This window comes from Haliotis cracherodii, unplaced genomic scaffold, assembly GCF_022045235.1.
Source record: "Haliotis cracherodii isolate W230 unplaced genomic scaffold, xgHalCrac1.p SCAF_17, whole genome shotgun sequence".
In the NCBI taxonomy this organism is placed as follows: Eukaryota; Metazoa; Mollusca; class Gastropoda; order Lepetellida; family Haliotidae; genus Haliotis; species Haliotis cracherodii.
In genome coordinates this window covers 1,808,871-2,097,228 of record NW_027266272.1, presented here as the reverse complement: position 1 = coordinate 2,097,228, position 288,358 = coordinate 1,808,871, and the positions used below count along the sequence as shown (strand labels likewise).

The window sequence follows — 288,358 nt, the reverse complement described above, 5'->3', positions numbered from 1 at the left end:
TCGGTGGATAATCTGCACTGGTTATTCTCTTGTATTGACAATTTCTATTTAGTGAGTTCAAGAGGTATATCGGTTGTCCAGATACCTTATTGTAGGCAACGATCCACTATCGTAAATACCATTTATACAAGTCTTCAATATCAATTTTGCCTTCGCAGTTCTATGTCCAGCTGTATGTATGTAATCATATCATCATTTGACTTGTCGATGTGACGTTAAGTTTTAATTCACTCACTCTTTAGTCTCAATCAATTTGCATTCACAGTTCTATGTACAGCTGTCTCTGGCCTGAGACACAAGACTGCGTGTTACAACTTCCTGTTGATGGTCGATCCTCCGTGTGCCGCTACAGAGATGCTTCTCCCCACCAAGTTTACACTCGGGGTGTCCTCTGACGTCACATGTCACAGGGAAATAAGTGGAACCAGCTTAAGACAGAAGGGAGTAGACGAAATCAGACGTTGCTGTCAACAGCGTGAGAATGATACCGTGACAGATTACTGCCTCCCTGCTATGAAAAACCAACTCCCGGATCACTACTACCTGGACTTTGTGAACACGTGCACGGCTGCTACAAAATGTCAGCTGTCAACACCTGGTGGTACGGTGCAGCATACTGCTGGTGAAGACTATGTCACATTCACGTTTGAATGTGTGCACAGTGAGTAGTGTCCATTATAAACTTAATGTTATCAGGACACACTTTACCATTTCCGCCTACACCTGGTATCAACACTAGTTTCAGTGATCCTTTCACATAATGTTCATCGGTACTTTGCCTATTAATGTCAGTGGAATCTGGGGAGATAATCGAGACTGGTTATTCTCTGGCGTTGACGTCTCATAATTACTTGCCACTCTGGAGCGTGTAATGGCGTCCAGGCACTTCTACTATTCTATCTGTTGCCCATTCTTTCATTGTTGAAAGCTTTTGGACTAAATTATAACATGCCTGATTATAACTACATGCTTTGCGTTTCTTTATTTTGTAATTGTACAATACAGTTGTTTATACACAATAAGTCATTTCAGGGAGAGATATTTGCGGTCAGTCGTGACTCCGTTAATTTGCAACAAGAAACAACTACTATGTGGTTTATAATGTGTTCACGGTTATTTTGAAAGAGATGGAGGCATGACCCGCTCACCCTCTCGAGGCGTTGTGACTGTAACTTTCTATGTTGCATCCCTCATCCCTCTCTTGATCGATAATCATGGTTCTGATTCTCAATTTCGTCCTAGTAAGAGCCTTGTTTTGTCAGTTTCACAGAAGTAAATGTCTGTGACGTGCAGCTTGTCCTTGGGCTTTTCGCGGCTCTGATTCCATATTCGTCCTGTAATGATCCTTGTCTTGTCAGCACCACTGGCGTGTATATGAGTTTCACTGAAGTAAATGTCTGTGACGTGCATCATGTCTTTAGACTCCCTGGCCGAGTTGGCCCAGTCGTCCAAGACGCCGTAGTCAACAGTGCAGAGTCGCGTCAACGAGACGTACCAGAGCCCTAAAATCATGTGTAGGAATCCAAGATTGTCCTGATGGGCACGACAGTAACCTGTGATTGTGGGTTCGAATCCCGGTTCGCCCCGATAATATTTCTAGGTTTGTCAGCACCATAACCGTTGTCATGGGTTTCACCAAAGTGGTAAACGTCTGAGACCTGCATCATTTCGGTCTTTCCTCCGAAGTTACCAAAGTTAAGCTGAAACACCGTGATATAACTTGAATACTGTTCAAAGCGGCATTATACCCAACTCACTCACTCACTCACCTATGTGTCTTGGTTTCTATCAGCACCATACCAGTTGTCGTGTGATCTACCAATGTGGTAAAAGTCTTTGACGTACATCAGTTTTGGTTTCCTCACAAACTAAGCTGACAAGCAATGGGTTTAGTCAAATATTGTATAAAGTTGCTTTAAACTCGCTCACTCGCACTTGGAAATTGGAAAGGAAAAATAGATTTATTATTCAATATATTACATCGTGTAAAAAGCTTCATTTGGTCTTTATTATGTTTGATGCTATTAAAAGCATGTGGTTAATGGATATTGTTTTAAATACCTATTTACAGCGAATACTTGTACATCTACCATCGTGTTAGAAGTATACATAACTTTAATTTCTTGGCCATCCCTTTCAGAGGACACGGTGCTGCACATCCAACGTAATTCTACACACACAGGACAGGAGGTGTACCTGTACAACGACCAACATGACGGGGTGGCCCATGCTAACTGTCTAGCATACTCTAACGAGTGTAACTCCCATGTCATAATACAACTTGCTGCAACCCGAGTTGTGTCTGCCGCTTGCAATGTGGACTTCACTGATGGGGATGTGTCAACCAAGGTGGACTGTAAGAACCCACCTGCATCAAGAAACTGTTCCAGCGCAATGTTTGAGAGCAAGTCCAACTATGTTAACATGTCAATATTCATGACAGTCGATCCTGGACGTCAAGAAAAAGAACTTCTGTGGCTGCTGGCGAAAGGTAAGTGATTAATAATTATATTTGTCGCTAATGTGTTGCTAAACTTAGAAATGTGACTAGAATTCTTGCGGAAAATGTTCCTTGATGGCAATTTGACGTCTGACGTCTGCTCTGTCGTCGTGCCATGTTGCATTATTATTATATCTTGAGTGTTAAACTAGGCATTATGGATAAACACAATCACTTTTAGGATATATTGTTCGTGATCTTTATTCATATACCAGGGAGTAAAACCTACCTGTAACTTTCACCAAGTCAAAATACTTAAGCTTGAGTTGCCGAGTATCGTTTTGTTGAAGAACAGCATTATTAACACAAAATTGCTACCTTTTCTACCGTCACACCTCTCCCTAAGAGCATTCAGTATTTCAGTGAACAAATGCATGCAGTCGACACGTGTGACTCGGTCTCAGAGTGAACGTTACTTTGCAACTGCTGCTGGATGAACCTGCTGTCAACATGGCTTCACTCGTCACAAACATATAAATACTGATCATATTAATCATGAAGTGGTCCGCCAAAATGTAAAACAATTAATAAAATAACACTTAGTGCTTTCAATTTCCCCCAATGGTACCTACCGGTTATTTGGCTTAGGTTTATTCCTTTGATAAATTGTCAGATAATTGTACCATTGCAAAAATATTTATTCCAATGTTTTGTGTGAAGAATCTTTTGGAAAAGAAATGTTTCCATACTTATTCACTGCTGCATCTCCCTCTCACTCCTGGTGCTTTTACATAGATAAAGAGGGGTATGTTTCATGTAAAAACACGCCAAACGTCTTTGTTCAGCACCGGAACACACAATATGTTTATCTCCGTCCTGCAGAGTGATCGCGAACATGTTTGTGATAGCAGTATGGATACCAATGTGTTGTGTGGGCTAAACGGGGGCACGGGTGGCCCAGACGTCTAAGGCGCCGCGATTTGCTGAGCACTGTTGAGTCCCTTTGGGCACGCCAGAAACCTATGATTGTGGGTTGGACTCCCGGTTCGCCCCGATGAGGTTTCTAGGTTTGTCAGCACCATACCCGTACTCGTGGGTTTCATCGAAGTTGTAAACGTCTGAGACCTGTGGGCTTTCCTTCCACATAAAGCTGACACGCCGCGATATAACTGTAATACTGTTAAAAGCGGTGTTTCACTCAACTCACTGAGTTACTGTGTAAGCTAAAAGTTCCAATGGATCAGTGACAGTACGCAGGTGTCTCCACATATATATATATATATTCAAGGTGTACTTCTCAATAAAATAGTTCAATCCCTCCTATGAGAGGTAGTAGAACAAGCCAAAAGCCTAGCGGAAATATCAATTAAACATTATTTAACCATCTCCCAGAACAGTGAATCGATCCTTGCAGTGTGGAGTTCTAAAGTACACGGCACTATTATGACGTCATAATGTGCCAGAGACAGGAAGTAAAAGCATCTCAGCGCAGGAAATTTACAGCAACACAAAATGATGTCAATGTTTCCAACTTTTCAGTCGTTTGTCGTTTCGTTTCGTACATAAACTGACGCTGGTGACGATACTCCGTGTGTTAGTGTAAACACTGTCTGTCTAATTTATTTCATGAATTGGTGTGGATGTGTGGAGTATATGTGGTATTATTCAATAATCATTTTGTTGCAGCGAATTCAGGTAAGAATGTTACCGTCGTCTGTGGAACCAACATTCCTGCAGATGTGTCACTGAACTGCCCAACGTCTACATCAACTACTACGACATCAACTACTTCAACTACAACTACTGCTGCTACCACTGTCACTACTACTACACAAACAGTGACGTCCAATAACGCCTCCAGCAATCACGCACAGGTAGCGGTGACATCATCACCTGGTCAACCACAGGTACAACCTTCAAAATCAACGGCAGCAGGGACAACGATGCACAGCAATGACTCTACCACGCTATCGTTGTCCATTGTGAACGGCTTTTCCTCCGTCAACACTCCCCGCCATCCCTATCCAAACTCTCCCACAACACTCGCGCAGCAGAGTGGAGTCACAGAAACGACGTCAGGTACACACAGTAAATAAACTTAGAAATTCTCTCTTTTCACGAGGTTCGCTCACGTTTTCACTAACACCTGGTGTCATAACATTTTGATAGTGATTCATAAACACATGCTTGTGATGTAGTCGGAATCGTACAATGGACGCTACTTTAGGCAAATATTTGTTAGGATAAAGGAAATGGTTTTGTCGCTTTATGTATGTATACACCTCGTCATAAATATCGCACCACACATTTTAAAGTAAAAGTAGAAAAGATAGTTTTCACTTTTTTAAAGTACAAGTACATATTTCATATACAACACCATCTGTGAACATAATATCACAAACACACCCTGTTCCGAGCTGCACGTGCATGCTTGCGTTGAGCATGCTTGTACCGGGGGTCGGTTTGCTAAAAATGCAGTATGCACATAGCCTCTTTTGGCGTATGTTATGTTGGCAGACACAGCTAAAATTTGGTTTTAGGCATAAATTAAGCTTTATTTTGACCAACCAGTGAAGTGCCCAAGCTTCCAGTGCCTCTGAACCAAAGATGGCAAATTATTGGTATGCACCAGACTGGTATGTCATGTCGTGCTATTGCAGCACAACTGAACATTCATCACACTGTCATCAGCAGGCTAATACGTAAGCATAGTGCTTCCGGTGAAGTGAAGGATGAACCGAGGTCTGGACGTCCCAGAAAAAAAACAATGACAGGGAAGATCGTGCTCTCGTACGCCAAGCCAGAAGAAGCCCAAAGTCTACTTGTACACAGCTGCGACATTGATGGCGTCCATACAACAGAGTGTTCATCAAGACCATCAGACGAAGCCTTTATTCTGCAGGATTGAGAGCAAGACGACCAATCAGACGTCCACTCCTCACAAATCAGCACCGCTATGCCCGTTTAGCCTGGTGCCAAGCACGTGCTCGCTGGAACCTGAGGACATGATGAAGGATCCACTGATCCGATGAAAGCAGAATTTGCTGCATCCTACAGACGGGAGGGCACGAGTTTGGAGGCAGAGAGGCACAGCATATGATCAGAGGAACATTCAAGCTGATGTTCCATTTGGGGGTGGATCCGTCATGGTGTGGGGGTGTTGTTCCTATGATTGTTAACTTGACCTCATCGAAGTTCCCGGAACACTGAATGGGTAGAGGTACCAGAACTTGATCCTGGACGGTGCTATTGTGGCTCATTTCGATAACCATGCTTTTGCCACACGTCCTGTCGTCATGGACGATAATGCCAGACCACATCGTGCTCGAGCTGTTTTCAGCATCTCCAACACAACGCCGTTGAGACACTACCCCGGCCTGCCAGAAGTCCAGACATTAATCCTATTGTGCAATTGTGGGACATTTTGGGACGTAGGTAGAGAGCAAGGGATCCTCCAGTTCATAACCTTCAGGAATTGACCCATGCATTGCATGATGAGTGGCAGCAGATCCCCCAACAGAGATTTAGACGTCTGGTGACCAGCATGTGACGGCCTGTAGAACATGTTATCCAAGTGCGAGGCGGTTACAGCAGATACTGAGTTAGCCAGTCATTGTGGACCTTACTAGTGTGTTCGACATTAATGAAATGTGAACAGTGTTGTGTGTCTGTTGTAACCACTCCGGCAGCCATACTTATTTCACCTTATTTCACGGTGATTTTAGTGAACTTTAGTTTGCTACAATCAAACCCTCAATTAGTGCTCAAATTCGGTCTTGTGTTGTCAATTTTCTGACTGAACGCTCACATGAGGCCATATAAACAGTTTAATGCGCTTTTCTAAGCACCATTTTTATGAGGTTGAAGATCCAGTTTTACTCAGTGAAAAAAAGTGGGTGGTGCGATATTTATGATGAGCTGTATATAATACATTCCAACATATATTCGCACGTCAAGTTTTAGTGTCCGTTCCCCCACGTGCACATGGTTACTACTGGTTGGTTGTCAGCTGCACACGAATGTATATATATTTATATATATATGAAATGTAGATTGTGTAGTACATGCCTAGCTTTGGCACAAACACAGTGTCTTAAGTGACATGATGGAGTGGCTTGATCCTTTTGTCTTCGTCATGCTTGTGGTTTTGACACAGAAGTCCATCCATGGTACGACCAAAAATATGTAGAGGGCGTTATGGAAAACGATAAATACAAAAAGTCTTTGGCATAGGCACGTATACAGCCTCAGACGTATCCAGGCCAACAGACCTGATCTTGTCGTTTTTATGAATCCAAGGAAATCATTTATATTATTGAATTTTCTGTCCCTTTTGACACTGATGTGATTGTGAAGGTTCAGGAAAAACATGGCAGATATCCGGACTTCGCTTTCGAAATGTGATTTTTACAATATCTATTTCCAAAAACGAAATTGGATTGGTGAAGAGACAAAGCCTATTTAAATACTTCTCCCTATAAAGGACATTTAACAGGGTAAACCGTACATAAAATAATAAATTTAGATTATTTGTACCTACTGTTACAAATATTATGATGCGAATATACAAGTCACACACAAATACATAAATACGAAAATACACAAATACACACATAGACACAAACCTATATTGATGCATGACCAAACCGGTTAATCCATGTACACACATGCTTGTACACTGATACCTCTACATACCAGCATACCTCACATACAAACAGCTATTTGATTGATGTAATCGTAAAGTAGACACATTTTAAATCTTTTAGATTTTGCAATGCACAAATGAACAGATTGTACAATAGCAAGGTTAGTATCAGAAGATTTTGTAGTATTTCTATATTAGACTGAATCCAAGTCGTATTCTTTTATATAATAGTACATATTGTTCCGAAGATTGCAGTAGTAGCAACATGAAAAGATGTCATGTCTCGGATGTTCATAATGGTATCCACAGGAGCAGGTAGTAGAATCATGAATATGTCTGTGATATTTGTGTGAATTTAAATTACTGCATCTTAACCTGAGGCGGCAATGGATAATTTGACAGAAACGGGTACGATAGTCTAAGTTAAAAGTCAAATATTTGAGCATTTTCTGTTGTGGTGATACATTTTGTGAAGCCATATACAGTACATTTTGATTGAACATTATCCGGTAATTCATTCCACATTCGCACTGTGTCGGGTAAAATTTATTTGTAGTGGTTAAATGTTCTAGCATTTACAGTCTGTAGATGTGAGACATTGGGAGGAACAAGATTACATAGATATTCAGGGGCCAACTTATGAACCACTTTTTAAAATCTTTTTAATGTATGAGATTGCCGTCGTTTGGATAAGGGTGTAAGGTTAGTTTCAGAGAATAGAGACTCGTGACTGGTACCACGAGCAGCTCCACATAATATTCTCAGTGTGTCTAAATTAAGCCTTTCCAATACCAACGATTGTTCTTGAGAACAGTTATCCCATACCTGGCCACAATAGTCGAATATTGGTAAAATAAATGATTAGTATATTTTCTCTAACGTTTCTGGACAGGCGCCATTGGAAAGTTCTAAAGCAGTTAATTATCGGGCTAACTTTATCTACTATATTGTCTATATGATTTGACTAGTAGCCATCTTGCTGTAAAGTTAGATCTAGGTGTTTGTGCGATGTGACCTATGTTATTGGTAGTACCTTTCTTTTTACGAACAGGTTTTTGACTTGGGTTAATTATTCTTGAAAAGATTATGGTTTCAGTGTGTGCGGATTAAATGAATGTCTGTCGAAATGTAGCAAGTTGTTCGACTGCCCATTGTTCTCGGTGCCTTAGATTTGGTACCGCCCTCAATCTGTCGTCTCACATTGGGAGAGTATTTTGAAGTGTTTAAGTTTTTATGTACGAATCACGTGTGGACAATATATGTAAACACTTGGCAGTTCATAGTACTCCTGTTAGGTTGTGTGTGACATTGTATCCCAGTGTGGCCATGTTGACACTTCATTGACTTTCTTAATCTGCCTCCGGTAAGAAGTTACAGTTTGCTACCTATTGCTGAGACCCGTGAAGATCCAGGGTAGATCTTTAGCAACCCATGCTTGCCATAAAAGGCTACTTTGCTTGTCGTAACGGGATCGGGTGTTCAGACTCCATGACTTGGTTGATGCATGTCAATGTAATCCAATTACGTGGATCGATGCTCATGATGTCAGTCACTGGATTGTCTGGTCCAGACTAGATTATTTACAGCCTGCCGTCATATAGCTGGAATATTGCTGAGTGCAGCGTTAAACAAGAAACAAACAAACAAACAAACACGGCCTCCAGGGAATCCGGGTGAGAAAGGTTCCATGGCACCCGGTTGGTTGTTGTATGAGGCGACCACGTGCGATCAGCAGGTGCGACTTGGCTGGTTGCATGTCATGCTGCACCCATGACTTTGATCGGTGCTCATGTTATTCTTTCACATGTTTGTCAGGTCAAGATTTGATTATATCTCGCCTGAATATAGCTGACTGCAGTGATAATCAATAGTTTCACACCCACTCTAAAGATAATATATCTATCGTGTTGTCAGAGGCCACTTCACCAATGGATAATGACATATCAACTCCAGCTGCAACAACAGAAACTCTTCCTTCAACACCAAGCAAAGGCACTCAAAGTTGGAAGTTTAATGAGAAGCTAATGCAATATTCAATACTAGCCCCCTGAGGTGATGTCCGTACTGTGCGATCAAACATTATCTCAGGCGATAACAATAACAATAGCAATAAAATGCATGCTCAAACTGCACAAAGTGAAGGAGATAATACAAAATAGTTCTTTCCTGATCACCCCCAGCGCTAACTTTCAGTCAGTTGCAATCGCACCAATCACTGGCTGATCGGTTCCTTCTCAAACCAGAATGGCGGTTGACGGAAAGTTTGACAGGGAAAAAATAACTTCTTTACTGGGAAATGGACAAAGGCATCCACAATCTGCTCCATATCTTCAAAGTGGTCATGAATAGTCATTAATTCATGGGCACGTCATCGAGCCTTTTCTATTACGTTCTTCATTCGGGCAAGACAACCAAGCGGTAGCTAACCGCCATTTTGAAGAGTGCAACTGCTTCGAGCTGTTGCAGACCCTGGGATGAGCGGTTAATGGGCTTACTTTCAGCGATTCGTGGCTTTCAGCGCGCCTAATATCTACATTGGCGGTATTTTTCATCATAGTTTTTGCCTCTTGTTCTACCATTTGATTGAAGGAACGGCATTTTGTCTAGCTTCCATTTGAGTCAATGAACTCACGTAAATACAATAATGAGGAATTATTTTCTTATAGATGTTGTACCATTGCATCAACCAGGCATAAATTTGATATTTACATTGTACTTGTGCTAGGTATTGCGCTTTTCTTACAAGATGATCATAAACGTCAACATGATCATCTAATCAACGACCGCCTCCGTGGTCTAGTGGTAGAGCGTCCGCCCGGAGAGCGGGAGGTTTGGAGTTCGATCCCCGGCCACGCTAAAAGATGGTACTTGTTGTTACCCTGTCGACATTAAAGGGCGAAAACAAGGACTGGTCGGCTCAGAGTCAGTATACCGTGTCTGAGTGGGGTATTCATGTTAAACTGCGGCATGGTATCTCAGTGTGTTAGCACTATAAATCGGCATCACTATAAATATAAGTGCAATAATCTTGGACGCGACGTGTAACTCCATTTCACCTCACCTCACATCTTATCAACAGTGTATAGGTACTTGAGAATGATATTAGATGAATAAAATGTCACTCCAGCTAATTGCAAGGTGGATGAAAAAGGATCACAAAAAGCTTGACTCGTGACTCACAACGTCACACATTCTAATGTAAAACTGTATGTATATAATACTACAACATATGTTAACAGAGGCGGTTATCATCGGCTGCAGTGTGGGAGGAGTCATCATAATAGCAATCATAGTGACAATCACAGTCTGTGTCCGACGAAAGAAAAGGTAAAAGCTTTTACAATTAGTATTACCACATCGGGGAAATAACATAACCAAACATTCTCTGAAAGAACATTCACTCTACATGGAATGAGTCATGCATAAATCGTCATGTTCTTAGATAGACATTGCCTCGCGCGCAATTCAAGTGAGTGAGTGAGTATGGTTTTACGCCGCTTTTAGCAATATTCCAGCAATATCACGGTGGGGGACACCAGAAATGGGCTTCACACATTGTACCCATGTCGGGAATCGAACCCGGGTCTTCGGTGTGACGAGCGAACGCTTTAACCACTAGGCTACCCGACCGCCCCCGCAATTCAAGAGTATGTTTGTAATTGATCTTTCATCTATCGTTGATAAAATCATCATGCATGGTTATTGAGATTATGCATATCAGTGAAAACAATTCTTATTTCCTATACTTCCGTTAAAAACATGATATAAAATAAGTTCAGGACGAGAGTTTGTGGGTGTCATCTTCGGTATTATGAGGAACAACACTAAGGAGTATATGCTTACTCCTTCATCCGGTGATATGTATTTGCTTCCTCCGTTCACCGGATGAAGTAAGCCTATACTCCTAAATGTTGTGTTCCCTAGAATAAAGTAGTTGACATCCATAAATTCTCTTTCTCATGTATATCACTTTTATGCCATTCAAAGACTTAATATATTATGTTGATATCGAATGTGTATTAGTTGTGCTTCTCATTTTCGACATATTGCATACAACTGTCCTTGAGGCAATGAACACTGTATCATTGGTCTTACTGGTGCCTGAATACGATCATGGTGCAAAAATGGTATATTGTTCGGTATGAAGTTAAACAATATATCAATCGGTTCCAAGATGAAGTATTCCAAAATTAAGCCTATGCACACGTGCTTATACAACAAGCGAAGCAATATATGTATTGCACATATAAAGCCATCATTATACCTACTGAATTTATATTTTCTAGAAACAGTTTAGAGAAACAAATCCAACTCGTGGACACATGGAAGAAAACCATTAGGATGTGAACGAGTCAGACGGTGCCCGGAACTCTGTAAGTGATGGATACGTGCCTAACTCAATATATGAAGGAACTGATGACTACAAGCTGGGGCAATTACACAGAAAGCGGGGACATTAACGAGGGTTATGAACCAGCCATGGAGTCACCTTGTGGCTTCACGCGATCAGGACCAGAATGTTTAGGCCTCCTTGGTGACGCAAGGACACCTTGACTATTTTAACGACATAGTTTTTAATACAGAGCCATTTGGGAAATTCAGAAGAGAAAAGCGATGATAGAGTTTCAGATCTCTATGCCAAGGGGAACAAAGCACAGGGCACTGATCAGGTGACGGATGTGTATACTAAAGTGGACAAACCCAGGAAGCCTGCTCGTGGAACATCCGGGCAGTACTCTGATGGTGATAACCCAGGGCAGGATGAGGACATTTCTGCTGCCATGTACGCAAAGGTTCAGAAGAAGTGACTCGACATGTGAAGGTCATCTGTATTAGGACATCATTATGTGAATGCATTTAGCTGTAGACTATGCTGAAAAAAATTGATCGCGTTTGTATGCTTTAAAGGTTTAAGTATTCATTAGTCTATGAAACCCTGTATCATGTGCATCTACACATGGGCGTAATGTCATGCATTTTTAAATTACACATGACATTGAATTAAAAAAAATATGTTCTCACTGGATCCCCACAAAATGCGATGCTATTGTACTTAAAAGCATCGTTACAATCACCATAGGTAATTCTATCGCATCTATTATTTAATTGCTATTAAAGATGTGTTCTCAAAGTATGTTCTCACTTGTAAAAAGTCTTATAGATTTGAGCTCAAGCGCGTATTTATCGCTTTCTGTCCACGTGTGTTGTTCATTCTGCGTAACAGATGTTTACTTATTAGTCCATATAGTTGTCTATTGCTTGTGTTTATTGATTTTTGAGTGAAACATTTTTCACATTTTCCCAAACTTTGCTATTTGTGAGCTATGTTCATATTAATTCCATTAACTATGTTGTTCATACATATCCAAAGTGCGGGTGTAATTCTTTGTGTTTTCCCTACCATGTTAATTGTTCACCTGGAAAAAAAACATCGGAACGTTTGGTACAAGTTAAAATAGGGAACTGCATCGGACTTCATGTTTGTGACTGATGCATCAAATTTGGAAATGTCCTCCACATGTCTACCATAAAAACTTTTTGAAAGCTTTACTGAGGCCTTGAATGTTGTAACCTTAATCAAACAACTTCTGAGTAAGAGTTGTATGACACTCTTTGAAACCTTGGGTTGATAGAGCATGCTCGATCGTATCTCAAGAGTTGTGAAACGTAAACACCAAAGGCTGGAGCTATTGAAATATCGCTCGACCTGTAGGGAAAGTTGACTATTGGAAAGTTGAACTCATCACTCTTGTCATACAGCCTTGTGGAGAGTGTTTTGTCTCTCGGAATCTTTGTGCATAGATCTAAACATGAAACAGATAAGGCAGTCTCACTGGTCTCCTTTTTTCTAGTTCAGTTGGGTATATCAGTAGAAGGGAATTGGCTATTTGAGTGTTATTGAACAATATGAAATCATCGATATACCTGAAGCTTAAGTTACACTTAAATATACATAAAGAAACTGTTCTGCCAAATCTTACATTGCTGGGTATATTATTTATTCATTTTCTGAAAGTTTTACACGAAAAATAGCGAGCGAATAGAGATTTTTTATGACAATGGAAATGTTTTTGGTGCTTTTATTCAGCAAATGTTGAATAGCACTAATATTAGAATGATTCCACGATTTCAAAACGTTTATATCATTTGCATGAGATTTGATTATTGCACAAAGCAGTGAAACTCATTTGTCAATACTAGGACCTCTTCCCGAGGGGTTCGGTCGTTGCGCCACAAGTGGCTATTACGAGTTATATCCCTTCTACGTCCCTCCTTCTGACCAATCAGATTCCACTCTGATATCACTCGCATTTGCTTCAAACAAAATACCACCGCCCTGTCTTGACGGGAGGACGCCAAGGACCACTTCGTGACAAGACCCGGAATGGCGAATGTTCTTAATCGAACAGCAAGGATAACCAACCCAGATTTTGTCGTCCTCCTATGAAGGAACACGTTTTTTTGTCATTACAGTGAATTGTATATTGAGAATCTTGGACCATCATATTGGTAACAGTTTCCTATCAAGCGATCATATGTCCCTAAAATTCAATTGTGTGTGTGTTAATCTATACATCTGCATACCAACTCACTTTGATCTAAGGTCGTACACAATAGCTTATTACTTGTTCTCTTTCTAGAAGCTAAATTCTATGTATTATCATCAAACTGCTGTACCTAATCATTGCATAGATTACTAAATTCAAAATTGAAATTGTTCTTATGTATTACATGTAAATAAGACCTGATCAGTTAATAAACATATTCCTTTACATAATTTGTTATGTCATCTTTTACATACAGTACGTTGATATAAATTCTTATTTTAAAGTGTCCTCTCATTGATGTTACATATACTCCATATGTATTTACTTTCTTGTACGTATGTATACACCAATACATAAACATTCTTCGTCAGGTAATGGTGTTACACTTAGTGACCTCGTTCTACAGACAAAGACACTTCTGTGTTGAGTCCAACTCCTCCCTGTCTGATGAGAAACTCTACCTGACCCATGAAGCTATACAGACAGGACTGCGACAGGAGACGAATGTGTCGCCTATAGAACTCCCTGCGATGCTTGGGCTGACGTGTGTGTCGTTGACACGTGAAGAGTCTGCCTTCGCACATATTGCTCTTTTCAACAAAACAATGTGCTATTCAGCACAAAGACTAATTATGTCCACACAGGTCGCATAATAATATTTCAAGTATATACCACAGAGAAGCAGTTCGTCTTGCTGAAGGTAACACCGGCTGTTACATTCGTGTATATAAACAGTGAAAGAGGTATATATTAATGCGCGCACGCACGCACGCACACACGCGCACACACAGACACACATGCACACACACACACACACACACACACACACACACACAGACACATAGATGTACCCTAGGTACAATGGCATATTCAGTAGAAGACCAAAACCCCCTTGCTTCACAGGTCATTCTAAAACACATGATGTTATAGACACAGGTAAGGGGAAGGATTGACACAGGTAAGGTGAAGGATTGACACAGGTAAGGTGAAGGACTGACACAGGTAAGGTGAAGGACTGACACAGGTAAGGTGAAGGACTGACACAGGTAAGGTGAAGGATAGACACAGGTAAGGTGAAGGATTGACACAGTAAAGGTGAAGGATTGACACAGGTAAGGTGAAGGATTGACACAGGTCAGGTGAGTATTCGGCACTTTCTCCTTCTTCCACACTTCTCAGGATACATAGAATGAATGGTGCTAGGGATTTCGTAGCGTTATAAACTTTGAAGTCAACTATTGGAAATGTTACTCGTAATAACTCCTATAGGTGACACCTATAATGCATGATCACATGTGGTTGGTGACCCTCATTTATGCATGATCCTTGACACCACCTGTACAATAACTTAGTTGCCTGAGTCCAAATAGTATGATTACGTCTTGTGGAGAAATGCATTGTCATATACAATGTTTTAGTTTTTGAGGAGGTTTCTGGTATAAATATTCCAATGATACGTAACACGAAAAAACAACACTTATACATGTACATGCCTGTCGGTGAAAAAATGCTATTACTCGAGTGTGTTTCCGTAACTTCAAATATCTGGAATATTCAACAAAGTTATATTTAAATGTGCTGTTGAAAATGGAAGGACACGAGTGTAGCCATGCAATATATGATTATTAAAACATATATATCAGTGTTCTGAATAGACAAATATTGGTAGTTGATTTCAAATTTACTTTATTATTCAGCACCCACCTGAAAGGGAGGCAACTCTGCCACCCGCACTCATAACACAGTCATGATACAGCCGTTGACGAGTATTACACATGACACAGTTTACTGCTGATAAGATAACATATACCTGTCTAACGCTGCGTTACAACAAGGAAGTCATCACGTTCCTTACATGGATTTGATTGTGTGTCAGCTGTTTGATGTGAAGTTGGATGTAGTTGGATCATTAGGCAATACAATCAGAGGTAGGACAGGTTGTTACATTAAGATGACACTGCAAACCAATGATTACAACGTACCTGGTGAACTACCAAGTGATGCAGGGTGTCGGTAGTGAGGTGCGTTGGATATCGATGTATTTGGAGCCGTCTTCGGTCTATGTTACCCTCAGATACATACACCTTCACAGGGTTTCATGTACAGGTCCTGAAAGGGAGGTTTCCATTTGCTGAATGGGGGAGGGGGAGAGGGGGAGGTGGGAGAGGGAGGGGGAGAGGGAGAGGGAGTGTCTATTCCGTTATCATAGATGTTTTTGCAATGAAGAATGAATTAATTCGTTGGGTTCCAAAGCTTCTGGCATCTGATCATAAACGTACCAGGCACGTTATGTGATAAGATTCGTCTGTAGATGATCCAGAAAAAAATGTGATTATAGATGATTATGGGTGAAACCTGGGTTTGCTTGTGGAAAAAACAGTCATTGTCATAACCACGAATGTGTCTTTGGACTCCTTCAGCACTAACATCATTCTCCTGATCTGGCTCCGTCAGCCTTCCATCTGTTGCCAAACATGCCAGACTCTCGCCGGAACCCATTTCGACTCGAATGATGACGTCATAGCAGCGGCGGAGAACTCTTTGGACAACCAAGAGAAGCACTTTCAACATTGCTGGAAAAAGTGTTTCCATTCCCGAAGAGGATTCTGTTGAAGAATACAGTTTAATATCTGCAGGTCAAGTCTTTCTGTGTGAGGCTCAGAACGCTCCCCGGATAAGGTGGCTTCCATCTACCGGATTCCTTGCGAATAACAAGGTTTGCTGCAAAACAGTACCGATGAAATGCAAACCAAAAATATATACGACGGTAACACTGCGCCTTAAATAGCATGAAAGTTATTTATTTGTCCACACCAACCAGTGACCATAATTTCAGACATTGCCATGAAGGGTAGCAATATTTGTTTTATAAACTCTCATGTAAGTGTTGGTGTTTTAATGCCTGTTGTTACAAGGGGGTCTGCGCTATAAACTGAACAGCCTTACATTCGCACGTGAAGTTCGCGCGTGTCAGGTTAACCTACTTAAGTCTTTCTACAACATGACCAATTCAAATGAAAAGTCTTCATCACGAGCGTATCTTTATGTAGCAGTTATTAACCGGAATATACAATGAAAATCTGTAAAAATTTCTTAAAGCAATGTTCGTTATGCTCTTGGTATTGCTATTCAGGTGATTCCAAATACAAATAATAAAATCAACAGAACGAGCTAAATTTTTCATTACAATGCGGTACATGATGAAATTAACAGGTGATCTTAAAACCTTGGTATTATGATTATTGCAAGTCCTACAAAGTTGGGGCTGGAATTCAAGCTTCATAATGTAAAAGAGATGGTTGAGATCATGCAACTGTCGGTCACATTATTATTTCAGTGACAATGAAAATATTTCAGAATAGACGTTTTGAGACTACCCCTCTGTTCCACGACCCCATTGTGACATTGAAGGCATTGAAAACATTAACAACTACATGCCATCATTGATGAATTGTTGCTTTCGGATTTATATTCATTTTGCATTTCATCGGTACGATTTTGCAGCAAACGGACTATACCCAAAGAGTACATGTATGCGTCAGTGAATATGTTTGTTTTATGTTTTGCGATATGGGGTCATGACTAAATTTTACAGGTCCATCCATCCGTTTTTACAGCAATTTTGCTCTTTACTTGTTTAAAAGAAAAATAGTTTTGCATATTCATTATCATTTGACTCATGTGACTTTTCGGAGTGTTCACGTGTATTCTAGACCCGCATGTGTCTCATAATATAATTTGAAATTCCGATATACGTTTTAAAATTTGGATTAAACATATTTCCAGCAGCTATTGAAAATCTGGAACGAAGCTGAGATTATAATTACTATATTCCATATACTTGTGTATTCCACAGAACCGAGCCAGTGTATCATACAACTAAATTATAAACTTAAGCATTGTCACTCTCAATATTTGTGGTTATCAAAATCAATGTTTTTTATGATCGAATAGACCTTGATACCGAGCATCTGAATGAATGTTTCCCCAGACTAGACCACCCCAACATGTGGAGGAAGTGGCGAGGATCCCTCTTTCTGCTGACATGGATTATACTTCAAGGTACCTTGTGGTAATGTTTATGAAGGAATCATGGAATCTATTGTGTACAAATTCAGTGCTCTAAACGTTGAGATGATTGGTTGATGGAGTTTATCAAAATGTTATATTTATCACATTCATCCTCAGTAAGATGACAGTCTCCTTTATAGCTAAATGTAGATTGAACTTGTAGATATAACACTGGATATTAAACATGGGAAGATATTAACAACCGAATGAAATATATAAAGGGTTGCCCAGTTGGAGTTTCTGGGATATAAAGTAATTTTTGGGAGGAAATGGTTGGCATTTGGAGATACAATGATACAATGCAATAGCTGGTAAATAACATAGTTTGCAAAATGCATCTTCTATGTCCTTTACCGATGCAATTTACCTGTATAAGAATCATCGATGTCTGCAGAAGGAAACTCTTCTGATATATCTGGAGCTGTTGTAAATGTTAGTTGGTATTATCCAGTGCAACATTTTTCGAACTGGTAAACATGATGATGTTTTGAAGCCACTTCCTGTAAAGTTGTAAGGCATATGGCCCAAAAGGCCAAAGGGACAAGTCGACGCTTTACATTTGTCAACCATGGTTAGATGTGAAAATTATCCATTTTGATAAATGTTGTGGTAAGATAGGCAACATATTCATAAAAAAGCTTCGATTACGTTCTGATATTAATCTGTGAAGTGGATAAGGTGACGCGAGTGAAGTACATCGCTGTAAAAAGAAACGTGTTTGAGTAGCAAATACAGCTCCATAATATATCTTAAGATTATTTTCGGTGTTTACTTAATTCAAATCGACAGCCATTTTATGGCATTGTCAACCCAAGCCAATTCAATCCTTTTTGTCGGGATGAATTTGCGTTCGGATCCAAATGCAGTAGCACCTTCTAAACTACAGGTAACGTGGCACTGCATGGTATGTGTATCTCCCAAATAGCTAGCAACTGCAATATTCTACTCTGGACATTGATTCCTGACACAAATCGACAATGACTTTGGTTTCTGCACGGCTGACATATATACACCTTGATCTTCATGGGAGCTGGGGTCACCGGACAATGTCCTTAGCTATGTTCTGGCTTAACAGGGAAGGGCAGCTGATAAATCACAACAATTTTAGTTTTTCATGTCTTCGACAGGAGCCCTCATCCAGATCTGTACTTACATGATTATTGAGATATATATTCTAGATGTGATTCATTTACAAGCATAATTCCGTATTTGGCTCAAACTAAATATAAACACCTCGTCATAAATATGGCACCACCCACTTTTTTCACAAAGTAAAACTGGATCTTCAAGCTCATAAAAATGGTGCTTAGAACAGGCACATTAAACTGTTTATATGGCCTCATGTGAGCGTTCAGTCAATCAATCAATCTTTATTGTATGAAAGGCCATTGGCCCATATACACATACAGATAAACAATATTATTTACAGCTGTACAGCGCAGTATATAATTATTTGATAACTAATATGATGCTTGACATATAATAGAGGTATTGTAATAACAGTGGTAATAACCACAGTGGCAGCAGTCGTAGTATAAAATACAAAAGGAATACAAAAGGAATGGGATGGAAATATGAAGTTTTACGTCGCAAAGGCTTTCAGCCATAGCGCGACGTTCAATACAAAAGGATCTATCAGAAATATACTCATCATGTCAGGACAATTTGGCAATTTAAATGTATATGCATTTCTAGTAGAAACAAACAGACAAAAATGAAATGTAGATACTCCTGATCTAGATGTGAAAGTTTCAAAACAACTAATTATTTCTGGACATATCGGATTTACTAAGTAGTTTACTACGCACTCGTAGACTTTGATAGATGTATTGTAATATCTTAGTTAATTTTTGACTAGGGATACCATTAAAAGATAATATTTTGTTCATGGAATAGTGGTTCTTAGTTATATCAGGCATATATTTCAATCTTAGGTTGTCGTAAATTGGACATAAACAAAAAATGTAATTCGTTATCAATATGGTTTTCGCAGAATGGACAAAAACGCATATCCTTATAGAGGAGAAGCGACCCCTGTTGCACATCAAATCATTTAACCCTAGCCTAAGTTTAATAAATGTGTCTCTAATTTTTCTCTCTGTTATAGTATGCAGGTAAACCTCTGGTGTTAGACAATATTTAAAGGTTTTATAGACGCCGTAGCGTGTACTGTTATCTAGTGACGACCTCCAATTTTGAGTAAACACATCAATTGCTACCTGCTTAAAAGAGCTAAGAAAATACATTTTGTCTCCAACGCTTTGATTAAGCCAAACATATCCAAATCCGTGAGAGAAGAGTAAATGCTTAATGTTTGATGCCCAGGTTACGTAACCAACACTATCACGATAGACAAGCATTTCGTAGCATTTTTTTGGGATTCGTTCCCGCGACATCTCTAATTTTGAGCCAGTGTCTGAGTAAACGTCAGAAAATTGACAACACAAGACCGAATTTGAGCATTAATTGAGGGTTTAATTGTAACAAACTAAAGTTCAGTAAAATCACCGTGAAATAAGGTGAAATAAGTATGGCTGCCGGAGTAGTTACAACAGACACACAGCACAGTTCACATTTCATTAATGTCGACACACTAGTAAGGTCCACAATGACTTGCTAACTCATTTTCTGGTGTAACCGCCTCGCACTTGGATAACATGTTCTACACGCCCTCTCATGTTGGTCACCAGACGTCTGAATCTCTGTTTGTGTATCTGCTGCCACTCATCATGCAATGCATGGGTCAATTCCTGAAGGTTCTGAACTGGAGGATCCCTTGCTCTCACCCTACGTCCCAAAATGTCCCACAAATGTTCAGTAGGATCAATGTCTGGACTTCTGGCAGGCCAGGGTAGTGTCTCAATGGCGTTGTGTTGGAGATGCTGAACAACAGCTCGAGCTCGATGTGGTCTGGCATTATCGTCCATGAAGACTGGACGTGTGGCGAGAATATGGTTATCGAATTGAGGCACAACAACACCGTCCAGGATCAAGTTCTTGTACCTCTGTCCATTCAGTGTTCCGGGAGCTGTGATGAGGTCAAGTTTACAATCATAGGAACAACACCCCCACCCCCACACCATGACGGATCCACATCAGCTTGAATGTTCCTCTGATCATATGCTGTGCCTCTCTGCCTCCAAACTCGTGCCCTCCCGTCTGTAGGATGCAGCCAAAATCTGCTTTCATCGGACCAGTGGATCCTTCTCCATGTCCTCAGGTTCCAGCGAGCACGTGCTTGGCACCAGGCTAAACGGGCATAGCGGTGCTGATTTGTGAGGAGTGGAGGTCTGATTGGTCGTCTTGCTCTCAATCCTGCAGAATTAAGGCGTCGTCTTATGGTGCTGATTGACACTCTGTTGTATGGATGCCATCTATGTCGCAGCTCTGTACAAGTAGACTTTGAGCTTCGTCTGGCTTGGCGTACGAGAGCACGATCTTCCCTGTCATTGTCATTTTTTCACCTCGGTGCATCCTTCACTTCACCGGAAGCAGTATGCTTACGTATTAGCCTGCTGATGACAGTGTGATTAATGTTCAGTTGTGCTGCAATAGCACGACATGACATACCAGTCTGGTGCATACCAATAATTTGCCATCTTTGGTTCAGAGGCACTGGACGCTTGGGCATGTCACTGGTTGGTCAAAATAAAGCTTAATTTATGCCTAAAACCAAATTTTAGCTGTGTCTGCCAACATAACATACGCCAAAAGAGCATACTGCATTTTTAGCAAACCGACCCCCGGTACAAGCATGCACGTGCAGCTCGGAACAGGGTGTGTTTGTAATATTATGTTAACAGATGGTGTAGTACATGAAATATGTACTTGTAGTTTAAAAAACCGAAAATTATCTTTTCTACTTTTACTTTAAAATATGTGGTGCGATATTTATGACGAGGTGTATATTTTAGAAGATGTCGATACTGTGTAAAAAAACACTTAACCCTCGAAGACCTGGTGAGTTTCACACTAAAATTATGGAGATTATTTACAAAAGATGGAATACAATAATGGATAATTATAATCAATTGAAAGTTGATATCAGAGAGTTATTTGAAATTCGTAAATTGGACATTTATTAATATCTCCTGCATATACTAAATAAACTATCTAAACCATTTGATTGTTACATTACTCAGGATGTACATGCGTCGTAGGGACCTGGGTCAGAATAAGTCCCTTGGACTCACTGCGTGCTGTTTGAGGCGACGGAGATGTATCGCCGATTTTTTGCTTGTTTGCGTGTCATCGTACCCCAACAAAGTGGAATGTAGCTAGTAGCCACTTGATTATATACAGACCGCCGAGGAAAAGCTGGAATATTCCTGATTGCAGCGTTTAACATTCCAAATGCTACCATTATTGACATAAAGAGCATGCTTGTTAACTCTGTGTCTGTGAGGGAGTGGGGCAGGGGTGACACCGCACCTTGCCGTTGTCTCCCTTACCCGTTTGTCAGGGACTTGAATCCCAAGATTATGATCCTTGGCCTTTCCACTGCAAAGTTAGTTTGTTTTAGCTCCGAATGAGGAAGCACTGATGCAATGAGTACGTGAGTGAATGTTACAGCCAGCAATAGCGAATTGCAAGTAACATGTCTGTGAATGTTATGGAAATTGCAACCAAACAACTCATAATTCTATGAATGAACGAAGTTTGCATTTTCTCACTTGGGATAAACATAACGTAAAACGATAAACATGAAAGGTATATGGTTTTGCGAACCTTGTTGTCAGAGTGTATGTGCAATTTTTGTTTCATGCGTCTAGGAAAAGTGAGTTGACAAGGTATGGATGTAGCAAACGGTATTTGGCTGTCAAGATCTCTTATTGTAGGTAACGACCCACTGTCGTAAATGCCATGTTAATCAGCAGGAACTGATGAGAGAGTGTGTGGGTGGGTGGGTTTGGGTGAGTGAGTGTGTTAGAATGTACCTGGTTTGCGTTTGCATTAATTGGAATAAACACCATTTACATGTATGTAATCACATAAGCATTCGACTTTTAATTCACTCACACCTTAGCCTCAGTCAATATGCACGTACAGTTCTGTGTACAGCTGTCTCTGGCCTGAGACAAAGGACTGCCTGTTACAACTTCCCACTGACGGTCGATCCTCTGTGTGCCGCTACAGAGATGCTTCTTCCTACCATGTTTACACTCGGGGTGTCCTCTGACGTCACATGTCACAGTGAAATAGCTGGAGCAAGCTTAAGCCACAAGGGAGTAGACGAAATCAGACGTTGCTGTCAACAGCGTGAGAAGGATACCGTGACAGATTACTGCCTCCCTGCCATGAAGAACCAACTCCCGGATCACTACTACCTGGACTTTGTGAACACGTGCACGGCGGCTACAAGATGTCAGCTGTCAACACCTGGTGGTATGGTGCAGCACACTGCTGGTGAAGACTATGTAACATTCACGTTTGAATGTGTGCACCGTGAGTAGTGTCCATTATAAATTAATGTGTCAACTACGTATATATGTCATTTATAATTAAACAGGAAATAAGGAAACGCTAAGATCAATGCCGATTGTGTTCATATATAACGTGACAGGACTTCTTATGAGATTTACGCGCATGTTATGAAAGCCCTTATAGCATGTGATGTAGTTAGTCATTGGAACCCATTGTACATGTATGTAGTGTTTGTTCGCTTGTTGTTTAACGCCGCACTCAGCAATATGTCAGTTATATGATGGCGGACTGTAAATTATCGAGTCTGGAACAAGCAGTGCAGTGATTGAATTTGTGAGCCACGATCCACACCTTTGGGGTACACGCCATCGACAAAGGCACCAACTTTGTCATGCAGTACACATGCAGTGCAGCGAAAGTCTTGTACTCTATTTGTTGCCCATTCCTTCATTTTAAGAACGTCACTTATTTCAGGGTAGACATGTCTGTGGCCAGTCATAACACAGATTGTTAATTTGCTACTACAAACAAGTCCCACAAGTCTTTCAAAAGGTGTATCCATTTCACGGCTACTTTTAATGAGATGGAGGTATCACTATCTATATCTTCAAGGTGCTGTAAATGTAACCAAGTTGTTTTCGACCGTCGGCTCAACGGTTTGCAGCAAAGGAACGTTGGCCCAACGTTCGATTAACGTCCGAATAGAATCTTGGATCATTTTTATATTTAAACATAATTATTATAATATTTCAAAATTTTCATATTGCAACACATAGTTACATGTTAATACTAATATGTATTTCATTTATTAATATTATATTTCATAATGTCTTGAAACTCAGAGAAAGTCTACACAGATCTGCAAATATTTATTGACAACTGGTTATTTCTTAACCAGTTTGTACCTAGTTAACTGAATCTAATTCCGTTCTTTTGTATTAATTAGCTCCCCGCTGTAGTGAATACGTGATAAATATGGACAAATAATGGGAGGCGACCATGTCATTAATTTCTCTAAAATAACAACAACAACGATACTACGTCCACCCTTTAGTGATCGAAAAATGAACTTGCGCGGTTACGTACATCGGCGAAGCTACCTGAATCGATCAGTAGGCGTCCGCTTTTTATATTGTTATCATTTATATGGAATGCTGAAGGTATTAGAGAGCCTCTTTCTGAATTGGTCAGTTCTGATTGATTTATTTTGTATTTCTGACCGTCACAAGCCAAAGCAAAAGTTGACCTCTTCAATCGATATTATCAAGTACAACGTGATTCTGATTGCTTGCTCGCTGTCCACTCTTCACTGCAACTCATGCCATATCTATATCTAATCAGCTGCTCGGTGTGGGTGAAAGGGAAGAGGAAATACATTTATTATTCGATAAATAACATGATGTAAGAAACGTCATTCGTTCCTTTAAATCTCTGATGTTTTTGAAATCATGTTGACAATGGCTTCTGTTTTAAATACCTATTTACAGCGAATACCAGTAAGTGTACCATCGCCTTAGAAGAATAACTTTAATGACTTGCCCAACCTTTTCAGAGGACACGGTGCTGCACATCCAACATGATTCTACACACACAGGACAGGAGGTGTACCTGTACAACGACCAACATGACGGGGCGGCCCATGCTAACTGTCTAGCATACTCTCATGAGTGTAACTCCCATGTCATAATACAACTTGCTGCAACCCGAGTTGTGTCACCCGCCTGCAGTGTGGACTTCACTGATGGGGATGTGTCAACCAAGGTGGACTGTAGGAACCCACCTGCATCAAGAAACTGTTCCAGCGCAATGTTTGAAAGCAAGTCCAACTATGTTAACATGTCAATATTCATGACAGTCGATCCTGGACGTCAAGAAAAAGAGTTTCTGTGGATACGAGCGAAAGGTAAGGGGTTTCTAAGATATATGCTAAAAGTTTTAAAATGTCTTTTACAATAAGTGTACACTGCTGTAAAGGTGTTTCTTCTGACACCTTTGCGACAAATCCATGAATAATAATCACATCAGTGGCAAAATGCTTTTGGGTGTTTCTAGTCACTATGAGTGAGGAATATATTTGGAAAATGAAGCGTTTTCCCCGTAAAGCATGTATTCTAAATCCTCGAACACCATATATCAATATACAGGACGATTTTATGGTTTGTTATCAGCTGTCTGATAACTCAGTTTTTCTCAATGTTGTATTAAAGTCAGATGGATGAAAACAGGTCATGTGTTGGATTTGTATCACGTGTTCTTCCACAATGAATCTATGCCTGGAGACCGAATATCATTCAACTCGATCGAATGCTAAAGTATTGACGAAAACCACCATGAGCCTTTTTATCACAGGAAATAATACCCTTATCATAGACCGTTGGTGCGCACACATAAACGTACATTGTTACTGCAAGAGGGGCTGATATTGTACATGATTCGAGGTATTGTCACAATGTCATGAACTCTAAATTTGTAGCGGATACAGGTGAGAATGTTACCGTCGTCTGTGGAGCCAACATATCTTCAGATGTGTCACTGAACTGCCCAACGTCTGCATCAACTACGTCAACGTCTGCCTCAACTACGTCAACGTCTGCCTCAACTACTACGACATCAACTACCTCAACTACAACTACTAATGTTGCTGCTACCACTGCCACACCTACTACACAGACCTCCAATAATGCCTCCAATAATGCCTCCAGCAAACACACACCGGTAGCGGTAACATGTATGTTCCCCTTAGAATTCGAGGATCCGGATTTCGTGACCCTGAACAGAACCAATAAATCTTGGACATAAAACATGTGTACATAAGCACGAACCTACGAAGTTGATATACTCGATTAAATATTCCTGCTAGTTGTATTCAGAGTCAGAAACTGTTATTGTTTTTATCAATCATCTGATATTGCCTGACATTCAAATTACATCAAATGCCAAATGTGCTTGTCGTGAAAGGCGAGTGGCCATTTGTTTGACATGTGTACGACTCATGAACACAGGTGAACACGGCAGGTGACTGGTTGTTTGCAAGCCACTGGTTTGGCAGTCTTACAATTCAAACTGTCCCCTGACACTACAGCTGCAGAGTGACTCCAGAAAGCCAACAACTATACCAAACAACAACAACAATAACCCATTATCGTTGTTATATTGAGAGACCCGTGAAGATACGGGTTTGAATCGGTCTTCAGCAACCCATGCTTGCCGTCAAAGTGACTATGCTTGTCGTAAGAGGCTCGCTGACTTGGTTGATGCATGTCATCGTATCCCAATTGCGTGGATCGATGCTCATGATGTCAATCACTGGATTGTCTGGTCCAGACTCAATTATATTCAGACCGCCGCCATAAAGCTAGAATATTGCTGAGTGCGGCGTTAAACAAAAAACAAACAAACAGACAAATATATTGCAAGATAATGATATGGTGTCTTTTATCTTCTTGTACAGGTGTGCCATGCAATACAATACCCATAACACTGGGCGTATCCGTGGCTGTTCTGATCGTTGGCTTTGTTTCGGGTTGGATAATGTCGAGGTAAATCCTGGTATTTCTTTATTTGGTATCTCAGAAAATGACATCAGTATCCAACACAAAAAACATGTGCATTGAATTATGTTTTATTCTGTGTATGAGCAACAACTTACAAACGTTTCAACTTATATATATTACGACAAATTTTGTTTCTCTACCTGACCAGCCTAGTGCTTACGATGTTGAATGTATAGTTATTGTGGAAACCTTTATTTCCCAGGTGTTTCTATCAACGGCAGACAAGGAAGAATGGTGCAGATGTTTACAACACGACCTCAACTATGGAAGAAGAACATACATACAGCACAGTTCAACCTACCAGCGCGCCAACATATGCTAACACCTCCTATGAATATCACAATGAATAAAAAATGGGCATAATAATAAAGATACATATTTCCTTTCCTTTTGGTTTGTATTTACATTTTTGAAGCACAATGGTGTCGTTTAGTTGCTGATATTAATTTACAGTGTTGCAGAAGTAAATCAATTTCGTTGAGTTACTCAGTGACTAAGACGTAACGCTGCTTTCGTTTTATCAATATCCCCATCAAAAAGGGGACTTCACACTTGGTTCCTATATTCATGTAAATAACCACAGAAGGTTTTAATGCTTCTTCTAAATACGTTATAATGACGGCAGTATTGATATCGTTACTTTTAAAATTAAATTACATGATATAAATTCTCTGAAACTTCATATAAAATCTATGAACGGTTCTGTGCATAAACATTCAAAATTGTTGGCAAACTCTGTACCAAACTGTAGAACATTTGTTATAGGATATTTGTTATGGGCAATTACTTTGCTTGTATATATTTTTGTAGATATGACAAGGTCTCATTAATACCTGATGGACAAGAAAGGAATTCACAGAAAGTTTATGACAGAAGGATTGGTGCCGTCATTTTCAACAAAACCGAATGTTCTTTATCATCCCCAATCCTGATGTGTATCGTCGTTTAATGATTCATTCGATTGAAGTTGAAGACGAGATCAATGTGGTTGTATCTGACAGTGCCGTCCGTGAACCACCACCCCACTTCCCCACCCCTTAGAATTATCTAAACGATACAAATAACTCTCTTCGTTGAGAGCGGGGTTTGATGCTGGGTCGGTATCGAATGTCCAAAACTGGCCACAAAAACCAACAAAGTATAGTAACATTCCACAGGTCTTCATCAACCCATGCTTGCGGTAAACAACGACTATGCTTGTCCTAAGAGGCGACTTACGGTATCGGGTTGTCAAGCTCGCTGACTTGGTTGATGCATGTCATCGATCCCAGTTGTGTGGATCGATGCGCATGATATTAATCACTGGATTGTCTGGTCAAGACTCGATTATATACAGAGTGCGCCGTTTAACAACCAGCCAACCAAACCAACAAGAAGGTCAGGGCCGTTCAGATAACCTTGACATGCAACTCTCGTTAACAACGGCTTTCGATCTTCCTGCTGCAGATACATGCCCTCACAAAAGTTTTATAAAATCGTCAATAGTTTGATGTACACCTATATTATTTTATTACTTGACCTCTTATGTGATATAATGGATATTACCGACTGAAAACAATGATCTGGAAGAGCTACTGGCTGTAAAATATACTTTCTCCATATCGGCTAATCGGCCCTGTTTGTGGATAGGTAATAGACTAATAAAATAAAAGACAGTACATGACATGGACCTGAAATAAAATATGTTTTGGCGTCATATGTTGTGTATTAGATGATGGTTATGCCCTGAATTGTCAGAATGTTGGATCACGAGGACTGAACGGTAGAGCGTTTCGTGATACACCAGGGTTTTGGACACTGGCTGGTTATACCAAACACTGATATGAGAAATTAGGATATGCAAATACAAATGTATACATAAAAGTATGGAAGGTAGTGGAGGAAACAAATCGAATTAGTTGTTAATCGGGTCTGATTGTTCTCAACATGTTACGATATTGCATAGACAATACGAATTTGCATCATTGATTGAGTTATTGTAAACTGAAGAATACCAAATATTTCCATATAATGTGTCAACTTCCACATACCCACCAAATTCAAATATACCTCCTGTGTGAAGTATTATACACTTGAAAACTTACCGCCAAGTATTGCTAATAAATAACGTAAACTCAATAATCAGTCTCAGGTACTTGCCGAAACACATATTTGGCGAAATAAAGTTGAAAACTTGTGTGTTGTAGTGTATTATGTCATGTCAGCTTGATGTTGGAAGGGATGCATGTCTTAGGCGTTTACCACCCTGGTCAAACCCACGAGTATGGGTATGATGCTGACCAACTCACAAACCAAGTTGCAAAATCAGTTCAAAACTGGGATTCGAACCCACGATCATAAATTCCTGGCACAACTAAGGGGCGCAACCCTGCACAGCGACTGACGGCGACTTAGACGACTCGGTCATCCCTGCTCCAGGTATGAAAACAAGTAAACACATCTTGATGAAATAAGAGTTTATAAGATTTCAAATTTACATAACTTAGCACTAAACGTGAATTTGTACCCCTGTATTCAGACCTAATGCCGTACGTGCAGTAAAAATGACTGATTGATATCATTTAAAGTTTGTATAAATACGCCGCTACATGAACTAGTCTCTGAGCCTGACCACTCGATCCACTTAGTCACCTTTTATTCTCACGCGGAACCCCACGGGTGAAGTATTCATAAAAAAGGCACTTTCCTTCTCACCCCAATTTTTAGTCCTATATTTTCACATTAACACAACCATTACACAATACAATTGGTGCAATTAATTTTGTATATGTGAAATAATAATCTAATTTCGCACGTGTATTAAGCATGATTGCTCAAAATCCATATCATGACTATACCGCCATGAAAGTTGATGTACAATATTATACCCACTTGTGAAGAGAACACTAGAAAGGAGAATTTTACCAAGTGCTTCTCGTTGTCGAGGAGTTCCGATCAAATACCTTCACAGATGTCCACCATTCCCTCAGCACATGTAGAACAAATGACATGTATTCCAATGAGACGAAACTCGGAAAAAATCACTGTCCACATAAAAGGCATTAATACAAGCCTGATGGTGAAACATTACTTGAATGTACTTCCGCAATGTTAAATCTGTGTATAAATGCTATTTAAATGTGCTGTTGAAGATTGAAAGTTTTGAATGTAATAGTATCTTCTTTATTATGTACATGTATTAGTATCAGTGTTAATATTAAACTTACTTTAGTATCAGGCACACTTTAAACTGAGGCAACTGGGCCTACTGGGCCCCACAACACGATAGCCATTGACTATTACAGGTGACAAAGTTTAAAGCTGCTGATAAGATAACAGATACCTGTGTAACACTGCGTCTTCGTTTTTAACAAGGAAGTAATGACGTTCATTGCATTGAATTGTTTGTGTGTCAGCCATTCAGGGTGAAGTTGGACATATGTGGATCATCAGGTAATACACTCAGAGGTAGGTACGTTGTTACATTTAGACACTGTAAATCAATGATTGAAACATGTCATGTGAACTGATCAATATTGCAGGCAGTCGGTAGTGAGGAACGTTTGACATACATGTCTGTTGGGCGTCTTCGGTACATGTTAACCCTCAGATACATCTTAACAGTATTTCTTATATCAAATGTACCCACCAGGTCCCCAGTATAGGTGGTTTCCATCCGCCGGATTCCTGGTGGATACCATCGAATACTTTCCTAAATTACACCTGTGAATGCGTTAGTGGACATGTTTGTTTTATGTACATACAAATGACATATTTTGTGAGGTATGTTTTGTAATGTTTAATCACTAACAGGTAAAAAGTTTTGTTTGATTTCTTCAATACATTTTACTTTTTCTGGAGCTAATCTGTAATCTAGGTACGCACGTACCATGTAATATCTAATAAAATCCTGATAAATGATTCAAAATATAGATTAAACTTTATTCCAGCTGCTATTGAAAGACTTTCTGTCATAAATCTGGAACAAAGACACTATATTTTCTGCACCCTATATACATGTGTTGTCTACAAGCAGAGCCAGTGTGTCATGCAACTTGATTACAAAGTAAAGACTTGATACCACTCCACAGTTGTGTGTAACAGAACTGCATGATGACTAACGGTACTATCACACTCAATGTGTTTACTCCCCTATAGTCTCTGACACCGCGCATCTGAATGAGTGTTCCTCCAGCCCTACACCACAGCATCATGTGGACGCAGTGGGTGGGATCTCTCTTTCTGCTGACATGGATTATGCTTCAAGGTATGTTGTGATCATTTTTATGAAGGGATCATAGCATCGTTTGTGTATGAATTCAGCGTTATAAGAAGTATATGTTTATGATAATTTCAGTGTTAAATGTACTGTAACAGTGACATCAATGTATCATGGTTTAAACTCAGCGCTGTTTAGTTGTAGTGGTGCATCTCACTGGTACATTGATCAGATTCAGATTCATTCATCCTATGTAAGATGACAGCATCGTGTACATCTAATTGTATATTGAACTTGAAGACTGAACACTGTATTTTGAACACGTGAAGGTAAAATGTTGTTCATTATATACCTGTTGATAGAAATAATGAAGGCAGCCCAACACTTTATACAGATATTGAACACAAGCTTAACAACCAAATGAAATTTATAAAGACTGGTCAGTTCCCATTTCTGGGATATGCAGTGATCTTTTGTAGGAAAAAGATGACATCTGAGCATTTTATGACGTAATGTTATAGTTCATGAATAATAAGTTTGCAAATTGCATCTTCGCTGCATCTCGCCATGAAGCCGGTATACCGCGCAAGGAATCGTTGGTCGGGTATTTGAATCTCAAGAGTATGATCCTTGGTCTTTCCATTGCAATTCACTCTGATGCAGTGTGTTACAAGGCACAGCCCATACCAACCGAGCGAGTGAATGTTACAGTCAGCAATAACGAATTGCAAGTAACATTTCGATGAATAAATGATGCTACAGTCATTATGCGAAAATTGCAATGTAAATAATCATAGTCCAATGAAAAATTACAAGATTTGCCTTTTTTCATTACCTGGGATAAACATAACTTACTTGTAAGTAACGATATACGGTTTTACAAACGTTGTTATCAGTGTATGTGTGTACAATTTCTGCTTCTTAAGCTTAAGTGTGATGACGAGGTATGGATGTGCAAACGTTATGTGGCTATCTTGATATCTTATAGTAGGTCACTTCCGTAAATACCGTTAACCAAGTGTCAATCAGTTTATATTAACAATGTACAGCTGTCTCCGGCCTGACAAACAAGACTGCCTGTTACTACTTCCCACTGATAGTGGATCCGCCGTGTGCCGCTACAGAGATGCTTCTTCCCACCATGTTTACACTCGGGGTGTCCTCTGACGTCACATGTCACAGTGAAATAGCTGGAACAAGCTTAAGACAGAAGGGAGTAGACGAAATCAGACGTTGCTGTCAACAGCGTGAGAAGGATACCGTGACAGATTACTGCCTCCCTGACATGAAGCACCAACTCCCGGGTCACTACTACCTGGACTTTGTGAACACGTGCACGGCCGCTACAAGATGTCAGCTGTCTTCACCTGGTGGTATGGTGCAGCACACTGCTGGTGAAGACTATGTAACATTCACGTTTGAATGTGTGCACAGTGAGTAGTGTCCATTATAAACTTAATGTTATCAGCTTCCTATATGTACCACAGGACACTTTACCATTTCCGCGTACACCTGGTTTACTCACTAGTTTCAGTGATGCGTTCACAAAATGTTCATCACTAGTTTCAGTGATCCTTTCACATAATGTTAATCACTAGTTTGCCTATTAATATCAGTGGAATTTGGGGAGATAATCGAGACTGGTTATTCTCTGGCGTTGACGTCTCATAATTACGTGAACATTATGCCACTCTGGAGCGTGTAATGGTGTACAGGCACTTCTACTATTCTATTTTTTATCCATTCTAATATATTTGTTGCAAGTTTTTGGACAAAATTATAACATATCTGGATATAATTACATGCTTTGCGTTTCTTTATTTTGTAATTGTACAATACAGTTGTTTTAAACACAATAAAAGGGAGAGATGTTTGCGGTCAGTCGTGACTCTGTTAATTTCAACGAGAAACAACTACTACTAAATGGTTTATAATGTGTTCACGGTTATTTTGAAAGAGATGGAGGCAAGGCCCGCTCATTCTCCCGAGGCGTTGTAAATGTAGCTTTCTATGTTGCATCCCTAAGCCCAATCATGATTCTATAATCATAGTTCTGATTCAATATTCGTCCTAGTAAGAGCCTTGTCTTGTCAGCAACGCTGGCATGTTTAAGAGTTTGACTGAAGTAAATGTCTATGACGTCTTTGGGCTTCTCGCCCATACTCTCTGGCCCCGTTGGCACAGTCGTTTAAGACGCCACAGTCCACAGTGCAGAGTCGCGTCAACGAGACGTACCAGAGCATCATGCATATGAATCCCTGATTGTCATGATTACTTATGCGTCTTCGACTAAGGCGCCATGAGCACGCCAGAAAATCTATGATTGTGGGTTCGAATCCCGGTTCGCCCCGATTATATTCCTAGGTTTGTCAGCACCATACCCGTGCTCGTGGGTTTCATCGAAGAGGTAAACGTCTGAGACCTGCATCACTTTGTGCTTTCCTCACTCACTCACTCACTCACTCACTCACTCACTCACTCACTCACTCACTCACTCACCACTCACTCACTCACTCACTCACTCACTCACTCACTCACTCACTCGTCTTTCGGTTTGCAACAGATAAAAGACTCCTGTAAGTGTTCAAATGGTTTAATTTGCCATACTGACTTTAGAATATGCGTCATTTCAAGAAAAAAACAACATGAACGTGCCAAAATGTCAATTTACAAATCAATAGCGTGTGTGTCCACCTCTGGATGCGATGGAAGCAACACATCTTCGTCTCATGGAATGGACCAGGCGTCCTGTGGGATATCTGTCCATATCTGCTGGAGCATGTTTCGAAGTTCCGGGAGTATCTGTGGAACACGTGGTTGACATCGAAGGCGCCGATCCATCTCATCCCACATGTGCTCGATTGGTAAGAGATCAGGGGGACGAGCCGGCCAGGGGATGACATTCACGTTGTATTGTTGAAGATAATCCTGAACAAGTCGAGCAATATTAGGCCGGGCGTTGTCATGTTGTAAAGGTAATGCCTGGGCCATGACGACACAAAAAAAGTAGAACAACAGAGCCGATGTAGCGCTAGCGGTAGCGCTGTCCATTGAGATTTCCCTCTACCACTATCTCTGTCCTGCTGTAATCCCACCCCATACCATAACGCTGACGCCCCCGAACCGATCTTCCTCCATGACACAATGATTGACGTAACGTTCACCTCGACGTCGGTACACTCGAATCCGTCCATCGCTGTATCCTGAACAACAAAAGTTCCTGTGACATTGAATAAGATTTAATGCAAAGTTCTATTTTTACCAAATCTGAAACAATTTCGGTTTGCAACAGATAAAAGACTCCTGTAAGTATTCAAATGGTTTAATTTGCCATACTGACTTCAGAAAATGCGTGATTTCATAAAAAAAAAAAAACATGAACATGCCAAAATGTCAATTTACAAATCAATGGCGTCCTGTGGGATATCTGTCCACATCTGCTGGAGCATGTTTCGAAGTTCCTGGAGTGTCTGTGGAACACGTGGTTGACGTCGAAGGCGCCGATCCATCTCATCCCACATGTGCTCGATTGGTGAGATATCAGGGGAGCGAGCTGGCCAACGGATGACATCCACTTTGATTTGTTGAAGAGAATCCTGAACAAGTCGAGCAATATGGCCGGGCGTTGTCATGTTGAAAGGTAATGCTTGGGCCATGACGACACAAAAACGGTAGAACAATTGGGGCGATGATCTCGTCGCGGTAGCGCTGTCCATTGAGACTTCCCTCTTGCTGTAATCCCACCCCATACCATAACGCTGCCGCCCCGAACCGATCTTCTTTCATGACACAATGATTGACGTAACGTTCACCCCGACGTCGGTTCACTCGAATCCGTCCATCGCTGTGGCTGAGGTGAAAACGAGACTCGTCAGTGAATAGAACTTGTCCCCACTGCATGGCCGTCCAGTGTAGACGCTGTCTGCACCACTGTAGACGTGCTTGACGGTGGTTTCCTGTCATAATGGGACGGGTCTTCTGGTGACAATCCCTGCACATCTGAGCCGGCGACGTACGATTTGTGAAGATATTCGTCGAAGGCCAGGGATGCTTCTTGCAGTCACTGTTGCTGGCTGGAATAGATTTCGTAGGTGTGTTGTTCGAATCCAGTTGTCTTGTCAATTATTGGTTACGTGTGGCCTGCCACTCCGAGGATGGTCTCTGACTGCATTCGTCTGTTGCAAACGTTGCAATAAACACCAAATGGTGTTTTTGTGGACGATAAATTGCCTTGCAACATCACATTGACTCGATCCTGCTTCAAGCATACCAATGGCTCACAGACGCTCATTTTCGGACAGACGTGACATTTCGTAATGTTGAATAATTGCGTAATTTTGTTTTACTGAGATGTTGCTGTCAGCACGATACTAAACAATGCATATGGAATCCCGTTAACGCACATGTTTGTATACCAATTCTTTGGTAGTGAAATGCATGGGGCTTGCATAAATGTCAACTTTTGCATGAAATGCATGCTTTTCTGTAGCAGTTGCGTTTTTTTTTACTTGATTCCATACATGTTCTACCATAGTTTGAAAACCAAACTTTACTTGTTGAACTTTTTTTGTTGAGTATATATTATTCCATATATTATATCGTGTAAAATAATTTATTTGGTCTTAACTCTTTATTATGCTTGATGTTTTTAAAAGCATGTAGACAATGGATGTTGTTTACAATACCTATACTGAGAGGCAATGAAAACGCAATCCAATTTTCAAACGAGAATTTTATTAACATAAAAAAAATTCAAAGCTTGTATTAAGTATATTAGCAAAGACTGATCACGATAGAGAAATTCTGCATAAAGCAGTGTCCAATATCATCAGTTCCAACCCCATTTACAGGAGAGAGATTGAACAGACCCTCAGTATCTGGTGTGTCCATCTTGAGCACGAAAACAAGCTTGCAAACGCCTTGGCACGGAATCACATAAACGACGGATGAAATGAGCCGGGATTGCGTTCCAGTGATACTGCAATGCCTGAGTGAGCGGAATCTGCTGTCGTCCCACACGCCTACCAAGTTCGTCCCACAGGTGCTCAATTGGGTTCATGTCTGGTGACCTTGAGGGCCACTGCATGACCTTAACGTTGTTTCTCTGAAGAAAATTCCGTGTCAGGATGGCAGTATGGGGCCTAGCTTTGTCATGCTGAAACACTAGCCGGTTTCCACCATGGTATCTAAAGAGAGGAAGAAGAACTGGCTGTAGAACAGTATCCACGTAACGTCGTGCCGTCAAGTTACCTTGCACAATAACAAGCTGTGATTTAAACACAGCATTTATGGCTCCACCACCAAAGCGATCTCATTCAATAACACAAGGTCGCACATAACGTTCACCTTGACGTCGGTACACACGGAGCCGTCCATCTGGGAAAGAGACGTTAAAGCGAGATTCATCAGATAAAACCACATTCCTCCAACCGACGTTGCCCAGAAAACAAACTGCTGCAGCCCATCGCTGTCGTCTGTGATTATGCGTTAAGATCTGACCTTGGTACAAGACGTCGACGCACAGTTCGAGTGCTGATGGATCTTCCTCTGCTTCCGATAGTGTTGTTAGCAGTCTGTACAGCTGTCTGAAATCGACGTCGGAGGTGTTGCATGACAAAATGGCGATCCTGACGTCCTGTTGTCACCCGTTGAACGCCTGGGCGTGGCCAATCCTCCACCCTGCCTGTGACTTGGTAGGGCCTTCTGAGTGAGTGAGTATGGTTTTAAGCTGCTTTTAGCAATATTCCAGCAATATCACGGTTTGGGACTCCAGAAATGGGCTTCACACATTGTACCCATGTCGGGAATCGAACCCGGGTCTTCGGCGAGGGAACGCTTTAACCAGTAGGCTACCCGACCGCCCCGCGCCTTCTGAGACGACTGACAGTTGATGGAAGGACATTAAAGTGTTGTGCAACGTCAGTCTGTGGAGTGTCAGCTCCCATCATTCCAATGGCCTGGTGTTGCTGATCCTGGGTTAACCGTGGAATGGTGCACATGGACACCAGTTTCAAATCATGACGTGATTTTATAGGGGAGCAATGGGTACTGTTATCATGCAATTCAAAATTCATGTCGTGCATGTGTATGTTGAACTGCAAGCTGAAGATGTGTTTTGGCGTTTTGTTCAGGATGGTGTGCACACAACCAAACATGTCTGTACACACGACGACAGAAGACAATTCTCACGCTAAGTAACATTTTTAATAACTAATCACTTTGTTTTCTCCTCTGTTACTATTCTATGATAAAAAATACTGATTGCGTTTACGTATATTTACAAAGAAACTAGTACATCTACCGTCATGTTAGAAGTATACATAACTTTAATGACTTGGCCATCATTTTCAGATGACACGGTGCTGCACATCCAACATGATTCTACACACACAGGACAGGAGGTGTACCTGTACAACGACCAACATGACGGGGAGGCCCATGCTAACTGTCTAGCATACTCTCATGAGTGTAACTCCCATGTCATAATACAACTTGCTGCAACCCGAGTTGTGTCTCCCGCCTGCAGTGTGGACTTCACTGATGGGGATGTGTCAACCAAGGTGGACTGTAAGAACCCACCTGCATCAAGAAACTGTTCCAGCGCAATGTTTGAGAGCAAGTTCAACTATGTTAACATGTCAATATTCATGACAGTCGATCCTGGACGTCAACAAAAAGAATTTCTTTGGTTGCTGGCGAAAGGTAAGTGATTAATAATTATATCTGCCCTGATTTGTTGGTAAACCTGAAAATGTGACTAAATGTCTTGCGGAAAAAAATCTTTGATGGCAATCTGACGTCGGCTCTGATGTCGGCTCTGACGTCGTGCCTTGTTACATTGTTATCATATTATGTGTGTTAAACTAGGCTTTAGGATGAGCACAATGACTTTTTGGGTATGTTGTTTGCGATCTTTAATCATATATTAAGCAGCAAAACCTTCCTGTAACTTTCACTCAAATCACAATGCTTAAGCTTGAGTTTCCGAGTATCCTATGTTGAAGAACAGCATCATAATTATATAATTGCTACCTTTTCTACCGTCACACCTCTCCCTCAGAGCATTGAGAATTTCAGTGAACAAATGCATGCAGTCGAAACGTGTGACGCGGTCTCAGAGTGAACCTTTCTTTGCAACTGCTGCTGTATGTACCTGGCATATCGTCAACATAGCTTCACTTGTCACAAACACATTGACACTGAACATATTAATCATAAAGTGGTCCGCCCAAATATAAAATAATTAATATAATAACACTTAGTGCTTTTTATTTCCCCCCTACCGCGAACATGTTAGTGATAGCAGTATGGATACTAAAGTGTTGTGTGGGCTTAACGGGGGGACGGGTGGCCCAGTCGCCTTAGGCGCCGCGATTCGCTGTGCAGAGTTGTGTCCCTTGCGCACGCCAGAAACCTATGATCGTGGGTTCGAATCCCGGTTCGCCCCGATGGTGTTTCTAGTTTTTTCAGCACCATACGCGTGCTCGTGGGTTTCACCGAAGCGGTAAACGTCTGAGACCTTCGGGCTTTCCCCCCACATATAACTGGAACACTGTTAAAAACGGTGTTTCACTCTACTCACTCACTCACTGTGTAGCCTAAACGTTCCAATGGATCAGAAACAGTCCGCAGGTGTCTCCACATATATATATATATATTCAAGGTGTACTTCTCAATAAAATAGTTCTCGCGGAAATACCAAGTTAACATTATTTAACCGCCTCCCAGAGCAGTGAATCGATCCTTGCAGTGTGGAGTTCTAAAGTACACGGCACTATTATGACGTCATAATGTTCCAGAGACAGGAAGTAAAAGCATCTCAGCGCAGGAAGTTTACAGCAACACAAAATGATGTCAATGTTTCCAACTTTTCAGTCGTTTGTCCTTTCGTCCCCTTTCAAAAACTTAGGATCCGCGGTATTACACAATGTTTATTGTTTTTGCATGAAATATTCTACCGTTAGGTCTGAAGAAGTCGAAAGAAGTCATTTAGGTAGATAATTCGGTGATGCGGTTGTCAACAAGATGATGGTCGAGCGAGTACATAACTGTCATGGCAGAATACACAAACAAGTACACATGGTGAATGCACATGCACATGTATTATTCAGTTGTCTGCAGTATCAATAACCTCTTTCATATTTACCAACCACATCGATAATAACCTACAAAGCATGTAGTGTTTAACAAAATAATATATGGCATGGTAGCCAGTACATAATTTGAAATTAATAAAAGTACATAAACTGACGCTGGTGGCGATTCTACGTGTGTTAGTGTAAACACTGTCTGTCTAATCTATTTCATGAATTGGTGTGGATATGCATGAGTATATGTGATATTATTCAATAATCATTTTGTTGCAGCGGATACAGGTAAGAATGTTAACGTCGTCTGTGGCGCCAACATTCCTGCAGATGTGTCACTGAACTGCCCAACGTCTGCATCAACTACTACGACATCAACTACTTCAACTACAACTACTGCTGCTACCACTGCAAATACCACCACACAAACAGTGACGTCCAAAAATGCCTCCAGCAACCACGCACAGGTAGCGGTGACATCATCACCTGGTAAGCCACAAGCACAACCTTCAATAACAGCGTCAGCAAGGACAATTATATACAGCAATGCCTCTACCACGCTATCGTTGTCCAGTGTGAACGGCTTTTCCTCCGTCATCACTCCCCGCCATTCCGATCCAAACTCTCCCACAACACTCCCTCAGCAGAGTGGAGTCACAGAAACGACGTCAGGTACACGCAGTAAATAGATTTAGAAACTTTCTCTTTTCACGAGGTTTGCTCACCTTTTCGCTAACACCTGGTGTCATAACATTGTGATAGTGATTCATAAACACGTGCTTGTTCTATAGTCGGAATCATACAATGGACACTGCTTTTAGCAAATGTTTCTTCTGATAAAGGTGGTGGGTGAGTTTGGTTTAACACCGCTTTTAACAGTATTACAGTTATATCGGGGCGTGTCAGCTAAATGTGGGAGGAAAGCCCAAAGTTTACCACTTTGGTGAAACCCACGAGCACGGGTATTGTGCTGACAAACCTAGAAACATAATCGGGGCGAACCGGGATTCGAACCCACAATCATAGGTTTCTGGCGCGCCCAAGGGACGCAACTCTGCACAGCGAATCGCGGCACCTCAGACGACGCTGTCTGTCTATCTATCTGTCTGTGACCCTGAACATAAGCGATAGTTATTGAAGACACAATTAATAATACTAACACTAATACTCCCAGGCTCAAGTTGAGGCAATCTGAACTACCACAAATCGAGTTTATGTGCAGTGTGTTGAGAGGATCAGCAACCCTGTGGATGAAATCGATTGGCCCGAAAAGTGAAACAGACAGCTTCTCAGGGTCAGTTACCGCCAATTCGAAAGTGATTTTGCATCAAAATGCCCATCCATGGTACGCCCCAGAATATGTAGAGGGCGTCATGGAAAATGATAAATACAAAGTTCTTTGGAATAGGCCCGTATACAGCCTCAGACCTATCCAGGCCAACAATCCTGATCTTGTCCTTTTTGATAAGTCCAGTGAAATAAATTTTGTAATTGAATTGTCTGTCCCTTTTGACACTGATGTGATTGACAATATTAAGGAGAAACAATGCAGAAAGGCGGACTTTCATACAAAGGACATTTAACAATTAATAAGGGTAAACTGTACGTAACATAATTTAGATTAATTGTATCTACTATTGCAATTATTATGATGCGAATATACAAGTCACAAACAAATACATGGATGCAGATATCGGTATATGACCAAACCGGTGCATGCATGTCACTCATACAAACAACAATTTGATTGACGTAATCGTAAATAAGACTCATATTTAAATTTTAAATCTTTTAGATTTTGTAATGCACAAATGAACAGATTATTCAAGAAGATGTTATAGCATTTACAAATACTAAACAACAAAAGTTCCTGTGACACCAATATTTTAGTATATTTTTCAAACAAGTAAAGATTGGTTTTCAATATTGTAGTACATGTATGGAATCAAGTCACAAAAACGCAACTGCTACAGTAAAGCATGCAAAAGTTGACTTTCATGCAAGCCCCATGCATTTCACTACCCAAGAATGGGGATAAAAACATGTGCGTTAACGAGATTCCATATGCATTGTTTAGCATCGTGCTGACAACAAACACTCAGAAAAATAAGAAAATTACGCAATTATTCGACATTACGAAATGCCACGGCTGTCGGAAAATGATCGTCTGTATGCCATTGGTATGCTTGAAGCAGGATCGATGTGATGTTGCAAGACAATTTAACGTCCATAGAAACACCATTTGGTGTTTATGGCAATGTTGGCAACAGACGAATGCAGTCAGAGAGCCTCCTCGGAGTGGCAGGCCACGCGTAACCAATAATCGACAAGACAACTGGATTCGAACAACACACCTACGAAATCTATTCCAGCCAGCAACAGTGACTGCAAGAAGCATCCCTGGCCTTCGACGAATATCTTCACAAATCGTACGTCGCCGGCTCAGATGTGCAGGGATTGTCACCAGAAGACCCGTCCCATTATGACAGGAAACCACCGTCAAGCACGTCTACAGTGGTGCAGACAGCGTCTACACTGGACGGCCATGCAGTGGGGACAAGTTCTATTCACTGACGAGTCTCGTTTTCACCTCAGCCACAGCGATGGACGGATTCGAGTGAACCGACGTCGGGGTGAACGTTACGTCAATCATTGTGTCATGAAAGAAGATCGGTTCGGGGAGGCAGCGTTATGGTATGGGGTGGGATTACAGCAAGAGGGAAGTCTCAATGGACAGCGCTACCGCGACGAGATCATCGCCCCAATTGTTCTACCGTTTTTGTGTCGTCATGGCCCAAGCATTACCTTTCAACATGACAACGCCCGGCCATATTGCTCGACTTGTTCAGGATTCTCTTCAACAAATCAAAGTGGATGTCATCCGTTGGCCAGCTCGCTCCCCTGATATCTCACCAATCGAGCACATGTGGGATGAGATGGATCGGCGCCTTTGACGTCAACCACGTGTTCCACAGACACTCCAGGAACTTCGAAACATGCTCCAGCAGATGTGGACAGATATCCCACAGGACGCCTGGTCCATTCCATGAGACGAAGATGTGTTACTTGCATCGCAACCAGAGGTGGACACACACGCCATTGATTTGTAAATTGACATTTTGGCATGTTCATGTTTTTTTTTTATGAAATCACGCATTTTCTGAAGTCAGTATGGCAAATTAAACCATTTGAATACTTACAGGAGTCTTTTATCTGTTGCAAACCGAAATTGTTTCAGATTTGGTAAAAATATAACTTTGCATTAAATCTTATTCAATGTCACAGGAACTTTTGTTGTTCAAGATATAATACTAAATACAAGTCATATCCTTTTATATAGTGGTACATATAGTTCCGAAGATTGCAGTAGTTGCGACATGAAAAGAAGTAATGAGTTGGATCCTCATAATGGCATCCACGTGAGCAGGTAGTAGACGCGTATGTCTATGATATCTGTGCATTTAAAACTGAGGCGGAATAGATACGACAGAAACGGGTACCATAGTCTAAATTTAAGCCAAATATTAAAGGATTTTCTGTTGCGGTGATACATTTAGTGAAGTCATTTACAGTATATTTTAATTGAACATTATCCGGTAATTCATTCCACATTCGCACTGTTTTGGGTAAAAATGATTTGTGGTAGTTAACTGTTCTAGCATTAACAGTCTGTAGCTGTGAAGAAGTTCTTAAATTGAAACGTGCGCCTGCTGAGACATTAGGAGGAACAATCTAGGAACAAGGTTACATAGATAATCAGGGGCCAACTTGTTGACCATTTTGTAAAATGTTTTTAATGTATGAGATTGCCGTCATTTGGATAAGGTGTAAGGTTAGTTTTAGAGTATAGAGACTCGTGACTGGTACTCGTAGCTCCACATATTGTTCTCAGTTCGTCGAAACATAAGCCTTTTCAATACCAACGCTTGATCTTGAGATCTGTTATCCCATACCTTGTCACAATAGTCGAATATTGGTCAAATGAATCATCAGTATATATTCTATAACGTTTTGCTGGACAGGCGGTATTTGAAATTTCTAAAGCAGTTAATCAATCATAGGGCTTACTTTATCTACTACATTATCTATGTGATTTGACCAGTAACCCATCTTGCTGTCAAATTAGATTAGTGTTTGTACAATGAGACCTTTTTTATTGGAACACCTTTCGTTTTACGAACAGGTTTTTGGCTTGGGTTTATTTTTCTTGAAAACATTATGGTTTCAGTTTTGTGTGAATTAAACGAAACGTCTTTCGAAATGTCACGCTTGCTTCCCAAATTCCAACTTGTCGTACTTCCCATTCTTCTCGGTGCCTAAGACTTAGTACATTTCAATCTGCTGACTGATATTGGGAGAATATTTTGAACTGTATACATGCTTTTATGTACGAATCAGGTGTGGACAATACATGTAAACACTTGGCAGTTCATGGCACTCCTGCTTTGTTTTGTGTGGCATTGTATCCTAATGTGGCCATGTTGACACTTCATTGACTTTATTTTATCTGCCTCTAGTAGTTACAAGTTCCAATTTGCTACGTATTGCTGAAACCATGTTACATATCGTCATTCACTTATTTTAATACCTCGGGGGAGACCCGTGAAGATCCGTGGCAGAATAAGTCTTTAGAAACAACCCATGCTTGCCATAAAAGGCGACTTTGCTTGTCGTAAGAGGCGACTAACGGGATCGGGTGGTCAGACTCGCTGACATGGTTGATGCATGTCAAAGTATCCCAATTACGTTGATCGATGATCATGATGTCAATCACTGGATTGTCTGGTCGAGACTCAATTATTTACAGACCGCCGTCATATAGCTGGATTATTGCTGGGTGCGGCGTTAAACAACAAACAAACAAAACCGCGTGGGAATCCGGGTGAGAAAGGTTCCATGGCACCCGGTTGGTTGTTGTATGAGGCCACCAGATGAGATCAGCAGGTGCGACTTGGCTGGTTGCATGTCATGTTGTACCCATGACTTTGATCAGTGCTCATGTTTTCCTTCACGTGTTTGTCAGGTCAAGATTTGATTATATCTCGCCTGAATATAGCTGACTGCAGTGATAATCAATAGTTACACACCCACTCTAAAGATAATATATATATTGTGTTGTCAGAGGCCACTTCACCAATGAGTAAAGACATAACTCCAGCTGCAACAGAAACTCTTCCTTCAACACCAAGCAAAGGTACTCAAAGTTTGAAGTTTGATGTGAAGCTAATGCAATATTCAATACTTGCCCCCTGAGGTGATGTCCCTTGTGTGCGATCAAACATTATCTCAGGAGATAACAATAACAATCATAATGCATGCTCAAACCGCACAAAGTGATAGAGATAATAAAAGATAGTACTTTCCTGATCACCAACTGATCGATTTCAGGTTTACATAAATAAATCTGACACCAGTGATTCTATTTAAAAGTATACTTCTTTTCACTTCGTGATCACTCCCTTAATGCTACGGTTAAACATACCGAAATCTATGGTTATTGACAGATGCGATCAAGTGCAAGCTGTCACATTCCGACGTCAAACCTGAACGTCACCATGGGTGCGTTGCAAAAAGCCAATCGCTTGCAAACGATGTACAGTAGGGCGCTAACTTTCAGTCAGTTGTAATCGCACCAATCGCTGGCTGACGTCGGTTCCGTCTCAAACCAGAATGGCGGCTGACGGAAAGTTTGACAGGGAAAAAATCATTTCTTTACTGGGAAATGGACAAAGGCATCCACAATCTGTTCCATATCTTCAAAGTGGTCATGAATAGTCATAAATTCATGGGCACGTCATCGAGCCTCGTCTATTACGTTCTTCATTCGGGCAAGAAAACCAAGCGGTAGCTAACCGCCATTTTGAAGAGTGCAACCGCTTCGACCAGTTGCAGACCCTGGGATGAGCGATTAATGGGTTTACTTTTCATCATAGTTTTTGCCTCTTGCTCCACCATTTAATCGAAGGAAGCTTCCACTTTGAGTCAATGAACTCACGTAAATACAATAATGAGGAATTATTTTCTTATAGATGTTGTACCATTGCATCAACGAGGCATAAATTTGATATTTACTTTTGCCAGGTATTGCACCTGTCTTACAAGATGATCATAAACGTCAACTTCGTCATCTAATCAACGACCACCTCCGTGGTCCAGTGGTAGAGCGTCCGCCCGGAGAGTGGAAGGTTCAGGGATTGATCCCCGGCCGCGTTAAAAGATGGTACTTGTTGTTACCCTGTCTGGCGCTCGACATAAAAGAGTGAAAACAAGGACTGGTCGGCTCGGAGTCAGTATACTGTGTCTGAGTGGGGTATTCATGTTAAACTGCTGCATGGTATCTCAGTGTGCTAACACTATAAATCAGCATCAGTCCGGGCTAGTACAAGCAGCCACACACACACGTGCATGCACGTCGCTATATAAATGCAATAATCTTGGACGCGACGTTGAACTCCATTTCACCTCACCTCACATCTAATCAACAGTGTATATTTTCTTGAGAATGATAATAGATGAATAAAATGTCACTACAAGTGGGATGAAAAAGGATCACAAAAGGTTTGACTCGTGACTCACAACGACACATATTCCAATGTAAAACTGTATGTATCTAATACGACGGCATATGTTAACAGAGGCGCTAATCATCGGCTGCAGTGTGGGAGGAGTCATCATGATAGCAATCATAGTGACAATCACGGTCTGCGTCCGCCGAAAGATAAGGTAAAAGCTTTTACAATTAGTATTACCACATCGGGAAATAACCTATCCACACATTCTCTGAAAGAACATTCACTCTACATGGAATTAGTCATGCATGAATCGTTGTGTTCTTAGATATACATTGTATCGCAATTCAAGAGTATGTTTGTAATTGGTCTTTCATCTATCGTTGATAAAATCATCATGCATGGTTACTGAGATTATTGATATGAGTGAAAACACTTCTAATTTCCTGTACTTCCATTAAAAACATGATATAAAATAAGTTCAGAATGAGAGTTTGTGGGTGTCAACTTCGGTACCCTGAGGAACAACATTTCGGAGTATATGCTTACTCCTACATCCGGTGATTAGAATTTGCTTCCTCCTTTCACCTGAAGAAGGAGTAAGCCTATACTCCTAAATGCTGTGTTCCTCATAATAAAGTAGTTGACATCCATAAATTCCTCTTCCTCACTTCCTCATGTGTATCACTTCAAAATGCCATTCAAAGACTTGACATATTACGTTGATATCGAATCTGTCTTAGTTGTGCTTCTCATTTTCGATGTAAATTTGTTGTTTGAGGCGCTGAACACATCATCTTTGGTCTTACTGACGATCATGGTGTAATAATAGTATATTGATCGGTATAAAGTTAAATGATATATCAATCGGTTCAAGAAGTATTCCAAAAATAAGCCAATGCATACGAGCTTATATAACAAGCAAGGCAATATATTTATTTATGTCACATATAAAGCCTACTTTATACCTACTAAATTCATATTTTCTGGAAACAGTTCAGAGAAAACAAATCCAACACGTTTACTCATGGAAGAACACCACGAGGATGGGAACGAGTCAGACGGTGTCCGGAACTCTGTAAGTGATGGAAACGTGCCTAACCCAATCTATGAAGGAACTGATGACTACAAGCTGGGGCAATTGGACAGGAAAACTAGCGGTGACGTTAAAGATGGCTTCGAACCCGAAATGGAGTCACCGTACGCGTATGGCTTCACGCGATCACGGCCAGCACATTCAGGCCTCAGTCTGCACAAAAACTCCTGGGTGACGCAAGGACACCTTGACTGTTATAACGACACAGTTGTCAGTACAGAGGCAAGTTGGGGACATTCAGAAGAGAAGAGCGATGGTGGAGTTTCAGATCTCTATGCCAAGGTGAACAAAGCACGGGGCACTGATCAGGTGACGGATGTGTATACTCAAGTAGACAAAGCAAGGAAGCCTGCTCGTGGAACATCCGGGCAGTACTCTGATGGATATAACCCAGGACAGGATGAGGACCTTGATGCCATGTACGCAAAGGTTCAGAAGTGACTCGACATGAAGGTCATCTGTATTAGGACATCATAGTGTTTATGCATTTAGCTGTAAACTATGCTTTAAAGAAGTAAATCGTGTTTGTATGCTTTAAAACGTGAAGTGTTAGTTTCTTCTAGGAAACCCTGTATCATGTGCCATCTACACATGGGAGTATAATCATGCATTTTTAAATTACACATGACTTTGAATAACAAAAATATGTTAACACTAGATCTACACATATGCGATGCTATTGTGCTTAACACATCATTACAATCAACTTAGGTAATTCTTTCTCATCTATTATTTAATTGCTATTAAAGGTGTGTCGTTATGTATGTTCTCACCTGTTAAAAATCTTATAGATTACAGCTCAAGCGCGTATATATCTTTTTCTGTCCACGTGTGATGTTCATTCTGCAGTAACAAATGTTTCCCTATTAGGGCATATAGTTGTCTATTGCTTGTGTTTTTTTATATGTAAGTGAGACTTTTTTGCGCATCGATGGGATAGGATGACATACATCAACCAAGTCAGCTCGTGTGGAAGTTAATCTTGACGTCAGAGCCTCCTCGGGAGGTGTCTGTCTGAAGGCTTAACCTCGGTCTGTTTGCATCCCATTCAGCACTGGCGCTTCTTTAACTCCGCTAGACTCCGCGATAGTGACGAAGACAATGACGTGACGTAACCGGCAACTTGTGAACATAGTTAATGACGAATATATACTCTTACAGGATCTACACATAATGCGATGCTATTGTGCTTAAAACATCATTACAATCAACTTAGGTAATTCTTTCTCATCTATTATTTTATTTGCTATTAAAGGTTTGTTCTCAAGTATGTTTTCACCTGTTACAGCTCAAGCGCGTATATATCTTTTTCTTTCCACATGTGATGTTCATTCTGCAGTAACAAATGTTTACTTATTAGAGCATAAAGTTGTCTATTGCTTGTGGTTATTGATTTTAGAGTTAGATTTCTTTTGCGCATTTTCCCAAACTTTGCTATTTATGAGTCGGATTACACTATGTTCATATTAATTCCACGCCTTATGCTGTTCGTATGTGGACAAAGTAAAGATGCAATACACAGCCAATAAAATAAATAATTTACAGTTTTCTTCTTGTCATCCCAACATCCCAGCATTCGTCGTCATGTGGAAGAATCTAACTAACAAACCCCTCGCCATGATGATACGTTGTTGATGGAGAGGGGGTACAGTGTCTGATAACATTGTCGTCATACAGTGGACAAGAGTCCTTGCCCACACCAGGAGTATGAAGTTGAACTTATCAAAGGTATTGACCAAAACAGAATCAGTAATCTACAGAAACAAACACAATCTTGTTCACATATCTGACTTCTACTTTACTAATGCAATATTCTGTTCCTATATACATAACAGCAACACAACCCAAGCCATGGTCATATGAAATTTCTGCTGAAAGCATAAATGTTATACTGTAACCACAAGGTTGTTATCATGAAGACTCCTTGTCAATCGTGGGCCCCAAATGTAAATATACATGTATCCGACCTACCAGTCTTCATTTACTTGATGATGGACGATATCCAAGAATGTCGGTTCACGGTATTTCACATTTGAGGGTCAGCTCCACGTCACTCCGTCAAAACGTCAATGCAATAACCTTCCAGTGATTTCTTTGGATAACACTGTGTTCGATTCAATTTCACGTTCAAGGAAGAGAACTAAATGTAAGTGTCAGATCTGTATTTTTATCATATAATGGGTAGGTTTCTCGACAGGATAAAGCCAACGGATAAAAACGATATCCGTTGGGGTCATATGCGGATAGAGATGCAAATATCAAAGGTCAAGTAGGACTACTTTCACTGTTTATAAACAAACATGGCGTCGCCCTCGTCATTCGGCGATCGAGTCAGAATTAACCATCGGGAATCTGGATAAACTACAGGGATAATTGCTATCATTATAAAAAAAACAGTCTAACATACTGAAAATCAGTGTCTTACTGTGACGTAGCTAAGCCATTTTATAAGTTTGGGCAACTTTGGAGATATAAATTTCGAAACAATTTTGCGAGGGCACGAGGCCGAGCCAAGCGGGATCATTAGCCATATCTGTGCTTGTAGACTCTGCGGCTTGAAACCTTCTCCCCAAATTAAAATAGTTGTATTTGGCCGAAATATGTTTGAATTGTTACCTTGTTTCGTTTTGTCGCCGTGTGTACATCTGACTACACTTCTTAACGTTATGACAGAACAGACCGACTGTCCTGTGGCCGTGACGTCTCATAGACTAGGTTTAGAGTAGTTTCCCTTTGACAAAGGGCAGTTACTCTAGCGAATAGACCGATGGATTGCCGCGAAAGGCAAACAACTGTTGTTTTGTGTATATGTTGCTTCGCCACTGTATAAGAAACAGATTTTAGTTGGAACTATACTGGCTACTGTCACTGTCCGACTGACACATCATATACCCTGTGACTTCATAAATATTAATGCGCGCATTCCAGGAAAACTCGCAATGTTTCGGTAATGTTTGTGAGAGAGGGAAAGCGATTTTGAAACACAGAATTAAAGAATGACATTATATGATAAAGAGGTTATCACGCTTGTGTGTTTGGGGATGGTAAATATCCTGCATTAGGAATAAACACTATGTATTAAGCTCGCCAGGGCTCGCTAAATACAATGTTTATTCCTAATGCAGGATATTTACCATCCCCAAACACACTCGCGTGATAACCTCTATTTATCACAGTCAGCAGACACTCATTCGGTGTTCGACGAAGTATTAACAATTATTTTGTAAGTTACAAAATATCGTTCTGCCAAATCTTTCATTACTGTGGTATATATTATTTGTTCATTTTCTGAAAGCTTCACATCTTTGAAATATGTTCCTTGTGTTTTCGGTACATACGTCTTGTACTCAAAGTTATGAAATGCATATGAAAAACAGCGAGCGAGTAAAAACTTTGGAAAGACGATGAAAGAGACTATGGAACTGTGTTTTGTTGCTTTTATTCAGAAAATGTGGATTTCAGGAAATGCTATGTGTCAAGCAATGGCGTCATAACGTAAACGCTCCACACGAAGCAATTTTGGCAGTCTGGTATTATATGTGACACAAATTATGGCCATCGATAAGATACCGTATCGGCGTGCCAGGAAATGACAGAACAGCGTAGGTGTGTTTGCCTTGGACTTTAAGCATCATTATCAGCGGAGAAACACTTCGTGTACACAGACGTAAAGCACATGTAAGGCCACTGGGTTAATTTAATTTAAGAGCTGTGTATGTGTATGTGTGCGTGTGTGTGTGTGTGTGTGTGTGTGTGTGTGTGTGTGTGTGTGTGTGTGTGTGTGTGTGTGTGTGTGTGTGTGTTTAAATATATTGTTTCAATCACACTTACAACTACGCACACATTACTTTAATAAGATCCCACGATATCAAAACGTTTATGAGATTTGCATGAGATTTGATTATTGGTCAAAGTAATGATAGTACTAAGACATCTTCCTGAAGCAAGGGAGTTAAGTGACTGTAACGGCCAAGCTTCCACACTTGCCGAACTAGGTTGGAATTTCTGAGTTGGATCGTAGCGCCACCAGCGACTATTACGAGTTATGTCCCTTCTACGTCCCACCTACTGATCAATCAGATTCCACTCTGATATCACTTGCATTTTCTTCAAACAAAATGGCGCGGCCCTGTCTAGAAGATCTGATCGATAATCAAGATCTCTATTCTAATGAAACGAGTCTTACTTTGCGAAGTGTATCAAATCACGTTAGCTACTTGATTAAAAACATGAAATGTTTTTTTTATATATCCGTTGACACTAAGCTGACCGAAATCTGCACGTCAGTTTATGATTGATTTCGTTACACGATTTAGATTGGACAATGAATAGACTCCTTAGTCCAGCCAAAATTCTGTAACTCTGTAATTCCAGTCTAGTTCGGCAAGGGTTGAAACTGGACTTTTATAGTCGGCTAAGTCCCTCGCCTCGGGAAGATGATAGTAACAGTATTTGTATTTGTTGTGAACAACAACAATTTGGAAACAGTGATGATTATAGTGATGTCAGTTGTCTCAGAGATGCTGCAGGAGGACGCCATGGACCACTTCGTGACAACACCCGGAATGTCGAATGTCGTTAATTGAACAGCAAGGATAACCAACGCATATTTTGTCGTCCTTCTATGAAGGACGTTTTTTTGTCATTACAGTGACGTGTATTCTGAGAACCTTGAACCATCCTATTGATAACAGTTGCCTATCAATCGATCATATGTCCATACAATACAATTGTGTGTGTGGTAATCTATACATCTGCATACCACTTTTAATCTAGGTCTTCGATCGAATTAGGTCTTCAGCAACCCATGCTTGCCGTAAACAACGACTATGCTTGTCGAAAGAGCCGACTAACGGGTGGTCAGGCTCGCTGACTTGGTTGATGCATGTCATCGTATACCAATTTCGTGGATCGATGCTCATGATGTCAATCACTGGATTGACTGGTCCAGACACGATTATTTCCAGACAACCGTCGTAAGGCTGGAATATTGCCGAGTGCGGCGTTAAACAACAAACAAACCAACCTAAGATTTGATTAAATGATATTGTGTGTTATTCTCATATCGCATGTCTTGACATCTATCACATTGATACTGATGGTACTTCCTGCTTTGGAATGTTATTCTCCAAACACAACTGTCAATCCAAAAGTTAAGGTCGTCCTCGATGTCAAGGGTCCCGGTGCAAGCTTGCAGATGATACTCCGGGTTACCCCACCTGTCATAAGTATCAGTCAAAATGCAGATAACATGAATACTCCTCGCTGAAATAAACATCCTGTTAATGATACATGGCGTGAAAAAAGATGCCCAGTCAGAGTTGGGAGATAACGCTGCCTCAGATAAATACCTCATCGCAGCCCCAGGAGTGTCACATTCGATGTATGCACGTTCCCGCTCAACCGGTGGACCATGCTCCAAGACTAGATATCTCTCTAATCAGTGTTGTCCTGATTGTTGTTTGACGCCGTTCTCGGCATAACGAAGATAGCTGCTTGTGTCCTAATATGTGAAAACAAGCCATTCCGCCGATAAGGCATATGACTTACAGTAATGACAAAAAGTGCAAAGTGCGCTTTTCAAGAAATGTCTTATTTCTGAGCGATAAACTTCATGGCTACAATCCAACTGAGGATCGTCAGTCTGGTGACTCGCAGTAATTATATGTAGCCGTGACCATGGCCAACAGCGCTTTATATACTACATCTGCACGTATTTTTCTTTCAGACCGTACTGGTAATATACGTAAGCTGCACATACTGCTATATATAGCCGCTCGCAATCACCTGACTGCCGACCCTCGCTCGTTATCCTATCTTCGTTCATTAGTCATTGTGATATGTTGTGATTCTATTTCAAGTGGCGAGGACTATGGTGAAAATTAAATGAATTAAAATCATTGGTGACACCAGCTGTTCTCTACCAATATCACCCGACACATTCAGTGTGGAATATTCACTGTGATGCACCCATTACTATAGTTTTACTGTTAAGGGCCCTACCGAGTTATACACATAAAACAAAACGTAATGGGCAAGTAGGACGTAAAATTTATTACATATACCTCTTCAGTATACATTTATTACCTCGGCTTCATCGTCTGCAAGAATCACACTGCTAACTGGTATGTTAATAATAAACGCGTGTCATAGAACTTCAGGGGCGGTCGGATAGCCTACTGGTTAAAGCGTTCGCTCGTCACGCCGAAGACCCGGTTTCGATTCCCGACATGGGTACAATGTGTGAAGTCCATTTCTGGTGTCCCCCCGCCGTGATATTGCTGGAATATTGCTAAAAGCGGCGTAAAACCATACTCACTCACTCATAGGACTTCATTGTGAAGTTTCAATTATGTATGTATTCTAATTTTACATTAAGTAGACAAGTTAAGTTATTTCTATACAATACTGAGTTGATCTATATGCCAAATGTTACGATATAGCCAGGGACGTGTTCTGGTGTATGAATAATATGATGACACAGCCTAGAGGTCAGTTGATAGTGCGATGGGAAAGACGCCCTGTAACAATGAATACAAAAATTAATATACAAACATAACTCTGCAACAGTTGTGTTCATGCACAAAATGCATCAGAAACCTAAACGGTAGTTTTGAATAACAATCTACTACACCTATATGATAATCATGGTATAATATTCTACAATCATAAGCCTAAGGTGATATACTAGTACTTAAATATAACATTCACAAATATGAAAAATAAACAAAACAATGAACTTAACTATATTATATCAAATTCGTACGTTTAGGATAGCACAATATATATATTTGGTGAAACCCACTAGGGTGCATCGTGGAGGTAGAGTGGATAACTGCCCACGATATACCTGTCCATGATATACCTGTCCATGATATACCTGTCCGAGATATACCTGTCTGTGATATACCTGCCCACGATATACCTGTCTGTGATATACCTGCCCATGATATACCTGTCCGTGATATACCTGCCCATGATATACCTGTCCATGATATACCTGCCCACGATATACCTGTCCATGATATACCTGTCCATGATATACCTGCCCATGATATACCTGTCCGTCATATACCTGTCCGTCATATACCTGCCCACGATATACCTGTCCATGGTATACCTGCCCACGATATACCTGTCCATGAAATACCTGCCCATGATATACCTGCCGACGATATGCCTGTCCAAGATATACCTGCCCACGATATACCTGTCCACGATATACCTGTCCATGATATTTAGTAAATGTAAATTACATCTCGATTATCATTAAATCATGAGTACACTTCACAAGTTACTGAATACACACATTATTCCACCTCGACCAAAACACAAATAAAATGAAATATATCTAGTAAACATCTCACCATCTCACTATCTGTACACAAACACTAGTATATGTAGTATGCTAAAATGGTATTAATGAAATTTAGACATTTATGTACCAACAATGATATATATATTATATTCAATGGAATAAAAATACATAGAACACAATAATAACGTTAAATGCGAACATTCTAATTACATTAAACCCATCCCAGTGCCAAGTGAAGTGAGGGGGGTGCAGTGTGTGTGTGTGTGGGGGGGTGGGGGGTGGGTGGGGGGTGGGGGGGTGTGTGGGGGGGGATAAATGAGGTAAAGGAGGACACACAACAACAAAACAAAAGACCATGAGTTTACTGATAGTGCTTAGCTGACGACTACTTAAGCAGCAGCCTGAAATGAAAAGAACAATTGTATGTCAAACAATGAGGAGAGTTACTTGATAAATCTGAAAAAATACAATAAATATGTGTTAGTAAATGCATTACCTGAAATATCCAAAATTTGTTTATTAACAAACCAAACCAAATAGCTTATTCACAATTCATGATCAATATACACAGAAACTATAACCTACTACAACTACAATACATCATTTCACGTTGACAAGGCATGGTGAGTGCGAATAATCAATATAATCTACAGAAATAGTGGTAGTATTGCAAATGCATATTCCTGTGTTATGTAATACGACATTGGTAATACTGCTCTATCATATTTGTACCACCTAAAGCTAAACTTTGGCGAAGGAACATCGGTAACATATTTGTCATCACTTCGATTGACACATAACGTTATAAATGTAAAGGAAAATGCCCAGAATGCATGATATCTTTTAATGCAACATTGACAACTCCTCAACAATCGTGTCAACTCAACTGTTGGAGTCCCGCGTATCTAACTTCACTGATGTTCTACTGTCAGCTCGACACTATGGTCAGAGTTGAGCTTAGTGGAATTGATCAGAGTTATGGCCCAGTAACTGAACTTCTAGGCAGTTGTGTATTGTCAGGCATCATTTGAAGATGATGAGCATCTTTGGTTGGTTTGTTTGTTTGTTGTTTTACGCCGCACTCAGCAATGTTCCAGCTATATGACGGCTGTCTGTAAATAATCGAGTCTGGACCAGACAATCCAGTGATTGATATCATGAGCATCGATCCACGCAATTTGGATCGATGACATGTATCAACCAAGTCAGCGAGCCTGACCACCCGATCACGTTAGTTGCCTTTTACGACAAGCATAGTCGCCTTTTACGACATGGGTTGCTGAAGACCTATTCTACTCCGGAATCTTCACGGGTCGTGAGCATCTTTGAAGCAAATACCCAACTATAATGTGATGCTTGAGGGACGAGGTACACAAACTTTCTAGGAGTGATAACGAAGCGAAAAGAAGCATATTATTAAATAGAATCACTTGTGTCAGATTTGTTCATGTAAACCTGCAGTCAATGTTAATGTCAATCGATCAGTTGGTGATCAGGAAAGTGCTATTTTTTAATATCTCCATCACTTTGTGCGATTTGAGCATGTATTATTATTGTTATTGCTATCTCCTGAGATACTGATAGATCTCAAACAAGGGAGATCACCTAAGGGATCCAGTATTAATATTACATTAGCTTCACATCAAACTTCAAACTTTGAGTACCTTTGCTTGGAGTTTCTTCTGTTGAAGAAAGAGTTTCTTCTGTTGAAGGAAGAGTTTCTTCTGTTGAAGGAAGAGTTTCTTCTGTTGAAGGAAGAGTTTCTTCTGTTGAAAGAAGAGTTTCTTCTGTTGAAAGAAAAGTTTCTTCTGTTGAAAGAAAAGTTTCTTCTGTTGAAGGAAGAGTTTCTTCTGTTGAAGGAAGAGTTTCTTGTGTTAAGGGAACAGTTTCTGTTGTTGCAGCTGGAGTTGATATGTCATTATCCATTGTTGAAGTAGCCTCTGACAACACGATACATATAATGTCTTGATAGTATTCAGATAGCGTTAAAAATAAGTGGGTGTGCAACTATTGATTCTCACTGCAGTAGGCGATATTCAGGCGAGATAAAATACGTGTACAGCGGACAACCAACCAGTCGTTACCATGTCCCCAATTGATGACACATACTCAATACGTGTACAGCGGACAACCAACCAGTCGTAGCCATGTCCCCAAGTTGATGACACATACTCAATACGTGTACAGCGGACAAACAACCAGTCGTAGCCATGTCCCCAATTGATGACGCATACTCAATACGTGTACAGCGGACAACCAACCAGTCGTTACCATGTCCCCAATTGATGACGCGTACTCAATACGTGTACAGCGGACAACCAACCAGTCGTAAACATGTCCCCAAGTTGATGACACATACTCAATACATGTACAGCGGACAACCAACCAGTCGTAGCCATGTCCCCAATTGATGACACATACTCAATACATGTACAGCGGACAACCAACCAGTCGTAACCATGTCCCCAATTGATGACACATACTCAATACGTGTACAGCGGACAACCAACCAGTCATAACCATGACCCCAATTGATGACACATACTCAATACGTGTACAGCGGACAACCAACCAGTCGTAACCATGTCCCCAATTGATGACACATACTCAATACGTGTACAGCGGACAACCAACCAGTCGTAGCCATGTCCCCAATTGATGACACATGCTCAATACATGTACAGCGGACAACCAACCAGTCGTAACCATGTCCCCAATTGATGACACATACTCAATACATGTACAGCGGACAACCAACCAGTCATAACCATGTCCCCAATTGATGACACATACTCAATACGTGTACAGCGGACAACCAACCAGTCGTAACCATGTCCCCAATTGATGACACATACTCAATACGTGTACAGCGGACAAACAACCAGTCGTAGCCATGTCCCCAATTGATGACGCATACTCAATACATGTACAGCGGACAACCAACCAGTCGTAACCATGACCCCAATTAATGAGACATACTCAATACGTGTACAGCGGACAACCAACCAGTCATAACCATGTCCCCAATTGATGACGCATACTCAATACGTGTACAGCGGACAACCAACCAGTCGTAACCATGACCCCAATTAATGAGACATACTCAATACGTGTACAGCGGACAACCAACCAGTCATAACCATGTCTCCAATTGATGACGCATACTCAATACGTGTACAGCGGACAACCAACCAGTCGTAAACATGTCCCCAAGTTGATGACGCGTACTCAATACGTGTACAGCGGACAACCAACCAGTCGTTACCATGACCCCAATTGATGACACATACTTAATACGTGTACAGCGGACAACCAACCAGTCGTAGCCATGTCCCCAATTGATGACACATACTCAATACGTGTACAGCGGACAACCAACCAGTCATAACCATGACCCCAGTTGATGACGCATACTCAATACATGTACAGCGGACAACCAACCAGTCGTAAACATGTCCCCAATTGATGACGCATACTCAATACATGTACAGCGGACAACCAACCAGTCGTAACCATGTCCCCAAGTTTATGACGCATACTCAATACATGTACAGCGGACAACCAACCAGTCGTAAACATGTCCCCAAGTTTATGACGCATACTCAATACATGTACAGCGGACAACCAACCAGTCGTAGCCATGTCCCCAATTGATGACACATACTCAATACGTGTACAGCGGACAACCAACCAGTCATAACCATGTCCCCAATTGATGACGCATACTCAATACGTGTACAGCGGACAACCAACCAGTCATAACCATGTCCCCAATTGATGACGCATACTCAATACATGTACAGCGGACAACCAACCAGTCCTAACCATGACCCCAAGTTGATGACACATACTCAATACGTGTACAGCGGACAACCAACCAGTCATAACCATGTCCCCAATTGATGACACATACTCAATACGTGTACAGCGGACAACCAACCAGTCATAACCATGTCCCCAATTGATGACGCATACTCAATACATGTACAGCGGACAACCAACCAGTCCTAACCATGACCCCAATTGATGACACATACTTAATACGTGTACAGTGGACAAACAACCAGTCGTAGCCATGACCCCAATTGATGACACATACTCAATACGTGTACAGCGGACAAACAACCAGTCCTAACCATGACCCCAATTGATGACACATACTCAATACGTGTACAGCGGACAACCAACCAGTCATAACCATGCCTCGAGCTGATGGTATAGGTGTCTATACGTCTACAGCGGACAACCAACCAGTCGTAAACATGTCCCCAAGTTGATGACGCGTACTCAATACGTGTACAGCGGACAACCAACCAGTCGTTACCATGACCCCAATTGATGACACATACTCAATACGTGTACAGCGGACAACCAACCAGTCGTAGCCATGTCCCCAATTGATGACACATACTCAATACGTGTACAGCGGACAACCAACCAGTCATAACCATGACCCCAGTTGATGACGCATACTCAATACATGTACAGCGGACAACCAACCAGTCGTAAACATGTCCCCAATTGATGACGCATACTCAATACATGTACAGCGGACAACCAACCAGTCGTAACCATGTCCCCAAGTTGATGACGCATACTCAATACATGTACAGCGGACAACCAACCAGTCGTAAACATGTCCCCAAGTTTATGACGCATACTCAATACATGTACAGCGGACAACCAACCAGTCGTAGCCATGTCCCCAATTGATGACACATACTCAATACGTGTACAGCGGACAACCAACCAGTCATAACCATGTCCCCAATTGATGACGCATACTCAATACGTGTACAGCGGACAACCAACCAGTCATAGCCATGTCCCCAATTGATGACGCATACTCAATACATGTACAGCGGACAACCAACCAGTCCTAACCATGACCCCAAGTTGATGACACATACTCAATACGTGTACAGCGGACAACCAACCAGTCATAACCATGTCCCCAATTGATGACACATACTCAATACGTGTACAGCGGACAACCAACCAGTCATAACCATGTCCCCAATTGATGACGCATACTCAATACATGTACAGCGGACAACCAACCAGTCCTAACCATGACCCCAATTGATGACACATACTTAATACGTGTACAGTGGACAAACAACCAGTCGTAGCCATGACCCCAATTGATGACACATACTCAATACGTGTACAGCGGACAAACAACCAGTCCTAACCATGACCCCAATTGATGACACATACTCAATACGTGTACAGCGGACAACCAACCAGTCCTAACCATGACCCCAATTGATGACACATACTTAATACGTGTACAGCGGACAAACAACCAGTCCTAACCATGACCCCAATTGATGACACATACTCAATACGTGTACAGCGGACAAACAACCAGTCGTAGCCATGACCCCAATTGATGACACATACTCAATACGTGTACAGCGGACAACCAACCAGTCCTAACCATGACCCCAATTGATGACACATACTTAATACGTGTACAGCGGACAAACAACCAGTCGTAGCCATGACCCCAATTGATGACACATACTCAATACGTGTACAGCGGACAAACAACCAGTCGTAACCATGACCCCAATTGATGACACATACTCAATACGTGTACAGCGGACAACCAACCAGTCGTAACCATGCCTCGAGCTGATGGTATAGGTGTCTATACGTCTACAGCGGACAACCAACCAGTCCTAACCATGACCCCAATTGATGACACATACTTAATACGTGTACAGCGGACAAACAACCAGTCGTAGCCATGACCCCAATTGATGACACATACTCAATACGTGTACAGCGGACAAACAACCAGTCCTAACCATGACCCCAATTGATGACACATACTCAATACGTGTACAGCGGACAACCAACCAGTCCTAACCATGCCTCGAGCTGATGGTATAGGTGTCTATACGTCTACAGCGGACAACCAACCAGTCGTAACCACGCACCGAGCTGATGGTACATGTCTATACGTCTACAGCGGACAACCAACCAGTCGTAACAACACCCTGAGCTGATTGTACATGTCTATACGTGTACAGCGGACAACCAACTAGTCGTAACCATGTGCACATGGGGAAACGAACACTAAAACTTGCTGTGTGTGGTACGGCATTAAAAGAAACAATTTCTAAAGTTGTGTTAACATGTGCAGTTGATGTTTTTATGAATCCACACTGCTGCTATAGTTGTCCTTGCTGACGTTATTATTGAAGATTGCTGTGCTTACCAGTTGATGGTGTTGCCGCTACTGGTGTCGGTTCGGAAGCAGTTGATTTCGTAGTAGTTAATGTAGATGCTGGGCAGTTCAGTGAAACATCTGCAGGAATGTTGGCGCCACAGACGACGGTAACATTCTTACCTGTATCCGCTACAACAAAATGGTCATTGAATAAATACTACACATACTGATACATATATACATCAATTAGAGCAAACATTTAGACAGACACTGTTTACACTTATACACGCGTCTGTAGTATTGATAATACCTCTACCAGCTTATGTATTTGTATATAAATGTTGTGGGTGCTCCCGAGGCCCATTGTCGTATTACTTTACCTACCACGGACATGATAGGAATCAGTAGCTAGTGTGTGATCCCCAGAGCATTACGCTGTCACAAGTGAGATATTACAACCAATATGCTTGCGACGTCATCATGTCAGGGATTCTTGGACACGTTAAACATATACTATTATTGCGACACCATCGTACATTAATTTTATTGACGATATGGCAAATTAAAATGCATACCGAGACTGTATCACCGGATAATTCACAATTGCGTAAATGTATTCACTAAATTACTACATGATTACATGGGTGTTTGACTGTAGCAATGGTGTATACATTCATGTACATTATACATTATTTCTCCAAATTCGGAAACTCGTGCTCATGCATTTTGGTTTGAGTGAAATTTACATGTACGTTTACCCCTTGAGATATGAACAATGATCACAAACAACAAATCCTGAAAGTAATCATACATGTCCCTAATGCCTAATTGAACACACATAATACCAAAACAGTTATCATGGCGCCTCGTCAGGGCAGACGCCAATTGCCATTATGGAACAATTTCCGCAAGAAATACATTTCAAGATTTACCAATACATTAGGGGAAATACAATTATTAATCACTTACATTTCGCTCGTATCCACAGCAATTCTTTTTCTTGACGTCCAGGATCGACTGTCATGAGTATTGACATGTTAACATAGTTGGACTTGCTCTCAAACATTGCGCTGGAACAGTTTCTTGATACAGGTGGGTTCCTACAATCCACCTTGGTTGACACATCCCCATCAGTGAAGTCCACACTGCAGGCGGGTGACACAACTCGGGCTGCAGCAAGTTGTATTATGACATGGGAGTTACACTCGTTAGAGTATGCTAGACAGTTAGCATGGGCCTCCCCGTCATGTTGGTCGTTGTACAGGTACACCTCCTGTCCTGTGTTTGTAGAATCATGTTGGATGTGCAGCACCGTGTCCTCTGAAAAGGATGGCCAAGTCATTAAAGTTGTGTGTGAGTGTGTGTGTGTATATATATATCCTTTCATTTACGTGCCACTTAGTGAGTTAGTTCAACGCAGCTTTGAACAGTATTTCACGGCAAGGTTAATAACTACTTGTCTTCGGAAGTCCAAATGAACGTTTTGCCCATTTGGTGGAGGAGGTGTCGAGGTATCTGTGGAGGTCGGGGTGGGGGTGGGGGTGGTGGGGGTGGTGGGGGTTGAGGCGTCATACACTACTCGCAGATCAAATCTTGTGCATGTAACAGAAATTCGGTAAAGGGATATATCACGTCACAATGTTCCTGGTATTGACCATCAGAAGGAAATGTTCCAACAAGAAAATGCCAGGCTGCATCCTGCACACGCCACCGTTGATGTTGACCGTCTACAGAATGAGAACATTACAGTTCTCCCATTACCTTCCAAACCGCCACCCTCTACGCATTGCAGGACACGTGGGCTAGGATTCCGCAGCCCGGATCCAAAGACTTCTTCATTCCATGCCCAGAAGATGCAAGGCAGTTTTGGAGTGAGTGAGTGAGTTGGGTTTAACGCCGCTTTTAACTGTATTCCAGTTATATTACGGCGTGTCAGCTTAATGTGGGAGGAAAGCCCGAAGTGATGCAGGTCTCAGACGTTTACCACTTCGGTGAAGCCCAGGAGCACGGGTATCGTGCTGACAAACCTGGAAACATAAGAACCCACAATCATAGGTTTCTGGCGTGCCCAAGGGACGCAACTCTGCACAGCAAATCGCGTCGCCTTAGACGACTGGGCCACCCATGCCCCCGGCAGGTTTGAAGGCAGATGATGGTGACAATAGGTACTGAGAACAACGCCCATTTGTGAACGGACGTCATCACTGATTGAACTTTTCTGTACTTACTCATGGTTACTGACATTCTGATCTATTTGTGTAATTTGCCTGGAAAAGGGTTACAAAATGGATTATCCTACTTTGAACACAGTCGATTAAATATGAGTGTTGACTTATGCGTTTCCTTTTTAGGAGAGTATATGTATAGGTAGCTTAAACATAAACTCATAATGGACACTACTCACTGTACACACATTCAAACGTGAATGTTACATAGTCTTCACCAGCAGTGTGCTGCACCAGACCTCCAGGTGTTGACAGCTGACATCTTGTAGCGGCCGTGCACGTGTTCACAAAGTCCAAGTAGTAGTGACCCGGGAGTTGGTTCTTCATAGCAGGGAGGCAGTAATCTGTCACGGTATCATTCTCACGCTGTTGACAGCAACGTCTGATTTCGTCTACTCCCTTCTGTCTTAAGCTTGTTCCACTTATTTCACTGTGACATGTGACGTCAGAGGATACCCCGAGTGTAAACATGGTAGGAAGAAGCATCTCTGTAGCGGCACACGGAGGATCGACCATCAACGGGAAATTGTAACAGGCAGTCTTGTGTTTCAGGCCAGAGACAGCTGCACATAGAACTGTGAATGTAAATTGGCTGAGACTAAAGACTTGTTTAAATGGTATTTAAGGTAGTGTATCGTTACCAACAATAAGAGATCTGGACACCATATACCTCGTCAACTCACTAAATATATGTCGCAGGTTAAATTTGTTACTAAAAGGTGAATGCAATATTGATTGAGACTAAAGACTTGTTTAAGTGTTATTTATGGGGTAATGGATCGTTACCTTAAAATAAGATCTCTAGACAGTCTAATATCATTTTGCACATTCATACCTCATCAAGTCTTATGAAGCAGAACTTGCACGTACACTGACAACAAGGTTTACAAAGTCATATATGTTCAGGTAGAAGCTTTAAGTCTGTTATATTTATCCCAAGTAATGGTAACGCAAACTTGATATACTCAAAGAACTCATTGCATCAGTACCTGCTTGTTTGCCAAACCAAATTAACTTGCAGTGGATTGCAATTGAAAGACCAAGCATCATAATCGTGGGATTCGAATCCCATCAAGCGGTTCCTTGCACAGTTGAGGAACTTAAGGGCGAGATACGATGCCTTAGAACATTTGGTCACCCGTTCCCCGCCCCCTCACACACCGATAGTCGACCATGTAGAGCATCTATTAATGCCTTTGATTTATATATGCATGACACCTCAGAAAATTTACAGGAAGTGGCTTATAACCAATAGATCATTCTTAACAGTTATGAAAAATTCCCAAAGTACACCACCATATGAAACAGCCCTACATATTTGAGAAGTGTTCAGTTTTGCCAAAACTAATCTCTTATTCTTATACAGACAAATGGAATTGTATCCTTAGAGAAGATAGAAGATGCAGTTTGCAAACTTTGGTATTCACGAGTAAATGCATTGCATCATGACATCTACAAATGACAGCTATGTCCAACCAAAGCTCACTGTGTCTCTCAGAAACTCGTACTGGCCTGGCTATTCATGTATAGTGTTGGGCTGTCTTAAATAAGCTTCATTATCTGTAACAACCTGAACTGCGTAGCCGAATTTCAGTAGGTTTACATCAACAGGGACCCGTGAAGATTCCGGGGTAGAATAGGTCTTCAGCAACCCATGCTTGCCGTAAAAGGCGACTATGCTTGTCGTAAAAGGCGACTAACGGGATCGGGTGGTCAGGCTCGCTGACTTGGCTGATGCATGTCATTGATCCCAATTGCGTGAATCGATGCTCATGATATTAATCACTGGATTGTCTGGTCCAGACTCGATTATTTACAGACCGCCGTCATATAGCAGGAATATTGCTGAGTGCGGCGTTAAACAACAAACCAAACCAAACCAAACCAAACCATATACATCAACAGGTATGTTGTGAACATATTTTATCTTCATATGTTCACGTTCCAATGTTCAATCTTCAAGTTCAATCTACGAATAGCTGTACACATTGCTGTCATCGAAATGAGTGAAAATAATCTGATAAATGTAACAGTTTGATAAACTACTTCAACCAAACTCCTCTTCGTTTAGCCTGTTCACATACATTTAGTACAGTGTATGCAACACTCATGTCACCGTATACAAGATGTTGGTATGATTCCTTCATACAAATAATCACAACATACCTTGAAGTATAATCCATGTCCGCAGAAAGAGGGATCCCCGCCATTTCGTCCACATGATGCTGTGGTTAAGGGCTGGAACACTTATTCAGATGCTCGGTGTCAGAGACTATAGGGGAGTAAACACATTGAGTGTGATAGAACCGTTAGTCATCATACAGTTCTGTTACACACAACTGTAGAGTGGTATCAACTCTTTACAATTAGCAGTTACAGTGTCAACTTTGTTCCAGATTTATGACAGAAAAGTTAGTTAGTTTGTTTGTTTGCTGTTTAACGCCGCACTCAGCAATATTGCAGCTATATGACGGCGGTTTGTAAATAATCGAGTCTAGACCAGACAATTCAGTGATTGAAATCTAGAGCACCAATCCACGCAATTGGGATACGATTACATGCATCAATAGCAGCTGGAATAATCTTTAATCCAAATCGTTAAACATTTATTTGGATGTTTCATGACAGTCTATGACACGACACGTACCCTCCCTTCTAGATTACACATAAGCTCTGGAAAAAGTAGAATGATTTTAAAAGATTATATTTATCCAAATGATAATAAATATAGAAAACTTTAATTATACCTGTAAATGACTAAATACCACAAAACACGACGCACAATACCGTCAATCATGTGTACATTAAACAAACATGTTCACTGACGCATACCCGGGTGTATTTTAGGTCAAAAGTAAGTACCCGATATCGAGCTGAAGGAAACCACGCTTTTGGGACCTGATGGGTACATTTAATACTTGAAATACTTTTAAGGTGTGTCTGTGGGTTAACGTGAACCGAAGGAGCCCACAAGGTGTCTGTCTAACGTAATAGTTCACATGGTACCTTGTAATCATTGTTTTGCAGTGTCCCTATGTAACAATTAAGGTATCCTTACCTCTGATTGTATTGCCTGATGACCCAACAACATTTAACTTCACAATGAAGAGCTGGCACACCATCAATTCCAGGCAAGGAACGTCATAAGTTCCTTGTTATAAACGCAGACGCAGTGAGACACGGGTCTCTGTTATCGTATCGGGCGGTCGGGTAGCCTAGTGGTTAAAGCATTCGCTCGTCACGCTGAAGACTCGGGTTCGATTCCCGACATGGGTACAATGTGTGAAGCCAATTTATGGTGTCCCTAGTCGTGATATTGCTGGAATGTTGCTAAATGCGGCGTAAAACCATACTCACTCCAGGTCGCCATGCAGAACATAGATGCAATGTTGCGGAATTCACTCACTCATAATCAGTGTAGTACTAATTATAAAAATGATTAATGCACAGAATTACATGTGACTCACCGAAACCCGGAAACATTTCCTCTCCTTTTTCCTTACTAGTAGGGAGCACGGGTGATCATGGGTTCAAATCCCGGTTCGTCCCGACTATGTTTCTACGATCGCGGGCTCGCGGGGTTGGGTGGGGGTGGGTGTGGGGGTGGGGTTAAGAGGTTGTTCCTGAACACTTTCCACCACGTGTATTCTGTGTATAAGCATGGACGTGAAGACGAGGGATGTGCACATGGAAAATAACTCAATTTGCTTGAATAAGGTGTTGTTGTTCCACATTGTAGGCAATAATGATTGACAATTATCCTATAATTACTATATATGTTTCAGCCTTCTTTGAGATAGGAGAGGGGGGAGCGGCGGTCGGTAGCCTAGTGGTTAAAGAGTTCACTCTGCACGCCGAAGTCCCGACATGGTTACAATGTGTGAAGCCAATTTCTGGTGTCCCCCGCCGTAATATTGCTGGAATATTGCTAAAAGCGGCGTAAAACCATACTCACTCACCCCAACTCGCCATGCAGAACATAGGTGGAATGTTGCGGAATTCACTCACTCATAATCAGTGTAGTACTAATTAAAAATTCATTAAAATAGTCATCTGATTGGCTGTACTAAATATAGATGTTTGATATTCCCCAGACAACTGATTTATAGCCCATGCAGCTATCGACAAACAGTTTATAGTATCGTGCCGCAGTGACACGCTGTCCTCTGCTGTAATCAGCCGGATAACCAGCCACGGCCACATGGCGAGCTGTCACGGGGGGGCTGTACACGCACTCTGCAATCAGGCGGAATTGGGGGATAACATTTGACAAGGATATTTAACCACAAGATTGACAAGCACTATGTCCGTGGTTTTATGTTTCCCAATAGTCGACTCAAAGGCTTTAGTAGCGCCGTTTATCTCGACGTCGATGTTGATCGTGCTTCTGAAGAGACGTGAGATCAATATGTAGGAGATTTTATGTGGTGTCTAATTGAGAAAGACAAATATTGATATATTTCGTACTTGGAGTGGAAAGTAATGAACAATTTAACATACGTATTGTTGTATTGGGCACTACGATTAGTTTGTTTATTTTCCAAAACACAGTTAATGCAGTCATAATTGCATGTGACATGTTAATTTTCCTTGGAAGAGTTCAGGTCGGAACACACACTAAATATTATTCATTTTCCGTTTCCCTGACATTACAATTTTTACTCCTTCCATTTCCGGGTCCATGACCTTGACCTTTTGTAACCGGAAACAGGTAGATATCAAACTTTTAGTTTTGCGTACTATATTCATGTTCTTCACTTGATAAACATGCAGTTTTGATCATCGCGGATGTTTGCAAGATTATATATAAGTTTTGATTTTAACTTGGAGATGGATGTGTCCTGTCATCGATATCATTCGTCGTGAGGTCACGAAAGCAGCTGTCTGGCTACTGTTGTGTAGAAATCTTGGAAGCTAAAATGATATCTGTATGCCCTTTTAAAAATCACCGTGATATAACACTGGAATGATGATGAACGGAAATATGTTCTGTTTCACAAAAGCCAAAGAAAAACAGCAGCATTTTTACAATGGATCGACATGTACCCATTTGTTTTCATTGTTGTTGCGTAATCTGTGATGAAATCTCTTAGACTAATTAGCACCTATAACACTAGCTGTCAGTGTCCCAGTTTATAATCATATATATCTTCATTGTGTATGAAGACGGGGTTTTTTTGGGTACGAGAACTGCAAAGTTAACAGATCAGATAAAATGTTACCAGTCCTGAATTTTCTAGACTAACGAACGAAAGTAACATAAGGGTAAGCATAAGACTAGTACTGTTAAATGGTTTTATAGTTCCCACAAAATACCACCTGACCTTCAAAACATCAGGTATAACTAAAATCATAAAGATATCTTTCATTGTTACACAAACTCTAATATGTGGCGATCATGGTGATTGGTTCTGAAGACCTAAACACAGAAAAGAAACTAGATTTTTTTTCGCACCTTCTCCATTTGATCCATTCAGAACATCCTCATCAACAAAGTTGATGTTAAATCTTTCTCATGTCGAAAATCCAAGGCCGATGACTTTGATATGTCATGAAGTTCACCACAATAAGTACTGTATGCTCTGAAAGTCACATGTACTAGCACTAAACTCTATTTAAAAGTGGCATAAACATGATAATGCGAGGCTCTTGAACGTGACATGTGACTCAATTGCTATTTGCATATTCTGAAGTGAAGTCAAGTATGTTTGTTTCAGTGGTAAACTCACATCTCCTCTTCCCTGATCACATGATGCATTCATTCTGTCATGATAGAAGCAATACCTCAATCCATTCTAGAATGTTCTAGAAAGTCAGGGGTTGCTTGCTATAATCTTCAAGCTTGCCACCAAGCGCACATTCACATTGTGCTGTTGAACATTACTGAAGCATGATGGGGTTGTCTACTCTTGTTTTGTGAGATACGTTCACTCAAATGTTGTGGTGGTTACAATAACACTGGTGTCATATGTGAAGGTATATGCTATGTGACGTATTTAAGTCATGTGTCGCTTTAGGCCTTCAAATACTATAGGAGCAAACCCCAAGGACCATCAGGACCCCCTTAAATTTTGAACCCATTTTGCTTCTATGAGTGTAACTACCGTATTCGAAGTAATAAACGCCCTGCTTTATTAAGTGCCCACAGCGATATTTGCTGAACTTCTTATTACCAGTACTCCCCATTTGGAACAATGGGCATTGACGTTGATTTTTATGCATTGTTAATGTGGAGTTGGGCTATCACAAATACGTAGATATGTAAGTCAATACGTGCAAGCATGCAGGTAGCATTATTTGTAAGACATAAATATCTGAAGGGGTAGAATACTGAGAGCGATCATTTTCTGTGTTCAACAAACCACAATCTTTACAATCCTTCAATTCTTTTTTTTCCACCAAAGTCATATTCTAATAAGTGCCCCCTATTTCTAATTTTGAGAATGCCCTGGGCGCTTATTACTGCCTAATATGGTAATTGTCACACATGAAGTAAGAAAGCTTGGCTCTGCATTGGCTTACATTAGGATATGTAGAGTCAGATTCATTTATTGTCCAGTCTGATCAATCTATTATTAGCTACCAACCATGTTGGGATTTCCCTTTGTTTAACACTAAATATATGATCATGAAGGCAAGATTAAATTCCATAATTGGTGTTTTATTTCCCATAACCTAAGCTTGTATAACCCATATCATGCACATAAAATAGCATTTGAAATCTGATTTTCACTTTGACAAGGTTACAAATTTTATGACTTGATATTACATGTAGTGTTATAAATGTTTGTAACCATGGTAATTTACTATTTTCCAGGTGAAATGTGACATACAGAACAATGCTGCGTCGGTCAGTGCCCCTCCCTCTGTGTCTGTATGCGAGGCTCTTGAAAGGTCAACACTGGACATTGGTCAATTCGTCTCTGCACAGACAGTGTAACCATGGTAACGTGGACACGATCATCTTCTGTGTCAGTACAAAATATGTCCGCCATTGTCAGTTTTCGACATCATCCGGTCTTGGGGTTGGGTACAAACTGAAAAACAACCTGAGCGACTGCTACTCCCTGCTGAAGATTTCAGAAGATGCTGCGTTAGCTGAAGTGAGAGAAGCGTACATAAAATGTGCCAAGCTGTACCATCCTGACAGTGGATCAACAACCGCAGATCCCAAGAAGTTTACACAAGTAAAGGAAGCTTACAAGACCATACTGGTAGGAGTTACCTCCCATTTCCTTACCAATTCCAAGCTCTGTCTGAGTTTGTGGCACCGTTATTAACCTCCCTGGCATCATTGCATCAATGCCTTCTATAGTGTTCACCCGGTCACTACATGAATGAAAAAATTTACCCTCCAGTCTCAAATTTTGCGACATGACTGTATATTTTGTGTGTTTCTGTTTATGGGTTCTGTACGTCTCTTAACCTGTGAAGATTCTGGTTAGAACTGATCTTTGGCAACCAATGCTTGCTGTAAAAGGCGACTATGCTCGTCATAAGAGCTGACTAACAGGATCGGGTGGTCAGACTCACTGACTTGGTTGATGCATGTCATCGTATCCCAAATGCGCAGATTAATGCTCATGATGTCAATGACTGGTTTGTCTGGTCCAGACTCGATTATTAACAGACCGCCGTCATATAGGTGGAATATTGCTGAGTGCAGCGTTTAACAACAAACAAACAAACAAACACATTTTTGGTCCTGGATGAAGTAGAGCGTGCTGAATCTTCCACTTCAGGAACAAAGGATACATTTATTTACAGACCACTGTCATGCACCTGGAATATTGCTGAGTGTGGCTTTAAACAACCAACAATCAAAAACAAACAAACTGTATGTCCTTTTAGTGAGTAGGAAATAAAGATTAATACACCAGTGCCGTTCATATACCATTTATCTTATGAGTTGTTTCAAAATATATCAAACAAGTTGTAGGATAAATGGTATATGAGTCCAGTAATCTGTTTCTTACACATCCCAAAATGGCACCATTTTTACATGCTTGTTTCGTCTATTGTCACACATATGATTTATACCAGTTATCTCAAATGGGTTTCTTACCCATAGGTTTGGGAGATGAGAGACTCTGACCCTCCACAAAAAAGTTTCACACGTCTTTCACAATTCATCATAATAAGTAGTTAAACTATTTTAAATACGGTAACTATATTAAAATGGTTATATTGATAGCAACAGCAAATGATGTTTTTTTAAAATTTTACTTAATTTTAGTCAGCGGAATAAAAAACACCCTTTTAATTTTTTCACATTTAATTGTTTTGTAGCTCACATATTTGTAAACCAAGTTTAGAAAAAAAGGTCTGGCCTAAAATATAGTTAAAATATGTCAACAAAGGCCAGTAAAACAGTCATCAATATCTTGTGGCTATTTAATTGCAAAATTGCCAGTGCTAAGTTAGATTTTAACACACAGTCATATATTCGCTTCAGGAACAGAGGAAGGAAGATGAAGATTGTGAGAAGGAAGAAACAGAGGAAGACATAGACAAAATCATCTTCGACATCAAACACACGGCACCACAGCATCGGCAGTATCTGAGTTTTGAAGGCATTGGATCAGGGACCCCCATACAGAGACAGAGAATATATCAGCAGTATCGTGTTGCCAAGGCTACAGACAACGTCCATGACTACCGTGTTCAGCGTCTCGCCAATGAGGAAGAGTCAGCTGTTGTAGTGAAGGACAAAATGGAAGCCAAGAAAGTGAAGATAAGGTCAGTATGATTTTAATAATGATGATGGTGATGATGGTGATGACGATGATGATGATGATGATGATAATGGTGATGATGACAGTCACAATACCATCTCATCCTACCGGGTACCCTTTCACTGCTGGGTGAACAGAGGGAGATGAGTGGATGTATTGAAGAACTCTACCAGCAATATATCGGCCATATTGCTGATCCTGTGTCCTGGATCCTCTTTTGGATTTCAGGGCAGAGAAGAATCCAGAATCCCAATGTTGTTTGTTTATTGTTTTACGCTGCACACAGCAATGTTCCAGCTATATGATGGCGGTCTCTAAATACTTGAGTCTGGAACGGACAATCCAGTTATTGATATCATGAGTATCGATCCACGCCATTGGGATATGATCACATGCATCAACCAAGTCAGCGAGCCTGACCACCCAATCCTGTTAGTTGCCTCTTACAACAAGCGTAGTCACCTTGCATGGGTTGCCGAAGACCTATCCTACCCCAGATCTTCACGGGTCTCCTAAGAGTGAACAGGTTGTCTGACTTGGTGATTTGGCTGAGTGTGTGTCATCATGCCTTGATGGAGTGATGCTCATTCTTTCAGTCACTGGTTTGTCAGGTCAGGACTTGAAGTATTTACAGGCCATATGACATATCTGTACTTCTGCTGACTGTGGCATTAATCAACATTCAATCACTAGTGCAGGCAAACAGATTTCTGGTATTGTTTTTTCAGATATGCTTGTGTTTTTATAATATTTTTGTATTCATTGATCAACAGAATATGAAAGCTGCAGTTCAAGGTCTAATTCAATATTCAAAACATTGAGAATCATGCACAAGATTAATTATTTTCTTTGATTCTCACATATATAAGGCCAAAATATGCCTTTTATTCTATCAAACTTCCAGTGGCATCAATACAAATTTATACTTTGTAAAACTACACAATTCTGTTGTCGTTAGAGATATGCAGGTTGGCCTTAGTTCAACAGAGGTTAATTGTTTGTTTGTTTGTTTAATAAACTGAACCAAAAAATTCAGAATCATGAATATTTTGGGGGATATTTATTTTGCAGTGAAAACTGAGCACTCAAACTCATAAAAATATCCCCAAGAATATTTATCATCCCTAATTTTTTTAATTTTTTTGTTAAGTTGTCTTGAAAAAGTTTGTATTTTTTTTTTTATTCTGCCCTCAGCAATGCCATAGAACGCCTGGTAGAGGACATGATCACAGACTCGATGAACAAGGGGGACTTTGACAACCTGGCCCTGAAGGGGAAGCCCCTGGTGTACGAGAATCGCAATCCGCTACTGGATACAGACACGCACAACCTGAACAAGATCCTCATCAACAACGGGTACGCCCCTGAGTGGATCACGCTGCAGAGTGAGATCAGGTACTGCTTTCAGAAATCTGTCAAACTTAAGTTTTATCGTGAATTTGTGTCTCTGATGCTAAGTCGCTAAATGGCTGAAATAATGCCAATGCAACGTTAAATTTTAACTCACTCACTCACTCTGATGAAACATTCATGATTCGTCATGAATTTTCCACAGGGTACAATGTGTGATAAGGGATTGAGGTAGGTATAGATCAGTTTGACACCGCTTACCACAACCCAAAATCTGCCAGTTTATAGAACATTGCTCCCATAAGTTGTATTAGGCTTAAAAAAATAAAAGAATTAGTTCTCAGGCAATGACTTTAGAAAATATATTGAGGGTGGGCAGGCAGTGTTTTTTGTTGTTGTTTTTTTCCTTTTCAAACTAGTATGTAACTATATAAACAGTTGTGTACCATCACCCTGGGAAAGGGCCTCCCTACATAATCAAGCATACAAACTCCTATTGCTGCCATGGCCATAACATAAGATGTGCAGCAAATCAGTGTGCATGTCAAGGGAAGTAACTGTGTGCTATATTGGGTCACATTGTTTTTCAAGTATTAGGATTTTTTTATGTTTTTTTAAAAATGGAAATAAATTCGAAATGTCCGTCACACTTTCTGATGATGCGGGCAGTGCTTGCAAATTCAGACTATTATTATTATTTTTTTTATCCAAATTGTCCCCACAAACATACGTCCTAAGGTCATTGGAAATAGTATGTCTACAAATCTGTATTGAATTACACAAGTTAATCCTATATTCAAATATAACTGTCACTTGGCAAATTTTGTTTTCATAATTTATTTCAGTTTTAAGTTGATTAATGGTGGATATTATAGATTGATATTAGACTTTGCAGATAAAATAAGAGTTCAATTGATATGATTCGATCTTCTGTATGCAGGAAAGATATCACAGACGCCAGAAAGAAACTGGCAGTGTTGAGAAGCAGGATGGGTTGTCCGCCCTTTGATTCGGAGGATGCCAAAAAATGGAAGTCACAAACATACAAGCACCGGTCCATCATTACGGATGTCAACATCAAGGTGGACAAATTCAACATGATTGTTCCCTTCCTGGACAAGCAGCTGGTACAGTACGACGCTGACCGTGACATCCGGCGTATCTATGACAACTGGCAGAAATATCTTCCAGACTCCCCGGAGGATACTGAAGTTATTTATGACTCAAATTTCAGATGGCACCACTCACACTATCAGGTGTCACACCAGAAGATTGACTGGGCGGAGGTCTGGAGTAACATTAGGGCTGTGTTTAAATGATCATTTGTTACCTGATTCATCTGGATCAGAATCATCCATGGGGCGGTCGGGTAGCCTAGTGGTTAAAGCGTTCGCTTGTCACGCCGAAGACCCGGGTTCGATTCCCGACATGGGTACATTGTGTGAAGCCCATTTCTGGTGTCCCCCGCCGTGATATTGCTGGGATATTGCTAAAATCGGCGTAAAACCATACTCACTCAGAATCATCCATATTCCAATTTTTTTTATCATAATTTCTTTTCACCAGGTAACAAAAAATAAGATTGAATGTGAAAAATGATAAAATTATGAAGAAAATATCAGACTGCATGCCACTCAACGTGAAGTGCCAAAAGTCAACAATGGCCAATTTTGGTAGTTGTGTGCCAAGAAATTTGGCAGATACTTTTGTAACTTGCAACGTTTTCTTTTTGAGGCAAATAAACTACTGAAAGTTTTGATATTTTGCAAGCTGGGCATTTCTGCATTTCTACGTAACTTAAAATAAATGCAAAGCCTACTCATTACACAGTTATTGCAAGTTTCACTGGGGGGTGTCCTTCGACTATGCGTCTGTTGACTGGGTTCAACAGTAGAATTGAGAGCATTAAGAAAAACGTATCCATTATTTAGTTATATTCTTCTTGATCATATATTTTTACATAATACCTTAAAGTTTCAGTAATTAGTTCCAAAGGGGTTATTGAACGCAAATGTTAAGGCCAGTCATTACTTTTGTTGAGGAAAGATGTAGAAAATTATAGGAAAATATGTGAATTAAAACATAACCCTATCCAAGTGTCCTTTCTGACTCGGATGAGGACTTCTGACCAGGGATGTTTTACGATTATGATCAGTTGGGTGAAATGAAAAGGCTGTGAAGGAAAGTGATCTCGGTGTACCGCATGTCTTTATGACTGTTAAGAGTTACTTCCCTTCCAATTTCGGATTTTTTATTGCAGCCAGAAGGTTATGCGGGTAATATTTTGGTTGTCAAATCCATAAACATGGTAAACCAACACATGCAACTACAAAACATGAAACAAGACAAATTACATGTGAAAAACTATAGGGTGCACTGCAATTGTTTGATATGCGTACGCTGTGATAGAACATGATTGTGACTGGAGGATCTTATGTTTTATTGACACCAGAGTCTTCTAATGCTTGTTGATTTCTGTGTGGGGTATGCATGTTAATACATACTACTCAAAAGAAGTTCAGGAACACCCGATTCTTTCGTAGTTAATCTGACCTGACAGTATGACGGTAGTGATGTGAAAGAATCGGGAACTTCTTTTGCGTAGTATATACATTATTACATTACCGTATTCGACGTAATATGGGCCCCGCTCTAATAAGCCCATATTAGCTAGTGAACAATCCCAATCAGCACACCTTCGGATTGATCAATTATATTCGTGTATAATACGCAATCGTGTGTTATATGCACCCTTAATTATGGGCAATTAAATTCTGGAAAAATATATCTGTCGTACATAAACATTTCAGGCTGTCAGCATAAACCACAAAATTTTTCTTTCAACTCTGTTTTTTCCACCAAAGTAATATTCTAATAAGAGCCCCCTATTTGTAATTTTGAGAGAGCCCTGGGCGCTTATTATGTCTGATACGGTATGTCATTGTTTCCTTGTACAAAGGAGAAAAATTATGAATATAATTAAAACACAAAAAATGATGTTTTTTGTTATTTTTTAGTCTGAGACTTCGGGCTTTCTGATCACATTGCTCTGAAATGCTGTTTAAAGTGGTGGTTTAGTCAATATTTTATTTAAGGAGACAAGTGGTTTCTTTGAGGTTTTGACTCATTTTGTTTCTGAAGCAACGCGGTGTGCGGACTTCTCAGTGATAATGTATGAAATACTTATGTATCTCTTTCTAGATCTGTACATATCTATATAGCCAAGGCACGCTGTGATATAACTGGCATACAGTTCAAAGCCACCTTAAACCCAACTCACTCAAAGCCAAGGGATTGTTGCTAGAGTGTCCATTGGTCAAGGTCAATGTCATACCCTTCAAATTGGTTATGGTTAAAAACTTTCAAAAATGTTTTATTGTTGACAATACCTTCCAGAGGCAAGGGAGTGAACTGACTATAAAAGTCCAGTTTCCGCCCTTTAGAAATAGGCTTGAATTTCTGGGCTCGATTGTAGCGCCACCTTTGGCTTTTACGAGTTGTGCCCCTTCTGTGTCCCTCCTATTGACCAATAAGATTCCACTCCCATATCACTTGCATTTACATCAAACAAAATGGCAGCGCCCAGTCAAGATGATCTGGTTGATAATCAAAATCTATATTGTGATAAAACATCTTACTTTGTGAAATGAATCAATTCACTATCACTTAGAGTAATAACATGAAAAGATTTGGAAGCTGTCTGTTGGCGCCGAGTTGACGGTACATATGCTTTACAAATCCTGCGGTTGACCGAAATCTGCACAGCAGTTTTTGGACTGGATGTTGATTGATTGGACTGTGCATAGACTTGTTGGTGCAGCCTAAATATAACTCCATAATTCCAGCCTAGTTCGGCAAGGGTAGAAACTGGAATTTTACAGTCAGTTATGTCCTTTGCCTCAGGAAGGCTCCAACTATACGTCACAAAAGAAGTGAAAGAACACTCATTTTTCCATACGAATATAGTTAATCTGTCATGTCATGTCTATAGGCATATATACACATACTACAGGGACAGAGAGGCGATCTATGGACAAACACATGACGAGGACAGACAGGCAGGTCTATGGACAAACATATATTTGAGGGACAGTTATACGGATCTATGGACATGTATACAGATCTTTCAGTGATATATATGTGACATCTATGGACATGTATACATATGTTTCAGTGATATATCAGTGATCTCTATGGACATATATACAGATGTTTCAGTGATATATCACATCTATGGACATGTATGCAGATGTTTCAGTGATATATCCGTGACATATATGGACATGTATACAGATGTTTCAGTGATATATCAGCGATATCTATGGACATATATACAGATGTTTCAGTGATGTATCAGTGATATCTATGGACAAGTATACAGATGTTTCAGTGATATATCACTTACATCTATGGACATGTATACAGATGTTTCAGTGATATATCTCCGTGACATCTATTGACATGTATACAGATGTTTCAGTGATATATCTGTGACATCTATGGACATATATACATACGTTTAAGTGATATATCCGTGACATCTATGGACATGTATACAGATGTTTCAGTTATATACATGTGACATCTATGGACATGTATACATATGTTTCAGTGATATATCAGTGATCTCTATGGACATGTATACAGATGTTTCAGTGATATATCTCCGTGACATATATGGACATGTATACAGATGTTTCAGTGATATATCTGTGACATCTATGGACATATATACATATGTTTAAGTGATATATCCGTGACATCTATGGACATGTATACAGATGTTTCAGTGACATCTATGGACATGTATACAGATATTTCAGTGATATATAATTGACATCTATTGATATGTATACAGATGTTTCAGTGACGTCTATGGACATGTATGCGGGTGTTTCAGTGATATATCAGTGACATCTATGGACATATATACGGATTTTTGTGACAGATGGACAGAAATATGGACATATAGACGTTACAGACTCTGATAGTCATATCTAAGGAGTGACAGATAGGTAAAACTATGGACATCAGTAAACTACGTTTACAACGAACACGCTTATAAGAACTGACGGATACAACGAAATGGTCTTTTTGGGTCCCGGCCATTTGCAGTATATATATGCTGAATATATGCTTTTAACAAGCTACGGTTATAACAAACTAAAATTAGTGGTCAATTGGAGTTCGATATAACCGTAGTTTACTGTATATAGAGAGTCTACAGGGACAGATAGTGAACCAAACCTGTTTATTTTTCACAAATCAAGCTTCACCAAATTCTCGTTCCATTGTCAAAATGACCTTCGAGGTTTAAACGAAGTTTATCAGCCTACGATTGACGTGTTTCTTGGTCGTTGATCTCTTCATTTTATTAAGGAAGGGAAAGGAGACTCCTTGTCTGGACATGCAAAGACGTTAAACGTGAATCTGTCAACACTGCGGACATTTACGCATAATTGGGCACTAACAAGGCAACCCTGGCCACAATAGTCTGCTGAAGAAACATTGGGGAGATATTGATCAGACAGCAGACATGAAGCAACAAATACATGTATGGTGGACAGTCCATGGTGATTCCCTGTGCGATGTGGAGCTGTGCCCGAATTACCAGCAGATCAAACAGTGCCAAGGCACTGACCCGTATTTAATGTTGTTTTGTTTTTTCTGTTGGATCTGTTTGTTTGTTGATGAACGCCGCACTTAGCAATATACCAGCTATATGACAGCGGTCTCTAAATAATCGAGTCCCGGCCAGTCAATCCAGTGATTGACATCATGAACATCGATCTACGCAATTGCGATACGATGACATGCACCAAGTCAGCGAGCCTGATCACCCGATCACTTTGTCGCCTCTTACAAGCATGGGTTACTGAATATCTAACTCGGATCTTCAGAGGTGTTTTTTTTAATTAGATGTAGCGAGTTAACCCTTCACGTCGCAGCAATAGTTTTTGTTCAAATCAACAGTCAGCAATATTCCAGCTACACCACTACAGCATGAACGTAATTGAATCTGGACCAGACAAACCAGTGACTGACATGAGCAAATTCTCACACAGTCGGGGTACAAGACACCGAACCTGACCATTACGTCGCCTCTTGTGACAAGCTGTGGCTGATGTGGACCGCTCCAACCCGCAATCACCACGGGGTTCTCAGCCAATAGCTGTTACTGGCAGATGTGTTTTCAGTATAGTGTAGGGGCGGTCGGGTAGCCTAGTGGTTAAAGTGTTAGCTCGTCACGTCGAAGACCCGGGTTAGATTCCCGACATGAGTACAATTGTCCTCCGTCGTGATGTTGCTGGAATATTGCTAAAAGCGGCGTAAAACCAAACTCACTCACTCCAGTAAATAGTCCAGGCCAGCATAGTGCCGATGTTAACAGTTAAATGCAGCAAACACCAGAATCCATTGAGTCATTTTTTTGTAAGATTCCCTACTGAGGTAGATTCACACGAGAAACTTAAAAAAGGTTTGCTAATTTATGTTTACAAATAAATGTGTCTGAACATTGCGAAAAAAAAGTTTGCAAACCAGTTAGAAGGGAACATGGTTTAAACATAAGTCTCCATATTACTGTACCCTTTATCATCTATTTATACTGCTCGGCCATACCGATCACATATTAACTAGGCTATTCTTGCCGCCATTCTTCCATAATGTTATCATGATTTTTGTTTTTTGTTTAACGCCTCACCCAGCAATATTCCAGCTATATGACGGCGGTCTGTAAAATTATCAAGTCTGGACCAGACAATCCAGTGATTGATATCATGAGCATCGATCTACGCAACTGGGATCGATGACATACATCAACCAAGTCGGCGAGCCTGACCACCCGATCCCATTAGTCGCCTCTTACGACAAGCATAGTCGCCTTTTACAGCAAGAATGGGTCGCCTCAATATGGCGTGTCTGGGGTGAGAAATATTGTGTTGCCTAATGTGGTCATGCTATTTCATGTACTTACTGTTAACTAGTAGTAGCATTTGTAGTAGTCATTTGTAACTGCTACTAGCAGCTCACAGTTGCTAACAAAAATGTGTTAATAGAAGGCAATGTTTCCTCGATCGGGTGGCCACTTATAGAACATTAAGGACTGAAGCAGCCCCTGTTTTATATTTAATTAAAAAAATAATGTCTGATATACTGTTTCCCTCTTCCTTGGAGTGTTCCTAAACCTCTTGAAACACATAAACGTTTTTCGAACAATATTGAAAACTTTATTTTTTTTAAATATTTTGTTTGCATATTTAAGGTTATTTAAAAATGTTGGTACTTTTCACGTCAGTCACTTTTATTGGTAATAGAAAAAATAGTTTAAAAACTACATTTCCCGCTTAGACTCGATGTTGTCAGTTATCGATGCTTGACAATTGACATTGTATATCAGATGGCCGAGTTCAAAATGTGCCCAGCTGTGATTGTTGCATGGCATTGTTGGTGGGAAAACATATAATATGTTACTCCCTCGTCACTTTTGTTTTAAATATACATAAATATCTAATATAATGTCCTATACCTTCCTCCTCGCTTTCGGCAAAAAATGTGCTCGATAAAAATATAAACAAAATTCTAAAAATAAAAGCAATATAGAGCCTTTTATCTGAAAGTTTAAAGTATAATGCGTTTGTTGCACATCCGGTGATCGTTTCCCATATGTGAGACAGTGTGTCTGTGTACTTTGGATGACCACTAGCTGCACTGATTTCCAGTTGGCATACAAAGAATGACTCGATTCAGTCTAACATGTACATACTGACAAGTGTGAAAACAATGCCGTTTAAGACATTGCAAATCGACAATGGCTCCGTTTTGACGCACCGTTTGTTGAGTATCAGGCCATCAACATTTTCCAATAACATTTATCTAATTTATGTACCGTTTTTTTGTGTTGTCAGGTTCAGTGAACTACATACTACATGCGCGTTTCTTTTTTTTGAAGAGTATATACATGTATATATAGATATATATTCTTCAGACAGCACTTACTTCAATTTCAATTAATTCAATTCAAGTCTGAAAGAGAACAAGAATCAATAGAATTGTTTGATAGGCATAACTTAGAAAATGACGGATGACAAAGCAGACACAATTTATGGATACCAGCTTCTTTATAAAGGCGACGTTTCGGTGTAGATCCGAATACCGTTGTCAAGCAAGGACAACAGTATAAGAATCTATACCGAACCGTCTTTACAGTAAATAAGAAGTAGTTATCCATAAATTGTGTCTGCTTTGTAAGAACCAATAGTTGTTTACATATAGTCTCAACACAACTGGCAAACATGCATACACTATACACTATGCAACAGATTGTGCCTATTAATTTTCGATATTTTCACATTAGTAAGGATAAGCTTTATGGATGAACAACTTCTTTATTACAATTAGGAGCGACGTTTCGGTGTAGGTTCTAACACCGTTATCAAACCTATACTGAAACTTTACTCCTAATTGTAATAAAAAAAGTTGTTCATCCGTATATCTTATCCTTGCACATATTTATTTAAACTATCATTATACTAATTGGTCAGTTAGAGGAATACGACGTCACCTTCCTTCTTTGTTAAGAACAATACGATATCAGATCATATCCTGACAACCAATGTTCATGGTGCCCCTATTTGCTAACATTAAGACAACTGAATATTTGTCCGACTTCAGTAAAGTGTTTCTGTAGGGCTGATATTTCGTACATTTTTCTACATTTTTATTCTTAAAATGACAATTAGTACTATATAAAAAAAAAACTTCTCGAAACTCAGAATTGTGGATTATCTATCCCTCGTGAATCTCATATAAGTTAAGGCCCGTGAACATCTTCAGCAACCCATGCTTGCCGTGAAAGGAGACTATGCTTGTCGTAAGAGGCGACTAACGGGATCGGGTGGTCAGGCTCGCTGTCTTGGTTATTACATGTTATCGTATCCCAATTGCGTGGATCGATGCTCATGATGTCAATCACTGGACCGTCTGGTCCAGACTCGATTATTTATAGCTGGAATATTGCTGAGTGCAGCGTAAAACAACAAACAAACAAAAGACAACAACAAATCGTTTAAGTTAAAATTGTTTCTAAATATATCCTAGTCTTATTAGGGTTAAAACGGTACGTCTTGTTTGCTGTAACATCAATGAAAGGACAGTTTAATACATATATTCAATGTTCGGTTCCGCGTGAATAGTTAGATATTTCACGGGATATCCCATCGTTACGCTCTGTTGCATTTCCTCAAGGGAATCCCCTCCTGTTGAATTTCGCGCATCTTACCGCTGGAGAGAATTCCCCCGTTTCCTGTGACGTCATCAGTTACTGCGCTCGCCATATTTAGTCACTGTTGGGCTTGGTCTCCACTGAATCATTGAAATCGCCAACCATATAACTTTGTTCGAAGCTTTGTTAATCACTCAAGGATTACCACAGAAGAGCTCTAAACAGGTAAGACGATTGTAAGTTTTCTTGTTGGGATATGAGGGTGGACTGACGCCCTAAACGATTACGTTCCACCGGGGAATAACAGATTTCCGACAGTCTCCGGCTCCATCCCAAGTTAGGGTCGGATTCTGTGACTTGGCGTGGCGAAGTCGAATAATCAGACCGATCTTTCAAATCATTATCCACTTGTGCATAAGTGGTGAGCCAAATCTTATAAATTCAAGAGTTTTGATTTGGTTTTAAATTATGAAAATGAGCTTCGAATTAGTTTGGTCGGCACAAAAAAAATGACAGAAATGAAAATATTCAATGATGGGAGAAGTTTGTTTAAAACCCACATGCAATGCTACATCGGCCTGTTTCCGCTGAACTGTTGGATGACCGCTCAAATAATGTAGTTTAACTGGACATGCAGTCTCCGTGGCAAAGCGAAGTCAAAGATTAGTTGATTGTTTAGGTGGTCGGTCCAAATCAACAGCTGAGACTGAGAGCGGTGTCCGTGTATTGTGGCGATAATCACATTTGACAGGCAATCGGGGAGTACCGGAAGCAGACACAGAGACGAAAGTGTCAGTTATCTGGGGAAGAAATTGCTTTTGGTAATTTTTTGGGTAGTTCTCATCACTTTTTTAAGTCGTTTATTTTGTAGATAAGCTCTGTTTTGGTCAGCATGGCGAAGGACATTTTGTTAGACAGTAACCATTATGTTTTTTTAGTGAGGGTTAAGTGGGTGATATTGAGACAGATGAGTTTATTAAGTGTATAGGTTCTAGATCCATGTTTTAGATCTATCACCATTAACCATGTACTATATTTTCATGAATTATACTGATTTTAACAACATGTCGTAAAAGTAATTAGTTTTGACATGTTTCAGTGTGTTTAGGGGCCAGGTGAATTATGTCATCATTGAACTTTGTTTTGTGGAATATATGTGCCTGCTATTTGTAGTAACTCAAGGAAACATGATTCATTAATAAATGTGTCAGAGCACCTGAAACTTTGGTAGCTCATCCATGGCCAATGAGCGAAGGTGTGAGCTTTAGCTGATGTAAGTCTGTTTGTTTACTCAGGCAGAAGAGGGAAGGTTTGCTGTTCAGGGATTATATGCATGTGGTTTTGTTCGGGGAGGATTGTTCCTAATTCAAACCACAGTCATGACAATGACACAGACATTCCTTTTCATTGCACACACAATCATCAGGAAAACTCACCTAGCTGTAGGGATGGTACAATCGGAAATTGCAACGAATATTATATAACAAATCATCCTTCGAAATTCAAACTTGTCCACCAGCCCGAGACTACTAAATTGTGCTGAGGGCAAATAAGAATCTAATGATTTTAGTCCTCATTGACTAGTAGCATTTGAGGGCTATAATTGTAGAACAGTTCTCAATTCTGAATTTTTTTTACAATTTGGAACTGAATGAAACTGACAAAATGTAAACATAGTAAATATTTTTGTCTTGTTCGGTAGTTTTCGCTACAAACTCAGAGAACCTCTTTATTTAGATTTACTGTGATGACCTGGATTAGTCGATAAATAAATTTCTCAGGCCAAAAACTGAATATAATATATTTGAGAATGACATTAGTAAAAAGAATATTTTAAAATGGCATAATTGCATCAATTTAACAACATTTGTGGATGTGGATTTTGTATGTTCTACGTGTCGAGTTGTTAAAAATGTGTAAACATATATTTAATTGGTATTAACTAATCATGTAGACTTACATCTAGTCTCTACTGAAAAAAAACAGTTGTTAAATTATGGTTATGAAATATAAGAAAAAGGAGCTAAGTGACTTTCTTCATTTTCAGTTATCAGCGGTAGAAACGAACAGTTTCAGTCCATGCTATCTGGCTATCCATCACAGAGATGGATTATCATTGACTAAATATTGATCAGTTATCAGCAAATATTGGAAAAGTAACTTTGAGCAAATATGCAAAAAGCCCATAGAGAAAACAACATGTTTCACGCCATGGGTGAGTGGTGACACAGGAATGCATGAATTACTTTGTGGATATTTAAGATATAACAAAATCATTGCTTTCCGTCTTGGGCCGTGGGCTTTAACAAGGAACAATGTTCCGTTTCACTTTATATCAACTTTATTTCATCACAATAGTTTGTGTAAAATATTAACGATGACACAATTTTCATATTTTAATCAATAATATTTTTTCCCATTGGCGATAATTCTGATTGTCTGATCTTTTTAGCCAGCCATACCACAAATAGTGTGAATAAACAAGATAATATTACATATCATCATAATCATACTGTGAACGAACAACTGAAGTTTCTATTGTTGGTTTTGACAAGTAATATATATATATACACTGTTGGGACATTTCATCTTTAACATGATCAATGACCAAAGAAAATAATTTGAATGAATTTTTCATGCAAGTCTTCTGACTTTCTATTTTCCAGTAACCGTTTAAAAATTGAATTGATAAAAATGTTTAATCACATAGTCGTGATAGTGTCAGGGTTAGAAACTTAACAGATTTTCTCCACTAGTCCTTTTAATGATAACATAGCAAAATCCTTAAAATGGGCCAATTTCTACTAGTCCTTAGGATACCTTTACTATTGGGCAGATTGGTAAGGACTACAGGACTAGTGCCAATTTCTAACGCTGTATAAGCTGTGTGGGCTAATGACACTTTGCCACGTGTTCTCCTTGGGTGGGGCCGAGATGGGAAAAGGTTGTGAATGATCTTCCTACAAGGTCACAGCGAAAGTCATTCAAAAGGGATGCTGCTGTTTTCGCTAAAGTACCTTTTTCTGCAGATATTTTTGAAGCCTTGTGCATGTTGTGGTTATGTTATTAATTATTGTTTGTAATGTACATCACTTAGTGTTAATATTCCATTATGCTAACACTGTTTAATGATAAACTGTAGAGGCTGTAGAGGCTGAGATCTGCCCTGTATTCAAATGTGTCTGTGAGGTTTAATATATTGTGGAGATCTATCGAAATATATGTGTCAGTTCGACACTCGAGACCTCGTCTATTGAGATGGTATGTGTTTATGTAGTATTACAAGGAGGGCAGATAACCAGGTCTACCCTAATCCTTCAGTTGACACAAGTGACCTACAGCTTGGGTGAATGGACATTCACATTTCATGGCTAGAGACTCTTTTGTTTGTGAGTGGAGTGATGGTATAGACACTATTAGGTGCCTTAAGCCTGTTAAGAACGAATTGTTCAAAGTATTAGATATATGTGAAAATCCGGGGTAGAATAGGTCTTCAGCAACCAATACTTGCCATAAAAGGTGACTATGTTTGCCATAAGAGTCGACTAACAGGATCAGGTGGTCAGGCTCACTGACTTGGTCGATGCATGTTATCGATGCCAATTGCATGGATGTTCATGATGTAAATCACTGGATTGTGTGGTTTGTCAGCACCATACCTGTGCTCGTGGGTTCACAGAAGCAGTAAATGTCTAAGACCTGCATCACTTCGGGCTTTCCTCCCACATCAAGCTTAAACGCTGTGATGTAACCGAAATACATTGTACTGTTAAAAGCGGCGAACACAAGTCACCAACACACTTGATACATCATCAATATTATAAATACATTGATATCACAATGTAAGATGACTTCCTACCAACTACTTAAAGTACAGCTTTTATGAGAAGAGACTGGCCAACCACACCACAGGATCACAGACCTTTAAATAACAGAAGACCCTCTTCCATTTCTGCTGGCCACGGGCCAAAGGACCAGCAGTTTTGTTGATCCTCCCACACCCTTCATTGCCATGGTCATTTGTGACACGGGGCGGTCGGGTAGCCTAGTGGTTAAAGCGTTCGCTCGTCACGCCGAAGACCCGGGGTTCGATTCCCGACATGGGTACTATGTGTGAAGCCCATTTCCGGTGTCCCTGCTGTGATATTGCTGGAATATTGCTAAAAGCAGCGTAAAACCATACTGACGCATCTTCTATTATACATTTGTAGTCTGATGACAGGTTACCATCCATTCAGGCTCTGTTTAGGATAAGATTAGTTGTGCTGGAAGCTTTTGACACAGCCCCTCCAATGAGCTGTAGATTGTTTGCACCTGTTTAGGTAGGAGGGGAGATGCTGTAGGTCAGGGGTATGGACTCCCCCTGGTGACCGGGCATCTTCATCTGACCCGGGCTGGTATCTGCAAACTAGAATTATCATCACATTCCCAGCACAGGAACACAGTGGAGGGGACATAGGCATGGATTTACTGCATGCGAAATTAAAAATTGAAAATAGATGCCGAAAATGTACAGTGTGCATCGATTCAAATTCAAATTCAAACTGACAGACTGCAGCCCCAAACAGTCATATGTCTTCAATACACAGTGAATCGACAACAGAAAGTGATGAGAACATAACTAAAAACTGAGAAACATCATTATTAATCTGAGAGCATGTTACCGAAAACATGGAAATGGGAGCACTACAACACACTGACCGCAGCCTTCCACACCAGGCATGTGCAGGACAAGAGGGGAGTTGACTGTCACGTACATTTACAAGTAAATTGAGTAAATTTACGTATTTCAGCGCTACTACAATAATACACATCTAGAATATTCTATATTAACTCTGTTATATTAGCGGGGCGGTCAGGTAGCCTAGTGGTTAAAGCGTTCGCTCGTCACGCCGAAGACCCGGGTTCGATTACCGACATGATTCACTCACTCACTGTTATATTAGCACTGGGATGCTGAAAATTTGTATGTTTAGAATTAAATGCTGCGATTCCATAATTTGGTACTATTTATATAAATTTCCATACGTAATTTATGTAAATGTTGAAATTAATGTGTCTCAAAATTAATACAACTGCTAGGCAAAAATGCGACTAAAAATCAATGCGACTCCCCCCAAACCCATCCCCAGTGGAATGATACATATCCTTACCTTAATCCAATCAAACAGCACAAAGCACCGCTTATTAGCACTGAGTAAAGCACTTCCGTAATAACAATAGACAGCGTTTTCCTAAAAACAACACACAGTTTATGTGTTTAATTCTGATGACTGACACTAAGGAAGATCAAAGGCAATAAAATAATTGAACCAACAACAGTTCACTGATTGGAGTTGTCATTGGTGCCTAGTTTGACACTAGTGGGTAGAACTTTTAAAGTGCTTAACCCTAGACAAACATTTAGTCTCTGAAATCTTATATTACACAATATCCTTCTTGACTCTAAAAATAAAAACAATTCCCTATGCTGATTTCAGGAATAGAGCTAGCTTGAGCTGGCTAGACTTGCTTTTGTATGCATTTCTAGATTATAATTTTTTCATAAAAATAAATATATTCCACGGTCATGGTGCAGGACTAGCTTAACCCCAGCAGTGATAACTCACCTGATGCCCATTGTATAACTCCCATTCTTTAAATGACATTGTAATGGACTTGTTACAACTACTGCTCAATAAACAGTGTTTGTATATTTATTCAAGTTGGTATTTCTACTATCCAAAGTGTGCAGAGAGGCCGTCTTATTGTTGGTAGTTGATGTGGGAAACATTAATGCGAAGTTTCATTAATGCGAACAAAGACCACTCGCATTTTTCACATTTACTTCATGCTCGCGTTAATTTCAAGATTTACAGTATTTCAAAACCCAATGCACAGTCGAGTGCATCACGGTTTTCTAGCGCTAGCATTTGTCATTGCAGCTGAGAAACTCCACATCTATTTTTGACCATGGCCTCTGAGTATGCCACATCTTTATGATTCATCTCACTTGTGGTGGAGTACTGTATTTAATTTTAGTAATTACTCTGGGACCCCTAGGGTTTTACCCGATGTACACATGTGCGTCCAGTACGCACAAATGTGGAGAATGGACGTAGAAAAAGAAGACACTCACTCACTCAGAAATTATCAAAACATGCAGTACGCTACACGGTTTCCTTACTTTACAGGACCCTCATATTGCCTTCATGGACCCTTAACATTATTTATTGGGGTTCCCTGGACCCCCACTTTTGTAAGTCAAGGTACAACCCTGGACCCCCACCAATCATATGTTTGTTTGTTGTTTAACACCACACTCAGCAATATTCCTGCTATATGACGGCGGTCTGTAAATAATCGAGTCTGGACCAGACAATCCAGTGATTGACATGCACATCAATCCACGCAATTTAGATACGATGACATGCATCAACCAAGTCAGCGAATCTGACCACCCGATCCTGTTAGTCTACCCCACATCGCCACCAATCATATGAGTCCTAGGTGTTATTGTTTGGTTATTTGTTGTTTTATGCTGCTCACTGTGTATCTGTATCATGTTTGTTAAGTGATCAATGCAGGAATCACAAACATGAACACTACTCTGAACATTGCATAAATCACTACAGTTCACTAGTTGTCTCATCTGTTGTTACGTTGACATATTTCCTGATAATACTTGAGCTTTAGACTAACATTTAGTCTCTGAAATCTTATATTACACATTATCCTTCTTGACTCTAAAAATAAAAAAAATTACCTATGCTGATTTCAGTGTGGAATAGAGATAGCTTGAGCTGGCAAGACTTGCTTTTGTATGCATTTCTAGATTATTTTCTTTTCATAAAATAAATATATTCCACGGTCATGGTGCAGGACTACTTGAGCTATGATGAGTGTCATGCTTAAGGTCAGCATGTGAACAGAGGCAAATTAGAAGTCACCTGACATGACATTTTGAGCGGAATTAATTAAAATAACGCTTACTCTTTAGTTTACTCAGACCCAATAGGCAACTCAAGGGAGTAAAATGTATTGAATACTTAATGGAAGATTAAATACTCAGTGAGCATCATTACATGTGGCTAAATACTCAATAATTATCTCGAGCAATGATTGTGGAAAGAATTATTTTTTATCCTGTTTATATAACCTTGCTATGAATTTTGAAGTTTTGTTTAAAAGGTCTGCTGAGCCTGATAGTCTGTATTGAAGAGATTTTTAAAAGTGTAGTAAGTCTATGATGAATTATAGACAGAGTATGATAGAGTATGGGAGTTTGAACATCAAAATGCTCATAAGAACGGATGTAAGTTACGTACGCCTGGAGCAAATGTCCACCTTGTTTGGATTTTATATAAAGTTTATTTACTTACATGCAAATTTGCTCTATATGTAAATTTGACATACAAACTTTTGGCATCAGTTCTCCTGCAAGTACCGGGGGTGGGGGGAGGGGGGGGGTGGGGGTATTTGTAATGTTTGATTGACCTTCAGCATTGTTCAGCATGTTCAAGCTTGGCACTGTTTCATCATTACTATTTCAGTTTCCAAACATGTCTGCCTTTATAAGTGACCAAGTTCTCCCCTTTTGTTAACACCATGTGAACCCATACTGGCCCTAGTGACTTTACGTCTTCGTATGAGTATATTTCTCATGGGCATTTACTTCTAGAAGTAAAGTTTGTGTGTGTGTTGGGACTAGAAGTTTGACAATGAAATCAACTGCTGTGTGCGTGTGGAGGGTGGCATTCTTGAACGTGTAACAAAATAATTGCTGTGACCTTTCGTTGTAAACGATAACAAAGAGATTACCAAACAGCAACAACAGTGCTGTTAGCCAACACTCTGCTCTCGACATGCCTTCAACATGATGAATAGGATTCAGGCATTTGCTTTTCTGAAACTGACAAAAAATAGAATGTTATAATGTCTAGAATTTCCAGCAATAAATACCCCTTGATCTTAATCATGTTAATCAACCGATGACATGTTATGTAATATTGATAATTTTTAATAGTTTTTTGATTTTACGGAATGTATGTATGTCTGTATATTTCATATATGAATCATAATGTTTTGTCATTTTTAAAATTGCATCTGTTCAGTAATGGAATGTTTCTGTAATAAATATTATCTTATATTTTTGCCAGCAAATCAGGAAGACATGTACTGTTGGTCAAAACCAATTTGTCAGCTGTTCATTTCTAATGGGGGGTTTATGTCAAAGAGTTAGATTATTGTAGGAAACAATAAGACCCAGTGGACTTTCACTAGTCTCCGACTAACAGACTAGCGATATGTATATCCCCATAGATATCTGCATAGTCGGCATCAGGTGTATGACAACATGCTATTTCTGTTGTCATGTAAAAACAAATTACATACCAGTCTGTGCACTATGTATGATATGACCATAAGCTTCTGGGGCCAAAGTGATGTCATCATTCATTTGTGTATTGATGCTGCACAAATTACAATACTCATTAAGGCTTGACCCAGGTGTCAGTGTATGAGAGGTAGGCATAATGCAGCCCTTAACAGTGCTTAAGGACTCATCATTTGACATCGTTGGGGGGGATCAAATGGTCGGTCCCTAATGCTAACACTACAGCTATGCCCTTTATTGTAGAATTGTGAAAGTGACAAATTCAAATCGTATATAGTAATTTGTGAAACTCTTGTGATGATATAATAATAAATATGAGGTATCTCGCTCTTGTTTTATTATCCATGCTAGTTTCTGATGTTGGTTGGTTGTTTCAGAGATGAGGATGTCGATGGTGACGCCAGTCTGTGTGTTTCTCCTCACCTGCCTTGCCCTGGCCACAGCACAAAGTAAGTAACACACGGAAGCCATTGTGAAACTATCAGTGTTAAATTGGCTCTAGTCCTGTAGTCCTTGCCAAACTGCGCAATAGTTTAGCTATGCTAAGGATGAGTAGAAATTTATCGTTTTTAAGGGATTTGCTATGTGTTATCATTATACACGTTACAAAGACTAGTGGACTAAAACTGTTAGTTCCTAACACTGGAACTTAAGATGGGATACTTGTTGCTATATATTGTGTATTATCTGATTGCTTATAGAGACAAAAGAAAACACTTGATGATACAACTACTTCCTGTCTGCCAGAGCTTCAGAAAACTCTTTGAGCAATTGAGTTTTTACTGGAAGGTTTCTATTTTAATTGGGTTATTACATTTTTCATACAAATGCACTGCTTATATGTAGCTCTGGTCTGCAAAATGGCCTGTCTCAATGACACCAAGGATCAGAAGATCAGTAAGCAAAGACTTAATAAATAAAATTGTCTTTTCTGATCAAATAACATGTTTGACCTGACATTTGCACTCAGGCTGTGTCATGAAACTATCAATGTTGTAAAATTACTCAGTTAGATAAACTTAATATTTGACATGAAAATTCAAATATCGTCTGTGTATCTTTTATCACAAATTTTTAGGCCAACATTTTAGTATTTTCAAACACAATTTGGACGTGAGAATTGTTGTCAAACAATTTACATGTTGGTCTCTTGCAACCAATCTTTTACTGTTTGAAGTATCACATAAGTTTTACTTGTGTCTGAAACAAAATGAGGCCTGCATTCAAGAGAAGTGAAAAAGAACTAAGTATCAGTGACACATATTAGTGTTATTAAGTTTGAAGTTTCTGCAAACCTGTATTACCATCACCTGGACCTGTGAAGATATGGGGTAGAATAGGTCTTCAGCAACCCATGCTTGACGTATGAGGCGACTATGCTTGTCGTAAGAGGCGACTGACGGGATCGGGTGGTCAGACTCGCTGCCTTGGTTATTGCATGTCATTGTAGCCCAATTACATGGATCGATGCTCATGATGTCAATCACTGAATTGTTAGGTCCAGATTCGATTATTTACATACCACCGTCATATAGCTAGAATATTTCTGAGTGCGGCGTTAAGCAACAAATAAACAATACGTGTGGACAAGTGTATTGTTTTGAGCCATGTTATTAAGTTTAGAGTTTCCAAACCAGTTGCAAACATTCAGCTAAAATGATGATACGTGTTAGGTACCAAATGTTACCATGGTAAAGGCTATTCAGTGACTTCAACAGTCAAGATGATAGTTAGTTCAGAGATGTCTGTTAAAGATACTGGTATTACAAGCATGTTATGTATGCTTGCACAATGTGGGGATGTAAGGTCAGTGCCGGCACCAGATGGCGGACCAGCGTTAATTATGCATGGCCCCCTCCCGGAGTCACCAGCCAGCCAATAACTGAAGTAATCAGGGATTGATTTAGCTGTATAAATATATCATTGAAAAATGAAACCTAATTATTACTTAGTAATATTAACGTCTACATGCACCAAGTGCATATCAACATGTTTAACCCTTAAAGCTTATTTACCGTAAGTCGGTACTACCTTCTCTGTGTGTAATTTGTCATGCTTTTTGGGGCTTGATGTCATCATAATGTGGGTACTTCAAGATTATGTGTACATTTCAACTATGAAACAGTTATGAACCGTGGTTTTGTCTGGTGCAACAAGGTTTTCATGTCACCATACACCTGGTACAAGTTAAATAAAGTTCCTTAAATCGAGCCCAGGTAATGGATGTGATTTGTTTGTTTATTTGTTGTTTAATGCCGCATTCAGCAGTATTCCAGCTATATGACAGTGGTCTATAAATAATCAAGTCTGGACCAGACAATTCAGTGATTGCCATCGATCCACACAGTTGAGATATGATAACATGCATCAACCAAGTCAGCGAGCATCACCACCCAATCCTGTTAGTTGCCTCTTATGACAAGCATAGTCCCTTTTTACGGCAAGCATGGGTTGCTGAAGAACAATTCTACCAGGGAAGTTCATCATGTTCATGGGTGTAATGTGTGTGAAGGTTGGTGGGTTGATATGGAGTTGTATATCACACTAGGGAGCATCATCCTGTGTGTCAGGAATATCATGATGACGGGTCGATAACTGCTAAATTGCGTGATAAGTAGAAATTTGCATTTCATTGTGATGGTCTGTTGATAAATAGGATGAACGCTGCTCACTGGAACATGTGTAACTCACCTAGTCACATTTGTATTTTTCAGTCATGTTCAGCATGTTTAATAGAGTTATTTAGCAGTTCAATGTATACAGCCGAAGAAACTAACTGTTTTAGACAACTAGTTCTTATAAGCATAACATAGTGAAACCCTTAAAAATGGCAAAAGTCTACTTGTCTTTAAGATGCCTTGACTATTGGGCAGTTTGGCACTGACAACAGGACTAGTGTCAGTTTCTACCGCTGTGTATATGATGGAATAGGAAGTTGGGATGGTTTTGAACTTTTGTCTGAATTTTACCAAAGTGTCACCCTTTGTTTTTGGAACCTTACCATGGAACCTTGTACGACATCTCAGGGATATCTCTTGCAGTTTAACGCTTTTATCATATTAGCGAATGTTTTAGTTGCCGTGGGAATTCTTGACACTTAGGTCAGTCATGTTACGGGCCAAGGTCAGTCTCAAGGTCATTACCTAAAAATGCTTTGTTTGCTGCCCAGCTCCAGAAGTATAACAGGGTTAGAAACTAACAGCTTTTGTCCACTAGTCCTTATAATAACATATAGCAAAACCCTTAGAATGAGCTCATTTCTACTAGTCATTAGGATACCTTTACTATTGGGCAGTTTGGTAAGGACTACAGGACTAGTGCCAATTTCTAACGCTGTATAAGCTGTGTGGGCTAATGACACTTTGCCACATGTTCTCCTTAGGGTTGGGCCGAGATGGGAAAAGGTTGTGAATGATCTTCCTACAAGGTCACAGCGAAGTCATTCAAAAGGGATGCTACTGTTTTCGCTAAAGTAGCTTTTACTGCAGATATTTTTGAAGCCTTGTGCATGTAGTGGTTATGTTATTAATTATTGTTTGTAATGTCCATCACTTATTTGACTGGTCCAGGCTAGAGTATTTGTGGCCTGTGTTAATACCGTGTCATTGATCCCAATTGCCTGCATCGATGCTCATGATATTAATCACTGGATTGTCTGGTCCAGGCTAGAGTATTTGTGGCCTGTGTTAATACCGTGTCATCGATCCCAAATGCGTGCATCGATGCTCATGATATTAACCACTGGATTGTCTGGTCAAGACTCGATTATTTACAGACAGCTGTCATATAGCTGGAATTTATGAGTGCGGCATTAGACAACAAACCAACCATCCAGCCATGAGGATATTGTTGGACATGCTGAGTGGCATTAACAAACAAAGAGATGCAGAACTCGCCTATCAAATTATGCCACATAGCTCATCAGACAAAAAATATCACAAGAATAAAATTAATTTGACTGTTCTTTGATTTCATGATCAGAAATCATTTCGCTGATCATACTGTTTACGAGTACATGAATTGGTTGTTGGGAAAATACTTCGAGTCTGTTACGAACGTTCTTGTTGAACACTGGAGCACATTATAAGAAACTATTTCATTCCACAATACCACGACAATCACAGCTAGTTGTGTAATTGTTACCATGGCAACTGATCAATTTCCAGGCGTAATCATGTTAGATGTCTATGTTTTAGGTTAACACGGTGAAGGAAGATAGGAGGTTTAATCATGTCAGAATAATCTGGGTCTGGACTAACACGATTATAAGCTCCTCACACTGACAGCCTGTGTGACCCTGCTGCAAATCACAGACTTGTCAGCTCTGTAGTTATTTTGGTTCAGTGACTGTTATTTCTAAAAGAAGGATTCAATTCAACGTACTTAGTGCACAAAAAACTGAAATAAGATTTTCTCCCTTCTTGTTTATGTGGGTGTCACGATTTTTTAGAACTCTTTTGAACAGTTCAAAATGAATTATTTGATATCCTTGATTGGTTAGGGAAAACATATATTTATACCAAAATAATTAAATCCTACACTGATAGAAAATGACTTTTTAGCAATAATCTAAATTCTAATTCAAACAGGATATTCTGAGGATTGTGTTCAGTCTTTTCAATAAGGAAATGAAACTTGTTATTGCATAGGGCTGTGTATTGACCTGGATTTTGTATTGCAATATATTGCCATACTTTAATCTGTATTGCAATACGTATAGCAATATATTGCCATACTTTTACATGTATTGCGATACGTATTGCAATATATTGCCATACTTTAACCTGTCTTGCGATACGTATTGCAAGATATTGCCATACTTTAATCTGTATTGCGATACGTATAGCAATATATTGCCATACTTTAACCTGTACTGCGATATGTTTTGCAATATATTGCCATACTTTAATCTGTATTGCGATACGTATTGTAATATATTGCCATACTTTAACCTGTACTGCGATATGTATTGCAATATATTGCCATACTTAAACCTGTATTGCGATATGTATTGCAATATATTGCCATACTTTAACCTGTATTGCGATACATATAGCAATATATTGCCATACTTTAACCTGTATTGCGATATGTATTGCAAGACTTTGCCATACCTTAACCTGTATTGCGATATGTATTGCAATATATTGCCATACTTTAACCTGTATTGCGATATGTATTGCAATATATTGCCATACTTTAACCTGTATTGCGATACGTATAGCAATATATTACCATACTTTAACCTGTATTGCGATACATATTGCAATACACAGCCAATTTACATTTACATTAGCCTTGGCTCGCTTATTTGGGACGATCTCAAAATCATCTGCCATTTTGTATCCCAGCAATGATCAAGGGAGATAATATGGTCACATGACAGCGCAAGCTCTTTCCTAGCGCGTGACACCTTGCTCTTGGTATAGAGAGCTCTGCGAACGGGCTATCGCTGTGAGGAGCTTAATAGTCGTGATGTGTTGATTAGGAACGCATAAATGTACTTATTCATATTTGCCCCAATATATTGCTACATTTACAAACACATCTCAACACATATTGCTGAAGATTTTCACCACTATATACCGGTGTACCGGTAATACCGCACACCCTTATTACTGCAGGACTAAGTACAGGAGGTGCTGAATCATTGATTGGTCATCAGATGCTAAGGCAAGATTTGAAATTGCTGAAGATAGATTTATTTTTCAAATTTCTACAGGGGCAGTGGTCGGGTAACCTTGTGGTTAAAGCGTTCCCTTGTCACGCTGAAGACCCAGGTTCGATTCGACAAGGTTACAATGTGTGAAGCCCATTTCTGGTGTCCCCCGCTGTGATATTGCTGGAATATTGCTAAATCAGCGTAATAACTCACTTATATTTCCACATATACTACTTAAAAAGGTTAAAGATGACTCAATTCTGTTATATACTATTGCTATAGTTACAATGTCATGGAACGTCTTTTGAAGGGAATCATGTCCCACTGGGACAGGAACTTGTCAGTGAAATTGTCGGACAAAGTATTCAGTCATAAACATTATTTTAGGAAATGTACTTGATCACAGCCCGGCACTTTTCTCAGACACAGGATTTAGTTGTGACAAATTTCCTACACATTTTCAGGAAACAGTGTATATCTGGTGTGTGCATGATTCTAACTTTATCCTAACTCCCACGCAGCATGGACAGATAGTTGAGTCACACTGATGCAGGATCTTGTCGCCTCAGTGAAGAAGGTACTAGGACATTGTAACTATGGAAAGGCCTGTTATTTATTATTTGTTGGTTTTACCAGATGTTTACCGGTAATATTAGCCTTGGACTGGTAATTCATGTGACTGTCAGACCCTGTGGACAGGCAAATAGAGTACCATATAAATCTTTGTTGTTAACATGGTTTAACTAAACATCAGCGCTATTCATATGAATATATTTTTGAAATGAAGTCAGCTTGTCTGTTACCTTTAGGGTTTCTCCTTGTCTATTTTTAGTGCAAGTAAATTACCTTTCACTTTGCTTGAGGTTAAAAATATAAATTGGTGCGACTCAGTCTCGAAATACTCAAAACAACAAAGAGAGAAATTGTGACTGGGCTTGTGTGAATGATATGTAGATCTAACTAAGTTAGTTCAGAGATGACGTCATTGCGTTGAACATTATGTAGACTGGTAATGTTAAGAAGCCAGAAGAAACACTGTGGAATAATCGCTGATATAGACCCAGATACAATATATCCAATACAGCCCTTGTGAGTCTCTAATGTTTGGCGAGTCTGGATTACTGCAGTATCTGCAAATGAAGAGAGTCTCTGGGCTTCTTTTTATTTTATTTTCATTAAGATAATTTAACAACTGTTTTTTTTTTTCAGTAAGATATGTTCATTTCAGAGACTAGATGTTAGTCTAACTGTAGCATAGCTGTTCGTGTTGTAATTTTTTTTTAGTGAGAATGGTACAATATTCTTTATCACATGTAACACTGAGCTAGTTGTACAGAAATGCCTTCACTCTTGCTCATGGAGGCCAGTGGTGCCATGGAAAAACCCTCACTATAACAACATCTCTGTCACCTCAAAGTAGTTGATTGTAGAATTTACACAATGAATGAGAAACTGGAGAGGGTGTTATGTAATATTGGGTGTTGTGTAATATTGGGTGTTACAAGCTGGGATGTCATGTTATGCTGAGGGTAGGGGTTCTCCCCTGAGTGCTGTATAATGAGGTACTGAGGCCAGTCAGCCATGTGTTATGAGCTTGTATATCAGGACTGGTGTTTATGAATGAGATCATGGTGCATCCTGGGATGTGAGGGATGCAGGGGCACACCTAAGTGCCTGAGTATTTATGTTATGTGAAGACACATTGCGGAAACTGAAACTGACAATTACCGGGTAGTTATTATTGGTCAGAGTAGAGTGGATATATTTTTCTTATGCTATTGTTTGTTGATATGTTTTGTTTTTGTTTGTTTGTTGTTAAACGCCGCATTCAGCAATATTCCAGCTATATGATGGCGGTCTCTAAATAATCGAGTCTGGACCAGACAATCCAGTGATTGATATCATAAGCATCGCAATTTGGATTCGTTGACATGCATCAACCCAGTCAGCGAGTCTGACCACCTATCTTGTTAGTCACCTCTTACGACAGGCATCACAGTTACAATTAGGCATACTTTACATATTGAACCACGATGTACAGTTAGTTTGAGAATGGAGAAAGAATTAAGAACTGAGTGTAGATGTGAAACTGGGTTAGAATTGGTCTTCAGCAACCAATGCTTGTCGTAAGAGGTGACTAACTGGATCGGATGGTCAGATTCGCTGACTGGGTTGATGCATGTCCTCGTATCCCAATTGCGTAGATCGATGCTCATGATGTCAATCACTGGATTTTCTTGTCCCGACTCGAATGCCATGATCATGTAGCTGTGATATTGCTGAATGCGGGGTTAAATAAAAAACAAACATGACCACAGAAAGTCACCTGAAAAGTTAGACATAATACCATATTTACGTTTTCTCTACTCATGTTAAAAGGAGGGACGACCCCCGACTCCTCCCCCAACAAAACAAACGCACGCAAACAGGCGGAATGAATAGTTGTTTACATCATAGAGCACTGGTTACTCCTGGACAGGACTACTCCTTGAATCATGTAAAATTACTGATGCAGTATTTGGGTCACCTGGTCACTCATCCAGGCTGATTATGTACACTCTGAATATTTTGTCCGATAAGTAATTACATCCTTCTAATGTACTCTTTTTGTTGCCAGGCAGCCGAGCCCAGCAGAACAACCCATGTTTGAGGGATTATGCACAGAAGTCCTGCGGAGCCTGTATTGCCACTGGAGCGGAATGTGGCTGGTGTCTGGAGGAGGTATGATGATGATGATGATGATGATGATGATGATGATTCAAATTAACAAAAGCATTCTTCTGCGCGCTTCTAACATTTGGAATGCTTTCAAATAAGATTATTATGATGACATAACTTTCAACTTCAAAATATTTTTTCTGTTTATAAAACATTAAGAATGCTGTGTAAACAACACTTTTTTATTTTTTGAACCTTTTACAGGACTTTGACAAAGATAATCGTGCACGATGTGACAAGTTTGAAAATCTGGCTGATGCAGGGGGATGTGATCCCTCCAGTATTATCTTCCCTGCCGATGGAACTTTTCCTGTGAAGGTAAGGCAGCACTCTCTTTAGTTCTTTCTTTGAGGGGCGGTGGGTAGCCTAGTGGTTAAAGTGTTTGCTCATCATGCCGAAGACCCGGGTTCGATTCCCGACATGGGTACAATGTGTGAAGCCCATTTCTGGTGTACCCTGCCGTGATATTGTTATAATATTGCTAAAGGCAACTTAAAACCATATTCACTCACTCCCTCTATGTTCGAAGCCAAAAGCCACAGTCATAAAATGAAATGACAATAGTTTAGATTTATGAATTTTGATTATTCACAATGCTTTATTTTCATTAATTCAGGATTTTAACGTACAAGATGGTCTTCGGCCGGAAGATGCTGTGCAGATCCAGCCCCAGGAAGTGCGCTTCAAAATCAGACCAAGTGAGTCTTGTTCATTATTGTTTCACTTCCTGAACCAAGTTTGTTTTACGTTTAGGGCGAGGGTGGTGGGGCTGGTTAGTTCATACATCACGCTAAAGACCAGACCTCGATTCCATATATGGGTACAATAATAGCGGTGTAAAACCAATCTCGCTCACTCACGTCATTTGGGACGTGGGTTCCCAATAGTCTCAGTAGTTCATGGCATGGGGTCAGTGTTACTGTCCCTGCTGTACACTGGATCTTGACTGATAAATAATGACTTGGAGCGGTTATTTTTAGAGCTGTCGGTTTCTGTATCCGATAGGTGTATTTGATCCCTACACTATACATTGTTCCAGTTAACTGAAATGTTGTTTGTGGATCACACAAAACATCTTGGGCCGATTTGCTTTCAATCGGGTAGTGGGGGCCTGCATATCCCAGTCGTCTAAGGTTCCGTAATTTGCATTACACAACTGGGCCAGGGGTCACATGATTCAAGACCATTGAAACTTGCAAATATCAGAATCTTTCATAATTTGTTTGGGGTAAACAGTACCCTTACTTGATGAGCTTGCAAAGGGTCAAAATGAGACTGACCGACAAAACCCACCGGAAACATTGTTATTCCCAGTGCATCACAGAGTTGTGTCCCTTAGCATGCCAGAATCTGCAGGTCATGGTTTCAAACTCACCTCAAACACTGAATTCAGATGTTCAGTCGATTTCAGGCACAGGCTTATTACTGTTCACAAAAATTTCTCAAGATGTGAAACATTTGACACATCATACCTTGTAGTGGCAGTACAAGTGAACTGCAGTCAGTAGGACGTGCCAACTGGTCTCGATTGAGTTCTATGAAGCAGTCACATTTCCCACTCTTACACGCAAATCAATTTATAGAACGGTAACGACAGACTACCAATTTGACTCTTTAGAGTAATTTTGATGATTCAGTTTGTTGTTATGAATGACCTTGACCTTTGTAGACAAGCCAATGAGGATCCCCATCACGTTCCGACAAGCCAAGAATTACCCCGTTGATCTATACTACCTCATGGACCTCTCAAACTCCATGGAGGACGACAAGCTCAAGCTGGCCGAACTCGGCAACCGTATTGGTCAGTATTTTCACTTTCAACCTGCCTGTGTATGTGTTAGAGAGAGATTTGCAGACTAGATCCCCAGTTCCCCATGCTCAACATCCTGTGTGTGTTGGAGGGACTTGGCCAGACAAGATCTCTAGCACCCCGTGCTCGACATCTGTGTTTTTTCCCCTTTGTCAACAAGTGCCTCGTACTGACACTAGTGAATGTTGGTATTCTGAAAACAGCAGAGATGTGGAAGACAGTAGATACTATTTGTTATTAACCTGTGCTTTTTCTTGCAGCTGATGAAATGTCAGAAATCACCAAGAACTTCCGTCTTGGCTTTGGGTCCTTTGTGGACAAAGTGGTCATGCCCTATGTCAGTACGGTTCCCGAGAAGTAAGTTAACTTCCTAGCACCCATGTTTGTCTCAAAATCAATTACCATATTCAATGTAATAAACTCCCCACTCTAAGTAACGCCCACGGCGATTTTTGCTAAAAAATTGGCTAGTGAACAATCCTAATTAGCACCCCTTCCAATTAACAATGTACACAAGACTTATTTATTCGTGTATAATACGCACTCGTGTGTTATATGCACCCTTAATTATGGGCAATTAAATCCTAGAAAAATATATCTGTCGTGTGTAATACGCACAGACTTTTCTTTTGTATCATTTCAGGCTGTCAGCATAAACCACAAAATTTATGATCTTGCAACTCTGGATTATTTTTCACCAAAATTTTATTATAATAAGAGCCCCCATTTCTAATTTTGAGAGCTACCTGGGCGCTTATTTCCGTCGAATTCGGTGATCAGGGCTTATTGATGCAAACCACAATCACTAGATAAAGCGGAACCTTCTACATCTGATTCTTGAATCTGTAGTTTGCTTTCTACATACTGAAGGTGATATACAAGGGACTTTCTAGAATGTAAAGCAAGGATAAGCAGTCATGATTTAAAGTGAGCTTTTGAATCAATCTCATTTAAGGAAGATCTTTTCTTCGGCTATGATACTTCTCTCTTTAAAGTTGGGACGACCCTTCTTAGGGGGTCAAGTCAGGGTAACCCTGAGCAATGCCTCCCTTCTAAATGGGGGATGTTTTGGTTCTTGAACCAATCAAATGTCAGCTTTCCAAGACGATTCAGCTTCATTTGTTGCCATAATTATTTGGATATTTCCGTCTTAACAAAAGAACACACATCACAAATACCCTTTCGATAGTACACACTTCTTGGAGGAGATGCTATGGCTCTTACACTCGGGGTAGAATAGGTCTTCAGCAACCCTTGCTTGCAGTAACAGGCGACTGTGCTTGTCGTAAAAGGCGACTTACAGGATCGGGTGGTCAGGCACATTGACTTGGTTGATACATGTCATCAAATCCCAATTCATGATGTCAATCACTGGATTGTCTATTCCGGATTCGATTATTTACAGATGCTGTCATATGGCTAGAATATTGCCGAGTGCGACGTTAAACAACAAACAAACAAATCTTACAAATGACAGGGTGTGTAATATGTCCACATGTAATGGACACAGAAATCAGGTATTTTGGTCAGGAGGGTCTGTCATATCTTTACACGGATATAGTTTTTTTAATTTGATTCAGAAAACCAATCCTGAATTGAAGATATGAAGGGAATACACCGGACACAAACATTTAGCTCCATCACCTATTTTGTGGATATGACACATATTAATAGAACAGAGCTGTAAACATTGTTCTACAATGCGGCCATGTGTCCCCTACGCGTTTCCATCAGGAAATGTTCAACAGACTTACAAGGAAATGAACAATAGACCAACAAATGTTTTTTGACTGCAGGTTAAACATGCCGTGTCGGATGCGGAACGGACAACCTTGTGAGTCTCCATACGGCTTCAAGAACCAGCTGCGTCTTGACCTTGACACTACACTCTTCGCAGTAGGTATTTTGAAGTTACTTAGGGGTCTAGGGGGGCGGGTCCAAGGACAATCTACTTGTCTAGGGGGGCATCCAAGTAAAATCTTCTGTGGTCTAGGGGACATCCAAGTAAAATCTTCTATGGTCTAAGGGGCATCCATGGAAGATCTACTTGTCTAGGGGTCATCCAAGGAAGATCTTCTATGGTCTAGGGGGGCATCCAAGTAAAACCTTCTATGGTCTAGGGGGCCATCCAAGGAATATCTATGGTCTAAGGGACATCCAAGGAAGATTTACTTTGGTCTAGGGAGCATCCAAGGAAGATCTTCTATGGTCTAGGGGGGCATCCAAGGAAGATCTACTATAGTCTAGAGAGTCTTCCAAGGAAGATCTATGGTCTAGGGGGCATCCAAGGAAAATATACTATGGCCTATGGGGCATCCAAGGAAGATCTTCTATGGTCTAGGGAGGTTCCAAGTAAGATCTACTATGGTCTAAGGGGGATCTATGGTCTAGTTAGGCATCTAAGGAAGATCTACTATGGTCGAGGGGCATCAAAGGAAGATCTATTGTCTAGTTAGGCTTCAATAAAAGATCTACTATGGCCTGGGGGGGAATTCAAGGAAAATCTACTTTGGTTTAGGAGGACATCCAAGGAAGATCTACTATGGTCTAGGGGGCATCCAAAGAAAATCTACTTTGGTCTATTCTAATACCCCAAAAATTCAGTGAAAGTTAGTTGACCCTTGTTGAAAGTTGGCCAATATTTTATCATACATAGACATACAAAATCAGTATTCTTTTGTTGAAAATGCTTTGGGAGATGTCTTGACACACTTTCATTTTTTCAGCAACAAGTACGAGCTGCTAATGTGTCTGGTAACCTTGACGCCCCAGAGGGAGGTTTTGATGCCATCATGCAGGCTGTTGCTTGTGATGTAAGTTACCCCCTGTCATCTCGGATGATTACCCGAAAATTATAGCCTCAAAAATATATTTTCCAATTTGAATTATGTATAAACATAAAGATGACAATCATAACGATCACTATGATTACCAGTTAAAGAGAAGTTTAATATTTTGAATAAGATTATATTTTATATCAACATGGTTACGGCATTTCGAGATTTTCCCTAGGACTAAATTATCAGGATTTTCACGTGTGTAATGAAGATATTTATTAAGTGTTATTTGCTGATATGTTGTTAAACACTTTTGAATAACTTATCAGCATTCACTATATACATGACATAGGGTTGGTATGAATTAGTTACAGCCAAACCCTGTTGTTTCAAAATCATAGTCCTACTCTATTTATTACTAGTTTGAACCAAGATGTGCTGAACTGGATGTGTCAAATTCCTGGTTGTCCCAAACTCAATTCATAGTCCCAAGAGTTTTAACATATGAAAACCTTTACGTGCACAATGTTGTACATTTGCATTCTGTTGTGGGATGGATAGATCAGACGGTAATAAAGTCAAGTCGTTTGTGTCGAACCACGACTATGTCAAACTATTTATCTGCTTCCTCCAGGAGTTAGAGACAATGGGGTTCAGCTGTATTAAATATTCGGCCTGACACACTTCCCTCGTGGATTTATTATTGATAAATGGTTCATCATTGAAGTTTTTGATATTAAATAATGTCAAATAATTAAAGAGATTATACTGCATTCTTTCTTTGGGCAGTCGATTAGCCTAGTGGTTAAAGCATTCACACATCATGCCGAAAACCTGGGTTTGATTCCCGCCATGATATTGCTGTAATATTGTCAAAAGCGGCGTAAAACCTCACTCACTCACTTTCATATTTCTTGGCCTAAATATGATATATATATCAATATATTCTATCTGTTGTTCATTTTGCCTGAAATAATAATGAGATTGTGTTTCAGATTATTCACTATGGTATATTCTATATACAGCACACTTTGTCTTTACGAACACTGGTCTTAGTTAAGCTACACAGTAATAGACTGATGAACATTGTGTTTCTTTGTACAACACTGTTCAGTTGGTCCTTGTGACTATCACCCTGTAGCCTTCATTGGTTTGCTAGTGTGGCCCTCCTTGTCTAAGCTTCTGTTCCGCACTCTGCAAACCCCAGTTTCATCTGAGCGAATTTAAGATATTTCACCGGGAAACAAACAGATGATAATATAGAATAAACTAGTATTTTGTTTCCATTTTCTATGCCATGTTGCGTTGCCAAGTCTGAGACCCATGAAGATTCTGGGTTAGAATAAGTCTTCAGCAACCCATGCTTGTTGTAAGAGGCGACTAACAAGATTGGATGGTCAGGCTCACTGACCTGGTTGATGCATATCATCCTATCCCATTTGGGTAGATTGATTATCATGATGTGTCAATCACTGGATTGTCTGGTCCAAACTTGTTTATTTATAGATTTTCGTCTTATTGCTGGAATATTGTTGAATACGGCATTAAACAACTGACAAAACCTCTCAGATAAGGATCACATCATTGCAGATCTTATCTAATCTCACTGGCTAGACAGACTACCGTAAACCATGGAATAAACTCAGGGCCAACGGAAGCCTTGATAGAAATAATTGCCGGGTCAAATACTTACAGACTGCCGTCATATGGCTGCAATATTGCTGAGTGTGGCGTGTACAGCTAAGAAACAAAGTAAAATATTCGGATCAGGTGGTTACAGTGTGTGGCATTAGAAGCAACAATGGTCAGGCTCTGTGCATTGAGCTGATAGCGTGTCGTTGTACCCCAACTCATAATATCAATGGTCCAGATTGATTATTTACAGGCTACTGTTATATAGCTGGAATAGGTGTTAAACAACAAAGAAACACAAACAAACCAAAGTCCAAAAAAATATGAGGACAAGAAGGAAAGGCATTTCTTATAACACGAGCAGCGTAAAACCAAACACACACACTCACTCACTCACACTATATGTGTAAATATTATTATCCATAATACCTGTGTGACTGCACTATTGAAACTTTAAAGAGAGGATATTTATGATTGTGAAAGTGTTTGAATGACAATATCCGTGTTGACAACACTCTGTCTTATTGAAGGAAAGTATAGGCTGGCGAGATGTATCCCGTAGAATGTTGCTATTCTCGACTGACGCGGGTTTCCATTACGCGGGCGACGGGAAGGTTTGTTCTGCTAGGATGAATGTGAATGGTTACACTGTCACCTTGCGTGGTTCTTCTCTCCGTCTTATTTCTTCACTATTGCTTTGCCTTTATTTCTGTATGTAGAACTTGCTTTTTTCACTTTTTGTTTATTCTTCTAACATGACATCCAGCGTCTGTCTGTGGACTGTGGCAGAAGAAAGGACAAAAGTATTCACAGCAGTCGGGTGAAATGGGTTTTATCAAAAATGAGGAATGAGAAAGCCCTGGGTCACAACATAAAATGAGAATATCTTTTAGTTTCATATATTGTTTAAGTTGACTGCAGATTATGTTATACTTTGGTAAACAAATAAGACACCAAAATAAGTCTGTTGGAATTTCTATGTTTGAAATAAACTACTTCTGTAGCTCTTTGTTTCTGAAGAAGTAAAAATGCTGCGATATGACTGGAATACTGTTAAAAGCGTCATTAACCCCGACTCACTCACTCACTCACTTAAGAAGTAAATTTCAATTGTTTTGTAGCCTAGAGTTTTGACATTGAATTTAAATCTCTTCATGAAAACCATGTGTAAGTTTACTGTATTTCAAAAGTTACGATGACAACAACTCATAAAATGTCATTTCTCAAGTTTGAATTATAATCATGATAAACATATTGAACCGTCATTTCTCCGTGTTGAGCCCAGTGAATGGTTGTGATTACGCTGTCCCAGCAGCTGCCTCTGTGGCCACAGACAGACGGTGGTTTCCTTGCCCTCTTCATCAACTCTGTTCTCTGCATCATGTCGTAACCATGTGCCTGATTTCAGTCATCTATTGGTTGGAGAAACCAGTCTCGAAGAATGATCATCTTTTCCACCGACTCCGGCTTTCATTACGCAGGGGACGGCAAGGTCCGTGGAGCCTCTGTGGCTCCCCTGGAGCCTCTTTGGCTCCCTTTTAGTCTGAAGAGTGTAATTTGATATCCCAGCACCACACATGGCTTTTTCAATATTATGTTAATTTTCATCCCCAAAAATAATTTTGACAGAATAAAAAATGGATTTTTGGTTTAAAAAAAGGTGAAATGCTTCTGCTGTTTAACCCACTGTCTGGTCTTTCTGTTCTGGATTTTAAACCAAGGACAGGTAACTCTAATTTGCCACCCAAAGTGAAACCGTACCTTGGGAGTATAGTGTCCAGGTGCGCTTAACACAGTTTAAGCCATTAAAGTTATTCTGGAAAAAAAAGATTAAGACCAAAAAAACCTGGCAGAAACAGACTTTTTGGGATGGGACCTCATCAAGTATTTATTGATTAATGCTCTTTGTGATAGTAGTTTGAAAATTAAAGCAGATGCTTGTGAACTGTTTGGTTTCAGTATTACAGAGAGCAGTAGAGCCAGTGTGCATCAGCTGTATGGGATGGTTGTTCATTGTGTGGTGTGGGGTATCACTCTTACACTCCTGGACTTGGGTTCTAGTTAGTTACGTTTAACCTTAAATTTATTCCTTTAATGTTTTCTAAGATATTTTGCCAGAATTTAGAACAGTTGAGACAAGGACACTGAGACATTTTGGGTGTTGACATCAGGTATGCCAGGGAACTGATACCAAGCCAAGGACCTGTAAAAGGCGACTAAGCTTGTTGTAACAGGCGACTAACGGGATCGGGTGGCCAGACTCGCTGACTTAGTTGATGCCTTCCATCTAATCCCAATTGCAGGGATTGATGCTCATGATGTCAATCACTGAATTGTCTGGTTCAGACTTGAGTGTTTACAGACCTCCATAATATATCTGGAATATTGCTGAGTGTGTCATTAAACAAAAAACAAACAAACCAAGTAAAAATAACTTCTTGTTTGGAATGTTGATTCTTCAAATGCTGTTTCTGTTTCTAAATTGTAACAGTCTGTGGAATTGCTGAAATTTTTAAAAAGGTTGTGTTTGAAAAGAAAACATGACAACAGCTTGTTCTCAGAAAACAATGTGATTTGCAAATAAATGCTATAAATTAGTGAAAGGGTTTAGGATTTTTGATAGAAAATAAGATGACAAATGGCAAGAGGCAGATCCAGGGCTCTGGTCTAAATTAAACCCTCCCCCTTCTCCCAACCCCGACCCCTGAAGTGGATTTGCTTCCTGACCCCCCTTGCAGCACCCAGGGTCTGCCTCTCAATTTGTCTGCACGAGAGCTGTAGAAAGTGGATGTTGAGTGCCCTGTGTGGTTTCCTAGCAACCTATGCTGGTCGTGGGGCAGTTTGGTAGCCTAGTGGTTAAAGCGTTCGCTCGTCACGCCGAAGACCCGGGTTCGATTCCCGACATGGGTACAATGTGTTAAGCCCATTTCTGGTGTCCCCCGCCGTGATATTGCTGGAATATACTCAGTCAGTCAGCTATGCTGGTCGTAGGGGGCGACAGAATAGATGAGGTGCTCAAGCTCAGTGACTTGGTTGACCGCATGTACCCTGACGATGTGGATCGTTACCCACATTATCGATCACTGGATTGTCTGGTCCAGACTGGAAATGTGGGTGAAATATTCCTGAGTGAGGCGTTAAACAAAAAAATCCAACAAAAGCATACAGGTCAATGCATACAGTGCCTAGAATCACCATACATGGGAATAATTGTAGCCAAAGATGAAAATTGTTACCGTTTTTCTTTCCTCCTTGATGTTGAATGTTTCTGCTTTAGAAGCATGCTCTCCAGGACATTTCTAAAACTAGACTTTCCAAGATATTCACTGCTTTAACTAACAAGATGTAGTCTGGGGTTGCATGGTAGTTGAGTTATTGCATGTTACCTTGGCTTCTCTCATAAAACTAGTATTGTCTTGACTTTGAGGGCAATATGAGTGGTATCTGTACCTAACAGACTATTTCACCATGCCTTTGCCTCAAGCAACTTTCATATGTAGCTGTCAGTGTTTTGGGGGAATCTGTTTTATAGCAGCTGAGTTTTGACCACGATGATAAGGTCACAGTGGCAGATGTGTGTGGCTAGTTCTAGGGTCGGTGAGGGCGGGGAAGGGTAGACTAGTGGTTAAAGTGTTTGCTTGTCACCATTAAGGCATGGGTTTGATTTTCCCGGATGAATATAATGTGTGAAACTCATGTCTGCGGGTGTGCCCTGCTGTGATATTGCTGGCGTAAAACCATACTCACTCACTCACCCTTGGATTGGTAACCGAGGGAGACATGATATATCACCGCTGTGACCCGGTTCTCTCTTCTTACCTCAGGGTGTGGGTCGAGGCTTACATTGTCAAGCACTGGTTTGTTTGCTCCAAGTCCAACCAGACCCACTTCCTCACAGAAGTAGCAGCAGTTGGTCACTGCTGGTTGCTGTGTGGAGTTGCATCCATTAGGTGTATCAGGATCGTGTGATTCTTGGTTTGTCGGGACTATATACTGCTCAAGAGTTTCACCATCACTTGATGATTTTCTCTTTCATGAGGCCACGGGATAACTGATGTACTTACTCGTCAGAGACCTGTGAAGATCCGGGGTAGAATAGGTCTTCAGCAGCCCATGCTTGCCGTAAAAGGCGACTAGGCTTGTCGTAAGAGGAGACTAACGGAACCGGGTGGTAAGGCTCGCTAATTTGGTTGATGCATGTCATTGTATCCCAATTGAGTAGATTGATGCTCATGATGTCAATGACTGGATCGTGTGGTCCAGACTCGATTATTTTCACACCTCCGTCATATAGCTGGAATAAAAAACAGACAGACAAAAACAAAACTTACTCGTCCGAGCATTACATGTATTAAACAATCTCACTCACTGTTACAAATGTGATTTGGCTGACTCGGCAATAAATCACCAGTTACTCCCCTTTATTTAGTTAACAGCTACATTAAAATGTTGCTTGATGCAAAGGTTGAATGTAAAATCATATGCTATTCTTCATTGCTAGGGTGGGCTAGTTCTCTATCTATAACAGATATCTAGCCTTAAGTAACATGTTATATAATTTACTTGCCTATACATTTCTATGTGATGGGTTTGGAATTCAAAAACTTCTTGAGAAAGGAAAATGTTGTTTGACAAATCTGTCAATGTTAACGACGATCTGATCTTTTTTATGTATAATGTATATTCTTTCCTTAAAGTATGATGGCCTGATGGCAAGTCTCCCACCAGAAATATGCTTTTGAAATGACCACATTAGCTATTGATATATCCCATCTGTAAAAGGTAAATTCTGTTTAGATTGATGATAGAAGATTAGATTGTGGATTTAGACTCGTATGTCTACTGCTGTTATTTGTCACCCTATATGCAAGAGTTATAGTATCATGTTTTGGTTGTTCAGCTTGGTGGTATTGTGAAGCCGAATGATGGACTCTGTCACATGGACTCCTACGGAGTCTACACCGAGAGCTCCAACCAGGTGCGTGCTTCGATTAATTGGGGTGCTGGTCTGAAGGTGGGGAGTGATCGGGGAGCTTGTCTCAAGGGGTGAGAATATGGGGGAAGGGGGGGGATCATTTGGGAAGTGGTCTGAAGGGGGATCAGTGGGGAAGTGGTCTGAAGGGGGAGGTGGTCTGAAGGAGGAGGTGGTCTGAAGGAGGTTCAGTGGGGAAGTGGTCTGAAGGGGGGAAATGGTCTGAAGGGTGATCAGTGGGGATGTGGTCTGAAGGGGGATCAGTGGGGATGTGGTCTGAAGGGGGATCAGTAGAGAGGTGGTCTGAAGGGGGATCAGTGGGGAGGTGGTCTGAAGGGTGATCAGTTGGGAGGTGGTCTGAAGGGGGATCAGTGGGGAGGTGGTCTAAAGGGGGATCAGTGGGGAGGTGGTTTGAAGGGGGATCAGTGGGGAGGTAGTTTGAAGGGGGATCAGTGGGGAGGTGGTCTGGAGGGGGATCAGTGGGGAGGTGGTCTGAAGGGGGATCAGTGGGGAGGTGGTTTGAAGGGTGATCAGTGGGGAGGTGGTCTGAAGGGGGATCAGTTGGGAGGTGGTTTGAAGGGGGATCAAGGGGGAGGTGGTCTGAAGGGGATGGAGAGAGTTCAGCTGAAAGGGTTTAAGGTTTGTTGGGTTAGAAGGCCTGATCAGAAATTGGTTAGTCAAGTTAAAAACGGTTTAGATGTAGGAAACAGTATTGTTTATTGTTTTGATCAGTTGATATTTGTGCATTTTTCACTCTCAAAACCATCTTTGAAGTCAACTCGTAATGATAAAGCTTTTGAGAGGGTGGTTCAAACGTGAGTATTAATTGACTTCAACTGTACTTAATCCCGGTCTCTTCAGGATTACCCATCAGTCAGTCAGATCTCAGCCAAGATCATCGAGAAGAATGTCAACATTATCTTCGCTGTGACCAAGGACCAGACACCAGTGTATGAGAAACTCGCCACTGCTATTGAAGGCTCTCTAGCCGGAGAACTTGCCAACGACTCCTCAAACATCGTAGATCTCATCAGGGAAAATTACGACGTGAGTTCAGTGTCACCAGATTCACATGTTTTACAGAGTTATGGCCCTTGCCACGTCCTTTTCAACTGAGTGCATAATGTGTGCAATGTGGACAAGTTTTCTCAAAAACTATTTAAATTGGAGAAATGAAATTTTACACACTGCTGTAACTGGTCATGATTTGAAGTTTGTTCTGTTTGACAGTTGGTGTCTTAAAATTTATTTTTTACAGAGTCATGGCCCTTGCACCGTGCTGTTTAACTTAGTGCATACTGCATAAAATGGGGACAAGTTTTCTCAGAAACTACGGAAGTTGCATGTTTGAAAGTTTGCATGCTTATCTAAGAGATACTTGTCAAAGATGTGTTTCGAAATTGGTCCCGGAAATGATATTTTATAGAGTTACAGTGCTTGATCCATGTTATCTTACTTTGTGTTAAGTATCGATCCAGATAAATTGTGATATTTCTGGTGTTCTGAGTTTTGACTTTGTTTTTGTCATTTCTGTCGTTGTAAAAAATTGTTGGAAAATACATGCAGAGAAATTTGTTTTTTTCTTTACAGAAAATTACTTCCAAGGTCATTTTGAACACACAAAATGCAGAGAATGTTACTGTCAAGTTCTTTTCCAAGTGTTTTGGGTGAGTTCACAGCCACGTAGGCTTATTTGTTTACATCTCTGACCAACCCATCCAACAGGTCTAACAAGAGAACTCTTCCACTTCAGGAAAACATTCATTAGAGCTCATGCATTAAACTACTGTTGTAGCCTGTCTGTATTGCATGTGGAACACTGAAGATGAAACTCTTAATATCTGAAACTAACATAAACCTGCTAGAATGAGACTAGCACAATTCATGAAGGACAAGTGACTAAAGAGCAATAGTCAGCGGTTCAGTTACGCCGAAAGTTGTAAAAAGATGGTACTACATTAAGGGGATGACCTGTCGTGTCCCTCTCACTGCTACAGTATCAACCCTGCTTGCTACAGTATAGACCCTGTCTGCTACAGTATTGATCCTGTTTCCTACAGTATAGACCCTGTTTGCTACAGTGTAGACCCTGCTTGCTACAGTATAGACTCTGTTTGCTACAGTATAGACCCTGCTTGCTACAGTATAGACTCTGTTTGGTACAGTATAGACCCTGCTTGCTACAGTATAGATCCTCTTTGCTACAGAATAGACCCTGCTTGCTACAGTATAGACCCTGCTTGCTACAGTATAGACCCTGCTTGCTACAGTATAGACCCTGCTTGCTTCAGTATAGACCCTGTTAGCTACAGTATAGATCCTGTTTACCACAGTATAGACCCTGTCTGTGACAGTTTGGACCCTGCTTGCTACAGTATAGACCCTGCCTTCTTCAGTATAGACCCTGTTTGCTACAGTATTGACCCTGTTTGCTACAGTGTAGACCCTGCTTGCTACAGTATAGACCCTGCTTGCTACAGTATAGACTCTGTTTGCTACAGTATAGACCCTGCTTGCTACAGTATAGACTGTTTGCTACAGTATAGACCCTGTCTGCTACAGTATAGACCCTGCTTGCTACAGTATAGACCCTGCTTGCTACAGTATAGACCCTGCTTGCTATAGTATTGACCCTGCTTGCTACAGTATAGACCCTGCTTGCTACAGTATAGACCCTGCTTGCTACAGTATGGACCCAGTTTGCTACAGTATTGACCCTGCTTGCTACAGTATGGACCCTGCTTGCTACAGTATAGACCCTGCTTGCTACAGTATAGACCCTGCTTGCTACAGTATAGACACTGCTTGCTACAGTATAGACACTGCTTGCTACAGTATAGACCCTGCTTGCTACAGTATAGACCCTGCTTGCTACAGTATAGACACTGCTTGCTACAGTATAGACCCTGCTTGCTACAGTATAGACACTGCTTGCTACAGTATTGACCCTGCTTGCTACAGTATGGACCCTGCTTGCTACATGAATCCTGTGCCTGTTTCAGAGACAAGATGAAGGAAACCAATGAATGCGAGGAGCTTGGGATTGGTGCCAATGTGAGTTGTTCATTGTACAATTTTGCTTTTAGTTCCACTGAACAAATTCACACTGAATATGTTTCTTGGTAATACAGAGTTGCACCTCTTGGACATTTCAGAAAGCTATGATCCTGTTTCAAATACCTGATTTCATCTGAGGATGTTTCTTGTAAACTTTTCAAAGTGGTAAATGTCATATACTGACATCAAGTCAGACTTTCTTTCCACTATAAGAGGGTTGAGCTGACATGTTTGCTGCTCAAAGATATGCAGTATTTTAACTATGTCAAAGTAACAGACTTGTTGATGTAGGGTTTGATGGTTGATGACATCCTTTGTTTGCCTCACTACACACAACTCTCGACACATAACTTACAACGACACACAACTCACAACGACACATAACTCACAACGACACATAACTCACAGCAACACACAACTCACAATGACACACAACTCACAACAACACACAACTCACAACGACACATAACTTACAACAACACACAACTCACAACGACACATAACTTACGACACACAACTCACAACGACACACAACTCACAACGACACACAACTCACAACGACACAGCTCACAATCCGGGGTAGAACAGGTCCTCAACCGCGCATGCTTGTCGTAAAAGGCGATAATGTTTGTTGTAAGAGGAAACTAACAGGATTGGGTGGTCAGGCTTGCTGACATGGTTGATGCATGTCATTGTAGAAGGATGCTCATGATATCAATCACTGGATTGTCTGGTCTATACTCGATTGTGTACAGACAGCCATCACATAGCTGGAATATTGCTGAGAACGGGATTAAAAAACAAAAAAGAAAATATTTATCTCTAAGATCGAGCTGAAGTGTTAAGGCAGCAACTCTGGCTTCTCTGAATTTATCCTGAGATTGTGAAGCTTCATGTATGTGGAGTTTGATCTGATTTTTTCTTTGTTAGGTGACGTTTGAGGTGGAAATCACAGTGGCCGAGTGTCCACGTGACAGAAGCCGATGGAACCGAACAGTCACTATTTACCCCGTAGGACTCTCGGAGAAGCTTATCCTTGACTTGAGACTGATCTGTGAATGTGATTGTGAGAAACCAGGACAGGAGGTAAGGCCAATATCAGACCATGTCTAGCCAATATCAGATGGTGTCTAGCTAATAACAGATGGTGTCTGGCCAATATCAGATGGTGTCTGGCCAATATCAGATGGTATCTGGCCAATTTCAAATGGTGTCTGGCCAATATCAGATGGTGTCTGGCCAATATCAGATGGTGTCTAGCCAATTTCAAATGGTGTCTAGCCAATATCAGATGGTGTCTAGCCAATATCAGATGGTGTCTGGCCAATATCAGATGGTGTCTAGCCAATATCAGATGATGTCTGGCCAATATCAGATGGTGTCTGGCCAATATCAGATTGTGTCTGGCCACTCCCTCTCTCACTAACCCACCCACTCCATCTCAATCATCTTTCACTCATTTCAGATTCCCTACAGCCCCCTGTGTTCGTCTGGCAATGGAACGTATGAGTGCGGAAAGTGCACGTGTAACCCGGGGCGATATGGGAAGAACTGCGAATGTGACTCCAGCAAAGTCTCTAGTGAAGAGTCGGATGCCAAGTGTATCAAGTAAGTTGCCATGGTTACCCAGTGAAGGCGACAGAAGAGATCCTCCCCCTGATCATTTGGTTCCAAACCTGTTCATGATCACCCTCATCTGTACTTGTAGGACAGTGGCCTCTTGCTACATTATGGGGTGGTCGGGTAGCCTAGTGGTTAAAGCATTCTATTCCCGACATGGGTACAATGTGTGAAGTCCATTTCTGGTGTCTGGTGCATATATATCTTCAAATGTGATTAGGGGCGGTCAGGTAGCCTTGTGGTTAAAGGGTTCGCTCGTCACACCGAAGACCCGTGTTCAATTCCTGACATGGGTACAATGTGTGAAGCCCATTTCTGGTGTCCCCCGCCGTGATATTGCTGGAATATTGCTGGAATATTGCTAAAAGCGGTGTAAAACCACACTCACTCACTCATTCACTCAAATGTGATTAACTGTATGGAGGCATTATCATTGGTGTTGAGCTGATGATAAGAAATATGAATAAGCTCATGTCACTTCCGACATGAAACCATGGGAGAAAGGGTCAAGGCTGTACATAGAATGGAGATATGATACACTGGATAACTGAGACTGTTGTGTTTGTTTGTTGTTAATTGACTCACTCAGCTGTCTTCCCACTACATAATGGTGGGACCTGTGAAGATTCAGGGTAGAATAGGTCTTCAGCAACCCATGCTTGGCGTAAGAGGCGACTATGCTTGTCAGAAGAGGCCACTAACGGGATCAGGTGGTCAGGCTTGCTGACTTGGTTGATCATGTCACTGTATACTTATTTCGTATTGGCGGTTTGCAAATAATCAAGACAATCAAGTGATTGTACGATCACCAAGTCTGACCACCGGATCCATTTAGTCGCCTCATATGACAAGCATAGGTGGCTGTGGACATATCTTCTTTCCTGGAATCCTCACTAGTTTAATCGAGGATGTAATTATGATGTTCACTTGTATGTTAGTATCTAGGTATAGAGCTCAGCTAGCAGCCTTGTTGGAAGTGAAAGCAGTTGTCATCCAAGGATTTGCCAGTTGACAATTAGCTTTTGTGGGACCCTTCCAGCTCAGTACTAGAGGTGTTATACTCTGTCATCCCCATGACAATATGGCTGAAATGGTGCAAGAAGCAGTATTAATGTTGCTGACTCACAATCTTAATTCATGTGGATTCTGCCATCGAGTCACATGATTCAGGGGTCCCATGAGATTGCAACTGCGCATGCGTAGACCAGTGAAGTTATCTTGCTCGGGATACATTTACCCCTTCATCACTCCTGACAGGCTGGTAGAGTTCCAATCAAACTTCAACTTAGAACTTTACTTTACTATTTATGTCCCCTTCCAGACCCAACTCGACAGTGCCGTGTTCGGGCCGAGGCCAGTGTGTGTGCGGGGTGTGTGAGTGTTTCCCCCGCACAGCAAACTCCGCCCAGAAGTACAGCGGAACATTCTGCGAGTGTGACAACTATTCCTGCGACTACTCGGACGGGGAACTGTGTGGAGGTGGGTACTCATACATCATGCCTGACTCAATGAGTACTCTGTACGCATTGTCAAAATACAGAAATATTGTGTATTTAGCTGTGAACACGAGGATGTAATCCATTTTAGGTATGTAGGTATGTATGCTCTGCAGATGAAGATAGGTTCTGTAAATGGAGATAGGCTCTGCAGATAAGGATAGGTACTGTAATCGTAGATCGGCTCTGCAGATGAAGCTAGGCTCTGTAAACGGAGATAGGCTTTGCAGATGAAGATAGGCTCTGTAAGCGGAGACAGGCTCTGCAGATGAAGATAGGCTCTGTAAACAGAGACAGGCTCTGCAGATGAAGATAGGCTCTGTAAACAGAGATAGGCTCTGCAGATGAAGATAGGTTCTGTAAACGGAGATAGGCTCTGCAGATGAAGATAGGCTCTGTAAGCGGAGATAGGCTCTGCAGATGAAGATAGGCTCTGTAAACGGAGATAGGCTTTGCAGATGAAGATAGGCTCTGTAAACAGAGATAGGCTCTGCAGATGAAGATAGGCTCTGTAAACGGAGATAGGCTCTGCAGATGAAGATAGGCTCTGTAAACGGAGATAGGCTCTGCAGATGAAGATAGGCTCTGTAAACGGAGATAGGCTCTGCAGATGAAGATAGGCTCTGTAAACGGCGATAGGCTCTGCAGATGAAGATAGGCTCTGTAAACGGAGATAGGCTCTGCAGATGAAGATAGGCTCTGTAAACGGAGATAGTCTCTGCAGATGAAGATAGGCTCTGTAAACGGAGATAGGCTCTGCAGATGAAGATAGGCTCTGTAAACGGAGATAGGCTCTGCAGATGAAGATAGGCTCTGCAGATGAAGATAGGCTCTGTAAACAGAGATAGGCTCTGCAGATGAAGATAGGCTCTGTAAACAGAGATAGGCTCTGCAGATGAAGATAGGCTCTGTAAACAGAGATAGGCTCTGCAGATGAAGATAGGCTCTGTAAACAAAGATAGGCTCTGCAGATGTACAGCTTTGCATCCTTTGGGTATCCCAGGAAATGTTTTGTGGGTTCAAATCCCTGACTTAAAAAAGTTTAAGACCTGCACTACTTAAGGCTTTTGGGCAGTCACGTAGCCTAGTGGTTTAGGCGTTCGCTTGTCATGTGAAGACCCATGTTTGATTCCTGATATTGGTACAGTGTGTGAAACCCATTTCTAGTGTCCCCGCCGTGATATTGCTAAAAGTGGCAACTCCTTTCCCACAAGTCATGATATAAAGAAGTACAGTTCATAGAAACCTTGAAATGGAGACTTTGCTATGTATTTATACGTTGTGCTGAACCAAGGTCAGTGTGATGTCGTACAGAGACACTATGTTCTGTTGCCTTGAATGACGAGGATTTCTTGTTGGCCAGGTCCAGAGCGAGGTCGCTGCCAGTGCGGCACCTGCATCTGCAACGCCCAGTACAACGGCAGCGGTTGTGACTGCAACACCGACAAGTCCAAGTGTTTCACCGACAACGGGGTATGTGTTCTATGTGTTCTTTCCCAACAGGTACATGTCATGGGCCACTCACCAATAACATGACTCAGTTTGTGGTGAGATGTATACTGTAAATCTTGAAATTAACGCGAGTGTGAATTAAATGCGAAAAATGCTAGTGGTCTTTGCTCGCATTTTTAGACATAGCATTTATATTAACAATAAGACATTTTGGATATCAAAAATACCAACTTAGACATACGCTGATGTATTCCACACCACTGTTTATTGAGCAGCACTTGTATATAAAGTATAAACAATGTCATTCAAACACTAATTACATCCTGTGAATTGTCACTGCTGGGGTCAAGACAAGAGTTCTACTCACTTATGTCATCACTGATCCCACCTACAAATCCAGACAGACGCCACCCTTTGTTCTTTGCGACTGTGTCAAAGGCCGACACGAGCCAGCGCGCATGTATTGTTTTTGCGGAAGTACCTAACTTGGCGCTAATAAGCGGTGCTATGTGGTGTGTGATTGGATTAATGTAAGGATGGATTAAGGTGAGGATTCTAAACCTGACTGAGGACATTTTCTTTAGATAGAAATCCACTGATGCTTGAGAGGAGGGGGTGTCGCATTCATATTGAGTCGCATTTTTGGCTAGGGTCCAGTGGTCGCATTCTTTTGGAGATGCATTAATTTCACGATTTACAGTATTCCAGTAGATCTATACGACAAACGAATGTCAGACACATGACCCTGTAAACATGTACATGTCGGGGCTGGAGAAATCCACTTGTCTGCACGTATTGAGATGTGGCAGCATGTGTCGGGCGAGAAGGAAGTGAAGAAACACTCGTCCTACCGGGCGTGTACATTTATTTTAATCGTATCAATTCATCTCTAACTGTTTTCAATAAGATATGCAGGATAATTTCAAACCTAAAATAGGTTTTCTTTTTGTAGTAGTAATCATAACGAAATAATGTCACTTATATCATAATTAGATGGCATACTTGGAAACAGTCTGTTGAAGAAATAAACAAAAAGTGAGTTTAGGCAGGTCTCAAAACTATTTTTTTTAAGGGATGCAATGATGTTTATTTTTGTTGCAAGTGACTTGTTACTGATTCTGACATGTCAAAGCGAAGGTGAAGGATTTTATGAGGGTAATGGCTGTTTATAATTGGGAATGGTGGGGTTGACAGGAAAAACGTGATTTAGTTACCAAACAGGCCAAAAAATTAATTTATTTTATAAAATATATGTATCACTGGAAAAACGAAAACTAAATGTTGAAGGCTGAATGACTTTGATGCAGTGAAATGTTGTGTACTGTCTGTGGTAAATACCCTCAACTCCAAGGGTAATTACAGAACATGGTAATAAATAGAGAATCTCACCCGAATGTCTTTTGATATGAAATATATCAACACGAGGTGATAAAAGTGGACAAATTCCGAGGCTTGCCGAGTGTTGATATATTTGATATCAAAAGACACAAGGGTGAGATTTTATTTATCATCCAACATCATTCTTCCAACTTTTTCAATTTGTAGACAGTAATTAGCAGTGTCTTCAGTGTAAAAAGTACTGCTAACAGCTTCAGTAGCAGAGCCATTAGTGATGTCATTTGATTATGACGTCATGGTAACCAGTGATGTCACAATGATCTGCAAAGCATTGTGATGTAATTTCATTGCAGCGATATCTACAGTGTAGATATCGCTTGATTTCATCCAAGCGATATCTCCTGTGGGAGCCAGTTTTGGATGATAATATCTGAGAACATACAACTTTATCAAGTTTAATAGAGCAAGTGAAAGTATTGCAGGATGAGTACAAAATAATGTCTACTTGCCCTGCAGGACAGTTGGGATGAAGGCATTGTTTGAGGCCTGCATGTGTAGTAGATTGATAATTACAATTTAAGGTATTTCATGTTGTAAACACAACAACCAGTCAAATTTAACAAGAATAAATCATGGCGAGGTATGCTTGGTGTATTCATGACATTGCAAAACATGAGACGATAACATACAGATGAGGCTTACCATTTGTGGAAGAAGGCCATGCGATTGAGATGTTCCTGGCCAAATGTACGTGCTCTGCAGACAACATGCTCAGACCTTTGAAGATCCGGGGTAGAATGGGTCTACAGCAGCCCATGCTTGCCGTAAAAGGTGACTATGTTTGTCATATACATGAGAGGCGATTAACGGAATCAGGTGGTCAGGCTCGCTGACTTGGTTGATGCATGTCATGGTATCCCAATTGAGTGGATTGATGCTCATAATGTCAATGACTGGATTGTCTGTTCCAGAATCTGTTATTTACAGACCGCCGCCATATAGCTGGCATATTGCTGAGAGTGGCATTAAAGAAACAAACAAAACAACATGCTCAAGAGGAATGCAGGAAACATCTACACAAGACTAAACAAGACTCACGACTAAACCCCTTGACAAATTAATTTTATTTTCCCGAGTGAAGTGTTTAGCATGTTTAGAGCACTGTTAGATAATGACATCAGCTGTCAAATGTCCATTTCATGGTTACGCTTTATAAATGCAATAATCTCGGACACCATTTCACCTCACCTCACCTCACCTCACCTCACCTCACCTCACCTGTGTTTGTTTCGGTTGTTTCAGTTGGAGTGTAACAAGCATGGTAAATGTGTCTGTGGCAAGTGCGAGTGCAACAAGACAGAGAGATACATCGGCCCCACCTGTGAGGAGTGCCCGGTAAGTACACCCTACATGTACTCCCTGTCCACAACACACGCTTGTGTTCGAAGTGTCCAGTGCAGCGGTCGAATTCAGCAGGAAAGTCAAGAGGCCCACGTCATTACCCTAATGGCAAAAGTATATTACTGCAGGAGAAAACCACAAGGACGGTAGGACCACCTTTAACACGTGGTATAGGGGTGGAGAGCGGAAGGTCCGGGGTTCCATCCCCGGCTGCATAATACCAAAAGACGTTAAAAGATGGTACTTTGTTGTAACCCTGTCTGGAGCTCGACATTAAAGGGCTTAAACAAGGACTCGGTATACTGTGTCTGAGTCGGGTATTCTTGTTAAACTGCGGCATGGTATCTCAGTGGGCTAGCACTATAAATCGGCATCAGTCCGGACTAGTACAAGCAACCACACAGAGACACACACTCATGTGCGTGCACATTGCTATTTAAGTGCAGACATGACTTTAACCCCTATTTCACCTCACCTTAACACTGCAAGGTGTGACATGGAACGGATCTGTTAGGTTTTTGACTACTTTACTGAAATGGTTTTTGAAAACTTCAAGTCACTGGTACTAACAACTGACAAAGTCTCTTGATTCCCTTCTGTAGGATGCCAAGTGTATGAACAGCTCCCATGTTCTATAGGAAAAGAGGGTTATTTTTATCTGTCTAAGTAAGTAAAACGTATGATGTTGAACCACCATTCCCGCCTACTACTGGGACAGCGTTCAGGGCAACAATGTCTCTGTTTGCAGACCTGCCCTGGGAAGTGTCTGGAGCAGAAGGAGTGTGTGCAATGCCACGCCTTCGAAACCGGCCCCAAGTCCTTGGAACAATGTCGGCGAGACTGTAAAAATATTGTCGTTCAGAGTGAAATAAAAGGTGAGTGTTAAGGTTGATAGAAAAGACAAAGATGTCCAACATTGTTAATGTTTATGGAATGATTGTGTTTCTTAACCTAACCTCAACAAGAGTGTTTGAATTGATGATATATAAGTTGATGTTGATATTGAGGCTGATTCGATGACGTTTGGTTGATAGTGATGCTGATGGTGTTTAGATTGATGTTGATGATGTTTAGTTTGATGTTGAAGGTGTTAAGGCTGATGATGTTTAGATTGATGTTAAGGCTGATGATGTTTAGATTGATGTTGATGGGGTTAAGTTCTGATGATGTTTAGGTTGTTGTTGATGGTGTTAAGGCTGATGATGTTTAGATTGATGTTAAGGCTGATGATGTTTAGATTTCATGTTGATGGTGTTAAGTCTGATGATGTTTAGGTTGATGGTGTTAAGGCTGCTGCTGATGTTTAGATTGATGTTGATGGTGTTAAGGCTGATGATGTTTAGATTGATGTTAAGGCTGATGATGTTTAGATTGATGTTGATGGGGTTAAGTTCTGATGATGTTTAGGTTGTTGTTGATGGTGTTAAGGCTGATGATGTTTAGATTGATGTTAAGGCTGATGATGTTTAGATTTCATGTTGATGGTGTTAAGTCTGATGATGTTTAGGTTGATGGTGTTAAGGCTGCTGCTGATGTTTAGATTGATGTTGATGGTGTTAAGGCTGATGATGTTTTGATTGATGTTAAGTCTGATGGTGTTAAGGCTGCTGCTGATGTTTGGGTTGATGTTGATGGTGTTAAAGCTGATTATGTTTAGATTGATGTTAAGGCTGATGATGTTTAGGTTGATGTTGATGGTGTTAAGGCTGATGATGTTTAGATTGATGTTGATGGGGTTAAGTTCTGATGATGTTTAGGTTGATGTTGATGGTGTTAAGGCTGATGATGTTTTGATTGATGTTTAATGATGATGTTAAGGCTGCTGCTGATGTTTGGGTTGATGTTGATGGTGTTAAAGCTGATGATGTTTAGATTGATGTTAAGGCTGATGATGTTTAGGTTGATGATGATGGTGGTAAGGCTGATGATGTTTAGATTGATGTTGATGGGGTTAAGTTCTGATGATGTTTAGGTTGTTGTTGATGGTGTTAAGGCTGATGATGTTTAGATTGATGTTAAGTTCTGATGATGTTTAGGTTGTTGTTGATAGTGTTAAGGCTGATGATGTTTAGATTGATGTTAAGGCTGATGATGTTTAGGTTGATGTTGGTAGTGTTAAGGCTGATGGTTATTTAGATTGATGTTGATGGGGTTAAGTTCTGATGATGTTTAGGTTGTTGTTGATGGTGTTAAGGCTGATGATGTTTAGATTGATGTTAAGGCTGATGATGTTTAGGTTGTTGTTGATAGTGTTAAGGCTGATGATGTTTTGATTGATGTTAAGTCTGATGGTATTAAGGCTGCTGCTGATGTTTAGGTTGATGTTGATGGTGTTAAAGCTGATGATGTTTAGGATGATGTTGATGAGATTGATGTGGTTGACTCCACATCCAGGTGGACTACAGAGCAGTGGCACTATTTTTAGATTGGTGGTGATGTTGATGTTAAGGCTGATCATGCTGATCCTGATGATCCTGATGTTTACTGTTGATACAGAGTCGGATGGTGTGCGGAAGTGCCAGTATCGAGATGAGGATGAATGCCACTTTTACTTCACATATGAATACGACTCAGACGGAGAACTGCACATCAAAGTCCAGAGAACTAAAGGTCAGTACAGAAATTAGGCATGTGGAAACAAAGGAAGGGTTATTTAACTTTCTATTCAACAAAATGAGTAATTGCTATAAATAATTGGAAGGGACAAGGGTCCTATCATATTTATATCTCTTTGTTTCATTGCAATTGAAATATTACTGAACTGTAATGGCTCACTCTAACAAGCAAACAAACAAACAAACAAGCAAACAAACAAGTAAACAGGGATTTTATAAAAGTGGTTGATTCCATGACATCCTACCATGATGGTTACACACAAACAAACAAACAAACAACAAACAAACAAACAAACTAATCCTGAAGGCGTGGACTGTTGTTCATAGTGTCAATCACTGGATTGTCTGGTCAAGACTCGAGTATTTACCAGCCACTGTCATTTAGCTGGAATATTGCAACGTGAAAACAACCACAAGCAAACATCAAGGAAAAACACTTAAAGCAAGAAACAATTGTTTCATCATCACATATTATATGTGGGTTATCTCCCTTCATGGGCTTGGTCTCTGTGTTTCAGTGTGCCCTGAGTCGGTGAATGTATTAGCTATTGTCGGTGGCGTTGTGGGAGGTATTGTGGCTGTGGGTCTCGCTCTGCTCTTGATATGGAAAATGTTGACAATCATTCATGATCGGAGAGAATTTGCCAAGTTTGAGAAGGAGCGACAGAATGCCAAGTGGGACACAGTAAGTCTTGCCAAGTTAGCCATGTTCTGTCTTCAATGTACCAATGTATTATCTCTCCATTCTCCCATGAATTTGGAAAGCACTCTATTGTGATTGGTCAATCAGAGGTATCAAATCACAATGAACCCCCTCTAATTGAAACAGCTGATTTGAGGACTGCATCACGGCAGAAGCGAATATCTTTAGAATAATACTTCTTTTACAGTCATTGTCGTAGGCATATTTAAAAAACGCCTCCCCTTCGTCTCCCCCTCCCCCCTCCACTCCCCGAGTGCCTTGACATACATGTACTGATGAATGCTGGAAAGTCTTTTTTGTCCACATTCCTGATTTTACAGGATCAGCAGATATATTACCCAAGTAATAACAAATAAAATGCCTTTTTGATCCTTTATATATAATCTTAGAGGGGGACAAAAGTACCTAAAATAGACAATGTATATATTGCTGATTTTACATGTTTCAGGGCGAGAATCCTATCTACAAGCAAGCAACATCAACTTTCAAGAACCCAATGTATGGTGGACGACAATGATCACTGCCGATGTGTTAATTACTTCAAACATCTTCCTGCAGGCACTGGCGGCCATCTTTGTTTTCCATCAAGGCATCAAGCAGACAAAATTTTGTCTGTGCTTTCTGAGGACGTCAGTTGTAATAACTGATTGTGAATGATTACATCTTTTAGACCTCTTTGATGTTAGAACTGGTTCATGAAAGGAAATATATCTCTGGCAACCAGTGTGCAATTATTAGTGGGCAAGATTATTCATTGATGGATCGAAAGAAAATTTGAGTCACAATATACAAATCACAAAACCATATGTATGTTACTGATGAAACCTTACAGTAACATGTGTTAATTTATTGTTTTGTTGCCATGACAGCCTTTATTCCATCAGTTGTCATGGATATAGAGTTCTATGATGAGTGCCTTTTAGGGAGATGAGGATTGAATTTCTCCACACAAAACTGGACTTCATAAATACCATGGCAGATATAGCGGCAGGTTATGTAGACATCAGGGCAGAGTGGTGACATGTAGGGTAGGCTGCTTTGATATCAGGGTAGAACACACTTGTAGACGAGTGGGCCACTTTGATATCAGGGAAGATCACATTGATAGAAGAGTGGGCCACTTTGATATCAGGGGAGAACACATTGGTAGATGAGTGGACCACTTTGATGTCAGGGAAGAATCTATTGATAGTAGAGTGGCCATTTTGATATCAGGGTAGAACACATTGATAGAAGAGTGGGCCACTTTGATATCAGGGGAGAACACATTGGTAGACGAGTGGACCACTTTGATGTCAGGGTAGAACACATTGGTAGACGAGTGGGCCACTTTGATATCAGGGTAGAACACATAGGTAGAAGAATGGGCCACTTTGATATCAGGGTAGAACACATTGGTAGAAGAGTGGGCCACTTTGATATCAGGGTAGAACACATTGGTAGACGAGAGGGCCACTTTGATATCAGGGTAGAACACATAGGTAGAAGAGTGGGCCACTTTGATATCAGGGTAGAACACATTGGTAGAAGAGTGGGCCACTTTGATATCAGGGTAGAACACATTGGTAGAAGAGTGGGCCACTTTGATATCAGGGTAGAACACATTGGTAGAAGAGTGGGCCACTTTGATATCAGGGTAGAACATTGAGATGTCAAGTTAGGTCTTTTGGTATCAGGGTAAAAGAGTCTTAAAATTGAAAGGTCTGTCTAATACGTCAGTGTCTCGGATGCATTTTGTTTTGAGTAAAACATTCACAACAATGTTAGTTTTAAATAATGTGTTTTGATTAATTCAAAGAAAAAATGATTCCATCGATTGATGTCAAAATAATGAATTCCTCTAGAGAAGGACATGGTTATTATGGAGTCCTATTTTGAGTGCAAATATACACATGAAAGTCCAGTAGCATTAGCGTGTAGAAATCTTCATCTTCCAGTCAAGTTGTCCACATTGTAAATACTATGTTCATCATGTCTTGTGTCCATGGCAACCATTTGTCATATACAATGCAGTGGGGTGTGATACGATACATATCAAAAACTGGCTTGAAAAATGAAATTTCCTTCTACGGCCAAATAATGTAACACTACATGTGCTTATATCTTTTGTATGGATGCAGAATTTCATGATAAGAACTCATAGTGGGGGGCAACACATGGTGGCTCTAGTTCTGGGTGATACCTATTGCAGTACAAGAGTGCACTCCTGTGTACCCCTCTGTAACTACCAGTTGGATGCAGTGTTGTATCTCCCTCCGTTGTGTTGTTACCATGGTCACATGGTCACATGACATGCTGGAGGAAGGCGTTATTGTATATATTGACCATTTTGTTGTACCATGTAGCGCTATCTGTCTCCTTGCTGTTTATATATATATATATATAATGATCTCTTTCTTCAGGAAATCCTGTTTAATCAAAATTTATTGCCATTGTAGCTAGTCATGTTTATATCTGTCTTTTGCAAAAATATACACTCAGTCCCATATTTATATAATATCTATGCTGCGTATGATTTGTTTCATATTTTCAACAACGGTGGATGTGATCAATAGTCAAAAACAAAACGTGTTCACCACAGGCAAAGTGATTCATTCTATGACAAATATGACCTGTCACTGTTTAGAGTGACACTGCAATGTTTGGCCTGTAAGCCATTGTAGACAAGAAGACTACTGTGGATAATTCACAGTATTGTGTTGTCACTATGACCAGTAAGTTTTAATCAAAGCAGTCAGATCACTGTGTCAAGGTGCATTTTCAAACAGGAGTCTTGTTTATTGCCATTCTAGGAGTTGATGAGTAGACATGAAAGGATACAACTTTATGGAGAACAAGCGTTTGTTCCAAAGGGATATTTTGATGGAGATCCTTTCACTGTTCTCAAGCAGGACTTTTTCCAGCTTTAGAACGGTATAAGAATCTTCACTGAAACATCACAAACAGGATTAGTGTCAATGCTCTCAGAGAAGAAGGAATATGGCATGACAGGCTTATATCTGGAGTGGAGTCACCCTTTAAATGTAAATTTGATCTTGTATTCGATCATGCAGTGCCTCTTGAAATGCGTTCACATGTTTATCTAGTCAAACTTTAACAACAATGTGATCATTGAATGCCTTTTTTCAGAACTGCCATGCAGTTATATTTTTTAGATAGTTTTGCTTTTTCCTGTTCTACTGTCACAAGAACAAGTTTCTTACATTAATTTATTCCTGCTTGTTATATTGTGTACAGGGGGCACGTGTAGCGTGTTCAGTATGCCATTAGCTTGTATTACCTCCGTGGGAGGCCGTAGAGACCAAAGTCACAGAGCAGTCATAGGGCTTCCAGACTGGCATGGCCTTCCCATATGCTTGCATTTCCCCAACTTAAAAGGAAAACATTGTGTTATTCACAAATGCTGAAGATATGTTGTACATTAAAGCACATTGTGTTGAATCTGTAAATCTATTTATGCAGAAACAGCGGAGGAAATTAGACTTGAAATGAAATTCCAGTCACAAACTGGTTCGAATGCGTATAATTTTCATTTTCATCAAGAAATTCATATTGTTTTGGTAAAATTTAGTTAAGATGATAATCTGGTCCACACTGTTTTTAGAGACAATTTTTATGAAATGAAAGTTTAAATGATGGAAACGGTTTGAAAAGGGTTTTGAAGTGTTGGTATCATTTAGATAATTAACAATTTTCCGGCAATCAGTGTAAAGAACTGATAATTATTAGTGTTTACTATACTGAGTAAAAAAAGTTTGGGATCATGAATATTTTTGGGGACATTTTTTGGAAATGAATTTTCATATATTCATGATCCCTAACTACTTTTGATCAGTTTATATATGGATGAAGAGTTATTTTTAAGTCTGGTATGTCCAATCTGTTCCTTGTGTTTACCCTGGTTTGGTTGTCAAAGATAGATGATATCTGTAGATATATGTGGTTGTGACTTGTTATGTTGTCCTTCAGGACCAGACATTCATATGTGCTTCTACTTAAGTGTTTTTTGCAGTAACCAAAGATTCCAAGTATTATTTTAATTTGTAAGTCACAAAGTTTTAAAGTTATTTGAACATGTGCCAATTAGACAAAGTGAACCAGAGTTTGAAGTTCTAGTCCCAGTTCTTATTTGAATGTCTATGAAACTTTAATAAAATGATTGCACCTTCTGATACCCCCGGATTAGAGCAACCGGAACCTGTGTGGTCGTCATGCGGCGACCAAATGTGTCGGGTGGTCAGGCTTGGTGACTTGGCTGCTTGCATTACATTGTACTTTGATGGCGTGGATCGTTGCTCACAGTGTCGATCACTGGATTGTGTGGTCCAGACTTGATTATTTACAGACCTCTTGAATATTCCTGAGTGCAGCGTTAATCAACAAATACATAAATCTAGTCCATCTTTTTCAACTGGTTGGTCACAGTGGGATAATTTTCTTCCAAAGTTGAAACATTTAAACAAATACTGCCAGTATACATTTGATTAACATCATATTGATTGGTCAAATCTACCCCTGGTTCACCTAACACGACCTTCTCTTAAAGTGTCCTCGGATCTTATCGTATCAGAGTGCGAGATCTGACATGAACACCTATATGCTTGTCGGTGTGCATCAGTGCTTGATTCTGTAACCCTTTAGCCAATATATGTTTTTGATAAACAGCACATAATTGCTTTTGATGGATGTTGTAAGGTGAATAGTATGTAAGCTAATGAGGCAAATATGGCATCGAAACAGATTGTCTACAGCATTATTTTAATAATTTTATGATTCAAATTCAATATTTCAAGTGCTTTCCTCAACACCCATGTTTTGGTCCTACCTCGCAGAGTTTGACATCCTCGAATCTCATTTTTCATACGTACAGTGTCTATTGGGCCATACTTGACAAGACTTGCATCATACGACCTTGAGCAATCCAACCATGGGGTTGCTATATTTGCAATGTGTTTTACCTCACTTCATTTGTTAAACTGTTTGGTTGTCAAAGAGAGTGTCTCTTTTAATATCTATATGTGGTGTGAGTGAGTTGTGTGGCCCATGGTATATCTGCACACATTACCTTATTCAACATAATAAACATGTATGGCATCACATCTTGCCTTGGGTATGCCCCTTATTTTAAATTACCTAATCAACTGAATTTTACTAAGTAAAGCTTATTGATATTTCAAAAAAACATAATTAATATTTATTATAAGAAAATACAGGCAGAAAGGAAATTAGTATTTGTTATCACATGAAGGGAGTTTTATATATCCCAGCGTGGTTATTATGTTGTACACGGTATGTGGGCATTGGCTAGTATACCTCGGGAATCACTATATGCCTAATCATGCACTATAGTGCTAAAGTTTGTTCACTTAAACACAAATATTGCTCTATTGCCAAGAAAAGCAACACTTGAACAAAAATGCACTTGTATCTCACATGGTAACTAAGTAGACGACACTACCTTGGTATTAATTATAGCATTTAATACATACTTTTTCTTTCAGTGTATTTGCTAAACTGTGGTTACTTGTGCTGCTCTTGGCCTGAATTTTGTTTAAGAAGGCAGAGTCTATTTACTTAATAATCAAAGTACCAGTGTGTTGCCATGCATATTTGGCATATTTTGTATTTTTGTATGTCATGTCGATATAGCTTGCTATACAAGAGGGGGTCACAAGCTGAGTCAGCAAGGTTATGCTGTATCTGTATATGAGGGTATTCACAGGGCACCTGTCATCCCAAGACTGCCTGAATATTCTGCGTTGGAAGTAGCTTGGCTGAAACTATGCAATTGAACTACGAACTGTCGCAGGCTGCTGAAGTGCCTGGTGTAAGTGCTGCTTCTACACTTCTGTCCTGGTCATGCTTGTTGTAAATACCTGTAAACTGAGGCGGAGAAACGGTTTTCATTTCATTATCGTGTATCTTATCCTAACTGATGTATTTTTGAATATTTTCATGTTTTGTTGATAAACACAGACCTATAGTAATAATTCTTTGGATTATTATACTTATCAAATATTGTTTTAGAATCCTTGTAAAACTTTGCTTATCCAAAGTATAACCATTTTATTATGAATAAGATTTTTTTCACTTTCAAAAAGGTAAATTTTCTGAATAGATTTGGTCATGCAACAGTTTGTTTTTATCTTTGATACAAGTAGTATGTGGAAGGTTTATTTAATTACACTAACCATGGAAACAAATCCTACATACCAAACATGCAGCATACACAAAAGCATAATTGTGTAGTAATATGTATTATAATTTGTTATACATTGAAGGCATTTTACATACTTACTGAGGTAGTTAGTTGATTGTATCTTGACAGTTGTGTATTTGTGAGACTGTTTATCAAATAGTATCTACATGTAGTTTGGAATGAAAACATTAGATATGTACATAACATTATCATTATGATGTAAAAATATGTTCATATAGATAGCAACGTTTTATCTTGTATTGACAATTTAGCTGCTACTAATTCATATTTATAACTGAAAACACAATCATATAATATTACAATAATTATCCGTGTAAGGTCACAACAAATTTCAAGCTTGTTTTCCAGATTTGTTTGTGTAAACTGAGAAACTGGCAGAAAAAAATAATAGCCTTGGTTCTCAGGCACCGCCCGCTTCCTCCTTACATCCATCGCATGTTACGTTTTTATTTTTAAAAAAAATGAAAAAAATCTTTAAATCACACGACCCCGGCAGTGAAATGCTGCAATGCTTAAGAACAACATGATTTTACCCAAACTATTGTAAACAAAAGTTTAGTTACATACTAGCTTGAACAACTCCGAAAATCACTGCCCTCCCGCACTATATTTTTAAAAGCCATTGCCTGAGAACCGATTCTATTATTTTCTTAAGCCTCAGCGTAATGGAGAGAGGCAACAATTTTGTTTCGGGCATATTTTGATTGTGGTTCTGGTGTGTAGTTATTCTTGAACATAAATATAGACTTTGTGGTGAAAGAGAATGGAGAATCATTACTACCCTAAAATGATCTCAAAAATATTTATGGTGCTTTCCCGATTTATTAACATTTAGTTTGATTTACCAGTACTCATTTCTTCTGAAATCATGACACCATAAGGTCGTTTAGATGAAAACTAAAAGTATATTTGAAACCATTTTAAAATGATTTGGTGTGGGTGTACACAAAGCAAGTGTTTGAAAGTAGAGAAGTTACTTCCCTTTTTCAACTTTTTTAAAGGTTGGCGTTACACTCAATTGGAAATTGTCTTTAAAAAATGAAGTAGACTATCATGAATTTTATTCAGAATTTGCCTGTTATTGTCAGTGGATCTGTAAACAAAGTTATTACAACATTGAAGATAAGCAATCCTGATGTCTCGAGATGAAAATGATGCTGAAAAATGTCTGCAGAATTCAACAGAAGCTGAATTTAGTAGCTGAACGTGTATTTTTAAAAGACCATGGGCAACAGACATTAATATATCATTTTTAAAGTAGTTTTTCAACAGCCAATAACCAACTCCCAAGAACAGTATAGAAAAATTCTTTTGCATATTGTGTAGAAGCAAGTCACATTGCATGAAATTGGTGTTATTTAGAAATGATTTGTCAATGCTGATAATAATCTTTAGAACTTTTAGCTCATTCTAATAAGTTTGTGTCAGTTATTGAATAAGGAAAATTGTACCCCTTCAATTGTTTTAAGAAGAATGATATAATAACAGAACAGTTCGATGTCTTCTTCCAATATTCATGTGTTAATAATATTTTGGATGTTACTGTGTTACAGAGATCTTCCTACCCAGTTACTTGTGAGACCGGGGCGGTCGGGTAGCCTAGTGGTTAAAGCGTTCGCTCGTCACGCCGAAGACCCGGGTTCAATTCCCGACATGGGTACAATGTGTGAAGCCCATTTCTGGTGTCCCCCGCCGTGATATTGCTGGAATATTGCTAAAAGCGGTGTAAAACCAAACTCACTCACTCACTCACTTGTGAGACCACTTAAATTGGAAGTACTTGAGGGGGTCTCACTTGTAATGGTGCATGAAGGCTAAAAAAACTAACAAATTTGGTTCTAAGGCCCTGCCCGTATCATCATTTAATTCGCTGCACGTTTCATTTTTATTTCCATTTAAAAAATATTTTAAAAATCCTTAAAAATTCCAAGTCCAACGGAAGTCAAATACCGTATACCAGTATTTTACTCCTGAAGAACTACATTTATGTAGGGAGGCCCTTTCCTAGGTTGATTGTACACAACTGTTTATTTGGTGACACATCTGTTTATTTTTGGTTTATTTATTTTATTACACACTGGTTTGAACAACAACAAAAAACAAAACAAAACAAAACTAACAAAAAAAACCACTGCCTGCACTATATTTTCAAAAGCCATGGCCGGAGAACCAATTCTTTTATTTTTTAAGCCTAAGATATAAATGTATAATGTTTTCTTATGTCAATGTAAAGATGTTAGGATCAAATTCCTTCTGTCCTTTTATGCATATATGGACATTCAAAAAAATATTTTAGAAGAATAAATTGTTACATGGATTGCATGAGACAATAAGTTAATTTGATTTCAATTTTTGCCCTTTGTAAGACTTCAATTAACAAGTTGGCATGAGTTTCTTTGAGACTGACGACTGAAGGGTGTGTCTAAGTCGACAGATATCCGATTATATTATATCATTTCTTATCCACATTCAATAGCCTTTCTGAAATAAACTTGAACAATTTTATAAACAGTCCCTGGTTTGTTGTTCTTGAGCGATCTCAACTGTCATAAATGTTATGTTAAAGTAGTTGAGTTATCATATCAGCACTTGTATTGTTTTGTGGATCCCCGAGAAGATCTGGGGTAGAAGAGGTCACTTCTGACCCATGAATTCTGGGGAAGAATAGGTCACTTCAGACCCATGAAATCTGGGGTGGAATAGGTCACTTCAGACCCATGAATTCTGGTGTAGAATAGGTCACTTCAGACCCATGAATTCTGGTGTGGAATATGTCACTTCAGACCTATGAATTCTGGGGTAGAATAGGTCACTTCAGACCCATGAATTCTGGTGTGGAATATGTCACTTCAGACCTATGAATTCTGGGGTAGAATAGGTCACTTCAAACCCATGAATTCTGGGGTGGAATAGGTCACTTCAGACCCATGAATTCTGGGGTGGATTAGGTCACCTCAGACCCATGAATTCTGGGGTGGATTAGGTCACCTCAGACCCATGAATTCTGGGGAAGAATAGGTCACTTCAGACCCATGAATTCTGGTTTGGAATAGGTCACTTCAGACCCATGAATTCTGGTGTAGAATAGGTCACTTCAGACCCATGAATTCTGGGGTGGAATATGTCACTTCAGACGTATGAATTCTGGGGTAGAATAGGTCACTTCAGACGTATGAATTCTGGGGTGGAATATGTCACTTCAGACGTATGAATTCTGGGGTGGAATATGTCACTTCAGACGTATGAATTCTGGGGTGGATGGGGTGGAATAGGTTACTTCAGACCCATGAATTCTGGGGTGGAATAGGTCACTTCAGACCCATGAATTCTGGGGTGGAATAGGTCACTTCAGACCCATGAATTCTGGTGTGGAATAGGTCACTTCAGACCCATGAATTCTGGTGTGGAATAGGTCACTTCAGACGTATGAATTCTGGCGTGGAATATGTCACTTCAGACGTATGAATTCTGGGGTGGAATATGTCACTTCAGACCCATGAATTCTGGCGTGGAATATGTCACTTCAGACGTATAAATTCTGGCGTGGAATATGTCACTTCAGACCCATGAATTCTGGCGTGGAATATGTCACTTCAGACCCATGAATTCTGGCGTGGAATATGTCACTTCAGACGTATGAATTCTGGGGTGGATGGGGTGGAATAGGTTACTTCAGACCCATGAATTCTGGGGTGGAATAGGTCACTTCAGACCTATGAATTCTGGGGTGGAATAGGTCACTTCAGACCCATGAATTCTGGGGTGGAATAGGTCACTTCAGACCCATGAAGATCTGGGTTGGAATGGGTCACTTCAGACCGGTGAAGATCTGGGGTGGAATATGTCACTTTAGACCCGTGAAGATCTGGGGGCTAGAATAGGACTTCCAACCCATACTTGCGGTAAGAAGCGACTTTGCTTGTCGTAAGAGGCGACTAACGGGAACGGGTGGTCAGGTTCGCAGACTTGGTTAATGCATGTCATCGTATCCCAATTGCGTGGATCGATGCTCATGATGTCAATCACTGGACTATTGCAGAGTGAGGCGTCGAACAAAAAACAAACAAACAGTTGAATAGTATTTTCACTACTATCTTTCCTTTTATGACCACCGGATTCTGTTCCGACAGATAACCGAGACTGTGTATTCATAGTGCAATGCCATTCTGGTATGACTTATCTTAGCATACACTAAGATGGCTGTTATGCTTAGGTCGTCTTGTGGATCAGGCGCTGGACCTGATACGTGTTTGCAGATCCAAATTGTATAGGATATAATAATCAATAGTTCCTGTGTATGAATACTGTTTGGTTGAAGAGACTTGTCACACAGGGTTCTGTGTATGACTAATACTTGATTGAAAATGCTTATCATACTGGTTTCTGTGTATGAATAATACTTGGTTGTGGATGTTACTCACAATAGTTTCTGTGTATCAATAATACTTGGTTGTGGATGCTTGTCACACTGGTTTCTGTGTATGATTAATACTTGGTTCAACATGTACATACTGGTTTCTGGATGAGGTGATTTCCTGGCCTGGACACCCATGGAGGAGCGTGTTGTTGTACCCGTGCTGTACTGACGATGTATTCACGGGTGATGGAGAAGCGTAGTGTGTTTGTACCCGTGCTGTACTGACGATGTACTCACGGGAGAGTGTGTTGTGTTTGTACCCGTGCTGTACTGACGATGTATTCACGGGTGATGGAGGATCGTGTGTTGTGTTTGTAACCGTGCAGTACTGACGATGTATTCACGGGTGATGGAGGATCGTGTGTTGTGTTTGTACCCGTGTAGTTCTGATGATGTATTCACGGGTTATCGAGGAGCGTAGTGTGTTTGTACCCGTGCAGTACTGACGATGTATTCACGGGAGAGTGTGTTCTGTTTGTACCCGTGCAGTACTGACGATGTATTCACGGGTTATCGAGGAGCGTAGTGTGTTCGTGCCCATGCAGTACTGACGATGTATTCACGGGAGAGTGTGTTCTGTTTGTACCCGAGCTGTACTGACGATGTATTCACGGGTGATGGAGGAGCGTGTTGTGTTTGTACCCGTGCAGTACTGACGATGTATTCACAGGAGATGGAGGAGCGTAGTGTGTTTGTACCCGTGCAGTACAGACAATGTATTCACGGGTGATGGGAGAGTGTGTTCTGTTTGTACCCTTGCAGTACTGACGATGTATTCACGGGTGATGGAGGAGCGTGTTGTGCTTGTATCCGTGCAGTACAGACAATGTATTCACGGGTGATGGGAGAGTGTGTTGTGTTTGTACCCGTGCTGTACTGACTATGCATTCACGGGTGATGGGAGAGTGTGTTGTGTTTGTACCCGTGCAGTACTGACGATGTATTCACGGGTGATGGAGGAGCGTGTTGTGTTTGTACCCGTGCAGTACTGACGATGTATTCACGGGTGATGGGAGAGTGTGTTGTGTTTGTACCCGTGCTGTACTGACGATGTATTCATGGGTGATGGAGGAGTGTGTTGTGTTTGTACCCGTGCAGTACTGACGATGTATTCACGGGTGATGAGAAAGTGTGTTGTGTTTGTACCCGTGCTGTACTGACGATGTATTCACGGGTGATGGGAGAGTGTGTTGTGTTTGTACCCGTGCAGTACTGACGATGTATTCACGGGTGATGGAGGAGCGTGTTGTGTTTGTACCCGTGCAGTACTGACGATGTATTCACGGTTGATGGAGGAGTGTGTTGTGTTTGTACCCGTGCTGTACTGACGATGTATTCACGGGTGATGGGAGAGTGTGTTGTGTTTGTACCCGTGCTGTACTGACGATGTATTCACGGGTGATGGAGGAGCGTGTTGTGTTTGTACCCGTGCAGTACTGACGATGTATTCACGGGTGATGGGAGAGCGTGTTGTGTTTGTACCCGTGCTGTACTGACGATGTATTCACGGGTGATGGGAGAGTGTGTTGTGTTTGTACCCGTGCTGTACTGACGATGTATTCACGGGTGATGGAGGAACGTGTTGTGTTTGTACCCGTGCAGTACTGACGATGTATTCACGGGTGATGGAGGAACGTGTTGTGTTTGTACCCGTGCTGTATTAGGGATGAGACTGATGTTGGGAAACGCATTGGTTGATGCCGATACCCGTTATCAGTATTGATGTTGCTGAAGATGTTTGTTCTACAGCCGGTGGTTGGTCTGATGCTGGCGGGATTGAGGCTGCATCACTTATGCAGTCTGATTAGCCTGCCCACATGAATATTTACTGCACATGAACATTATATATATATATTGACAAATATTTAATCTGTGACATGTACTTGTAGAGAAAACACATTGAGTGAGTGAGTGAGTGTGGTTTTACGCCGCTTTTAGCAATATTCCAGCAATATTACGGCGGGGGACACCAGAAAAGGGCTCCACACATTGTACCCATGTCGAGAATCGAACCCTGGTCTTCGGCGGGACGAGCGAACGCTTTAACCACTTGGCTACCCGACCGCTCAAAAATACATTGTAATAAATATCCACAAACAAATAATTTCTGTTGTAAGTTTGTTTGTTTGTTTGTTGTTTATCACCGCAGTATTCCCTCTATATGACGTCGGTCTGTAAATAATCGAGTCTGGACCAGACAATCCAGTGATTGACATCATGACAATCGATCCACGCAATTGGAACACGACGACATGCATCAACCAAGTCAGCGAGCCTGACCACCTGATTCCGTAAGTCGCCTCTTCCGACAAGCATAGTCGCCTTTTATGGCAAGCATGGGTTGTTGAAGACCTATTCAACCCCGGATCCTCACAGGTTTTCTGTTGTAAGTATAGTGAATGACATTTATATTTATCAAATAGGATACAGCCATCTCTGAACAGAGCACCTTACGTTATTTACAAGGATGAAGCTCAATTTAGACATGAATTTATGTAAACCTGTGTAAAAGTAGATATATATTTACTTGAATGCATGTACATTCAGATGTACATTCCTGGAAATGTACGCTTGGTCCTGTTAGCGGCAGCCCATTTCTGGTGTCCCCCGCCGTGATATTGCTGGAATATTGCTAAAAGCGGCGTAAAACCATACTCACTCACTCACTCACTGTTAGCGGCATGTGTGCCTTTGTTTTGATTTGTAAATGTAATGTTGATTACAATTGATTAGCCTTGGACAGACCTGATTTGCAAGTAAGTAGAGGCGTACATTTCTTTTATTTTATCTTCAGTGAGTAAGAAGGGTTTAACGCCGCTTTTAACAGTATTCAAGTATATCACGGCGTGTCAGCTTAATGCCCGAAGTGACGCAGCTCTCAGACGTTTACCACTTCGGTGAAACCCACGAGCATGGGTATGGTGCTGACAAACCCAGAAACATAATCGGGGCGAACCGGGATTCAAACCCACAATCACAGATTTCTAGCGGGCCCAAGGGACGCAACTCTGCACAGCGAATCGCGGTGCCTTAGACGACTGGGCCACCCGTGCCCCCATTGTATCTTGAGCTCCACGTTGTATTAATCACCATAGACCATGACCACGTTTAGTCAGGACTAGGATGTTTGTTCGAGGCAGGTTAGACCGCCCTCGTGGTCTAGTGGTAGAGCGTCCGCCCGGACAGCGGAAAGTCCGGGGTTCGATCCCCGGCCGCGCCATACCAAAAGACGTAAAAAGATGGTTCTTGTTGTTACCCTGTCTGGCGCTCGACATTAAGGGGCTTAAATTAAACAAGGACTGGTCGGCTCGGAGTCAGCATACTGTGTCTGATTTGGGTATTCATGTTAAACTGTGGCATGGTATCTCAGTTTGCTAGCACTATAAATCGGCATCAGTCCGGACTAGTACAAGCAGCCACACACACACACGTGCATGCACGTCGCTATATAAGTGCATAAGTCTTGGACCCCACGTTAAACTCCATTTCATCTCACCTCGAGGCAGGTTATCTTGGGGTCACTGCTTGATAACAATATATGGGTTTTTTCACAAAGGAGAAATTAAATAGTTCAATGTATTGCAACACAGATGCCCAGGATTAAGTTTATTTTTGTATGTGTAAAAACAGAGGCAAAGTCATTGCTTTCCATTATTTTTTATAATTCTTTTCAAAACACCAAGTCTTCTTTATGACGGCTCGGCTCCCTTTTCCTCCATGGCGGACTCCCCGGGGACTTCACTGGACTCCCCTCGGCCGTTGCTGGATTCTCCTGGAGCTTTGCTGTTTCCTGGACCACGTGACTGGTTTCTCCCGTAGTAACCGCTCTCTCGCTTCCATTTCTGTATTTTGCCTTTCTTCTCCCGCTTGAAAAATCCGCACTGGAAACATGTGTTTGATATGTGGATTTCAAGGGACAAACACATGATATTAAGGCGCATAACATGGAGGGGCGTGTGTATTGATACTGCAGTTGTGTTCATACCTTATTCTTATGGAAAGACAAATGTAACGAATGGTTTGTTGTCTGTTGATTGTCTGTTGGTTGTCTATTATCGTTAAATGATTGTTGAATTGCTGAAACCTGTTTTTATGTTTGTAAGTCTCACTGATCATATATATATTTGTTTCTTGATGATTTGATAAATGTTTCATAATGTTTTAGTTGATTGACTGTTTGCAAAGCGGCCCTTGGCAACATGACGTCACAGCAGTGTAAGAAATAAATCGAGATGACGTCATTTCAACCTTTGATTACATATGACGTCAGAACAGAAGTGAATACAACATGGTATAACCGGAGACAATAAAACACATTTGCATTTGCTTCAAACAAAAAGGTGACGCCGACGATCTGATCGATAATCAAGATCTATATTGTCATAAAACTGGGCTAATCAAATCATTTAAGCACCTTGATAATAAACATTAAAGGATTTGGGAAATATTTGTCAACGCCAAGTTGAAGGTACACATGCTTTGTAAATACTACAGTCGACCGAAATCTGCACGTTGAAATCCAAGTTGTTTACGAACCGGATGTCTTGTTCATTGCGCGATTTTGATTGGACGATGCATAGTCTCTTTAGTCCAGCCAGCATGTGACTCCAGAATTCCAGCAACGAACCAAGTTCGGCAAGGTTGAAAAGTGGACATTTACAGACAGTTAATGCCCTTTTCTCGGGGAGATGCCTTCAAAACAGCTATAACATTTTCCAAACAGCTACAATATTGTACAATATACCTTCCATAAAACTACAACATTGTATATTATTTAATAAAAAAAGCTACAACATTGCACAATATATCCTAAAACTTATTGTGTGGTATATCCAAAACAGCTCCAACAATGTGAAATATATACCCCAAAACAGCTGCAACGTTAACAATGTGAAATATATACCCCAAACCAGCTCCAACAATGTGAAATATATACCCCAAAACAGCTGCAACATTTACGTCCCAGACAACAGCAATATTGCAGATGCTACCTCCCGCGCAGCCTTATCATTGTACAATTTACGTTCAAGACAACTACAACTTTGCACAATATAACTTTTAAGATAACAACACTGTTGAACAATGTACAGTTCAGACAACTACAACGTTGTTCAATTTTCCTTCAAGATAACTACAACGTTCTACAATTTACAGACACATACAGCAACTTTTATAGTAGAACTCTCGGTCTACCAAGACACCCATCCACCCAGACAAGTACAACATTGGACAATTCAGTTCCTTTACCCTTTCCCTCGGTGCAGTTACCTTCCAGAGAACGATGAAGATGATGATGAGGATGATGATAGCGGCAAGGACGCTGCCAATGATGATCCAGATGTTGACTTTGCCGGGTGGATTATCGGGGTAGATGGGCGTCATTATCTGTAAACGAAACGAGGAGAGTGTTGGATCACCGTGGCCACTTCATTGTTGTTGTTGTTGTCATTATTTTGGGTCAATATAACGATTAGCGAATCGGATCCTCCACAGAACGGAGACTCAGGGTGTCGAGGATATCACCCGTCTTACCTTCGTCTCCACAGCTTGTCCCCAGGGGTAGAGTAGGGGGTGTCCAGGATATCACCGTCTTACCTTCGTCTCCACAGCTTGTCCCCAGGGGTAGAATAGGGGGTGTCCAGGATATCACCGTCTTACCTTCGTCTCCACAGCTTGTCCTCAGGGGTAGAGTAGGGGGTGTCCAGGATATCACCCGTCTTACCTTCGTCTCCACAGCTTGTCCCCAGGGGTAGAGTAGGGGGTGTCCAGGATATCACCCGTCTTACCTTCGTCTCCACAGCTTGTCCCCAGGGGTAGAATAGGGGGCGTCCAGGATATCACCCGTCTTACCTTCGTCTCCACAGCTTGTCCCAAGGGGTAGAATAGGGGGTGTCCAGGATATCACCGTCTTACCTTCGTCTCCACAGCTTGTCCCCAGGGGTAGAATAGGGGGTGTCCAGGATATCACCCGTCTTACCTTCTTCTCCACAGCTTGTCCACAGGGGTAGAGTAGGGGGTGTCCAGGCCAGGATATCACCCGTCTTACCTTCGTCTCCACAGCTTGTCCCAAGGGGTAGAATAGGGGGTGTCCAGGATATCACCCGTCTTACCTTCGTCTCCACAGCTTGTCCCCAGGGGTAGAATAGGGGGTGTCCAGGATATCACCCGTCTTACCTTCGTCTCCACAGCTTGTCCCCAGGGGTAGAGTAGGGGGTGTCCAGGCCAGGATATCAGCCGTCTTACCTTCGTCTCCACAGCTTGTCTCCAGGGGTAGAGTAGGGGGTGTCCAGGATATCACCCGTCTTACCTTCGTCTCCACAGCTTGTCCCCAGGGGTAGAATAGGGGGTGTCCAGGATATCACCCGTCTTACCTTCGTCTCCACAGCTTGTCCCAAGGGGTAGAATAGGGGGTGTCCAGGATATCACCCGTCTTACCTTCGTCTCCACAGCTTGTCCCCAGGGGTAGAATAGGGGGTGTCCAGGCCAGGATATCACCCGTCTTACCTTCGTCTCAACAGCTTGTCCCCAGGGGTAGAGTAGGGGGTGTCCAGGATATCACCGTCTTACCTTCGTCTCCACAGCTTGTCCCAAGGGGTAGAATAGGGGGTGTCCAGGATATCACCGTCTTACCTTCGTCTCCACAGCTTGTCCCAAGGGGTAGAATAGGGGGTGTCCAGGCCAGGATATCACCCGTCTTACCTTCGTCTCCACAGCTTGTCCCCAGGGGTAGAATAGGGGGTGTCCAGGATATCACCCGTCTTACCTTCGTCTCCACAGCTTGTCCCAAGGGGTAGAATAGGGGGTGTCCAGGCCAGGATATCACCCGTCTTACCTTCGTCTCCACAGCTTGTCCCAAGGGGTAGAATAGGGGGTGTCCAGGCCAGGATATCACCCGTCTTACCTTCGTCTCCACAGCTTGTCCCCAGGGGTAGAGTAGGGGGTGTCCAGGATATCACCCGTCTTACCTTCGTCTCCACAGCTTGTCCCCGGGGGTAGAGTAGGGGGTGTCCAGGATATCACCCGTCTTACCTTCGTCTCCACAGCTTGTCCCAAGGGGTAGAATAGGGGGTGTCCAGGCCAGGATATCACCCGTCTTACCTTCGTCTCCACAGCTTGTCGCCAGGGGTAGAGTAGGGGGTGTCCAGGATATCACCGTCTTACCTTCGTCTCCACAGCTTGTCCCAAGGGGTAGAATAGGGGGTGTCCAGGATATCACCCGTCTTACCTTCGTCTCCACAGCTTGTCCCAAGGGGTAGAATAGGGGGTGTCCAGGCCAGGATATCACCCGTCTTACCTTCGTCTCAACAGCTTGTCCCCAGGGGTAGAGTAGGGGGTGTCCAGGTTATCACCATCTTACCTTCCGTGTCGACAGCTTGTCCCCAGGGGTAGAATAGGGGGTGTCCAGGCCAGGATATCACCCGTCTTACCTTCGTCTCCACAGCTTATCTCCAGGGGTAGAGTAGGGGGTGTCCAGGCCAGGATATCAGCCGTCTTACCTTCGTCTCCACAGCTTATCTCCAGGGGTAGAGTAGGGGGTGTCCAGGCCAGGATATCACCCGTCTTACCTTCGTCTCCACAGCTTGTCCCCAGGGGTAGAGTAGGGGGTGTCCAGGCTGTTTCACGGTGGCTTCAGTGTAGTACCTCAGGAAGTCAACGCGCTGGGGGGCGAAAAAATAGTTGTCCGGTATAATTTGGAAAAATAGTTATGCTTTAGACTGTTGAATAGAAAAGAACATGTCTGCCACAAATATTACATTGCTGCAAGTTGTTGCTTTTTCTAAAAATGATTTTCAGACTGATAGTTTTTAATTGAATAAAGTTCAGGTTTGTAAAGGAAACAAAAGAATTGATAGGCAGAGCTGAATATGTATTTCAAAATGTTGTTATTATACACGTATTTCCTCGAAACTGTAACTTAAAATAGTTTTATGATTGTTCCACCTTTGAGAAAAAGTAAAAAGGGAAGTCAGCCAATTAGTCCGGTTTTGACAGGTTCTACTGTAACATCTAACTACCTATTATACGATCTGGTCTATATGAAGGTATAGATATTATTAGCCGAGCGTGCTTCCGTACCGTAAATATCATACGTGTGGAATATAAAAATGCATGTGCCAGCCTTTGGCATGTCAAATTCACTGTACGGAAACACGGGAGGGTAATAATCACTTATCATATAATGTCATTCAAAAAAATATTTCATGTTTAAAATATATATTATTTTACTTCAAGAAGTAACTTTTCCCGAAGACCTGGTATCATCTCTATTTGATAGTGATTCATAAACTCGTGCTCGATGTGTTCGGAATCGCACTATGTACTCTGTTTAGTGGTAATGATATGATACCAGGTGTTTGCGAAAAGGTGAGCGTATCCTACACATGCAAAGGCAAGTCAATTGTGCACCTAAAAAAACATGCTAACATATGGTACAAGTCAAAACAGGGAATTGTATCCGACATAATTTTGTCACTGATGCGTCAAATTTAGAAATGTGCTCCACATGTCTACCATAAGACTTTTTGAAAGCTTTACTGAGGCCTTGAGTGTTGTCACCTTGATCAAACAACTTTTGAGCAAGAGTCGCATCACGCTCTTTGATATCTTGGTTGAAAGAGCATGCTCGTGTACCTCCAAAAGTTGCGAAATGTAGAAAACCAACGCCTGGAGCTGCTGGAATATTGCTCGACATGAAGGGAAAATGAACTATTGGAAAGTTGAAGTCACCCCCCTTGTCATACAGCTTTGTGGGGAGTGTTTTGTCACTCTGAATCTTTATGCATAGATCTAAATATGAAACAGATGAGGCGGTCTCACTGGTCTCCTTTATTTCCAGTTCTCAAAGAAACGGCGTATGAATACAATACTTCAGTGAACCGCCCCATTTTTCATACAGTACGCACTTTTTTGCAGCTGTGATTGTTTACAGAAACACCCACTAAACGGGAATCGCCTTCCTAAACTTACTGGCAGCGAATAATCAGCCACTGTCGCGAGGTATGCAGCTAAAGAGCTTTTACGCACATCCTGCTCGGTGGCTTTATTTGCATATTTATCAGATCATCCTACCAAGTTTATCGAACTGGCTTATCGCATCGATAAAAATATCAATTAAAGTGAGTGAGTGAGTATGGTTTTACGCTGCTTTGAGCAATATCCCAGCAATATCACGGCGGGGGACACCGGAAAAAGGGCCTCACACATTGTACCCATGTCGGGAATCAAACCCGGGGTCTTCGGCGTGAGGGGCACTGGTGTCCCAGTCGTCTAAAGCGCCGCGATTCGCTATGCAGAGTTGCGTCCCTTGGGCACGCCAGAAACCTGTGATTGTGGGTTCGAATCCCGGTTCGCCCCGATTATGTTTCTAGGTTTGTCAGCACCATACCCGTGCTCGTGGGTTGCACCAAAGTGGTAAACGTCAGAGACCTGCATCACATCGGGCTTTCCTCCCACATTAAGCTGACACGCCGTGATGTAACTGTGATACTGTTAAAAGCGGCGTTAAACCCCACTCACTCACTCACTCTTCGGCGTGAAAAGCCAACGCTTTAACCACTTGGCTACCCGACCGCCTATATCCGCCTATAATCTCTGTCACGATACGGTTAAGTTGATGTGTGAGTGAGTTTGGTTTAACGACGCTTTGAACTGTATTAAAGTTTTGTCAAAGGGTGTCACCTTGATGTGGGAGGAAAGCCCACAGTGATGAAATCTTAAACGTAAGCACGTTGGTGAAACCCACTGACAAACCTACAACCAAAGAGCGACTCCAGGATTGGAACCATGACCATAGGTTCCTGGTGAATCCAAGGGACGCAACTCTGCACAGCGAATTGTGGCGCCTCGGGGCTTCTTCTACATCAATTCAGAATCAGCCTTCAGCACAGATTGATTCTTCTGGCAGCTGTGATTGGATGATCGTTTTGTAGAATTTCATGTTGTTTCAATGTACATCCACCCAGTAATAAAAACTGACCATGTTGTTTGTATAAGTAGTGCTGTCGTTTTTAACATGATGACTTATGCTGAATGTGACCACAGATATACCACAGTTACATTTGGTGCGGAACTGGGGGTGGTGTGCTTAGCTTCCTGTACTGGGAAAAGGAACTGTCTAAACAAGTCAGTTTTTACTATTGCTGAAGGTCATACAGTGCACCACGTACAGGTAATAGCTGTTAAATGCTGTTATTTTTTAAAAGAAAATATAACGTTACTATAGGAGTCTGTGGGAAAACGTTTAGTTGTGTGTAATGTGGACACCTGGGCCAGGACTGGGATGATAGTAGTGTAGCTGCTGATGAGGGCCGAGAGTGAAGAGGATTCACTCGACATTTCCGGTGGGCGGTGTCGATTCATCTGCATGACTCACCCTTAACTAAAGTTCGGTGTTGGTTGACAAGGAAGGTGGTCTCTAATATACTTTCACCAACACCAAAGTCTGTGATCAACGACATTTAGAATACAAACCAAATGTGAGACGAAATGACCTACGTCATGAAAGGGCAGTTTGCGTCCTGGTATCCAGACAGTGATGTTGACGATGGCGCTCCCCCCGGGGCTGAGGTGATGAAGGGGACACGAGTACTCAACACACTTGAAGTCGGCACAGTCCTGGCAAACAATCAATCACACCAGCCTTGATTCAATAACCTCATAGTAGGCATTTTAAAGATAAGAAGCAACACATGTGTTTAGATAACGGTTCTAGGCAAGAATCACAACCCCAACTCATCATCAACACGCTGATATTCAGTTCCAAGTGAATGTGGATTTACACCGTATTTAGCAACACTATTGAAATCTTAACACAGTGGAGGGACACCAGAAATTGGATTCACACTATGTACCCACGTGGCGATTCGAACCCGGGTCTTCGGCGTGACGAGCGAAGTTTAAACCATTGGGTTATTCGCTCCCTTCCTAGAAAATCTAAAAATGACATGTTCGATGATAATTCAATAATGAAGTTTTATGAGTGACCCAAAAAGGTGATATCCTGAAAGAAAAGTGCCACGATAATCGAAAAACACATTTGTATTCATTGAGCAGAGTTGCCTCCCTTCGATGTGGCAGGATCAGGTTGATTGTCATCACCTTACCCAAGTTCTACAAGGGTGCCCCCCCCCCCCCCCCCACACACACACACCCACACTCCCAACCAACCAACCAACATTCAGCTACATAACCGTGAAACTGTTCAACTCACTCACCACTATTGCTACAGCCCTGAATTAAGCAAGTCTAGATTTTCCACATCTCACTGGGGCTCCTTTTTAATATAAATGGAGTTGCTTGTTTCTATTACAAAAATATATTTTCAGAGACTAGGCGTCAGTCTAGTTACCATGTCAACGACGTTGTTTCTGGATATGGCCATCGGTTTCTGTTTTAAACTAGACGGTGGCATGGGAGGTAGAAAGAGGGTAGTTGTCTCCCCTGACACAGTCGAAGTCGTCGTCGTGGTCGGCGATGTGGTTGTATTTTGACCGATACCTTCACTCTCGTGGTATAACTGACAGGCAACGCTGGTTCCGTCCTCTTGTATGAGCTGTGGGGAGTAGATGAATGGGGATGAATTTATAAAACGTTGCGTTCACATGTGACATAGACGCTCGTTCCATCATCTTGTATGAGCTGTGACAATGGATGGGTGACCACTGAATGAGTGAGGGAAAATGTATGAAACAGCAATTTCAAGGCAGAGGCAGGCAGTTGGACCAGGGTTAGTGGAAGGAAACAGGTGTAATAATAGTAACAAAGTAAAAGCCACAAACACTTATGCTGTACCCGTCCTTTCATATTCTTTTGGTGTTGTTGATTGGACGAAACAAAAAATTCAGGGTATTGACATTCTCACACGAAGAATCATGGCAGACAATAGATCCCACCACCCTCGCTCTTCCCTCAATCGCTTATATTTACCAATCATTATGGGAGGACGTGGTTTGATTAACGTTGGGGCTGTTCATGACAGAATTGTTTTGTGCGCTTTTACACACATTTATTTGTATGATGATCCTCTTGTGGAGCATGTCAAGACCCATGATGAAAACAAGGCATTCCACAGTTTTCTAAAACGAGCCAAGGGCGTCATGGAAAATGATAAATACACAATTCTTTGGAATAGGCCCATTTACAGCCTCAGACGTATCCGGCCAACATACCTGATCTTGTCCTTTTGGGGTTTTACGCCGTTTTCGTAATATTCCAGCAATATCAAGGTGACACCAGAAATGGGCTTCACACATTGTACACGTGTGGAGAATCGAACCCCGGTCTTCGGCGTGTCGAGCGAACGCTACCGCCCCCCCCCCCCCCCAGCACACTTACCCTGACGTCCGTCGTCTCCACCCAACACTTACCCTGACGTCCGCCGTCTCCACCCAACACTTACCCTGACGTCCGCCGTCCCTACCCAACACTTGCCCTGACGTCCGCCGTCTCCACCCAACACTTACCCTGACGTCCGCCGTCCCCACCCAACACTTACCCTGACGTCCGCCGTCTCCACCCAACACTTACCCTGACGTCCGCCGTCTCCACCCAACACTTGCCCTGACGTCCGCCGTCTCCACCCAACACTTACCCTGACGTCCGCCGTCTCCACCCAACACTTCTCCTGACGTCCGCCGTCTCGACCCAACACTTACCCTGACGTCCGCCGTCTCCACCCAACACTTACCCTGACGTCCGCCGTCCCTACCCAACACTTACCCTGACGTCCGCCGTCTCCACCCAACACTTACCCTGACGTCCGCCGTCTCCACCCAACACTTACCCTGACGTCCGCCGTCTCCACCCATCACTTACCCTGACGTCCGCCGTCTCCACCCAACACTTACCCTGACATCCGCCGTCTCCACCCAACACTTACCCTGACGTCCGCCGTCCCTACCCAACACTTACCCTGACGTCCGCCGTCTCCACCCAACACTTACCCTGACGTCCGCCGTCTCCACCCAACACTTACCCTGACGTCCGCCGTCTCCACCCAACACTTACCCTGACGTCCGCCGTCTCCACCCAACACTTACCCTGACATCCGCCGTCTCCACCCAACACTTACCCTGACGTCCGACGTCTCCACCCAACACTTACCCTGACGTCCGCCGTCTCCACCCAACACTTACCCTGACGTCCGCCGTCTCGACCCAACACTTACCCTGACGTCCGCCGTCTCCACCCAACACTTACCCTGACGTCCGCCGTCTCGACCCAACACTTACCCTGACGTCCGCCGTCTCCACCCAACACTTACCCTGACGTCCGCCGTCCCTACCCAACACTTACCCTGACGTCCGCCGTCTCCACCCAACACTTACCCTGACGTCCGCCGTCTCCACCCAACACTTACCCTCACGTCCGCCGTCTCCACCCAACACTTACCCTGACGTCCGCCGTCCCTACCCATCATGTACACTTACCCTGACGTCCGCCGTCTCCACCCAACACTTACCCTGACGTCCGCCGTCCCTACCCAACATGTACACTTACCCTGACGTCCGCCGTCTCCACCCATCACTTACCCTGACGTCCGCCGTCTCCACCCAACACTTACCCTGACGTCCGCCGTCCCTACCCAACACTTACCCTGACGTCCGCCGTCTCCACCCAACACTTACCCTGACGTCCGCCGTCCCTACCCAACATGTACACTTACCCTGACGTCCGCCGTCTCCACTAGCTCCTCCTTCTGTGGGGTGAAGTATGGAAGGCTGACAGAGACACGTGTTTCCGGCAAGAAACTGGGGCCTGCGTTCTTGATGACGTATTTGTGTCCGATGGTAACCTTAGTTTTGTCCAGTTCATCCCTCCGTACCAGTACTTGGTCGGGATCTGACTTTCTGTAGTGCATAACAGTTAAGTCTTAAATATACATGTGTGCGTTTCCATGGGAACATGCTTCAGTCGAAAACGCTTGTGCGCAAAAGGTATTTGTTGGTCATGCTGAATAATTAGTTGTATGTTCATAAAAGCACCGACATTGCTCAAACAACTGTTTTAATGAATTATGCTGTTGGTCACAAACGTTTGTCTCATTCGTCACCACTCGCCCCTTTCCGTAACCTGCAAGGAGACCTGTTATTAGGCTTGTCCCGGAATAACACGAGTTGGTCATGAATGACGTTTGTCTGAGGTCTTCACGGTACAGAGTTGCCTCCCTTAGGCGTAGCAGAAAAGTTTGATCGTCCTAATGGTGATCCTTGGTCTATAGGCACTATACCATTGCCTGTATGTTTCACCAAAGTTTTAACCGTTTACGACCAGCATCACTTTCCTTCCACATAAAACTAAAAAACTTTTAATATTGGCTTTAATCAAAACTCATTCTCTCTCTCACTTGTCATAAAAATTCAATGTTGCGAAATGTGAACTAATTTGGTTAAAAATGTCGAAGCAAGTTATAATGTGTGCCATTACCCATTGATTCCTGTCTGGGCATCGATCCAGACGCGAGTAGTTAGACTGGCTTTGTTATTATCCGGGTTCGTCTCGTTACTTCCGGTTTGCACTGAGACGTTAAATTTTAGAGGGGACATGTCTGTCCTCATATCGTCTGCTGTGAAGAATACTGCAAAAGCAAACTTGGCCTTGGAATACACCGGGAGAAGAACGTCACACTTCAGACGATACTGGAATACTCCGATTTCCTCAGGGTCTCCGTCGCAGACGACAGGTTGTTCTGGAGATGACTCTGTCGTCTGCATCGACACACTCCCAGACCACGTGACATACACCACTGTTGCGAAGGCGGTTTCCATGTCGTTCCTGATGGCCACGTCCAGCACAAGGCCCTTGGTCGCATTAATAACTATAGCCTTGCTCAGATCCTTCCTAATGTCGACCCCGTCCTCGTTGTTGATGCGCGCGAAGAGGTCAAGGACGAGGTCGGACCAACACTGGTTGTCTTCACCACATTCCAGTTGAAAGGCCACCTGGGAAAGAAGCAAGAAGAACAAAACAAAGTCATTTATAAAATCTATGTGTGAAAAAAGCATAATATTCACGTACGTTATAAGACTTGAATCAGAGGCATCAAGGCGGTGAGGTGAGGTGAAACGGGGTTTAACATCCCGTTCAAATTATTGCACTTATATAGCGACGTGCATGCACCTGTGTGTGTACTAGTCAGGACTAATGCCGATTTCGCTAGATACTGTGCCGCAGTTTAAATGACAGTATATACCTACTCCAGGTAACCAGCCCATATTTTTACCCCTTAATACCGAGCGCTTGGCTGGGTAACAACATGTACCATCTTTAACGTATTTTGGTATGACGCTACCGGGGATCGAACCCGACAATTCAGGCAGACGATCACAAGACCACTGAGGCGCCTAGACGCATTTAGAGCTCAGTGAGACAAGAAATACACTGCAAGCTTTGACGTCGTGTGTGACGTCATTCCGACCTATCGCCACAATAAGATTCGAATAACGTCAATGCCGCCCGGATGACGGAAACAACACACTGTTGTCTCGTGACGTGATTAAGCAAGTGCAATACGTACATAATGATAACACGATATTACGATATTTCGATAACGAACCATATGGACCGATTATAGGCAAATACAATTATGAAATACATAATGATGAATGAATCATTTTATAAGTTGGACCAGGATAACGAGGGGTACATGGGGTTTTATGCGTGCCGCGTTAGGTTTTATACCACGGGCAGGAATCTGCCATTGTAAAATAACTAAAACAAGTTCAAAACTGATATAAAACAGCTGTTTGATTGAGCTTTTATTGACACGGGAAAAGCGTGCGGCATTTTGCTTCGAAGCGAGGTAAACGGGATTCAATCTGCCTCTCAGAAATCCACGTGCAGTCTGTCTTGTTCGTGGCGAGGTAAAAGGGATTTATTCTTTCCCGGTGAGAAATGTTTTCCTCCAAGGCGTGATACACAGTATTTTATCATGATCACGTGGACCAATCAGAACTCGTCATTCTGACATGGAGGTATGATAATGGTATATATCAGTACGTAGAGAAAATAGAAGTTCCAGTAAGCTTTTTGCAGAAAGTTACTAAAATTGGTCGTGATAGAAACCATTGGTAATCATTTTGGATTGCTCTTCAAGAGCCTTGATATTCCGACAGACTATCCCGGGTATCACTAGCAACCGACATAAATTCCGATGAAGCCATATGTATCCATTCTTTCTTGCAAAAAGAAAGCATTTTCTAGCTATTGTTTCACGGATGATGATGCAGTTAAACGAAGCTGCTTTTGTTTGAAATGTAAATGGTTTTTCCTGAGTATATTAAATCGCTTGTAACAACTCACGTCTTTGATCACTTTATTGGGTCGTGACTGGTTGGTGACCGGCTGGATGTCGGAGTTGGGATTTGCCGGTTGTGTGAGTTGGTAACTGGCCTCCATCCGGACCACAGTAAACGGGTCCTTCTTTGCGCGATCCTACAAAGAGTCATAGACAACCCATATGTATCATTTCATATACTGGTTGAACGATTGGTCATTGTTATAAAAGTGGCATCATAAAAGATAGTAAGTAGTGATTTGATCGAGATGCAAAATGATGTGAGATGAAATGGGGTTTAACGTGTGTGTGTGTGTGTGTGTGTGTGTGTGTGTGTGTGTGGTAGTGTGTGTGTGTGTGTGTGGTAGTGTGTGTGTATGTGTGGTAGTTTGTGTGGTAGTGTGTGTGTGTAAGTGTGTGTATATGTGTGGTAGTGTGTGTGTGTTAGTGTGTGTGTATGTGTGGTAGTGTGTGTGGTAGTGTGGTAGTGTGTGTGTGGTAGTGTGTGTATGTGTGTTAGTGTGGTAGTGTGTGTGTGTTAGTGTGTTAGTGTGTGTGTATGTGTGTGTTAGTGTGTTCGTGTGTGTTAGTGTGTGTGCGTGTGTGTGTGTGTGTGTGTGTGTGCTTGTTTTAGTCCGGACTAATGCCGGTATTATAGTGCGAGCTCACTGAGATACCATGAATACCCCACTCAGACACATTATACTGACTCTGACTCGATCAGTCATTGTTGTTGCCTCGAGCGCAAGGAAGGGTAACAGCAGGTACCATCTTTAAACGTCTTTTCGTGTGACGCGTCCGGGGATCTAACCCCGACCTTCCGCTCTCCTGGCGGACGCTCCACCACTACTCCACGGAGGCGGTCAGATTCATAATGACAGTGTCATTTTCAAGTCGTTGTTCTTTGTACAACAAGTGAGGTAGACGCTAATGGAGGATGCATCAACTTACATTTACACTGATAGCTTGAAACTCCCGGCACGCCCCTGTTTGGTCGTCCGCAGTAATTACATCAGATATGGAGTCGACGTAGCCCTGTGTGGAGTTCAGCAGAATACGCTTTTGTCCGTTTCCTTTGTGTGTATCCACGGAAAGCTCGTACGCAAACCCTGAAATACACGTGTAGCGTTACACGATGTGGGATTATATAACACATACACGTGTAGTTTTAACGATGTGGGGTAATATGACACATACAAGTGTAGTTGTACACCATGTGGGGTTATATAACACATACACGTGTAGTTTACACCATGTGGGGGTTATATGACACATACACGTGTAGTTTACACCATGTGGAGTTATATGACACATACTCGTGTAGTTTACACCATGTGGGATTATATGACACATACACGTGTAGTTTTAACGATGTGGGGTAATATGACACATACACGTGTAGTTTTAACAATGTTGGGTTATATGACACATACACGTGTAGGTTTACACCATGTGGGGTGATATGACACATTCACATGCAGTTGTTATGTTGTGGGTTATATGGCAGATACACGTGAAGTTTACACAATGTGGGGTAATATTACACAAACACGTGTAGCTTTACACCACTTGGGGTTGTAAGACATATACACGTGTAGTTTTACACCATGTGAGGGTATATGACACATACACGTGTAGCTTACACAATTTGGGGTTGTATGAAACATACACGTGTAGCTTACACCACGTATGGTTATATGACACATGCAATTGTAGTGTTACACCATGTAGGGTTATCTGACATATACACATGGAGCTTACACCACGTGTGGTTATATGAGACAATCACTTGTAGATTACACCATGTGGGGTTATATGACACATACACGTGTAGGTTTACACCATGTGGGGTTATATGACACATACACATGTAGATTACACAATGTGGGGTTATATGACTCATACACGTGTCGGTTTACACCAGTGGGGTTATATGACACACACATGTAAGTTTACACCTTGTTGGGTTTTATGACACATACACGTGTAGGTTTACACCAGTGGGGCTATATGACACATACACGTGTAGGTGTACACCCGTGCGGTCATATGACACATACACATGTAGATTTACACCATCTGGGGTTATATGACACATACACGTGTAGGTTTACACCAGTGGGGTCATATGACACATACACATGTACGTTTACACCATCTGGGGTTATATGACACATACACGTGTAGGTTTACACCATCTGGGGTTATATGACACATACACATGTAGGTTTACACCAGTGGGGTTACATGACACATACACATGTAGGTTTACACCATGTGGGGTTATATGACACATACACGTGTAGGTTTATACCAGTGGGGTTATATGACACATACACGTGTAGGTTTACACCAGAGGGGTCATATGACACATACACATGTACGTTTACACCATCTGGGGTTTTATGACACATACACGTGTAGGTTTACACCATCTGGGGTTATATGACACATACACATGTAGGTTTACACCAGTGGGGTTATATGACACATACACATGTAGGTTTACACCATGTGGGGTTATATGACTCATACATACACATGTAGGTTTACATCAGTGGGGTTATATGACACATACGCATGTAGGTTTACACCAGTGGGGTTATATGTCACATACACGTGTAGGTCTACACCAGTGGTGTTATATGACACATACGCATGTAGGTTTACACCAGTGGTGTTATATGTCACATACACATGTAGGTTTACACCAGTGGGGTTATATGTCACATACACGTGTAGGTTTACACCAGTGGGGTTCTATGACATATACACGTGTAGCGTTACACCATGTGGGTTATATGACACATACACGTGTAGTTTTACACCATGTGGGGGTATATGACACATACACGTGTAGCTTACACAATTTGGGGTTGTATGAAACATACACGTGTAGCTTACACCACGTATGGTTATATGACACATGCACTTGTAGTGTTACACCATGTAGGGTTATCTGACATATACACATGGAGCTTACACCTCGTGTGGTTATATGAGACAATCACTTGTAGATTACACCATGTGGGGTTATATGACTCATACACGTGTAGGTTTACACCATGTGGGGTTATATGACACATACACATGTAGATTACACAATGTGGGGTTATATGACTCATACACGTGTAGGTTTACACCGGTGGGGTTATATGACACACACATGTAAGTTTACACCTTGTTGGGTTTTATGACACATACACGTGTGGGTTTACACCAGTGGGGCTATATGACACATACACGTGTAGGTTTACACCCGTGCGGTCATATGACACATACACATGTAGGTTTACACCAGTGGGGTTATATGACACATACACGTGTAGGTTTACACCAGTGGGGTCATATGACACATACACATGCACGTTTACACCATCTGGGGTTATATGACACAAACACGTGTAGGTTTACACCATCTGGGGTTATATGACAAATACACGTGTAGGTTTACACCAGTGGGGTTATATGACACATACACATGTAGGTTTACACCATGTGGGGTTATATGACACATACATGTGTAGGTTTACACCAGTGGGGTTATATGACTCATACATATGTAGGTTTACACCAGTGGGGTTATATGACACATACACATGTAGGTTTACACCAGTGGGGTTATATGTCACATACACATGTAGGTTTACACCAGTGGTGTTATATGACACATACACATGTAGGTTTACACCAGTGGGGTTATATGATACATACGCATGTAGGTTTACACCAGTGGGGTTACATGACACATACGCATGTAGGTTTACACCAGTGGTGTTATATGTCACATACACGTGTAGGTTTACACCAATGGTGTTATATGACACATACACATGTAGGTTTACACCAGTGGGGTTATATGACACATACGCATGTAGGTTTACACCAGTGGGGTTATATGACATATACACATGTAGGTTTACACCAGTGGGGTTCTATGACATATACACATGGGGTTTAAAAATCCAGTTATTGTATCTTGAATGTAAAGGATGTATAAGCCTTACTGAGACTGGGCGGTAGGCTGACTCCGGTGTAGTGGAAACAAATCCTCAGCAGGAAGCATCTTTCGGCGTCAGTCCCCGCTGGACAACTGGACTTATCCTTGATAATCAGCTGGGGGTCAGTCGTGACGTTGGCATGAAGGTCAACTATGGGCCTCGTTCTGAGAATTACTGCTGAATCCGAGAGGTACGCCCCGACAGCGATATCTGCAAGGACTAGCTAGGTTAGTTATGTCGATTGAACAGTATGTCAGTTACGAGGGGTGTTCATTAAAGATTTCCCCTAAACCACTTCGGGTTATCATATTTGGTTGAAATTTCACAACTCTCATGTTGCCCAGACAGAAGCGCGGTCCTATGGCTATGAAATCCTTCCACATCATCCTTATTCTCCTGACCTTGCACCATCTGACTTCCACCTCTTTCCAACCATGAAGTCATTTTTGAAGGGAAAACGTTTCACAGATGATGAAACACTGATTTCTGAAGTCAAGTCCTGGTTTGAGACGCAAAATGAGGGCTTTTACAAGCGAAGTCTCCATAGTTGCATAAAACGATGGGAGAAGTGTAACTCTTGGTGGTTCCTATATAGAGAAAGACTAATACCTATGCCAAGTTTCATTCCACTAGGTCCATCGGAAGTGGGTCAGGGGAAATCTTTAATGAACACCCCTCGTATATCACGACAGGACTGTTTCACGTATAGCTTGTCCTACAGGATACTGTTATAATAAATGTTTGAAACTACACAAATATACATCACACTGTACGACACTACATGCGACTATATCCCACTGTATGACACTACACGGGACTACATCACACTGTATGACACTACACGGGACTATATCCCACTGTATGACACTATACGGGGCTATATACCACTGTATAACACTACACGGGACTATATCCCACTGTATAACACTACACGGGACTATATCCCACTGTATAACACTACACGGGACTATATACCACTGTATAACACTACACGGGACTATATCCCACTGTATGACACTACACGGGACTACATCACACTGTATGACACTACACGGCACTATATCCCACTGTATGACACTATACGGGAATTTATCCCACTGTATGACACTATACGGAACTATATCCGCATATGTTTGACACTACACAGGACTACATCCCACTGTAAGCACTTCACTTCGATCTGTATGACACTACAAGGGACTACATCACACTGTATGACACTACACGGGACTACATCACACTGTCTAACACTACACGGGACTATATACCACTGTATAACACTACACGGGACTATATCCCACTGTATGACACTACACGGGACTACATCACACTGTATGACACTACACGGGACTATATACCACTGTATAACACTACACGGGACTATATACCACTGTATAACACTACACGGGACTATATCCCACTGTATGACACTACACAGGACTACATCACACTGTATGACACTACACGGCACTATATCCCACTGTATGACACTATACGGGACTATATCCGCATATGTTTGACACTAGACAGGACTACATCCCACTGTAAGCACTTCACTTCGATCTGTATGACACTACAAGGGACTACATCACACTGTATGACACTACACGGGACTACATCACACTGTCTAACACTACACGGGACTATATACCACTGTATAACACTACACGGGACTATATCCCACTGTATGACACTACACGGGACTACATCACACTGTATGACACTACACGGCACTATATCCCACTGTATGACACTATACGGGAATTTATCCAACTGTATGACACTATACGGAACTATATCCGCATATGTTTGACACTACACAGGACTACATCCCACTGTAAGCACTTCACTTCGATCTGTATGACACTACAAGGGACTATATCCCACTGTATGACACTACACAGGACTACATTTGTGAGTAAAACACCAACAGGACTATATCCAACTGCATAAGATCGAAGGCCAAATCTGTTGCTCTGTTCAATCTCATGAAACCTGTTAAAAACAAATGTTGGTCATAATATTGCCATAGCCAATGGCACACTCAAGTCGAAACGCAATTTTGGAAAGCAATATTTTCAGAAACAAGTTTACACACCTCTGTGACTGACTTTTTCAAACTGAAACAACTGTTCTCGACTGATGTTTTAACCCGTTAAAGGAACGTCTGTCGAAGTCGTTGGGGCGTGGGGATATCCTAGTGGTTAAAGCGTTCGCTCGTCACGCAACAGATCCGTGTTCGATTCCCCACAGGGGAGCAGTATAGAGAGCCTATATCTGACGTCCCCCGCCTTGATATTGTTTGAATTTTGCTAAAAGCTGCGAAAAAATTCAACTTGATCATTCACTTTGAGTTTGGCCTTGCCTTATTACAATATTTGACATAATACTGTGTATTGAAGTATACCTTGATACCGTTGGGTGCACAACTTAATTCCCACACATGATACTGTTATACATATGTGAACATACCCGGATAATTATTGCCGTCCACGTCAGCAGGTTTGGAGATGCTCCAGCCAAAAGACGTCACTGTCTCGGTGTCGTTGATGTCGCGGCCTCCTACTCTCTGCTTCACCTCCGCGTTCAGTCCCCCTTCCCCTCCATGGTAGATGTATATCGCCCCATGACCTCCATCCTCATACGGGGCTCCCACTGCCACATCTGAAAGAGGTGAGGTGAGGTGAGGTGAGGTGAGGTGAAATGGGGTTCAACGTCGCGTCCAAGATTATTGCACTTATATAGTGACGTGTTAGTGTGTGTGTTTGTGTGTACTATATCCGACTGTTGCCGAGTAGCTAGCCCACTGAGATACCATGCCGCAGTGTAACATGAATACCCCACTCAGACACAGTATACTAACATCGAGCCAACCAGTCCTTGTTCTCAATGCCGAGCGCCAGGTACAACAAGTACAATCTTTTAACGTCTTTTGGTGTGACACGGCCGGGGATCGAACCCCTGACCTTCCGCTCTCCGGGCGGACGCTCTACCAAAAGACCATGGAGGCGGCCACATCTGGAAGATGATAACAACATATATATGTGAGAGAGATGCCACCGATGACAGTTTCAATCTCACTTGTACAGACATCCCCTCTGATGTATCCAGGGCTACTGATGGCATTCCAAAACTTGCCCTTATAACCGTCACCCCTGATGTATCCAAGGTTACTGATTTCCTAAACTTGCCCGTATAACCATCACCCCTGATGTATCCAAGGTTACTGATGGCATTCCCAAACTTGCCCGTATAACCGTCACCCCTGATGTATCCAAGGTTACTGCTCGCATTCCCAAACTTACCCGTATAACCATCACCGTTGATGCATCCAGGGCTACTGATGGCATTCCCAAACTTGCCCGTATAACCGTCACCCCTGATGTATCCAAGGTTACTGATGGCATTCCCTAACTGACCCGTATAACCGTCACCGTTGATGTATCCAGGGTTACTGATGGCATTCCCAAACTTACCCGTATAAAAGTCACCGTTGATGTCTCCAAGGTTATTAATGGCATTATCAAACTTACCCTTATAACCGTCACCGTTAATGTTCTAAGGTTACTGATGGCAATCCCAAACTTACCCTTATAACCGTCACCGTTGATGTCTCCAAGGTTACTGATGGAAGTTCCAAATCTGGCTCCATGTTCATTCCTCCCTTTGAGAACCACCGAGCTTTGTGTCAAGATCCGCTGTACATTATGAGCATAAAATAGTTGAGGGCTGCATGGTAAATACATGGAATCAGTCGTTTATGTAAATGACTAATCCGTTTCTCACCAGCTCACATGTCGTGCAAGGCACCCACCGCACTGCTGCTTCACTGGTCCCAACTTTCAGGCCAATGGCCTGATACATTTTGTTTTCGACTGAATTTATTCTACCTCTACAGTCGTAACACTAAAATTATTTTTGACAAATACAAAAAATATGGGTTACAGGGACTAATGATGTCCCCGAGTGACAACGGGAGACAAGCAATGGTTACAGGGACTAATGATGACCCCGAGTGACAACGGGAGACAAGCAAGGGTTACGGGGACCAATTATATCCCCGAGTCACAACGGAAGACAAGCAAGTACTAGTGTTACAGGGACCAATGTTGTCCCCGAGTCACAACGGGAGACAAGCAAGGGTTACAGGGACCAATGATGTCCCCGAGTCACAACGGGAGACAAGCAAGGGTTACAGGGACCAATGATGTCCCCGAGTCACAACGGGAGACAAGCAAGGGTTACAGGGACCAATGATGTCCCCGAGTCACAACGGGAGACAAGCAAGTACTAGTGTTACAGGGACCAATGATGTTCCCGAGTCACAACGGGAGACAAGCAAGGGTTACAGGGACCAATGATGTCCCCGAGTCACAGCGGGAGACAAGCAAGGGTTACGGGGAGCAACAATATTTCAGGCACACAAGCGAGGGGTACCTTATTATTCTAATGAGGATAACCATGATATATAAAGTTCAACAAAGCAGCCTCAATATATAATCACCGTATATGTTATAATTAACGTTCTGTCATCTACAGTACATTCTGAAATCTTAAGAAGCTAACCATTTAGATGAAATCACACCTGATTATTTGCATTGACGAGGTTCAGGTAGACAAACACACGCCCTTCGTCCATGTAGATCTTCTTGCTTTGATCACTGCCGTCGTTGTCGTCGGTGAAGAACGGAGCCCCCACCAACAGGTCGTCGTGTCCATCACCGTTTACATCCGCCGTACACAGAGATGCGCCGAAATAAGCCCCGGTCTGTAATCATTGTAACCATCTTGTGAGTGAGTGAGTGGGGGAGTGAGCAATATCAGGCCGGGGGTGGGCGAAGCCGGTCCTTTAGCGTCAACCACTAGGCTACCCCACCGCCCCTCGTTATCTTCCAAGACCAGTAAGTTACTTGTTACCCATAACACTCCATTTGATTAATAATAATAATAATAATAATAATAATAATAATTGAAACACTGTTAGGATTGACCAAACGACACAAAATACGATGTTTAAAAAAATTAAAAAAATTAAATGTAGTTTAAGTTTATTTCGGCCTACACAATGCATTTTGTTGGCAAAGATATAATGTAGTTAAACACTAGAGCTACCTGTGTTTCGTCACATGTTTGATAGATTTGTTTGATAATTTCAATCTTTAATTATGTGACTTGACTTCTGAAAACACAATCGAGTCTGGACCAGACAATCGAATGATTGACATCAGCAATATCGATCTGCGCAATTGGGATACGATGACATGCACCAACCAATCCCGTTAGTGGCCTCTTACAACAATAGTGACCTCTTCCGACAAGCATGGGTTGCTGAAGACCAATTTTAACCCGGATCTCCATGAGTGAGTAAAACATGTGCTGGTGTATTACAAGAAAACAATGGTGAAGTGCAAATGTACAGCCCTCAACAACTATGTGGTTGCGTACTGAAGATACCATTGCGAGATTAACGACAACTCACCTGTTTACCTTCTAGACTCTGAACCTGGGAAAGCTTGTTGATTGACGTGATGTAAATTATTATCTGAAGAAAATAAAAAAAATGTCACTACCATTTGGTTAGATTACGGTTATGGTTAGGTGAAGTGATAAGGGGTTAGGGTTAGGGTTTAGGGTTAGGGTTTAGGGTTTAGGGTTAGGATAAGGGTTAGGGTTAAGAGTTTAGGGTAGGGTAGGGTAACCCTAACCCTAGGGTTAGGATTTGTGATTAGGGTTAGGATAAGGGTTAGTGAGGGTTAGGTTAGGGTTAAGGTTTAGGGTTAGGGTTTAGAGTTTAATGTTAGGGTTACCTGATGTGTCTCTTTCACTTTATCAATGCCCATTAAATTCATCAAATAATCAAAATAACTTACTATCGAGTTATATACATGTATGTTACACTCTTAGTCTATACATGACAAACCAGGGTTAGGGTTGGGGTTCGTGTTTAGTAATTAGGTTTAGGGTTAGATTTAAGTTTTAGGGTTAGGGTTACCTGATGTGTCTCTTTAACCTCATCAATGTCCTTTAAAGTCATCAAATAATCATAATAGCTTACTATAAAGTGTAATTCCCTGACTGTGGGAGAAGAGCCGTAAAAGGGTGGAGTTGCAATGAGACCTGGATCAACCAGACAAGATAGTCGCATCGTACTAGTTGCACTACGCAATAGATTCAAATCTGCTCATGTTGTCAATGGACAATTCCGTACAATGCCAAGAAGGCGAATTTCTAAATCTACCGTTGAAAAGAGACTCTTGCAGTCTGCCTGAAAGCAAGGCGTCCTGTGGAGGGTGTGACCCTAACAGTTTACCACAGACGGCAAAGATTGGGGTGGGCCAGGCAACACCAGGGACGGGATGTGCACCAATGTCTGTTTACAGACGAATCAAGGTTTTGTCCCCGATTCACAGATGGCAGAATATCTGCTGGCGACAAAGCGGCGAGCGGTATGCCAGGTTTGTTGGTGTCGTTGTGTTGTATGCTAGAAGTGCCGGCAGAAACTTTGCAGAGGGAGTTGATAATGCCAGACCACATAGCGTCCAGGTCGCCACTGATTCTCTCCGACGAGAAGGCACACGGACAGAGGATTGGCCAACTAAAATCCCAGATGTTTAGAGACCCAGAACCCGCCAACGTGGCCCAGCTTGGCAGAATGGCGGGCAATACCAATCAACAGTATGCCATCAAGGCGCCGTGCGCACCACGCCAGACATGTATCGTCATTATACGTTACTATCACAGCATCAGTCCCCTTTCCTGTTGTCGGTTAGATCCCATTACACTTTAACTTGTATACGGGCGATGACAATTGCTAGGCTTCCAGTCTATAGGGTTTCCCATCAGGCCAATTAAATAACAGTATTGCCAGAGAGTGAGTGAGTGTGGTTTTACGCCGCTTTTAGCAATAATAGAGGCGACGGTTTAAATACAATATGAACATTAGAGCATGATAGAGCATGAGTGTAGAGTGTGCAAATGTAACAATTATAGATGCTTTACGAGGGGTCGCTGACTAGTTCTGAGCCTGGCGACAAAGGATGCATAGTACACCCTTATCTTGCTTCCGGTTCTCACAGGCAGCATTGGAACCAGCATTGGAACCAATTACACAACCAGGCAACATATTTCTGCAGGTATCTAGGCATCGGGCGTCTTGTGACTAGATATTGTCTGTGGATTGGACATAATTATCTACCGCGCTGTCATTGAATATCTCCATGCGGATATGGTGTCCACTTTGATCATGAGTGGGTGAGTATGGTTTTACGCCTTTAGCAATATTCCAGCATTATCACGGCGGGGTACACCAGAAATGGGCATCACACATTGTACCCATGTGGGGAATCGAACCCGGGTCTTCGGCGTGACGAGCGAACGCTTTAACCACTAGGCTACCCGACCGCCCTGAGTTGATCATGCCCAGAAGGGGATCCAAGATCAGGAAGGCCTTTAACTGCCACCACTAAGGAACATGTTGATTATTAATAAAGGTGACATTGCACCATAATATACATGATATGATTGTGGATGATCGACCACTCGCCACAAGCCAAATAGAAAATACAGTAGGCACCTGTCATGATAACGATGAGAACAGGAACGTGCTGGGAATGACACAGGTTTCAGGACGCTGGGTTCCAAGGTTTCAGGACGCCTGATCAGAAACGCCGTTCATCATCTCACCGGAGAATATATGTCGTTGGAAGCTGATTTTGTGGAGTGATTTGTAATCATGGATGAGTCTTTGATGAACCACTATCACCCGAAGAAGGACACAGTCCCTTTCATCTGCTGCCAATGTGATTGGTATGTTTTCTGGGATTCTAAAGGAATCCTACTGGTGAACAAACCTCCCGAAAGGTTAGAGAAAATCAAGTAGTGGAAATATCACCAATGGTGGGTTGTTCCTCAAGGACAAAACACATGTGCAAATATCAATTGTTGCAAATGCAACAACAGATGACTGTGGTTCGAACTCATCGGGCACCCTCCGGATTCACAGATGTCCACCTCGCACCAAAATTGAAGAAAGGTCGAGGTGAGGTGAACTGGGGTTTAACGTCGCGGCCAAGATTATTGCACTTATATAGCGACCTGCATGCACGTGTATATGTGTTTGTGTGGCTGCTTGTACTAGTCCGGCCTGATGCCGATTTATAGTGCTAGCTCACTGAGATACCATGCCGCAGTTTAATATGAATACCCCACTCAGACACAGTATTCTGACTCTGAGCCGACCAGTCCTTGTTTTCGTCTCTTAATGCCAAGCGCAAGAGAGGGTAACAACAAGAACCATCTTTTAACATTCTTTTGGTATGACGCAGCTGGCAATCGAACCCCTGACGCTCTACCTCTAGACCACGGAGGCGGTCCGAAAGAAAGAACTGTCAGCGCAGACATTATGAGAATGACGATGACATCATTTCTGCTGGGATTAGCTTTGTTCCCCACCAGGAGGACGCCTTTTAGACAAGTGGTACCCGTGCAATCCAACGTCGTTGGCAGAACTATGTGGACTATATGTGTAGGAGAATAATGAGCAGCATCCATCAACGCAGTCAACCGCCTCCCCCCACCCCCATCCCCCGTAGTCTCACTTCGTATTTCATGCATGCAAGTCATGCAGGTAATATAGATTTTTGCTCTTACTTTGACCATCTCAGCACGAGGGGCACCTGCAGCAAAGCAAGGGTCTCCCTGTCCACACAACTTCCCCGCTGCCACCGAGTAGCCTGTAGATCAGCCAGTCGTCAAGATTACAAGACATGACAAGATATGTAATCATTCGAGCATGGCATCGACGTTAAAAGTGTCTGAACTGAGCAATATTCAGGATTTTTTCAGCATTTATGGATGTCAACTTCTTTATCATGAGGAACACAACGTTCCGGAGTACACGATTAATTTAATTACTCCTTCATCAGGTGAATGAACGCCGTGAGACAGAGAGCATGTATATGTCCATGTACATGTAAGAACGACAAAAGTAATAAGATACCCAAAGAGGGACACTAACAAGGGAAGCCAACAGATAATTGCTGCTGATAGGTAATTAGCAAGAGACAATGGAAACCAACACTTTACAGTAATAGCGCTGATGGTTATAAAAAAAGTTTAAAACCGCAAAATTGCAAATAAAAAACCCACGAAAGGAACGATATACTCATGCAGATTTCCGCAATTTGTTACATCCTATCAATAGTCAGCTTACCAAGGTAAGAGAAATCAGGCACCGTGAAAGGAATATCGAATCTCTGCACTGGTGAGAAGATGTCCTGCTTCAGCATAACTACTCCCCCTGAAGATAAAACAACAGTTGTCATAACAACTAAAGTACGAGTGAGCGAGTTAGTCATACATCACATTAGACACTCATCCGAATTGCGTATGACATAGGAATGCGTATTAGAAATTATTGGACTTAATTTTCAGTCCACGTCTTGTCCTACTCAAAAGAGTGAGTGAGGGTAGTTTCATCCGATAAAACATCTTCTAATCTCATTGGACAATATGCAGTGTTGTTTCACAACATATGTTGTCTAGTTTCTTCAGATTATATATTTCCGATTCATCCGATAATTAGACATGTTTGTTTTTGTAAATTCATAAAATACTGTGCTATTTAGTTTAGTTTCACAAAATAAAATCTTTTCCGATTTGATCAGATGATATGCTGTCGAGTTTTAATCAGATAATATGATTTCTAAATTCATAAACTATTTTGCTATTTAGTTTAGTTTCACCAGAATACACAAAAAACACGCACAGGTAGATTTGTAGTAAATGTATTGTACCTAATAAAGTCGATCTATTTAATTTAATATCATAGATACAAATATGAAATTTTGGGGCTCGATAGTCACGTGTTGTCGTTGTACAAAGGCATTGAAAACTGTTCATTGTCATGTCACATAAGGCCACAAGGGTGCGCTGAACTCAGTATGTCGTGTGACCGCCCCGGGCAGTAATCACGGCTCTGCATCTCTTCGGCACTGACTGAATAAATGAACGAATTCTCTCCTGTGGAATTCTGCGCCATTCTGTTTGGAACGCGTTGGTCAGTTGTGTGAGTGTTCTGACGTTGACGTACACGTCGATCGAGTTCATCTCAGAGGTGTTCGATTGGGTTGAGAGCTGGAGATCTCGACAGTCAGGGCAAAACGTTGATGTTGGCATTATGAGGGTAGTCTACCGTGATACGAGCTGTGTGCGGTGGATCGTTGTCCTGATGAAACAGCTCCCTCTGGCGGTCAATGATTGGAAGAAGGTGAGGTTGAGGAATTTGATTCATGTAGCGATTTGCTGTCAAATTTCCCTGAATCACAACCAAGTCAGATCTCCTGGTGTAGGATATGGCCCCCTACACCATGACACTACCGCCACCGATTTTGTTGAATTCACGTACACAATGTGGGCCAAAACGCTCATTTCGACGACGATAAAAAAGTTGTCTGTCATCTCGCCGGTGAAGAAGAAATCGTGATTCATCGCTAAACCAAACTCGTCTCCAGTTTCTCAAATTCCAAGGCTGTAAGGTATGGCACCGACGCAAGCGTCGCTGTCGATGGATCTGTTGCAAAACTGGTACGATAACTGGTCTTCTTTGTCGGATTCTGGTCCACTATCCTCCTCAAACCAGGGAAGCGTCCTGTAGTCTCTGTAGCTGTGGCATTGCGATGACGTAGGTGGAACAGTCGAATGTAGCGATCCTGTGAAGGGGTAGTAACTCTTGGTCGGCCGGTTCTCGGACAATCTGCAGTGGAATTCAACTGTGTATCGGTGCCAAAGGCGGCAAATGGTGCTGTTGTGGACGTTGAAGTGGCGTGCAACAGAAGACTGCGATTCCCCTCTTTGGATACGTCCTATGGCGATGTTTTCGAACTTGAAAATGTTGACAATTGAATGACAAATTATTGGCTTATGCTTGCCTTTTCATAGCCACTACCGCGAGTTACGAATACTCTGTTTACCTGAATAATGTGCCGTTCAGTAACTGGAGTCTACTTTTTATGAGATAATGTGTTAGGTAAGGGAGATCTGGTGAAACGTAGAAACGTTCTGCTCTATATTCTGACGATACGTGCAACGAAGTCTCGGAACATACCACTCCATTCCTTGAAGCCAGGGACTCCTAGTAGAACCGAGCCGTCCTGAAATGAAAACAGCGAGCTGCAACACCACCCGGAAGTAGGAAGTTATTCTTGTGCCGGAAATGCGCAGTAGACAAACAGAGAAACATTAATGTAAAATAAACCAGTTTTTGATCTGGAAGACAAGCAGACAAGGTCTATGATCATCTAATATTGGTTTCGTGCTCTGCTAAACTAGTTATATATGTATTTTTCTCAGACATCATTTGTGAAATACTTACACCAGAAGAAACATCATCTGTGTTATGAATGTTATTGTGACAATGATGGTGATGATTATCATTATTATTATAGTCCTTACCTCCATCATATCGCCTGACATTCCACTCTCTCCCATCCCGTACCAGAATATGTATTTAGAAGAGCCTGGTCTCCTCTGAAGATAGCCCTGTGCCTTTGAGACTTTCAAAGGATACGAGTATTTAACATTCGCACTTTCGACCGTGACGCAACGTCCAATCAGGAATGCATAGTTCTCCTTCTCAAACGCTAAGTCATTGTACCGGGGGGCGCACATCTGCAGCGAGGGAGTAATGTAAGCTATGTCATGTAAGCTAAAACTTGATGCTGAGTATTGCACAAAGGCATTAATAAACAATAATAATTACAATACTAATGTATGCGTTTTGCAGACTCATAGGGATATATGTATCAACTGTATGCATTTTGCAGACTCATAGTGGTGGATGTATCGACTGTATGCGTTATGCATATTCACAGAGGTAGATGTATCGACTGCATACGATTTGCAGACTCATAGTGATAGATGTATCGACTGTATGCGTTATGCATATTCACAGAGGTAGATGTATCGACTGCATACGATTTGCAGACTCATAGTGATAGATGTATCGACTGTATGCGTTATGCATATTCACAGAGATTGATATATCAACTGTATGCGATTTGCAGACTCATAGTGGTGGATGTATCGATTGTATGCGTTTTGCAGACTCATAATGGTAGATGTATTGACTGTATGCGTTTTGCAAGACTCATAGTGGTAGATTATCGTCTGCATGCGTTTTGAAGACTCGTAATGGTAGATGTCTCGACTGTATGAGCTATGCAGACTCATAGTGTTCGATGTATCAACTTAGTGCGAAATGCATATTCACATAGGCAGGTGTCTCGACTGTATGCGGTTTGCAGACTCATAGTGGTAGAGGTATCGACTGTATGCGATTTGCAGACTCATAGAGATAGATTATCGACTGTATGCGATTTGCAGAATCGTAATGGTAGATGTCTCGACTGTATACGCTATGCATACGTACTGTGATAAATGTTAACTATACGAGTTAAGCAGACCTATTGTGGCAGATGTATCGAATTTATTGGTTATGTAGACATACAGCGATAGATATATCGAGTATGTGAGAAATGCAGACTGACTGTAGTCGTATAGAGTATGTGAGCTATGTAAGGTATGAGTTACGAACAACATGAATGTTATAAGCCAGTGTGATATAAAGGTCTATGACGTTTACCACTGATGTCTTGTAACCCACATGCACGGTTAAGGTGCTAACAAACCAAGAATCACAATCAGGGATGGTATTCGAACCCAATGTCATAGAATTCTGGCATGCCAAGGGACGCAACTCGACACAGCGAACTGCGGCGTCTAGGACGACAGGGCGTGATGCTAGTTACCGTGGTTGTGTCGTTGGACTGCAAGATGATTGATCCGTACATCTCAGCGGCATTGTACCAGGTACCCGATATTGACTCCAGATCACCTTGGAAACAAGTAAACAATAAATATGTTTAATATTTCACGGATTTGTAAATGCTACAGTCAATGTGTGAAATGTGATACACTTGGGCAATTTACAAAATCTGCCGATTTATTTGACAGATTAGCGAACAAAATTAAGAAGTTCAAAAACAACACTATAGACTAATCATGCTGGGATTAGAAGCCAAACAATAACCAAACTGACTTTCATTTTCTTTTAATCCTATAATTTTCTTCCAGAGGGTGATGGGCGGTCGGGTAGTCTAGTGGGTAAAGCGTTCGCTCGTCACGCCGAAGACCCGGGTTCGATTCCCCACATGGGTACGATCGATGTGTGAAGCCCATTTCTGGTGTCCCCCGCCGTGATATTGCTGTAATATTGCTAAAAGCGGCGTAAAACCCTACTTACTCACTCACTCACTAACTCCAGTGGGTGATGAAACTCAGCATCAAAATATTTGGGATTCGTCATCATAATAAAATAGAGGACAGGTTTGCGTCAATTTTTAAATATTAAGGCGTTTTGTAAATTGCCTAAGTGACATATGCACTGCACTCTTACATCCGCCACTATGCCAATAGATGTGGCCATTGTGCAGTGTTAATGTAACGTGCGTCTTTGTTCGGTAATGAACTGGATTCAGTGAAATGCATTATGTTTTTGCTACGTTGATATTAATTACTGAAATGATCGGCACCCGCCTGAGGTCTTTCGCAGGCCTAAGGTTTCGTGGTCCTCATGTCAGGAACAAGCAACACTCACGATCATCCTGATCGATCTCATACGTCTGGACGCAGTTGAGAGGATCTGTGACGTCACATTCGTGCGTCGCCCCAGTCGAGTTTCTTCGTGTGGAGTTGTCCTTAGGGGCGCCCACAGTAAGTCTAGATAAGCAACAAGAATGAAAGGCAAAATGGTATTAAAATTGGTGAGTAGAATTGGATATTCCCTAGGGAGCGCGTCATACCAATATACGTTAAAGGATGGTACTTGTTGTTACCCTGCCTGGAACTCGGCATTAAGGGGATAAGACAAGGACTGGTCGGCTGGAAGTCAGTATACCGTGTCTGAGTGGAGTGTCCCTGTTAAACTGCGGCATGGTATCTCAACGAGCTCGTGGTATAGGTCCCGACTACACCGCCGAGTAAAAAACAGTTGACATTGTTAGGCTGTGAATAGGTTTTAATACATTGGCTAAATGAAACTGAATTAAGGTTGATAACGATTCTCCAAACACACATAATGTCCTTTTCCGTGCATTTTGAGAAAAAAGTCTCTGGATTTTTGTATGAAGGAGGTGTTTTGATATTAGCACGAGATGAACAGCACAGCTCATAATGTAAGCATGGGGGAATAATGCCAAGGCTGTGGGCAGACTTCTTTCAGAGGGTGGGTGGGTGGGGTGGGGTTTTGTCTTTGAATGGCCCTGACGGGGGCTACACAGGTCCATATTGGAAATCGAACCCGGGTCTTCCACGTGAAAGAGCGAACACTTTAACCACTCATAATAACGAAGTTGACATCCATATATTCTCTTCGTTATATTGTTATACCCTTGCATCGGTATCTGCTATTTTGTGCTAAACTGTTGTCCAAGTACGGCTGCCATTCCGGAAAGTGACAGCGCCCTCATCGGCTTTAAGATATCGCAGTGAAAGGAAGTGTGTTTCCGAATTCCATTGTGATGATGGATATGACGTAAGAGTTATGTGCCCAGCAGGCGTCGTGTGGAGATAAGAGCGAGATAGGAAGTCCAAGTATCACCGCAGTAGAAATAGACGTCATGTTTGTTGTAATGGCAACAACCAGTTGGATATAATACCCAGAAGCCAACATCCAACTGTATGACACTACACGGGACTACATTGACCTGTATGACACAACACGGGACTACATCCAACTGTATGACATAACACGGGACTCAACCAACTGTATGACACAACACGGGACTACATCCAACTGTATGACACAACACGGGACTACATCCAACTGTATGACATAACACGGGACTACATCCAACTGTATGACACAACACGGGACTACATCCAACTGTATGACACAACACGGGACTACATCCAACTGTATGACACAACACGGGACTACATCCAACTGTATGAGACAACACTGGACTACATCCAACTGTATGACACAACACGGAACTACATCCAACTGTATGACACAACGCGAGGCTACATCCAACTGTATGACACAACACGGGACTACATCCAACTGTATGACATAACACGGGACTACATCCAACTGTATGACACAACACGGGACTACATCCAACTGTATGACACAACACGGGACTACATCCAACTGTATGACACAACACGGGACTACATCCAACTGTATGACATAACACGGGACTACATCCAACTGTATGACACAACACGGGACTACATCCAACTGTATGACACAACACGGGACATCCAACTGTATGACATAACACGGGACTACATCCAACTGTATGACACAACGCGAGGCTACATCAGGCAGAAAGGAATACAACTACATGTGTAGTTAATCATATCCCACCAATCTAGTACATGGATCACCTTATCGAGTTTGTGTTTGCTACAACTATATTGGCTTCATTCTCATAATAAAGAACAGCTTCCATCGCGTCAAAAATGGTCGCTCCGAAGCTGGTAGTAAGCATTAAGAGTGAGTGAGTGAGTGAGTAGGGTTTTACGCCGCTTTTAGCAATATTCCGGCAATATCACGGCTGGGGACACCAGAAATGGGCTTCACACATTGTACCCATCTCGGCGTGACGAGCGAACGCTTAACCACTAGGCTACCTGACCGCCCCTAAGCATTAAGACACATCATGAAAAACATCACTCCACCGACCGGTTCCACAAAGCGATCTTAGTCCTAAGACTCGCGTTACCTGTTAGCATAAACTTGTAACAGTTGTTTCATCAGCATAGATTTGGAAAGCGAGGTCCTAACTGTGATCGTTTCGTTTACAGTGACTCCCCTGTTGGGAGACGTGACTACAAGGTCCTCCACTTACTTATATCCTGACTGAGTCCTCTTGAAGGCACTGGCGTATCCGAACATGCTTTTACTTGGTCCATGGAGAACACGTGCGTGGACAACGTCAATGTTGTAACTGAAACACACATCTACCATAAACAAACAGAAAATAACTGGAAGCGCAGCCAGGCCAACTGTCGCCATGTTGGACGCCGTGTAAGTATGCACTGCTGGAGTGTCGTCAGCTTCAGCGTCGAGGATGCGACCGGATGGGGTAGTAAGCTGCTCCGGACATACTTGCCCTGACTGAACCCGTGACGTCAGAGACCCTAGTGGAACAGAGGCCACACACTTTGACTGAAGTAAAGTGAGGGGTGTTCCGAAACTCATTCAGTAAAATTTACGATCTTATGCCTGTCCGGAGGTACGGGTGGCCCAGTCGTCTAAGGCGCCGCGATTCGCTGTGCAGAGTTGCGTCCCTTGGACACGCCAGAAACCTATGATTGTGGGTTCGAATTCCGGTTCGCCCCGATTATGTTTCTAGGTTTGTCAGCACCATACCCGTGCTCGTGGGTTTCCCCGAAGTGGTAAACGTCTGAGACCTGCATCACTTCGGGCTTTCCTCCCACATTAAGTTGACACGCAGCGATATAACTGGAATACTGTTAAAAGCGACGTTAAACCCAATTCACTCCCATTATGCCAGTCCTTTGATCAAGGTGTGGCTGTCATGAGAGAGTCGACTTTGGTCATTATTATCTATACAAGAATTGATTGATATATTAGTGTTAATTAGGGTGAACATGTGGAGCACGAGACGCTGACTGTATCGAGTTGTACAGAGTCGCATTGTATTGAGTTGTACAGAGTCGCATTGTATTGAAGTTCCAGACACATGTGGTCGTAGGTTCGAATCCCTGTTAGCCATGGTTATGTTTCCAGGTTTGTCAGCACCATCTTCTTGTTAGTTGGTTGCACCAAAGCGGTAGACGTGTAACATCTGCATTACGTCAGGCACCTAGCTGACACGCCGTGATGTAACTGAAAGACTGTTCAAAGCCGGTAAAATAAAAATAACAAACGCACTATGCCGTAATATCCTTTAAGAAAGACGTTGCTGCATTTTTGTAAATCATTGGTGTTATTTTCCTTTCTGTTTTCAAAGTAGAATTCCAGTTCCAGTAGAATTAAGAGATAAACATACTGTGTTTTTAATGTAGAGCTAGGTTACCAAACCCTTCAGGTAACCTAGCTCTACATTGAAAACACAGCATGTTTATCTCAATTCTGCCGTGACTAAATAAAACGGGGACTCTTTAGTGATAGCAAATAAATTCAGTGAAGCGCCATGGGATGACTCAAGTGTTTTCGATCTGAATTACGGATTCACCGACAACATCCTTTAAACAAAATATGGCGCTGTATATGCTCAGGCAGTTTGTTTACACCGTCATACTTCACTCCAATATATGACAGGCATTGACAGCATATAATCACGGCAACTTAGAAAGCTAACATGAGGTGGGCTGCGCGTTTGGTTCCAAATTCAATTTAGCGCGGCTAAATCTCCAGGTAACCTTGATCTACATTGAAAACGCTGTATATTTATCTCATAAATATCATATCACTTCACTGGGCACACATTGCAAAGGAAGCCGAGGTTCTCAGTGTCCGGACGAGGTTACACCTCACTCTTTTATATCCGCCTGCAATGACGTCACCGGAAGTTGCTCTTTCCGTATCGCCCAAGGTTAATATTAAGATCCCTCTGATGACGTCACTTCAAGTTGATATGGTTAATATCTCGTTATCCTCTCAACAGACCATATCATCCCACGGTGTGTATTTGAAAGTACCGCTACATTCTTTAGTATGAGTGAGTTATTATCAATGTCATATGAGCAGTGTATCACCTTACGAAGAAATCTGCATAAACCGCGCATCAGTGCTTTCGATATTTGGTTTGACTCCAGATCCTGAAGACACGTGCACGCAAACAGACTTTTAAAAGAGCGTCACATGACTCTTGCCTTAGGTAGAGTACATATGTTCGACTTGAGGCCTCCAACGTCTATTACCTATACCTCCTCTCTTTTATCTATATCTACCACCATGTCTTGTTGTTAATAGTAATATGCATCTTCGATAGTCCAGGCTTATATCTCCACTCTCTAATGATATACACGCCTGTTCGCAATGGCTTTGTTTGAACCCGATAAAAATTACAGGATCATAAAATATGCCGTCCGGTTAAATTACACCCATGTGCGAGAGACCCATGTGCTAGGTTAGTGACAGGAGAGATGTAAATGGTCACCTACATGTACCAAACGAAGCGTAGGTGGCGAATGGGTCCAGGGTATTTATCCTGATAGAAGGGAGATATTATACACTGGATCTACATTGAAGAAGCAGGAGGACCGAGGAGGACCAATATACTGCAAATTCGATTTTACCTTCTGTTGTTTTTTTCATTGATGACATACCTTTCAGAGGTGAGTGAGTGAGCTGGGTTTTAACGCCGCTTATAACAGTATACCAGTTATATCACTGCGTGTCAGCTTAATGTGAAATGGTGCAGCTCTCAGACGTTTACCACTTCGGTGAAACCCACGAGCACGGATATGGTGCTGACAAACCCAGAAACATAATCGGGGCGAACCGGGATTCGGACCCACAATCATAGGTTAAACATGTTAACGTGTAAACAAAAGTTTAGGAGAGTTACTAAACGAAATAAGACGACTAATGGAGTTTTGGTTTTACTAAGTTTATTCACACTTTCGTGTGACTTACAAAGGAACATTCATCAAATGTTAAAAATAATAAAATAATAATAAAAAGTTGACAAGATGAACATTTATACAAAATGTTAAAAACAAAGTATGACTGAGACCAAGCTATAAATACTGAAACAGTAGATAACGCTAACATTAAAGAGCATGTGGCATATAATGACCGGAGGCGATTACTCTAAAGTCATCAATGATGTCTTCTAATAAGTTATATTAAAATATATCACATTAGTCTTTGAATAATCTTACAGTCATTTGGCGTCAGCAAGTAGAACCAACACAGCAGCCTGTATTTAACATTGCTATATCACAACGACCTATAGTCAACAATGTAACAGCCGTATCATAATGGCCGGTCGATCTGTGTCAGTCTGCATGCTAAAACCATCAGCTACTAGGCATCGGAGACCAGTCCTCCAACACCGTAGACTATGGATATCCGGCATTAGGCAGAAGGCATTAGGCACCAGGCATCAACACTAGGCACCAGGCATCAACACCAGACACCAGGCATCAACACAAGGCACTAGGCATCAGGCATCAACACTAAGCACCAGGCATCAACACAAGGCACCAGGCATCAACACTAGGCACCAGGCATCAACACTATACACTAGGCATTAACACTAGGCACCAGGCATCAACACTATACACTAGGCATTAACACTAGGCACCAGGCATCAACACCAGACACCAGGCATCACCACTAGGCACCATGCATCAACACTATACACTAGGCATTAACACTAGGCACCAGGCATCAACACCAGGCATCAGGTACCAGGCTTCATGTTCCAGGACAACACAATAGCTCGACACTACGCACGTGTCACCAAGGCACAGACTGACAATTCAGAGCACATCAAGAGTGGAATGAGTTAAATTTTTTTGTACATACGCCCAACTTACTTTACTGGAAAGTAACATAGCCTGTTGATAATAAGTTGAGCTGCGACCTGACAATTGACCCCGTATGACTATGTTTGATGTCCCCCACCCCACCAACAACACCCACTCACATCACCAACCCACCAACAACACCCACTCACACCACCAACAACACCCACCACACCATCAACAACACCCACCCCACCAACAACACCCACCACACCACCACCCCACCACACCACCACCCCACCATCACCCTATCAACAACACCCACCACACCACCACCCCACCACACCACCACCCCACCATCACCCTATCAACAACACCCACAACACCCACCCCACCAACAACACCCACTCACACCACCAACAACACCCACCACACCATCAACAACACCCACCCCACCAACAACACCCACCACACCACCACCCCACCACACCACCACCCCACCATCACCCTATCAACAACACCCACAACACCCACCCCACCAACAACACCCACTCACATCACCAACCCACCAACAACACCCACTCACACCACCAACCCACCAACAACACCCACTCACACCACCAACAACACCCACCACACCATCAACAACACCCACCCCACCAACAACACCCACTCACACCACCAACCCACCAACAACACCCACTCACACCACCAACAACACCCACCACACCATCAACAACACCCACCCCACCAACAACACCCACCACACCACCACCCCACCATCACCCTATCACCACCCCACCAACAACACCCACCCAACCCACCATCCCACCAACACCACCCACCCACACCACAACCCCACCCACCCACGCCACCATCCCACCAACAACACCCACCACCCCACCAACAACACCAACCTACACCACCACCCCACCCACAACACCCATCCACACCATCACCCTATCATCACCACCCACTCACACGACCACACCACCAACAACACCCACCCAACCCACCATCCCACCCACAACACCCACCACCCCACCAACAACAACAACCTACACCCCCCCCCACAACACCCACCCACACCATCACCCTATCAACAACACCCATGACACCACCACCCCACCCACAACACCCACCCACACCATCACCCTATCAACAACATCCCCCCCCCCCCACACACACACACACAACACACACACACACACACACACACACACACACACACACACACGTTCCCCGCTCTATTCTTCTATGGTTGACTCTCTTGGAGCTTTGCTGTTTCGCGGAGCACGTGACTGGTTTCTCCCGTAGTAACCGCTCTCTCGTTTCCATTTCTGGACTTGGCCTTTTTTCTCCCGCTTGAAAAATCCGCACTGTAAATGACAAAGCCCATCTGCATTAAATACATAGCGAAGACAATGTCATCAGGCATGGACTCTGTACCCACAAGTGGAATTGACCAACAAGTAACCAACAAAATCTGACACTTTATTTTTCACGGTGACATAAACCTACGAGGGGTGTTCACAAAGATTTCCCCTGAACCACTTAGGGTTATCATATTTGGTTGAAATTTCTCATGTGTTATGATACATGTATCTATGGGTTATGTCTTAATTTGCAGCACCGAACTATTAATCTTACCACTTTTACAGGTGTTATGATCGAGTAGGGTGTGACAATGGAGCCAGTAGAATACCGAGCAGTGATTAGGTTTTTATATTTGAAAGGTCGCACACCAAAAGAAACTTTCGATGTAATGAAAGCAACTTATGGGGAAGATGCCCCATCATATGACGTTGTTCAACACTGGCATCGCCAGTTCAAGTGGGGTCGGACATCTGTGGAAACAGCTGCCATTCCTGGTCGCCCCCATTCAGCCATTGATGAGGACACTATCCATCAAGTGGAGACCGCCATTTTGGCAGAGCGACGTATAACTGTTCGCCAGTTAGCACAAGATGTCAAGATAAGTGTATGGTCTGTGGAAAAAATCATCCATGACAATTTGAACATGCATAAGGTGTCTGCACGATGGATTCCCAGGTTGCTCACACCTTTCCAAAAGCAGGAACGAGTCAATTGCTCAAAGGATCTTTTGGACATGTGCCAAAACAACTGGCAAACTTTTTTGACAGACTTATTACACAGGATGAAACATGGGTCCATCACTATGATCCTGAGACTAAAGTTCAGTCTATGCAATGGACGCATGTGGAGTCACCACCCCCAAAGAAGGTACGTGTCCAACCCTCTGCAGGCAAGGCCATGCTCACGGTGTTTTTGGACCAGCACGGAGTAGTGATGATGGATTTCTTGGCAAAGGGTACCACAATTACAGGAGCTTATTATGCTTGACTGCTGCGGAAATTGCGGGACGCTATCAAGCTTAAGAGGCGTGGCATGCTGACCAAGGGTGTCCGTCTCCTGCAAGGCAATGCTCCAGTACACAACTCTCATGTTGCCCAGACAGAAGCGCGGTCCTGTGGCTATGAAATCCTTCCACATCCTCCTTACTCTCCTGACCTTGCACCATCTGACTTCCACCTCTTTCCAACCATGAAGTCATTTTTGAAGGGAAAATGTTTCACAGATGATGAAACACTGATTTCTGAAGTCAAGTCCTGGTGTGAGACGCAAAATGATGGCTTTTACAAGCGAGGTCTCCATAGTTGCATAAAACGATGAGAGAAGTGTGTAACTCTTGGTGGTTCCTATGTGGAGAAAGACTAATACCTATGCCAAGTTTCATTCCACTAGGTCCATCGGAAGTGGGTCAGGGGAAATCTTTAATGAACACCCCTCGAACATCACAATAGGGCCTTGGTCATCCCATCAGCCTGTTCAAGCGAAGCGCCCATTAATCTCAGCAACAGCTTCATTGACAGAACGACGTTAACGAATTGCCCCTTTAATATCAGAAACAGAAAATTAAGGCCTACACAACAAAGTTAAACCTTATTTAACCAAAACAACAGCAAGAGCAGCTTACATCGCATTAACAAAGTGCAAGACAAAAATACTCGGCCCTAAACGCAGGGCCATAAAAGTCTGGCCACCAGCTCCTAAAATATCCTTTCCAAGCACCAAGTAACCCTTAATTGTAGCGGTAGACTTTCATCGGATCACGCATTTACATAGTTCTAGCTACTGATTACATGGCATAAAACCTCAAGACGTCTTTTGTTTTGAAAAGGGGATTTATTGGCTCATTGCCGTACAACTATTCCAGTGAAAACGCCATGGAGCTGTTGCCATACACTGTCAATACACCGCCCATTCGATATGCCGCTTACATTTGGGTGATCGGGTGTAACCCAAAATAATATGAATCGCACGTACCTAAAACAACATCTTACACTAACCCATACGCCATTGCAGCGACACTAAACTGCCGGGCCAAATAAAGTGTACACTTGAAAACTGGACTTGACCAAAAACTTTCAAAGGTTACTTGGTTGAAAACAGTCACCGAAACACTAAAAACTTAAGGTTTAAAACACAAGCCGTTAGTGTGAACGATGCACCTCCAGCACTACAAAATATATCGCCTAACACCTTTTTGGGGTTACCCGTGAAAATGCATGTGCAGAAATGCAATGGATCGATGCCAGGGGGGTGACTGACACCAGGCTGCATTCAGGCAGTGCATCCATTTTGTGGAGTTGGGGTGATGGCTAGGGGAGGAACTTGTGGTAACCTTAACAGCCAGATCTAATGTTTCATCTTTAGCCACCATCAAACATGAGTGTACTTCATTCGAGTCGAACTGAATCTCACACCAGGGTGATTAGTACAGGAGTGGTGGCCTTTTTGTCGTGGCACGAACTATTTCACATCCATGACAGGAGATCGGGTTAATTGACCATATCTCTCTTGTGACAAGACACTTTACAGACCACTGAAACATGGTATATTACACCTTATAGGGCACTCAAACATGGTATAATATATCTTTCAGATCACTCAAACATGGTATACTACAATTACAGACCACCCTAACATTGCGTACTGCACCTTACAGACCACCAAACAGGGTATACTACACCTTACAGACCACCCAAACATGGTATACTACAATTACAGACCACTCAAACATGCTATACTACACCTTACATACCACCCAAACACAGCATACTACACCTTACATACCACCCAAACATGGTATACTACTGCTTACATACCACCCAAACACAGCATACTACACCTTACAGACCACTCAAACATGGTATACTACACCTTACATACCACCCAAACACAGCATACTACACCTTACAGACCACCCAAACATGGTATACTACCCCTTACATACCACCCAAACATGGTATACTACCCCTTACATACCACCCAAACACAGCATACTACACCTTACAGACCCCCAAACATGGTATACTACACCTTACATACCACCCAAACATGGTATACTACCCCTTACAGACCACCCAAACACAGCATACTACACCTTACAGACCCCAAAACATGGTATACTACTGCTTACAGACCACCCAAACATTGCATACTACACCTTACAGACCACCCAAACATGATATACTACAATTACAGACCACTCACACATGGTATACTACCCCTTACATATCACCCAAACATGGTATACTACTGCTTCCAGACCACTCAAACATTGCATACTACACCTTACAGACCACTCAAACATGCTATACTACACCTTACAGACCACTCAAACATGGTATACTACCCCTTACATACCACCCAAACATGGTATACTACCCCTTACATACCACCCAAACATGGTATACTACCCTTTACATACCACCCAAACACAGCATACTACACCTTACAGACCACTCATACACAGCATACTACACTTTATGTACGGACAACTCAAACATGGTGCACTTTATCTCGCAGACAGTATTTTACATTGTTCTTAAAAAGATCATGTTTAAATGAGAAAAGCACAATACTTTACCTCCATTCCATCTTTGTTTTTTAAGGAATAACCCTTATAATGCGTGTCACAGATTTGGTGCAATTTACCTTCCAGAGAACGATGAGGATGATGAAGAGGAGGATGATAGCGGCAAGGACGCTGCCAATGATGACCCAGATGTTGACTTTGCCGGGTGGATTATCGGGGTAGATGGGCGTCATTATCTGTAAATGAAAGGAGTATTGTGTTTGAGGTGATAAATCATGTGGTCACTTGCGGTAATGGCCAGGATATCACCCGTCTTACCTTCGTCTCCCAGGGGTAGAGTAGGGGGTGACCAGGCCAGGATATCACCCGTCTTACCTTCGTCTCCACAGCTTGTCACCAGGGGTAGAGTAGGGGGTGTCCAGGCCAGGATATCAACCGTCTTACCTTCGTCTCCACAGCTTGTCCCCAGGGGTAGAGTAGGGGGTGTCAAGGCCAGGATATCACCCGTCTTACCTTCGTCTCCACAGCATGTCCCCAGGGGTAGAGCAGGGGGTGTCCAGGCCAGGATATCACCCGTCTTACCTTCGTCTCCACAGCTTGTCTCAAAGGGTAGAGTAGGGGGTGACCAGGCCAGGATATCACCCTTCTTACCTTCGTCTCCACAGCATGTCCCCAGGGGTAGAGTAGGGGGTGACCAGGCTGAATCACGGTTGCTTCAGTGTAGTACCTCAGTAAGTCAACGCGCTGGATCCAAAACAAACGAATACGTGTTGAACTTCATCATATTCATAGCTAAAGACATCCGGAGCACCATGTCGTTCGTTACAACTGGAATTGCATGCAGCTGGGTGAATCCAGGGATATATGGACTTCGTTACATTCGTAGTTACACGTGCTTTGTTGCAGTCGCAGTTACACTTAGTTATTTTCATCCATAGTTACATACCCGTGAGTGCATACAGAGAAACTGTCATTAACATAACAGTTTTTGATCAACGACATCCAGAACACCAACCAAATGTGAGACGAAATGACCTACGTCATGAAAGGGCAGTTTGCGTCCTTGGATCCAGACAGTGATGTTGACGATGGCGCTCTCCCCGGGGCTGAGGTGATGAAGGGGACACGAGTACTCAACACACTTGAAGTCGGCACAGTCCTGTCAAGCAATCGACCACAGAAGCTGCACTTGACATCTCAATCAATTAAAAACACATTAGAGTAAGCGTTACATAACTAATAAAAACAGAAAAATGACTAAACCACATATTTAATGACAACACCGGGTGGTCGCGAACCCGTGTTCGTGTTCATAACTGCAGAATAAATTACCTGAATTTTGGTAAACCTAAAGATTGTGTCATCTTATCTATACAGTTACTGAGGGACAAAAGAAAAAATACCGACCTTTTTTTTTGAAAATTGTATCGAAAAAAATATATTCTCCCCGAAAATGCTTGAAGAAGAAAATTGGGCGTCTGAAAAATAAGAATTTTACAGCCACAAAAAAATTGTTGAAAGGCTCATAGCCTTTATTAAAACAAATAACTAGTTTAGGCGCTGTAGCTGGTGTCAATACAAAATCACAGGGATGCCCATCCCCTGAATATCTAGATACCCACAGTTCATTGTTTGGATATAATATCACTAACTTAAGACATTTTCAGTTGAACATCAAACATGTGATAAAATCAGCAGAGATGAATAGTGCTAGTGTTTTGGTCCTCAGTGTAGTTGACCAAGATCTCCAATAGACACATGTCTGTTCTACAAACCACCGTCCAAGAGTGAGTGGATTAGAAATCCGCTGTGGAAAGTAGTTCAGGTTTACATCACGGCATGTCTGCTTATTGGCGGAGGAAAGCCCGAAGTGATGCAGGAGACATTTCCACTTGGACAAAACACACGGGTGTGATGGGAATCAGACGAAGGATGGGGATCGGCGCAAATTTCTGATTCCAACCAACTTCATCGACACCACTATGAAACTCCTCAAATAGGAGACATGTTTTTGAAAACAAAAATGATTCAAGAAAATACCGAAAAAGATCACTTTGTCTCAGGGTTTATATATATATCGTGTTGCTATACATACTGGATGTTCTAAAAAGTAATGTAAAGAAAATTGCCAGTCTTCTTTTTTCATGTATTGAAGCAATAAGATCCCCCACCCTACCCTTCTGTAATATGAAATAGCCCTCTAAACGTACCATGTGTACGATGTTTTTGCCGATGTTCCTGGTTTGGGCAAGATGTCGCTCTCTCAATTTGGAAGGCGGCAAGACAGGGAAAAAATCAGTAGTTATCTCCCCTGGCTCAGTCGAAGTCGACGTCGTGGTGGGCGGAGATGTGGTTGTATTTTGACCGATACCTTCACTCTCGTGGTATAACTGACAGACAACGCTGGTTCCGTCCTCTTGTAGGAGCTGTGGGGAAAAGATGAATGTGGATAGATTTACAGGCCATGTCTTTCACAGATGACAGTGAGAATGTGGATAGACTTACAGGCCATGTCTTTCACAGATGACAGTGAGAATGTGGATAGATTTACAGGCCATGTCTTTCACAGATGACAGTGAGAATGTGGATAGATTTACAGGCCATGTCTTTAACAGATGATTGTTAATCTCATGTTTCACACTTTTATCAGATTGAGCAGCACACCTCACATCAAGCACTTACCCTGAGTTCCACGCCACTGTTAATCTTATGTTGCTATTTTTTATCAGACTGAGCAGCACACCTCACATCATGCACTTACCCTGAGTTCCCCGCCACTGTTAATCTTATGTTCCTCATTTTTTTCAGACTGAGCAGCACACCTCACATCATGCACTTACCCTGAGTTCCACGCCACTGTTAATCTAATGCTTCTCACTTTCACCAACACACCTCACACCCAACACTTACCCTGACGTCCGCCGTCTCCACCCAACACTTGCCCTGACGTCCGCCGTCTCCACCCAACACTTACCCTGACGTCCGCCGTCTCCACCCAACACTTACCCTGACATCCGCCGTCTCCACCCAACACTTACCCTGACGTCCGCCATCTCCACCCAACACTTACCCTGACGTCCGCCATCTCCACCCAACACTTACCCTGTCGTCCGCCATCTCCACCCAACACTTACCCTGACGTCCGCCGTCTCCACCCAACACTTACCCTGAAGTCCGCCGTCTCCACCCAACACTTACCCTGACGTCCGCCATCTCCACCCAACACTTACCCTGACGTCCGCCATCTCCACCCAACACTTACCCTGTCGTCCGCCATCTCCACCCAACACTTACCCTGTCGTCCGCCATCTCCACCCAACACTTACCCTGTCGTCCGCCATCTCCACCCAACACTTACCCTGTCGTCCGCCATCTCCACCCAACACTTACCCTGTCGTCCGCCGTCTCCACCCAACACTTACCCTGACGTCCGCCGTCTCCACCCAACACTTACCCTGACGTCCGCCGTTTCCAACCAACACTTACCCTGACGTCCGCCGTCCCTACCCAACACTTGCCCTGACGTCCGCCGTCTCCAACCAACACTTACCCTGACGTCCGCCGTCCCTACCCAACACTTGCCCTGACGTCCGCCGTCTCCACCAAACACTTACCCTGACGTCCGCCGTCTCCACCCAACACTTACCCTGACGTCCGCCGTCCCTACCCAACACTTGCCCTGACGTCCGTCGTCCCTACCCAACATGTACACTTACCCTGACGTCCGCCGTCTCTACCCAACACTTACCCTGACGTCCGCCGTCCCTACCCAACACTTACCCTGACGTCCGCCGTCTCCACCCAACACTTACCCTGACGTCCGCCGTCTCCACCCAACACTTACCCTGACGTCCGCCGTCTCCACCCAACACTTGCCCTGACGTCCACCGTCTCCAACCAACACTTACCCTGACGTCCGCCGTCCCTACCCAACACTTGCCCTGACGTCCGCCGTCTCCACCCAACACTTACCCTGACGTCCGCCGTCTCCACCCAACACTTACCCTGACGTCCGCCGTCCCTACCCAACACTTGCCCTGACGTCCGTCGTCCCTACCCAACATGTACACTTACCCTGACGTCCGCCGTCTCTACCCAACACTTACCCTGACGTCCGCCGTCCCTACCCAACACTTACCCTGACGTCCGCCGTCTCCACCCAACACTTACCCTGACGTCCGCCGTCTCCACCCAACACTTACCCTGACGTCCGACGTCTCCACCATACACTTACCCTGACGTCCGACGTCTCCACCCAACACTTACCCTGACGTCCGCCGTCTCCACCCAACACTTGCCCTGACGTCCGTCGTCCCTACCCAACATGTACACTTACCCTGACGTCCGCCGTCTCTACCCAACACTTACCCTGACGTCCGCCGTCCCTACCCAACACTTACCCTGACGTCCGACGTCTCCACCCAACACTTACCCTGACGTCCGCCGTCTCCACCCAACACTTACCCTCACGTCCGCCGTCTCCACTAGCTCCTCCTTCTGTGGGGTGAAGTATGGAAGGCTGACGGAGACACGTGTGTGCGGCAAGAAACTGGGGCCTGCGTTCTTGATGACGTATTTGTGTCCGATGGTAACCATGGTTTTGTCCAGTTTATCCATCCGTACTAGTACTTGGTCGGGATCTGACTTTCTGTAATGCATTAAACTGATATGTTAAACATTCTATTTGAGTCGAAAAAACATGGCTGCATTCACTAAAACGTGAGTAAAATGCTGTTTTTGGGACAGTTTGGTAAGGACGTGCAATATATACGAATTTACATTCTTAGTGAGGACAGTTTGGTAAGGACGTGAAATATATACAAATTTACATTCTTTGTAAGGACAGTTTGGTAAGGACGTGAAACATATACGAATTTACATTCTTTGTAAGGACAGTATGGTAAGGACGTGGACTATATACGAATTTACATTCTTAGTGAGGACAGTTTGGAAAGGACGTGAAATATATACGAATTTACACTCTTAGTGAGGACAGTTTGGTAAGGATGCGAAATATATGCAAATTTACATTCTTAGTGTAAGGACAGTTTGGTAAGGGCTTGAAACATATACGAATTTACAATCTTAGTAAGGACAGTTTGGTAAGGGCGTGATATATATACGAATTTACATTCTTAGTGTAGGGACAGTTTGGTTTGGACGTGAAATATATACAAATTTACATTATTAGTGTTAGGACAGTTTGGTAAGGACGTGAAATATGTACGATTTTACATTCTTAGTGTTGGGACAGTTGGTTTGGACGTGAAATATATACGAAGTTACATTCTTAGTGTAAGGACAGTTTGGTAAGGATGCGAAATATATACGAATTTACATTCTTAGTGTAAGACCATTTTCATAAAGATATGTAATAGATATGAATTTTTCATTCTTAGTGTTGGGACATTTTAGTAATGGCGTGAAATTGATATGGGTTTATAGTCCTAGTGTGAGAACAGTTGGTAAGGACATGGCATCAATATGAATGCTTAGTTATGATATTTTGGTAAAGACGTGGGTTTCACATGAATTTACATTCTTTGTGCAAGGGCATTTTGGTATTGACGTGGAATAAATGTCAATTTACAGTCTCAAGTTAGGAGAGTTTGGTAAGGACGAAGAATGCATATGAAATTACATTCTTTGTCATAAGGACGTGGACTAAATATGGATTTACATTCTTAGCAATGGCAATTTGATAAGAACGTAGACAAGATATGAATTTACAGTCTTCATGAGGGCATCTAGATAAGGACGCGGAATACATAAATGTTTAATTACCCATTGATTCCTGTTTGAGCATCGATCCAGACTCGAGTAGTTAGACTGGCTTTGTTATTATCTGGATCCGTCTCGTTACTTCCGGTTTCCACTGAAACGTTAAATTCTACAGTAGACATGTCACTCCTCACACCGTCCGCTGTGAAGAACACTGCAAAAGCAAACTTGGCCTTGGAATATACCGGGAGAAGAACGTCACATTTCAGTCGATATTGGATTATTCCGATTTCCTCAGGGTCTCCGTCGCAGACGACAGGTTGTTCTGGAGATGACTCTGTCGTCTGCATCGACACACTCCCAGACCATGTGACATACACCACTGTTGCGAAGGCGGTTTCCATGTCGTTCCTGATGGCCACGTCCAGCACAAGGCCCTTGGTCGCATTAATAACTATAGCCTTGCTCAGATCCGGCCTACTGACGACCCCGTCCTCGTTGTTGATGCGCGCGGAGAGGTCAAGGACGAGGTCGGACCAACACTGGTTGTCTTCACCACATGCCAGTTGAAAGGCCACCTGAAGTAACCGAAAAGTCACAATTCTCTATATACCTACTGAAGAAGACAGTGATAATGAAAAAAGGTAAGAAAGCAGGCCTACCAGACCTTTTCGCGAACTTATGAATATGGAAAGGGTTTTAACCGCGATTGCAATTTGTGCAACGTGTGTTTGTTGTATTCTTGGTTGGAAAAAGGTGCTCTTCGAAATTTCGGACTGAGACCATCTAGTGTGTTATATTTCTTCACAAGATGTCATTTGTAGATACACCGATTGTTAGGCAAAAGTAATTTAAATAAAAGATTTATAGTGTTGAGGAACTCTGACATGTGGGACAATGCTGCATTGTATTGAAACGGACAATGTATCGAGGTTCAATCGAGGCATGTGAGAAATAAGTGATACATTTATATCTTCTTGAAAAACTTGTTTTGATACCCAATGTTTCATCAGGAATAATCATGCAATGGAACAGCAACTAATAGCGCAAGCTGCTCTAGAAATGTAGTGGTTTGTGGTGAGTAAATAATCGCTTTTAACCGCTTACGTCTTTGATCACTTTGTCGGGTTGTGACTGGTTGGTGACCGGCTGGATGTCGGAGTTGGGATCTGCCGGTTGTGGGAGTTGGTAACTGGCCTCCACCCGGACCACAGTAAACGGATCTTTATCTGCGCGATCCTACGAGAATCATACCGAAAGCATGTAATTAATTATACGCAATGAGAATGTCGTTATAAATATTGGATACTATTTAAAAAAGGTTGATCCGAATTAATAAGCTGAGATATGATTTTGTGACAAAACCGCAAAATGGACAGAGGACGCAGAACATCTCATCACTTTGTTTTCCAGGAGACAAATTAGAGAACTCGTATTGTTCACCGCGGCATGTAAACAACACCCGGCACGCCCCTGTTTATCTGTAAGTAGCAATTACATCAGATATTGGTGTGACGCGGCCGGGGATCGAACCCCGACCTCCCGCTCTCCCGGCGGACGCTCAACCACTAGACCACGGAGGCGGTCAGAATCATAATGACAGTGTCATTTTCAAGTCGTCGTTCTTCGTACAACAACTGAGGTAGACGCTAATGGAGGATGCATCAACTTACATTTACACTGATAGCTTGAAACTCCCGGCACGCCCCTGTTTGGTCGTCCGCAGTAATTACATCAGATATGGAGTCGACGTAGCCCTGTGTGGAGTTCAGCAGAACTCGCTTTTGTCCGTTTCCTTTGTATGTATCCACGGAAAGCTCGTACGCAAACCCTGAAATACGCCATGTGGGGTTATATAACACATAACCGCGTAGTTTACACCATGTGGGGTTATATGACACATACACGTGTAGTTTTAACGATGTGGGGTAAAATGACACATACACGTGAGGTTTACACCATGTGGGGCTATATGACACATACACGTGTAGTTTACACCAGTGGGGTTATATGACACATACACGTGTAGTTTACACCATGTGGGGTTATATGACACATACACGTGTCGTTGTACACCATGTGGGGTTATATGACACATACACGTGAGGTTTACACCATGTGGGGCTATATGACACATACACGTGTAGGTTACACCATGTGGGGTTATATGACACATACACGTGTAGTTGTACACCATGTGGGGTTATATGACACATACACGTGAAGTTTACACCATGTGGGGTAATATGACACATACACGTGAAGTTTACACCATGTGGGGTTATATGACTCATACACGTGAAGTTTACACCATGTGGGGCTATATGACACATACACGTGTAGGTTACACCATGTGGGGTTATATGACACATGCACGTGTAGTTGTACACCATGTGGGGTTATATGACACATACACATGTAGGTTTACACCAGTGGGTTATATGACACATACACGTGTAGGTTACACCATGTGGGGTTATATGACACATACACGTGTAGTTGTACACCATGTGGGGTTATATGACACATACACGTGTAGGTTTACATCATGTGGGGTTATATCACACATACACGTGTAGTTGTACACCATGTGGGGTTATATGACACATACACGTGTATTTTTACACCACGTCGGGTTATATGACACATACACGTGAAGTTTACACCATGTGGGGTTACATGACACATACACGTGTAGTTGTACACCATGTGGGGTTATATGACACATACACGTGAAGTTTACACCATGTGGGGTTATATGACACATACACGTGTAGGTTACACCATGTGGGGTTATATGACACATACACGTGTAGTTGTACACCATGTGGGGCTATATGACACATAGACGTGTCGGTTTACACCATGTGGGGCTATATGACACATACACGTGTAGGTTTACACCATGTGGGGCTATATGACACATACACGTGTAGTTGTACACCATGTGGGGTTATATGACACATACACGTGAAGTTTACACCATGTTGGGTTATGTGACACATACACGTGAAGTTTACACCATGTGGGGTTACATGACACATACACGTGAAGTTTACACCATGTGGGGTTACATGAAACATACACGTGTCGTTGTACACCATGTGGGGTTATATGACACATACACGTGAAGTTTACACCATGTGGGGTTATATGACACATACACGTGTAGGTTACACCATGTGGGGTTATATGACACATACACGTGTAGTTGTACACCATGTGGGGCTATATGACACATAGACGTGTCGGTTTACACCATGTGGGGCTATATGACACATACACGTGTAGGTTTACACCATGTGGGGCTATATGACACATACACGTGTAGTTGTACACCATGTGGGGTTATATGACACATACACGTGAAGTTTACACCATGTTGGGTTATGTGACACATACACGTGAAGTTTACACCATGTGGGGTTATATGACACATACACGTGAAGTTTACACCGTGTTGGGTTATGTGACACATACACGTGAAGTTTACACCATGTGGGGTTACATGACACATACACGTGAAGTTTACACCATGTGGGGTTACATGAAACATACACGTGTCGTTGTACACCATGTGGGGTTATATGACACATACACATGCTTATAAGCGTTACACCGTGTACACAGTTTACGTAATCTCAAGAAATAATACATTGCGCATTTCTTTTTTAAATCAGGGAAACTCAGGGAGTACAATTCTTGAAGAAAATGAATGAGTCTTACTGAGACTGGGCGGAAGGCTGACTCCGGTGTAGTGGAAACAAATCCTCAGCAGGAAGCATCTGTCGGCGTCAGTCCCCGCTGGACAACTGGACTTATCCTTGATAATCAGCTGGGGGTCAGTCGTGACGTTGGCATGAAGGTCAACTATGGGCCTCGTTCTGAGAATTACTGCTGAATCCGAGAGGTACGCCCCGACAGCGATATCTGCAAAGACTAGCTAGGTTAGTTATGTCAGTTACATTACGACAGGACTCTATCATAAAGGGGACCCGCCCTGAGTGTTCCTGATCGTGAATCAAAGACGATGCTGATGAAACAGCACAGGGAACACGCGCATACAGCCGACAGATGAAGGAACAAAACAGGTGCGAGTCTATGATGCTAACGTACATCCAGTAGCACAGTGTGACGGGACACCTTTGACAATTTTTTCTTCAACGAAAATGAAAAGAATCGACATGCAGTCACATGCGGCATTCAGGACACTATCTGACTTTACATTCAACATAGACAAGTTGGTTATTTCTGTTTTGGCGTACGTTTGACCGTACCGGGGTAGCCATTGTCGTCCACGTCAGCAGGTTTGGAGATGCTCCAGCCAAAAGACGTCACTGTCTCGGTGTCGTTGATGTCGCGGCCTCCTATTCTCTGCTTCTCTTCCGCGTTCAGCCCTCCTTCCCCTCCATGGTAGATGTATATCGCCCCATGACCTCCATCCTCATACGGAGCTCCCACTGCCACATCTGGAAGATGATAACGACACAGATGCAAGATACAATACTTATAAGACAGGGTCTTCAGCGTTTATCCCGTATGCATTCGCCTATGAGATAACACGGTTATTACACGTTCAAGAGAAGCATACCATTCAGTGAACGTCCGTCAGGCATACGACCTTTATCACGCGACAGCCATGCGAATACATTACTTATCCCACTATCCCTCGCCGCCATAATCAGTCATCATGCAGCCAAAGGCAACGTTCAGCTTAACGATACATCATTTATCAGACATGCACCTGCAATAACACCGTTGATCTCTTGCCAAGGCTACTGATAGCATTCCCAAACTTACCTGCATAACCGTCACAATGATTGTCTCCAAGGCTACTAACGGTATCCCGAAACTTACCCGTATAACCGTCACCGTTGATGTCGCAAAGGCAACTTACGGCATTTCAAAACTTACCTGTATAACCGTCACCGTTGATGTCTCCAAGGTTACTGATGGAAGTCCCAAATCTGGCTCCATGTTCATTCCCCCCCTTGAGAACCACCGAGCTTAGTGTCAAGACGCGCTGTGTGTTACAAAAAGAGAACAAATAGAAGCTGCCCAGAATGACAACAGTCAACGATCAGGTCGAACATTTCATTCACTGGCACAGCTGCATGTGTTGCATGACTATTTGAATCATTGACAACAGGAACTCAGGATAAAGAACTCACATATTTGTAGTCTTTAGAAAAAACATAAAACCATACACTTCTATAGGAAACAAGCAGATCTTGTACACGTAGAAACGTGGTCAGAGAGACATGTTCATGATCACAGACTATGCTGCCCAATGTTGCAGTGAAGTATCCCCCTCATGCCAGACATGTCACGTCAGACGTATGCTCGTATTAGGAGCTCGTTTACGTCAGAATCATTTTATTCTTTGAGCTCTGTTACGTCAGAAGTATTTCATCCTTGGAGCTCTGTTACGTCAGAAGTGTTTCATGCTTTGAGCTCTGTTACGTCAGAATTATTTTATCCTTGGAGCTCTGTTACGTCAGAGGTATTTCATGCTAGGATTTCTGTTACGTCAGATTCATTTCATGCTTGGAGCTCTGTTACGTCAGAAGAATTCCATGCTTGGAGCTCTGTTACGTCAGAATCATTTCATGCTTGGAGCTCTGTTACGTCAGAAGAATTCCATGCTTGGAGCTCTGTTATGTCAGAAATATTTCATGCTTGGAGCTCTGTTACGTCAGAAGAATTCCATGCTTGGAGTTCTGTTACGTCAGAAATATTTCATGCTTGGAGCTCTGTTACGTCAGAAGAATTCTATGCTTGGAGCTCTGTTATGTCAGAATCATTTCATGCTTGAAGCTCTGTTACGTCAGAATCATTTCATGCTTGGAGCTCTGTTATGTCAGAATCATTTCATGCTTGGACCTCTGTTACGTCAGAATCATTTCATGCCAGGAGCGCTTTTACGTCAGAAGTATTTCTTGCTGGTATGTGCATTTTCGTGCCAGGAGCACCATTACGCCAGAAACATTCTCACGCCAGAAGCCCTGTATTCCAGGTACATTTCTCCGTGCGCAGGTTCCGTCAAGCCATACATTCTTAAACTCTTCGTCTGCACAATCTGAATTGGAACTAACTAAGCAACGCTGACTCTGGTATCTCTGCCTGGGCAACAAACGTAAATACGGAAACAAAAATGTAAGGCGAGTTAGTGGTGTTAGTGTCTTGCCTGTCTGTTGTCATTGACGAGGTTTAGGTAGACAAACACCCGCCCTTCATCCATGTAAATCTTCTTGTTATGATCACTGCCGTCGTTGTTGTCGGTGAAGAACGGAGCCCCCACCAGCAGATCGTCGAAGTCATCTCCATTAACATCCGCCGTGCACAGGGAGGCGCCGAAATAAGCGCCGATCTGAAAACACCATGCAATCCGTGTACTGTTTGGGGGGTGACGTCATGAAGCGGCGAGCAATGGTTGGCACCATTGTCTAACGTGTGTTTTTTCAGTAAGGTTGTATAGCATTTGTTGCAAGAGATCGTGTAGTGAGTGGGTGAGTATGGGATTAGCAATTCGAGCAAATATCACGGCAGCTGAGATGGGCTTCACACAGTGTACATATGTGGGAATCGAACCCTTGCCTTTGGCGTGACATGCGGACGCTTTAACCACTAGGCTACCCAACCACCCGAGATATTGTGTGACAGTGTGAAGGGTTTTGAGTCTCTTCCTGGTGTCGTCAAGGGCTGTTGGGTCCTTCCTCCATTGTGTAGTGTTGTCAGGGATTGTAAGACGCTTCCGAGCGTTGTGTAGCACTGTGTAGTGCTGTATAGTGTTGTAAGACGCTTCCTAGCGTTGTGTAGCACTTTGTACTATTGTGTAGTGTAGAAGGACGCTTCTTAGCGTTGTGTAGTGTTGTTGGGGATTGTAAGACGCTTCCGAGCGTTGTGTAGCACTATGTAGTATTGTGTAGTGGTGTAGGACGCTTCTTAGCGTTGTGTAGCACTGTGTAGTGTTGTATAGTGTTGTAAGACGCTTCCTAGCGTTGTGTAGCACTTTGTACTATTGTGTAGTGTAGAAGGACGCTTCTTAGCGTTGTGTAGTGTTGTTGGGGATTGTAAGACGCTTCGGAGCGTTGTGTAGCACTATGTAGTATTGTGTAGTGGTGTAGGACGCTTCTTAGCGTTGTGTAGCACTGTGTAGTGTTGTATAGTGTTGTAAGACGCTTCCTAGCGTTGTCTAGCGCTTTGTACTATTGTGTAGTGTAGAAGGACGCTTCTTAGCGTTGTGTAGTGTTGTTGGGATTGTAAGACGCTTCCTAGCGTTGTGTAGCACTGTGTATTGTTGTCTGGGATTGTAAGACGCTTCCTAACAACATATTGCGTAGAATATCGTTGTATGAATAGTGTAGGATTGCATGACGCTAATTAGTGTTGTGTGGGATCGTGTAGCATGATTCTATGTTGTATACGATTACTAGACGATCATATACTTAACTGTATAGCGGCAATAGGATTGTGACACACTACCAACCTTCGTGTGAAACACTAGCGCTGTGTGGCACTGTGTTGGGTGGAGATGCCACCTCGAGCTGTGGAGAGTTATGTCCCGTGGTTCAGCGTCCTGTAGGTGTTTGAGATGCTAGCCAGCGTTTTGTTACGTTACATTGGATTTTTATACGTTACATAGTGTTGTGACACATTGTAAACTTTGTGTGAGGGCTTGCCTGTTTTTGTGTTGGAGCTCACATCATACGTACATGTATCTCTGGGCAACTCACCTGCTCCCCTGTCAGCGACTGCACCAGTGAAAGTAGGTTGTTGGAGCTGATGAAATTGACTATCTGAAAATTTTAAAAATTGCGTGTTCAATTTGTGTGAGACATGATCCTCCGTAATAACGACTGCTTTGCTGCTGAGGATTTATAAGTGAATTAATTAATATGGTTAGACAGTTTTTCTTATTTATGACGGCGTCTCAGGTCTCAGGTTGGATGAAAGGGTACAGATAAGGATTTGAGGTAAACGATGCAGATCTCGATTTAAGGAAAGCGATGCAGATCAGGGTTTGAAGAAAGTGATGTAGATCAGGATTTGAAGAAAGTGATGCAATGAGGGTAGGAGGAAAGTGCTGCAGATCAGGGTTTGAGGAAAGCGATGCAGATAGAGAGTTGGAGGACAGCGATGCAGATCAGAGTTTGAGGAAAGCGATGCAGATCTGGATTTGAGGAAAGCGATGCAGATTAGAGTTGGAGGACAGCGATGCAGATCAGAGTTTGAGGAAAGCGATGCAGATCAGGGTTAGAGGAAAGCGATGCAGATTAGTGTTGGAGGACAGATGCAGATCAGAGTTTGAGGAAAGTGATGCAATAAGGGTTTAAGTTAAGCGATGTAGATCAGGATTTGAGGAAAGCGATGCAGATTAGAGTTTGAGGAACGTGATGCAGATCAGGGTTAGAGGAAAGCGATGCAGATCAGGGTTTAAGGTAAGCGATGTAGATCAGGATTTGAGGAAAGCGGTGTAGATCAGGGTTTAAGGTAAGCGATGTAGATCAGGATTTGAGGAAAGCGGTGCAGATTAGAGTTTGAGGAACGTGATGCAGATCAGGATTTGAAGAAAGTGATGTAGATCAGGATTTGAAGAAAGTGATGCAATGAGGGTAGGAGGAAAGCGATGCAGATCAGGGTTAGAGGTAAGTGATGCAGATCAGGATTTGAGGAAAGTGCTGCAGATCAGGGTTTGAGGAAAGCGATGCAGATAGAGTGTTGGAGGACAGCGATGCAGATCAGAGTTTGAGGAAAGCGATGCAGATCTGGATTTGAGGAAAGCGATGCAGATTAGAGTTGGAGGACAGCGATGCAGATCAGAGTTTGAGGAAAGCGATGCAGATCAGGGTTAGAGGAAAGCGATGCAGATTAGTGTTGGAGGACAGTGATGCAGATCAGAGTTTGAGGAAAGCGATGCAATAAGGGTTTAAGTTAAGCGATGTAGATCAGGATTTGAGGAAAGCGATGCAGATTAAAGTTTGAGGAACGTGATGCAGATCAGGGTTAGAGGAAAGCGATGCAGATCAGGGTTTAAGGTAAGCGATATAGATCAGGATTTGAGGAAAGCGGTGCAGATCAGGGTTTAAGGTAAGCGATGTACATCAGGATTTGAGGAAAGCGGTGCAGATTAGAGTTTGAGGAACGTGATGCAGATCAGGGTTAGAGGAAAGCGATGCAGATCAGAGTTTGAGGAAAGCGATGCAGATCAGGGTTAGAGGAAAGCGATGCAGATCAGGGTTTAAGGTAAGCGATCAGATCAGGATTTGAAGAAAGTGATGCAGATCAGGGTTTAAGGAAAGCGATGCAGATTAGTGTTTGGTGAAAGTGGTTCAGGTAGTAGACATCTAGGGCTTTGAATAACACATGTGCCCGACTGGTGCTCACAAACCATGGTTAATGATGAAGTAAGACGAGTTCCATAATGGATGAACAACTTCTTTATTACAATTAGTGCGACGTTTCGGTGTAGATCCTAACACCTTTATCACGCAAGCACTTGCTAGATAAAGGTGTTAGGATCATCACTTGCTTGATAAGGGTGTTAGGATCTACACCGAAACGTCGCACTAATTGTAATAAAGAAGTTGTTCATCCATAGAACTCGTCTTACTTTATCACACCAACTTCTAAATGCCACTCAAAGAAGTCATGGTTAATGATCTTGGATCGAACATGGGTTAACGAGCTGATTACAGGAGCTCCGCCGCACCCTAGCACCGCCATGAAGTATTTGAAGGTATTCCCAATGCAAATGGCTAAATATAGTGACTGCATTACGCCGCATAAATAAATTTGAACCTACAAAATCGCTAATGCCTGAGTTTCTTCTACAAGTAATTGGGAACCTTCTAGAATATAATATGAACGCCACTATCCATAAAACTTACGTGGACCATCTCCGCACGAGGAGCGCCTGCAGCAAAGCACGAGTCCCTTTGGCCGCACAACTTCCCCGTGACCACCGAGTACCCTGTGGCCAGGTCAATCACCATGGTTACACATTTTAAATCATTATATATATATATAGTGTGTGTGTGTGTGTGTGTGTGTGTGTGTGTGTGTGTGTGTGTTTGTTAACCCACTGAGATACCATGCCGCAGTTTAACATGAAGACCCCACTCAGACACAGTATACTGACTCCGAGCCGACCAGTCCTTGTTGTCCTTAATGCCGAGAGCCAGACAGGGTAACAACAAGTACCATCTTTTCACGTCTTTTGGTATGACGGGGTCGGAGATCGAACCCCGGACCTTCCGCGCTCCTCGCGGACGCTCTACCACTAGATCAGGAGACGGTCTTTGACGAAGAGAGAAATAAATACATTATACATGGTAATTAATGTAAAGTCTCCATGTTACTTCCCATCTGTCTCGCGCCGTGTAAAGGTAGAAATATGGTTCGTGGGGGCCTAAAAGGAATCCCATGGGATTGAGAAAATGTAGGGAAACCATGCGGAACAGACATTACGTTCAGGCTATTCCCTTAGTTGGAACAATGAATGCAGTCACGTTCACTCCCTGTTTTGAAATACACAAATACATTTATTCAGTATGTTAGCCAGCCACTATACTTGCCACCTTACCGAGATATGAGAATTCAGGAATACGGAAGGGCATTTCAAACACTAGTCGATTCACAAGGTTATTCTCCTTCTTTAGTAAAACGACTCCTCCTAGAAAGAAAACAGCATAATTTCAATGAGACTATTGTTTTACGCAGCAAATAATAATATTCTATCACAGCGGCCTGAAGATAAAAGAGTCTGGGCCCCGTTCAAAATAGCGATCTTAGCGCTAAGTCTGCCGTAAGCCTATGTTAAAGTATGGGAGTTACGATCATCTCAGCGCTACGATCGCTTTGTGGAACGGGGCCCAGGTCCAGACCCACCAATAGCTGTCATGAGCGAGGATGCATACCGTTTGGGCGCGATGACACAGTCTATTGTCACCAGTCGAGCCTCTGTAGACAGCTCTGACTACACGAACACGGGACCTGGGACGGTACCAGGCATTTAGTAAATGATATATATAGAGAGAGATAAACTTCCGTAATCTTACATCAACGTCCCACTTGTGTACTTTCAACATCAAAATTGGGTTATTCTGCGTGTGATATTTACAAAATAGCATCCGTTGTCATGGCAACAATAGTCAGACATACTTGATGTAACGTCGTATTTCAGAGAGAGCACACTAAAAAAGGAATTATGTGACCAGATTGCCTTAACTTCATGGTATGTGAACTCAAATAACTAAAATGTCCATCTTGATTCCAGGAATTACTATTTATCTGACCCGAGTGAATGAGCTTTTGGCCTTTGACCTTCGGCCTTCCGCCTCAAGCAAGAAGTATGAGTGAGTGAGTGACTAGGGTTTAAAGCCGGGTTGAACAGTACAAATCCTACCACGGCGTGTCAGGAAACCCGAAGTGATGCAGGTCTGAGATGTTTAGCAGTGTGGTGGAAACCACGAGCACGGGTATGGTGCTGACAAACCCTAAAAACACAATCAGACCGAACCGGGATTCGAACCTACGATCATAGGTTTCTGGCGTGCCAGTGGAACGCAACTCTAAACAGCGATTGGGCCACCCGCTCTCCCTCAACCACAAGGTATTGAAAACCTGTAATTCCGAAAATCGAATAAATCTCTTTCTTAAGCCATTTTTTAAATAAAAATAAAGTAAAACGCCTGTTCTTTTCACTTTTTTATATCATGACAATTGAATAGCGTCATTTATTATATACTTCAGCGTGAAAGACTGAGTTTTCTGAAGTTGAGAAAGTGATATTTTCATTGCAGGGAACATAACACTTTGACGGAACTTTTGGCATACAAGAGTTGCCTCCCTTAAATTGTCTCCCTTTATCGTAAGTGTCAAACTGTTGAGGTCCTTTCAACGTTCCACTTTGACTAGGCAATATAATGACAGATGGTCATTTATGGAGTTAATATAACTTCTTGCCGTTTGTTATTCTCTCGAAAATGTTTCGTTATAAACTGTAATCTTTTCACTAAACTCGTCAGTCGAGACTGTTCCTTTCGCAAAGGCCATTTTTGTTATTTGACCAGCGTGTATTTTTTGCTTCCAACAGCAGTCTCCAAGTTTTCAAGTTGATTTTGTATATAATCATATCGAAATGTATGGTAAAGAATTTTCGTGACCCTAAATATTTTTTTTATACTGAAGATTGAAGATTGTGCAAACACGAAACTACGGCTACTACTACCTGTGTGTTAGGTTTTACATTTGTAATGAAATAATTAAATTTTCCGGTAGACATCTACACAAAAAGTATATAATAAATAGGATATTCCTCGTGTCTGGTGAAATATCATGTTTCTGTCATGAGAGAAACATGATGTTTTACAAGACACATGAAATATCCTCTATATATTCTCAACAATGCAGCCGTTAGACGGCATACCTCTTCTATCGGAAAGGTGAAATGTAAACGTTTTTTCTACCCTTATCGGTACCACATATAGCGTCCAGTGTATCTGTGATTCATACCTTTCCATTCTTTGAATCCTGGGACGCCAATCAATACGCTGCCATCCTAGAACGAAGGATGAGAGTGAGTGAGTGAGTGAGTGAGTGGCGTTTCATCGTTTGTAGCAACATTTCATATCATGTCGGCTGATTTTAAACGTTATAAGTGGCACAGGTCGACTTCCCGCTGACACAGGCATGGTTTAAAACAACCGTGGATGAAAATCGGGAAGATGTGGGATTCGAACCAATGACTGATCCTGGCATCTAAGAAAAGCAGTTCAGTACAGGTTATGCTCCTAACAACATCCTCTCCGTGATGAAACATAAATATTTTATGCGCCTTTCGTTGAGTACACAATATTCGGTTGTGTCTTAATAAATTATTAATGTTTTTTTCCATTGATATGCGACACGATTGATAGAAGTGGGATGCGACTTTTTGCGAAACTTGATATATATGTAGAGAGAGAGAAAGGTGTGTCTCATTATCCATGCTTGTATAATAACTTCAGATACTTAATGTGTTCTGTGTGTGGTCGCAGGTACCGGAAGTGAACTTACCGCCATTGCGTCACCGGACATCCCGCTCTGTCCCATACCGTTCCAGAGAACGTGCTTGCTAATGCCGTTGCCGAGGGAAACCTTTTTGTAATACTCATTTCTGTTCAAAGGGTAGAATTCTTCTGTCATCATATTAAGGTTGTCAGAGACGCAGCGGCCTATCAGAAAGGCACGCCCATCAGTCTCGTAATGTAAGTCATTGAATCGAGGCGCACAAACCTGAAGTGGCAAGTGATCTTGAGTCGGTATAGTGAGTAGGAGTGGGTGACTATGGGCGAGTGTTTGCAGTAAATGTAGGTGACTGTGGGTGAGAGAGTGTCAGTGTGGGTGTACAGGATGACCTGATGGAGGTGGTATCGGTGGTGGTGGTAGTGGGTGGGGGGGTGAGGTGATCTTGAGTCGGTATAGTGAGTAGGAGTGGGTGACTACGGGCGAGTGTTTGCAGTAAATGTAGGTGACTGTGGGTGAGTAAGTGTCAGTGTGGGTGTACAGGGTGACCTGGTGGAAGTGGTATCGGTGGTGGTGGTAGTGGGTGGGGATCTTGAGTTGGTATAGTGAGTAGGAGTGGGTGACTACGGGCGAGTGTTTGCAGTAAATGTAGGTGACTGTGGGTGGGTAATTGTCAGTGTGGGTGTACGAGATGACATGGTGGAGATGGTATCGGTGGTGGTGGTAGTGGGTGGGGGGTGGGTGGGGGGTGATCTTGAGTCGGTATAGTGAGTAGGAGTGGGTGACTATGGGCGAGTGTTTGCAGTAAATGTAGGTGACTGTGGGTGGGTGATTGTCAGTGTGGGTGTACAGGATGACCTGGTGGAAGTGGTATCGGTGGTGGTGGTAGTGGGTGGGGATCTTGAGTTGGTATAGTGAGTAGGAGTGGGTGACTACGGGCGCGTGTTTGCAGTAAATGTAGGTGACTGTGGGTGGGTGGGTGAGTGTGCATCAGTGAGGGATCCTGGGTCAGTATGATGAGTGAGGGTGAGTGGCGATAATGTGGCTATAATTGTTATTCTACGCTTCATATTAAATGCATTCTTGATTGTTGTCCATTGTTTTTAACATGAACAATACTTCACTTTGTTTTCTGTTCGCGGTGGGTCGCATTAAAGACTTTACTTTTTTTCATTGAAGACTTAATTTGGAACTTTTTCTGACAAGGCCATCTTTGGAGACATTGGTTGTGTTACTGTGTTTTGTTTGTTGTTTCTGGGAACCAGTTATAACCAGAAATCCCCTCGATGTTACTGTACATGTAATATGTGAAGACTTACAGTGGTCGTGTCGTTGGTCTGCACGATGACGGAACCATACATCTCATTGTCAATGTACCACGTTCCTGAAGGCGACACTAAGTTTACTAGAAAGACAAAATATTCAGAGTGAGTGCATTATAAAAAAACACCTGTGGTTTAACCGAGGATCGAGTGTGTGTGTGTGTGTGTGTGTGTGTGTGTGTTGGTAGGGACAAAATGTGTTCTAACCGAGGATTGTGTGTGTGTTTGAAAAGACTGTTTAACCGAGGATTGTGTGTGCAGTGCGTGTGTGCGTGCGTGCGTGTGTGTGTGTGTGGTGTGTGCAGCATTTTTTGCCGTTAGTTCATATAAACTAAAATATACAAAATAATTGCTGTATCTTGCAAGGAATATTTGTTTGTTTGTTGTTCAACGCAGCCCACAGCAATAGTCCAGCTTTCTGACTGCGGTCTGTAGATGATTGAGTCGTGACCAGACGATTGTGTGTGTGTGTGTGTATGTGTGTGTGTGTGTGTGTGTGTGTGTGTGTGTGTGTGTGTGTGTGTGTGTGTGTGTGTGTGTGTGTGTGTGTGTGTGTGTGTGTGTGTGTGTGTGTGTGTGTGTGCAATAGTCCAGCTTTCTGACTGCGGTCTGTAGATGATTGAGTCGTGACCAGACGATTGTGTGTGTGTGTGTGTGTGTGTGTGTGTGTGTGTGTGTGTGTGTGTGTGTGTGTGTGTGTGTGTGTGTGTGTGTGTGTGTGTGTGTGTGTGTGTGTGTGTGTGTGTGTGTGTGTGTGTGTGTGTGTGCAATATTCCAGCTTTCTGACTGCGGTCTGTAGATGATGGAGTCGTGACCAGACGATTGTGTGTGTGTGTGTGTGTGTGTGTGTGTGTGTGTGTGTGTGTGTGTGTGTGTGTGTGTGTGTGTGTGTGTGTGTGTGTGTGTGTGTGTGTGTGTGTGTGTGTGTGTGTGTGTGTGTGTGTGTGTGTGTGTGCAATATTCCAGCTCTATGACTGCGGTCTGTAGATGATGGAGTCGTGACCAGACGATTGTGTGTGTGTGTGTGTGTGTGTGTGTGTGTGTGTGTGTGTGTGTGTGTGTGTGTGTGTGTGTGTGTGTGTGTGTGTGTGTGTGTGTGTGTGTGTGTGTGTGTGTGTGTGTGTGTGTGCAATATTCCAGCTTTCTGACTGCGGTCTGTAGATGATGGAGTCGTGACCAGACATCATGAGCATGGATCTACACAAGTTTGAAAATACACTCAATGAAGAAATACATAACGTACAATGTGTATGTAAAGTTAATCTGTCCATGTTGCGTTTATCCTGCATAAACCCATGCAAGCTATACAATATTACCACGTATAAGCTCTAACCATTAACTCGTTTCAAGCTCTTGACACAGCTGAGAGACTCTGTGACGTCACACTCGTGCGTTGCCCCAGTAGAGTTCCGTCGTGAGGAGCTGTCCTTGGGGGCACCCACGATGAGCCTAAAACACGACACACCGTCACATTGTGATATATACATGCTTATGTTGTCGATCTCTGAGTCACATTATGATATATACATGCTTATGTTGTCGATATCTGAGTAACATTATGATATATACATGCTTATTTTGTCGATCTCTGAGTCACATTGTGATATATACATGCTTATTTTGTCGATCTCTGAGTCACATTATGATATATACATGCTTATTTTGTCGATCTCTGAGTAACATTATGATATATACATGCTTATTTTGTCGATCTCTGAGTAACAATAATATATATACATGATTATTTTGTCGATCTCTGAGTCACATTGTGATATATACATGCTTATTTTGTCCATCTCTGAGTCACATTATGATATATACATGCTTATTTTGTCGATCTCTGAGTAACATTATGATATATACATGCTTATTTTGTCGATCTCTCAGTCACATTATGATATATACATGCTTATTTTGTCGATACCCCATGTTACATTATGATATATACAGGCTTATTTAGTCGATCTCTCAGTCACATTATGATATATACATGCTTATTTTGTCGATCTCTGAGTAACATTATGATATATACATGCTTATTTTGTCGATCTCTGTCATATTATGATATATACATTCTTATTTTGTCGATACCCCATGTTACATTGTGATTAACACATGCTTATTTTGTCGACCTCTCAGTCACATTATGATATATACATGCTTATTTTGTCGATCTCTGTCATATTATGATATATACATTCTTATTTTGTCGATACCCCATGTTACATTATGATATATACAGGCTTATTTAGTCGATCTCTCAGTCACAATATGATATATACAATGTCATGCTTATTTTGTCGACCTCTCAGTCACATTATGATACATACATGCTTATTTTGAAGATCTCTCAGTCACATTGTGATATTTACATACTATTTTGTCGATCTCTCAGTCACATTATGATATATACATGTTCATTTTGTCGATCTCTCCATCACATTATAATATATATATATGATTATGTTGTAGATCTCTCAGTCACATGATAATATACACATGCTCATTTTGTCGATCTACCCATCTTATCATCATATATACATTCAGGAGTTGTCAGTTATTATGTAACAAGGAGCTTTTACATCCGTATTGTTGTCGAGAACCGGAAGTATTCGTCACCGGAAAACGCCGAGCCCAATATCCTGATATGACTGCAGTGCCGTAACACAACACTCGAACAAACAGTGTTGAAGAGTGAGAGAGAGAGAGAGAGAGAGAGAGAGAGAGAGAGAGAGAGAGAGAGAGAGAGAGAGAGAGAGAGAGAGAGAGAGAGAGAGAGAGAGAGAGACTAGCCGAGTAAATTGCTTTACCCTTCTGGGCAGTGTCAACAGTATTGCGTTAACGATAAATATAGACAAAACTATTGTTTCACGATGTGTCGCAGAGTGGGGTTTCCGGTTGATATAAATGTTTACTGGATCAAACAATTGAATTTGAGTCTTGCATGTTAAGTCTCACTAGGAAATAATTTGAACTAAGGGCAGTGGCCGTCATGTTAAATCTTATATACAATGACGATTACATCACTTCAGAGTGTGGTCGGTTCCACAAAGGGATCTTTCATACTTTAACATAAACCTATGTTTGTAGCACCTTATCGAGTTTGTGTTTGGTAAACTATATTGGCTTTAATCTCATAATAAAGAACAGCTTCCACCGCGTCAATAATGGTCGTCCTGAAGCTGGTAGTAAGCATTAAGGCATACTCTATGAAATACATCGCTCCACCGACCGGTTCCACAAAGCGATCTTAGTCCTAAGACTTGCGTTACTTTAACGTAAACTTATGACAATTGTTTCATCAGCATAGATTTGGAAAGCGAGGTCCTAACTGTGATCGTTTCGTTGACAGTGACTCCCCTGTTGGGAGACGTGACTACAAGGTCCCCCACTTACTTATATCCTGACTGAGTCCTCTTGAAGGCACTGGCGTATCCGAACATGCTTTTACTTGGTCCATGGAGAACACGTGCGTGGACAACGTCAATGTTGTAACTGAAACACACATCTACCATAAACAAACAGAAAATAACTGGAAGCGCAGCCAGGCCAACTGTCGCCATGTTGGACGCCGTGTAAGTATGTGTTGCTGGAGTGTCGTCAGTTTCAGCGTCGAGGAGGCGACCGGAAAGTATGGTGAAGTGTTCCGGACATATTTGCCCTGATTGAGTGAGTTAGTAATTACATGTACAGCATGACAACGTGTTTAACAGTATTTCAGCTGTATAACGAAGTGCCAGCTTTACGTTGGACGGTAGCCTGATGCAGGCCAGAGATATGTACAACATTTGGTGAAACCAAAGCGTGCTTGTAGTGTCTAATAAACCAAGGATCATAATCAGGGTATTTAGCTCTTATGGACTTTGTAAGATGTCAGGATACAAATCAAGTGACAGAAGACAAATTATGGTTGGGATAAATCCTACCCATTATACAACCTATTTGTTGTTCTCTGTTGCATGTAAGGACGGCTGGTGGCCTCGGGGGTAAAGCGTACGCTCGTTACGCTGAGGATCCTTGTTCGATTCCCGACCTGGGTACAATGTGTGAAGCCCTCTTCTTGTTCCCCGTTATAAAGCGATAATATTTCAAAAAGTGGCATAAACCAATACTCACTCGCTCAAGCATAGACGTGACATTGGTCCGGATTGACGTTCTAGCTAGTCAGTTCAAGTGAGTTTTAGTTACACGATGTATTCCTATCATATCCCAATTGCGAGGATCGATGCTCATGATGTCCATCATTGGATTGTCTGGTCCAGACTCGATTATTATGTGGATTCTCCCCAAATCAAAGGATTTGCTAGAATGTTTGCAATCTCCGAAAAGGACCATCGTCTAGTCAGTCAAATAATTGATTTTCCCACCATTATCCCACCCGACAAGTCGCTGTCATGTGTATACTGGAAAAATAATCCCAAACAGGTTATAGTCTTGCAATCTTGCCAGTACATGCTGTAAAAATGTTTACTCCTTGCATCGCAGAAGCTTAAGATCGTTACGAAACGAAATAATATATGACAACTAGAGTCGGGTTTTGCCAAGTTTATTCACGATTTTGCGTGACTTACAAAGGAACATTTATCAACCGTTAAACATGACAAATAAAAAAGATGACAAGATGATCATTTATACAAAATACTAACAACAAACAAAGTTTGACTAAGGCCAAGCTATAGATACTGAAACTGTAGATTATGTTAACATTAAAGAGCATGTGGCACATTGGAACTGAAACAGTTACTCTTACGTCATCAATGATGCAATATGTCTTGTAATAAGCGATATTACATTTACAATGTTACAGTCATATGGCGTTTGCAAGTAATCAACCTTATACAACCAACGCAGCAGCCTGTATTCAACATTGTCCCGTCGGCAAGTAATCAGCGTTATACAACCAACGCAGCAGCCTGTATTCAACATTGTCCCGTCGGCAAGTAATCAGCATTAAACAACCAACGCAGCAGCCTGTATTCAACATTGTCCCGTCGGCAAGTAAACAGCGTTATACAACCAACGCAGCAGCCTGTATTCAACATTGTCCCGTCGGCAAGTAATCAGTATTATACAACCAACGCAGCAGCCTGTATTCAACATTGTCCCGTCGGCAAGTAATCAGCGTTATACAATCAACACAGCAGCCTGTATTCATCATTGTCCCGTCGGCAAGTAATCAGCGTTATGCAACCATCACAGCAGCCTGTATTCAACATTGTCCCGTCGGCAAGTAATCAGCGTTATGCAACCATCACAGCAGCCTGTATTCAACATTGTCCCGTCTGCAAGTAATCAGCGTTATACAATCAACACAGCAACCCGTATTCAATATTGTCCCGTCGGCAGTAATCAGCGTTATACAATCAACACAGCAGCCTTGTCCCGTCGGCAAGTAATCAGATTGAATACAACAAGCGCTTTTTTGTCAGAGGGGTTTTCATGCCAGGAGCGCTATAGCGTCAGAGGGGTTTTCATGCTGGGAGCGCTATAGCGTCAGAGGTGTTTTCATGCCAGGAGCGCTATAGCGTCAGACGTGTTTTCATGCTGGGAGCGCTATAGCGTCAGAGGTGTTTTCATACCATGAGAGCTATAGCGTCAGAGATGTTATCATGCTGGGAGCGCTATAGCATCAGAGGTGTTTTCATGCTGGGAGCGCTATAGCGTCAGAGGTGTTTTCATACCAGGAGCGCTTTAGCGTCAGAGATGTTTTCATGCCAGCAGCGCTATAGCGTCAGAGGGGTTTTCATACCAGGAGCGCTATAGCGTCAGACGTGTTTTCATGCTGGGAGCGCTATAATGTCAGAGATGTTTTCATGCCAGGAGCGCTATAACGTCAGAGGTGTTTTCATACCATGAGAGCTATAGCGTCAGAGATGTTTTCATGCTGAGAGCGCTATAGCGTCAGAGGTGTTTTCATGCTGGGAGCGCTATGGCGTCAAAGGTGTTTTCATGCTGGGAGCGCTATAGCGTCAGAGGTGTTTTCATACCAGGAGCGCTTTAGCGTGAGGGATGTTTTCATGCCAGCAGCGCTATAGCGTCAGAGGGGTTTTCATACCAGGAGCGCTATAGCGTCAGACGTGTTTTCATGCTGGGAGCGCTATAATGTCAGAGATGTTTTCATGCTGGGAGCGCTATAACGTCAGAGGTGTTTTCATACCATGAGAGCTATAGCGTCAGAGATGTTTTCATGCTGAGAGCGCTATAGCGTCAGAGGTGTTTTCATGCTGGGAGCGCTATGGCGTCAAAGGTGTTTTCATGCTGGGAGCGCTATAGCGTCAGAGGTGTTTTCATACCAGGAGCGCTTTAGCGTCAGAGATGTTTTCATGCCAGCAGCGCTATAGCGTCAGAGGGGTTTTCATACCAGGATCGCTATAGCGTCAGACGTGTTTTCATGCTGGGAGCGCTATAATGTCAGAGATGTTTTCATGCTAGGAGCGCTATAACGTCAGAGGTGGTTTTATGCCAGGAGCGCTAGAGCGCTCAGAGGTGTTTTCATACCAGGAGCGCTATAGCGTCAGAGGGGTTTTCATGCTGGGAACGCTATGGCGTCAAAGGTGTTTTCATGCTGGGAGCGCTATAGCGTCAGAGGTGTTTTCATACCAGGAGAGCTATAGCGTCAGAGATGTTATCATGCTGGGAGCTCTATAGCGTCAGAGGTGTTTTCATGCTGGGAGCACTATAGCGTCAGAGGTGTTTTCATGCTGGGAGCGCTATAGCTTCAGAGGAGTTTTCATGCCAGGCGCGCTATAGCGTCAGAGATGTTTTTAGCGCTATAGCGTCAGAAGTATTTTCGTGCCAGGAGCGCTATAGCGCCAGAGGTGTTTTTAGCGCCATAGCGTTAGAGGTGTTTTTAGCGCTATAGCGTCAGAGGTGTTTTTAGCGCTATAGCGTCAGAAGTATTTTCATGCTAGTAAGTGCATTTTCATGCCAGAAGCACTTTAACGCCAGAAACATTCTCACGCCAGAAGCACTGACTCGTGCCCCTCTCGTGGCCATTTTCTGCGACCGGGTTCCGTCTAAGCGCAAACGGGCATACCTAAAACAATTGTCAACTCGTTGCGTAATGCTTCACATATATTTCCTCATATATTATATATATTTCAGATGCAATTTATAGCACATCTGGACATGCGGAATTATACAGTATGATTGAACACATTTAACTGTGTCTTGGGTATATTTCATGGACATATGTAAAATCAAAAATTATTTCTGAGGGATTCTTTGATGTAGAACTTGAAATCATACGCGCATTCTGATTGGTTTGTCGTATTTTCTCACACATCATTCATCGATAGAGGGACGAGTCTTCTTGCTGGTTACGGAAAGGAGCGAGTGGTGACGAATGGCTATTTGTGTTCTGCCTTGGGCGTGACGTTATGAAGCGGCGAGCAAAGGTTGGCAGCACTGTCAAGCGTTGTGTTTTGTCAGTTTGGTCGTGTAGAATTTTGTGAGAGATTGTGTAGTGAGTGAGTATGGTTTTACGCCGCTTTTTGCAATATTCCAGCAATTGCACGGCGGGGGAAACCAGAAATGGGCTTCAAACATTATACCCATGTGGGGAATCGAACACTGGCCTTCGGCGTGACGAGCGAACGCTTCAACAACTTGGCTACGCCTCCGCCCCAACGTGGAAGGAGAGAGATTGAGAGATCGATCTATATTTGGGAAAAACATATAATATCCCTCGCTATTATGGTTCGGGGATAGGTACAGCTTCAATTGATAGCGTACTAATAACTTGCTTGACGCGTCATTTCCTTTAACTGACCAAGAAGCCGCACAGGTCAAGTTGACATGTAGATTTCTTGTAAGATGTATTGAAGATTATACTTAGCTATTTTTCGTCATGTGACAACATTCAGTCAGCACGTTTCAGTGTTGCACTGATGTAGTGCCACCGGAAGTGACGTCGTCCCTTGACGTTCTAGTTGTGAATCGAACATCGGGAATCGAACCCGGGTCTTCGGCGTGACCAGCGAACACTTTAACCACTAGGCTACACCACCGCGCCAATTTTTGTTCGAAATTGCCCGGCCTCAGATTACTTTTACAAACTGTTGCTGGAATGTATGATGGCTGAATGGACATAATCTAATTTACAGTTCTCGATACACTTTCCGTTGCCCATCAGTTTATATCTAACAAAAAGGGAAATAATTCCCATTTTACGACATGTCGCATATGAACAGAGCCGATGGATGTAATGTCGTAACACTCTTTAAAATATAGTCTCGACAAGAATAAGGGAACTGGTAAAATAATGGTGAAGGTGTTATAAAGATTTGTAAAGTTGATTTCGGGCGTAGATAAATATCTGGTGTATCCATCATGTTGGACGATACATGCACGACAACTGTATAACATACTGTTGATTAACTGGCGTATGGCTGCCATTGCTATTGCCCGCCACTCTGCCTTAGAGGCTACCCAAAGCTGACTCACGTTGGCGAGTGCTGGTTCTCTGGCGTTCACTCTCACCTCGAGAACATCCCACAGTGTTCTTTAGTGACATGTCAGGGGCTTAGGGTCCAGTCCAATGCTTGCTTTCTAGTCGATGTGGCATTGTCATCTGGGTTGTGTTTTTATTTGACGCCGCAATGAGCAATGTTCCAGCTATATGGCAGCAACTACAATAAAAGATTTTAAGATGTCAGACCACGTCCACCGTCAACTTATAGCACTGAAATATACATTGCAATTCTACAGCAATTGTGGATGCTTTTGGGTAGAATTATGGCCAGACACAAACAAGCCCACATACATTATATTAATTTGACGCGATTTTGTGAATAACGATTTTGTAGGACAATGCGTAAACTCTCCTTGTGGAAAATATTCGACTTTCTTTTGGGGTTGAAGCAGGGCGATCTTACAGCAAGTTCGTCAATGTTCGTGGTCCAAATGCATTACTTTCTTAGCCTTTTATTCAACTTTTTAATTATATTTTGACGAATATGGTTTTTATTTCAAACCACAACCGTTTGAGAAACGTCAATCTTCATACCTATAATCAGAGGAGAAATACACCGACGGACAAAAGAAAGCATTCACATGCAAACTGGATTTGACCAAAAAATTACACACGTTGTCAAAACGTTATTGACTGAAAACAGTCGCCGGAACACGGTGATACCCGTAGCAAATATAACAGTCGAATAACCTTTTCTAGTCTCGTTTCATTTTTAGTCACCGTCAAACATGGATGTCTACTTTCTTTTGCTCGGCAGTTTAGGTGATGATTTAGACACTCCGCAAATCTGGACACGTTTCACGCCCAAGGTTTTCATAGGTCATGTGATAAAAGGAAGTGATAACGTCTGACGAATATTTGGTTTGGATAAGCTAAAAAAAATATTCTTCAACAGACAATAAAAAATCAGTTGTGCTATTTATTCATACTTTTTTCTTACTTAGCTGTTTTTATGATATATCTTCAGTCAATGTATTTGTCAATGTGGGTGAGGTCAATTTATTGTCGGGGCGGTCGGGTAGCCTGGTGGTTAAAGCGTTCGCTCGTCACGCCGAAGTCCCGGTTCGATTCCCGACATGGGTACAATGTGTGAAGCCCATTTCTGGTGTACCCCGCCGTGATACTGCTGGAATATTGTTTAAAGCGGCGTAAAATCAAACTCACTCACTCACTCACTCAATTTATTGTCATTAATCACTCTACTGTGAATAGCTAATAAAACGCGAAGACTGCAAAGTTTGTTTGTATTTATTATGAGAAAATAAATAAATGACAATAATGTCATATCACGGCGTGTCAGCTAGACGTTGGAGGAAGGTATCACGGGTCTTCTACTTTTACCACTGGTAAAAATCCACAAGCACGACAAACATAGAAACACATTCAGCACGAGAGTGGCATTGGAGCCCCTTGACTCTGGCGCGCTTAAGTGACGCATCACTGCACAGAACCACCGCACCGTACTCGTGTCCCCCCTAATCTGCATATCAAACGTAGTTTTTGAATAATTTGGGCGTGACGCGACTCTGTAATGCGTCAAAATAGTTCTCTTTATTTCCGCGACGAACGTGGATTGCCTTCGGCGGAAGTGTGACACTGACCTCGTGACCCCGGAACAGCTTCACAAGTATAATACCAATCGCTGATTGGTCAAAGCGGTGACACTTGCTATACTTCCGTACTTCCCCTCGACAATGAAGAAGTTTTTCGTGTTTATCGGGGCACATGCAGTTGGGACTGAGAGCGCATGCGACCCAGGGTTTCACCACTGCATGACGGATAAACCGATCATTCTTGAACATGATAAAGAAAGCTCCAGGCTCCACAATGTTGGAGAATTTGCAATTCTTTTCCCCAAAGTAGTCCATCATGCTCGGCGTTGTGTGCTGACCAATGGACCAATCCGCCCTGCTGATGGCCACGCCCTTAACGTCAAGTTCCTTCAGCAGAGTGAGAATGGAATCGCCCTGGAACCGGACCGAGGCGTCTGCCCACACCAGTTTCTCTGCCGTCGGGAGATTGGCCTGCAATAATGGTATTGCATTATGAAACCTTCAGAACAAGTGAATGAGTTAGTGAATATGGTTTTACGCCGATTTTAGCAGTATTCCAGCAATATCACGGCGGACACCAGAATTCACAAGTATTACATACTATCGAAAAGAAATAACCTGTTGTAGTATGTTAATTATTATAATAATAATAATAATAATAATAATAATAATAATAATAATAATAATAATAATGATGATGATGGTGATGATGATGATGATGATAATAATAATGATAATAATAATAACAATAATGAAGCTGCTGCATATTTGAAGGATCTTTTTCCACAAGTCGTTACAGCTTGAGTCGTAGCCCAACGCGCTGGTTGCTATTGGTTAGTTTTGGTCATTACTGTGTCATGCTATTGTGATTTTCTAAGTGCACATCAACTCAGTCTTTTCAAGTTTTTGAAGATTTATGCAGCACTGGTGTGAAATTTGAATACTTGACCAGCTGACCACCCTATCAATTTGGTAACCTCTTACGACTAGTACATGAAGCTGGGGACCTACAGACACTGGGTGTGGTATCGACAATTGCTGAAGTATTTTGTTTCACGTAAATTCATTTAATAAATTTCATAAAATACAAAATAACTAGTCCAGATGATAACAGAATCTTATGACCACAGTCCTCGTACAATATTGTTACAGTTGCACAGATGTCTTCGTGGTATCAACAAGCACTCTGAACATAGCGTTACCAGGCAACGCGATGTTTATGACTGAGAACATTATGAAATGATTATGACAAGGAGCACTGCCGTGACTGTGACATTGGCCTGGATGACGTTACTACTGCCAGCGCCTCAACAGGAAGAATCCACTGCGCATGTCACATTACTGCTGCTTGTCTGACGACAAATTACATGTAATCAGTCCTGCTAAAACTTAACACACATCACAAACACTCTGGCTGAAAGGAATTTTCTATCGAGGATCGAACAAAATGAAACATTACAAGGGAGACTACTCACGTTGATGATAAGGGGCTTCCAGGTGTAGCAGGTTAGTTTTCGAAGACGAGGGGGCATGGCCCATAGCGGGAATGTCCTCACTTCGCAGCGGCAGAAGCGTTCAACCTGGGCAGAAGGAATAATGATTGATAATGTAAAATGAAGATGGTTCTATGGTTATTGATAAAATAATATGATAATAATAAGATGCCTTGCCAGCGTCTTTAGCCCAATAGTCCTAATAAAGATAACATAGAGCAAAACCCTTAAAACAAGCAATTTTCCTCATGATATCCGAACTATTGGACAGTTTGGCAAGGACTATAGGACCAGTGCCAGTGTCTAACGGTGCTTGCAGTGCCTATAAGATTGTGCAGCGGACCTATTTGTACCTTCGTTCCAATGTTACAATATTTTTCTCTAATATTTCGGCTTGAAGTGCTGAACTAAAACAATATGTCTATTTTGATCCAGTTTAAGGACGCATGTCGAAATAGCTCATTGTTAGGTTTCCCTCTCTCGTTCTAAGTGTGACCTTCCTCACTTAGAACTATGCACGTTTGGCGGACGCTCTACCATAAGACGACGGAGGCGGCCCCGTGATACTCAGAAACGACATATATACATTCATACACCGATATAATAGCTAGGCCTTCCTTATAGTCGTGTATGTTTGTTGTCGAGATACAATAGCAGATATACTGCTCCAAGTGCTTCCTCGCTCCTTCCGGGGCGGTCGGGTAGCCTAGTGGTTAAAGCGTTCGCTCGTCACGCCGAAGATCCGGGTTCGATTCCTGACATGGCTTCAGTGTGTCAAGCCCCTTTCTGGTGTCCCCTGCCGTGATATTGCGGGAATATTGCTAAAAACGGCGTAAAACCATACTCACTCCTTCCGGGGAACTCGACGCTGATTAGAGAGTTCCCCTTATGAGATCCCAGGTGAGGTTTGTCAGTGGGGTAAAATATCGGAGATAACTTCGATATGATTTTGATGAGCTTATCCCAATGACATTAAAATCAGATCTGAGTTCTCGATACCGCTACACAAAGAGCTGAGGACTTCTCATTACGGGTCACGTCAGAACGACCTTTCATCCGACCATCAGTGCGTCGCTAACCAGATCGGAAAAAGTGACAGTCGGAATGTCGATTCTAATCATGCAATCTCGAAGAATTTAATACGGGGTATTCCAAACTACGGTAACGGCCTGTACGGCTGATTCCGTCAAAATCATGATTCCGTCAAAATCAAGGTCTATCTCGCGCTTCAATGGGTCAAACATTTGAAACGGAAGTTACTTTCCATTGCCCGTTGGCATTAACTACATACAATCTCGGCCATTTTTTTTTAGACATTCCGAAGTTTACTTTTGTGCTGTTTTCAAATTTTCAAATTTATATTTTTCAGAGCGTAGTCTTGAATGGAAGTCGCCTGTTTGAAACCAGTGCCGTAAAGACGAGAATGCTGCTTTCTGATTGGCGAATGTTGACTTCTTGTTACTTATTTCATTGGTCGGTCAAAGTTCGCGAAAGGTCATTCTGATGTCACCCGTAACGGGATGTCCTCAGTTCTTTGTTTGCGGCTGCGAGAACTAAGATCTGATTTTTATTGAGATTGGAGCTTGCCCGACCACACTTTGAAGCAAGCACACAGGGCGGCATCTACCAAGGGAGGGAACCTGTCACACTACTGACCTTGCTCCTCTGTTCGGTGGTCAGTCCAAGGTCATAGTACACGAAGCTGTAGTTTGTGAGCAGGGGGAACACGTTTTCATGGAGGTTTTTGATCAACGCCTGCGATTCAAGGAAATGGTTCGTAGAAGCAGCAGTCACAAACACGACCTTCTTGGCTGTGTAGCTGGGCTGCAGCAGTCGGGTCACTTCCGCAAGCGTGTCACTGTCAAGGTCAGCCATTGACTTAAGTACGTTAGTTAGACTTTCTTTCGGGTCAGAGGTTACATTGCCCACGCATTTGGTGTCCACACACGGAGTTGCTGAAAGGCATTGAAATGAAACATAAACAGTAATCATATTTGTTTTGTACGCTTTATACAGTGATTTATCAGTACCGAATAAATCTTTTTGTCTTTTTGTATAATGACTAGTTTTGGGTGGGTTGAATAACATATGGTTAATAAACAGACAATACTTAAAGTGACGTCATATGTCTGTAGTCAAATATTAGTTTCCAGTGTGTATCAAACAACACTCTTGACAGTAGTTCAAAGATCAATGTAGAATAAAAATATAAGTCCTTAAGATTTGAGACACTTTCTCATCGACTCCTAAATGTGAAAATCAATACATGAATGCTTTTGTCAAGCTTATCCTACTTCGCAAAGACCTCGGACTATAAGACTTACATGTTCCAGTAACTTTGTCGCAGGTTTTGGTCGGGGGGTTTGACTTCCATAAGCCGCCGTCCTTCATAGCTGAAGACATAATATACAACAAGGCGTCACGCATGTTCATATTTGTGGGTGTTGCTACGTATTCGAAACCCCTAAACTTCTTTTGGAACTGATGGCGTTAGCCAGTGGTTTTATATGTTAAATTTAGCGGACATCGGTTATTTGTCTAATTTAGTCAACTGGAGTTACCTGCCTTGGTTGCATGTAAGTAAACAGCCATCCTGCCATCACTCTCTCTCTCTCTCTCTCTCTCTCTCTCTCTCTCTCTCTCTCTCTCTCTCTCTCTCTCTCTCTCTCTCTCCATACTCTCTCTCTCTCTCTCTCGCTTCTTGTCTCCATACACTCTCCCTCTCTTTCTCCTTGTCTCCCTAACCTCCATAGCCCACCCCATCCCCCCGCCCTCTCTCCCTCTCTCTCTCTCTCTCTCTCTCTCTCTCTCTCTCTCTTACTTTGAATTCTTGCCGTGTAGTCCACGAACAGGTCTTCAAACCGCACCTCTGTTTAAAAAGAGAAGGAAGTTTATTATTAAACATTGCTGAAGCTTTCAAAATGGTTTACGGTAGACAGAAGGAGGACATTTCCAACTTTGACGCATTATCTCCCTTTGCCAGCGTTGGGGAGGGATAAGGAGGGATAAGTTCACCTTCTCGCGAACCCCCTGTTTTGACAGCAGTTGATTGTGATTCATAAACTCGTGCTCATAATATAGTCGGAATCGTACAATGGACTCATTTAGCAGAGTGGGTGAGTGAGTATGGTTTTACGCCGATTCAGCAATATTCCAGCAATATCACGGCGGAGGAAACCATAAGTTGCTGCCCCGCCAAATGCAAGTATAAAGACAATACAGTGAAGATACACAAACACTCGTTTAGTTACTGTATTGAAAAATATTCCAATGCATAGCGACTAACACTGTCGTGTATTTTGTTTTTTGCTGTTTTAAGTTTTGAAAACAAAAACTCTTTGAATTAAAATTAATTACAATTACCCTCATTGTCGTGTGGTCGTAGAATCGGATTTTCTTTTTTCAATGTCACCCTCGGAGTTGCGTTTTTTGATTCGCCACCTGTGTGCAGATAATGCATAATATCAGTAAAGTTAGACAACCGAGATAGTTCCCATAGTCAGAGTTTAACGACCGCTTCTGAGAAGCCCAATTTCGGAGTCGTTAAATCTTCTTACACGTTACTCGACTATATACAGATGTAGACTATTAGGACATCATTACCATTGTCTGCAAAGCGAGTGAGCGTCCATTGTGGCGCGTGGTTCAGCAGAACGAGGGCTAGCAAACCAACGCTGATGAAGAGAAGGAACCATCGGTCTGAAACATGTATTGAGAGAAAACTACATGAAAATACAGGAGAAATGACGATGGGTCTAATAATAATATTATTAATAATAATAATATTGATGATGATTTTGATGATGATAATAATAATTTAGAATTTAGCTCTCAGTTATATCATCTAGAAGTAATAACTTCAGTGTGCGTCGTAATTATGTATTTATATTTTTCAACAAATGCATGAGACTTTATCATAAATACTTACAAAAAGACTGGAATACTCCTCTCTGGAATAAGGTAGAATATAATGACATTAATAGGTTTATAAAACAGATGTAATATTGAAATAGTTTCTTACATGTAAAGGGTCGAAAACCTACCAAAGCTCTTGGCTAAAAGTTTTTATAATTTTATCAAAGTAATAAAACTGTACAAATTTAATTATTTCGGTCAATATCAATGATTAATAAAAACGACAAAATGCTTTCCATAATCATTAGCAATCTCTGTTTAAGAATCACTATCAAACAGTGATGATGTTCGCGAAAAGGTGAGCGTATACTGCCCCACCAGTGGCACAAACACCTGAAAAGGCAAGGCAAGTTTTCCCTGAACACACAAGGGGACATATGATAATAGTCCAACGATGGACTTGCATTTGACATCTGTTTGGTCTATCATAAGATTTTCTATAGCAATAGAAGATTGAAGTAAGGTGTAGTTATTCCTAATATGTATCCAGGTAGCGTTGGGCGATGGGTGGCCAAGAATCTAACACACGGGAACCTTGCAGTTTTGGGGACCATAACAAATTCCTCGAACTCATCCAATTTCTGAATGCTACTTTAAGATCTGGGCCGCTGTTCACAAAACGATCTCTGTGCTAAGATGATCGCAACTCCTATACTTTAACATATACTTACGATCATCGTAACGCTAAGATCATCGTAACTCCCTTAGCTTAACATAGACTGCCGAAGTCGTAACGCTAAGATCTTTACTCCCATAATTTAACACCGTTTAGCAATAGTCGTAGCGCTAAGAGCGTTACACCCATGGCACAACATTCTATTCGAGTTCCATTTGAAGAGGTATTCGCGGTATTCGCGGTATCAGGGGAAAGCGTAACAATATGGCTGTCCAGATACCCGAAGTGCTCTATCAACTACCCCAGTCATCCAAAGCCTACCAGAAGGCTATCATTTGGTTTCGAATACTATTTTCGCCATGATTAAATTTCTTAATTTAGCATTACACCCGTGCTCGTGTGTTTCATCTCTTTGGGGTTTTCTCTCACATCAAACTGACACGCCATGATATATGGGTCAATGTCATGTAATGGGCCTATCAGTGATGAGAGGTATTCCGCCTGTGTGATATAGCCAACGTAAGACGGTCATATTACACGGGGGTTGTAATATCCACACCTGTATTTCGCGCCCTGCCGCGCTGACATGGCTTGTCATTACATTTTGAATGGGGACCGCCTCCGTGGTCTTGTGGTAGAGCGTCCGCCCGGAGAGCGGAAGGTCCGGGGTTCGATCCCGGGCCGCGTCATACCAAAAGACGTTAAAAGATGGTACTTGTTGTTACCCTGTCTGGCGCTCGGCATTAAGGGGCTAAAACAAGGACTGGTCGGCTCGGAGTCAGTATACTGTGTCTGAGTGGGGTATTCATGTTAAACTGCGGCATGGTATCTCAGTGAGCTAGCACTATAAATCGGCATCAGTCCGGAGTAGTACAAGCAGCCACACACACACATACACATGCATGCACGTCGCTATATAAGTGCAATAATCTTTGACGCGACGTTAAACCCAATTTCACCTCACCTCACCTCACATTTTGAATGGGCGATTGATATCAGCCGGGTGGTAAAAAATTGTAGTTACGTCCCTTAGTGCGTTGTCTAATCGGCTAGCATTCCCGTGATAACGATTTCTTACAAGATAAAATTGTATTGGATTCACTTGCAAAATAGAATAATGGAGCTGGATGCCATCTTGGACAAAACTGAGAAGCGGACACGGAGGTGTTTGGGTGAAAAAGACGAAAAAGAAGAACACGGTACATAAATCCGACAGCAACAAGTAGCTATTCAGAAACTATTTGGTCTCGGTCGGTCAGATGCGAGACCCGGCAGAGGTGGCACCCATAGATCGATGTTTAATGAACGGATACATTTTATATCATATCATATCAGATATCAACCCTCGAACCTGCGGCTGTATAATGTCACACTGAACAAGGAATGCGAACTTCCGTTGTTTATCATAATTTACAGTATCTAAAGTATTTATACCAACAATCGAAAGTTAAATTTCCCTCACGCATATCAGAATTCATATATACTACCAATACCTAAATTACATTTATCAAAACGTTTTTTATTAAAGACTGGTTCAATAAATGAAACAGACAGGCTTTAACGATGACGTCACTTTGGGTCTGTTGACCAGACTACTGCTCCCCGGGGGTGCAGTGGGTACGGGCAACTTTCGTCTATCGAAGCAACTTTCTGACCTGAGGCAATCTAGACTTGCATAATCATTTTTATTTTTTTCTCTAGGGTCTGTGAGACAGATAGTCTGTCATACAGACCCTGAAACAAACAAAATTATCCAATACAGCCCATGCAAGTCTATAATGTTCGGCAAGTCTAGATTACTGCAGTAAAAGGAACAGGAAAATGAAGAAAGTCTCTGGGCTCCTTTATATCATACTTTATAACCTTAACTTAACAGCTGTTTAATATGTTCTTTTCAGAGACTAGATGTTAGTCTAGGAGACAGACTACTGGCGTAAGAAATGTCAATATATGATGAAGTCCTATTTTTGGTCAACAGGAAATGTCCAATTTTGAAGTCAAGGAAAGAACATAATCTGACATATTCAAAGGATTGAAAGCTGTCTCTTTCTTAAAATGGACTCTTTCGACTTATGACATTTTCAAATACACACGATTGTCTAAAATGAACGAAAAAGACCGCTTTCCAACTTAGCGTTGACGGTAACGGTGACGGTGGCGTTGACGGTGTGTATGTCAGTGACCCTAGATGAATTCTACCCATATGTGAGTGTTTTTTTATATACATCTTCTGTGAGTGAGTGAGTGTGATTTTACCCCGCTTTTAGCAATATACCCACAATATCACGGCTGGGGACACCACCAAAAATAAGCTTCAACACATTGTACCCATGTAGGGAATCGAGCTTGGGACTTCGGCTCAACGAGTGAACGCATTAACCCCTAAGCTACCCTACCACCCCATACCTTATATGAAGTGTAGCGCGTGTCAAAGACTTGCTCATGTTCAAATAGTTAAGACGTTCTTCTTGAGAATCTCTAAAATCAGCTTTTATCTGACATTTGACATTAACCATACATTTAGCGTTGTTGGTCCAAAACAATGGAGTTGAAATAAACAGCCACATCTAACTATCTCAATGATTCCTAAAGGCTTTGCTAATTGCATATTTTTTTCTATCGGCGAAAATGGACCTTGTCCTTTAAACTCCAGTGACTGACATCATGAGCATCTATCTACGTACATAACTGAACTGAGATACGATGACGTGCATCAACCGAGTCATCAAGACAGACCACCCGATCCCGTTAGTCGCCTCTTCCGGCAAGCATCGGTTGCTGAAGATCAGTTCCATCCCATATCGTCACGGGTTTTATATAGATAAACAGGGGAATAACTTCCTAGAGAGGCATTTAGAAGTTGGAGTATAAGTAAGGCTAAGCCATATGGATGAACAACTTCTTTCTTACATACATCATACCTGCATGTATTCTGCTCCATTATACTCTGTACATTACTTGCTTGATAACCTTCACCTAAACTTCGCTCCTAATTGCAATATTCGTTATTCATCCATGTATCTTATCCTCACTTAAACAGAGGAAATTGTGCACCTACCATGCTGGCTGTGGAGTTGTCTGGCCACCGCTGTCAACAGGTATGGGGTGTAGGCGAGCAGGGGATCAATATAACCCGCGTCCACACAATAGTTAGAGCGCCTGGGCGGGGCCGTGCTACCCCCAGGGCAGGATTGAAGCATACCGTTATCTTGCGATCAACATCTTATCTATTCCTCTATATGCAGTGAGATAAGTAATGCTTGCTCCTAGTCATGTGTTGGTGGTGTGATGTTTGATAAGGGCATTTCAGTTCAGGGAATAGGGGAGGAGTGATCGACTTGTGGTGAATCGTTCGCTCTTCACGGCGAACACCCTGGTTCATTGCCGACATGGGTACAATGTGTGAAGTCCATTTCTGTTGTATGGAATACTGTAAGGGACATTCTCGCGATCTCGCATTCTCGCCATCTCGACCTTTGGAAATATGCCAAAAACACGAGAACGCGAGATTTGGCCGAAATTTGTTGAAATTCTTAAAGCCATTAACCGTCAAAAGCACAGCAGTCAGAATGGTTTAATTGTTCCAAAGACTCATAAACTTGGACTAAGTGATCTGAAAAGAGGCTCACATGTTTCACATATCCCAATCCATATTTTGGATTGGTCAAGTGTCGCAATCTCGCATTCTCACGTTTTTGAAAAGAGTTGCATAAGGCTGAAAAGGCAATTGACACAAAAGCACGAGAACTCGAGAGGTCAGGTGTCGCGATCTCACATTCTCGCGTTTATTACGGTTTGAGTAAAAAAATGCAGCGCTTGCCAATCAGATTTCGCAAATATACACACAATGACATGTTATAATAACATTCTTCGTTTACACTGGTTAATGATTTGTTTGACTGTCTCTGAATAGTTTTTGTGTTCTCCAACCCTGCATTGAAGCCTGCAGCGAAGTCGGAAAATCGAAATTGGTTATCACTAGTATTGTCAAGCATTGATGTTTTATACTTCTATGCATGAGTATACATTGATAACAACATCTGGTGTCACATGACACCAAATAATAAATGTATGTCTGAAGTCTATGCTATCTATAGACTAGTATTATATCTACCTATATACCACTTTATAATGTCACAGATCGGGGAATTTATAGGAAACAAGGTGCTCAAATTGAAGCCCTTTTCCCTCTTCATAGTTTCTATCAAAAGTGTTTGGCTTGTGTTGGGTCCGACTTGGCCCGAAGCTGTCGATATCAATTTTAAACACACAGACAGATGTATTATAACAGTGCGAAAATCATCATATTTTTCTTCAAGTTTTATCAAAATCAAATATATTCTTCTACTTTAAGTTTCACATTCCAAAGCCAGTAAACGCTACATAGTTTACAAGACGCCTATCATAATACGTAACGCATGGAGATGCAAGCTGTCGAAACCAGTCAAACGAGCTGGCAGATGCTAATCAGCTAGCGCTATAGAAATTCTAGACCCAGCTGACCAGATTCAGACACAGCTGACCAGCCAATAATCAATTAACTAAGTAAGTCAGCACATCAAAACTTGCATAATTTGAACAACATGTGAGAAGCCATTGTGATCAATTGAAATTCTAGACCCGGCTGACCAGTTTCAAACACAGCCGACCAGCCAATAAACAATTAACTAAGCAAGTCAGCACATCAAAACTTGCATAATTTGACCACCATGTGGGAAACCATTGTTATCAATCCCAAACTGGACAGATGGGTAGTGACATGCTTTCAAACGTGGACTGGAGGTCTCGGGTATAAATGCAGGGGTATCTTGGCATAGAGTCATTCCTGCATTTCGCCTGAAAACCTCTCTGTCTGTTTTTGAAGGTAAGTTACTTTTACTCATTACTTTGCCATTTTGGTTAAACGTGCTGTAAATAATTCCAACTTTGTTACTCTGCTGGTTCAATGAACTTATGTTACAGTTAATCAGAAAGTATTGTTCAAAATCTACGATTTGGCTGCTATATGTTAATTTCATACAGTTCATCTAGAAATCAAATACTATACTGAATGATAGGGAATAATAGAGCGTCCCGGATAAAATACGAGCGTTAGTATTCTAGTCGTTTAAATATCAATCTAACATATTACGCCATTTTAGTTATGGAAGTCGTGGATGCTTATTAAACAATATGTTCAACGTGTATAACGTTTCTGTATCAAGTGACTTGTAGGTCAACATGTTCTATTATCTGCATTTATATTTCTGGTCATGTTATTCGTCTCACTGTTTGTATTTTCACGGGAAACATTTCTTGTTTCAATATAATGAGTAGCATAGCATCGGCAGCTAAATGTATGTATTTAAAGATAACCAGTCTGTGACCGTATATGTCTAGAACACAATACACGAAAAGTAACACTGTTTCCGTAGCTAAATACGCACAGATTTGGCAATGTCTTTTAACTAGTTGTCACATAAGTGCATCCGCACTATCGTGAAGCGCCGGTTGATTTTGTGTTTAATGTCGTAGAATAGTCTATAAAGATACAGGCAATTCAGCGGCAGTCTAGTAGATAAGAGTTACAATACAAATTCCAGCATTTCTTATATAAACTGTTTCTCATGTTTTAATTTATTTACTTATAATTGGTAAACGTCAGAAGTTTTTGATTAGTGTTAAAGTGTTTAATCATCATTATCTTGAAGTAAGTGTCGGCAGTTACCTCGTTAGGGTTAAGGCTACGGTTCAACGCAAGCTTGACCGCCAGCCATTGTTCAAGGGGTGCACGTACCGTGACGCCCGGCTTAAGCCCCAGGTATCTGTGCCGCGGTTACCCTGGTTACAACTATGTAATCATTGTTATATCTCCAACAAGGCACCAGAAAATATTTTACTAAGCGGTAATGATGTAACTCATTATCATTCTTAATTATTGATTTCTATATGTTAATGCTGTACTATTTAATTGCTTATTATGATGTCTAAACTATTAAATATAATACTGAGATGTTTTGAATGTATGTTGTTGCATTGTGACGTCATAATAAACGGATTCCTGCATTTCGCCTGAAAACCTCTCTGTCTGTTTTTGAAGGCGTGGAGATCCCGGAGTTAATTCCCCGTAACAATTCTAGGTATAAACGGTCCCCTAAAAAGGACGGTTTCAGTATCATCAAATGTGTTTACATCTATAGACTAGTATTATATCTACCTATATACACATTCATAATGTCACAGTGCATCGCATTGAAAGAAAACTGATCCGTGGCCAACACGCTAAGGTCGGTGAGAAACCTTCTCATCAAAGAAAACACACAGTCAAGACTTTTCTACGAGGACTCGCGGTATGTAGTCATAATTATCAGTTTATTACATTGTTGAAGATGCATTGTGATTCAAACTCAATTAAATAAGAAAAACTATACGTTTGTGGACATTTGAGATCTGCCTAGATATTTACGTTTCGTTTAGATATTCTGCAATCCATTTTTAGCATTACACTCAAATATTCAGAATAGCATTTGGCGTGATCGTAACCTAGGTCCAAGTAGCTCTCGAGTGATCTCAACCTAGGTCCAAGTCGCTCTGGGGTGATCTCAACCTAGGTCCAAGTCGCTCTGGAGTGATCTCAACCTAGGTCCAAGTCGCTCTGGAGTGATCTCAATCTAGGTCCAAGTCGCTCTGGAATTATTTGGGCCGTCGATGGAGCACATCCCACACTCATAATTGATGGTGGCTGAGATGAAAATGGTTATTCGATGGTGATAAATTTGATACGGCTGTCGTTGCTGTGTTTTGGGCCTAAAGTTGCAGTATTTCGGTGACTGTTTCCAAGCTATCAGCGTTTTGATAACGTTTGTAATTTTGCCGTCAAATATCAAGTGTTTATTTTCTTTTGCCCGGTAGTGTATTTGTTCGGTTTGGTTTAAAGGTTTGCTGAAACATTCTTAAACGGCTTTTTACTGACATTTGATACCGTATGAGTTCTTTAGATAGAAGAAGGAACATTGCTGTAGCAATAGGATGATAAAAAACCGTAAAAAATAACAGTTATTGATATTCTGGTGAAGCGAAACAAGGGAACGCTTAAAGTTTCCTATATATCATGAATATACTAAGGATTTAAGCATGCGCATAATGGCTTATATATTGTATTCATTTTGTAACAGTGTTATGCATTTCAATATTTATGAATCAGTATATGTGAAATATAAAAGTGATATTCACTTCGTTATATGGCTGAAATATTGACGTTTAAAATCAAATTCATTTCACTCACTAACTCACAGTCTATAGTGGGAATCTGATGATGAGTTGATCTGATAAACTGTGATAAGACCCCCAGAGATGATATGTTACAGATGCAAAGCATAGCCATGTTATCTCAAAGTGAAACGACTAAGTGGCGTAACGGCAAAGTGCAGAAATAGCCTCCCCGTGATCTAATGACCCCAGGGCTTCTTCAGATAATGTGTCGCTCATTCGGATTTAGTTATCAGTAAATCTGAGCACTGGAAGATTACAGTCATTATACTACCCTGCAATTAAGTACATGGCGGTAAGTAGGGTAAGGTGAGGTGAAATGGGGTTTATTTCACATATATAGCGACGAGCATGCACACGTGTGTGTGTGTGTGTGTGTGTGTGTGTGTGTGTGTGTGTGCTGCTTGTACTTGTCGTTGTTGTTGCATTAAGTGTTTAAGAGGTCGCCTTCTGCCTAAGCAATTTCGGCTGACCTGTCCCTCTTTGGGAATCATGTGTGTGAGTAGGGTACACATATCTATTGTGAGTTTGGTATTCACATTATTTCTGTTTTTGTATTGATATGATTTCTATTTTCGTATATTGATATTATTTCATTTTTTATGCTTGACTGTTCTGTTTATATACGGTCGAGTAGTTGTCCATCTCTCAGAAATAGAGTTAGTTTGGGCTTGGCTATTGCATCACTTGGCTTTAGGAGATTTATGACAGATAGCGGATCTAACTGCAATTCTTGTTTTAACCTAGTCCGGGCCGGGGACTGTACTTGTCCGGACTAATGTCGGCTTTATAGTGCTAGCCTACTATAAAGAACATGCGTAGTTGAACGTGGATACCCCCACTGTGATACAATATACCATAAACCGTCCAGTCCTTGTTTTATCCCCAATGCCGATCACCTGACAGGGTAACAACAAGTATCATCTTTTGACGTCTTTTGGTATGACGCGACCGGGGATCGAACCGCTCACATTCCACTCTCCGGGCAAGCTCTCTATCATCTAGACCAATTAAGCGGTCATTTTCCAGACTAAGTAAATAATCCTGTCCAGTGTTTCATTATTGAAGTATCAGGCCACTGGCTCACAGAACATATGTATATATTATCTGAAGTTGTATACCTGTATATAAATAGAAATATAACACAATCCGATTGCACCACTGAGTCATTTAACGTGATCGATGCTCATGATGTTAATCACTGGAGTGTCTGGTCCAGACTCGATTATTTACAGACCGCCGTCATATAGCTGGAATATTGCTGAGTGCGGCGTAAAACAACAAACAAACAACCAACAACAAGTCGTATTAGGGGTGTCACACGCTACGCACAGCTTTGCAGTTAGCGGTCGCAGTTGAGAAAGCGTATCAATTATACAAATTTCGACAGTGGTACATTAATGTATTGACAGTTTGATGACAATTATTCAGTAGGTTTGGTAGGTGTGGTGGTATACATAGTTTGTAGTGTGTATGTCCCCAGTGGCATGACATTCAAGTAAATGTGACTCAATTCCAGGTTACATTTTGTCCAAATGTAGACACTGAACACAGAGTCGAATTAAATTGATATATATTTCCAAGTGAACCAACCTGACTTTGAACACATATTGTAAAACAAGTGTGAGCTGTACTATAACTGACCGGGAACTTGACTCAGACTCGAAGCCCTGAACTCTCCTGGACTATAAGCGGTGCAAGAACAAGTGTTATAAAAGTGTCTTCCTTTTTCTCAATTCCATATTTAAAAGAGTGTGTGATTCGCCCTGTTTGTTTGTTGTTTGACGCCGCACTCAGCAATATTCCAGCTATATGACGGCGGTCTGTAAATAATCAAGTCTGGGCCAGGCAATACAGTGATTGACATCATGAGCATCGATCCACGCAATTGGGATACGATGACATGCATCAAACAAGTCACAGAGGCTGACCACCCGATCCCATTAGTCGCTTCTCACGACAAGCAATATCGCCTTTTACGGTAAGCATGGGTTGCTGAAGACCTATTCTACCCCGGATCTTCACGGGTGTGTGATTCGCCCGGACGAAATGGATACGCCCTTATTGTAATGCTAAGTTTAAAAAGAATGATAAAAGTATTGTGCTGACCATACACGTCTGACGGGTACCGCGGTCAACATAAGAATCCATATGTTAAACCAATGCCCGAGCTCGTGTTTTTACTCGAAACGTTTTATGACAGATATGTGGAGGATATTTCTAAATTTGACGCTTCTGTGACAAAATGTTGTCCGACGCAAATCCCTATTTTGACTTGTACCATGGTATTACTGTTATCCTTTTACTTGTTTGTTTCTTTGATTCATATCACATACATGTACAACTAATAAAATGTTTCTGTACCAGTCTTCACCATAGGTGTCAATGCTGAACATGATCAAACATGTGTTTGTTTGTTTGTGTATTTAAGGATAGAAGTTGTATTTGTTGACGATCATCAGCTGATGAAGACAGTGCCTCACGTGAGCTAATTCCATGATGCACGAAGCATAACAAAATAATCCGTTAAACATCAAACTTTAATTATTGAAAGCGAACTATATCAACGCGGAGAGTCGTGACGTCGTGACGTCGCAAACATTCCATTTGGAGTGACATCCCTTGGTTTTACAAACGGCAGAAAATGGCGGCTACTGCAATGTCATTCGCTTGAAATACAAGTTGCACCCAGTAAAGTTAGCGCTGGAATTGGAAAGAAATCCAGACCCGGCTCATGCTGAAAATGGATAAATGTTAACATTCTGTGAACTTTTGGTGTGTGTCATACTACGGCTGCTGATGACGGGGATTACCGCTGGAGGCGGCGCGGTTGGATTTACTGAGGCACGTTAGTGTGGAGCTCGGTGATTTCTTATAGTAAGTCGAGCATTCTCTGTTATAGCTTCGAATGGACGCTTCATTTCGGTGAGCGACATACACATGATCGGTCTGACTTCAAAGCTTGCATCATTCATAGCCTAAATCGATGTCGCTCTCAGTTTCTCCTAATCATTTTAATGTTATTTTTAGACATTGAGGAATTCCCCTAAAGTAGTTCTGTATGTCTCCACGCGACTGACAACGTAATCACGTGACATACTGACGTTGATAGGGAAATGAACGACAGTCAGCTTGGTGGTGTTCACCTTGGCGAGGTCACCCGCTACTGTCAATATTTGTTGTTTAACGCCGCACTTAGCAACTATTCCGCGATATGACGGCGGGCTGTGAATGATCTAGTCTTGACCAGACAATCCAGTGATTGACATCATGAGCATCGATCTACGCAATTTGGATACGATGTGTGCATCAACCAAGTCAATGACCACCGGAACCCGTTAGTCGCCTCTTACGACAATCAATATCGCCTTTTACGGTAAGCATGGGTTGTTGAAGACCAGTTCTACTCGGATCTTCACGGGTTTCCCTATCATGACTTGGACGGGTATGGCCTTATCATCCATGTCTACCAAGTGGTAAACGTCTGAGACCTGCATCTCTTCGGGCTATCCTCCGACATCAAGCTGACACGCCGTGATATAACTGGATTACTGTTCAAAGCGGCGTTAAACTCCACTCACTCACTTACTAACAAGCAAATGTACGTATGTTCATGAAACCTTATTTCACCTTCCATAAGAAAATCAGCTTCTGATTGATTAAGGAGCGAGCAATAGTTTCCTTGCATACCGCTCATGTATCCGGCTGAGAAATCAATCGGACCACATCTTAGATAAATTGCTTAGCTCGCATAAGTATCGCTAAGCTAAATGAACCGATGTTTATCGAAAAGCATTGAGTAAAGGGAAGTAACTCGGGTTGTTTGTGTCGTCAGCTAGTTGTCAAAACGGCTTAAAACTTCGGACACATATTCCAGGTCCGTATCGATGAATGTCTGTGAGATAAATGAGTTGTCAACCGCTCCCTCGGTTTGTTGGTTTGTTGTTTAACGCCGCACTCAGCAATATTCCAGCTATATGACGGCGGTCTGTAAATAATCGAGTCTTGACCAGACAATCCAGTGATTAATATCTCATGAGCATCGATCCACGCAATTGGGATCCATGAAATGCATCAACCAAGTCAGCGTGTCTGACCACCCGACCCGAATTGGTCGCCTCTTACGACAAGCATAGTCGCCTATCACGGCAAGCATGGATTGCTGAAGACCTATTTTACCCCCGGATGTTCACGGGTCGCTCCCTCGGGGCATATAGAGTGATGTGCCTAGTGTGGGAGCTCGTGTACCCCGGGCCTTCACACCGTATACACCTCCAGATCGGCTGACAAGTAATAATAGTTATAGCTGCTTCTGGATTCCTTGGATTTATAGGTGAGGTGAAATTTGGTTTAACGTCGCGTCCAAGATTATTGCACTTATATAGCGACGTGCATGCACGTGTGTGTGTGTGTGTGTGTGTGTGTGTGGCTGCTTGTACTAGAACGGACTGATGCCGATTTATAGTGCTAGCCCACTGAGATACCATGCCGCAGTTTAACATGAATACCCCACTCAGACACAGAATACTGACTCCGAGCCGACCAGTCCTTGCTTTAACCCCTTAATGCCGAGCGCCAGAGAGGGTAACCACAAGTACCATCTTTTAACGTCTTTTGGTATGACGCGGTCGGGGATCGAACCCCAGACCTTCCGCTCTCCGGGCGGACGCTCTACCACTAGACCACGGAGGCGTTTTGGATTTAAAACACATGTATAAGATACTGTGTCTATATACACAGGGTTTACGTTACAGATGCTTACCGGGCTGGTTGAAAAATATACAAAACTAATCGGTGTTGAAATGTCGTGAACTAAGTTTTTCTTACGCCCTACAAACATGAACGATCCACGTGTGGCGACACATGAGACAGATCAGTGAGACAAGTGACGTGTAGGACGGGGCACGTGCAAAGTCGAAGAACCAGGCTCGACATAGTATGTATGCATTCGTGTTATTCCGGAACAAACCGAATAGCGACTCGTGTCCCTCTCGTGGCCGTTGTTGCGACTGGTAAACGGGCATAGCTAAAAGAATTGTCAACTCATTTCATGATGATTCACATATATTCCCCCATGTCGTATATATTCCAGATGCTATTGAAAACATACAGCATTATACAGTATGCTTGAACATATTTCACTGTATCTTGGTTATAGTTTGTAATGCAAGACAAATGAAAAATCAAAATAAATTCCTGAGGGATTCTTTGACCGAAGTACTTGAATTCATACGCGCATTCTGATTGGTTTGTCGTATTTTCGCACATGACATTCATCGATAGTGGGACGAGTTTTCTTGCAGGTCACGGAAAGGGGCGTGGTGTGATGAATGGTGTGTGTAAAGACCAATGACCGCGCGGGACTGCTAAAATACGTCACACCGGTCATCCACTCACTCACTCAGTGTTCTGGGGCCCTCCACGCGCGGTTATACAAAGCGGACGTACAATGTCTGGCTGGTGCATGTCTTGAGCTCTTTGTGTGGTGCATTCGGCAATATTCCAGCTGAATGACGGTGGTGTGGACCAGACAATCCAGTGATTGACAAAATCGCAACAGTCGCCTCTTTCGACAAGGGTTGCTTAAGACCTATTCTACACAGGTCACCTAACCTCACCATCCAGCTCACTAGGTCGGGGCAGGTATCGGCATATCCAGTTGACTAGGTCTGGGCATGTATCGGCATATCCAGCTCACTAGGTCGGGGCATGTATCGGCATATCCAGCTCACTAGGTCGGGGCATGTATCGGCATATCCAGCTCACTAGGTTGGGCTGAAGGATGTCTAATTATAGTCTGGTTGATGTATTTGAATTTTTGTCTGAATCGATACCCGAGTGTCTCTTTAAGAAACTTCAGGTGTTTATTTTTCATTTACTTCAACCTGCCTTACTATAAATTGTAGTGACTCTATGCCATCTCTTGATATTCTGACATGTCATCGTTCTGTAGCATTGGATCACTGACAATTTCGATGCATCCAAGGGTTGATCAATTGTTAACCAGAGTTAACGGATGAAAGATAGGAAATATGACATCTTCAAGATAAAGTTTTCTAACTTCTATTGAGTCAACGTCAATAAAATACAAGTTTAACGTAAGACGTCAACGCTATCTTGCCATCGGCGTGCTGACGAGATGTGTGTCACTTCCGACAGTCAGGCTTTGATTGCGTAGGCTCTGCAAGACAAGAACACTATTATATGATCAGTAAAGCTTCATAGTAAAGACACTGCCACAATACACACACTGTTCTCTTCCAACACACACAATTCTCTTCCTACACACACACTATTCTCTTCCAACACACACACACTATTCTCTTCCAACACACACACACACTATTCTCTTCCAACACACACACACTATTCTTTTCCAACACACACACTATTCTCTTCCCACACACACACTATTCTCTTCAAACACACACACACTATTCTCTCCCAACACACACACTATTCTCTTCCAACACACACACTATTCTCTTCCAACACACACACTATTCTCTTCCCACACACACACTATTCTCTTCCAACACACACACACTATTCTCTTCAAACACACACACTATTCTCTTTCAACACACACACTATTCTCTTCCAACACACACACTATTCTCTTCCAACACACACACTATTCTCTTCCAACACACACATTATTCTCTTCCAACACACACACTATTCTCTTCCAACACACACACACTATTTTCTTCCAACACACACACTATTCTCTTCCAACACACACACTATTCTCTTCCCACACACACACTATTCTCTTCCAACACACACACACTATTCTCTTCAAACACACACACTATTCTCTTTCAACACACACACTATTCTCTTCCAACACACACACTATTCTCTTCCAACACACACACTATTCTCTTCCAACACACACACAATTCTCTGTCAACACACACAAATCTACTCTACCAATGCACAAAATCCCCTTTACAATACACTCGATCATGTCTTACAGAACGCACACCGCTCTCTTCCCTTCCCTTCCAACACAATATTCTTTTCTAACACACAATCTACACAAGCTTTATTTTATAATACACAGTCTTCGCTGACACACACAATCTACACAAGCTTTATTGTATAATACACAGTCTTCGCTGACACACACACAATCTACACAAGCTTTATTTTACAATATACAGTCTTCGCTGACGACACGCACATTCTTCTCTTACGATAGAGTCTTCCAACACACAATCTTCTCTCATGATACACACTATATTCTCTTATGATAAAAAATCTTCTCATACAAATAAAAGCGACAAAACTCTTTCTATATTCATAAAAAATCTCTACCAAAGGAAGTCGATTGTACGATTCCGACTGTATCAAATATTGGTACAGATGTTTTCAAAGTACACATGGAAAGATGTTTTCAAAGAACATGAACTATAGTTTTGGTCACCGCCTCAAGACATACAATTATTTCTATGAAAGGGGGCTCCAAGTCTGTTTTGGACCTAAGAACATCCAGTAAACATCTTATTTTTGTAAAACCGGAGGGAAAAGGATGTTTTTAGCATTACTCCCCTCTCACATAATATCTAATTTGGTTTCGTAGTACCCTTGATCTGCAGGAAAGAAAAAGAAAGCCTACTGAAGGTGTCCTGTGACGTCACTCCTTTCATGCTCAGCTGCACTACAGTGACCACAGTTAAAATTTGGCGCCTGTAAAATGTTCACTTGAAAAAAACACGGGAACATATGGTACGAGTGAAAATAGGGAATTTCATCGGACATCATTCTTGTCATTCTTGTCCTGCTCTTGAAGTAACTGTATCTGTGGTCACCACATCTTGTTACAAAGTAACTGTATCTGTGGTCACCGTGTCTTGTAACAAAGTAACTGTATCTATGGTCACCGTGTCTTGTAACAAAGTAACTGTATCTGTGGTCACCGCGTCTTGTTACAAAGTAACTGTATCTGTGGTCACCACGTGTTGTTACAAAGTAACTGTATCTGTGGTCACCGCGTCTTGTTACAAAGTAACTGTAACTGTGGTCACCGTGTCTTGTTACAAAGTAACTGTATCTGTGGTCACCGCGTCTTGTTACAAAGTAACCGTATCTGTGGTCACCGCGTCTTGTTACAAAGTAACTGTATCTGTGGTCACCGCGTCTTGTTACAAAGTAACTGTATCTATGGTCACCGTGTCTTGTAACAAAGGTTCCATGGATCAGGCATGACCTTTGTCCTGAAGTTTGTCATGTGGGATAGTGGTGTACAAATTTTTTCATGTTGGATAGTGGTGTACACAGTTTGTCATGTGGGATAGTGGTGTACACAGTTTGTCATGTGGGATAGTGGTGTACACAGTTTCTCACGTGGGATAGTGGTGTACACAGTTTGTCATGTGGGATAGTGATTACACAGTTTGTCATGTGGGATAGTGGTGTACACAGTTTGTCATGTGGGATAGTGGTGTACACAGTTTGTCATGTGGGATAGTGGTGTACACAGTTTCTCACGTGGGATAGTGGTGTACACAGTTTGTCACGTGGGATAGTGGTGTACACAGTTTGTCATGTGGGATAGTGATTACACAGTTTGTCATGTGGGATAGTGGTGTACACAGTTTCTCACGTGGGATAGTGGTGTACACAGTTTGTCACGTGTGATAGTGGTGTACAGTTTGTCACGTGGGATAGTGGTGTACACAGTTTGTCATGTGGGATAGTGGTGTACACAGTTTGTCACGTGGGATAGTGGTGTACACAGTTTGTCATGTGGGATAGTGGTGTACACAGTTTGTCATGTGGGATAGCGGTGTACACAGTTTGTCATGTGGGATAGTGGTGTACACAGTTTGTCATGTGGGATAGTGGTGTACACAGTTTGTCATGTGGGATAGTGGTGTACACAGTTTGTCACGTGGGATAGTGGTGTACACAGTTTGTCATGTGGGATAGTGGTGTACAGTTTGTCATGTGGGATAGTGGTGTACAGTTTGTCATGTGGGATAGTGGTGTACACAGTTTGTCATGTGGGATAGTGGTGTACACAGTTTGTCACGTGGGATAGTGGTGTACACAGTTTGTCATGTGGGATAGTGGTGTACACAGTTTGTCATGTGGGATAGTGGTGTACACAGTTTGTCACTTCGGAAAGAGATGTACACAGTTTGCCATGTGGGATAGTGGTGTACACAGTTTGTCATGTGGGATAGTGGTGTACACAGTTTGTCATGTGGGATAGTGGTGTACACAGTTTGTCATGTGGGATAGTGATTACACAGTTTGTCATGTGGGATAGTGGTGTACACAGTTTGTCACGTGGGATAGTGGTGTACACAGTTTGTCATGTGGGATAGTGGTGTACACAGTTTGTCATGTGGGATAGTGATTACACAGTTTGTCACGTGGGATAGTGGTGTACACAGTTTGTCACGTGGGATAGTGGTGTACACAGTTTGTCATGTGGGATAGTTGTGTACACAGTTTGTCATGTGGGATAGTGGTGTACACAGTTTGTCACGTGGGATAGTGGTGTACACAGTTTGTCATGTGGGATAGTGGTGTACACAGTTTGTCATGTGGGATAGTGGTGTACATAGTTTGTCATGCGGGATAGTGGTGTACACAGTTTCTCACGTGGGATAGTGGTGTACACAGTTTGCCATGTGGGATAGTGATTACACAGTTTGTCATATGGGATAGTGGTGTACACAGTTTGTCATGTGGGATAGTGGTGTACACAGTTTGTCATGTGGGATAGTGGTGTACACAGTTTCTCACGTGGGATAGTGGTGTACACAGTTTGTCATGTGGGATAGTGATGTACACAGTTTGTCATGTGGGATAGTGGTGTACACAGTTTGTCATGTGGGATAGTGGTGTACACAGTTTGTCATGTGGGATAGTGGTGTACACAGTTTGTCATGTGGGATAGTGATTACACAGTTTGTCATGTGGGATAGTGATTACACAGTTTGTCATATGGGATAGTGGTGTACACAGTTTGTCATGTGGGATAGTGGTGTACACAGTTTGTCATGTGGGATAGTGGTGTACACAGTTTCTCACGTGGGATAGTGGTGTACACAGTTTGTCATGTGGGATAGTGGTGTACACAGTTTGTCATGTGGGATAGTGGTGTACACAGTTTGTCATGTGGGATAGTGGTGTACACAGTTTGTCATGTGGGATAGTGGTGTACACAGTTTGTCATGTGGGATAGTGATTACACAGTTTGTCATGTGGGATAGTGGTGTACACAATTTGTCACGTGGGATAGTGGTGTACACAGTTTGTCACGTGGGATAGTGGTGTACACAGTTTGTCATGTGGGATAGTTATTACACAGTTTGTCATGTGGGATAGTGATTACACAGTTTGTCATGTGGAATAGTGGTGTACACAGTTTGTCACGTGGGATAGTGGTGTACACAGTTTGTCATATGGGATAGTGGTGTACACAGTTTGTCATATGGGATAGTGGTGTACACAGTTTGTCATGTGGGCTAGTGGTGTACACATTTTTTCATGTGGGATAGTGGTGTACACAGTTTGTCATGTGGGATAGTGGTGTACACAGTTTGTCATGTGGGATAGTGGTGTACACAGTTTGTCACGTGGGATAGTGGTGTACTCAGTTTGTCACTTGGGATAGTGGTGTACACAGTTTGTCACGTGGGATAGTGGTGTACACAGTTTGTCATGTGGGATAGTGGTGTACACAGTTTGTCATGTGGGATAGTGGTGTACACAGTTTGTCATGTGGGATAGTGGTGTACACAGTTTGTCACGTGGGATAGTGGTGTACACAGTTTGTCATGTGGGATAGTGGTGTACACATTTTTTCATGTGGGATAGTGGTGTACACAGTTTCTCATGTGGGATAGTGGTGTACACAGTTTGTCACGTGGGATAGTGGTGTACACAGTTTGTCATGTGGGATAGTGGTGTACACAGTTTGTCACGTGGGATAGTGGTGTACACAGTTTGTCATGTGGGATAGTGGTGTACACAGTTTGTCATGTGGGATAGTTGTGTACACAGTTTATCATTTGGAATAGTGGTGTACACAGTTTGTCACGTGAGATAGTGGTGTACACAGTTTGTCATGTGGGATAGTTATTACACAGTTTGTCATGTGGGATAGTGGTGTACACAGTTTGTCATGTGGGATAGTTGTGTACACAGTTTGTCATGTGGGATAGTTATTACACAGTTTGTCACGTGGGATAGTGGTGTACACAGTTTGTCATGTGGGATAGTGATTACACAGTTTGTCATGTGGGATAGTGGTGTACACAGTTTTTCACGTGGGATAGTGGTGTACACAGTTTGTCATGTGGGATAGTGGTGTACACAGTTTGTCATGTGGGATAGTGATTACACATTTGCCATGTGGGATAGTGGTGTACACAGTTTATCACGTGGGATAGTTGTGTACTCAGTTTGTCATGTGGGATAGTGGTGTACACATTTTGTCACGTTAGATAGTGGTGTACACAGTTTGTCACGTGAGATAGTGGTGTACACAGTTTGTCATGTGGGATAGTGGTGTACACAGTTTGTCACGTGGGATAGTGGTGTACACAGTTTGCCACGTGGGATAGTGGTGTACACAGTTGAACAGCAAATGTTTAACACAATTGAACCTGCTTATTTTCTGAGATTGTAAAACGTCAAGCAAATCGTTTCAGTTTTTGAGGATCCACATGGTATTAATTCCACTTGTCTGAAATAGTTTCTGTGAGTATAAAGACAAGTCTTCCTTGATTGTATTAAAGATTATGGTTAATCGTTGAGACAGGGATTTGGTGGTACATTTGGTGGAGCTAGTTATATTTCTCTCTTTGTACACACAACCTTTGCCAACGATACACACAACTTTCATGGAGGACACACTCCATCTTCTCTTCCAATAAACAATCTTCTCTTACGATACACAATCTTCTCTAACGATACACACAATCTTCCCTTCCGATACGCACAATCTTTCCTTCCGATACACACAAACTTCTTTAACGATACACACAATCTTCTTTAACGATACACACAATCTTTTCTTACGATTCACACAATCTTTTCTTACGATGCACACAATCTTCTCTGACAATACACACAATCTTCTCTTACGATGCACACAATCTTCTCTGATAATACACACAATCTTCTCTTACGGTACACACAATTTTCTCTTACGATACCTTTATTTTCTCTTACGGTACACACAATCTTCTCTTACGATACCCACACCTTCTCTTACGATACACACAATCTTCTCTTACGGTACACACAATCTTCTCTTACGATACACACAATCTTCTCTTACGGTACACACAATCTTTTCTTACGATTCACACAATCTTCTCTTACGGTACACACAATCGTCTCTGACAATACACACAATCTTCTGACAGTACACACAATCTTCTCTTACGGTACACACAATCTTCTCTAACAATGCACACAATCTTCTCTAACAATGCACACAATCTTCTCTTACGATACACACAATCTTCTCTTACGATACACACAATCTTCTCTGACAATACACACAATCTTCTCTAACAATGCACACAATCTTCTCCAACAATGCACACAATCTTCTCTAACAATGCACACAATCTTCTCTAACAATACACACAATCTTCTCTAACAATACACACAATCTTCACTAACGATAAACAATCTTCTCTAACAATACACACAATCTTCACTAACGATACACAATCTTCTCTAACAATACACACAATCTTCTCTAACAATGCACACAATCTTCTCTAACGATACACAATCTTCTCTAACAATGCACACAATCTTCTCTAACAATGCACACAATCTTCTCTAACAATGCACACAATCTTCTCTAACAATGCACACAATCTTCACTAACGATACACAATCTTCTCTAACAATACACACAATCTTCTCTAACAATGCACACAATCTTCTCTAACAATGCACACAATCTTCACTAACGATACACAATCTTCTCTAACAATGCACACAATCTTCACTAACGATACACAATCTTCTCTAACAATGCACACAATCTTCACTAACGATACACAATCTTCTCTAACAATGCACACAATCTTCTCTAACAATACATAATCTTCACTAACGATACACAATCTTCTCTAACAATGCACACAATCTTCTCTAACAATGCACACAAACTTCACTAACGATACACAATCTTCTCTAACAATGCACACAATCTTCACTAACGATACACAATCTTCTCTAACAATGCACACAATCTTCTCTAACAATGCACACAATCTTCACTAACGATACACAATCTTCTCTAACAATGCACACAATCTTCTCTAACAATGCACACAATCTTCACTAACGATACACAATCTTCTCTAACAATGCACACAATCTTCACTAACGATACACAATCTTCTCTAACAATGCACACAATCTTCACTAACGATACACAATCTTCTCTAACAATGCACACAATCTTCTCTAACAATACATAATCTTCACTAACGATACACAATCTTCTCTAACAATGCACACAATCTTCTCTAACGATACACAATCTTCTCTAACAATGCACACAATCTTCTCTAACAATGCACACAATCTTCACTAACGATACACAATCTTCTCTAACAATACACACAATCTTCTCTAACAATGCACACAATCTTCTCTAACAATGCACACAATCTTCACTAACGATACACAATCTTTTCTAACAATGCACACAATCTTCACTAACGATACACAATCTTCTCTAACAATGCACACAATCTTCACTAACGATACACAATCTTCTCTAACAATGCACACAATCTTCTCTAACAATACACAATCTTCACTAACGATACACAATCTTCTCTAACAATGCACACAATCTTCTCTAACAATGCACACAATCTTCACTAACGATACACAATCTTCTCTAACAATGCACACAATCTTCACTAACGATACACAATCTTCTCTAACAATGCACACAATCTTCTCTAACGATACACAATCTTCTCTAACAATGCACACAATCTTCTCTAACAATGCACACAATCTTCACTAACGATACACAATCTTCTCTAACAATGCACACAATCTTCTCTAACAATGCACACAATCTTCACTAACGATACACAATCTTCTCTAACAATGCACACAATCTTCTCTAACAATGCACACAATCTTCACTAACGATACACAATCTTCTCTAACAATGCACACAATCTTCTCTAACAATGCACACAATCTTCTCTAACAATGCACACAATCTTCTCTAACAATGCACACAATCTTCACTAACGATACACAATCTTCTCTAACAATGCACACAATCTTCTCTAACAATGCACACAATCTTCACTAACGATACACAATCTTCTCTAACAATGCACACAATCTTCTCTAACAATGCACACAATCTTCACTAACGATACACAATCTTCTCTAACAATGCACACAATCTTCTCTTTCTTACAGTACACACACACTGTTTTCTTTCAGTGCACACCTTTCACAAACAATTAGACAGTTTCTGTATAGACACCGTGTCCTGGTCTCAAGTCACCGAAACACGTGATCACACACTTATAATGTACTCACGTGTCCGTGGCGTGAGGCAGATTGGGCCCTCGTACTCCTCCGTACACATGCACGTGTTCTCAGCGATACAGGTGCCGCCGTTCAGACAGGGCGGGGAACAGGCTGACAGCGAAGGAAGAGGAAGAGGAGAATCACGAGAACAGCAGTTGCATTTACAACATTTCAATATAAACTATTCTATAAACTATAAACGATTGTTTGCGTGAGTGCGTGCGTGTGCGTGTGTGAACGTGCATGATTGTGATTGTGCATGTGTGTTGTGTTTCTGTGACACATTTATATTCTGTCACGATATCACGTTAGCTTTTCGTGCCATCAAATTCGAGGCTTCGTTGCTTTGGAGTAAAACCCTCCAACAATTCCGCTATTTTGCGGAGGGCATTAATCTGTGTTAAGCACCGCCACACATCCTGCTGATACGCGCAGGGTATCATGCCATGTCCCTCGCATAGAAGTGGATGCAGTAATGATTGGGTCTTCGGGGTCGCCCTTACCATCAAAAGGTCGTTCCCTAAAACACGTTTCGCGATATATTGGTAAAAAGTTTTCAAAGTATATAATTAGAGATGGAATATAGTTTCGGTTACTGCTTCAAGATATACCATTTTTTCTATGAAAGAAGGTTCCTAATATTTTTGGGACCTAAAAACACTGTTTTAATCATCCAGTAAACTATTATTTTTTCAGCATTTTCTTGAACAGATAAAATCATTTGACCCCTCTCATATAACATTTCCTACAAATACAAGTGACAAAACTCCTTCCTTATTCATAAGAAATCTCTACCAAAAGCAGTCGATTGTACGATTCCGACTGTATCAAATATTGGTACAGATGTTTTCAAAGTACACATGGAAAGATGTTTTCAAAGAACATGAACTATAGTTTTGGTCACCGCCTCAATATATACCATTATTTCTATGATAGGAGACTCCGAATAGTTTCTGGGCCTAAGAACATCCAGTAAACATCTTATTTTTTGTAAAACCGGAGGGAAAATAATTATTTTTCTAGCATATTGTTGAACAGATAAAAACACTACTCCCCTCTCACATAATATCTAATTTGGTTTCGTTGTACACTTGATATGCAGGAAAGAAAAAGAAAGCCTACTGAAGGTGTTCTGTGACGTCACTCCCTTCGTGCTCAGCTGAACTACAGTGACCACAGTCAAACATGTTGCCAGTGTCTGCTGAAGTCGGGTCATGTCGCCGGCGTTGTTGCTGTATGATTAAAAAAAACAAATCTAACGTCCGCTCCATGTGGGCATTTCGATACAAGAAAGTATAGCATATAGCATATGTATACAGGTCACTGTATATCTAATGTCTATGAATAAAAGCATTACATAAATAAAAGTTTACAAAGCATTCGTGACCAATTTGTGCCAGCGAAAGGGAGAATGGTGCTCAAACAAGCAAGGTCATTCTGACAATTGTTCCAAAAGCCACCCATTTTGCCATTTTTACTTTTCTTTAAATCATTAGAAATAAAAAGAACAGTGGAGATTGAAAAATACGCGGATTTACACAGAGTGCACAACGGTTCTTACGTTTATAGTGAGTGAGTGAGTTTAACGCCGTTTTGAACATTATTCCAGTTATGTCACGGCGTGTCAGCTTAATGTGGGAGGAAAGCTCGAAGTGATGCACATATTAATAAAATGTTTGTATGTGGTGACAAGAACATTCAAAGCCAATGATACTTTGTGAGCATGGTCACACTTGCAACTCCATCCCCCCAAAACACATTATATTTCCAGCTGTTTGGAGTGTAGGGTCTCTGACATGAGATCAACCATGATATTCTAAAGTGATTATCTAGCAGTTGACCTTGCATGGGCTCTATCTTGAATGTGTTTAAGTAGTTCAGGTTGATCTGAACACAATGATGAATCCAGTCTAATGTGCGCTTTAATGTCACACAAGTTTGCTACTGCTCTATGACTGAAGCACCTCCAACAGCTGGCCACTGAATTTAGTACAGTTACAGACAGTGAAACAAAGCTGTTAAAACATCATGTGACTCAACCATCCGTGTAAACGAAAAGAAGATGCGGAGGAAGTTGTTGTTGTTTGTTGTTTAACGCCGCACTCAGCAATATTCCAGCAATATGATGGCGGTCTGTAAATAATCGAGTCTGGACCAGACAATGCAGTAATTGACATCGTGTGCTTCGATCACGCAATTGGGATACAATGACATGCATCAACCAAGTCTGCGAGCCTGACCACCCGATTCCGCTAGTCGTCTCTTTTGACTTAGTCACTTTTTACAGCAAGCTGAAGACTGGGTTGCAGGGGAGCTTTGGACAAGGACTCTGTTCAGAATGGTTTGAGAAACTTTCCGATCGCCCTGAACAACTTAGCGGTGAAAGGAAGAAGTTTACGGACGCAAGCTTACATGGTCTCCTTTAACTTCACCTGTACCTCACAGAAAGAAAGGAGGCATCAAACGAATCCTCCAGTGCCCTGGGACCTTGAAAGGTTTCTCGCCATCCACAAGATGGCTACCATGACAAGTGTCACAAGTGTCTTACTGGAGAAGGACTGGACATGGAGAAGATGTGCAGAGGACTCTGTAAGTTTTCAAAACCGAACTCGTGACAAACCACTTTCCATGTCCATCTCTTGTTAACATTGCAACTGGAGATATTGCATCAGCATGCATGGCGAGGGACTTGTCTCGGTACAGAACAAACAAGTTTGCAAATGACCTAGACTGGAGCTGGAGGCAATTGCGATGAACTTTTTCAGATTGTAACGCAACCTACAGCAATAATTACATGTGGTATTGTAACAACATTGCAAATGCTCTGTCTTTTATCTTTGCTGGGTACTAAGAATATTCCAGTGGAAAAAAGCATCAGTGGTTTTGTAGTTGTGTGCTTATAAGTTGCAAAGTGAACATAATCTGACGACCATCTAGGATTTCTACACTTGCTAAATGGTCAGAGGTTGTCAAAAGGAATATAATAGTATCAATAAAATCTCCGGGGCAAGGCTACTGCTTAATTCAGACACCATACATATACATTGTACCAAAGTGAACACAGACCCCTATCACAAACACTGACCTTTCGTGAACAAAACTGATGCCACAAATATGTTCTACAACAGGCCTGAAGACTTGCCTGAGACATCAAACTAACAGATAGTGAAGTCAAACCTTCCGTCGAATAGTTGGTGTGTACGCTAGTGCAAGTATAGGCTCCTTCTGAAACTTGTGTTGAAATACTATAGTTTCCAACAGCCCGAATAAATGTACAAATTTATCAAAACAAGATCTAAAATATGGCTCCCTGTCTGGTAATGTAAACGCTCACATTAATTAAGCATCACGATTATAGTGCTGGTTGTAAAAAATAACAAGGCATTGTCTACCAGTGCCGTAATGACTGATGGCAAACATGATTTTGAAACAAAGGTTGAGTTTCGTAACTTTTTATAAAAAAAACTTGAAACTGTTGCACATTTCAATTACTTTGATATATAACTCTTGGTAAATTACAAAAATGGATATAAAACATTAAAGTGAATTATGTTTTAGAACGCCAAGTAGAGTTAGATCTCAACCAACAGATGTGGGAGTCAAGTGACCAGTTTCCTGAATGTCAACAAGATTCCGCTCACCAGACCTCCTCCTACACACTTCACTTATTCACCTGCTTTGCAATGCGGAATTTACGATACATATTTTTCCCAATTTTCTAAATATAAAATATGAAGCTTCCACTGGCAATCAGAGATGACATCCGGTGAGATCCTGCCCAATGAGTGGCTTCCGCCTTTCATACAATCGTAAGTGTCTACTGCTTGACTCCCCATAGCCATTTCCTGCCAAGTGATCGTTGAATCAGAAAATCCAGTGACACGATGTTGCATTGACTGATGTTGTTGAAAGTAACAAAAACCGGTATGTTAATTTTGAATAAGGTAAGTGATGCCATATTGCCATAATAAATAAGAACTTGGGATTATATTTATCAAAGTACCCAAATGGAATAATAGATTCATGGCACCGTCGATAGCGGGACGAACCTTCTTGAATGCTGACCAGAGATGATTGTTCAATGAAGTTACAGAGTTTTAAGAAACTTCATTTAAAAAACAACCATGACTCCTTGAGTTGAACTGATTGTTTAAAACTTTATAAACAAGACAACTTGGCCATGTACAAAATGATATCTCTCTGTAGCTCTTTTGTATCACTACGCGCTCGAAGAAAGGCGGAACCATCCAATTTTAGCGGCTCTGCGGTTACTTCCGGTTCAGTTTCCGAGTAGATATTACTAAGGCTCTTTGTCCTGATGCCCATAGCAGAAACTCTTGAACTATTATGGTATGCCTGTTTCTGTTTATTTCTGTTGATAAGGAAAATCCATTTTCGCCATATGTAATGCCAAAAATAATGCCAACATATATACTATCATCTTCCCGAGGCAAGAGAGTTAACTGTCTTTAAAAGTCCAGTTTCCACCCTTGTCGAACTAGGCTGGAATTCCAGGGCTCGATCGTAGCGCCACCAGTGGCTATTACGAGTAATGTCCCTTTTAGGCCTCTCACATGGACCAATCAGATTCCACCCCTCGTATCTGATCGACAATCAAGATCTATATTGTGATAAAACGGATCTTCCATCGCGAAGTGCATCAAATCACGCGAGCACCTTTATTAAAAACATGAAAAGATTTGGAATATATCTGTTGACACCGAGTTGGCTACGCGGATGCTTTGCAAATCCTGCAATCCACCGAAATCTACATGACAGTTTACGAACCGGATTTTGATTTCATTGTGCGATTTTGATTGGACTATGCATAGGCTCGTTAGTCCAGTTCGGCAATGGTGGAAACTGGACTTTTATAGTTTGTTAACTCCCTTGCCTCCGGAAAATGATATACTATAAACAATTAACGAGATCCTGTTAGGACACTGGTCTTTGTAGGATTAAAGCTCACCAAAGATGGTAGTCCCCCACACTGCGAGAGTGGGGTGCCACGCCGCTTTGAACAATGTTTAGTTAGAAGTGAGTATGATTTTTCGCAGCTTTTAGGAATTTTAAGGGCATATCATGGAAGGGAACACAAGAAACGGGTTTCACACATTGTACCCATTTGGGGAATTGAACCCAGGTCTTCGGCGTGACGAGCGAACGCTTTAACCACGAGGCTACCCCACCGCCCCTCTTAGTTGGAAAGTCACCCAAAATTCTTGGATCTTGAACAAATCTTCAATCTTTACCCCCGTTCAGCGGACACCTCATACAATGGGTTACCCAATAGTGAGGATACAGTTATGTGTAAATGTTTGATATCTTAATTCCTGATGGCCAGAGGCTGGGGGAGAGCCCAGTGCATACGGCGTCGCTCGGCACGCCGAAGGACCGGGTACTATTCCCACAATGGAGCAATGTAAAAAGTCCATTTCTGGTGTCTCCCGCCGTGATAGTGCTGGAATATTGTTACTTAAACTGCTTAAACCTCTTCTGCTGACACAATGTGAAGCGTCAGGCGAGTGTATTGACTATCGTCACAGTTCGCCCTAGTAGCTGAATCAGTTAACTAACACAGTGTTTCACGTCGCCTGGACGCCCCCGTGCAATACAATATATGCTCACCGTGTCCTTTTCCAGATTTGCCGATAAAATAGATGGGTGCCTTGTCTCTGTACGAAACTGCTACTTGAAATCCGTGGTTAATCCGTGTAGTATTAACCAGTGCAGTGGATTGAGTCCTATTGAGTTTGCTATGGCAACTTACCTGAAGTTTGTGGATGAACTGCGAGACCGGTGTGTATCACTGTATGGCGGAGGTTGTATGTGTGTCACCTGGAGTGTATGTCGTCCACACGCGGCTGTCCCATCTGTGTTGTGTTGGACGTCACTGAGCTACGTCAGCCGTGTTGCTGTGCCCCAAGCTTCGGGGTGCTGAGTGGTAAAAATGGCGAAAGCCGCTGTGCTGAATCGGTAGGCTTTCCTCCGCAACATTTCTTAGAGAGCGAGAGGGAGAGAGAGAGAGGGGTGGGGGGTGGGGGGGGGGGGGGGGTGGGGGGGGGGGGGGGGGTGGAGCGAGAGAGAGAGAGAGAGAGAGGGGGGAAGGAGCGAGAGGGAGAATGGGAGATAAGGAGCGAGAGAGAGAGAGAGAGGAGAAAGTAGCGAGTGAAGGAGAGAGAGGGAGAGAGAGAGAGAGAGAGAGAGGAGAAAGTAGCGAGTGAAGGAGAGAGAGGGAGAGAGAGAGAGGAGAAAGTAGCTAGTGAAGGAGAGAGAGAGAGAGAGGGAGAGAGAGAGAGAGAGACAGGGGAAAAAGGAGCGAGAGGGAGAATGGGAGATAAGGAGCGAGAGAGAGAGAGAGAGAGAGAGAGAGAGAGGAGAAAGTAGCGAGTGAAGGAGAGAGGGATAGAGAGAGAGAGGAGAAAGTAGCGAGTGAAGGAGAGAGAGGGAGAGAGAGAGAGGAGAAAGTAGCGAGTGAAGGAGAGAGAGGGAGAGAGAGGAGAAAGTAGCGAGTGAAGGAGAGAGAGGGAGAGAGAGAGAGGAGAAAGTAGCGAGTGAAGGAGAGAGAGGGAGAGAGAGAGAGAGAGAGGAGAAAGTAGCGAGTGAAGGAGAGAGAGGGAGAGAGAGAGAGAGGAGAAAGTAGCGAGTGAAGGAGAGAGAGGGAGAGAGAGAGAGAGAGAGAGAATATGGAGACAAAGACAGTGAGGGAGAGGGAGAGTATTGAGAGAAGGTGCGATAGTGAGTATGGAAGACAAGGAGAGAGGTGTGAGAGAGTATGGGAGACAAGGAGAGAGAGGGACGGAGAGAGAGTGTATGGGAGACAAGGGGAGAGAGGGAGAGAGAGTATGGGAGACAAGGAGAGAGAGGGAGAAGGAGAGAGAGAGAGTGTATGGGAGACAAGGGGAGAGAGAGAGGGAGAGTATGGGAGACAAGGAGAGAGAGGGGAGAGAGAGATGTAAGTTCACAAGTGCATGAGTGCTGTTCCTTTGAGGAAATTGGCATGGCCGCTTCTGCAATAGATTTTGTCCAACAATGCCAGATTTTTCACTGCCCGGCACGAACTGAGTGAGTGTTGTTTTCAGTCTCAGTCAACATTATTCCAATTTTATCCCGGTGACCTATAAATTATCGAGTCTGGGACAGAATCGTCAGCATAAACCATTTTTCGACAAGCATGGCCCGGAATCTTAACGGGGATACAAGCATGGCCCGGAATATTTCGCGTAGACAAGCATGGCCCTGAATCTTAACGGGGAGACAAGCATGGCACAGAATCTTAACGGGGAGACAAGCATGGCCCTGAATCTTAACGGGTAGACAAGCATGGCACAGAATCTTAACGGGGAGACAAGCATGGCCCTGAATCTTAACGGGGAGACAAGCATGGCACAGAATCTTAACGGGGAGACAAGCATGGCCCGGAATCTTTATGGGAAGACAAGCATGGCCCAGAATATGTAAAAAGGCATGGCACAGAATCTTTATGGGGATACAAGCATGACCCAGAATCTTTATGGGGAGACAAGCATGGCCCAGAATCTTAATGGGGAGACAATCATGGCCCAGAATCTTAATGGGGAGACAAGCATGGCACAGAATCTTAATGGGGAGACAAGCATGGCCCAGAATCTTTACGGGGATACAAGCATGGCCCAGAATCTTTATGGGGAGACAAGCATGACCTAGAATCTTTACGGGGATACAAGCATGGCCCAGAATCTTTACGGGGATACAAGCATGGCCTAGAATCTTTATGGGGAGACAAGCATGACCCAGAATCTTTATGGGGATACAAGCATGACCCAGAATATTAACGGGGTGACAAGTATGGCCCTGAATCTTAACGTGGAGACAAGCATGGCCCAGAATCTTTATGGGAAGACAAGCATGGCCCAGAATATATAAAAAGGCATGGCACAGAATCTTTATGGGAAGACAAGCATGGCCCAGAATATATAAAAAGGCATGGTACAGAATCTTTATGGGGATACAAGTATGGCCCTGAATCTTTATGGGGAGACAAGCATGGCCCTCAATCTTCACGGGTAGACAAGCATGGCCCTCAATCTTTAAGGGGAGACAAGCATGGCCCAGAATCTTAACGGGGAGACAAGCATGGCCCTGAATCTTAACGGGGGAATAAGAATAGCGGGGAGTCTTAACGTGGGGATAAGAATGGCGTGGAATACTAACGGGGAGACATGGATGCCCCAGAATCTTTATGGGGAGATAAACATGGCACAGAATCTTTACGGGGATACAAGCATGGTCTAGAACCTTTACGGGGATACAAGCATGGTCTAGAATCTTTATGGGGAGACGAGCATGACCCAGAATCTTTATGGGGAGACAAGCATGACCCAGAATCTTTATGGTGATAAAGGGTGGCCCAGAACCTTTACGGGGATACAAGCATGGTCTAGAATCTTTATGGGGAGACAAGCATGACCCAGAATCTTTATGGGGAGACAAGCATGACCCAGAATCTTTATGGGGATACAAGCATGGCCCAGAATCTTTACGGGGAGACAAGCATGACCCAGAATCTTTACGAGGATACAAGCATGGTCTAGAATCTTTATGGGGAGACAAGCATGGCCCTCAATCTTCACGGGTAGACAAGCATGGCCCTGAATCTTTACGGGGAGACAAGCATGGCCCAGAATCTTAACGGGGAGACAAGCATGGCCCTGAATCTTAACGGGGGAATAAGAATAGCGGGGAGTCTTAACGTGGGGATAAGAATGGCGTGGAATACTAACGGGGAGACATGGATGCCCCAGAATCTTTATGGGGAGATAAACATGGCACAGAATCTTTACGGGGATACAAGCATGGTCTAGAATCTTTACGGGGATACAAGCATGGTCTAGAATCTTTATGGGGAGACGAGCATGACCCAGAATCTTTATGGGGAGACAAGCATGACCCAGAATCTTTATGGTGATAAAGGGTGGCCCAGAACCTTTACGGGGATACAAGCATGGTCTAGAATCTTTATGGGGAGACAAGCATGACCCAGAATCTTTATGGGGAGACAAGCATGACCCAGAATCTTTATGGGGATACAAGCATGGCCCAGAATCTTTACGGGGAGACAAGCATGACCCAGAATCTTAACGGGGAGACAAGCATTGCCCTGAATCTTAACGGGGGAATAAGAATAGCGGGGAGTCTTAACGTGGGGATAAGAATGGCGTGGAATACTAACGGGGAGACATGGATGCCCCAGAATCTTTATGGGGAGATAAACATGGCACAGAATCTTTACGGGGATACAAGCATGGTCTAGAATCTTTACGGGGATACAAGCATGGTCTAGAATCTTTATGGGGAGACGAGCATGACCCAGAATCTTTATGGTGATAATGGGTGGCCCAGAACCTTTATGGGGATACAAGCATGGTCTAGAATCTTTATGGGGAGACAAGCATGACACAGAATCTTTATGGGGAGACAAGCATGACCCAGAATCTTTATGGGGATACAAGCATGGCCCAGAATCTTTACGGGGAGACAAGCATGACCCAGAAACTTTACGGGGATACAAGTATGGTCTAGAATCTTTATGGGGAGACAAGCATGGCCCAGAATCTTTATGGGGAGACAAGCATGACCCAGAATCTTTATGGGGATACAAGCATGGCCCAGAATCTTTATGGGGATACAAGCATGGCCCAGAATCTTTACGGGGAGACAGGCATGGCCTAGAATCTTTACGGGGAGACAAGCATGACCCTGAATCTTTACGGGGAAACAAGCATGGCCCAGAATCTTTATGGGGATACAAGCATGGCCCTGAATCTTTACGGGGAGACAAGCATGGCCCAGAATCTTTACGGGGATACAAGCATGGCCCAGAATCTTAACGGGGTGACAAGCATGGCACAGAATCTTAACGGGGAGACAAGCATGGCCATGAATCTTAACGGGGGGATAAGAATAGCGGGGAGTCTTAACGTGGGGATAAGAATGGCGTGGAATACTAACGGGGAGACATGGATGCCCCAGAATCTTTATGGGGAGATAAACATAGCCCAGAATCTTTACGGGGATACAAGCATGACACAGAATCTTAACGGGGAGACAAGCATGGCCCTGAATCTTTCGGGGAGAAGAGCACGGCAGCAATCTTTATGGGGAGACAAGCATGGCCCTGACTCTTTATGGGGAGACAAGCTTGGCCCTGACTCTTTATGGGGAGACAAGCATGGCCCTGACTCTTTATGGGGAGACAAGCATGGCCCTGAATCTTCACGAGGAGACGAGCATGGCCCTGACTCTTTATGGGGATACAAGCATGGCACAGAATCTTAACGGGGTGACAAGCATGGCACAGAAACTTAACGGGGAGACAAGCATGGCCCAGAATCTTTATGGGGAGACAAGCATAGCCCTCAATCTTTATGGGGAGACGAGCATGGCCCTGACTCTTTATGGGGAGACAGGCTTGGCCCTTACTCTTAACGGGGAGACAAGCATGGCCCTGAATCTTTATGGGGATACAAGCATGGCCCAGAATCTTTATGGGGATACAAGCATGGCCCAGAATCTTTACGGGGTGACAAGCATGGCACAGAATCTTAACGGGGAGACAAGCATGGCCATGAATCTTAACGGGGGGATAAGAATAGCGGGGAGTCTTAACGTGGGGATAAGAATGGCGTGGAATACTAACGGGGAGACATGGATGCCCCAGAATCTTTATGGGGAGATAAACATAGCCCAGAATCTTTACGGGGATACAAGCATGACACAGAATCTTAACGGGGAGACAAGCATGGCCCTGAATCTTTCGGGGAGACAAGCACGGCAGCAATCTTTATGGGGAGACAAGCATGGCCCTGACTCTTTATGGGGAGACAAGCATGGCCCTGACTCTTTATGGGGAGACAAGCATGGCCCTGACTCTTTATGGGGAGACAAGCTTGGCCCTGACTTTATGGGGAGACAAGCATGGCACAGAATCTTAACGGGGTGACAAGCATGGCCCAGAATCTTTATGGGGAGACAAGCATAGCCCTCAATCTTTATGGGGAGACGAGCATGGCCCTGACTCTTTATGGGGAGACAAGCTTGGCCCTGACTCTTAACGGGGAGACAAGCATGGCCCTGAATCTTTATGGGGATACAAGCATGGCCCAGAATCTGTATTGGGATACAAGCATGGCCCAGAATCTTTACGGGGAGACAAGCATGGCCTAGAATCTTTATGGGGAGACAAGCATGGCCCAGAATCTTAACGGGGTGACAAGCATGGCCCTGAATCTTAACGGGGAGACAAGCATGGCCCAGAATCTTTATGGGGAGACAAGCATGACCCAGAATCTTAACGGGGTGACAAGCATGGCCCAGAATCTTCACGGGGAGACAAGCATGGCCCAGAATCTTAACGGGGATACAAGCATGGCCCAGAATCTTTATGGGGAGACAAGCATGGCCCTGAATCTTAACGGGGTGACAAGTATGGCCCTGAATCTTAATGGGGAGACAAGCATGGCACAGAATCTTCACGGGGAGACAAGCATGGCCCTGAATCTTAACGGGGTGACAAGCATGGCCGAGAATCTTAACGGGAGACAAGCATGGCCCTGAATCTTAATGGGGAGACAAGCATGGCCTAGAATCTTAACGGGATGACAAGCATGGCCCAGAATCTTTATGGGGAAACAAGCATGGCCCAGAATCTTTACGTGAGACAAGCATGCCAGCAATGTTTACGGGGAAACAAGGATGGCCCGGAATCTTTCGGGGAGACAGTCATGGCCCGGAATCTTAACGGGGAGATAAGAATGGCCCGGGATCTTAACGGGGAGACAAGAATGGCCCGGAATCTTAACGGGAGATAAGAATGGCCCGGGGGATTTCAAAATTAAGTACTACTTACACGTAACAAAAATCCTGATATTTAATCAAGTTTAATTAATGAGAAATATATTAATTTGTGTATCATAATCTGTCACTCATGCAGTAGGAGAATTAATGTTGATTTCCAAGAAATGACCTAGTTGAAGCAGTACAATATATACACCAGGTTGCAAGGGAATTAAGTATTATTTTTGCAGGGTTATTTTTTTTTCATATTTTTTTTTCAAAAAACAAACCTTGTAACCAGTCAATAAAACATGTAATAAATCTTGAACATGACTAATATTTGTTACATTTTCACTACATGCGGGGGACACAGGTGGCCCAGTCGTCTAAGGCGTCTCTGTGCAGAGTTGCGTCCCTCGGACACGCCAAAAACCTGTGATTATGGACCAGATAATCCAGTGATTAAATACAGTGTGTATATTGCTTATTGATGTGCAGTTTTACTGTATGCCATACGTTTTCTTATCGAACTCACGCCAGAAACCAATGGTTGTGGGTTCGAATCCTGGTTCGCCCCGATTATGTTTCTAGGTTTGTCAGAACAATACCCGTGCTCGTGGGTTTTACCGAAGTGGTAAAACGTTTGAGACCTGCATCATTTCGAGCTTTCCTCCAACATTAAGCCGACACGCCGTGATATAACTGGACTACTGTTTAAAGCGGCGTTGAACCAAACTCACTCACTCACTCACTCACTCACTCACACAACAACACAAAAGGTTTTATATAACAGTTACATGAAGCAGAGAAGTAATTGATGTCCCTTGACAGCCATCCGTAGAGGTGCCCACAAAACACCATCTGTGTGGACCATCTGGCGCGCGCGTCAATACCTCTCTGCAGGGAGCGAGGCAGGGGATGACAAGCCGTACGCTTCATTAGGCGATTTTCTCTGTTTTATGTAAGTTATTATAGAGATAAATTGATATGAATAATCAATCCGAGACACAGTGAAGGTAGAGAGATACACAACTAAATTCGTTACTGATGCACACAGGGAAACGTGTTGACTTCTCCGTTTCAGCGTGAAGAGTCGGGGTAGACCTGGTCTTCATGTCGGGTAGATCGGGTGATCAGGCTCGCTGAACGCCACACTCAGCAATAACCAGCTGTATGACGGCGGTCTGTAAATACTCGAGTCTGGACCAAACAATACAGTGATTGGCATGAGTATCGATCTACACAATTGGGATACGACGACATGATACAACCACGTCAGTGAGTCTGACAACCCGATCCAATAAATTGCACGTGAGCGATCACTAGGTTGCCATAATATTGGCATAAGAGATCCCCAGTGAAAGATAGTATCAGTGAGGCATGATTGACGGAAGAGATCCCCGTGCAGAGTAAAATACGCATTCAATAAACTGAAATACGCAGACAAATCAAATCCTTGCGTATCAAATACGCAACAAAAAATATAAATACGTACATATTGTTTCGGTGGCTGAGAGGGTTAAATCACTGACTTGGTGTTTCTGCCGATAAGGTGCATCATTCTGAGATTCTCGGTTCGAATCCTGAATGGGACTCAAACCCCCAAAATACTAGAATTTGTACTTTACTAAGAAAGCGTTATCCCAAATATAACATTTGTTATAAATACGCGATTGAAAAAAATATGCATGTAATATTAATACTATTAGATAAAGCGCGTGTGTCAAATGATATAACAAATGTGAGAGTGTAAATCTTTGAGCCAAACAAACAAATAAACAGGCACTGACTGGTGCCTACAGAATAGCGCCTTTCTTATAATACTAGAGGGACCCGCAAGCAGACGCAGACAGGTATACTACTATTCATTTAGTTTTAATGATTTACAGGGATTGTTATGAAACAGGTTTTCAAGTTAAAATACCCAAATGTCAACAAACAGATGGGTGAAAACAACTGAATACCCCTAACAATTGTAGTTACCCCATCATAATCAAGCCCCTGGGTTAAATACCCAAAAAATAAAGTAACCAAAGGCTTGTCCATGTGTCATAACTGACGGAAATAATGCTCAATGTGTCATAACTGACGGTAGAGACCCGAAGTGTGTATGATTGACGGAAGAGATCTCAAGTGTTTCATGATCGACGGAAGAGATCCCAAGTGCGTCATGATTGACGGAAGTGATCTCAAGTGTGTCACGATTGACGATAGAGATCCCAAGTGTGTCATGATTGACGCAAGAGATCTAGGTGTCTTGATTGACGGAAGAGATCCCAAGGGTGTCATGATTGACGGAAGAGATCCCAAGTGTATCACGATTGACGAAAGAGATCCCAAGTGTATCACGATTGACGATAGAGATCCTAAGTACGTCATGATTGACGGAAGAGATCCTAAGTGTGTGTTGATTGACGGAGGAGATCCCAAGTGTGTCATGATTGACGGAAGAGATCCCAAGGGTGTCATGATTGACGGAAGATATTTCAAGTGCGTCATGATTGGCGGAAATAATGCTCAATGTGTCATGATTGACGGAAGAGATCCCAGGTAGGTCATGATTGATGGAAGAGATGCCAAGTGCGTCATGATTGACGGAAGAGATCTCAAGTGTGTCATGATTGACGGAAGAGATCCCAAGTGTGTCATGATTGACGGAAGAGATCCCAAGTGTGTCACGATTGACGGAAGAGGTCCCAAATGTGTCACGATTGACGGAAGAGATCCCAAGTGTGTCATGATTGACGGAAGAGATCCCAAGTGTGTCACGATTGACGGAAGAGATCCCAAGTGTGCCACGATTGACGGAAGAGATCCCAAGTGTGTCATGATTGACGGAAGAGATCCTAAGTGTGTCACGATTGACGGAAGAGATCCCAAGTGTGTCACGATTGACGGAAGAGATCCCAAGTGTGCCACGATTGACGGAAGAGATCCCTAGTGTGTCATGATTGACGGAAGAGATCCCAAGTGTATCATGATTGACGGAAGAGATCCCAAGTGTGTCACTTTTTACGGAAGAGATCCCAAGAGTGTCACAGAAGAAAACAACAGTGCGCCATGTTTGACGAAACAGTGTGAAAATATCTTTGTGACTACTTGGAAGGACAAAATCTAGCTATCAATCTATTCCAATCCCGAGTTAGTTGCTGACTGACGTACAGCTGTTACAACGCTGACTCTAAATGTACCCCTACATTAACTATTAACTCAAGCGCATACATCTGTCTCACAGTTCCTGAATCATATTATTCCCCCTTCCGCCAAGCCATTACTGTAATGCTAAAGACCTATAATACATCAAGTAAGTCTAAATGTTCCTCAGGACGCTCCCATCTCACTGGAGCTCCTCCTCAATGTAAATGGAGTCATTTGTTTCTATCAAAATAATATATTTTAAGAGACTTAGCGTTAGTCTATGGTTGATTCGACGAGCGAGCAAACGTACTCCCTACGGTCGTATTCATGAAGATTCTTAAAAGACTGATTAAAGTTTTTGTGAAAATATACTGAACAGCATTGAAAACGCACCACCATGAAAATGGATGTATTTTTATCCGGGCTTAAGTCATATGAAAATATATAAGTGAATGAGTAATATACGACGTTCTGGACGAAGCATGAAGAAGAACAGCTGGTCAAAACACATTCCTAATTTTTTTGTGAGCGACATCGCCAAAACGCAACAAATTGCGTGCACATCATGGAAAACGTGTTTTGTTTCACGGGAAGCATGCAGAATAGGGCTATAACAGACAGACTTTTAAAAGCCACATCACTTGGTGCTGCAGACGTAAAGGGTACTGACACAAGAAATGCCAAGATTAACAGCAGAGGAACGTGAACGTGCCTTGGGCATGCTTCAAGTTGGTGGGTCAAGTAGAGTCGTTGCACAACGGTTTCAATGCCATCATTCAACAGTCCTCAGGCTACTGAGCAGATACCAGCAGACAAGAACCACCAGAGATCGACCACGTCCGGGTCAACGTCGTGTAACTACACCACGTCAGGATCGCCATATTGTTCGTCGGCATCTTCGCGATCGTACACTTCCGGCTACCAGGACTGCAGCAACCGTACAAGGCCGTCGGGGTTTGATCAGCGCTGACACCGAACGTCGACGTCTCCGCTCAACAGGGCTACGTGCTCGACGTCCATATGTTGGACCCATACTCACTAATCGACATCGAAATGAACGTCTGCGTTGGGCCAAAAGGCATCGTCATTGGAGATTGCGGCAGTGGCATAGTGTGCTGTTCTCTGATGAGTCCCGTTTTCATTTACGGAATGCTGACGGTCGACTGCGAGTGTGGCGTCGACGTGGAGAACGTTACCACAATGACTGCGTTGTACAGACAGATCGATGGGGGGGGGGGGGGGTCATGGTGTTTGGCGGCATCAGTCATAACCATCGAACAGAGCTCCATGTTTGTCTTGGAAGAGTTAATGCCCTTTACTACAGGAATAACATATTGGCAAATCACGTCATCCCATTCTTTCATCAGCAACAGGATATGCACACCTTCCAGCAAGATAATGCAAAAGCGCACACAGCACGTGTTTCAACACAGTACCTAGCGAACAATAATGTGCCTCTGCTTCCATGCCCAGCCCTGTCACCCGATCTATCGCCAATTGAACATCTATGGGATTACGTGGGTCAACGCCTCTCACGTCGTCCGCAAGTACAGAACCTGAGAGAACTTGAAGATACACTACGTCAAGAGTGGAATGCCCGAGAACACTATTCGCAGACTTATTCGATCAATGAGAAGACGTTGCATGGCCTGTGTTGCTGTCAATGGCGGACATACCAGAAATTGACTTTTCATTTTAACCCTATGTGTCTTCCTTACACTGATGACGTAATTGTGATTACTGTGTGGTATTCCTGTTTCCTTTGTCGTCTTTCTTAATAATCCGTCTATGTCTGTTCTAATTAAAATCGGTCATTGCTCAAGTTGTTTTTGTAATATTTCAAGATTTATTGCTGGTGCGTTTTCAATGCTGTTCAGTATATTTCGCGAAATACGGTTATATTAAGAAGTGAACTTACTTAGCTCTTTAAATTATACATCTGCACACTTCGTTTTTTCGGTTCGTGTTTGAAATGTTCGTACGCCACACATGCTGTCCAATATAAGGGCTCGCTGTCACCTGAGTGCCTCTCGCTGACTTGGTTGATGCATGTCATCGTATCCCAACTGCGTATATTGATGTTAATGATGTCAATCACTGGATTTTCTTGTCCAGACTCGATTATTTACAGACCGCCGTCATATAGCTGGAATATTGCTGAGTGCGGCGTTAAACAAAAAACAAATTCACGTGATCTAAACACAATGATGATGTTTATCTCTAGCAAAATGGATATTTCTAGAAAAGTGCACTTCGCAATTTTTTGTCATTGCTGTAAGTAATATTGCTTATCGCCGGAATGGCTTCATTCACTTTATAAGTGTTTGCAGCTGTGCAGCTGTGCAGCTGTGGGGCGAGGAATGCAGCTGTGTGCGAGGACTGCGGTTTTATTGTCTTTACTGAAATACTGCAGCTGTTTTATTGTCTTTACTGAAATACTGCAGCTGTTTTATTGTCTTTACTGAAATACTGCAGCTGTTTTATTGTCATTACTGAAATACTGCAGCTGTTTTATTGTCTTTACTGATATACCAGGTGTCTTGGTCTGTTGCAAGCAAATTTGTACACACCACAAATGAATTTTGGGAATTGAAACAGTTTTGCATTTCAAGGCCGTTTTACCAAGTTTGAATTACCGGGTTTGGGTTTGTGCCAGACTTTTCACCAAGTTTCAACTTCTCGGTTTTGGTTTGCGCCGTTTAGGATTTTTTCCACTAATTTGGAAACCATGTTTTTGTTTGGAAATTGATAGCTGCGGTTGTCGACAAACTTTGACTTTTGTGGGGATTTAAGGCTCCAAAATGTGAGTGTGAATGGAGAATGCCTTATTTGTAGCCAATATATATTTTTCTGCAGGTTACATGTTGTAAAACGGTGAAGTTTGTCTGTTTTTATCAGCGGAAGATTTCGCTCGTTGTAACTGTTAATATCCGGTAAATCCCACAATAATATCTATACTATGTAAACAATACTGTCTGCATTAAGGTGTAACAATATGGTATTTTCATGCTATTTTCACATGTATTTATTATTTCTTTTGTAGATTAATTTAATTTGGTTTGAACTTTGTACTTATTAGGCTTTGTTTATTTTATTACTTTGTGTACCCCTCTGACAAGTGTAAATTGGCACGGCTCCCATGTCCGAAAGCTATGGCCGATTAGGTGCCTCACTCTGACAGTGTGTGTTCGAATCCCGGATGGGACGCAGCCCCAAAAGTATGAGCATCTGTACTTTAGTAAGGGTTGTCCCAAATATAACATTTGTTACATTTTACCACTTTCTAAATGCCATTTTGTGTTCATAGCTTTCGACCATGGGAGCTGTGCCACTTTACACTTGTCAGAGGGGTACTCAAAGTACGTGATCTAGACTACCAGTTGCCGGACTTTCTTTTTCTGGATGTCTCGGTGGCTGAGTGGGTTAGATCGCTGACTTTGTGTGCTGGCGATTAGGTGCCTCACTCTGGCAGTGTGGGTTCGAATCCCGGACGGGACTCAACCCCAAAAGTACAAGAATCTGTACTTTACGAAGAAAGTGTTATCCCAATTATAGCATGCGTTATCTCCCTTTTGTTTTCACCATCACGGCTCATTCGCGACCAGGAAAGGGGCGAGTGGTGACGAATGCATCACGGCTGTTCCGTAACCACTCGCAATGTCGAAACCTGTAATTTGGCCTTTCCCGAAACGCGTGTTCTCGCTTAACATGCCTTGGGCACGAATACTAAGCCCATGTCTGTGATATCACACGACTTGATATTACCAGAATAACGCCAAAAGCGGCGTAAAACAATATTTTTTCTCTATATAAGTTCTCTTGACTTACAGCTACTATTAACACATTTTCTATGTTCTACAGGCGAAGAGGGGCACCTGTTTAAATTACTGGTAAGCCAGGACAAGTTGAGCCCGTATGACCTGACAATTGACCCCGTATGACTCAATTAGGTCCGCCCACTAGCGCGTACCATTTTGAAGAAAGTTCAAAATCACATAATAGTACGTGCTGATGTGAGGTACCCTATGACTGAAAATGGTTACATGTTTATTTGGTTGTAATGTACTTCCATCAAACGACTTTAAGGGAATTCTGGTAGCGTCACATCGACCTCTTAATAGTCTTAAGAGCAACACGTGTGTCCAGGGGAGCGTTGTCAGTTTCACCGTCATGTCCTGCACGTGCACTACATGCGTACACCCTCTCTACCCGTTACAAACAAAATATATTTGCCCAAATTCTGTTCCCCGTTTTCTTGTCTCAAAGGCGGTTTGTGAGTTGGTTTACCTGTAAGGTTGAAATGGTCTTTTTACTAATAAAAAACTGACAAGACTTCAAGGTACAGGTGATGTTTTCTTTTAATGCTAGATGGTGTCGGTCAGCGTGGCGTCGCCGACACATTCACTGCAGTAAGTTGTTGACACAAGGCACTGGCGACGTCAGACGTTCACACTCACACAACTTTTCCTTTCACGGGATACACAGCTCCACCGGCCATCCGAGTTAATGGTTCTAGGCTGGAATGGCCAGGACGATTGTGAACAATAACAGGCTTGAAGGTCCATGGGGACCTGTTTATTTACTCGTACATGCTGAGTGGTCGATTCATTTCAATGACAGGCTAAAAAGGTGTTGTGTTTCTTGTCCCTCCCGGGTCATTTCCAGATAATAAACCAAGGGCAGGCATCACTAAATTGCAGACCGAAACCGGAAAGTAACGTTAAATTTATTTTTAAACCACTTTTGTGCTTGGCAAACCAAATGTCTAAACATCACGTCATTTCGGAAAAAAACATAGCAAACGGAAACATGAAGGTGTTTTTAGTCGTACAGAGTATCTGAGAAATATATTTCTCTGATAATAACTGAAGAAGTCCTGCCGCATTCAGTCTGAAATGTTCCGTCACACAACGGGAGGATGTTGGTAGGACCGTGGATAACCAAGTCAATGTATATGTCCTAAGTCATTCGTTTCCCAGCAGTCCGAATGAGAATGTTGTGTTGATGTCTCGTTGATAGCGTGACCGACACACACGAACCTCGTTAATCCATCACCCATCTGGATAACCGAGTGTTGATACCAGTGACACGTGCAGTCGCAAACAGAGACCAAATACTGACAATACTCTCTGGGACACAACACGATTGTTACGGCGTGCAATTTCGGTGACCGGTTCCGACATGAAAATCTGACCTCTAAAAGTAAGAAGTTTCCATTTTAAAAGGGTCCGAATTACCATGTAGCATTGAAGGATGTTTTCCGACCAGTGGATAGACCTAGCTGAGCGCATGCGTAGCTTCCAATGACTTCCTGTTTCAACTCACTCGCACGTGACAGCGGCAGGTTTCAAGCCGGGGCACTGGCGGGCGCCGAAGTTGTTGTGTCTACAAGCGTCCAGTCTAGTCTCCGTGCCGCGACACTGGACATTGGTCATCCACAAGGATCTGGAGTTGCGTGACCGATCACGTGAGTTTCTCATCCAACCAGCAGTGTAGCCCATCTGTTGACAAGCTACCTGAGCCTCGTTTCGGCCAAAGCCGTGTGAACAAATTGGCATCCATCTTGAGCTGTGATAGATCTCCACCAGGCCAGTATTCACGTCGTTGCTTTCTTCAAAAGCAACCAGGCGCAGCATGTGATCTAGAACAGAGGAATAAATACGTTTATAGACTGATATTTAGTCCCAGAAATAAAGTTAACTTATTTAAATAAATATAGATACAAAATAAAATAATAAAATCGAAACGGAGCGCACAACAATGCTTAATTTTAGGGCTAAAGCAATCAAGACTTGTCCAATCATTCTAGACTTGAGTTGGACTTTTTAAAAATTATTTCAAAAAGGGTGAGGTGACTTATAGGTGTAGAGTTCGCGAACTATGGCTGATATTGCTGAAACCATATGTGTCGCATTTATTACTGATGTCAAGACAGTTACGTCAATGATAACGTACATGTTACGTGACATTCGTTACAAATAATGTACGAGCCAGCGACACTGGCAGACGGATGGGGGGGGGGGGGGGGGGGGGGGGTGAGGGTACATGGGTGAGTGAATATGGTTTTACGCCGCTTTTTGCAATATTCCAGCAATATCACGGTCGGCGACACCCGAAATGGACTTCAAACATTGTACCCATGTGAGGACGAGCAAACACCTTAACCAATAGGCTACCCCACTGCCCCACGTTGAACATAAACAACTTAATTCAAACCAACCTAGTTCTTTATTCAGACTGTCCTTTATCATACATTGTATAGTGTTATCGATCCGATACATTTGGTGTCCGATATGTATGCAAATGATGTCATCAAGCAGGAACCACGTTTAAACGCCACAATAATGAATATTGTCTGATGTTCCATGTAAGGTTATATAGTGAGTGAGTGAGTTTGGTTTTACGCCGCTTTTAGCAATATTCAAGCAATATCACGGCGGGGGACACCAGAAATGGGCTTCACACAATGTACCCATGTCGGGAATCGAACCCGGGTCTTCGGCGTGACGAGCGAACGCTTTAACCACTAGGGTACCCGACCGCCCCAGGGTTATATAGGGGAATCCAGATGAGATGATTTTTCTGTAGACAACTATGGCTGTAAATAATTATCAACTCTATGATAAATTGGGCGGTTCACTCAAACATTGTATCTACAGAGAGTTACTAAAGATACTAAATGAGCAAAATTGCGTCTTTGACAGCAATTAGTTTAAGAATGGCCTACACTATATTATATCCCGTTTCCGTATCTTAACTATAATACATTAGGAATTAAAAATATGTATTATTATACAATCTTTATTCATATTTACGATTCGGAAAGACACTCGGGTAATAAACTAATTTACAACCGAATATCGAACACACGCTGTGTTATAAGTGTTACTTGAGGATGCCAAAAGTTTGGTCCATCCGGAACTGAAACACGAACCGACATGATTGGGGTAACGGGGTAATCGCGCCGGAAGATGAGGTTTCCATAGTAACTTATTTCAGGCTGAGGGTTTCCCGCAGCATGTGCTTGTTGGGGGGTAAAGTAGATGTCTGGGGATAGACGGAGCCAAGTCACGTTCTGTTAATTACCACTGGTGCAGTTAGACTCCCGCGGTTTACGATGTTACGATGTGAAGAACGCCTTTGTATAAACGATGATGGGGCATGCTAAGTTTACTGTCTGGCAAGAATGTTAAGTTTGTTAGTGAGCCGGGAACGTGAGAGGTATCTCTACGCCACGTTTAACACTTGGGACAATAACACTCTGAAACATCGGTTTTATATGCAGTGGTTCAAGCATTTTACGACCAGACATGCTTCTATACATTTACCAAATTTGAAAGATATCTTTTGGATGACAATCTGTTAATACCCTAGAATATGAATCTGTAACCCTGTATGTACGATAAAAAATATATGAATTCAAAACGTCAAGGGCTGGGAAAAACCAGTCTCGATTAGCTGCCGGAACACATTCCATTGGTCGTAAAAGACAAAATATGAATGGATCGCTGGAAATCAGTGATTACACCAGGTGTTCGCGACAAGGGTATCGCGTCCTGCTCTACCGGTAGCACCCGCCACTCAAAGTGTGCATTAACTGTGAAGGTATGTTAACTAATGCCGCACTCAGCAACGCTCCCGCAATACGACGGTGGCGTATAAACAATCGAATCTGGACCAGATAATCCAGTGATTAAATACAGTGTGTATATTGCTTATTGATGTGCAGTTTTACTGTATGCCATACGTTTTCTTATCGAACTCACGCCAGAAACCAATGGTTGTGGGTTCGAATCCCGGTTCGCCCCGATTATGTTTCTAGGTTTGTCAGCACCATACTCGTGCTCGTGGGTTTCACCGAAGTGTTAAATGTCTGAGACCTGCATCACTTCGGACTTTCCTCCCACATTAAGCTGACACGCTATGATGTAACTGTAATACTGTTAAAAGCGGCGTTAAATCCAACTCACTCACTCACTCACTCACTCACTCACTTATCGAACTGTAATCAACGACCACGTGCAATGCCAAAATATATGGTACAAAGGAATCACATGCTTGCTTCCGACATGAATAAGAAATTTAACATTTAGATTTCCCTTGTTCATTACAATATTCAATATCCCAGTCGAACGTGTGCTTTACAGAGTTTACAAACTGTGTGGTTCTAGATTCCTCCTAAACGGCCGGGCAGAAGAAAATATAGACCCATGTTCGATGAGGGCTAACAATGAAACAAAGCAGAAATGGTTATTTGATACAGGTATCATAGTTGTGTTTTTGGGCCTGTTTGCAGTGTTTCAGCGACTGTTTTTTATCCTAGTAAAGTTTTGATGGTGGCTAGAAGTGCTGCACGTGCTTCTTCTGAACCAACCGCTTGTGTTTTGGACCTTAAGTCTGCGATGTTTCGGCGACTGTCACCAGCCTAGTGACGTTTAGATGACGTTATTGTTTAGTCAAATTCAATATTCAAGTGTATAATTTCTCTTGCATGTCAGTTTTGTCCGACATTTTGTATGAACAGAAAAGCAATCTTGGCTGGAGTACCGGTACACATGTAGTGTGATCGAAGAATGCATAGTTTGTATATAACTTCATTTTAAAATGTCCTAAGTATTTTGACAGATGTCGCATGATATGGAAACACATTCAGTGGCCAGACCAGCTGTAACGGTGGCTAGTATGGAAAGCATCTCGTGGTTCCTCTCACCCGTACGTTATTATTTGCTTTACTTTTCTTGTTTATGAATGTTTTGCCACATATTTAGCGAAAAAGATCATCAGACCTTTCAAAAACGTTTTTAAAAAGTTGAGAAAAAAGCCCAACTTCTGAATATTTCAATCGTCAATTTTGTGAAATGTGACAGGAATGTTCGAAAATTGAAAACGTTTTCTAGGAAAGAAAGAAACGCGCTACTTGGGGTACAAGTGAACCTGATTATTGTAGCGGACATCATTGAGCGTATAAATATTACTTGTCCGGATCAGGTATGGACTCAATTTGCCTGATTGTCCCTCTATGAGAGCGATATCAAGCCAAGCGAGGATAAAACAAACTTTAAACTGGAATTATTTGTTTCCTCATTCCTGATTCTCAGGGTCAGTGGTTCGTTCCATAAACTCAGTCGTAGCAAAATAAAACACCTTATTGCCAAAGTTGAGCACGTCGGTCGCTCGGTGTGAGCTCCTGCAATGGTGGACTGTGTTCCTGAACGATACTCATGATTATTAGGATGACGTCATGCTTCTCAGTTACTCTTCTCTACAAGAGGAAATCCTATGATTAATCTTTCAGAGATGAAAGCGAATGAAGTAAGAATCACTTTTAGCTTCACAGAGAAGGAATTTGCACCGAGTGACTGGAAGTTTAATTAGTAAACAGGCTCCGCTCCCGGCCGAGAACAGGTGCCCGAGTGCTAGCGATGCCTACGCTCTTGTGTGGAGCTGTGTTTGCAAAGGTACACTTATCACATACATGTTTATTTGTTTGGCATTTGAAATGACACCGAAACGCGAACTGAAATAAACAAATATTATTTTGCTTCAAAATGTATGTTTTTACATAAAAACAAACACACACACATATAACTGAAGCAGTATCCCATTTGAAATAGTTCCTGGTATTACTTCCTATTCTACGTGTCAGTGACTCAAACTAGAACCTGACCTTAAGATTTGTTTCGTTTGTTTGTTGTTCAACGCCGCACTCAGCAATATTGCAGCGATATGACGGCCGTCTGTAAATAATCGAGTCTGGACCAGACAATCTAGTCCTCGCCATGACTGTGGAATATATTTATTTTATGAAAACAGCATCAGGAAAATTATTTGTTTTAATTTTAGGGGAGAGAAGTATATTGTGTAATATCAGATTTCATAGACTATATATTATGATTGACATAATGAGCATCGATTTACGCAATTGGGATACGATGACATGCATCAACCAAGTCAGCGAGCCTGATCACCCGATCCCGTTAGTCGCCACTTACGACAAGCATGGGTTGCTGAAGATCATGTTACGATTAGTATGCACCTGATGGAGCCACCGTCATGTATAATGTTACGGTAAGTTCGAACCTGGTGCAGCCACCGTTATGTATAATGTTACGGTAAGTTCGAACCTGGTGCAGCCACTGTTCTGTATAATGTTACGGTAAGTTCGAACCTGGTGCAGCCACCGTTATGTATAATGTCACGGTAAGTTCGAACCTGGTGCAGCCACCGTTATGTATAAAGTTACGGTAAGTTCGAACCTGGTGCAGCCACCGTTATGTATAAAGTCACGGTAAGTTCGAACCTGATGCAGTCATCGTTATGTATAATGTTACGGTAAGTTCGAACCCGGTGCAGCCACCGTTATGTATAAAGTTACGGTAAGTTCGAACCTGATGCAGCCACCGTTATGTATAATGTTACGGTAAGTTCGAACCTGATGCAGCCACCGTTATGTATAATGTTACGGTAAGTTCGAACCTGATGCAGCCACCGTTATGTATAATGTTACGGTAAGTTCGAACCTGCTGCAGTCACCATTATGTATAATGTTACGGTAAGTACGAACCGAATGCAGTCATCGTTATGTATAATGTTACGGTAAGTTCGAACCTGATGCAGCCACCGTTATGTATAATGTTACGGTAAGTTCGAACCTGATGCAGCCACCGTTATGTATAATGTTACGGTAAGTTCGAACCTGGTGCAGCCACCGTTATGTATAATGTTACGGTAAGTTCGAACCTGGTACAGCCACCGTTATGTATAATGTTACGGTAAGTTCGAACCTGCTGCAGTCACCATTATGTATAATGTTACGGTAAGTACGAACCGAATGCAGTCATCGTTATGTATAATGTTACGGTAAGTTCGAACCTGGTGCAGCCACCGTTATGTATAATGTTACGGTAAGTTCGAACCTGATGCAGCCACCGTTATGTATAATGTTAAGGTAAGTTCGAACCTGATGCAGCCACCGTTATGTATAATGTTACGGTCACCATTATGTATAATGTTACGGTAAGTACGAACCGAATGCAGTCATCGTTATGTATAACGTTACGGTAAGTTCGAACCGAATGCAGTCATCGTTATGTATAATGTTACGGTAAGTTCGAACCGAATGCAGCCACCGTTATGTATAATGTTACGGTAAGTTCGGAGCTGATGCAGCCACTGCTATGTATAATTGTACCGGAAGCAGTCAGGTGCATAATTCGTTGTCCTATATTATGTTACAGTAAGTACGCACCTGCTACAGACGCCGTTCTGTATAATGTTACAGTACAAGCATATGTTTTGACCTCTCTGCGCACATGACAGAGGGCCGCTAACAGATTGCCTTGTAGCTGGCCGCTATGACAACAAACAAGCGTTCTCAATGCGCGTGCGGACCTAAACTCACAGTTGATATTTGTAGGCGTTCCCCACGGCAGTCGTTAAGACAACGCTTTCCTTGATAAGCAACAACCATTAAGGTGCCAGGCACACTCTGTCCGTGTACTGTTATTGATTGATGGAGACAAAGCCAGAGATACTTTGTTTTACATTCACAGTATAAGGAACCCTGGGAGGAGGGGTGGGGATGGGGTTGGGTAGGTGTTCATGGGGATCGACTTCCTCCTGAAAAGTACTCTTGACTCAAACACTCCTCATCTCAACCCACACCCCTCCCTCTGCAAGTCTTAAAAGATTACCATTTTGGTGAAATCCTCCACCACGTATGGCACTGAAGATCTTTGAAACATATCTAGGTCGCCTTAGGGACGTAACACTTGACGCCCGTAACTCATTTTTGCACTACAGAATAATTATCTACGTTTCGGAATATAACTCACCACAAATAACCGCAAAATCCCCATGCTGGCTGCAAGACTTGGCCTCGTTGTCCAGTGATATAACCGGGCACTGAAAGGTGCGCAGACACGTTACGTTAAAATCCCAGTTGATACCGGAACCGGAACCGAACTGCCCCCTGCCGGCCGCAATACCACCAAGATATCCAAGATGGCGGCAAATGGCGGAGGCGTCAGTGTGACCAAGGCTTGTGTTGCAGATGGTGCCCCACTGGCCCTTATGGTAGATCTCCACCCGGCCTTCGTTAACATTCCGTCCATCCACCAGGGTGATGAGCGGCTCTGAAATATACAACGTATTGGAATTTTATGCACAGTTACTGACAACAGTGGTTGTGAAATATACAACGTTATCGTCATTTTAAGTACAGTTGTTGACATCAGTTCCTGGGAAATATACAACGTTATCGACATTGTATGTACAGTTATTGACATCAATGGCTGGGAAATATACAACGTTATCGACATTTATGTACAGAAATTGACATCAGTGGTTGCGACATATACAATGTTATCGTCATTTTATGTACAGTTGTTGACATCAGTGGCTGGGAAATATACAACGTTATCGCCATTTTATGTACAGATATTGACATCAGTGGCTGGGAAATATACAACGAAATCGTCATTTTATGAACAGATATTGATAGCAGTGGCTGGGAAATATACAACGTTATCGCCATTTTATGTACAGATATTGACATCAGTGGCTTCGAAATATACAACGTTATCGACATTTTATGTTCAGTTATTGACATCAGTGGCTGGGAAATATACAACGTTATCGTCACTATATATTTCAATTTACTGACATAAGCGGCTGGGACATATACAACCTTATATTATATCTACAGTTACTGAATCCGGAGGGTATGAAATGTACATTATCATCATTATGTCTACAGTTACTGACATCTGCGGTTCTGAAATATACAACGTCATCGTGATTACATTTACGTGACTGACATCAGCGGCTGGAACATAAACAGCTTCCTCTCATGTCTACATGAATTTATCTATCTCAACATCTCTGAAATATGCAACACAGATTCATTATTAATCATATTTCAATAATAGCCTTACTGAAAATCATTAAGCGCCTCATTTGTGATATTGAGCTGTATTTTAACGCCGCTTCGAACAGAGTATCGGTTATATGACTGCCTGTCTTGTCGTCAGTGACACACATTTCAGACGTTCACCACTTTGGTAAAACCCACGACCACGGACACTGTGCTGACAGATCAAAGATCGTATTAGGGCGCATTTAGGATTCGAACCCACGACCAGCCAATCCACTTTAGACTACATGGCCACCCGAGCTCATATATCGGCTTTGAACAAACACCTGTCTAGAAATCATTTGGAAATAAATGCATGTCTTGCATAAATGTCTTTTAAATGTTCCCTTTTAAAGAAATTAATTCCAGTAAATATTTTCGGGAACTCAGAAATTGATAAATGTAATTATCAAATCAGTGGGCAACGAGATATTATAACGAGAAAAGATAATATTAAATGTCCCTTCTATTTTGTCAATTTATGATGACATTATTTGATTTCAAAGAGGCATATTTTCTCTACCTTGAACGAAAAACTGGTTTTAAAGAAAGACAGTGCCTAGGAGATTTCCTGGCTCTTATCAAAGGCTTAACGGTACTTAGTTTTATTACGAGGAAGGCAGAGGTATAGGAGTTTATAAAACACATGTGGACAATGTGTTCAAGGCGCATGAAACAGACGGACACAGATGTTTTTATAATCACGTGACATGTTGCCGTTGCCGTGAAGGTCATCCGTGAAGCGTGACGTAGACAACACTACGATTTTGACATATTCTGGCTATACTTGAAAGGTTGACATCGTAGACATTATTTTGAACATTTTCAATTAAATATTCGTTTGGTCTATATGCTGTTGAAATATACATTAACAATGGAGGACAGATCCAGTCTAGATTATCTGCTGGAGTGAGTGAGTGGGGTTTTACGCCGCTTTTAGCAGTATTCCAGCAAAATCACGGCGGGGGACACCAGCAATAGGCTTCACACATTGTACCCATGTCGGGATTCGAACCTTGGTTTTCGGCGTGACGAGCGAACTCTTTAACCACTAGGCTAACCGACCGCCCCTCCATGGACATGATATCACCCTTCATACTTACTGGTACGCTACAACGTTTGGGTTAACATAGGGGTTTTATTACTGGTATTTATTAATCAAAACATGGTATTGTAAAAATGGTACGAGTTGAAAATTCTTATATTAACGTTGTATCTATACAATGTTAAGTAAAAGAGAATTGGACGGTGTTTCCGAATTTGAGAGTTATTCACAGTAATAAGGCCCTTTTATGTAAACTCTTGTATGATTGTATTATGAGCTGTACTGAATACATTGACTGTCTCTCTGAAATACTGCCAATGCGACTCCTGATTGCAACTCACTCCTTCACTCACTCACTCACTGGGGCGGTCGGGTAGCCTAGTGGTTAAAGCGTTCGCTCGTCACGCCGAAGACACGTGTTCGATTCCCGACATGGGTACAACGTGTGAAGCCCATTTCTGGTGTCCCCCGCCGTGATATTGCTGGAATATTGCTAAAAGCGGCGTAAAACCATACTCACTCACTCACTCACTCACTCACTCACTGAAGATATTTCTGTAATGTAAATGTTGTGTTAATTTGGAGTGAGTGAGTATGGTTTTACGCCGCTTTTAGCCAGCAATGGGCTTCACACATTGTACCCATGAGGGGAATAGAAACTGGTTCTTCGGTGTGACGAGCGAACGCTTTAACCACTAGGCTACCCGACAGCCCCGTTTATTTAGACCTGGGTCTCGTTCCATAAAGCAACGTCAGCACTAAGATGAGTGTAGCGCTGAGGTCGCTTTCTTGAACAAGACCCTGGTCGCATTTTCTGGTATTTCCCAAACTCACTCAGGAAGTGTCAGAATTCGGGTGTGTAGCATGATGGGACGTTATCACATTAGCTGCATCCTCTCACACACAATGGTCCAGTCATGCCAGTGTGGTGAGACTGTCAAGTCACCAGGTCTCCCCATCGCCGACATACTCGCATTGTCCGACAGGAAATGGGCGGTATGTAGATGCCTGATGCTGAACAGTCTCTGGCTTCATGGAAGGTAACACAGGAATTTGGTTTTATGAACCAACAAGAGAACAGTCTCATTTACAGCTGATCTCAGTGCTCGCTACCGTTAGACAATGGTCTGAGGACATCCCAGCACAGGTCACGTCAAAAATATGTATCATCAGAACGAAGTATCTACCGTATTCGACGTAATAAGTGCTCGCGCTCTAATAAGCGCCTACAGCGATATTTGCTAATATATTGGCTAGTGAACAATCCCAATTAACACTCCTTTCGATTGATCAATGTACACAAGACTTATTTATTCGCGTATAATACGCACTCGTCTGTTATATGCATTCTTAATTATGGGCAATTAAATTCTGGAAAAATGTATCTGTCGCATATAAACATTTCAGTGTGTCAGCAGAAACCACGAAATTTATCTTTCAACTCTCTTTTTTCCACCAAAATATTATTCTAATAAGAGCCCCCTTTTTCTAATTTTGAGAGCGCCCTGGGCGCTTATTACGTCGAATACGGTATGTGTCTTTGAAAACCAGAACTGTAGAAACAAAGCGACAAAACCCTCTCGTTTTCATATCAATGAGATATGAGGCGGTGATCCATACAGACTAAAACAGATTCAGTTATTACACGTTTTGCTGTTAATAGTTCTAGGTTTATCATCCCCATACCCGTGGTCGTGGGGTTAGCCAAAGTGGAAGACGTCCTATACCTGCATCACTTCGGGCTTTCCTCCCATATTGAGTTGACATGCCATGATATAACTGGAATACTGTTCAAAGCGGCGTTAAACCCAATTCACTTATTCTACCAAAGTTACTTATTTTCAGGGACTAAGCGGTATTCTAACACGACAGTTCAACACACAACCCTGCACTCGGTATCAAGGGGCTGCACATTTTCATGTCGAACGTTTCTTCCATGGCTATAGGACTCGGCTGCATCCGCTATCACCCCCCTCACATGCCTGGCCTCTCCCACAGATTGTATTTAGGTTGTTGTGTTTTTATCAGTATGGCTTCATGCTCATTTGATATATCTTATATCTCGACTGCCTTGATAACATGCGATACAGACTTATTTTAACCTGGGTTTTTTATCAGGAGAGTGCAGTGCAAGAATACCATTGCAGCAGGTCAACGCGGAAGACGCAGTGTATCTCTCTCTCGTCTGAGACGTTCATAGCTCCGGGCTTTCCTCCCACCGTATGAAGCTGACGCCTTGATACAATCACACACTGTTCAAAGCCGCCTAAAACGCACACACTCATCACTGGAGCATTGCGTGAGTATCCAACCAGTCGCCAAACATTCTGCAATATACTATCTCACGCACTCGCTCACTCTCTCTCTCTCTCTCTCTCTCCGTGTCTCCCTCTCTCTCTCTGTCTCTCTCTCTCTCTCGCTTTGGCTCTCTCTCTCTCTCTCTCTCTGTCTCCCTCTCTCTCTGTCTCTCTCTCTCTCTCGCTTTGGCTCTCTCTCTCTCTCTCTCTCGCTTTGGCTCTCTCTCTCTCTCTCTGTCTCCCTCTCCTTCTCTTTCTCGGGCTCTCTCTCTCTGTAAAAAGGAGAGACAGAGGAAGAGTGGGGAGTTAGCAAAGGATAGGGCGAGCACCGCAAATATAAATTAGGAGAGTGAAAAAAAGGACAGGTGAGAGAAATAGGATGTTGTCTCGGAGAAGAAACCTGACGAGAGCATGAGAGTGATAGAGTGAGTGAGTGAGTGAGTGTGTGTAACGCTGCTTTGTACGGTATTTAAGAAATTTCATGGTGATAGAATATGGAGAATAAGGAAGACAAGTTAATGACCGAAATACTTAACCGAGGGAGTGGAGAATGACATGTTCAGAAGTGGCTGTGAAAAAAGATCGCTGGAGACAAGATCGTGGCACATTGAATGAGCGCTAGTTCTCCACGACACTGGAATATCCGTATATAATGTGATCAAAACCAATCTAGATGACAAAAATAGGCAAGTGTAGCTGGCTGCATACCACAGCATGACATTGACATGTAGGAGAACGGCGTTGACATGCGCTAGATACACATGTATGTGATACTACAGGCGTGGCGCAGTCAGTCGACGCTTGTTCCCATGCACCACGGTCACTGATAATTATCTTATCTTATCACATGTGTCAGATGAGCTTATAGCCGACGGCCCCACCCCACACCCCCATCCCCCACTAGCACACACACACACACACACACACACACACACCTCCCCCTCCCCAAGTACACTGTTGACATAGCGACACACGGACAACAGCAGAATGTAAGCGTTATTAACAGTATCGTATGACACACAGCTGTCGACCTTCCAGGAACCGGAAGTGGGTCAGGGAGAGGTCACAGTGGCGTGGCGAGACGAGATCAAACGAGATTTCAAATACTACTTTATCTGATAAGTGCACGGGGGTGAACAGGGATCTTTGAATCAAGCTGGGGTGCGCTGTTAAAGCATCAAATGACACTTACAGATCAGCGTCTACACATCACCCCCCCGGGTAAAAACACCGGGCGCCCTCGTTCTGCACAGTATTGAATAGAGTCAGTCTAGGTAGCCTTTGATCAAGTAAAATATCCGAGATATAATCTATGGATACGTTCAAACAACAGAGCCTATGCAAGTAGTGTTAGTCCTGCACCATGTCTGTGGAATTCATATTTTGTTGGTATTTTTGTTTACTAATAGCCTAGGCAAGTCCAGATCAAACTAACCAAGTCTAGTTTGCTTGATTCCACAGCAGCAGAAAAAGAAAGGTTCTTTCGAAAAACTATTTCTATTATTTCAAAGACATGTTCATTGACTAAGTGTTAGGCTGCAATAATATATCCCATGAAGAAAGAGAAACGGTCAACAAACGCTCTGAAGTCTTTGGACAATGATTGGATCGACCCAGGCCCCTTCACACCCACACCACCACCACCTATAAAATATTTATAAAATAAATAAAAATAAACTAAACTACCATTTCTTATAGCGAAACTGTTGATCAAGCAACATAACCTGCGCCAATAACCGATATACTGTCTGCTGTCAAATGATACAGCCTTCGTAAATAACTGATATACAGTCTTACATACCCTTATACAAATATATCCAATACAGCCCATGCAAGTCTAAAATGTTTGGCAAGTCTACAGTACTGCCGTAGCAGGGAAATGAAGAGAGTCGCTGGGCTCCTTTTTATTATATTTTTATTAAGATAATTTCTGTAAGATATGTTCTTTTCAGAGGCAAGATGTTAGTCTGGGACTGTGAGACAGACTACATCGGGTTCACGTGACTCCGGTGGGTTCTCTTGAGAGACACTATGGCGTAGATAAGATAGATAAGATAAGATAAGGTTTATTCCATTACGGGAGAGATGCAATTTTTTAAAATGATAAAACATTATGATTATGATTTTGACATACATACATTCCTGTAGACACAAAAACAAATCAATATTACATATTTGATGCTATTATACGTAAAATGGCATCGGTTGACTAAGATCAAGGGGTATTTATTGCTTGAAATGATAGGCAAGAAAACAGAGGCAATTGATATTGATGACTTTATTATTTGAGAGCATGCAGTGAAATAATTTGTTTTCATGACTATGGACATTTACAGTGTGTGTGGATAATTTTCCAAAGAGTATATTTCTTTCTTGAGTGTGTTTGGTACAGTGACTCACACACCATGTTGAAAAACTGTACTTTCAGGGCAAGTCCACTTAGTTGGGATAGCTTGTGCGAATGTTATGTTCAAATTGGAATGGCGTATCTAATTTTCTCACTGTAGAAGAAGCTTTATGCTTCCAGTCTTATACAGCAACCACGATAGAAAACCGTGTCATTGGGCCAACTTTGGCGAATGGTATCCCGTTTGTAAAAGAACCCATCCCATAAGGTTGGCGATGCGATAGACCAACAATGTTTTTTTATGTTGTAGAGTTGCAAACATGTTTACTTTATTTAGATTTAATTTACAAGACATTAAAATTAAATGTCAATTTACAACTTGCACGATGGAGAGTTGCAAACATGTTTACTTTATTTAGTTTTAATTTACAAGACATTAAAATTAAATGTCAATTTACAACTTGCACGATGGAGGCATCAATTCTGGTCACGTATAGTTTACGTCACGTGGTATATGAGCAATAAAATAAAGGTCAGGTTATTAAAATATCGTCGCGTCAGCCAGCCCAACTTGTTTATTCAACAGACGTAAGCATTATTTTTAGCCTCGTTTCTTCACCATCACGTCACTCTCGCGTCACTCTCGCGTTACTCACACGCACTGAGAAGACCTGCAGTGCCACCTCCTCGTCAATGAACGCAAGCACTCGAGGATGCGTGTGTGTCGACAGGAATGTGCAATAGAATGTCGCCCCACAGCACCAAAACACCACGAGGCCACGCCTTCTTACGTTCTAGTTATATAACATGGACACACACGTGGTTAGTGTCCTAGCAACAGTTGCTAGGATACGTATTGGTATGGTCTACGTAACAACAATGTGGAAATTCCTAAACGACACCCATTGTTTCTATGTGAGTTCGATTGTCAAGATGCATGTTTCTGACAGCCAGGGTTGACTAGATTCAACCCAAGTTGGCCAGTGTTAGATTCAACCCAAGTTAGCCAGTGTTAGATTCTACCCATGTTAGCCAGTGTTAGATTCCACCCAAGTTAGCCAGTGTTAGATTCAACCTAAGTTGGCCAGTGTTAGATTCCACCTAAGTTGGCCAGTGTTAGATTCAACCTAAGTTGGCCAGTGTTAGATTCGACCTAAGTTAGCCAGTGTCAAAATCAAGGAGTATAACGCATAAAATGCAACCGTAGATAAAATTCAAAATGGCGACCGGGAGAAGGAGGAACAGCAGCCATGTGCATTGCTATAACACACATCAGAGGCTATAAAATAAATAAAATCTATTTTTTAGTCTCTGCACACATGTATGAGAGGTCAACAAGTGTTTCATTGCTTGACAAATCATTGAATTAATGAATTCTATATAATCACGTAAGGCAAGAAAGTTCAGCGTAGGAAATCACAGATGCAAAATCATCATCAAAGTATTTATATGAACAATCGAAAGGTAAATTTCTCTTATGCAATTCACAATACGTATATACTATCAGTACCTAGTTCATTATATTCATTAAAATGATTTTCTTCATGATTTAATCAATAAATGAAACAGTTACTAATTTTCTGTAACTGTGACGTCATTTGGAGGCTGCTAACCAGAGAACCTCACCCAAGGGGCTCAGTAGGTACGGGCCACTTTCGTCAACCGAAGTGTGACGTAATCAGTTAATAGTGCTGACATTGCTAAATCAACGTTGACTTATAGTATACCTTGGTCAACACGGTTTCGCAAGGTCGTCAAGGGTTTTTAAATCGAACGCAAGCACCACAACATGGCCACATTTTCGAAAGTGCCATTGAGACCCGAAACGAACATATACAATATGGGCTAAATTCAAATAGATTATAACACAATAATGATCACATCTTAACACTTATCATCACATTAAGGTTTTATCATCTGGGTCATGTGCCCTTGGCGGCCTCTGCTTGACGCTGCCATTAGTCTGTTCAACACCCCCCTCCACCCCCCCGCTGGTTACATCAACAGTTACGTCGCTCTGCTGCTCCCCTTCAAGTCAACCACGACGTAAACAGCCACGTGCATTCATTCAAGATAGTCTTTTTTCCGCTTCCCTAGGGGAAGTCACCCTGCTGACTTCATTTCCCACGTGTTGCCGCTCACCTCGGCGTTTTAACTCGACAGTCCAATTTCCTCATGTTGTTTCAATATGGCCGCTTCAGGCGAGATAAACCACCTTCAGCAGCATTACGGTTATAAAGTCCACAGGTGAGGACTCTAGAAGCAAGCAGCTAGTCATATATTTGGCGATACAAGTGGCGATACCATCAAAAGTGCAGCTGCATTTAAATGGTACACATTGGAGAGAATGTCCTGTGTCACGTATCTTACGTGTCTTGTCTGTCCCGTAAGTGTCCCGTGCCCATTGTGTCGTGTGTGTCCAATGTCCCGTGTCCCGTGTCTCTTGTGTCGTGTGTGCCCCTTGTATTTCCCGTGCCCCATGTGTCGCGTGTGTCCAGTGTCCCGTGTGTTTCCCGTGCCCCATGTGTTGCGTGTGTCCAGTGTCCCGTGTGTTTCCCGTGCCCCATGTGTCGCGTGTGTCCAGTGTCCGTGTGTTTCCCGTGCCCGATGTGTCGCGTGTCCCGTGTGTTTCCCGTGCCCCATGTGTCGCGTGTGTCCAGTGTCCCGTGTGTTTCCCATGCCCCATGTGTCGCGTGTGTCCAGTGTCCCGTGTGTTTCCCGTGCCCCATGTGTCGCGTGTGTCCCGTGTCCCGTGCCCCATGTGTCGCGTGTGTCCAGTGTCCCGTGTGTTTCCCGTGCCCCATGTGTCGCGTGTGTCCAGTGTCCCGTGTGTTTCCCATGCCCCATGTGTCGCGTGTGTCCAGTGTCCCGTGTGTTTCCCGTGCCCCATGTGTCGCGTGTGTCCAGTGTCCCGTGCCCCATGTGTCGGGTGTGTCCAGTGTCCCGTGTGTTTCCCGTGTCTCATGTGTCGCGTGTGTCCAGTGTCCCGTGTGTTTCCCGTGCCCCATGTGTCGCGTGTGTCCAATGTCCGTGTGTTTCCCGTGCCCGATGTGTCGTGTGTCTAGTGTCCCGTGCCCCATGTGTCGCGTGTGTCCAGTGTCCCGTGTGTTTCCCGTGTCTCATGTGTCGCGTGTGTCCAGTGTCCCGTGTGTTTCCCGTGCCCCATGTGTCGCGTGTGTCCAGTGTCTGTGTGTTTCCCGTGCCCGATGTGTCGTGTCTGTCCAGTGTCCAGTGTGTTTCCCGTGCCCCATGTGTTGCGTGTGTCCAGTGTCCAGTGTGTTTCCCGTGCCCCATGTGTCGTGTCTGTCCAGTGTCCCGTGTGTTTCCCGTGCCCCATGTGTCGCGTGTGTCCAGTGTCCCGTGTGTTTCCCGTGCCCCATGTGTCGCGTGTGTCCAGTGTCTGTGTGTTTCCCGTGCCCGATGTGTCGTGTCTGTCCAGTGTCCAGTGTGTTTCCCGTGCCCCATGTGTTGCGTGTGTCCAGTGTCCCGTGTGTTTCCCGTGCCCCATGTGTCGCGTGTGTCCAGTGTCCCGTGTGTTTCCCGTGCCCCATGTGTCGCGTGTGTCCAGTGTCCCGTGTGTTTCCCATGCCCCATGTGTCGCGTGTGTCCAGTGTCCCGTGCCCCATGTGTCGGGTGTGTCCAGTGTCCGTGTGTTTCCCGTGCCCGATGTGTCGCGTGTCCCGTGTGTTTCCCGTGTCTCATGTGTCGCGTGTGTCCAGTGTCCCGTGTGTTTCCCGTGTCTCATGTGTCGCGTGTGTCCAGTGTCCCGTGTGTTTCCCGTGCCCCATGTGTCGCGTGTGTCCAATGTCCGTGTGTTTCCCGTGCCCGATGTGTCGTGTGTCTAGTGTCCCGTGCCCCATGTGTCGCGTGTGTCCAGTGTCCCGTGTGTTTCCCGTGTCTCATGTGTCGCGTGTGTCCAGTGTCCCGTGTGTTTCCCGTGCCCCATGTGTCGCGTGTGTCCAGTGTCTGTGTGTTTCCCGTGCCCGATGTGTCGCGTGTGTCCAGTGTCCCGTGCCCGATGTGTCGCGTGTGTCCAGTGTCCCGTGTGTTTCCCGTGCCCCATGTGTCGCGTGTGTCCAGTGTCCCGTGTGTTTCCCGTGCCCCATGTGTCGTGTCTGTCCAGTGTCCAGTGTCCGTGTGTTTCCCGTGCATCGTGTGTCTCATGTGTCCAATGTCCAGTGTCCCGTGTGATTCCATGCCTCGTGTGTTTACCGTGTCCTGTAACACCAGTAGGACTTGATCCTGTCCCATGTGTTCGGTGTCCTCTGTCCTATGTTTTCCCAGTGTTTCCTTCGTACCACGTGTTCCGAGTGTTTCCTGTGTCCGTGACTTTTCGGTTTGGTCTGTGTGAAGCTCCGTCATTCACACTCTGCCCTGATGTGCCAGCAACCTTTGACAGCGCTCCTAAATCACACTTGTACCAGTGACAGCAGTGACAGCTGCAGTCGGGTCAGAATGTTGGACACTCATTAGGTTATTGTTGTGACGGAGTGAATCTGTTATGGGGTGACCAGCGTGGGTGAGTGAGGTGAGTTTAATGCTGTTTTGAACAGTACTTCAGTTATATCATGTGAAGGAGAGGAGAGGGCGGAGCTTGTGTAACAGGGACAGGTTGAGCTGTGCAGATCAGCCAGGAAATACGTACGATTGTGTGGAGCTGTGGGTTGGGATTGTTGTGTTATGTCACTGAGTACTTTATTAAGGACATACTGATTTTTCTCTCAATGTATTCAGACATATAATTTCTTTGTTTGAATTTGTTAAACACGCTCTCTGCAGCACTCAGCAGCAGCACTCAACAGCTCTCTGAAGCACTTAACAGCACTCAACAGCTCTCTGAAGCACTTAACAGCACTCAACAGCTCTCTGAAGCACTTAACAGCACTCAACAGCTCTCTGAAGCACTTAACAGCACTCAGCAGCTCTCAGCAGCACTCAGCAGCACTCAGCAGCACTCAGCAGCACTCAGCAGCTCTCAGCAGTTCTCTCGGTTTTCGTGAACGTAAAACAGTCGACAGACACATGGCGCCGTCTGGTATTACATTTTGTGACCATATATGGTTGTTTGAGACTGGGTTGTAATTTACAACAGCAGACAGGTAGGTTGTGGAGCTGGTACCCACGGTGATGTTGTTGATGGGAAGATGGCTGTGTCGGCAGCATCAGGGCTATCGGTGGGGCTGTAGTGGCTGACAGCCGTGTGGAGATGATTGAGCTGTCACTGTGGATGCCCTCAAGTTCGCATATGAATCTAACCGAAAAATGTCGAGCATTCTTCAACTTACATTTTTTGCTTCAAAAAAGTTGTTAAGAAACTGAAAGTCTAAATTGTTACACAAGGAGCTCCCTCTCATCAACGACTGTTTCTGACTTTGATGGATCGCAATGGAGATTCTTTAACGTTTCATGTTTCTCGTCAATTAGCGTTAACCTCGCAGACTCGCTGAATTTGTGTCAAAATTTGACATGTTGGAGGATTTGTGCGTGAGTATGTCGTAGACTCTATAACAGAATACTTATCTGCAATATCTGGCTCTTTGTAGTCAATTACCCCGTGCGTAATAATCCTGGAATAATGCTCAAAGCGGCGTAAAATCACACTCACCCATTACACTGATCACGTGTTATTTCCCATTGGCGGAATAAGATTAAATGCCATCTCAGAATATTCCAACCAACGCCAGATTCCTACGGCCGTTGTCAGCAGGGCAAATATATCAACCCCATTGGGAAAGTGTCATTGAGACTGGCCTAACTTTCAAGAAAACAATTTGATTCAAGCTGCCTGGGTTCGATGCCACACCAGGACAGCCAGCTGGCCACAGAATGTCTCCCCGTGTTACGTTACCCTTCCCTTATCCCATGTAGCCCTGCGCCATGACTGTGGAATTATAAACAAATCTAGATTTGTCTAAATGAGTCTGGGGGGCACGGGTGGTCCAGTCGTCTAAGGCGCCGCGATTCACCGAGTAGAGTTGGGCCCCGTGGGCACGCCAGAAACCTATGATTGCGGTTCGAATCCCCGTTCGCCCGATTATGTTTCTAGGGTTTGTCAGCACCACACCTGTGCTCGTGGGTTTCACCGAAGTGGTAAACATCTGAGACCTGCATCATTTCGGGCTTTCCTCCCCTATTAAGCTGACACGCCTTGATATAACTGGAATAATGTTAAAAGCGGCGTTAAACCAACACACTCACTAACTAAACGAGTCTAGATCAAACTTAACCAAGTCTAGTTTCCTTATTTCCACAACAGCAAAGACGGAAAGGTTCTATGAAGAACTCAGTTATTTTAAAGCCTAGGTGTTAGTCGATATTGCTTGGTAAAACCCGATCTCGACTTTATGCTTCTGGCAAAGGAAACGGTGCTATAAGGGCCCATTTACCTAACAGGATCTGAGCAAAACATTCAGAATTCTCATATTGTCCCTTTGTTCACGTAAAACAAAATTGTACTTTTTTCATTTCAACACGTGTATGTTCACGAGATACAACAATACTAAATGTTGTCATACTAGGTAGATCTACAATTATACAAAGGCTGATTTTCGAGGTTTTCTCATTAGGAACCGTGTGTCTAATACTGAAACACGATTGTTTCAAATTTTCATTGATCTAGAAAAAAACCCAGTAGAGACCTCGCGCTTAGGCAATCTAGCCTTGCCAAATTATTTAAGACTTCACTTGGATTCCGTTCTTAATATATTCACCTTGGTCTGGCAGACAGACTAGGATATGTGGTAAAGATCAGTTTGGGTGAAGGACTTGCTCCAAGTCATACTTTCTCTTGTGTTTTTGGTGTGTGACGGAAGGCTTAGGTGTCATTGTACCAAACCCTATCAAGAAAGAAATATACGCTTGGGAAATTTATCCACCTAAGATGTAAATATCCAGAATCATGAAAACAAATTATTTCACTACATCCTCTCAAATTATGAAGCCATCAATGGCAACTGCATTTGCTTCCATGTCAATCATTTCAAGCAATAAATGCCCCTTGATCTAAATCAGCCGATGACATAATATGTACAATATCATCAAATATGTAATATTGATATATTTTGTTGTTTTATATTTGTTTTGTTTTTTGCATTGTTTGTTTTTTTGGGTTTTTTTTTTTTTTTTGTATTGTTTTTTTGTTGTTGTTTTGGGTTTTTTGGCGGGGGGGTATTTATGTCTGTATATATGTATATATAAATAATAATATTTTTGTCATTTTAAAAATTGCATCTGTTCTGAATGTTTCTGCAATAAATATTATCTTATCTACCTTATCTTCTCTTATCTGTCCCCCGGCATGATATATTGCTGGAATATGCTAAAAGCGGCCTAACACCATGCTCACTCTTGTTTCTTTCTATACTCATGTACTTCATCGTGTAGAAAGAAAAACTGGCATTTAACCAAGCCGGACAATTTTCACAACTACATGGCAAAGTTTTAAATAACTTCAGTTTTGATGACTTTGCCAGAGTGGCAATGTGGCTTTTATCAAACGTCGTTCTTTTAAAAGTTCATGTTTTTGGAAGAAACAGGTTGAATTTCTGGCTCTGTCCGGACGGAAATAACATGAAGACCCCCATCCATCACCGGTTTGTCCGGCCCAATACTTACAGGTCGCCCTGACATAGCTGGACTACTGCCGAGTGCGGCGTTAAACAACATCCACGCACTGACACCCTTGCTCTTTAATGATGAGACTTAAATTACTAAACTATTAACAAATATCCTCGCATCAAGTATACACCATCCCTCCCTACGTACAATGAAAGTTTGATAATGTTGACTCCCGCTATTCCGGAAACGTCGCCTTCCGGACGATTTCATTTGAAATAACGGGTCCCCCAATGTACATGTTTACCCAGCTCATAGTAAACTGATATATGGCCCAACACGTGTAGTTAGCTGCCACCCCGCTGTGATGATTGTGTGTCTCTGTGTGTCGGGGTGGGTGGGGGCAGGGTGGGTATAGTTATTAGAGGAAGTGACCCCCCTCCACCCCCACACACATCTGAATCTATTCAACCCGGTTGCCAGTGTTGAGTTTCAAGTCTATACGTTATATTATGTTGCCCGGTAGTTTATATATACGCACCTGGTCGCCGCTGTATTTGTTTGTTTGTTTGCTGCTTAACGTCGCACTCAGCAATATTCCAGCTATTAGACGGCGGTCTGTAAATAATCGAGTCTGGACCAGACAATCCAGTGATTGACATTATGAGCATCAATCCACGCAATTGGGATCGATGACATGCATCAACCATGTCAGCGAGCCTGACCACCCGATCCCGTTAGTCGCCTTTTACGACAAGCATATTCGCCTTTTACGGCAAGCATGGATTGCTGAAGACCTATTCTACCCCGGATCTTCACAGGTCGGTCCCCTTTGTAAGAATACAATGAATAACACATGTACATGCCTGTGTAAGTTTTATAATAGTGATCGGGTTTATTTGTGAACTTATTACAACTCTATGAAAATTTTGTATTGAGACCAGATGCAAGTACATCACCAGATATGTTTAAATATTTAACATTGAGCTAAAATATTTTTGGCAACTCATGGCAACAATGTAATTTTTATGGCAGGCATGAAGACACAATTACTTGTTTCAAACATTTTTGGGGACAATATATTTTGTTTAATCCCCAACCCCCCACCCAAGAATTTCAAATGTTGAGTCCTTTAAAGCACCAAGAACGTCTTTTGTTATAGAGACTGAAAGACAGTCTAGCTTGTGCGAATGTTCGGCAGTTGTTCAACCTTTTACGCCATGTTGTCAGGAGTTAATGTAAAGCCACAGTTCCTGTGTTCAGTGTATACACTGTTTATAAACTCAAGTTCGACATTTGAAGCATGTTATTGTGGAAACAAGGTCGGAGTCAGTGGGTATCGTATTTCGCGACTGTCATTACTGGTGTTGCCGGGATGCGCGGAAGTCGAACGTCTATCTGGCGAATGAGTTAGGGGGTCAGGAGCAGGCTCTTGCACATCACTTAAAGGCCATTTACACTTAGGAGGAGGCTATGGTGTGCTGTAGGTGGCGGTGGGGCGTGTAAAGACTAACTCATTGATTGGAAGGGGGGAGACAGGTTGGATAGTAGGATGGTTGCGAGAGTGAGTGGGTGGTGGGGCGGTTCATGGGGGGGTGGTGAGGTTGGGTGTTAGGGGATCTGAGTCTGAGTGAGTGAGTGGATAGGTGGGTGTTTTTTAGACAAACATCTAATATCTGAAATGGACATGTTTTACAGAAAAAAAGTTGATAAATGATAGTTATAAGAATATAATAAACAGGTGCCCAGAGACTTTCCTCATTTTTAATATACTGCAGTAATCTAGACTTGCCAAACATTATACACTTGCATTGGCTGTATTGGATATATTTCTTTCAGGGTCTGTATGACAGACGAGGTGTTCTTCTAGTTGCATTAAGAGAGAGAGAGAGAGAGAGAGAGAGAGAGAGAGAGAGAGAGAGAGAGAGAGAGAGAGAGAGAGAGAGAGAGAGAGAGGGAGGATACCAGTGATTGTGTGCGAGTTTGAAAGGTAATGCGTCCAAGTTGGAAATGTCCTCCTCCTGTCTACCATAAACCTTTTTGAAAGCTTCAGCAATGTTTATCAATAAACTTCCTGCTCTTTTTAAACAGAGGTGCGGTTTGAAGACCTGTTCGTGGACTACACGGCAAGAATTCAAAGTAAGAGAGAGAGAGAGAGAGAGAGAGAGAGAGAGAGAGAGAGAGAGAGAGAGAGAGAGAGAGAGAGAGAGAGAAGTGGATACCAGTGAGTGAGTGCGTGAGATAGTATATGGCGACTGGTTGGATACTCAAGCAATGCTCCAGTGATGAGTGTGTGCGTTTTAGGCGGCTTTGAACAGTATGTGATTGTATCAAGGCGTCAGCTTCATGCGGTGGGAGAAAAGCCCGTAGCTATGCATGTCTCAGACGTTCACCACCTTCGTGAAACCAACGAACTCGCTTCTGAACTTAGAAACGCACCAATGATGAAAATCCACCAATCTATGTGACGTAGTCAATGAACAGGTTTAATGCTCCTATAACTGTATTCCAACAAAAAAAAAAGCGTCGGCACTTAAACATTCGGGGAATAGAACATCTGGTGTGACAAACTAACACTTGAACCACAAGGCTAAGATGCCTTCTCAACCCCCACAGTCAGCTCCTGATACAGTGTGCTGTGATGAGTGGTGTGTGTATGTAGGTGGGGGGGGGGGGGGGTGTCGAGGTGGGTCGGTGGAACAAGTCCTGTTCCGTAGTTCGTTATAAGCATATATATGTCATATAGACAGCAAATGCCCAGGACCCTAAAAAGCCTGTTCGTTATATCCGTCAGTTCGTTATAAGCGTGTTCGATTTAAACGTAGTTTACTGTACACTGGCGAGTGAAGCCATATTCTGTGTTATGACATAAAGTGTGCAAACAAACGGAAGCTGGTGCGGAAATGAAGTTGGGTATTTCTCAAGGAAACAAGGAGTTTATAGATGAACAAGAATATTGTTCAGATAAATGTAACAAAGTTTGTTTCTTACCTGGTTCAGCTATAAGTCTTGTCAGCGCTGGCATAATCCTCTTCAGCTTAACGCTGGTGTCGTATATAAACTCAAGCACATTCTCCTGGGTCATCGCACTTCCATTTTTTCGCGTGTCCCCCTCCCGCTCAGGGGGGACATTGTTGGCCACCCCCGCCTGAGTTTGTGCATTGGGATCAGGTCTGCTGAGTTTACTCGTTAAACTTCGGAGTTCCGACAGGAATCGTGTTGTTACGGACATAGACCTATTGAGCTGACCCTCAACGTACTGGACATTGTGAAAGATGTAAGGAATCCAACCAGTGTTCGAGGCCATCGCTTCGGTCATCTTCAGCGTTGCCTTGGATGTATTGAGTATTTTCTGAAGGGCAAGGTTACTGTCTCCCGAACCGTAGGACGGTGGTAGTTTTGTCTCCTTCTCTAGTTTGGTTCGAGTCTCCTCCATTCGGAGAAGCTCGTCCTGAAGTTCGACAAGGGAGGATGATAATGACACCTGACTCATCTGAGCAAGATCAGTTAATATTTCAAACAACTGCGACCCATTTTGAGAAAACTTTGCAATATCCTTAAGCACACTTTCCGGAAGTGAACACCCCCCTGAAGGCGCAACTTCTGTGCGAAGGTGACCATGACCTTGATCTACGTTTGTATGACCTTCACCTGTAGGGAGGAGGTTGTTTGCTGGGTCTGGTTTTTCGTTGTTACGTGGTGATTGTACGACCACGTCGACGACGTCTTTACGAAGCTTCCCCTGTTCGTACGCCAACGTCTCGGTGTTTGAAATGATCTGCTCCAGCATACTGTCAGTGTGTCTGATGAAACTCACAGACTGAACGATATGTGACGTCATATTTGTGATTGCGTGGAAGAGCATCTCGTTGTCAATGAAGACGTCATCAGAGCGAGAGTACGTCTCCTCCGACCTCTCAACTGTACGTGATTGGCTGATATTGGAAAGACGATTGAACTGACTCTGGGACTGGTATTTAAGACTGTTAAAATAACCCTGAGATTGATTTGTCAGCCTTTGATAGTTGGTCTCGGACTGAAGTTTCAGTTTGTCGAACTGACTGGCGGACTGATGTTTCAGTTTGCTGTTCTGGCTCTCTGTTTGAGTTCGCAAACTACCATAATGGGATTGTGAGAGGTACTTTAACTTATCAAATTGCACACTCGATTGGTTCCTTAATTGTTCATACTGAAAATGGGACTGATTTCTCAAATGGTTGAAACGTAAATCTATACGTTCTTCTAGTACTTTTATATCCACTGTACAATTTAAAACAGTTTCTTGCCTCCCTGTATACGCCTGCTCAGTGGCCTCCTCCTCCGGACCACGCTCCTCGCGCCCTCCGACGTCGAGGCCATCAAGAGCTGTCATCAATTCGTTTGTTTTCTTTTCAATGTTTCGATTTATATACACAAAAGAACGCTCCAGCTGTTGAAACATTTTAGAGTTTGTTTCTTTAAGAGAACTCATGTCATGCCCAATTCGTGTAACTGTAGACTTAAGTGTTCTTGTTTCAAGGTCATTTGTCCCGAGTTTAGAATGCATGGCCTGCGTAAGCGCTGCTGTCGTCTGTAGTGTGTTGGTGACTCCGCGGAACTGACGAATGTTAAAAAACTGTAACCCGTTCAACGCCCGCTCCATCTGAGCAATCCGGGAACTCAAAGTGTCAAACTTTTCATCCACTATCTTCAGTAACGAGGTGATGACAGCCTCCTCCAGCTTATCTGTAGTTGGTACTGTAGGGGTTGGGGGTGGAGGGGTTGTTTCCCCTAAGGTCAAGGTCACAATGACAGATATGACGGCGAAGTGACCGGACAGACTCAGGTGATACATGCTGATGAAAGTATAATCCGTACAATTCTTTGATCACGAATCCACCGCTGAAATCACCGAATCAGACACAACTGACACAGACACAACTGTCACAGACACATGAGAATATGGTATTTCATAAAACTAGTTGCTCCAGCCTGCGCGACGACGTGCACCGGACACCTCCTGCACAACACACGACTCCCACCACATTACATACAACTCCATCATCACCGGCCATGATCCACACGTCGTAGAGCGGGAAGGAAAACACGTCCTGCACCAAGCGATGAGCGAGACACACGGCGTCTGTGGAACCCTGTGTACCTCCTCTGCACTCGATCCTTATCTCGCGCGCGTCCACTTCCCCAACCAGCCCCTCACTGTCGCTGAGGGGTGCACAAGTACGTTAAGGGTCGTTCCTGCTCCTCCCCCAACAACTCACCCCCGACAAGTCACCCCTGCCATGCTAACTGTCTGTAGAGGAATTTACAAGGAGGGAGTGTACGGCCCCACTGCGAATCGGCGACCCACTGTGTTGATGTTATTTATATCATAGACCTCGGTTGGCTTTGAGGATTCATTCATGAAGTTTTTGTGTTTAGAAGGCTCATCTACTCAACAAGTATTCTCCGCTTACGGTAATACAAGCTTCCCCACGCTTCACTTTTCCTCGTGGCAAGGTTTTATCATCGCCCACTCATTAGCGGAGGCTGCTGGTTGAAGGGATCGGGCCACATGGATCTGGGGAGAGAAGAACCGGTCATTATATAGTTGGCGGAGGGGCCGCAGTCATTACAACTGTGAACACCCGACAGAAGTCGGACACAGATGCTGAGGAGGGCCTAAGGGACGGAGTCTGTAGATCACAGTCAGCAATATCGAAGTTATAGTACAATGACCTGTTGTCAGCAATATGACGGTTATATATCACAGTGACCTGTTGTCAGCAATGTGACGGTTATATATCACAGTGACCTGTTGTCAGCAATGTGACGGTTATATATCACAGTGACCTGTTGCCAGCAATATGACGGTTATATATCACAGTGACCTGTTGTCAGCAATGTGACGAGCTGTTTTCAGTAATATAAGGGCTTTATCACAGTGACCTGTTGTCAGCAATGTGACGGTTATATACCACAGCGACCTGTTGTCAGCAATGTGATGGTTATATATCACAGCGATCTGTTGTCAGCAATGTGACGGTTATATATCACAGCGTCCTGTTGTCAGCAATGTGATGGTTATATATCACAGCGACCTGTTGTCAGCAATGTGACGGTTATATATCACAGCGACCTGTTGTCAGCAATGTGACGGTTATATATCACAGCGACCTCTTGTCAGCAATATGACGGTTATATATCACAGTGACCTGCTGTCAGCAATGTGACGGTTATATATCACAGCGACCTGTTGTCAGCGATGTGATGGTTATATATCACAGCGACCTGTTGTCAGCGATGTGACGGTTATATATCACAGCGACCTGTTGTCAGCAATGTGACGGTTATATATCACAGCGACCTGCTGTCAGCAATATGACGGTTATATATCACAGCGACCTGTTGTCAGCAATATGACGGTTATATATCACAGTGACCTGCTATCAGCAATGTGATGGTTATATATCACAGCGATCTGTTGTCAGCAATGTGATGGTTATATATCACAGCGTCCTGTTGTCAGCAATGTGATGGTTATATATCACAGCGACCTGTTGTCAGCAATGTGACGGTTATATATCCCAGCGACCTGTTGTCAGCAATGTGACGGTTATATATCACAGCGACCTGTTGTCAGCAATATGACGGTTATATATCACAGTGACCTGCTGTCAGCAATGTGACGGTTATATATCACAGCGACCTGTTTTCAGCAATGTGATGGTTATATATCACAGCGACCTGTTGTCAGCGATGTGATGGTTATATATCACAGCGACCTGTTGTCAGCGATGTGACGGTTATATATCACAGCGACCTGTTGTCAGCAATGTGACGGTTATATATCACAGCGACCTGCTGTCAGCAATATGACGGTTATATATCACAGCGACCTGTTGTCAGCAATATGACGGTTATATATCACAGTGACCTGCTATCAGCAATGTGATGGTTATATATCACAGCGATCTGTTGTCAGCAATGTGATGGTTATATATCACAGCGTCCTGTTGTCAGCAATGTGATGGTTATATATCACAGCGACCTGTTGTCAGCAATGTGACGGTTATATATCCCAGCGACCTGTTGTCAGCAATGTGACGGTTATATATCACAGCGACCTGTTGTCAGCAATATGACGGTTATATATCACAGTGACCTGCTGTCAGCAATGTGACGGTTATATATCACAGCGACCTGTTTTCAGCAATGTGATGGTTATATATCACAGCGACCTGTTGTCAGCGATGTGATGGTTATATATCACAGCGACCTGTTGTCAGCGATGTGACGGTTATATATCACAGCGACCTGTTGTCAGCAATGTGACGGTTATATATCACAGCGACCTGCTGTCAGGAATGTGACGGTTATATATCACAGCGACCTGTTGTCAGCAATATGACGGTTATATATCACAGTGACCTGCTTTCAGCAATGTGATGGTTATATATCACAGCGACCTGTTGTCAGCAATGTGACGGTTATATATCACAGCGACCTGTTGTCAGCAATATGACGGTTATATATCACAGCGACCTGTTGTCAGCAATATGACGGTTACATATCACAGCGACCTGTTGTCAGCAATGTGACGGTTATATATCACAGTGACCTGCTATCAGCAATGTGATGGTTATATATCACACCGACCTGTTGTCAGAAATGTGACGGTTATATATCACAGCGACCTGTTGTCAGCAATGTGACGGTTATATATCACAGTGACCTGTTGTCAGCAATGTGATGGTTACATATCACAGCGACCTGTTGTCAGCAATGTGACGGTTATATCATCTCGAGCTGTTGTCAGTAATATAAGGGCTATATCACAGTGACCTTCTGTCAGCAATGTGACGGTTACATCAGCAATACGACATTTATATCATGGCGACCTACTGTCAGCAATATGACCTCTCTATCACCGTCAATGCCTGTTGACAGAAATATGACAATTATGTAACAATACCCTTAAGTTCAGCAATAGGACTATTTAAAGGGACCGACCATTTGATATTCTGGGGTGGTACTTGGTCTTTGGTATCGAGATTAGATATATTTTCAGCTACAGCTACAGCTATTTATCGTACCTCCATGTCAGAATGAGGAGCTTTGATTGCCCCTCGTGATCTTGATAAAATGCTATGTATCCCTCCTTGGAAGTAAATAAATTTCTCAGCGGGGGAATAAATCCGTTATACCCCGCCACGAACAAGACAAGCTGCACGTGGATTTCTGAGAGGCAAAACAAATCCCTTATACACCGCCTCCATGCAAAAAGCCGCAACTTTTTCAGAATCAGTGAAAGTTACATGATAGAGCACAAGTTAACCTCATCTCAATCGAACAGCTGTGTTCTATCAATTTTGAATTTTAATCTTTACAATGTCATAATAAATCAAGTCGGTAAGATTAAATTCGTTGTGGCAGGATTACGAGGGTACATGTGGTTTAATGCGTCCCTCGTTAGGTGCTCGTGGTATGAAACCCTAACGCATGACGCAGGAAACCCCATGTACCCCTCGTGATACTGCTACAACTTAAAATAGGAGCCTGTTTTTTCTTTCAAGAGATGTAATTTTTGTTGCGGGCAATTGTTGTTTTTCATTATTTATATTTTGTTCAAGAATGTTCGGAAACAATGTTTTTAATCGATAAAATCCCTCCTCCCGGATATCAAATTGTCAGTCCCCTATGTGACAATAACCTGCAATCAACAATATGACAATTCTGTAACAATAACCCGTAGTCAGGAGTAGAGACGCCGTCAGGATTACACCATGGCGGCTACCACCACTACGACAGCTACACAAATCATGAATGTAATCATGTTCCTATGATATAGGAAAAGTCAGACACAACCTTCCCAAATATTATTGTTATTGTCACCTTCGTCAAGACCGATTGCCTTTTTCTGATATGCATAACTATTCAAATGTTATCACGTGCATTGTTTTATAAAAACATGGGGCATATGTGTTTCTAATAACAAGCGCAATAATATCGAAGTAACATGCATTAGCTTACTGTTTAAACTGGCATTTGTCTTGCTCCGAAGTAATTGAGTCAGTGCGCTGAGGTCAATGCTGCCTTGAAAGCTCTGCACACCGCAGCTCGCTCCTCTCAGGAACAAAAGTGAAGAATGCGATTCTTTGAAGAACTTTTAGCTGAGCTGGCAACGCTATAATCTCCACACAGCCTCCTCTCTGGCCTCGGTCCCATACCAGGTAATGCGCCAGAGTGAAATAGTTCACTGTTGTCATCAGGGGGGATACCTCCGGATGCTGGTGCGATCATGTGACTGCGTTGTTGTCACGTGAAGCGTATTGTACGCACGATTGGTTGTTTATATAATCAGAATTCCTCAGTGGTCTGATGAACTATAAGATATTGTCAATTTCTTATATCGGATTTGTAAACAATAACGGTGTGATGTAATTATTTGGAATTATGCTGACAAATTTTCGTTTTATATTGAATATGAAAACAAAAGGGTAAATATTTGATAAAATTTGGGTAAATTCTTCAAAAAGAGGTGGGTTAAAATATAATAATTATGTATGTTATACAGACTTTTATTACCTAACAGGAGAGTTTTCAGCATCGATAGTCGTTAAAGTTAACAAATGTCGCACAATCATCATCCTTAGTATCCCCCCAAAATAACTACACACGGTGTACATGACAAAATAACTACTCACGGTGTACATGACAAAATAACTACCCACGGTGTACATGACAAAATAACTACACGCGGTGTACATGACAAAATAACTACACACGGTGTACATGACAAAATAACTACACACGGTGTACATGACAAAATAACTGCACACGGTGTTCATGACAAAATAACTACACGCGGTGTACATGACAAAATATCTACACACGGTGTACATGACAAAATAACTACACACGGTGTACATGACAAAATATCTACACACGGTGTACATGACAAAATATCTACACACGGTGTACATGACAAAATAACTACACACGGTGTACATGACAAAATAACTACACGCGGTGTACATGACAAAATAACTGCACACGGTGTACATGACAAAATAACTACACACGGTGTACATGACAAAATAACTACACGCGGTGTACATGACAAAATAACTACACACGGTGTACATGACAAAATAACTGCACACGGTGTACATGACAAAATAACTACACACGGTGTACATGACAAAATAACTACACGCGGTGTACATGACAAAATAACTGCACACGGTGTACATGACAAAATAACTACACACGGTGTACATGACAAAATAACTACACGCGGTGTACATGACAAAATAACTACACACGGTGTACATGACAAAACAACTACTCACGGTGTACATGACAAAACAACTACTCACGGTGTACGTGGCAAAATATCTACAGTCTAAAACAACAAAGTTAAAAGTCCAGTGGGCAGATAATTCCCCCTCCCATGTTCCCTGTATCCCGAGGTTGACTTCTGTTACAACATACAAATACAAAAAATGATTGAAATAGTCAGAATATTTTAATTATAAATAGGAACATTTTTATATTAATCTGAGTTTATCGGCAAATAACGACGCGATGGTAAATGAGTGAGTGAGTGTGGTTTTACGCCACTTTTAGTAATATTCCATCAATATCACGGCGGGGAGAATGTGGAGAATCGAACCCGGATCTTCGGCAGGACGAGCGAACACTTTAACGTCTGAATTACCCACCGCCCCTGAAATATATGACCACGGCAAATATGTTGGTGGACCGAGAACCATAGCCATGTGTGATTCTTGGATTCGAACCTACGAT

The 288,358-nt window shown here is 42.2% G+C and overlaps 11 protein-coding genes and 1 pseudogene across 11 annotated transcripts in view; 6 read left to right on the top strand and 6 right to left on the bottom strand.

The window, feature by feature from the left end:
- LOC139464224 (uncharacterized) overlaps positions 1–12,119 on the top strand; it is a 12,577-nt gene extending 458 nt beyond the window's left edge. Inside the window, exons 2-7 of the mRNA XM_071245749.1 lie at positions 266–661; positions 2,141–2,491; positions 4,127–4,519; positions 9,000–9,077; positions 10,325–10,412; positions 11,372–12,119. Of these exons, the coding sequence (XP_071101850.1) occupies positions 266–661; positions 2,141–2,491; positions 4,127–4,519; positions 9,000–9,077; positions 10,325–10,412; positions 11,372–11,432 (1,367 nt within the window). The 3' untranslated portion in view covers positions 11,433–12,119. The remainder of the gene's footprint in view (positions 1–265; positions 662–2,140; positions 2,492–4,126; positions 4,520–8,999; positions 9,078–10,324; positions 10,413–11,371) is intronic.
- A 10,723-nt stretch (positions 12,120–22,842) lies between these two features.
- LOC139464227 (uncharacterized) lies at positions 22,843–27,032 on the top strand. Its single transcript, XM_071245751.1, has 5 exons — positions 22,843–23,149; positions 24,681–25,031; positions 25,602–25,853; positions 26,568–26,667; positions 26,885–27,032. The coding sequence occupies exons 1-5, from the start codon at positions 22,843–22,845 to the stop codon at positions 27,030–27,032; spliced, it is 1,158 nt and encodes a 385-aa protein (XP_071101852.1).
- A 3,008-nt stretch (positions 27,033–30,040) lies between these two features.
- Positions 30,041–48,106, top strand: LOC139464221 (uncharacterized; annotated as a pseudogene).
- Positions 48,107–52,667: 4,561 nt separating this feature from the next.
- Positions 52,668–64,517, bottom strand: LOC139464220 (uncharacterized). The gene is made up of 5 exons (XM_071245745.1): positions 64,463–64,517; positions 62,476–62,871; positions 61,041–61,391; positions 60,120–60,260; positions 52,668–53,093 (listed from the first exon to the last, which is right to left on the bottom strand). The coding sequence occupies exons 1-5, from the start codon at positions 64,515–64,517 to the stop codon at positions 53,065–53,067; spliced, it is 972 nt and encodes a 323-aa protein (XP_071101846.1). The 3' UTR covers positions 52,668–53,064.
- Positions 64,518–69,116: 4,599 nt separating this feature from the next.
- Positions 69,117–74,714, top strand: LOC139464219 (dnaJ homolog subfamily C member 28-like). The gene is made up of 4 exons (XM_071245744.1): positions 69,117–69,510; positions 70,752–71,035; positions 72,226–72,426; positions 73,322–74,714. Exons 1-4 carry the CDS (start codon positions 69,136–69,138, stop codon positions 73,698–73,700), a joined length of 1,239 nt encoding a protein of 412 aa, XP_071101845.1. The 5' UTR covers positions 69,117–69,135; the 3' UTR covers positions 73,701–74,714.
- Positions 74,715–81,717: 7,003 nt separating this feature from the next.
- Positions 81,718–130,664, top strand: LOC139464822 (integrin beta-PS-like). The gene is made up of 23 exons (XM_071246341.1): positions 81,718–81,829; positions 90,356–90,427; positions 98,258–98,361; positions 98,563–98,676; positions 98,975–99,056; positions 100,028–100,159; positions 100,429–100,525; positions 101,965–102,064; positions 102,895–102,981; positions 105,108–105,191; positions 109,478–109,555; positions 110,411–110,596; positions 111,140–111,216; positions 112,552–112,603; positions 113,537–113,692; positions 114,072–114,214; positions 115,548–115,705; positions 117,086–117,195; positions 119,815–119,907; positions 120,662–120,788; positions 122,410–122,523; positions 123,047–123,213; positions 123,680–130,664. Exons 2-23 carry the CDS (start codon positions 90,358–90,360, stop codon positions 123,746–123,748), a joined length of 2,400 nt encoding a protein of 799 aa, XP_071102442.1. The 5' UTR covers positions 81,718–81,829; positions 90,356–90,357; the 3' UTR covers positions 123,749–130,664.
- A 6,803-nt stretch (positions 130,665–137,467) lies between these two features.
- On the bottom strand, positions 137,468–170,234 carry LOC139464820 (integrin alpha-4-like). Its single transcript, XM_071246338.1, has 21 exons — positions 170,057–170,234; positions 167,797–167,918; positions 166,949–167,034; positions 165,594–165,809; positions 165,247–165,292; positions 163,354–163,440; positions 162,792–162,874; positions 159,622–159,684; positions 158,728–158,910; positions 157,732–157,840; positions 156,615–156,806; positions 154,149–154,352; positions 151,093–151,250; positions 150,168–150,299; positions 148,293–148,807; positions 147,532–147,715; positions 145,216–145,419; positions 144,363–144,482; positions 141,434–141,526; positions 139,137–139,253; positions 137,468–137,749 (listed from the first exon to the last, which is right to left on the bottom strand). The coding sequence occupies exons 1-21, from the start codon at positions 170,221–170,223 to the stop codon at positions 137,558–137,560; spliced, it is 3,273 nt and encodes a 1,090-aa protein (XP_071102439.1). The 5' UTR covers positions 170,224–170,234; the 3' UTR covers positions 137,468–137,557.
- Positions 170,235–174,843: 4,609 nt separating this feature from the next.
- LOC139464821 (integrin alpha-4-like) lies at positions 174,844–202,173 on the bottom strand. Its single transcript, XM_071246339.1, has 21 exons — positions 202,002–202,173; positions 199,939–200,054; positions 198,603–198,688; positions 197,335–197,553; positions 196,792–196,837; positions 194,861–194,950; positions 194,166–194,248; positions 192,012–192,074; positions 190,463–190,645; positions 189,190–189,298; positions 188,553–188,744; positions 188,002–188,205; positions 185,949–186,106; positions 185,383–185,514; positions 184,339–184,853; positions 183,019–183,202; positions 180,765–180,980; positions 179,594–179,713; positions 179,206–179,298; positions 178,674–178,790; positions 174,844–175,030 (listed from the first exon to the last, which is right to left on the bottom strand). Exons 1-21 carry the CDS (start codon positions 202,166–202,168, stop codon positions 174,899–174,901), a joined length of 3,225 nt encoding a protein of 1,074 aa, XP_071102440.1. The 5' UTR covers positions 202,169–202,173; the 3' UTR covers positions 174,844–174,898.
- A 6,392-nt stretch (positions 202,174–208,565) lies between these two features.
- LOC139465102 (uncharacterized) lies at positions 208,566–215,102 on the bottom strand. The gene is made up of 9 exons (XM_071246794.1): positions 215,085–215,102; positions 214,053–214,074; positions 213,728–213,823; positions 213,488–213,565; positions 212,946–212,993; positions 212,449–212,517; positions 211,781–212,079; positions 210,107–210,211; positions 208,566–209,102 (listed from the first exon to the last, which is right to left on the bottom strand). Exons 1-9 carry the CDS (start codon positions 215,100–215,102, stop codon positions 208,566–208,568), a joined length of 1,272 nt encoding a protein of 423 aa, XP_071102895.1.
- A 12,947-nt stretch (positions 215,103–228,049) lies between these two features.
- On the bottom strand, positions 228,050–242,312 carry LOC139464613 (wnt inhibitory factor 1-like). Its single transcript, XM_071246140.1, has 4 exons — positions 242,233–242,312; positions 237,585–237,694; positions 236,472–236,573; positions 228,050–228,084 (listed from the first exon to the last, which is right to left on the bottom strand). The coding sequence occupies exons 2-4, from the start codon at positions 237,676–237,678 to the stop codon at positions 228,050–228,052; spliced, it is 231 nt and encodes a 76-aa protein (XP_071102241.1). The 5' UTR covers positions 237,679–237,694; positions 242,233–242,312.
- A 4,300-nt stretch (positions 242,313–246,612) lies between these two features.
- Positions 246,613–247,443, top strand: LOC139465101 (aggrecan core protein-like). The gene has a single exon (XM_071246793.1). The coding sequence runs from the start codon at positions 246,613–246,615 to the stop codon at positions 247,441–247,443; it is 831 nt and encodes a 276-aa protein (XP_071102894.1).
- Positions 247,444–255,662: 8,219 nt separating this feature from the next.
- Positions 255,663–286,724, bottom strand: LOC139464819 (uncharacterized). Its single transcript, XM_071246337.1, has 4 exons — positions 286,580–286,724; positions 280,562–283,127; positions 263,249–263,548; positions 255,663–257,055 (listed from the first exon to the last, which is right to left on the bottom strand). Exons 2-4 carry the CDS (start codon positions 282,402–282,404, stop codon positions 256,736–256,738), a joined length of 2,463 nt encoding a protein of 820 aa, XP_071102438.1. The 5' UTR covers positions 282,405–283,127; positions 286,580–286,724; the 3' UTR covers positions 255,663–256,735.
- Positions 286,725–288,358: the final 1,634 nt, after the last annotated feature.

What these genes read in the sequence shown, in the direction of transcription:
- LOC139464227 (XM_071245751.1), top strand. Translation starts at nt 22,843, where the DNA reads ATGCTTCTTCCTACCATGTTTACACTCGGGGTGTCCTCTGACGTCACA. An exon ending in ACACACACCGGTAGCGGTAA is followed by an intron (nt 25,854 to 26,567) that starts CATGTATGTTCC and finishes GGTGTCTTTTAT; the next exon opens with CTTCTTGTACAGGTGTGCCA. An exon ending in TCGGGTTGGATAATGTCGAG is followed by an intron (nt 26,668 to 26,884) that starts GTAAATCCTGGT and finishes TTTATTTCCCAG; the next exon opens with GTGTTTCTATCAACGGCAGA.
- LOC139464220 (XM_071245745.1), bottom strand. Translation starts at nt 64,517, where the DNA reads ATGTGGACGAAATGGCGGGGATCCCTCTTTCTGCGGACATGGATTATA. An exon ending in GACATGGATTATACTTCAAG is followed by an intron (nt 62,872 to 64,462) that starts GTATGTTGTGAT and finishes TTACATTCACAG; the next exon opens with TTCTATGTGCAGCTGTCTCT. An exon ending in AGCGGCAACACCATCAACTG is followed by an intron (nt 53,094 to 60,119) that starts GTAAGCACAGCA and finishes TCATTGTTACAG; the next exon opens with GGCGTCTTTCCCATCGCACT.
- LOC139464219 (XM_071245744.1), top strand. Translation starts at nt 69,136, where the DNA reads ATGCTGCGTCGGTCAGTGCCCCTCCCTCTGTGTCTGTATGCGAGGCTC. An exon ending in AAGCTTACAAGACCATACTG is followed by an intron (nt 69,511 to 70,751) that starts GTAGGAGTTACC and finishes TATTCGCTTCAG; the next exon opens with GAACAGAGGAAGGAAGATGA. An exon ending in ACGCTGCAGAGTGAGATCAG is followed by an intron (nt 72,427 to 73,321) that starts GTACTGCTTTCA and finishes TTCTGTATGCAG; the next exon opens with GAAAGATATCACAGACGCCA.
- LOC139464822 (XM_071246341.1), top strand. Translation starts at nt 90,358, where the DNA reads ATGAGGATGTCGATGGTGACGCCAGTCTGTGTGTTTCTCCTCACCTGC. An exon ending in TTCTTTTCCAAGTGTTTTGG is followed by an intron (nt 111,217 to 112,551) that starts GTGAGTTCACAG and finishes TGCCTGTTTCAG; the next exon opens with AGACAAGATGAAGGAAACCA. An exon ending in GGACGGGGAACTGTGTGGAG is followed by an intron (nt 115,706 to 117,085) that starts GTGGGTACTCAT and finishes CTTGTTGGCCAG; the next exon opens with GTCCAGAGCGAGGTCGCTGC.
- LOC139464820 (XM_071246338.1), bottom strand. Translation starts at nt 170,223, where the DNA reads ATGGCGACAGTTGGCCTGGCTGCGCTTCCAGTTATTTTCTGTTTGTTT. An exon ending in GGACGGCAATAATTATCCGG is followed by an intron (nt 154,353 to 156,614) that starts GTATGTTCACAT and finishes TAGTCCTTGCAG; the next exon opens with ATATCGCTGTCGGGGCGTAC. An exon ending in GAAACAACGTCGTTGACATG is followed by an intron (nt 144,483 to 145,215) that starts GTAACTAGACTG and finishes ATTGTTTGCCAG; the next exon opens with GACTGTGCCGACTTCAAGTG.
- LOC139464821 (XM_071246339.1), bottom strand. Translation starts at nt 202,168, where the DNA reads ATGGCGACAGTTGGCCTGGCTGCGCTTCCAGTTATTTTCTGTTTGTTT. An exon ending in CAACGGTGACGGTTATACAG is followed by an intron (nt 188,745 to 189,189) that starts GTAAGTTTTGAA and finishes ATCATCTTCCAG; the next exon opens with ATGTGGCAGTGGGAGCTCCG. An exon ending in TCCTCATCGTTCTCTGGAAG is followed by an intron (nt 175,031 to 178,673) that starts GTAAATTGCACC and finishes TGTCATTTACAG; the next exon opens with TGCGGATTTTTCAAGCGGGA.
- LOC139465102 (XM_071246794.1), bottom strand. An exon ending in CACTCGCTTTGCAGACAATG is followed by an intron (nt 213,566 to 213,727) that starts GTAATGATGTCC and finishes ATCTGCACACAG; the next exon opens with GTGGCGAATCAAAAAACGCA. An exon ending in CCACCGAACAGAGGAGCAAG is followed by an intron (nt 210,212 to 211,780) that starts GTCAGTAGTGTG and finishes CCTTCTGCCCAG; the next exon opens with GTTGAACGCTTCTGCCGCTG.
- LOC139464613 (XM_071246140.1), bottom strand. Translation starts at nt 237,678, where the DNA reads ATGACCCGACTTCAGCAGACACTGGCAACATGTTTGACTGTGGTCACT. An exon ending in GACGTCACAGAACACCTTCA is followed by an intron (nt 236,574 to 237,584) that starts GTAGGCTTTCTT and finishes CTTCGCTGTCAG; the next exon opens with CCTGTTCCCCGCCCTGTCTG. An exon ending in CTGCCTCACGCCACGGACAC is followed by an intron (nt 228,085 to 236,471) that starts GTGAGTACATTA and finishes CTTGTCTTGCAG; the next exon opens with AGCCTACGCAATCAAAGCCT.
- LOC139465101 (XM_071246793.1), top strand. Translation starts at nt 246,613, where the DNA reads ATGGCCCTGACTCTTTATGGGGAGACAAGCTTGGCCCTGACTCTTTAT.
- LOC139464819 (XM_071246337.1), bottom strand. Translation starts at nt 282,404, where the DNA reads ATGTATCACCTGAGTCTGTCCGGTCACTTCGCCGTCATATCTGTCATT. An exon ending in AAGACTTATAGCTGAACCAG is followed by an intron (nt 263,549 to 280,561) that starts GTAAGAAACAAA and finishes TGTATATTTCAG; the next exon opens with AGCCGCTCATCACCCTGGTG. An exon ending in GGATTTTGCGGTTATTTGTG is followed by an intron (nt 257,056 to 263,248) that starts GTGAGTTATATT and finishes CCTCTGTTCTAG; the next exon opens with ATCACATGCTGCGCCTGGTT.